This window comes from Crotalus tigris, unplaced genomic scaffold, assembly GCF_016545835.1.
Source record: "Crotalus tigris isolate CLP2741 ecotype Arizona unplaced genomic scaffold, ASM1654583v1 scf7180000017783.2778290, whole genome shotgun sequence".
NCBI lineage: Eukaryota > Metazoa > Chordata > Lepidosauria > Squamata > Viperidae > Crotalus > Crotalus tigris.
Window position 1 is genome coordinate 1,658,304 of NW_024096633.1, and position 250,946 is coordinate 1,909,249.

The window sequence follows — 250,946 nt, forward strand, 5'->3', positions numbered from 1 at the left end:
ACTCTGAAAACCGCTTAGAGAGAGCTGAAAGGAATGTATATAAGTCTAAGTGCTAAGTGCTATGAATCATGCCAAATTGGAATTCACCTAAATTGTAATGGACAAGAGCCTATTGAGTGTCTGATGAAAAGAAGATTCCTTCTCATTAATAATTATATTGCTATAAAAGTATAATCTTTACTTCCAAATATTTAGCTAAATTCACTCATTCGGGTCAACCTAATGTCATGCAAAAGTTGACTTACACAACACAACTTTCTATTTTTCTTTCCCTTCCAATTTGCAGCTTCCTTTAAAAAAACATTTACTGACTGGTGGATACTACTGACTTCAGACTAACAGTTGTATGGAGGGAGATTTTTTCTTTCACTTTCTAGTGATGGAAGACGTTTTGTCAATGGAAACAAACTATTGGATTCTGCCCTTGCTTTATCAGCCTTTAAGAAGTCATAAGAGTCCTAATTCCAGTTATGAGATCAGGATAATTCCTAAGGAATGAAAAATAGAATGAAATATCTCTGAACTAGATATTAAAGAGCCTAACGGAAAGGTGCAAAGTATTCAGTGCATTTATTATTCATTTGATGCATAGTGGAAGGGTGAAATTATTAAGAGAAATATGGCGATTTCATCAGAGCTCAGCTTTAAAATGTGCTTGGTTGGCAGATGAACATTTGAGAGTTGTGAGATGTACTGCTTCTTACATTAATAAATATATCTGTGCATAAAATGCTGAAGATATACCTTTGCTTTTTACTTATTAAGCTAGTAGTGTATTCTGAAGTAGAACTGCCAACATACAGAGGCACTGTAATTAGGTTACATATTCTAATCTGTAATATTTGTCTCAATTTATTCATATTCTGTTAGCAATCAACAAACAATATACATACATTTCTTTATTGACTTGGCATAAATGTCTATCCGAACTGTATTTAATTCTTTATTTCCTGTGATGGTTGAAATAAAAGAAAACTGAGGCATGACTATAGCATTTTATTCCAGATTTATTTTTGGTTTTTACACAGAGGATTATGTTTCCATTTTTTTTAAAAAAAATGAAATGTTTAATTTTCTGTGAATTTTAATATAAATCAGTGCAGAAGTACTAAAAATGGCTTAAGGAAATTAACTAAGAGATTACACACTTAGCTAAGTTTTTGTTTAAAAATTGAAAAATAATGTTTGTTGAAGAAGTATTTCAAAGAGGAATAATATTCCTAGCACAGAGCTAAAATGTTAATCAGATCTTGTGATCTTTAAGGGGTCTATTCTAAGCAGATGTACCTAGAATTGTTCTGATAAGTACAATTGAATAAAAATCCTATGGCACAGAAAATAGCATTCATTAAAATTAACTTTAAATATTTTCAAAACAAATTTTATTTGCAAGGCCTAACAAATTAACACTGAATAATCCTTTGATATTTTTTTCTTGCTATTATGATTAATGCAGAACAAAATCCTTTAGTTAATCCTTGCTCAGAAAGTACATGCATTAAAGAGTGTTAGAAAATTGACTACTTAAAAACCTTCAGAGGACCACATAAGGGTAATTTGCCTTTGTCTGCTAAATAACACTACAGCACCTGTTTAATTTGCATTTCAGCTAATAGTCTGAAGAAAATTAAAACATGGGATACATCTATGCAAACTCCCAGATGGTCTACCTACTTGCAGATAGTACTTTGGGGTGAAAGTTTCAAATACCTTCCTTCAAATCAACTACTACTACTACTACTACTACTACTACTACTACTACTTGTTCTTCTACTCCTTTTCCTTCTCCTCCCCTTCCTCCTTCTCTTCCTCTTCCTCCTCCTCCTCCTCCTTCTTTTGCAAAATTACAAAAATCAGAAGACTTTAAGCCAAAGCCATTATCTTTTTCAAGGTCAATATCAGGCAATCAGTGCTGTGTGCCACGAAATAGCTGGTACTTCACCTAGATATGCAAAGAAGTGGCTTTTCAAAATTCTTCCTCAGATCTGGGTAGACAATTTCTCTGAATTTCTTCAGGGAAAAGAGAATTATCCAATAGGCCAGGAGTCATTCTTAGTAGTGAGAGTAGCACCATATTCAAAAAGCCCAATGGCAGGAGTTCTGGTGGGAAACCAAGGAACTTACACATCACTGCAAATTTGACTGCTTAATGGAATAGAGAATGTTGCCCATCTCATAACTACTAAAGATAATAACACAACACCTTGTCCATATCATTTTCACAGAAATGTCTTTTCCTTTGAACAACTTTTCTAAAGTTTTTCAACAAATTGAAGAATCAGAAAAAAGAAATTGAATTGCCCTCTAACTGACCTCTCAAAAGAAATCCATCCATTATCATCCTTTAGGAAAAAGGGGTCAGCTGGGCAGTGGACCATAAAACAGAGGGAGAGTTGCTGTCTTACTATGCCCTACCCAATAGCATAATGGTGCAGTATATGAATACTACTTCATCATGGTATCAGATCAGTCTCCACAGCTGGTAAAAGAAGATGAGTTATTGGAACTCAAATCTAATTAAGATGAAATAATGTTCTGTTGGCCTTCCACAAGTTTAGCACAACTGTCTGCAGCAGAATTTTTTCATAGAGTTGGACACATGAAAACTTTCACATAAACCTGAATTATAGATAATGAGTGTTTCTGTTGATGTGAAAGTCTTCATATGTGCAGTCCTTCATCTGAAAGCTTCTCTGCTGCAGATACTCATGTTTCATTCATGGACAACTGACAACACAACTTTATCAAAGAACTAAGGAGCACAACACCTTAGTATGAATAAAGTTTCTCTGTCAAACAGATCTTCCTTTGTCTTGTATTTCCTTTCTCTTCTGTGCTCCAGATCTCTTATGTTATAATCCTCCAAAAACACTGAAGTTGATAGAGAACAATAAAATCCCATGGAAGACAAATAAGAAATTCAACTGCACAGGAATAGAATACTATTCTTTGCTGGTTCTCCTCACAGTGGAGAATTATCAACTCTTCATTATAAATATAATAGGTGGACAGCAGCCTTAATCTAAGTTAAACAAAAAAAAAATCTGAAAGAATCTGAGAGTACATTTTCAAACTGAAGATTTAAAAGATTAAATAAAGATGTAAAATTTTGGGAGCTACGGCACACTTCATCAGATGCATGGAGTGGATAAAGTGGTGCAGCATTTAAGATGGGAGGGGAATGGGGAGAATATGTTTAAAACCCATTGTGTTTGTTAAAACCTTCCGAAAAAGCCCGAAACATTTTGATACAGATGAGTTTAGAAGTCTCTTTCTCAATTGTGCTGGTGAAGTTTTATTCATTCTACAGCAGGGGTGTCAAACTGTCGGCCTGCAGGCCAGATGTGTCATGCCAAAACCATGCCCACTCCATTGCCGGCAATGGGAAAAAAGTCACAATACATCGCAACACGTCACGTGACATTGCAAGTTTGACACCCGTGTTCTAGAGCAACTATCTTGTCCATCTGCCTGTCAGATAAAGTATATAGTGTAAAGACAATAATTCAAATACGCAAAGGAATCCACAAGAGAAAGAATTAAAGAAAATGCACCCAATGTTTTGAAATAGTGAAAACTGATAACAAGGTAGTAAGACCTGAAATCAGAAGTACTTATAGACAACTTTCAAACCTTATTGAGTTAAATGAGTCCAACATGGAGGAAAGAACCTATTGAAGTAGCACAATGAACATGAAGGTCTGAGCTGTTTAATATTTTCTGATGTGGGTTCTTTTGATCATTACCCACTTGTTAGATGTCCCATAGTTACGGCTGTCAGCAAGTTAATATAACTTGTCAGGAACAGAAGAAGAAAGAATTCATCTTAACTCACATGACCTGAAAGAAGCACTCTTCTTCTTATAAATATTTATTTTCTGATCAATCTAATAGCTGCAAGAAATAGTGTTCCTATATTTAGGCAGGAAAGAAGGCATTAGTTTGTCTGAGAGGCAGAAAGACTCACTGCCCAGTTGGTTGCTCAAGTGTACACTTTCCTTTCTATTCATCAGGTTTCCAATTTTTCCCTTAAATAGGATTATCAAGGTCTAGAGACTCTGAAAACTTTTACTATAAATTGCCCAAAATGAACCTGAAGGTATTTCTATTCTATGTAATGTTTTACAAACTGAGATATGAGCCCATTTAGGAAAGACAATTATACTACCTATTTGGTCAATATATGAAATCTGTGTAGTAATACACTAAATGCTGTTGATGGTTGGAGATAGACATGCTATGTGTGGTACAAGTTTTGTCATTAAATGAGCCTCTTGTTCTTGTGTTATAACAAGCTGCAGGAGAATTCTACATAGGACTTCAAGACTTTTGGTATAGGGAATCACATTAACTCATATTTAAGATGTTGCTGAAATTCAGAATATTAAATACACCCCACTGTAGATTCAAAGAGCCTTAAAAAACCTGGAAGATCTATAGATAAGGGGAGAAGGAGAAGAGGATGGGGATAGAGAAAAGGAGATAGGGGATAGGGGATAAAGGAAGGGAAGGGATGTTGCTGTTGGTTTTTCACAATGATTACAGTGAATTTAACTAGAGTTGGAGGAATCATTGTTTTTAATTTATTAAAATTAAAAATTAATTTATTAATTAATGATTCATAGACATGCACTTGTGGTAACTATGGAGAATTGTTTTCAAAAGTTATTCCAATTAGAGTAATCATTTTATTGACACATCTGTTTGTGTGCCTTCAAAATATAATTCTTCATGAAGTCCAAATTCTGAGGTAGTGGGTATTTTTCATAGCTTGAATATGACATATTGCAGTCAACTGGGAAGGAAAATGCCTTTGAGCTTGCTGTAAAAAAAAATCTAACAATATTTCCATATGTCACTCCGAGATTGATTAAAAGGTAAAGAATTTAACCAAGCAAATGTCTTAGCCATGCTACAGGGGATAAAGAATTCTTTCATATCCCCTGAAATTTTGTTTTATCTGAATTATCTTGCAGAAACTCAAATTCCAGAATGAACAGTCTTATACTATCTACTTTTGTTTCTGTTTGGAAATCTTATTTGAGAAAGACTTTGGACTTCTTATTTGAAAAAGAAAAAATTAAGTTTTGATTTTAGGATTTTACAATTATATTTGATATGACTATAGAAACATTCTGTATCCTTATTCTTATTATTAGTTGTGTATATTGTATTTTAATGCCCATATTTAAACTTAGAGTAAAGGTATTTTGTTATAAAATATTGATTGTTTAATATGTCTATTTTATATGATGTTATATAATAGAGCAAGAGGTTACTTTGCTATATATCTGTACCTGTACTTAAGAAAATTGGAAATCAATTCCCCCATTTTTTGTCAATTTTAACTTTTTTCCCTTTTTGATCCCTCCCTCCCAATTTTTTTCCCTTTTTGTTATTTTGTATTTTATATCTTTTCAAAATTTAATAAAGTTGATTCTTTTTTATTAAAGGAAAGCTCATTTTATTGGCAGTTATAAAATGATGAAAGGGAGCGTGATGGCTCAGTGGTTAAGACATTGAGCATGTCAGTTGGAAAGCCAACAATCTGGGTTCAAGGATTCAAGCACCACGTGAAGGGATAAGCTCTTATCACTCACCCCCAAACTCTTGCCAACCTAGCAATTAGAAAGCATGCAGATGCACATAGATTAATAGGTATCACTCTAGTGGGTAGGTTACTATATTCCATATTTTCATGCTGGCCACACAATGACGGAAACATCTCTCAAACAATGCAGGCTCCTTCAGCTGAAAATTGGAGATGAGCACCACCCCTGAGAGTCAATCACGACTGGAGAGAGTAAACCTTTAATAGAATGATATAGAAAAGAAAGGGAGAATGACTAAGGGAATGATGAATTATTTTTTTTTTTTACAGCAATAAGTGTATAGTGGAAACATTTAATGGATTCTCCTAAGGACTGTCAGCAACAACCTTTTTTTTTTCAGAAATTAGGGCAGAAGTCCTAATATATTCATAAGGAAAAACCCAAACACAGATTATATGTCATCAGAGTTTTAGTTTTGTTGATTTGAGACCCAGAGATTGATATGAAGGAAAAGAAGGGAAACCATGTAGGGATATAAAACAATAGCACTGTTAAAAATAGTTATAAAAAATAAATTTACAAATGAGCTATACCACAATGCAGGATTAAATAGTGCACAATCTGCCTGTTCTCACTGGCACTGTTGCAAAAGTCTTAAAATCTGTTCATTTATAAACCCAAACTTAAAATCCTACTGAATGACAATTTTACTACTTTTTATTACTTTTCTTTTGTGCACAAAAAGCTGCCAAATGAATAGAATAAATGAATAAATAAGAGACCCAAAGTGCTCTGAGTGGAATAAATTAATTTCTTGTTTTGGCAATTAGATATGTTAACAACATGAAGATTTAACAGCAAATTAAATAAGACCTTGGAATTAAGTGCCCATTACATATGAACTGGACATCACTGAATATATATCATAAAGAATATCACACTGACAATGGGGCAAACTGGAAGGAAGGAAGGAAGGAAGGAAGGAAGGAAGGAAGGAAGGAAGGAAGGAAGGAAGGAAGGAAGGAAGGAAGGAAGAGGGAAACAGAGTTATTTAGATGAATTCAATTTTATTTTATTTTATTTTATTTCACACAGTTTATAATATTCTCCAACTAAGCCAATTATTCTAGTTCTACAGTTGCATTAACTTTCTACAGTCATCATATCCCAAAATGAATTTTCCTGTACAACTCTATCCACCAATTATGTACAGATATATAACAACATTTATTGTGTTTTTGAGCAGACAAGGCTGATTATTTCAAACAAATTAATAAAAATCTTCAATGTCAGTATCCCCAAGTGTATGTCTTCATGCAATGCCAAATGAGTACTTCAACGAAATGGAACCATGTCTTTTAGAAAGAAAACAAATAAACAAACACTACTATCTGCAGTGTGCCTACCATCTGCAGTGAAGTTTTATCCTAGAATGAAAAAAAAAATCCTTCTCTCCCTCTTTTTCATAACTGTCCCCTGTTCCCTTTACTGCCGGTAGTATGCTATGTTATTTTACTGCTGTCTTCTAAATTCTCACAGTTCTCTGCCCCTCATTTCTTTGAGACAATATCCAACCATTGATAGTACTTTTCCAATAAAATTCTATTTGTTAAAAAGGGGCGTTGTCTTACCTGAACGCCTTTTCTCAGCATGATGATGGAGAATCCACGGATGGGTTGTCTTAATCTATCTGCTCCAATTAGACTAAGTCTGAAATTTAGTACCACCCCCTCTGTGCCAACTGCACCCCAGTTTTAGGCCAAGGCGATACTCAGACTTTAGTCCGACGCGTCTGAACAATATGGGAACCAGGCCAACTGACCTAATGGGAGGGAGTGGATTCTCCATCATCATGCTGAGAAAAGGCGTTCAGGTAAGACAACGCCCCTTTCTCCAGCATGATTGGATGGAGAACCCACAGATGGGACATACCAAAGCCCTGTGTCCCTAGGGTGGGGAATTAGATTGGGCCTGGGTCCCATCCGATGTTAATGCGTGTTCTAGAACCTTGCGGCCAAATGAAGCCATAGAAGATGCATATATATCCCTCTTGTAGTGACAGACAAAGGAAGAGGGTGATGCCCATGTTGCTGCTCTACAGATTCCCTCTATGGAGGCCTGAGTAGACCAGGCAGCTGTAGTAGCTGTGCCCCGGTGGAATGGGCCGTGATATGCCTGGGATCTCGCAGTGACTGAGACTGGTATGCCAGAGAAATACAAACTCTAATCCACCTGCGTATTGTGGTTGACGAAACCTTCTGACCTAGTGATGAAGGGTGATAGGACACAAACAGAGCCTCTGTTCTGTGGAAAGATGAGGTTCTCTGTGTATAACAATATAAGCCCTGCGCACATCCAATTTGTTCCACTGAACCTCTATGTCATTAGATGGGTTAGGACAGAAGTCCGGCAAAACTATTTCCTGAGATCTAGGATACAAGGACTTGACCTTAGGCACGAAGGAGGGGCCTAGCCTAAGGGTTACCCTGTCCTTATGGAACGTACACAGGTCCTTCCTCACTGAAGAGTAGCCAGTTCAGATATCCTTCTCGCTGAAGTTACAGCAACAAGAAATTCCACCTTCATCGATAACTGTTTAAACAAACCAGTGTCAATAGTTCAAAGGGTGCGAAACAAGAGCCTATAAACCTGATGAAGATCCCACAAGGGGTATCTATGTACAGTTGATGGTCTGACGTTGTTAGCTCCTTTTAGGAAGGAGCGTATCATAGGGTAATGTGTTAAGGATTCATTGCCACAGGAAATAACTGTGGCAAGTGCTGCTACCTGCCTGCGGATGGTGCTTGTGGAAAGCCCTTTGTCTAGACCATCCCTCAGGAACTCCAAGATAACTGGCATTGAAACCGCCAAAAGGTCAATTTTTCGAACTGAACACCTATTACAGGAGTCTCTCCATGTGGCATCGTATATTCTATTCGTCGAGGGTCGCCTGGATTGCTGAATCATAGCTATGACCCTTGACGAATATGAGTCTCAGCCTAAGGCCTGCCTCTCAAGTGCCAGATGGTTAACTGGAGCCATTGAGGGTCTGGATGGCATAGTTCCCCCTGAATGTGGGAGATGCAATTTGCTGGGATCCTCCATGGAGATGATGCAGAGAGCTCCATCAGGTCGGCGACCAAGAGCATCTCAGCCAATGTGGCGCAACCAGGAGGACCTCTGTTCGTTTGCGAAGGATCTTCCTGATCGTGGCAGGAAGAAACGGCAGAGGAGGGAAGGCATAGAGCAGTTCCCTGGGCCAGGGACTGCGGAGCGCATTTGTTCCCTCCGCTGATGGAGGTGGGAACCCGGAAAGGAATCTGGGAAGTTGTGAGTTGGTGGGGGAGGCAAAAGGTCTAAGGTTGGGGAACCAAACCTGTCCACAATCTCTCTGAACACCTTCGGATCCAGCTGCCATTCGGAATGGTCCATGGTTGCTCAGCTCAGTGAGTCCGTCTGCTGGTTGGTCACTCTGGATATGTGCTCCGCCCTGATGGAGGCAAGATTCAGTTCCGCCCAGGACCCCAGCAATTTGGCCTCCTGCATGAGAGGCCTGGACCTTGTCCCCCCTTGTCTGTTGATGTGGGCCTTGGCTGTAATGTTGTCGGTTAAATTCAGGACATGTTGGCCCTGTACTATATTGGTGAATCCCCTTAGGGCCATATGTATGGCTCTGAGTTCCAGCCAGTTTATATTGTTCTTTAGGTCCTGTTTGGACCACCGACCTTGAGCCCAGTGCGTGTCGAGGTGTGCCCCCCACCCAAACAGGCTTGCATCTGTGGTAATGGTAATCCTGTCTGGTTCTAATACTGCTCCCTGTGACAGCGCCGGGGAGTCCCACCATTTAAGGGAGTTCAAGTCTCTGAAATGGAAGGAGAAGCCATGTAATTCTCTGGCATGGAGGCGTGCCCATGGCACAATTTGCACGCAGGACACTGTCTTCCCCAGTAGCTGTGATAGGGAGGCCAATGTGACTACTCTGGCCCTTTGGATCCGACGTACAAGAGTCTGAATAGAGTTCCTTCAGTCCTGAAATAGGTACACCATACAATTGTCCGTGTCTATAACAGCGCCCAAATGGAGGAGCCGGGTTGTTGTATGACTTTTCTGGAAATTAACAGAAAACCTGTGCTCCTGAAAGACCTTGATGGCTAGGGTGAGGTCTGACTGAGCGTTTCGGAATGATGATGACTGAATTAGTATGTCATCTAAATAGCATTGAATTCTGATTGGAATTTGTCTAAGGTGGGCTGCGAGCACTGCCAGTACCTTGTAAATACCCTCGGTGTCGATGAGAGGCCAAATGGTAGGGCTCTGTACTGGTAGTGGGCATAACTGAATCTGAGGAATTTGCGGTGGTTAGGAAACATGTCTCAGTTAGGTCTATTGAGGTAAGAAAGTCACCTTGCCTGATGCTGGCCAGGATTGATTGAAGTGGTTGCATCTTAAACTTCTTATACCTCAAGTAAGGTTTAGACCTTTCAAGTCTAAGATTGCCCTCCAGCCACCCAAGTCTTAGGGATGACGAAGAGATTTGAGTAAAACCTTTGTCCTTCTTGGTCTTGTGTACTGGTTCAATTGCTCATATTTGTAATAAATGAGCTATGGCCTCTGACATAAAGTCAGCCCTGGACCTGCTCGTTGGGATAGGGCAAGAGCGGAATTTGTCAGGTGATTGAGAACAAAATTTTAGTCTCAAACCTTGCATGACAGTGTCTAACACCCATGCATCTGTAGTGATGGCTGTACAAGTGCTGGAATAAGGGGCCAGCCGGCATCTGTAGTGGTGACTGCCCAAGTGCTGGAATAAGAGGCCAGCTGGCTTCCTATGGGAAGTGAGACTGTGAGATCACTTGCCTCGTTTAGAGGAACGGCCCCTCGGCCTTGAAGGGCCCGCTTGGCCTGGACCTGTGGTCTGCTTCTGCATGCTGAACGATCCTGCTGTCGTTCTTGTGTCTGAAAGGAATAGAGGGATGCCTGGGCCCAGTCCCAGGATGGAGCTGGTCGAAAGGCAGCCTCCTGTAACTGCTCTGTGACATGAGTTAACCAGAGTTTTACGTTTGTCCTTACCTTCAGTTAAGTATGGTTCTAGTGCCTTACCAAAGAGATGTCCACCTGTGTAAGGTTTAGAGGCCAGACGCCACTTGGTCTTGGTGTCTGCTCGCCAATTCCTGGGCCAAAGGAGCCTTCATGCTGAGATGTCTGCAGCGATGGTCTGGCAGTGTATCTAGCCATGTGCAGAGAAGCGTCGGCTAGGTACTGGGATGTAGCCACTAACTTACCCAGATTTTGGCAAGCTCTGAGCTGGTCCGGAGGGATCCTGTCCTGGAGCTCACGTAACCCAAGGGCTGAAGCCCTGGCGAAGAAGGCCATGGACGTTGCCGCCTTTGTTGCCCAGGCTGATGCCAGATGGGAACTACGCAATGAGGAGTCAATCTTTTTATCCTCCACCCTAAGTGCCTCATTTATCTCCCCAGGGATGTTAGCATTGGGAAACAATGAGTTCAAGGCTCCTCAATCTCAGGAATCTCCAATAGGGAGGCCAGAGAATGGGCAACATTGAATAATGTTCCCTCTACTGTACCAGTCTAATTGGAGCAGATAGATTAAGACAACCCATCCGTGGGTTCCCCATCCAATCATGCTGGAGAAACAATATTTCATTTCTTGGTATAAGCCAGGGGTAGGCAACCTTTTATGACTCTTTTATGACTCGTGGACTCAGGAATTCTGGGAGTTGAAGTCCACGAGTCATAAAAAAGCCAAGGTTGCCTACCCCTGGTGTAAGCTGTTGCCCTGCTTTTTTTTTAACATTTACATGCTGTCCTCACATATGTTTATGGAGAGAGAAAACCTTCTGCATTTTTCATTCAATTTGATGAAAGAAAATGTATTTGCAAAATTACTTTAAAAAAAAAGAAGAGAATTTCAGTGAAAATGCCGGGCCAAAGGAACATATAGATATTACCTTGTTTTTCATTTCTGAACAGCAACTTCCTTGGTTTTCAATATTTAAACCATTTTCCAAATGATGAAATCATGAGCAAACTCCTTTGATTGGCCTTCTATCCTTCCCATCCAAAAGAATGCATTTGCAGTATTACTGAAAAACACCCCAAAGCATGGAAAAATGGAAGGAAATTGAAAAAGAGGCTGATGGAAGACCAGATAGTTAGATATTATTATTAATGACGCAATGCATAAGCTTACAAGGAGTTTGGGGCACTCTTGACAAAGCAATACCCATCTGATTGTAAAGAGTCAGAAGTGACTAAGTGACTGAATAGCAACTTTTAGAAATGTACTAGTTTTGTGACAGCTGTTTAGGTCATCATCATTTTATCCTCTAGAGCAGAAGTGGACAACTATGGTCACTGTGCAACGTGTACATTTCGATTCTCAGAATTCTTGAACAAGGAAAATTGCCCACACGCATATTTGCCTATGTTATGAGTTATCACATAGAGCACATAACGTGTCGCAATATATCATGACTTTTTTCACATTGCTGGGTAGGTATGGCCTACACATAGTGCAACTGGCTCACAGGCCAACAGTTTGACATGCTTTATCTAGAGTACCTGTTTAAAGTAACCCTACAAGATAACTGAGATGAAGGGACTTCAACTCCCAGAATTGAAGAGAATTGCAGAGAATTCTGGAAGATAAAGTCCACACACTGTAAAGATGCAAAATATACAAAATATTGGGCTGGGACAAAAGGTTTAGGTAAGGTATCCTTGGAGTCTGAACCAAAGAAAGATGTTAGGGATAGATTGTTAGTGGTATTATAAGGAAAGAGTATGTGACAGCTTTTCATTCTGACTACTTTTGGAAGCAGAGTAAAATATATGGGAAAATTCCATTCCAAATGAAAATTAAACAAGGGTTAGGGTTAAGGTTAGGGTTCGGTCTCCCTGGGATCTGGGATGAAAATTAGTGTTAGGGACAGATTATCCATGGTATTATAAAGAAAGAGAATGTGACAGCTTTTTGTTCGGACTACTTTTGGAAGCAAAGTAAAATATATGGAAAAATCCCATTCGCAATGAAAATTAAACTAGGGTTAGAGTTGGGGTTAGGGTTAGGGTTAGAGTTCTGACTCCCTGGGATCTGGGATGAAAACTGATGTTAGGGATAGATTGTTAGTAGCATTATAAGGAAAGGGAATGTAACAGCTTTTCATTCCAACTACCTTTGGAAGAACAGTAAAATACATGGGAAAATCCCATTCGCACTGAAAATTAAACTAGGGTTAGGGTTGGGGTTAGGGTTAGGATTAGGGATGGGTCTCCCTGGGATCTGGAATGGCAACTGATGTTAGGGATAGATTGTTAGTAGTATTATAAGGAAAGAGAATGTGACAGCTTTTCGTTCTGACTACTTTTGGAAGCAGAGTAAAATATATGGGAAAATTCCATTTGCAATGAAAATTAAACTAGGGTTAGGGTTGGGGTTAGGGTTAGGGATGGATCTCCCTGGGATCTGGGATGGAAACTGATGTTAGGGATAGATTGTTAGTAATATTATAAGGAAAGAGAATGTGACAGATTTTCGTTCTGACTACTTTTGGAAGCAAAGTAAAATATATGGGAAAATCCCATTCGCAATGAAAATTAAACTAGGGTTAGGGTTAGGGTTGGGGTTAGGGTTAGCTCGCCCTGGCATCTGGAATGAAAAGACCTTGACAAACATGAATGATGGGCCTTGTCCAACAAAATGAGTTTTAATGAGGAGAAAAGCAAAATCTTACATTTAGGCAGGAAAAATCAAAAGTGCAAGTATAGGTTAGGTGAGATCTGTTTTAGAAACAGTGACTGGGAGAGGCACCTTGGAGTACTAGTGAAATATCACTTGGCTATGTGTCAGTAATGTGCAACAGTAGCTAAAAATGCTAATAGAATCCTGGATTGTATAAATAAGGGCATAGAATCAAGATCACACAAAGTATTAGTACCACTTTATAAAACCCTAATAAGACCACACTTGAAATACTGCAACCAATTTTTGTCAGCATACTACAAAAAAGATGTTGAAACTTTTGAAAAAGTTCAGCTAAAATGACCAAAGGCCTGGAGACTAAAATATATGAAGAAGAGCTGCAGAACTTGGGTTTGGCTAGTTTAAAGAAAAGAAGAAACAGGGGTGACGTGATAGCAGTATTCAAGTATTTGAGGGCTTGCCATAAAGAAGACAGGGTCAAATTATTCTCCAAAGGACCAGAGGGCAGGACAAGAAACAATGGTTGGAAACTGATCAAAGAGAGAAGCAACCTGGAATTAAGGAGAAAATTCCTAACTGCCAGATCCCATGGCTCCAGAAGAGGTAAATTAGCAAAGTATAAAAGTCACTTTAGTACCTACACTGATGTCATAACAGCTAAGATTACATAAATAAAAATACATTCTGACATGGAGCAATACAGTTATATCACAGTCATTTTTCTTGAACATGTGAGTAGGATTTCAAGATGAGTAAACGAAAGACTTGATTTACAGTTCTAAACTGAATGGGACTGTTTTTTAATTAAAGCAAATATGAAAAAACATTGTCTGATTTCAAATTAGTGCAGCATGTATTTTCCTGTGGAAAGTGCACAGTTGGCAAGAAACATACACACCTCTCCATATTTTGCTGCATAGAAAATGATTATCCAAGACTCTCAAAGTACGCCTGTAATTTATAGGAGGCAGTATGAGCAATTTACTGATAGATAGGAGCCATTTTGAATGCATACAGGAAGTAGGAAGGGAAGATTCTCAGGAACAAAAATGAAAGATATAAGGAATCATTTGAAAAGGTAAGTAAGCCAGATGGACCGGATGACATTGTTCATTTGTTGAACAAAATCTTTAAAAAAAATTGTCATGGAAAAACCCAGTGAAAGAAACAAGAGATAGCAACACAAAACAATAATTCTTACTTTTTCAAAGGTTTATTTTAGTAATAATTTGAAACATAAGCAAACATCTAACATCACTTACATTAGCAACCCATTGCAATGGGGTCCAATGGCATAGCAGTTCCAATAAGGACAGTTATAGGCCAATGGCAAATCAATCAAATCCAGTCCCAACTTTTTATACCCTTTCCCGTCCTAAGACCATAGACAGACAGTCAGCAACCCTGCATTTTCCACAGACATTCTGCTGACCATAACTTTCCTCCTATACCCGTGTACATTGGAATCTGCATCCATCAGCTACTTTCAGTTCCCCATTTCTCACAGATCCATTCCTTATGTTCTAAATATATTTGAAACAAACAAGCAAGCAAGCTTAGCAAAATCATATTAAGTAAAGTACAATTGCAGTTTAGATTACAAATAGTTCCTTCGGATTGTAAAACTGAGCATAGCACAGACTTTGGTTCAATATTTTTTCCATGAGGTCTGATTTAGTTCACATGGGCCTAAACCTTGCATAGGAGAACAATAGCCAATATTTTCATTTTCCACAGTATCAACAAACGAGGAATTTCCCTGGGAATATTGATAGGGTTGCCAGTTAAATCTCCCTGAAAATTCATTCTGTTGGTCTCAAAGTTAGAAATGGTCTTTCTTCAAAGTTGTTTATTTTGGTATTTTGGTAAGCTGTTCATCAAGGGGGGAAAATATCAAATCTTATTAGTTACAGTTACAGTGATTCTCTCTCTCTCTCTCTCTCTCTCTCTCTCTCTCTCTCTCTCTGTGTGTGTGTGTGTGTGTGTGTGTGTGTGTGTGTGAGAGAGAGAGAGAGAGAGAGAGAGAGAGAGAACATACATACACACATACATCTCTCACTATGGATAAATATAATAAGGTTACACTTAATCTAAAAAGTATGCTTCCTATTTGAATGTTGTTTATTAGCAATTCCCCCAACCTGTTTCATCTAATCATTTCTATCAGGCTTGTCTATTTTGTTCTGCTAGAGTTTACTCTTCTTGAATGCTAAATATCTTGGACATTATTTAAAGTTAAGGTCAGAGGAGAACATGAGGTTTATCTTACAGATTTTAGCTCATTTGTATCCAGGATGTACAGTTGTACATATTATATATACATTGAAAAAAGATTGAGAAGAAGAGGGGGAGAGAGAAACTTTTTCTCATCATAAAATACGACTGCATCAAGACTCTTCTTAAAGCAACAGAGAGAGAGAGAGACAGACACAAACATTTCAGTACAGTTGTAGGCATAGTATCCTTTTTTGCCATATTTATCAATGCACTACATAAAATCACATCAGGATTTTGGAAGAGAAAATTCATTTAAAATATACCTAAAATGCTGCTAGTATTTTGGGAAACAGAAAAAAAAAGACTGAGAAATTGAAAACTTCTTAAGGATCTTTCTAACCACACATATTTTTTACAGAAGTTTCACTCCAATAATAAGACTAGAATTTCTAGAGTATACATCAACGCTCCGATGCAAATTGCATCAAGCTATTTCTAGAAACTACAGAAATGAAAAAAGTGGAACTTCTGATTTCAATTAAAGTCCAGCATGTTCACTGAGGTTATAATTAGCAACTAATGCTGATGGCAATGATGAGATCAATTGCTGCAATGAACAGAAGGCCTTAAGCTAAAAAAATTCCACTCCTTATGTGATACTTAAAGAATTTCATCTTTAAATTAAAAAAAACCACCTTTTATTTAAATACTATAATGCAGGCTGTAATAAATTAATAAATCAGGATTCTAGTTTTGGTATTTTGCATTATTTATTTCTTTATAAAATTGTGGCAAAGCTATTTTTCTGCAAGGTTTAAAAAAACAATGAAAACTGTTGCTTTCTTTAATAATCCCCTCTCCTGAGTTATCTTCTGCCTACACAACATCAAAACAACAAAGGTATATGTGTATTTTATTCTGCATTTATCTTATCATCTCTATTTATTTAGAATGAGAATTTGAATATCAACCTTTACTGGCTTTGTTAGAAAGTTATCATTTATTTGTGCTCTGGGAACTGAGTCAGCACATGACAGAGAGAATTTTTTGTTTTGTGATTTGTCAGCAATTAAATATATTTGGACCTCATTGGGATGTAGATTAGATTTTGATGTTGAATCTCATTAATATTTAACTTTATGAAAAAAATCTACTATAAAAATAGATTGTAAGGTTCTGGTGGAAAGTATAGGCAAAGTTAAGAATTGCCTCAAAGGTGCTTTTTCAAGAGGCACCTGGATTTTCTTGTTTTTCTTTGAAGACATTTCGCTTCTCATCCTTGGATGAGAAGTAAAAAGTCTTCAAAGAAAAAGAAGAAAGTCCAGTTGTCTCTTGAAAAAACATTTTTGAGGCAACCATGACCTGAATGACTGAGAATCTCCATAGACAACATCAAGAATTGCTATTTTAAATCAATAATTTTGCAATTTTCATTTTTAAGAATGACTTTAGATAGAATTTTCTTTGCCTAATACAGAACAGTGGCAATGTAGTTATCTTGGGTATATATCTAGATTGCTAGATATAGACCAGGCATCTCCAAGAAACCTGAGATTTCATACTTACTTACTTTTTAAATTAATCTGACATCATATTTATATCAGAATTTTAAAAAAATATTTAAAAGTTGAAATTACTGATATTTATAATTTAATGTTTTGTTCTAGGATATTTTAACGTACATAAATAGATGCATTCATAATGTTTTGATAAAAAGATGTGAATGCTATTTTGAATTATAGTCCAAAATATGTATTCCACATCTGCCTAGGGTCTTGTCATATCCATTTTGTCAGACATCATAGGAACAACAGATTACAGGAGATGCATCTTTAATCTTCTGACATGTTCTTTGAGTTGCTCTTGTCTTTCCATTATATTTTTTGAGAATTTTTAAAGAAAAGAGAAAGTGCCAGAAGGGGAGCAAATGTCTGCACTTTCAAAAGGGACAGAGGAGACATTTACAATTGCTAAATATACAGCTTATACCTTGAAAAGATTTAGAAAGATCATGAAGCAATTTGTTAGCCTGCAGAAAAGAATAATGAGAGCATTAAAGCAGCATGGATTTTCAAGGAGTCACGCCCTGGTAATTTCTTTTTCTATTGCTAACTTAATAGATCAAAGGAATAATGTAAATATAGAATAATTTGATTTTAAACAATTCTTTCAGCCAGATACCTCACAATTTTCTTACTGCAAACAGACTATAGAATGAGACAGGTGAATTCATAGTTGGTTGATGAATTGTATCCAAAATGTTCTCTACCAATAGCATATCAACATTTTTATAGATTGAACATTATGGATTCTATGGGCTCTCTTCTAAGCAAGTGTCATTAAACATATTTATAAGTTGGATAAAGAAATAATCCCAACTAGGGGAGTCAGCTAATATTGCCAGAAACAAGTTTATCTGAGAAGAATTGGAAAAATGGCTAAAATGATGCTGCTTATTTGGTCTATTTATTAGATATATATGCTACTTTTCTTCCAGAATATCTTTCCAGTGACATAAATAATTTCTCTTCCAATTTCATCTTGATTAATATAAGATGTAGATATGAACCTAGGTCTCTTTGATTTTAAAACAGAGCCTTGAGTATCTGGTTTCTGTATCTGGTTGCTGCCATCTAATGGTCCTCTGGATTTGTGCAGGACAGATTCGGAAGCCTTACTGAAACTAATATGCTACATTAGGTCCCTTAGAAACAAACAAAAATAATATGCCATTTCAGCATAGATAAATGTAAATATTTGTTTAAAGAAGAATTAAACCAAACAAATAAGAATCTGAAGAATAAACAGACATGGCAGCAGTGCATGAGAAATAATTCTATTGATATTCTTCTGGTAAATTTTATAGATTTTAGTAAAACTCAACCTAAACACAAATCGGAGTCTTAATTTCCAGGGAATGAAGTACTGAACCAGATCCTTCTCACATCTTACAGTGACCAAGGCAGAGATCCCATTTGGAATTATGCTTAGTCTAACACTGCAGTTAATTAATTTATTTCCATTTTGTATAACCATAGCAGTTTTAGCTAGGGCTAAGCATGGAGGTTTCTTTGTACTCTAACAGTGATATGGAGAGCAAATTCCTTAGGATCTTATCATTAGTGTTGCAAAGAATTTTACTAAGATACTAGCTCATTCAAGGCAAGAGAAGTTATTCTGCATCTCCGTGAATTATAAACGAGGGGATCTTTAGAGGATTTTTTTTTTAACCCAAAATGCATTTGTATAACCTGTTTGTCTTTCTCTTCCTTTCTTGTCTTTCCCCTTTTAAATCTGACATCAATTTAGCTGGTCATGCATCTGATGAACTGAGTTGTAGTTCATGAAAGCTTCTGCCTTTTAATAAAATTTATTAGTCTGAAAGGATAGAACTAGACTCCTTTTGATTAACTAACTCTGCTCTCATCCTACTATCAATATATCAGCAGAATTAGAGGAGAGTGGATCTATTCTTTGTTCCATAGACTTCTTTAGTCGATTATACAACAAAGCTTGAAGTTGACTGAATTTTAAAATGCATTTTTTTTCTTGAAGTGCTTAAAATACATTATTTACTCACTTACTTGCTTACTAACTGGATCTTTTATGCTGCTCAGTTTAAAGGAACTCTGGTTGCTTATATTCACATTATTACATTAAATCATTGAAAACTTTTGATGTTAATCAGAGTCCATTGCTAACTTTAGTAATCCGAACACAAAGGCAGGTAATTCCATCTAGTATTTCAAGTCATTGTAAATTATAAATACTCAAATTCTAAATTGAAGTGTTTGGATTGAATCAGTCAGTGTAAACTTAATTTAACAGCTAGGCTATTACAGTACAGGAGTAATCACACACACAATGATAAAGCACAATATCAAAAGACATATAATATATATCTATTGCTTTCCTGTTATTAAGAATGTAATTTGATTTCTGTGTCAAAACTTTCCTCGCTTAAGCCAGCAATCAAATTTGCTTAGCCACAGGACATAGTCATTGAGTTTGACATTATGAAAAGAGTGTGAAAAGTATAATAATGTAATGTGATTTCAGATAAATATTAAAAGGTATTAAAATACATCAAATATTTTTTGATATAATTAGCAGTGGTAGAGGATACTGTTAAGCAAACTACATGTGTACAATTTATTCCTTGAATTTTCAGAAGAACTTTATGGAAATTGGCTGCTTTTATGTTTGTTATCATGGCAGGTGAGATTTTAAAAGAGCAAAATCAGAAACTAATATAAAATGCAACTAATATAAAAGAAATGCAGAGCAATAAGCATTGTTCCCTAGATCACAGAACAAATTAGAACATAATGTTGTCCTCAGTTGAAGGTCCACCAAATCTTCATATTCTTTCTTTTTCTTTCTCTCGTTTGAAAAACAGTTAGTCAAATTCTAAATAAGTGAGTAAATAGGTTTATTTTTTAATCATAAGTCATAGTGATATAATTTAAACTACTATATATAAACTAAACTTAAATAATAAAATTGTTACCAAAAAGTAACAAAAAAAGAATAAAAAGAGTGCTAAATATAAGGTCAGATCAAGATCTTGTTGTATCTAGTCTAAAATCTTCAGACCAAATCAAAAATCTTCAATCCTTACGAAGTTGCTTTTGACTACTTTCAATTGGCCAATGATATTCTCATCCTACATCCAAAGCTCAGCTCCTATAACACTTTACCATGGAATATTTTAAGTACAGAGTTGTCTGCCGCCCTCCTTTGGAATGGAAAATGCTAGTGCCCACTCTATGTTGGGTAGTTGCTAGAATTCATATAAGAGGTTTACAAAAGAATATACCTAGATATTTAAAAAAGAGGCATTACTCTTTTTGTTGGACATTAATTATCCATTTGTGTTTGGTATTACTTTTATCCAAAACCACTACCTTTGTTTTATCATAATTTATTCTCCATTTTTCTCTTTTGCAATAATCAGTTAATCTGGTCAACAATTTTTTAAGGCCCATCTTGGTGCAAAAAATGGGAGACATTTTAATCAGATTAACCCCTCATTGATAGGCCTATTTTATGTTCAGTGGTATCATAAGTTAGAATTTCCCACATTGGATCTCTCCAACCATTTAGCCAAATCTTCTGGGAATAAAAATTATCGATTCCTTGGCCAGGTCTCTTTTCATTATTGGTTAGCTTAAAATCAAGACCTATGATTCAAATTACAATACAACATCATATGAAGTGGATAATCACTAATGTCAATTATATCCCAATGTTCTTCTACCCTCTATTTTTTATGTGATGAGGTACTGATTTGTACTTATGTAGCCTAACTAGATGCTCATTCTCTGAGACATGAATATTTTGGATTTGATTCACAGCTATTGAATTCAACAGTGTAGAGAGAGACCAGTTATTCTGGGTGTGGCTTAGTTTGCAGTTTTAATTAGATGTTAAGGGCCTTCTGTTATTCTGGTTAGTTATCAGAAACAGCTTCACATCTAAAGAAGTACATACATTCAATCAGAAAAAAATAATAACTTTTTTACTCTTTTCAATGCAAAATCTTCTATTCTACACAATACTATGGTGTTAATAGGTACAAACAGAAAAAAAAGAGTGCACAGATATTTGAGCTTTTGGGAGTTCTTCCCAGGCCTGATAAGGCTATCAGTCCATATCATGCTTGATATTAATTAATTTGTATTCTGTGGCTCATATTAATCTGATTTTTGCCTGCTTAGTACAAACCATAAACAATAGAAAAATAGGCTGAATAGTTTCCACTTCCTGAAAGAAGCAATGTGATTTGATTGGTTCTTCTTACCCCGTTTATGGCTCTTTTTGCCTAAGAGAAGAGGATCTTGATTGTTTCCCATTGATTCCAGGACTGGCCTTCTTTTGAGTGCTGATATTTGTGATCAATCTCAAATTCAAATATGCTCTGATATGAGAATAGCACGTGAGCGCGCACACACACACACAGAGGAAAAAAAAGAGAGAGAGAAGTACATGATATAAAATCTTTGAGAAAGATGTGATGTTTTCTCTGAAGATGTTAGATCTTGATGAGTAATATATATATATAAATCTACTCAATAATGCATTTTCTCCATATAGTTTTGAATTTGAGTACTCATTCTCTTTATAATACTCATATTAGGAGAAAGGTAGTTTTCAATCAATCCTAATTAACTAAACAAACTTTAACAGTCAAGTACAGCACAGTACAAAGAAGTAAAATTTGAATTCATCTATGAAACATTGAATGATTTTGTGATGGGTCAACAAAAAATAACTCTCTAATATTTTCCAGATAAGAATTTCATAGAATTAACTATAACATAAATCATCACAGCTTCTTCCACATGTGTACTCTTCTAGTAATTTGTTAATATGTATGCATTATATGAGCAATTTAATATTTCAGCAATGTTTATGCCTTGTTTTGAGAGCCTAGGTGAAATTCAAGAGTTTATAAGCCTTGTGCATACCCTCTGGAAGGCAGTAAATTTCTCTGCATGTGAAAGAAGTTTGTTTTAAAATGCTCTTGTTACACATTCTGGCTTTAATTAGGAATGGAATTAATATCTGAGCAAGATAAACAATCTATCTGGTACAACTTACCATATGTTATATAAAAAAGAAGCAATAATTTATCAGAGTGATTTTGAATGCATGTTTCCATGAAGTAATTTAAGTAAATAAGTAATAAACACTATCAGCTTGCTCAGAATTAATACTTGTGTTTGTTAACTGGTTTTGATTAGTTGGTCAGTAGTCACTTGCAGACATATACTGACTCTGAACAATTAAATCTGCAGTGTCTACATTTAAAAAAGCTTCATGTGTATTGGTTGCAAATCTATTTTGGTTTGCAATTCTGGTTCTTATGTTATTTGGGAATGTAGGAAGTTGTATGCCAATGTATGGGGTGAAACTAGGTTGGGGAAGACAGCTGTATTCATTGAGCTGGAACTCCCTTTTTGAAATCAACAAGATTTGTTTCAGAGTAGAGTAGCATAAGAATGCACCTTTGTTAAAGACCTAAACACTCTGATTATAAAAGATTATTTTTTTCATAAGTATATCTATTCTGTGTACAATGTTCCACTAAACATAGGTATTTTTGGCTGTAAGTAGCAGGGTCTTTATGTTCACTTAGAGAAGGACAAAAAGGCAACTGTAATGTCAGAATTCCTTTGTTTTATATCTTTCTTCAAAGCCTTTTCAGAGCTGGACTTTACACTCATACTTTTGAACAAATTCAAAATCATTGCATCTTCTGGGTTGCAATGGTTTAGTGGTTAAAGATTCTGAGAACTGGCAGCCTGGGTTTGAGACCTGACCCTCTCTCAATGGCATGAGCTACCATTACTTACCCCAGCTCTTGTCCACCTAGTAGTTTGAAAGCACGCAAATGTAAGTAGAGTAATAGGTACCATTTTGGTGGGAAAGTAGCAGCATTTCGTGCACCATTGTCATAAAGCCATGCTGGCCACATGACCACTGAAATTATCTTCAGACAACTCTGGCTCCCTTGACCAAGAAAAAGAGATGAGCACTGTGCCCTAGAGTCGGACACGACATAGAAGGAAACCTTTATCTTTTCCTAGTCTTCTAATATTGGTGCCATCCTCAAATGTATGCCTTTTACTAATGCTAAAGCTAAATTATTCTAATATATTATACTTTAAAATATGTGGTTCTTATAACTTTGGAATTACATGAGGTAATACATTTTATCTTAGCATGTGAAAGCACACTTGGATGACCTTGTTTGTGCAGAGTGGGATAGATCTAATTAGTATTTCGTGGCTTGCAATAGCCAACAACTTCCATATTGATGCCAAGAAAACAGCATGTATATGCCCGGGATACAAGAGTATTGAAAAAGTAACACATCAGCCAATCCTCCTCACATTTATTACCGTTGTAGAATTTTTGCAGTCACATGATTATCTTTCAGGCACTTCACAACTGGCGAACATTGTCCCATAGTCATGTGATCACCACTTGCATGTTTCACAACTGGCTTCTGACAAGCGGAATCAATGGAGAAGCCAACAGTTATGTGATGTCTCACTTTATGACACTGGTTAACAACATTGGTGACTTACTTAATAATGCAGTGAAAGTGAAGTCATATCATATCACTTAACAATGGAATTACTGATCTCAATTACATTGGTAAGCAAGGACTACAATGCAACTGGCTTTTCTACAGACCACATAAACTAGTTATATAATGTATGATGCAGGACATCCTTCTAGTCTAGTGTCTTGGCAAAAATCTCTCTAGCACTCATTTCATTTGTGAGGAAAACTCAAACTCAAACCCTGGAAGACAACCTCTTCTCTCTGTATCCCATATCACCTGTAGAAAAGCACTCACCAGCTGAAACAAATGATGATACAATGTCATTTCTCTATTTTACAATTATATTGGTTTCATTGGGCACATAGGATATAAAATATACATGTGGCTAGATGCTGCAGTATTTTGGCCAACTGGCAGTATTTTCAATATGATTACTCAAAGACATTTTAACAGTACAGTCCCGCCCAGGAGATATTACTCTCAGGTGGGCCTGCATAAAATTGCAGCTTTAATCTCCACATTTTAATGAAATTGCCCTTCAAAGGCCACTTTGAGTTTTCAGATTTTGGAAAGGTGAAAACAGATCATCTTAGTATGCATATTTTATCTGAATATAATTCCAGATGCAGTCAATCTGGAATTACATTACGTTTCAGCAGCAATTCCTACACAGGAAACCTCCTTTACCCTGTTTGGTATGCACTTTTTATGGGGATAATAATACATATATTCTAGTTAAATGTTAAAATGTTATAACCTCAAGCATAATCTCATTCTTAAGCCTCTATCAGTCATTTTACTGATGTCTATTTGAAAAGGGAAAGAACTAATCTCATTGAAGTCGATGATGAATTAATGAATTAATCTATGAAACATGTAATGCATTTAATAGAGTGGGTCAGACTAAGAAAATAGATAAGTGGAAAAAGATAAGTCATGTTGGCCCATTCTCCATATAGTATGATTATATGCAAGAAATGCAATTTAAATCTAAGCTAGAAGGTCAGTCTTCCAAAATATTTACTGTATTAGAAACTTCCTATAGTGAGTTTAAATGGGAGTGGTGAGAAATGACCTTTTCCCACTTTTAATAGGAAAAGACCAAAGGAGTCTTCAAGAACTGAGATAGAAATCAAAGTGAGAATGCGGCCAGAAAGTTTGGCAGGATGTACAGTGAAACAAACAAACAAACAAACAAAAAAATACAAGTAGGATGTATTCTCAAACACCTCTGTAGCTAAACTTTATAGTCACATTAGACAACCTGTGGCCTCCATCCATTCCTTATTTACTTTCCTTCCTCCCTCCCTCCCTCCCCCCTCCCTCCCTCCCTCCCTCCTCAAAGATGGTATACTGGTGGTAGTATGAGTTGGGAAGGGTATGACCACTCAAGTCAAGTAGTGTGTACAGGGGAGCAGCCCAGTTCAAGTAGAATGCATAAAGGCTGCAGGAAGAATATGAGAGGATTAAAATGCGAATGGTACCACATTAGTCAAGGAAGTCATCTGGGGAACTGGCATAGGTCAGGGAGGGTATGTATGGGTGAACAAGAGGTATTATATGGGTTAGGGAAGGTACATGAGGGATGACACCGGTCAGGAAAAACATGCAAGAGAGGCAGCATAGATCAGGGGAATATGTAGGGGAGTAGCATGATCTGTGAAGTAAGTACAGTGGTTCCTCCCTCCCTTCCCCTTCTCCTTTTCCTCCCTTTCTAGCAGGAAGGAAGTGGCTGCTTTTGGTGGAGGAGGGAGGGAGAGATTGCAAGTGTTGTGTCCTGAGCCTGCAAAAGGAGGCTCGGGATGTTGCATTGGTCCCGGGCATTCCAAAAGCTGCCTGGGACCAGACAGAGCGGCGCCAGCCTTGTGTGCATGCGCAAGGTGCGAAAACGCTCTGTTCCTATTGGTTGACACTGTCCAGGTTTCTGGCCATATAAAAAGGCCTGCGTGCCTTTTGCTTTTTGCTTGGTTGTTGTAGAAAAAGAATAAAGTGTTTGTTCATCATCGCCATGTGTCTTCATCATTCGCAAACGAACCAACGACTTAACAGCAAGATTGACTGGGAAACTGTCATGGAAACTATCATGGAAGGTTCAAATTAAAAATCACATGACTGCAGCATAGCAGCTCTAGGACTGATACAGCCACTACTTCCCCAAATTTCATTCCCTCAGGAGTCATGGATCCTGGATATTTCTGTAAGTTCTGCAAGTCAGCCCATTGCTGCCCTATGATGCACTGTTTCACCCAGGTAAAGGTCATGACAGAAGTTTTAGTTGTATATAGATAATATAGACAAATTAGCTGAATAGTATCTCTAAATTTAAAAAAAAAAACCCTTCAAGAATTAGTTCTATTCAACACATAAAAGTTTCTAAAGTTTGTTGATTGGTCATCTCAAAATCAGTTTTGAGATTGGTCATCTCAAAATTCAGTAGATAAGTAGTTTATTGAAAAGTTGACAAGCAAATTCATGACTAAGTGTTTTCTGTCAGAGCAAAAGGCCATGGAATCAATTGAAAACTTGGGAAACAATTTATTCGGTTCCTCCATATACTAAATTATGTTGCTGCTAGTATCTCACTTTAGCAGCAATGAAGATAAAAGGAAGGTTGGAAGAGGTTGTTGCACAATTGATGTATCTAGAAAATGAGACAATCAGACATGAATACATCACTATGTATTATCAAACCAATAGAAAAGAAGCTTGTTGATGTATCTTTTTGGTCATAATAGGGGCATTTTTGCTAATTTTGACTGAACATATAATATTGGGATTTGAATTAGTGTAAAGATTATTATGGGTGTTTTATATCTTGCTCTGGTTTCATCCACAAATTCAGAACAAAGAACCCTAGGAGAAATACTTCAGGAGATGGTTTAAAACATATATTTGTATAGAGTATTTGGTTCCAATTGACCAGGTAATCGGAAGAAACAGTGCAATATCTATGGCAAGCTCCAAGGATATAAACAATTAGACAATGTCTAAACAGATCAAGTAGCTCAGGTAGATTTCATTTCAATTTTTTTCTTCATTCACTTTTGTTTTGTTACTTCACAATTTGTGTAGAAACATTATTTTGAACTTTTATCTAATTGCCCTTAAGGAAAATCTATATTGCCTTTCATTGAACACTCTCTCTGTGTATGTGTGTCTCTCTCTCTCTTTCCCTCTCCCTCTCTCCCCCTCAGCTTCCTAGTTTAGTCTACAACTCTGAAATTTCCTGTTGTTTCTCATCCATGTACCCATGTTAGGTCCAATCGTGCTTAGTTTTTTGAGTTCAAGTAAGTTTTGGAATCTGTGTTTCAGCTCACACAGTGATCCTCGGGATCATCTAGGGAGCCCACAAATAGAAGATTAAAGCTTCCTCCTCTCCCCATTCTCATGAATCTAGTAGGTAGAAGGCAGAATGCCACAATACCTGGATGCAACATTCAATCATCAAAGCTGCTGGCCATTTCTTTGAGTTTTTGGCTGTGCAAAATAGTTCCTGAATTGGTAATTGTCTAGAAAGATGAGATTTCCTGTTATACCTGAAGAAAATCTGATACTGCAGCCAAACTGTACCTATTCAACTTCTCTAATAAGTAATGCCTGAACAGAGATTTTCTTTTAAGCTACTTTCTAAAAAAATGAAGGACAGAAGTTGTTGTGTCCTGAGCCTGCAAAAGCAGGCTCGGGACGTTGCATTGGCCCCAGGCATTCCAAAAGCTGCCCGGGACCAGACAGAACGTTGCCAGCCTTGTGCACATGCACAAGGCGCGAAAACACTCTGTTCACATTGGCTGACATTGCCCGGGTTTCTGGCCATATGAAAAGGCCTGCGTGCCTTTTGTTTTTCCTCGGTTGTAGAGAAGAAGAAATAAAGTGATGTGTCTTCATCATTCGCATGCGAACGAAGTATACAACACTGGCGACAAGGATGGGATCCTTTGCAAACTGAAGAGAAAGCTTTAAGGACTTACCCAGGAAGTCCTGAAGAGGGAAGACGGCGTCTGAATCAGCATCCCAGCCTGCCAGTATAGCGTTGTTGGAGGGTGAGCTCGGCTAAAGGACCCGTTCCCCAACAGCATTGTAGAGGAGCAAGTGGTGAAGGTCATAATAGTATGATGGTGAAGATTGGCCGTTTTTCTGATTTTGATGTCTCACACCCAGAGGAATTCCTATGTAGCAAGGATTGAGAATTACTTCAGAGTAAATCAGGTCAGAGAAGATGGCTTGAAGGCTGCAACTCTTTCATGTGTCTGTGGACAGGAAGCTTTTGAAATCGAAGAGAATCTGGTGGCCAATGCATCTCTGGAGTCAGTAACATATACTGACTTGAAGAAACTGCTGAAGGAACATTTCCAGCTAAAGTTATCTGTTATTGCTTGGAGGCATGCGTTCGAGCAGAGAGACCAGAGGCCAGATGAACCTGCTATGGATTTTATTGCGGCCTTAAGGCGAGCAGCCAGACCTTTGAGTTTAAGGATCTGGAAGAGAGGCTGCAAGATCGCTTCATATGCAGTTTAAGGAACAGAGACTTACAGCAGAAGATTTTTGCTAAAGAAGATGTCTTTTTCCAAGATGCGTTATGAGAGGTGACAGCTGAGGAAGCAGCTGGCAGGGCTGTGAAGGCCTTACAGCCCACCAGGAGCCCTCCAGAGACAGCTATCATCCATCAAGAGGATGCTCGAGGAGGATCAGAAGTGGATCCTGAAGAAGAGGTGGATAGACTTCACCAGCCAGCTGAAAGGAGGCAGAAGGAATGTCCAGACAAGGCCCCAGCATCTCTTCAATGCTTCAGGTGCAGAGGACGCCACAAGCGAGCTGAATGCAGGTTCTGCTCCACCATTTGCAGAGCATGTTGCAGGCAACTCCACGTTGCATCCATCTGTTTGGGTCACCAGAAGGTCCAACCTCGTGAAGAATTGCGTCTGAAAGGTACCAGGGTCCCCAGCCAACATAGGGTTGCCATCGCGCAAGAGTATTTTGAGGACAGGGACACAGCCCCTTAAAAAGAAACTTTCCCTTAAAGTAAGGCTGCAAGGGGTTCCCTTATCAATGGAGTTGGACACTGGGTCCGCTCTCTCCATTATTTCTATTAACACATTCAAAAGGATATGCAGCAGCAGTGGCCTTCGAGTTAAACTCAGGCCATCGAATCTAATACTTACAGATTTTCAGAATTACATGGTATGTGTTAAGGGGGAGACCACCCTTAGACTACAGCATAAGGATTTTGAAGGTCCCCTAGATGTGGTGGTTGTTGGGGGTGAACATACGAGTCTTATTGGACTTGATTGGTTCAAGGATCTGGGAATCCAGGTAACTGGGCCGCACCATTTGCAAACATTGAGCCTTGCAGAAATCTGGAAGAAGTTTGCAGATGTGTTTAGTTCAGAGCTAGGATCCTACAAGGGGCTTCCCATTTTGCTATGGATAGACCCAACCATCACGCCCATCGGGGTTAAACCTAGGAGGGTACCTTTTGCCCTCAAAGGTAAGATTGATGCTGAGCTGGACAAATTGCTCCAGCAGGGCATTCTAGAACCTGTGGATTCAAGTCCATGGGAAACCCCCATAGTAACGCCTCTAAAGGCTAATGGGGACATACGTATATGTGCAGACTACAAGTGTACACTGAATAAGGCATTGCAACAGCATGCTTATCCAGTGCCTGTGGTAAGTCACATTCTGGCTTCCCTCGAGATCTATATCAGTGGTGGTGAACCTATGGCATGGGTGCCAGAGGCAGCTCTCAGAGCCCTCTCTGTGGGCATGTGCGCCATCGCCCCAGTCCTAGGCCTTCAGTTGGGTTTTATAAAATCTTTTCACTTTAGGCCTCCACTTCCATGTGCAAAAAAAAAATTCAATCAATCAGTCAATTTCAACTTCTCACAGGAAAAAAAAGATCTTGCAAAGTTGGAATTGATTGATTGAGCTTTTTAGTCCCATCCAGTCTGCCGTTACCATCGCAGCCATGCCCCCCCAATGGGCCACACTCACCCAGTTGGGCACACCCACCCAATGGGCTACACCCACCGGCACTCAACGATGCATAAGTGGGTTTTGGGTTGCAGTTTGGGCACTCAGTCTCTAAAAGGTTCGCCATCACTGGTCTATACTGACCATAAACCTCTGCTGGGTTTGTTTACCACTAACAAACAGACCCCACATATCATTTCTCCTCATATGCTGAGATGGTGCATTTTCCTGTCAGCATATGACTATACATTAGTCCACAAACCAGGAAAAGAAATGGGTCATGCAGATGGCCTGAGCAGATTACCTTTGAACAAATTAGAGCCAGATCCAGCTCCAGCCATTAATATTCTGTCCATTCAGGAGTTACCTGAGTCTCCCCTCAATGCTAGGGACATGGCTGCAGAAACTGCCACTGATCACACGCTTACACGCATGCTGACATGGGTGTTGTCAGGATGGCCTGACAAGTGCCCAGATACTGAGTTCCAAAGCTTCTGGCACAAGAAGCATGAGTTGTCCACTTTCAAGAGTTGCCTGTTATGGGGAAGCAGGGTAGTGATCCCAGGCTCATTGAGGTCTAGAATCTTGATCTCTCTGCATGAGGGACATCCTGGTATAGTCAGGATGAAAGCACTTGCACACAGCCATCTTTGGCAGCCTGGGCTCGATAAAGATATCGAGGCCCAGGTACAGGGGTGCCAAGTGTGCCAACATTCCCGGCCTGAGATGCCTCAGGTTCCAATACATAGGTGGGAGGAAATTCAAATCCCATGGTCTAGGGTGTATATAGATTATGCTGGGCCCTTTCAGGGGCAATTCTTCCTGGTTGTTGTTGATAGCCATTCCAAGTAGCTAAAGGTTGTTCCTGTTTCCTCCACTACTACTGCCAAGACCATCCAGGTGTTGAGAGGAATTTTTGCATCACACGGCCTTCCAGATGTTCTGGTTTCAGATAACAGCCCTCAATTTACCTCTTCTGAGTTCCAGGCTTTTCTTCAGGTCAACCTGATTCGCCAGGCAATTTTGGCTCCCTTCCATCCATCCTCCAACAGATTGGCAGAGAGAATGGTGCACACCACCAAAGATATCCTCAAGAAACTGACTTACAGCAACTGGTATCACAGGTTAGCAGATTTCCTTCTTGCACACCGCACCACACCATGCACAGCCAGAGGGAAGAGCCCTGCTGAACTCCGATGGGGTCACTACCTCATCACTAAACTGGACAGGCTGCATCCTGACCAGGTGACTTCACAGGTGTCACAACTGTGGGCACCTAGGAGACTCCAGGTAGGTGATCCGGTCTGGGTAAGAAACTATGGGCCTGGTCATCTCTGGGTCACAGCTGCAAGGTCTCTGAGCTGTTATCATACGAGGTTGCCTTGGGAGACAGCCGCATTCTTCGCAGACACATAGACCAACTGCGTTGGAGACTGGACTCTCACTCTTCCACTCCTGGCTCTGCTCTGGGTGGGGGAGGAGGACCATAACATGCATTCTGGGTCACAGTTTCCCAGGCCTAACAGGCCATCATTATCTGCTACTGAGGCTGTTTGGGATTCATCCCAATGTTCCGCAAGTTCTCCTAAAAGGAATTCATGGGATAGGGGGTCATCCCACACATCCATATTCACTCCAGACAGGGAGTCACACCGGGGGTATCCACAGTATTCACATTTGTCAGATAGTTCTCCAGACAGGGAGACTGACTACACAAATCATAAGCAGCAAGAGAAAAAGAATTCCATCAGGGCGCTTGCCCAATTCCACAACTGCTCCCAAAAGGAGGTCACCAGCAAAGGGGGGTGCCATGGAGGTGACTCCTGACTCTGGCACCTCAGGCACATGCTTGGGGGCAACTGAGTATTGGGGCACTTCCACTACCCAGCCCTCTCCATCTGCTGGCCTTGGGCTCGAGGGACAGTGTTCTGAAGAGGGGTCCATTGTGGACTCAGGGAATTTCACTCCTCCATGGTATGCTGGCTTGGACGTAGAGGGTCCAGCCAGCCAGCAACGGGGCAGGTCAACCAGGTATGTGGGCCAGCAAAGTCCTGGCCTGCCTAGCCTGGTAGGTGAGCAGGTAGGCCAGACACCCTCACCGAGATCACCAGGGAATTTAGGGCAGCAATGCCATGGCCTGCCTAACCTGGTAGGCGAGCAGGTGGGCCAGGGAAACTTTCCAGCCCTTAGGAAGTCGCAGCGGGCCAAGTGCCTACCCAAACATCTGAGAGACTTTGTGAAGTTACTGTCAAATCATGAGGGACCTGTTCATGAGGCTCCTGAATAATGGGAGTAACCCGTGGTAGATTATTTTGTATTAATTTTGATTTCGGATACCGTATATTCCGGCGTATAAGACGACTGGACGTATAAGACGACCCCCAACTTTTTCAGTTAAAATATAGAGTTTGGGCTATACTCGCCGTATAAGACTACCCCTCTTCCATGAGGGAGGGGGAAAGGGAGCACAGTTTCTGAGTTCTCATTGGCCACCTGTAAGTCCAAATGAGTAGCTCAGGGTGTGTGCGTGCACGTGTAGGCATGCGTGTGACTCCCCGGGTCCCTTCCATTGCCCCCCCCAGTAGCAAGCTTTGGCTTGGAGCAAGCAGGCTGCACACAGGGATCTCCTCCTCTCAGTCTTCCACCCTGCAAATCCTCCACAGCCTCTCCAAGCTGAGTGAGCAGAAAGCCTGCCTGTTTGTCAAAGGCTCTGCCTTGTCAATCGCACACACACCTTGATGAAAATTGCCCTGCCTGCAAAAGGACTTCTCAGCAGTTTTTTAAAGCAACACTACCAAGAATGAAATTGGAGACAGCCAGAATGTTTAGGGAAGAAGGAAAGGAAGCAGTTAATAAACCAAGTAAGAAAGGCATTCGCCCTTTGAAAACTTGCATTTCCACAAATGTGATAAGTTGCCCCCTTTTCAGGTAATGGGGGGGAGTAAATGCTTTCCTTTTAATTTGTTATTAAAACTCAGTGTACTACAGTACTTATAGATGGGAGCCAGATTGACCAGCCAGGATCTGTCATAAATAACACCACAAATGCACCATGCAAGTTTATTTAGGCGGGGGGGGGGACTGCTTGCATAAGCTCGGTGGAAGTCGACAGGCGAAAGGATTGTGTAGCTGTTTTCTGTCCCCACTCCATTCCTGCTTCGTAAATCCGAGAGGAATTTAGCTGACACCCCTCTCCTTCCAGACCCATAAGCTCCGCCTCCCCCAAGCTACTCTCACAAGCAGTGAGAGGTAAACGCTGAAAAGCCTGCATGAAGAAGCACTGAGAAGTGCCTCGAATGGACGCAGATGCTTAGGTTTGTTTTCATTATATTAAAAAAACCACCCTACAACTCTTTTCCCCCCTTCCCCATTACATGGGCCATCCCTTTCTACTTCCTTTGAATGAATTAATCAGGGGATGGCCACTACCAATCCGCAGTTCTGGAGGGGTGGGCAAAGAATTGGGATGCAAAAGGGAGGGAAGAAGAGAAGAGACGGTTTGCAATGTAGCATTATAGAATGGGGATTAAACCTCCAGGAAATCTTACTGTCACGACAGCCAGATAATGCCTATCGTACTCCCAGTATAGAGGCTGGAAAGAGATATCTTTAGTTGATCGGCTGGTTTTAATAATAACCCTAGGACTCTTTTTGAGTGAGAGAGGGGGGGGGGAAGAAAACTTGCTGAGTAATTATTTTTCCGGCGTATAAGACGACCCCTGACTTTTGCGAAGATTTTAAGTGTTTAGAAAGTCGTCTTATACGCCGGAATATACGGTACATTTATTGCATTAAGAAAGTTGAAGGGGTTTTGCCTGAGGGCAGACTCGAGTATTCCACACTCCTTGTATATGATTAATGAAACTATATGACACTCTTCCCACTGTATGATGTACATGTGTGAGCACAAGTATGTTCCATCTAGTGGGGAGGGGTGTTGCATTGACCCCGGGCATTCCAAAAGCTGCCCAGGACCAGATGGAGCGGTGCCAGCCTTATGCAAATGCGCAAGGCACGAAAACGCTCTGTTTGCATTGGCTGACATTGTCCGGGTTTCTGGCCGTATAAAAAGGCCTGCGTGCCTTTTGTTTTTGCTCGGTTGTAGAGAAGAAGAAATAAAGTGTTTGTTCAGCATCGCCATGTGTCTTCATCATTCGCAGGTGAACGAAGTATACAACAGAAGTGATATTGATAGGATGCTAAACAGTCATTGAATGAAAAATAATGCTTCCATGAGTAAGATCTGAGGAATGTTATTTATTCTTTGCTTGACATTTTATAGAACTGTAACATGTGCTAAATCAGCAAGAATCCCATGAATGATGCTGTATCCTTGGAGCAATCAGCAGTCATGAAATAATAAAAAATGCAGCACCTCTTTTAACTAATGCATTGAATGCCTTAGTCATCAAGGTGGGAATGAAAGCAACATTGCTTTTTGCAGGAGAAATCGGAAATAGTGCAAAAGTACCAGATTTATCAGCCTGCTGTATAATTGCAATGACTTTAATCTATTGGAAAATTGTTAGGACAAGGTAGATTGCTTTATCAGCATATCTATGGGCTTTTTGATGAATCAATCTCTTCAGTGTAATCTCTTTCTGGTCTTGCTGGGAGAATAAAATGCTCCAAAGTTTTGTCAGCAGATGCCATGGGAAGGCAACATTGAGACTGCTATTATAAATATCATAATATATCTTCTCCCTTTCCTATCTTTTAATTGCTTAGATTTTAGTTTGTCTTTTTAAAAAAAATAGGAATTTTTTTTATGTGTCTCAGAGGGAATACGCTCTTCAGAAGAAAAAAATGGATAGTTGAAGCATGTGCTAATCTGTCATCAAGAATAATTTCTGGATAATTGTGGATGCCAAATTCATTGTATGAACAGTAAAAGGGAGGATCACTTTCTCATGACCTGATGCAGAATATGAAGTGGACATGAAGAAATGTCTATAATGTATAGCTGATAACAGTGAATGAAGATATATGTGATTTAATCCATTCTCTGACTAACAGAATGAACTTCCTACTTGCATTCATTCTTATATGTTGCAGTCTAATCAGACTGAAAGTATTCTCCAAAAATACTTGAAACTTGGTACTGTTCTATAAAATGCATATATTTGGACAAATTATTTATTGTGTATGTGTGTGCGTGCACACATGTGTATGTGTGTGTGCGTGCACTTCATACAAAAAGTAACACTTATTCTTCCCAATCTCTCCCAATCTTATACTAAGATGTGGATTATGGAATGAAATAATTATTTGATACTGTACATGTCATCTACAAACTCATAAAATAAATAGGCTCACTTGGCAGTTGATGGCCATGTAAATTGAACAATCAAATAATATTTCCATCTTTTTCCTATTTTTTTTTCTCTAACAAGCAAAGCACTAAGCAATCTCTGTACTAACTACTAACCCAAATGTATTTGCTAACATTGGCCTTTAAAAAACAAACAGAGTTGGACTTATTTAATCTAGGGATAGGAAATCTCAAGGCTGAAAAAGGAGTAAAAGGCAATATTAAACTTTTTTAAATTTTGCTATCAGGGAAACAGCATGAACAGGTCCACCATGTCATCCGGGGCTAAGCTCAATATCAAGGAGAATGTTTCTTTTTTCAGAATGGAGAGACCAGAATTGTTAGAAATCCTATAAATGAACTGCAGGAGCAAACAGTATCAGAAAAACAGACAGCAAGATTTGTTTGCCCTTGAAAGAGACACTTATTGAAATGCATGAGGGAAACATTACACAATAAATTTTCATTTTACAGCAGTAGCCCTTGGGTTCACATCTCTCTCTCTATTTCACCCACTCACAGTCATTTTTATCTCTTTGAGATCAAACCACTAGAAGTAATATTGTGCTCTGGATAGTGTAGTATCATATACCGCTCATACTTACACATTCATTAACCCTCTAATAAATCTCAGTCTGAAGAAGAGAAAACATTTAAGGAAGGATGTTTGTTCTAAGGGTGACAGATGACATCATTTCCAGTGCAATCCAGTTTTATACATCTTTATCCCAACTCCATATTCTTCTGTTTCTTTATTAAACTGTATGTGTATTTGTTTCTTTAAATAACAGCCCATTAGATAACTTTTTGAAAAAAATCAAGGACCAGCATTCTCAATATTGAAACTGAATCACATCCATTTTCTCCCTCTCTATTCAGATTACCATTGGCTACCCCACCTGCAAAAATCATCAGAACAGGATATCTTGGGTGTTGGTTCAATAAGTAGATTAACTGAAAAAGTTAGGTTGGACAAAATAGTGTAAACTTTCATCAATCTACTTTGCAAAAGAATCCAATAATTGGTTTTAGAAAGAGGTTTTATAGTCCTCAAACACTTCATTAGGTAACAACTGTTACCATCATTAGGTAACAACTGAAAACAGTCAAACCACACTAAAAGAAAAATACCACTTACAGGATAGACTCTTCAATGATATAATCCTTTTAGAGATTTTTCAGAACTTTTTTACAAGACTGGGAAAAGCCAAACTTTGTTTACTTAAAAGGATAATGCCACATTAGCACAGATGGCACAGTTCAGATAAGTTCTCCTTAAAATATGAAACAAATTCAATCTTAAGCTTCTCAATTGTCAGGGTTTGCCTAACGGTACCTTATTTTTTGTGCTATCATTGCAAATAATTCAGATGTGACAGCCAAGATTCGGATATAAATGGACTTATGAAATTTTCTCCATGAATAGTAAAGGAAAGCTATGTGTCATGACTTATGGAGAAGGATATAAAAACCTACTCTGCTTCTACACTAGTTTATTGTTGGTTATATGTTGGTTTTCAGGGTATACCATTATACTGTGAATTCTTTAAGGTAATGCATTTGAATGATGTATGCCATTTTAAAACCATTTGGAAAAGTTGTCAATTAAGCAATAAGAACAAAGTAGTCAGATTATTCCAGAGATAGCAACATTCAAAAATTTATATTCAAGTTCAGAATCAGAACTCTGACTTTTAAATATGACACCTCATACTGGATACTTCCTTCTAATATCACTGCCAATCTTTGAAACTGATGGCTCCTAAGATAAGAAATTCTAACATGAGTCTTTTTGATGCCATTTGAAGGTTAATCATTAATCATGATTAATATTCTATTGTGGTCCACCACTAAATAACCTATTCATTGTTGATTCTGCCTAATATTATCAACATGCCAATGCTTAAAGAGCAGTGTTTACATATGTCTAGGCAGCTGTACTTGTCTGTTGTATTCTCACGAGTTTCCAAAATATTTTTTCTTAGTGTTTCCTCATGTTTTATTAATGCATTTCTCATAATTATTTATATTTCTGGATAACAATATTTCCTATTCTAGTTTTAGTTTATACTCTTTAAGGTAATTATTAAACATCCATCATTTAAAAAATTCCAATTTTCCTATTGTTCATATATGTTTCTAGGATGCTAGAAGAATGCTTTTCTAGGATACTTTTTGGAGAAAGGTCATTTAGAAACCAATTCTTCTGTTTATAACAAGAACAAAAATTATTTCTGCTGAAATCAAGTTTGTCCAAAATAGAAAATTATTAAGAGCAATGGACATATAGTAATTGCTTAGTGGAGAGATTTGAATAGGGCTCAGAAAGTACCCAATGGGGCTGATTACACACACTATATAGCACTGTTATTAATGCTAACAATGCAAAAGCCAAGGTATATTGCTCTACCAAATAGTGACTGCTAATTTATATACATGTACTATGTAACTTTATTTCTCTTACTTTAACACATTATTAAGGTTTCAAGAAGTAGAAGAAATTCCTGCTACATACATGTTTGTATATATTTTTGTGGGTGAGACCGAAAGCAATAGACGCTGAAAACTGCTAACACATACCCCTTTAAAACATTTTAGTGTAATTAATTTATTTTTCATTTCCAGACAATGATATCATACCATAGTGATATTAATTATCACAAATGATATCATTGCTGGTCACTCTTCTTGAAGAATACTTGCTTCCTGAGGATTGCCAACTAAATCATAAGCCAGCTCCATCAATAAAGTAGAGGCGTCTACCATATGTGAAAGCATCATACTAGGGTAGAGAAATAGCTAGGGCCAGGAGTAGTCTACCTTGGCTCTTTTATGACTCGTGGACTTCAACTCCCAGAATTCTGAGAGTTGAAGTATACAAGTCATAAAAGAGCCAAGGTTGACTACCCCTGAGCTAGGCAGTTCAAGGTGGACTACTTTACTTCTATGTTAACAATTAAAGGTAGAACTGACCCTGTTGAGATTCTACTCTTGGCCAAATGATGACCTCAAAAATTACAACATCCATCCTTTAATATTTTCCACTTGCCACTATGACAATTTTCAGATTGAACAGAATAAAAAATCCCCATGTTGCTTAAGCGCAATGGGAGAGTGTCCTAACATATGTATCAAAAATTAGGACACAGCTTATTCAGCAAAATATAACATATAGACTTATTGGATTACAAAAAAGGAAGGAATACTGTAAATCAGGGGTGTGAAACTGGCAGCCTGTGGGCTGGATGCGTCACATGCAGGCCACACCCACCCCACGATACATTGCGATTTATGACATGATGCGATCGAGTTTATACCTGTGCTTTAAATCATCATGTTGCCGGAGATGCAACAGGACTAATGCTTTATTGCAAAGCATGATTTTGTTACATCTTAAAACTGTTATATTATCAGAAATATATACTAATTCCATTTTGTACAGATGCAATGGATGCCAACTGATGGAGATGGATTCACCATGCCTTCTAATTGCTAGGAGACTTGTTCTTCAACAATAGAAAGATAAATTAATGGCCTAATTTCCTCACAGAATTGAAAACCTGATGTAAAATTGCAATTTATGACTAAGTTGCTTACAGATATACACTATAAATGGATGATTATCTGAAATATAGTCTTATTTCATGCATGGAAAATGACTATATATTTTCTTTCTTTCCTGCTGCTTTTCCCATTGGAAAATAAAAAAAAAATCTTCAACTTTAATTCAAACACAGTTTAATATATCTCAGTTTAGTGGACTTTAGCTTTAGTGGAGTAGAAAGTTTGTTCTTTTATTGAAGTTTAATTGGAATGTCACCATTTACATAAATTATATTTTTGCATAAATGTTGTATATTGAAACAAATGACATAAATGGCAAATGATGTAAATTCAGATTTAATGAACATCTGGATGTGGAAGATGCCCAGAATGATCTATTAAATTGAAGAAGAAGATCCAATTACATGAATGTTTTTAGGGAAAACATTATTAAAAATTAAGATTTCTTTTCTAAAAGCTTGAGTGGGGAGGGATTTAATTTCTTCCTTTATCAGAACCTCATTGTTTATTTTGTTCTGAAACATATATATGTGGAGGGGAGATGGGTGGGTGTGGGATTATAGATGTGTGTGTGTGTGTGTGTGTGTGTGTGTGTGTGTGTGTGTGTGTGTATAGATATATATATGGTGTGTGTATATAGCTAGATAGATAACTAGATAACTAGATATAGATATAGATAGATGTGGATGTGGATGTGGATATAGATATAGATATAGATATAGATATGTAGATGTAGATACAGATATAGATATAGATATAAATATAGATATAGATATAGATATGTAGATGTAGATGTAGATATAGATATAGATACACACCATATATATGATATGAGAAAATAATTTTGGGTTTGTCATTTGAGATAAAGTTCATGATGAGTCATTATACTCAAATTAAATTTACATAAATATATGTATTTTCATGCTTACATTATCATTGTTTAAGATATCCCCAGAAGAAGGAATTGTTATTTGAAATTTATTTATTTCAGATGCTTCTATGCTGCTTCAGTCATTACAATTCTAAGGGGCTTAAGTTGAGTGTGCAAATTAATGCTCTCCTGTTTTTTTTATTTCCAATATAAAGTTTTCATTAAAACAAGTTTTCATTATCACATAACATCATTTCAAGGCTTAGTCTTTGATGTCCTTCTGATAGCACACAGTTGGAGCCAAAATTCAAACTTGATCCAGTTTTTAACTTTTTAAAATAAGATAAATGGCTGAAAAGCTCTCAGTACAGCACAGAACAATACATTACAAAGTACCACCTCATAATGGCAGGTTAAATGATTTTATCTGATCCACTTTAATCCAAAAAAATAGACTAACATCAGATACCTTCAGTACAATTATGGGTTAGCCTGAAGAAAAAAATGGGCATTCAAAAATGGAATTAAAAAATTAATTTTATTTCATATAGACAATGTTGTATCACAACAATCCTGGTTTGTGATTGTTATCATAAAAATAAAAAAGCAAATACATAAAATGCATTTGTTTGTTTGTTTGTTTATATGCCACCTATCTCATCCAGGTAAATGAATGTATGAATAATATGTGTCTTAATATGGCCTTCTGCTCCTAAGTATTTTTGTAAACATATACAAATAATGATAAATATGTTGATAATGACAAAAATAAAGAAGTGGTTTGTAACATCAACAGGAAAAAATGACAACACTAGATATTAGGGGCAAAAACAGACTGCTACAATACTTTCTTGGATTCAAAGTGTATTAAGAGACATTCAAATTAAGAGGACTGCTAGGCCGATTCTTTGTGAAGCATTTTCCTTCTTAACAATCAGGCCTCTCAAGGTTTATCTTTATGTACTGTATATTTATTTTTCTTGTAAATATGGGAATAATTTTGACCACAAATAATGGAAAGGAAAAACACCTACAAACTAGTCTCCCACAAATTTTCTGCTTCAGGAAAAAAAAGTATTACAAATCTCTGGATCACTTTTTTATGATTAACAGACTTAAAGGGATTTTTTCCCCTTTGATGGAGATAGACAAGCAAATATTTCCTCTCTGTAGATGTTTAGATGGGCAGGAATAGAGACAATAGTGACATTAGTTGGTGTAGACATTTCCCATTTGCTGAACTTTAATTATTGTTTCCACTAAAATCCATCACAAGGAAAACAAATAATCTCTATACATTCTAAGGAATAACTGTTGATAAGACTCATTAAATATCTTGGGAAAAATTCCTCTCACGTCAGCACGTGGGAATTGTATACAGTCCAAAGAAATATTCTGCCATCTGAATCATCAAACAAATTTGATGTGGTTTCTCTGAAACTCCATCTTAGGACTGGATGAGATATTGGATGCAGCACAGCAATTACTTATGTCTGCTAAATTACTTCACACAGAATGTATCTATCCATTTAGTGCACATTAAACATTAGACATTGCAGTAACTTTCACAAAAGAATTATATAAAGACTTGAATTTGCTGGCGCTATTTACCAGAGAACCAAAGGCAAAGACAATTCAATCAGACTTAAACAACTAAACTGGACCATTCAAATCAGCATATTTTGATGCAAGAGAAAAGATATACGTAAGTAGTTCATATAGAAATGATTCAAGTTCACAAATACTTATGCATGAAGACAAGAACTAACAAAAAACATTTAAAAATATGTGTTGGATTAATATAAGAAATTAATTAAAATTAAATTGGCAGAAAGCTAAAGTAAAAGCTAAAAGGTAAAATAAGCTAAAATAACTTCAGGGAGCATTTACAGAAAATGCACGTACATACTTCAAGTTTTTAAAAAAAATACTGCTGCAACTAAATTTCATAGAATAAATATTTTATATAAAAACTACTGTAGGTGAGATATGTGAAAATTGGAAAATTTTCATAAAAATGAAAGATAATACATTGGGAAACATGATAGATTTTATTACTTTATTTATACTAATGTATACACTGATTGCAATGTAATTTCTGCTTTCCAAATTTTTAGGAATAATGGCTTGAAACTGGCATCTTAATACATGTGGCACATGCAGTAAAGGAACACTAAGAGGAAACAGGGACAGTCAGGTTATTGGTACACAAAGATGTCAACAGATCGGATTCTGATACGTTACAGACTTGAAGGTAGATTAGACTGCCCCTGCCTGGCAGAAATTAGGAGACAGAGAAAGAGCCAATAGCAAATAATTAACTACTGTGAGATTTAGAAAGAAGTTGCCAACAACAAAAAAAAAAAAAAAAATGCCAGCTCCTCTCAAACATAGACAGTGACATTACAGATAGTGTTCTACTTCCAAACAGTCCATTTGGTTGCACAGCTCTTACCTTACAATATGCAAGCAGATCTTGCATATTGTATTAGAGTAGAGAAGGCATAAAGAGCATGGTAGAAACTAACCATTCCTCTCTCCCTCCTGACTTCCTGGACCTTCTATAGTTTGGAGTTATGGTTAGCTTTGCTTGTATTGGTAGAAGTTTGCAACTTGAAAGTTCATAAGTAGAATAACATCTGTATTCAAATGTGAGTACTGAGTAAAAATAATTTGCTCTCCAACAATGATTGGCCAATTAGCATAGAAAAAATTGCTTACTTACATACAACTGGGCCTAAGCAAGATACCCAGTATTAAGTACACTTTATTGCATTTTGCATTTTTTGGTCCACCATATTGCTGTATGTTATATTTTGGATGCTATTAGATAATAGATGAAATCTAGCATTATCCATGTGCCAGCTGGATAGATAGTTGGTAGGGGGAAAAAGTCACCTTCTCTCTGCAGTTATCTGTCTTCTCACAAAACCTTCTTTGGAGATCTGAAAGATTCTCTAAAAATATTTTTTGGGGGGATTATACAAGAAGATATCTGTTTACACTATGGTAGATGTGAACCCTAATATTGTGAGGTTTTAATATGATTGTGCATAGTCAAGAACAATTTTTAGAATGGTTCAAACATGGATTAATATCTAGGGCAGTGATGGCAAACCTTTTAGAGACTGAGTGCCCAAACTGCAACCCAAAACCCACTTATTTATTGCCGGGTGCCAGGTGGGCATGGCCCACTGGGTAGGCGTGGCTGTGGTGGTCATGGCAGATTGGATGGGTGTGGTCAAGGTGGGTGTGATCACCTCAATGTTGCTTGTGGGGAGGGATGCCTGTGGGGGCTGGGCAGGGTTGGGGGAGATCCAGGGGGTCTCTGGTAGGTAGGATGGTGGGCAGTAGGCTCGTCCTGCGGGTTGAAGTGAGGCAAGACGAGGCAGGGTGGGGGTGTCATTGTCACAGGGAAAGGTGAGGCAGGGGCTGGGGCAGCTGCTGCCTGACACCATCGGCTCCCGCACACAGAGGCTAGTGAGTGCATGGGTGCTGGGATGCATCCGGCCATGTGGGACCTCAGCGAGTTAGCGGGCAGCTGGTTGAAGAGGACAGTTGCCATCTCCGGGGCATGGCGTGCGTGCCCATAGAGAGGGCTCTGAGTGCCGCCTCTGTCACGCCTGCCATAGGTTCGCCACCACTGATCTAGGGAATGAGGGGAGAAAAGAGCCTCTGTCTGCCATATCTCTGCTTAAATAGGATATTTAGTGTAACACTTACTAAGTTTCAGCTACAATTCTACAATTAACAAAACTATAATGAAAACCTAAGTTTTTTATTTAGCTTGGTATGCTTGGTACACGCCAAAGACTATTTTAAATTTCTATTTTAAATGAGCGTCAATAGTGGTTACAGATTACCTTCATTAAGCTGAAGTAATTTTAAAACAAAGTATCAGTTAAACCTATAATACAGGATTAGTGATCTCTTGAAATAAGTCTGTTGGCTACCATACTGCTATTCTTAATAAAAAATATAAGATCAAGAGCATTCAAAGAATTTGCATATTTTACATTGTTCCTTTGTTGTATTTCAAGGATTAGTTATAGCAAAATACTTTCATTATTGAAATAAATCAACAAATCCTGCTTTTCAGATTCTTTTATACAATTCTGATAGAAGCATTTTGAATAGAAATTAAAGTGGAGATTGCTTTTAAATGTAATCTTTAATGGAAACTAGCAACATATTTTTTTTCACAAGAAACCTATGTATTTGAGTCTTACAAATATAGAGAAAGGAAAACCTGTTTGAAAGAAAGGGATTGGAAATAAAGGTAGAAAAAAACAAAAAAAATAGTACACAAGAAAAAAGTCAACAACAGAAATCTATATCTATATCACTCTACTCAACATAGGGTTTCTTTGTCTTCTATCTAAAAATTAACACTAAAATCAATATAAATCACCTTTTATCAGAACTTGAATCAATTACAAAAGCCATAAAAACATGGAAAGAACGTTGCTAATGATGGATCAGTTAAATTAAAATATAAGTTAGGGTTAGAGTTACCGTATCTGTAAATGTATCTCTGGGTGTCTCTTAAGATACAAATGATGATTGCAGAATAAAAATAAATTATTTTGAAAATAAAAATGGAGAAGGATTTCTGGACTTCCTCCCAAGATGGCTGTTGCATGGTAAAAGCTTCTTCTTTCTCTTACTGATTATCTGCTGATTGTATTGCCTAAGCTGATTATTTGGCAGCGTTGTACTCTGAATTTGAATGGGAGCATGTAGGAATGACCCATCATGACTTTTGGATGATTGTGGACCCAGTTTGGGGGGAGGGCTTGAAGATTACAATCCCCTCTGGAAAAGATCAAAGTCAGTGAGCATATACATCTTCCTATAAGCAATTTCATTTTCTTAAAAATGCCAGGTATTAGTTTCCACTTTTTGAATTTATTGTTTCATTTTGTTTTCTGCTTTAAAAGTTGATTAGCAGTTGAATGCTGATTTATTTCAGCTCCTTGAAATGGACTCTAATTATTATTTTTTCTTTTTTCTTTTCGATATTTGTTGTTCTGGATAACCTTTGTCCTCTCCATATGGAAGCATGGCAGGCATTCGGGGAAGGGGGGAATTGAAGAGATTTTAGACTCTCATCCCAGGATTAGATTACATGGAGATTATTTATGTTTCATTTATTCATTCTATATGATGCCATCCAATTTTAAATGAAAGGGATCACATTTCTTTCAAGAATACTGGAAATACTTTAAAAAATGTATTTCCTTAAATTTGGAGAGCCAATTTGGTGTACTGGTTAAAGAATCAGGCTGGAAACCAGGAGACTCTGAATTCTAATCCTGCCTTGGGCACAAAGCCATCTGGGTGACCTTGGGCCAGTCACTTTTTTTCAGCAGGGATTTCCCCAGACTGTCTATGAGAATCGGACATGACTGAATGGAAAAACAACAACAAAACATTCTTCCTCAGTTCTTTCCAACTTTTTTAAAGTTCATCTTTATTGCACTTTTCTGGACCTTTTCCAGGGTATATGAATCCTTTTTTTCAGTGTATGTTAAATTTTGTTCTGTTATCTTCAGCTTCTTTTAATCTATCAAGACATTTTGTGGGTTATATTTGATAAATGATATAGGAGCTTTTGAATATTCTGATATCATTTCTTGTATTTCAGACAGGTGACAAGGCATCTTCACATTTCTTTTTTTTTTCTTTTTGTTTCTTAGGCATAGAACTGGGGGACCAAACCATGTCAGTAAGTATCCTTCCATCAATACTAAAAAAATAATTGTCTGTCTTGGAGTTTGCTGAATGATGTGGTCTAAAAGGCATGGTGTGAATGAATAGGTATTAATGACCTGTAGAGAGATTCCATAAAACTCTGACTCTCATTAAATCTCTAAGATCACAAACCAATTTGAAATAGCTGAACAGGAAAACTGTTCAGAGATTAAGGCACTGTATGAGATTGCCACAAACCTGGTAATGGATGATTTTAATTACTATTATTGATTGGAAAGTTGCCTAACAGTAGAAAGGAGTACTGTAAAGAGTGAGCAAAATGAACTTTCTGCAAATTTTATTAAACAATCAACATTGTCTAGGTACTATTATGTTCCTCTTAATCCTGGGAAAGAAAGCCAAATATGATGAATTATTGATAAGGTGCAGATGACATAAGGGGTAAAAAATAATTGGAGAAAAAACATGAAGAATTATGGGATTCCTTCCTCTGCCTTGCCTCGCCTTGCCTTGCCTTGCCTTGCCTGCCACTAAATTACCTTATCACATTGTAAACATCTTTCTTAAAGCTAGGGGTTGGGTAAATCAATAATAAGGGTAAATGATTAGAGAATAAGAAGAAGACTTCATTACTTTGATGGATTCGCTACTAAGTCATAGCATTCATGGCAAATGTTCACCCAACATTTGCCATGGCAATTGCCCATCCATATTTAAAAACAAAGTTAACCATTCTCTAATGAATAAGGGAATACCAACATATTATTCTAGTATCCTCGCATCTTGAATGCTCAGGTTTGACAAATTAAAGAGGGAAAAAAAGATCAGCAACATCTTGTCCACAAATCCAGGTATTGTCCACAAATCCAACTCCTAGGATTCTCTATACCATTTGTATAGTTTGGGTTTTTGTAGTTTAAATTTAACAACACTGCACTATCGTGTAGACATGGAGTCACCTGCTCCTTAACCTCCTTACTCTCAAGTATAGCTGTGTGTGGGGGGGGGGAGAAATGTCAACATGGTGAGCCAAACTCACCCTTCTTTGCATGCATTTGATGCAAAGGGCAACAAATTAAAATGGAGCCACAGTTTGATTATCTGGTTGCATCTGCCAGTTATTCCCCACCCCCATGGACACCCATGATTACTGTGATGAAATATATCACATTTTTATTTAAATCATAGTAATTATTTCTAAATTATTTTTAAATTTGCATCTTTACATATTGATTAGCATACATTTATGCAAATCTAGTTTGTTATTCTGGGAGATGCATTTCTAATATCCTTTTTTTATTTGCCCCTTTCCCTTTTTTTCACAACAGGTAGGTAAATGTGCCTTGCTCTTTGAACATTATCTGTCCCACAGTTGCACCTGTAGCTAAATTATTTTTAACTAACTAAAACAAAACACAAACACCACAAAGTCAACAAATTATATGCTAACAGAAGAAAACATATGATGCCCAACAGAATATGATGTTTAATTTTGCAATAATTTAATTCCTATGAAACAGATGTTTCTTATTAAATAAGTCTCTCAATTTTACTGCATTCTTTTTCTTTTTTTCTTGCTCTCTATCTCTCTCTTGCTGGGAATACACACACAACACAGACACAGATGCACACAAAATAAATGCATACATATACATACTAGAACACATACACACAATGAGTTTGCTGCCGAGTTTCACTATTTAGAGGTCTTGAAGAATTATTGTATTTGCCTTCCTTCTTTACTAAAAAATTAATTAAAAAGATTTAAAATGTGAAGTCTTATAGAAGTGACTTTTAAAAAGAAGAAAAAAAATTAGACTTCTAGGGTGAAAAAGAAGAAAAATAAGGCTCAAATTCATTCATTTTTTTTTTTTTTTGTGGCTCCGTATGTGAGTCTTAGCATTTAGAGCAAGCAGATTATAAATCTCACTTATTACAAAGTTTAACTCAGATTAAAAACAGGAGGTTTTTCCTCTAGCAATCATTTCCTGAGAAACAAAATATTGAAAATCCTTCCAAGAATTTGATGTTTTCTAAATTTATTTTGCATTTCCTAGATACTTATATGAGTCCATGCATCATTTTCTCTGGGCAGATGTAAATACATAAAATTTCTCCTGAAAATTTCTTTTAAAATGATTTGGGGCTTTTCATTCTCCTTAATCATTTCAATGGACTAGCCATTAGCATTAAAAGTCTACTAAAATTTATTCTTTCCAAAATACGTAGCTCAAAATCCACTCATAATTTCACCCCAAAACCCAAACAAACAAACAAAAACTATTTTGGTAAAGTTAGACACAGCTAACTTTTGGATGATATATGCATACAATAAGTTTGTACTGGGAAAATTAATGTTAGGGAACAAAGATGGGTTTGTTTGCTCATTTATTTATTTGAGTTATAAATCTGCCCATCTCTCACATAGACATTTTTTTTAAAAAAGTGCATTGTATAATTTATGTTAACATCTATGAAAATTAAAGGAAGAGGCGTACTCTATGTTTTCAGATCTTGCAGATGAAAATAATTAAATTTTCCATTTTTTAAAAAAATAGGGTAAAAAAGCTAGACTAGGATATTGCTATACTAACATAATTAATAAAATGATTCAGAGTTTTAGGAATCCACATATAGTAGCTCTACTGGAGATGAATATAGTTACTGTAGAAAAGCAATTAATGCAACATTTTAACAGAAGCCCTAATCGTGGGATTTCCATTTTTCATTAGCCTCTCAATGCTATGATTGATTGATAGAAATCAGAATAATGAGCATATGATTTCCTTCATAGTACTGGTTTGAAAGCATGTCTGGAGAAAAAAAGAACTTTGCCTTCTACCTTGTCACTCTCTGTCACTCTCTTGTCAATTCAGCTTGTATTACCTTTTCTTTCCTTTTATAACATTGGAATTCCAAGATCAGATTTCGCAGATTCTTTGAGAGCTGAGAGGTGATTGTAAAGTTAGATCTTTCCACTGACAGCTTATTCTTCATTGACAAATCATTTGGCTTCTGAGAAGTTTCTTTGGATCATTGGATTACTCCAACTAATCTTCAGTGGCACTTAAAACAAAAGAAAGAAAAAAATAGTTTTCAAAATTTGCTGAAGATTTTCACTGTTTGCCATTCTATTAAAAATGGATCTAATTGTTTGCTTTGTTTTCTTAAAGTGATAGAATGAGTGTTTATTTTTCTAATAAACAGTCACTCAGCTGTATCTAGTAAGAATAGTGGTGCCTATTCAATATTTGATTTTTCTTTGCTTATAATAATTTTTATCTGTTTCCCATTTGCAAAATAAATATTAGAATAACCTTAGTTCCCATTGTCTTATATTTTCATAATTTTCTAACTTACATATCTATGTTTGCTTTGTGAACTAAATTATGTTTACTGTTTCATATCTTTACTTTCAGATCTAAAGCTGGTTGTAATACTTGTCATTATTTTGGTCTTCTTTATATTTATTTATATTTAATCTAATCCATTTTTTTCACTGTGCTCCTTGACTTTAAACTCTAGATCCTTTTAAACCAGGGGTGGGCAATAAATTGTCCCAAGGAGCCACATGGGAAACTGAAATAGTGTGAGAACCAAACCAATAGGGCTGTGAAAGTGAGTGGGTATGCATAAACAAACACATATGCAATTTTTTTAAAAAAAACAAAATAGCAGTCAGTTCAAAATAAAAGCAATGCAGTTGTAATGTGTGTATGATGTATAACTTACTTGCATTTGATTTCTAATTTCTGATTGACTTTACATGGGCTGAACAAAGACAGCCAAATGGCTGAATGTGGCCCAGGGGGGCTAAAATGCCCAGTTTGTTTTAAGGGTACTATCAGGATAATATCATCAGAAAGGTACAGGTTACTGATGTTTCTTTGTCCAGTTTTAACATCTTTTCTTAAAATATATAGGTTTATATATTTTATAAAATATATAAATAAGGGGAGAGCATACAGTCTTGTTTCATTCCTTTTATCATATAAATGTCTCTCAAGGACAATGAAATGATGTGGGATTCCCATTTTTCAAACATATTCAAACAAGATCAACATAAAGGCCTTTCTATAATCAATGAAGCACATATGATTATTTTTTGGTATTATTTAACTTTCTTAGTTATCTAGCATGCATCAGGAATGATGTATCATGTTCGTCTGCCAGGAATCATCTCTATAGCCAGCTGTCATCTCAATCAATCAATCAGAATAGAGCTGGAATGGACCATGGAGGTCTTCCAGTCCAACCCCCTGCTTAAGCAGGAGACCTTATACCATTTCTGACAAGTGACTGTCCAGTCTCTTCTTAAAAACCTCCAGTGATGAAGCACCCCCAACTTCTGGAGGCAAGCTGTTCCACTGATTAATTGTCCACACTGTTAGGAAGATTCTCCTTAGTTCCAGGTTACTTCTCTCCATTGTTTATTGTCCTGCCCTCTGGTACTTTGGTGAATAATTTGACCCTCTCTTCTTTGTGGCAACCTCCCAAATATTGGAATACTGCTATCATGTCACCACATGTCACCTTCTTTTCTCTAGACTAGCCAAACCAAATAAATATCTTTTTCTATGTAGGGTGTTAGTTTGTGATGGATAACCTAAGCATTATTTGGCTATTATGTAAAATTTGAGGATATTGTAAGATAGTTTCCACACGCTGTTAAATCTTCTTTCTTGGTATTAGAATATATATTCACCTATCACAATCTATTGGCTGATTCTTGTTCTGTTGTATGCCATATTTCTGTGGGTATTCCATTAGTTCCTATAACCTTTCAATTTGGAAGTGATCATTTTCTAGTTCTAGAGGGTCTTATATGTTGGGAATATTCTCTAAGATATCGTTGATGTTAGCAAACCAATTCAAATTGCAACCTACTTGAATTCAGACATCATTTGAAAACTTTCCTTGTTTTTCCATCTCGGTTTCCCTCTTCATGTCACTCAGTCCAATGAAGAACAAATCTATAACACAACACAATGGCAAGGTAATGCATTTTTTTCATTAGCCACAATCAGAAGGTATTAATTTTGCACAGAATAGTATCCTTGAGACAGTGGTGGGATTCAGCCAGTTCACACCACTTCGGCAGAATCGGTAGCTAATTTTTTGTTGCCCAGGCCCAGAATGGACTTCCAGAAGTGTCATCCACACTGAGAACTGGTTGTTCACATATATGAATCCCACCACTGCCTTGAGATGGTCATTCTCAGGAGGAATCAAGCTTGCCAATGTCAGTCTTCTTGGAATTAGATGTTGTAACACTACATCTCATCTCCTCCAACAGTTCTCTGAACACTCAAGTTCCTTCTTGGCTTTGGCTTCTCTATTTTTCTTGGCAATTTACATAATATTTTTGACATCCAGTTTTCTTTCCTCTGTTTTAAAATATAATTCTTGTGATCATAAGATGACTCAACAGTAGAATGTTTTTCTATTCTCCCAATATTTAAAATTTCTGTGTATTGAACCAAATTTTAAAAATAGTTTAAAAAAATTAATTCAGGGATCAGCAAACACCACCACACAAGGACAAAATAACTGTCTTTTTCCAAGCCATACCCAAAAGAAGTCAATAGTTGCTGAAAGTAAGTGCTCATCTCACGTTTGTCAACCAATCATGTCAGTCTTCCTGAAATCAAACTAAATCTATGATCAGAAGCAACAAAACCATATTGAAAAGAGAAATTTAATAAATATCATGAAAACCTTATTGTTGTGAGATTCCTAAAGCAAATTGGCAGGGTTAATGTCCTATAATGAATCTATTATCCTTGCTGCTTTCATCCCAATATGAAACAAGGCACAAGTTTGTCATTTTGATATTCACATGAAAAAATAGTGCATCCCCAAATGTGGAATATAAGCTGATTTGCAAAGACTAAGACAAATTATGAATACTTATTTAACTATAATTCCCTCTCCCTAGAAAATTCTGGACATTTTACTTCACTAAAAGGAATGATCTCTTACAAACACTTTGTAGCAAACATATACTCTAAGCTACAAGTGCAACAACTGTTTGAGAGAGTCCTGAGCATGGACTTGTTATAAAAACAAAAAAGCTATAATGTAAATACACTCTAATATGAAAGTGGGAGTAATGTTGTGAGATAGTAAAGAAAAGCTCATTCAGATCATGCATAAAAATGATAGTGCAGTATTGCAAATGCTTTTTGCAAGTTTTATATAAAAATCTAGGCCCCCAGTGGGTTTTTTTAATTATGAATCACACTTTTCCATGGAAATTGCCATATGTACGTGGTTGATCAATGAAGGAACAGGATATGAATTTGTCAGGCAATTGTAGAAGGAATGTATTCAACCATCAGCCTTCAACCTTCATATTCAACCTTCCTATTCCGATTAAAATGGGTAAAAAAAGCTGTTCAATGTATTTTCAACCTTCTGTACTCTCTGATTAAGAACTGAGTCACTGCACCTCATCACAATGAAAGAAAAATGTACAGTGCTTGGAAAAAAACTAGCAACTCTGACTTTCTCTGTTGAACAATGAATAGCAAAAAATTACTTCATCCCCTATCTAGGCCTGCAATCAGAAAGCATTTGGAGTGTAGAATAAATATTTTGAGAGCATACTTGAAAATAAATGCAAATGATTTAACAAGGCATTATGTTCCCTGTTTTGGAAGTTTGCAGTGATTATATGAAGAAGATGAAAAAAGTAGGAATGCCAGACTAGGACCAAGTTATGAATATTTTATAATTTTGCTTTTAACCTTGAAATACCTCTTTAAAGGCAGTGTTTTTCCAAGTGAATTCCTTTTTCTAGTATTTTTGCTTGAACGGAGACAACTTGCATGTCTTTCTTCTGAGCTACATTGTTTGCCCTCTATGTTTCATAAAAATGAGGACGATTTTCTTTTTAAATAAAATGGATGGCATAAATATTTATTGTATACTAAAGAGAAGGCATTAGTAACTGAATAGTTTAGGCGGGATCTTGTTGCTTTAGAGATTTGATTAATATGATCTTGCCTTCTGAAATTGACAAGTATTTTATCATTTATGCATGTGGAGCTTTGATCTCAGTATTTATGGATTTGTGCAAATTAATGCATATCTATATGCTGTTCCTGATGCTCTGAAGCACAAATTCGGTAAGCTTGCAGATCCAAATTGATGTATTATATTGCCCTGCTTTTTATTTACTTATGCTATTTCTGTTTAACATGCAGTGAATTTACTCCAGGAACTAGAACAAAAAATAATTCAGTGTATCTAACAGCTGAACATCAGGTATTCCCCATTTTGGAACTTCTGCTCATTTCCCTAAGTCTTTATTGGAGATTAAAGTGCAATCAGAGTTGTGTTTTTAATATTACTCATGCAGCGCTCTCAAGATATAATCAGTAAGGGGTAGACACTTTTCATTAATGTTTAACTATGTCATGTCAACACTTCTGGGTATGATTTGGTGGAATTTGTACTAAAACATTTTTTCCTTTCACTTAAGTGCTTTTTCATAAATGTTTTAACTTAAAAAATACCCATTCTTATTTTCTGTTAAGATCACCAAAGATAAAATTATTGGTAGAAGATCTATAGCTGTGGACTTCATTTGCTACAAACACCTCTAGGTGGCAGAAACATCAATAATATTTCTGTACTTACAAAGGGCCAGGTTACTTAAGGAACCAACTCATCCCACTGGGATTGGCCTGCCCCACCCATGCCGGCAGAGGAGTCATGCTGTGGGCCCTATCAGCTAGGGAATTCCAGCTGGTGGGGTCCAGGAGAAAGCCCTTCTCTGCCATTGTGCCTGCCCTCTGGAACATCTTGCCTCCCAGTGTGAGGTCTGCTCCAATCCTTCTGACCTTCCACGAGCCTAAAGACCTGGCTCTACCAGTTAGCATGGGGCTGGAGGGGCAAATGACATGAGTTTTGTTAACTAACACAGTTACTTTGTATTTTAATTTATGTATTTTCTCTCTTTTAAAATAATGTTGGTTCATTACAGTTTGGAATGTAGGATAGTTATATGGATTGATTAGATAGTTTTTAACATGCCTAAATTGAAAAGATAAATCTTCAGATTGATTATTTTCTCTGTTCAGGTACAGTACAGACAGGAATTTAGGAATAGCTTTTAACATTCCTAAACTGAAAAGATAAACAGGCCAAAGATTATCTGAAGGTAAGAAAAAGTTTGTTAATACAAATTGGGGTCTGGTTTATCTCTTTAATGAACTCTAAACAACCCTTTTCCTTACAATTTATGCCTCTTCTGATGTCAGACCTCATTTTAATGAACATGTGTGATATTATGGGATGCAAATGTATAACGTGCTTGACCACATGTAACTGATTTCCTATGCAAAGGGGAAGTTACTTTTATCCTGTCCAATCAACTTTCCTCTTGGATTTTTCTTTGTTATGCTAACCATAGAAGTTGTTGTAAGCTAAAGATCGGGTTCATTTTAATGAGAGGAATCCCTTTTGTTTGAATATTCTGATAAATTGTAATAAAATGATCTTCCTGTCTCAGCTTGTCTCATTGGAAAATATGCAAGCCTAAAAGAGCCATATTTGGCCTTCAGGCTCCAAAGGAGGAGCTTCATGTTGGAGGTAATTGATAGATTAATATCAAATCCCAACTTCTCCATCCCATCCTACTACATCCCTCCCCCATCTTTTAGCTATTGGATTTTGTATTTTGTATTTCTGTAGCATTTACATAGTTTTATCTTTTAACATTGTAAGCCTCCAGAGTTACCCTGTGGTAAGATGGGCAGCCAATAAATTTGATAAATACAAATTAGATAAAGGAGACATCTGAGGTTGATATGTACCCCAACAATTTAAATATTTAAATATTTATTTCTGCAATGATCTGTTTTAATGGACAAATACATTCAATGTTAATGCTATCATTCATTTTTATACATATACTAAATATATGCAGAATTAAGCAGATTCAACATCTGTTATTGAATATTTGTGCCTTGAAGTCAGCATCGAATCCTGGGCAACTGCTTAGACAGGTTTCTGCAGTTTTCTTGGCAAGGCTTTTCAGAAAGGGTTTGCCATTGCCTATTTCTTAGGTTGGAGGGAGAGTGACTGACCCAAAATTATCCAGCTGGCTTTGTGCCCAAGACAGGACTAGAATTCACAGCCACCCAGTTTCTAGCTTGATACCTTAACCACTACACCAAATCAGCTCCCTAATATTTATTGTATGAATGAAGAAATGTATTCTGGCTCTATTTATATGTAACTTGAAGGTCGTTTTTCAACTTATGAAATCTTAAAACAGTGTAGGTTGAATTCACTCATTCAATTTTTCAGTTGTTGCAAGTAAAAAAAAAGTCTTGAACTCATTCTGTTCAACACTCAATCATTCAGTTATATTCTACCATTGTTCAAAATTTTTCTGCTTTTTGTGATAGGAGTACTGGTATTTTTAAAAAATTTCCTTGGCTTTTAAAAATTATTCATGAACAAGGTTAGGCTTTTTTTTCTGAATATATTACAAATCCTAGATAAACTCTTGTGCAGCACAACTCCTTTTCAGTATTCCAGTAGGATTAAAAGTAGGTTTTTGCCTTTGAAATTGCCTTAAAATATCTCAGTCTTCTATGCAGTGTAAATAAAGGCTCATCGTGCACGCTTATCATAAGACTACATGTCTGTCATGACTATGGTTTCTGTGACACAAACAATGTTTTCTAATATTATTTTCCCTATCATTAAACTGGTAGCTTTACCTAAAAGCAACAATGCAATATATGTTTATTTGATATGTATATATAAAACAGCTATTTTTCTCCCAGATGGATACAGGTTTCCAAAGAACAATGTAGTTATAATGGATCTGAATGGTCTGCTAAATATTTGATAAGATTCCCCTGGAGCAGAATAAATGCTGAATCCCTGATGATTAGGTACCTCACCCCATTCTCACCAGTCTTATTTTGTAATCATTTGGTTTAGGAGAGAAAGAAATATCTCAGGCAGAAAAGATACGGTGCAGCAGAAAGGCTGATATATAAGTACCAATCTCCTGAGATCCCTACAGCCTAACTTCACAAACAGAATCTCATAACTAGCTATCTACAGAGCAGTGCCCATGAAAGTCATCAAGGCATCTGGGATGGCAATAGTTATGCTCCATACCAGTCCTAGCTTCATGAGCAATGCCACATGTGAAACCTGGTAAGGGACATTCAGTGCCCAGTTAGGTCTTGAAAGTAAGATCAGCCTGTCATCCTTGGTAAGATTTACTTGGAAAATGTAGGGAACTTGAATCTTCCAAATTATGACATGAATGATACGAATGGTTGATTTCATTATGAAATCAAGCCACATTGAACCATTGCTTCCATGCAACACAATTCAGCATTTCAGAGTAAAGATTTCAATAGAAGGGATGGTATTGACCATTTTATCTGATTTGTCATTTAGCACCAGAAGAAAGTCACTTCTGACCATCTCAACTCTCATATAGTAATAAATGCACCAATATGAAACTAGCCCATTTTACTATTCATATTATAAGGGCAGAATTCTAGTCAGTGGTGGGATTCAACCAGTTTGCACCACTTCGCCCAAACCGGTAGCTAATTTTTTGTTGCCCAGGCCCAGAATGGACTTCCGGAAGTGGCATCCACACAGAGAACTGGTTGTTCACACCTTTGAATCCCACCACTGATTCTAGTCCATTTTTAAGGAAGCATGATTGTTTATATTTAGAGAATCTTGTAATGGAGAATTTATTGCTTCTTCTAATTTACATAGTATTTAGTGAGAGGTGTGGGTTTTTTTAAAAAAAAATAGGCATTTTTGGATGTAAATTCTCCTGTTTAAGGTCGTCTAAAATATAATTAATATAGTCTAGTAAGGAATATCATTTTAAAAGCACATTTGTGAGCATGTTATGAGGAATCTTAGTAGACTTTGATACAAGCATTTATGCCATTTCAAAGTCTGTCATGAAATTCTTTAACACCTCTCTTCTACTCAAAATCACTAAGACACACAAATTCCTTTGTATTAAATAAGTGATTATATATGGGTCAATACAAAGGAACTAAACTCGAAAATCTATTCATTTAACTATACTTTTAGATCAAAATATGGTTGGTACCAGTTATAGACATATTTTAAATTTTAAAATGACCTACATAATATGGCATCTTTCAAAATCTATTTATTATCCTCAAGTCTGCAGATGATAAAAAGTGCATTATTCAAAGTCTGGCACAGAAACCCATATACAGAGAATAAGTTTTCCTGTCTGAATTTTGGCTTTCATTTCACTCCTCTATTATGAATTCATGGTGGAATCTTACAGAATCCATTAGCGTAACCCTCTTGTTCCTGATTGGCCACTGATAGGACAGATGCCAGAAGGGGACCATTGTCAGTCAATTGCTTTCCCACATTCATGCTTTAATATTTTATTTTTAAATTAGGATTTTCCCACATCCACACACACATTTGTTTATGATGGATTGTTTATTTATTAACTAGATTTAAAGACCATCTGGCTCAACCAATGTGATTCTGGATGGCATGCAACAACAACAACAATAAAAATGCAAAATGTACCATGCAATGATACAAATACAAACAAGGATCTCCATTCAACAGATGCCAGAGGGAGGAAACACAGGTTTTAATGGCTTTCTTAAACATTAGTCAAGTTGGAGCCTGTTGTATATCAAGGCCACAATTGTTGTGTGCTCCAAAGCACAGGGACAACCACTGGAAAGACATGCTACCTAGATTTCCTAACATTACAAGATTTAAAAGAGAAAACATATAGTTTACCCTTCCTATGGGAGCCTGTGAGATGGTAGATGTTCATGGGAGAAGGCAGTCCCACAAATATATTGTAATCAGCAATTATTGAAACACATTCATCAATAAAATTGTCATCCATCTTTGTCAACCAAATTTGTCAACCAAATTAAACCTGTTCAACTCTTCTCTACAAAAACCAATCTGTTTGTCACATGGCTGCTAAGATGAAGTGAAACTTTAGAGAAAAAAGTTGGCAGGCACAAATGTGAAATAATTTGACTGCCAACTCTGAGGAGAGTACGTTTGTGCGGGTTTTTTTGCCTTCACAAGAACACCATGTGAAGTCCAACTTAATTGCTTCTTTTTCAATTAAAAATCTGCCAAGAACCAAGACACTGCACTTTTTACATGTAAATAATATTTTAATTTACACCTCACATGCTTTAATCTATTCAATGTGAATGTATATGATCACCTGGGGATCAGAGAAAGCATTGAGATTGAAGGAATTTCTTAAGGAAAAAAAATGCTGTGCTCTTTACATATAAACAAAGAATGAAAACCCTTTGGTCACCTTCTAAATGCCATCAAGTAGTCCAATCCCCTAAATTTTCTTAAATTTTATATAAAAAAATTTTTCCCTTCACATCATCTACAAATATTACCCTAGGACAGATACATAAAAGCCCATTTTTATGAGCCTTCTCATCATTAGGGGCAAAAATAATTTAACATTACTAACATGATTGAAAATGCAGTAATACATAGCAAACTTTCATCTCTCTGAATCAAACTTTCTATTTTGCATTCTCCCAATTTCCTTTTTTTCCTTTAAGTGAGAATTAGCTGTTCTGAGAATGAAAAGAAATATATAAGGTTTTGTATATGTTTTGATTTTTAAAACATGAATCAAATACAATGTTCAACTTGACAGGACATGGCTGGTCCAAATGGGAGGGCTGCTCTTGTACAATGTCACTTGCTCTCTTTTCAACCACCAAACCATAGCTACAATTTATTGCTCCCATAATATTGCTCCTGGTTCCATAGTTAGACATAACTTAATACAAATTGTGAAGTGTTTTATAAATAAGTGGAAACATTATTTGATGATGATGATGAGGAGAAGGAGGTGATGGTGGTGATGGGAAAGAAGAGGAGACAGAGGCGGCGGAGGAGACAAAAAATTCTCGTAAAGATAAAATGGGGAAACCTTAGCTAGGCCAAAGACAGTGGCATAATATGAATATATGAATATTATTTGGTTTTGTTGTTCTTGTTTTGTACAATAAATCATCTACAACTTCACATATTGTATTACAAGCCTGAACAGAGTCTTCCAATAGAACCTGTGAAAATATATGCAAAATCCTGGTATTGAGGAAATCAATGAACTGCAGCCATGACAAGGTTTAGACTGAATGTTCCATTGTGAAGGAGAAAAAAAATGAAAAAAGAGGATTTTTTTTTTAATGCAATACAAATGAAACTGAAAATAGAGGTAAAGGGGGAAAGGGAAAAAAGGGAAAAAGAGAAGTGATAAAGAGAAAAATAAAAAGAGAAAAAAACAGTAACCTCCAACTCTTTTTGGTGCAATAGAATTACAACTTTTAACTTTACATACTCAATATATACTGGTCATTTCTACAACAACAACAACAGTAAAAAAAAAAACCTCATCCAATCAGTAAATCCCAAAATCAAAGTTTCATTTGTTTTTCTATCTCCAGCACAAAATCTAGAAACTGTTTCCAGATAGGAAGAAATTTAGATGCATTCTTCTCTTTAATTAAAGCAGTTAATTTGGCCACGTCCGCTAGTTCCATCCATTTCTCCAACTATTCTTGTGTGAATTAATATATCTTTCCATTTTTAGGCCTAAATCATTCTCACTAATAAATAAATAAGTCTCTCATGCAAAGCTTCACTACCAGAAAAGTGTTAGTGTTTGACATGGCTAATGACTGGCTCACCGATGGCTCCTAGTATTCTACAGTATTTACCTGACATGAAGTCAATTCCTGTACAGGCTTCATCAATGGGGATTCTTGGTGAGTTGTCCCAGCGACAAATGCAGCTGGTGACCTTTATACAGACATCTCCCCTGCTTTTAGCTATATGCTAACTGGGCACATAGAAACTGTCTTTTCTGCCTTTAATGACAATGGCTCCTTTTCAATTAATTTACCTCATATTTCCTGACACAGTGTTACAGTTAAGTTCATAAAGACGACAGTGGCAGTTTGCCTCCCTCTCTCTCTCTCTCTCTCTCTCTCTCTCTGTCTTTGTCAAAATGCCACCATTTCTGGCAACAGTTGTGTGAGGGAATGCAATAATGCTAACACATCTGGAGCATCCCACTGTCTCATATTTCAGGAAGAATATTGAAGAGGAAAGGCAGCTGCTTTCATTCTCAGCTGCTTTAGAGAGATACACTCTAACCTTCATTTGTTTTTTGTTTGCTTGTTGCTGTTGTTTTTTTGTCTCCTTCTGCCATATGTTTAAAAACTGGAATTCTAGAATACATGCTTTCAAGGAACTGTGGAGCATAGCAACAAAAATAGCCTCTCATGTACAACTCCCTCAAAATACTTACATTCATAGGCCACACAACAGCACAATTTAAATTTTTCACTTGCCCTTGAAAATAATACATAGTTGACTCACACAAAAACTAATTACAAATGTTGGCAAGAGATCATGTAGCTGCCCAGCCTGGTTCCATGTGGCAATTAAAATTCTTCTGTATTTTAATGATGCACCAAACAAAATGAAACCAATCAAATAATTTCACAATGACACCATAAGGGAAGGCAAATAAGTATTTAAAGGATTTTTTTTTTCCTTACCATTAACTCGTGGAATATTTCCGTAGAAATATTGGGTTTTTCTCTCTCTATCCACACCATTTCTTTGCCTATATTATATCCTAAATATTAAATATTTTTTTTAATTTTTAATTTGAACTAATAACAAACTCATATTCCATGAATCTTAAAAATGTGCATGTTAAATGTGCATGTTCTGATATAGTCTTTTCAAGAAATGGTGGCTATAAAAATATATATACAGTAGAAGAATGAAATGTTTCTAGTTATGCTTTATAAGGCACTTTACAAAAATATATTACAAAATATTGTTTGAAAAAAATTCTTTAAAATATTTTTAATTTCCTATTTACAGTAGGAACATTTATACAAAATTTGATAAAATATTTCATTTCCACCCCCCAATTTTTAGATCAGTGCGGTTATGGGAAAAAATCATGTCTGCAATTAGATGGAAGAAAAGCTAAGGGAAAATGAAATTAACTAATTTCCCACATCACTGAAATCTAATTATAGCATATTATAACAAAGGGAACAATCTATATTTATGTATTTCCTTTTGCCTTCAGCTTTGACTTTTGGTGACTACCTGGAAAAGTCCCTGCAGTTTTCTTGTTAAAGTTCTTCAGAAGTGATTTGCCATTGCTTGCCTCTTTGGGCTGAGGGAGAATGACTGGCCAGGTCTCCCCTCTTATCATTATGCCTAAGGCAGCACTATATATTCTTATAAAATACATATTTACTTTCATATATTTATTATATATGAGATCAAATCAAATCTTTTCACATAAACAGGGAAAACTAGGACAATTTTATTTTCAGTTATCATTTTAATTACTTCCACCAAACATCCTCATGAAGTATTAAGAGTAAGAGAAAATCCATAATTTTCAAAATATTACATGATGAACACTTAATGATGGGAGCAGCACGAACAGTTAATGATAAGGGAATGAATTTTTCATGCTTTTCCATTTTTGTACAGAATGCACGAAGCAGCATGAAAGTAAGGAAAAATTTAGGTTGTATTTAGTTTAATAAATATATGTTTATGTTTTCCTGAAAAAAAAATCTTCTGTACATAGAAATACCCTCCAATTTTCATTCAGTTTGATGGAAATACATTTTGACAATTTTTTGAAGGAGAAACATGCGTTCTAAAGGTTTTTTTCCACTTTAATTATAAATAGCTGAGGAGCATGGTTGAATAGCATATAATTTTTTATTTATTTAATGGAGCCTCTTTGGCTTTGGCTTTCCACACTTCCTAAGAAAAAAAAAATAAAGCTTAAAGGAACTTTCTCACTGAACTTTTTCAGATTGGGAAATGTGATAGCCATGGAAATTCAGAGGCACAGAGAAAGGTGTAAAGAAGAGTTTTAAAAAGCTGTTGTAAGAAACTAAATAATGTTTAAAACATTTCATAAATAAAACATGTTTGTGCTATTTTGTGCTGGAACATTTTTTGACATCATATTAATTGAAACCCAGTGTTTCAGGTTGGTAAGCACAAATGGTAAAAATTAGTTAATGGCTTTTCATTAAAGTGTTCCAGCTAAATAAGGATTAGAATTATCAAACTAAGATTATAGTTAAACAAGATATTTTGTGTCCAGAATGGCTGTCAAATACTTCTTGAGAATCCACAAGATTCCCATTCAAGATGGGGATTTTTCTCCAGTTGTTACTTCTTACAAACATCATGACAAGCTCATGTTGCTTATACAAGTATTATTTGATTTACAGCTGTAATGGAGCCTGGAATTTCTGTTGTACAGTATGTCATGCTAGTTGTAAGTTAAGGCACCCATGTGATCAACTCAATTTTATAACACTTTTTGTGGCTGCTGTTAAGCAAATGCAGCAGTTGTTAAGTCAACGTGGTGGTCATTAAGCGAGCACCATATCACTAAGCAAATGCCATACGTCTGCAAAGGGCTTTTTTTTTTTTGCTGAAAACTGAAAGTAAACTCCAGTTTCTAGCAAAAAATATTGTAAATCACAGTCACAGAACTGTGGGGCATTGCAAATGGCTGTAAACATGGGCTGACTGTTAAGCACCCAAAATGTGATCATGTGACTGTAACTTTTACTAAGTGATTGGTTATAAGTCAAGAAGTAACTAATTATTTTTGATCACGAGAAGTGTTAATACCACTCTGCAATGCCTTGGTAAGGCCACACTTGGAATACTGCATCCAGTTTTGGTCGCCATGCTGTAAAAAAGATGTTGAGACTTTAGAAAGAGTGCAGAGAAGAGCAACAAAAATGATTAGGGGACTGGAGGCTAAACATATAAGGAGCAGTTGCTGGAATAGGATATGTCTAGTTTAATGAAAAGAAGGACGAGATATTGGATGATAGCAGATTCCAATATCTCAGGGATTGCCACAAAGAAGAGGGAATCAAGCTATTCTCCAAAGCACCTGAGGGCAGGACAAGAGGCAATAGATGGAAGCTAATCAGGGAGAGAGGCAACCTAGAACTAAGGACAGTTAGAACAATTAATCAGTGGCACAACTTGCCTCCAGAAGTTGTGAATGCTCCAACACTGGAAGTTTAAAAGAAGAGATTAGACAACCATTTGTCTGAAATGGTATAGGGTTTCCTGTCTGAGTAGGGGGTTGTACTGGAAAACCTCCAAGGTTCCTTCCAACTCTGTTATTATGTTGGTTTTTTTGTTGTTTTTTTTTTTGCATTTTTAAAATTGTTTTAGAATTTTTCACCCCCCAGAATCATTAGGCTGAGATGGGTGGCTATAGAAATTAAATAAAGAAGTCACCTAACTATAACTGTGTCTATCAACATACATCCAACATATTTATCAATTAATTACTTATATAATGAAATACAGCCCACTTTTAGTCAATTGTAAATCACCAATCTACATAAACTGCCTCAGATATTTGTTTTTCATGCATGCTAATAACTTTCAATAACTTTTCTTTGGTTTACACATACCCATTTTTAAGCAATGTGCATTTGGTCATGTAAGTTACTTCCCAAATACTATATGCAAAACTGAAGTATTTGTTCTTTTCTTCTTAATTATATCTCAGGTGTTTCAGATAAATTTAATTAGCATCTGAGGAAAATGCTAGTGCATTGTAAATGACTTTTTCCCCCCCACACACACACTCTCTCATTCCTTCAAATGTATATATTTTTTAATTGTTGATAGTCATTTCACTAAGAGGCTTTCAAGTTCAGTGCAACTAGTATTTGGAATACAGTTTGCATGCAAATTATTCCAATGAATCGTGATAAGGATTTGTTTAAGTTTTTGCTTTATGTTGGTATCAGGTGAATCAACTCCTCTCTGCTAGCTCATGCATAAAAGGCCTAAATCAACCTTTGGGCAATCAGAGTCTTAAGGGAAAAAAAGGGTTAGTATCCCAGACTTCCTATTTTAGAATTACCCCCTTCTCTCCATCTTCTTTATTCTGATGTATGGCTCCAGTTTGTTTATACTTTTTAAGAACCGTTCTAAAATAATGCGTTGCAAATGAATCATGGTACAAGCTGGTAATGCTCATGCATGTTTCATTTCTGATCCTGGGTGCTCAGCAGGAATCTTAAACTAAATCAGCAGGCTGAAGCTGATGATAGGATTCATGATAGGATTCATGATTAGTGAAGCCTTTTTTAAAAAAGCAAGAAAAACTTTTGCATCGGTAAAGTCTTCCCGTCCAAATCCTCTTTTGCTTTTTACCATATCTGTTTTATTAATAACTTGTTTCTGTGTGATCTTTCACTGTTTGTGGATTGTATTAGATAAATTGTAAGGTGCATGATAACATTTGATAATGTTTTCCCAAGTCTGAAGTTGTCTTATGATATTCACAACATTTTCTGAAAAACCTGCATGGAAAATAATACAACTGTGGTTCTTGCATGGTAGCAAAACCTATAATTGCAGCTTTCAAAAAGTCTTGAGCACTTTTTCTTATTCTGAAAAAACTGATATGGGCATATTCATTGATAACCCAAAGGTTATATTATCTCCAGGGATTCTAGTTGTCAAAATATGTTGTCTTGCATCTATTGATCTCTTTGAATCAGATCATAGATAATCCATATTTACCAACTGCATTATGCAAGAAGATCCCATGTCTCCTATAAGTATAACATTTTCATTCTTATTTTTAAAAATAGCCAGTACATCAAATGCTTGAGACACTTCATTGTTTACTGCTATTTAAAACTGTAGAATGAGGGAGCTGCTAAATAGCCAGCAGAGCACCATACGTAGCTGCTTCACATGACTTACACCAGAGGTCTTCAAGTTTGACCCTTTTATGACTTGTGGACTTCAACTCCCAGAATTCCTCAGCCAGTTTGTCTGGCTGAGGAATTCTGGGAGTTGAAGTCCACAAGTCATAAAAGGGCCAAATTTGAAGACCCCTGATTTACACTAAAGATTTTTGCTTGTTTTGTAAGAGGGAAATCACAGCATTAAGATATCAGTCAAAATCAGATTCTTATTTTCTTCTCCTTTTTTCTAGCCATTGATACTTGCTTTCCCATTTAATACCATGGCAAGCTTTATAAAACCTTAAAATAATTCCACCTCCCCAAATTAGATGAAATGTCATCCCCAGATCCTTCATGGAATTAGGGACTATTTCAATCTTTCCTTATCAAAGACATCTTTCCAGTTCTCTTTGTGGAACATGAAAGTGAATTATTTTGTGCTTCTCAAAGACAGCAAAAGAAAGTCAATTTTTATGGAAAAGTTTAAAACAAAGTTTCTATGATTGCATAGAAAAAAGTACATCAGTTGATCTGAGAAGTTGGCAGGAAGCGCATAGCACTTTAAACAGATGTAAATTGAAAAATATAAAATTCTGTTATGGCACTGATTTTAACTGACAATGAGCCAGGATATGTGAGAAACTTTTCAGGGAAGTCCAAAGAGATTAATTTGATAAAGACTGACATTATGTATTTAAATATAGGTTCTTATTTTAAAAAAAATCCCTCCCAATTAAAATCTCATTTTTTAAAAAATAATAATTTACTTAGTAAGATTTTTCATACAAATTGTGTTTTAACAAGAAATACAAATATATAATAGAACACAGTTCTCAAAATAAATAATACAAAATCTGGAATTATGAACAAAAATGGCTTTAATGAGTATTTCAACAATTACATGTAGAAAGAAGTAAATAAAGAATAATGACCACTAAAGTTAACATTACTTTAGTTTTGAACAGCAGATTTATAGATGGGTTCAGATTTTGAGTGATCCAATGTAAACAATGTAATAGATGTTGTCACTCAGTAAGCTTTGTACTAATTGGAATAATATATGAAGTCCTTATCAAACATTTAACAGTTGGACAATTTATAAGTTTATTTTTGCTTCCTTTTTTAAAAAAATTGATTTGTACTCAGCCTTCCACCCAAGTGAGGACTCAAGGCAGCTAACATTTAAAAACAACAACAGCAAAGAATATATAAAGTTAGAAACGTAGATTAAAATAGCACTGAAATGTGATGCAAAATTTATTTAAACATCAATTTAAAGAGAGAGAGATCTTTTAAGATTTTCTAAATGTAAGAGCCAACAGAGTATTTTTTTTTTTTTCTCCTAGCTTGGGAACGATGTAGCATAAGGATGGGAAACTCTTGAAAGGACAGGATCAAAATAAGAGAGGCAGTCCCTTAGAAGCTTGGCTTCATTTGCTTAAGATTTTAAAAAGGCAATCATATATGGTGTCCAGTGAGCCCAGCACAACTCCTGGCTACTTAATAAATATATCCATGTAGTTTTCTTGATAATTACATAGAAGTAGTTTGCCACTACCTTCTTCCAGAATGGCTGCTGGAATTGGGTATGTCTAGTTTAATGAAGAGAAGGACGAGGGGGGACATGATAGCAGTATTCCAATATCTCAGGGACTGCCACAAAGAAGAGGGTGTCAAGCTATTTTCCAAGGCGCCTGAAGACAGAACAAGAAGCAACAGGTGGAAACTAATCAAGGAGAGAAGCAGCCTAGAACTAAGGAGAAACTTCCTGACAGTTAGAACAATTAACCAGTGGAACAATCTGCCTCCAGAAGCAGTGAATGCTCCAACACTGGAGGTTTTTAAGAAGAGATTGGACAGCCATTTGTCCGAAATGGTATAGGGTTTCCTACCTGAGCAGGGGGTTGGACTAGATGACCTCCAAGATCCCTTCCAACTTTACCATTATTGTTGTTGTTGTTATTTTGACTTCCTTATCTAGCACATTCTATCCTAGGATTTCCTGATAGTCTTCAGTTTAGATACTAACTAGATCTGATTCTGCTTAGCATCTTCAGATCCCAGCTTAAAATTCAATATAAATATTCCAAATTGCACACAGAATGTTCAACTTGTCTTGGTGGTCTGATTAGAGATGTGTATATGTTTTCCTTAACTTTTAGGTATAACATTTCAGCTTTTAAATTCCTAGCCTTGTTTTTTTCTGCAGGCACACAGCATGCATATACCACCTTTAGCACAGACATTTGTTATAAAAATTAACCACAATACAAGGAACAGGAGGCACTAAAATGGTTGTCTGAGTGGTCTTAGGGATCATCAAGCTGATAAATCTACCAAAGGAGATTATTTGTATCCTAGCTTGTATCTCTTAAAATGCAAAAAGTAGCTTCAAATAAATCCCATATATATATACTTTAAAATAATTTCCTTTTGTATTTAATCTGACTGCCACGATAGCAGTCAAATAGTGAGTTAATTAGACAATTGCCTAGCTTTGCTTGTGATGATGGTATCAATGAGTAAGTCAAGACACATGGCAAATTAATTTTCAGTAAACAAGCAATGGGATAATGGTGTACATTAGATACATTGTCATTTTGTAGAAAAAGAAACAAATATCACTAAAGGACTTCCAGTAAGGATTGTTATCAGTGTTATAAATATGCAGTTTTCTTACCTGACATTTACAAATGGATGAGCTGCATAAGGTTAGCATTTAGAGAGTCAGTTCCTCCTTACTGTTTTACTGATACTGCATCTAAGATTCTGAATTTAACACTGAGATCTCTGAACCATTTCTGAAATTTAACTCTAGCTGTTACAGTTTTCCAGTTCATCTCTTAAACACTTTATTTAAATACTTTTATTTTAATTTCAACTCTGAGAACTAGAATAAATTATATGCATTTCCTTTGAGCTTATCAGATTTCTTGATTATTTGGAGGGTTCAGCTCAAGTGAATGCAAGTATCTGACCTCTTTTTTGAATGTGGGAAGGTTGAACTTTGAAAGGATGGTATCATTGGAGGTCAAGTTGTATGCATGCATTTTTATCTCCTTAATTTTAGCCCTGTGTAATTTGCCCTTAGGAGAAGAAGAATCAGAGGAGTTTCTGAATCATCTGAACTATGAAATTGCTTTCAGTATCTTTCCAATGAAAGTGGTTCTTAAAATGCCTTCTCTTTTTCAAGGACATCAGCAACAATCTTTGCCTACTAAAAAGAAGTGGAATAAGGTGATAGCTATAGGAATGCCTGCATTTATAAGGCGATTCTACAACAATAAATTCCTACAAATCCCCTAATAAATCAAGCACTATTCCATTATGCCAAGGTATCAAACTCATTACTCTCCAGATGATGTTGACTCTTGTAATCCTTCAGGATTAGCTATGCTGGTTGAGAAAGCTGCAAAAAGTAATTCAGCAGCATCTGGAAGACTTCACATTCTTCTTCTCTGCATAAGCCATGGTCTGTAGAAAGCAAAGCCAAGAAAGACAAAGATATCATGAACAAACTTAACCATTTCAGAGAGCATTTAGAAAAGACAAGAAACTATATGACAACATTTGTAAAAATATGGAAAATGGAAACAGACAGATCCAAACACAAGGAGGGGGGAATAAAAATTTTCCAAAAATCTCTCAACTCAGAAAGACGTTTTAGCCTCAAATTGGTATATTAAAGGATGCCAATGCACAGATTATAACTGATTCAATGAAGATCAAACAAAGATGAAAGAGTGACAAGGCTGTATAGTTTCCTTTATTATGCAAGCTATAGTCCGAATATATAGTAAGGGTACACGGATTGGAAGAAAATGAATATGGTTTTAAAATTAGAGAAAGAAATAACAACAATTGCACTATGCTGATGATGTTCATTTGCAGGCTATAGTAATGAAAATCAAAGAACACAATGAAATAAAGTGAAAAATGGGATTAAGATTAAATATAAAACTAATGAAAGCAGGCACAGCAACAAGCCTTAATGAAAATGAAGATATTAAGTAGTGGACAACTTTTGCCCTTTAGGATTGGCAATCAGCAGAAAAGGAGCCATATGTACTTCTTTCATATGAATTTACCTGGATTTTAAGATTATTTAAAGATGCCCTCCTCCAGGCTGCTTCACCAAAAGAAGTGAGATGGGCTACTATAAGAGAAAGAGTTTTTTTCTTTGATAACACACGATGTATGGAATTCTTTCCCTAATGAGGCTTGACTTGCAAACACGTGAGCATCATTTTGATGCCAGGTTAAGATCTTTCTATTTTCACAGACTTTTAAGTTGGCTGTTAAGTGTATTTTAATTCATACTGTTTTAGTTGTTTCAATAACTGCTCTGCTGCTGCCTAGTTTATATAGTGGTTTTATTTTATATTTTACTTGATGTTGTGTAATTATTCTCTTCTCTGATGCTTTTATGGTATTTTATTTTATACCACTTAGATAGCTTTGGCTACTGTCTGGCTTTAAACTTTTTGTAAATAAATACATTTAAAAAAAAACAGGAATTTGTCATTAGGAAATATGCTGCAGATTAGAACTTGATTAGGATGCAGTGAAAACCTTGGGAAAGATATTCAGACACCAAGATGTGTCTATACCAACAAAGTTCAAATTCCTGCATTCAATAGTTTTCTCTTTAATGCTCTCTAGAAGTGAAAGCAGGATAAGGAGAATATTGGTGCTTTAAAATGTTGTTGTTGGAGACTTCGGAAAATAGATAGTCAAAAAGCAAATGGATCATAAATTCTCATTCAAGGCCAAATTACCTGTACAGTACGAATCTAGTGATCAAACTATATTTAGGGGGAAACCACCACTTTAATTTGAATTTGAAATTCTTTTATAGTGACAACTCCCAGTTAGCATGTAGAACAAGATATTTTGTACTAACTGGAATTTGGGTGTGTTCAAAGGCAATCCCTGCAGAGAGCATAATGTGTAGTATTAAGGGTATGAGTACTGTCATATTACCAACTATTATTTTTATGAGACTATGCAGGAGGACAAATGATGACCTACATATAACATCATCCTTCAAATGATGCGACCTGTGTTGGAATTGATGTACAAATTCATAAGGCAGACATTTGTGGGATGATGTAATTATATGCATATTCTTATTCTGGCATCATCACAGTTTGCACTATGCTACTGCCAATCATCCTACAGTGAATTGAAGGTGCAGTTATGAAAATCTGAAAAAAGATCCACAATGCTAAGTATATAGATGTCCCTGCTATGCATATAGAGAAAAAAAATCTTTTCTAAAAAAAAGAAAATACACTATCTGCTTCAGCCACCACTGCAGAGAATGTAGAATTTCTCCCTCCATTGAGAAATATGATGAAATAGCTTTTGCACATTTCTCTAAGAATAGTTTGAAAAGGCTGTATAGGCAATAGAAATTATGAAGGAAATGACCTTAAAATTGACTAAATTTATAAAAGTAGGGCCATTTTGTTTATCTCTTAGAGAACAAAAACATTGAAGTTTTTTTCCTCTTGTTGTAACTGTTAGAAATGTGTTTTTGAAAACATATTTCATATGAAATAAGCACCTCATTTATTAAGGCAAATACAAAGAAATACAAATTAAAATATGAATCTTAAACTTTACTTTTTACAACCATGTAAAATGTGCTTTAGAATTAATCACATTGTTGAATATATATATAGTGTATACTTTGTAAAATTATTCTGAAAAGCTTTAAGCAATTGCATAAACATAGTTATGTGAGGTTGTCTGTCTGCCTGAAGAAAGCCTTCTACTAATAAATATTATTTAATTGAATGAAAGTAAGTTTAAAGAAAAATGGCTAATTACAGGACAAGAAGCAACGGATGGAAACTAATCAAGGAGAGAAGCAACCTAGAACTATGGAGAAACTTCCTGACAATTAGAACAATTAACCAATGGAACAACCTGCCTCCGGAAGCAGTGAATGTTTTTAAGAAGAGACTGGACAGCCATTTGTCTGAAATAGTATAGGGTTTCCTGCCTGAGCAGGGGGTTGGACTAGATGACCTCCAATGTCCCTTCCAACTTTATTATCATCATCATCATCAATAATAATAATAATAATAATAATAATAATAATAATATCTCCTAGCATAATTAGACAAAATCTATGCTACCTTTCCACAGAAATTAAAGTCAGATATAGACTTTCTTTTTATACAAAGAATATCAAACAAACATTTTAAAATATTACATGAATGTTAAAAATATTCTTCAATAATTCTTCAGTCACTAGGTCACATGGTAACTATATTCAGCTGGGATATTTTAAGTCAGTCTCTAGAAGCTTGGCATTCTATAGAGCTGATAAACCTGTTCTACAAAACATTCAGAAAGCAAGAGCCCAAAAGGAAAGGGCATATCCTTCCTTATCACACATCCTGCAATCAACAAGTAGATAACTGAGAACAACACAAAAATCAGGAACAGTCTAAGTCATAACAATAAGCCACAAGCAAGCCAGGTATATAAATTCCACAACCCTGCGGAAAACAGGCACTTTAAAAAATCAGCACAAATCCCTTGTGTCAAAACTAGATTGGCAATGAAAGATATGCAAGAATAAAGGGAAAAAGGAATGAGCCCATCTCTAGTGCACACAAAATTAAAAGGATGGATGATGGAAGCATATTCACACCTGTGAGATTCCATTCCATTCCGTTCCATTAAAAGTAATATTAGCCTATGTCAATTTTGTTTCAGTCTGGTCTGTCTTGAAGACACCAAGCTCAGCAAACACCAAGATCACTATATTTCAACCACAAATTATATATATTCTCCACTATACCTTAGAGTAAAGTATGCAATAACAATATGTAAACCAGCAGCTAAAAATACAATGAAATATTCTGATGATATAACAGTACACATAAAAGCTTAAGTAATTCTGAGCTCTATCAAAAGTGTTATGCAAATGAAACAAATTAAGTTTAAAATATACACTTACATTAGTGGCCAGGCTAAGTAAGATGTCAGTTAGCGCCAAACTTACTTTTGACAAAGCTGTCAAAAGCTTTCATTGGTGGCAGCTTATCAATAATACACCATTTCTGTCAACTGAAAATCTGTCACTTTGAGATGAGTGAGTTAAAAATGACAGCAAGGATCAATGGCCTTTTCAATGGTGAAGTACAGATGGGAAAACTGGACCCTGAAAAAAAGTGAAAGAAAGAAGGTATATATTTTGCATTACAAATCTGGAAATGTTACAAGAATGAGAATGAAAAAGCTAAAGCTTGTTACTGGAGATAGTTCAAGAGTGCAATCATTTGCCCATGGTGTATGTTTCTCCTCTATATTCTATCTGCTTTGAATATAAAGGTAGACAAATAAAGTGTCTTCAGTTTGTGCTTTACCAAGTAGCTGCTATAATTGTGTTTTTTCCTATCTCCCCTCAATCAAGGAAGGATATGGGTGTGAAAAGTGTGCTTTCTTAAGCACTGTTCCAAAGAAGGCTCTGACATACCTTTGAGCATCCAATGACACTGAGATCCAACTAGAAAGAAGGCTGGGATTAAAAAGGTTGGTCTTGCTTGTGGTCAGTGGTGGGATTCAAATATGTGAACACTGGTTCTCTGTGTGGATACTGCTTCTGGAAGTCCATTCTGGGCCTGGGCAACAAAAAATTAGTTACCGGTTCTGCTGAAGTGGTGCGAACCAGCTGAATCCCACCACTGCCTGTGGTCCTGTCTGAAATCACACTGAGTAGTATTTGTATTTCATGATCTAACTCACCTAAGTGTTTCTGAATGAAACCCGAATGGGACAACATGTAGCTTGATACTTGGGGATTCATGGAGCCTTCCCAATCAGAAGGAAACATCTGTTATAGTCCATGTGTGCCTCTGGCATTATTCATATTTCATTCTTTTTGACCTTAGAAGTCCTTTAACCATTTCTCTCTTGTGCCTGCTTTCCCTGGATGCAAGTAGACGATGAATCCCTGATTGCTGGATTGTTATTCAGATGATTGCTATTGGCTGGTGATTAATCTCTTGATAAACCATTGCTGGCTATAACTAAGCCAGGGGTGTCTGGCTGAGGAATTCTGGGAGTTGAAGTCCACAAGTCATAAAAGGGCCATGTTTGAAGACTCCTAACCTAAGCAATGTCTTGGTTCACTAAGCACAGCAGAGTTATAATTTGCTGATAACCCTAATCTTGACAAGCAAAAGTTGCCATACTTTATTGCTGTTATTTTTTATTTTTACTTTTTTGGGCTTAGTAATTATTATGTTAGATATGATAAACCACCACTTCCTGTCCAAATAATTTCTAGCTTGAGAAGAGGGAAATGGGAAATGAAGTCAGCATTATTTTTAACAGGCTTTTTTAAAATCTTGTTTGAACAGTGTTGTTCCAATCAACATACAAGTTTGGAAAAATTATGTCTAATTCAATTGCTGATATATACTCAAAAGAAAGAAAATAGTAGAACACGTCAGGCTGCTCTGCAGAGATTTTTACCTGTCAAATTCAATAATTGTAAAGGAGGACTCGAAACTACTGCAGCCACCATTCATTTAAATCAAAAAGGACTCTTTGGTGTTTTCAGTTTTTTAAAAAAATTGTGTGATTTAAGTGAAATTTTCAAATATATTTGAAGTTAATCATCTATTTTACTATGTGGGTATACCAGTGCATGTTATCACCATGGACCATAGGCCAATCTGAATGTAAATACCCAAGAAAAGCCACACATCAGTTAATCCAGTTCATCTGATAACTTTTTGACCCAAACAAGTTTGGATGAGATTTATCAGCTATGTATATGCTAAAAAGAGGTGCTAAGCAAGAATTTGGGTCATATATCTAGAGACTGGGAGGCTGAGAAAAATAACAATGGCATTCCTCCTGCAAGTCAGGTTAGAGTGCTAATGATTTCATAGACCCGGTCATATAATACTTTTGGAAACAACTGAAGTGGTTTGCCATTGTCTTCCTCTGAAATGTGAATCTACCTATCTACCTACCTGTTCAGTCTAGCTTCTACAAAACTAGTATTTCTTGGTTGTTTCAGTTGTATATACTGGCCACTTAACTCAATCACCAAATATTGGCTAAGTGTTGACTACAAAATCTGTTATGAAATAGATTTAGTTTGTGATTTTGGGGTCCTGTATGTTGGGCTAACTTCTATGATCTTACTATATTTAATTAGATCCATTCTTCCTTTAACCTGGTCAATAGTTCCTGTGATATTGACTGCCATACAATCCCAAAACCTAATACAGCCACCATTGTACTTATCAGTTGACACTTTTCCAAATGTATTTTGTTTGGCTGTGGCCAATCGACTCAATTCACATTTCATCAGTTGAAAGCAAATTGTTCAAACACATTTCAGGATTATCAAAGTGTTCTTTTCTATATTTTGGATAAAGTCTTTTGGGAAGATGATGGGGAGAGGAATGCTTTTGACAAGTCTCCTATTCAGATCTCTGTTATATAAGCAATTCTTTAGTATAGTTGTTTAACAACTACTCTAACATCATTTAAACTTCTAGTAGTAATCACAATTGGTTCTTCTTCACAGATATCACTAGTTTTGGGAAAATTCTACTAAAGATTTTTTCAGATCTTTCCTCATTTTCAATAGATTATTTCTTAATAGTGTTTTTTTTGCAATTGAAACTACTAACTTTTCAATAGCCTTAATGAGAACAATTTGTTTTTATTTTTACATGTTTGAAGAACTGCCTAGAAGCACTAATAGTTACATAAAATAGACAGAAAAGTCACAAATTGAAAGGTTAGAAGGCTCTGGGTAGTTGCTCATTTGTGGAATTGTCTTTACCTGACTAAACATTTTGTATATGTGCATGTGTGGGGAGCTTAATAATGTTAGAGCAAGCATAAAATCAACTGGAAATTTCAGAACCTATCATATTCATCTTTTTTTTTAATTACAGACTTTATTCTACTAATGAATTTTCAAGTTGCAAACTTTTGTTAATACAAAGAAACATGTTCGCATCCAGAAAATGAGACACAGAAAAGAGCCAGCCTTTGGTGCCCCACATTCATATGCAGGATACTGAAACCAACTCTCTCTCATCCTTTCCAGACCCCTGGGACTCTCTTGGCTGGAGTGGTGGCCAGGTGCAGGAAAGTTCTCAGTCACACAAGTGTCAGCATCACAGCAAAACTTGATGGGCCCAGTGAAACCTATGTGGGAAAAGGTGGGAAAGGAAGTTGTGAAGGCAAGAAAGAGCCAGCTTCCAGCGCACAACAGTATGTATATGGCATGCCAGAAACCAACTGCCTCCAACACTCTCCCACTCTCCCCCCCCCCCATGCTCCCTTTTGCCAACACCCAAAGCCCAATTGACTGCCACCCACGTAGGGAAAGAAATGCATTTTGCATATTTCTTATGCTTGGGGATTTGTGAAACAAACAGATTTAAAGATAGCCTGTTGGAATGTAAGAAGTTAATAGTAGGTGAGTGTCTGTACAGGTAGTCCTTGACTTAAGACCACAATGGAGCCCAAAATTTCTGTTGCTAAGTGAGACATTTCTTAAGTAAATTTTGTCCCATTTTACAACTTTTCTTGCCACAGTTGTTAAGTGAATCATTGCAGTTGCTAAGTTAGTAATCTGTTAAATGAATCTGGTTTTCCCATTGACTTTGCTTATGAGAAAGTCGCAAAAGGTGATCACATGACCCTGGAATATTGCAGTCATCATAAATATGAATCAGTTGCCAAGCATCTGAATTATGATCATGTGACCATGGAGAAGTGCGAAAAATGGTCACTGTTTTCAGTGCCATTGTAACAATCACTAAATGAACTGTTGTAAGTCGAGGACTACTTGTATTACCATTACTATGAATATTAGAGTCACGTCCCATGTGCTGTGACAGAAAAGGTAGTATTGTCTTTAAAAGGTTGAAAGCATAGTGACAATTAGTGGATTAGATAATAATATTCTGATCCCATCTCAGGTCTGCAGTAGCTTCAAAAAGAGGTAATAGTTGAATACAACTTTGTTATCAGAAATTGCTCTCATGTAAATTAATAAAGCAATAGAAACTTTAATTAAATGCAAGTGTCTTCTTGACTTGTAAATCAGCAGCTTAAAACTGATCAGATTTCCATAGCACCTGTTATAGACTTCTGCTGTGATATGTATGATGTAATTTATCAATCCATGTTATTGAAATTAGGGTTACAATAGTTTAGCTTTAAAAAAGAGGACACTCTGGGGAAGGGGTTATAAATGTAATGCATTCCATTCGTTTATTTTTGCTGCTCTACACAGCGAAACTGTGAATGGCTCATTAAATCAGTTATCATGCCTTTGGTCTTTCCCAAGGGAGCTAACGAAGCCTAAAGCAGTATTTTGAAATCAAAAATCTCTGCCACTTATAACCACTTTGATATGCAATGCACACTGCACTAAGTGCTCATGATGTTACACTGATACAATGAATGAGTCATTAATTGATTGTAAACCAAGAGTACCTTTCTAAAAATTAGACTGAAGATAGCTAGATGCTAAATATCTAGATAGGTACCGTAGATAGCTACACAGACAGACAGACAACCTGCCATCCCTACTCTACACCAGGTAGCAGCAGTGCTGCTATTCCACTCATAGAGGGGCATTCATAGAAAGCATATAGAGCAGAGGTCCCCTACCTTTTGGGCACCAGGGGCCGGTTCCATGGAGAAAGGTTTTTCCATGGACTGGAGAGTGCGTAGTTTTGTGTGCTGCCTGCATCCTGAAAATGGGGCTTTGCTTGTTTATGTGGACCGGTTGCTGGCATGCCGCGGCCTGGTACTGGTCCATGGACCGGGATTCGGATGAATGTGAGATGCTGTCATTGAAGACAAAATAATTAGACAGCAGTTAGGGTATTAGAACTAGATACCCAAGAAAGGGGGACTGTTGTCCCTCAAAAATAAAAGGGAATAAATTTGACTTAAAAATTCAAGAATTGGGAAAAGTACAAAAGGCTGTGGAACTGTGGGCAAGGGAGAAAGAAAAGGAGAAAAAAAAAAGATAAATAGCAGAAAAAGCTGATAGGCTTTTTTTCTTTCTGAAAGAGGAGAAATAGACTACTTATGATGAATCCTCAGTTTTTTTTTCATCCTGCAGGATCCTGCCAAGCAGAGAATCCACTCTTTTCAGCTAACAGAGAGCACTTTGGATATGTGAAAGGATAAAGTTAGCTGGTTCAGCTTATGAAAAAGAGACCGGCTGCTAGCAAATTTCACCAGCAAAAGAAATTATTCAGTAAAACATTTGAGAAAAGATCAAAAGCCAAAAGAGCACCAAGAGGGGAGAGAAAGAAACTGGATCAGATGGACAAAAAAAGAGATCCAGTCCAGAAACAGGTGGGATCTGCAAAATAGTCAGGGAGAAAGAAAGGAGACTGAACTCTTAGAAACTTCCTCTAGCTGGACAGTTTAAGGGCAAATTTAAAAAACAAACAAACCCAGAAAGAGTCCTACTGAACAGTCTCAGGGAAACCAGCTTTCAAACCTACCACAACTTCTGTTTTAAAATAATAGTTGCAAAGATTGCTTAGGAGCCCAGCGAACAATGCTATATAAACACATCCATATAACTGTGTGACCTTTGCTTCATGATGGTGAGATGGAAAAAACAGGCCTGTGATGAAAGGTGGTGCTAGGCCTTCTGAACAACTTGTATAATTCAGACTGCCAGCTCCGGTTGGTCTAAATGTGGCTCATAAGCAGTCCCCAACTAATTACTGAAGTCTTCAGCTGTAGAGTGCATGCCAAAATTCCTTAGCATTAAATCTGTGCCTCAAGAAAGGATAGCAGTGAATTTGGAACCTCATGAGCTGGTTACTTATACCAACCAATACACAATGTTGTTATTTACTGGACAGTGAGATGGGCAGCAAATAAATTTAATAAGGAAATGTTCCAGAGGATAAGATGATATCTGCATTGCTGAGTTGCTCAGTCGTGAGTACAGGCTAGCAATAGATTCTGAATAGCAGGAATGAACATTGTCATCTTCTATGTACCTGATGCCCACTGTGAATGCAAATTCCACCCATAATTTTTTTTTCTTCCTCTCAGCTGGAAATAGTATTTGTGGGCTTGTACTGACAGTCTGATTGCCTTCTGTGCATTGCTTTGTTCTGGATCTGATGGCCAAGAGCCAATCTGTGGTTCATTTACCTAATGCAGGGGCCAATCAATAATGCAGGGTTGAGGAAAGTTGAAATCTGTTGGTTTATTTCTGATCAGGAACAAAGGGGCTCAAGGGAGCTGGGAGGATCACTGAGCAAGACTAACATTCTATTTTTATACCTCAGGATACAGAAAATTCAAAACAGTAATTCAATGATTGGTTACAAATTTCATATCAATACAGCATGGATATGTATAAGTAATGCTATTCAGCATGGAATAGCACATATGCAAGTCATTCTAGTCAGGTGTTCTTAGCATGACCTATAACACCTAGACCCCTACTTGTCCTACAGCCCAAGTTGCAATAAGTTCTAGGTACTGTTCTAACCCCGTCCTGTGCATCTAGCTGTAGTTTCTCTGTGGGCTCTGCTTTAAGCATTCTTTATCAAGCGTTCAGTTCTTATTTTCATCTAGCTAAGCTGGATGGCAGCTTTCTGTTCTGAGTTTGTATTCTGTATTCCGCTGGGACCGGTTCTATGGCTTGAATGTCCAACAGGTGTTGTTGTTATTATTGTTGTTATTATTATTATTATTATTATTATTATTATTATTATTATTATTATTATTATTATTATTATTATTATATATGGATCATCGCATAGTCAGCCAGATGTTCAGACTGGATTTGGCATTTTGTCTACCTATCGAGTCCTTACCCAGGACCTGGGATAGGCAGATGTGGATGTTTGATGGTATTACAGGTATTGTCGCAGGATGGAAGCAGTTCCTAGTAAGGTCGCCTTTTGCAATTGACTAATAGCGAATTTGTCAGTGCCAATGGTGTTCAAGTGGTGCTCCAGTTGTTTTGGGATTGCACCCAAGGAGCCTATGACTATTGGTACTACCCTTGCTTGCTTTTGCCACAATCTTTCTATTTCTATTTGTAGATCTTTGTATTTTGTTATCTTCTCCAGTTCTTTCTCTTCTATTCTGCTATCTCCAGGCACTGCCACATCCACTATCCAGACTTTTTTGTCTTTCTTATCGACAATTGTTAAGTCTGGGGTGTTATGTTGCAGTGCTTGTCTGTTTGAATTCTGAAGTCCCAGAGCAGTTTAATTTTATCATTTTCTATGACTTTCCCTATTTTATGATCCCACCAGTTTTTGCTTACAGGCAAATGATATTTTTTGCAGATCTTCCAATGCACCATTGTTGCTACTTTGTCATGCCGCTGCTTGTAGTCAATCTGTGCAATCTTCTTGCAACAGCTTACCAGGTGGTCCACTGTTTCTTCAGCTTCTTTGCATAGGCGGCACTTACTGTCTGTTGCTGTCTTCTCAATTTTGACTTTATATGCATTTGTCCTTAATTTTTTCAGAACACAAGATTATTCTTTTGGTGAATTTGTATAATGAGTAAAAAGCTACTATAAATCAAATTTGGAAAAATAGAATGGTTCAGAATAAAGAGTGGAGCAAGACTGGAGAGTATATTGTCCCTATATCTATTTAATTTGCACAAAAAATGTAACAGTGGTCAGATTAGAAGAGATAATCAGATGAAATCAAAATTACAAAATGAAACATTAATATAGACAACAGCATTTTAACAGAAGAAAATAAATTACAAAAGTGAAAAAAAATATAGTTTCATGTTAAATAAAAGAAAACAAAAGTAATGTCAACTTGCATGTGTAGTGAACTTACAACTGGCAAAAAGTAAAGTACTTAAGGGTAGATAAAAATCAACAGTGAGCTTGGTTAGTATAATATAAATTAATCATATATTAATTAATTTTAGGGAAGAAGGCAATGACAAACTAACCCCAACCCTGAAGGATAGAGACATTGCAGTGAAAAAAAATCAGAATAATTGCAGCAGTAGTGCTTCTAATAGTAATGAAAGCTGTATGCTAAGAAAGAGCAAGACAATAAAAAAATAGATTTCACTTTTCATTACACATTTGGAAGCTCTTCTCAAAATAGCAAACGCTGCATATGAAATTTCCTTGGAACTGGTCTATTCATGATGGAAGCCTTTTCTAATCCTTTTCTATATATAAACATACATACCCATCACACTATTTGGCCTAAGCAGTATTATGCAAAATGCAGAAAAGGAGTAATAGTAAGTCAATAAAATAAAATTCATTAGTTAAAAAAAACATAAAAGGAAATATATCTAAATCTATTCTTCTCTAATCTTTTTATATTTATGAACAATTCTTGAAAAGTATGGGGCTTCCATTGTATTCATACTCTTTCATTCACTGCTTTCATTTCTGTAATTGTATTTTTCTCTAAATACATATTATACGTTTTTTTTTCTTTGCACAACAACTATTCTATTATACTGTATGTATTTTTCCTCTTGCCATTTTCATTCAATCTTAGGTCTACAAATGGCACAAATACTTGTTCATATTTTTTTAAAAAAAGTCCCATTCATCCATTAGCATCTTCTAAAATAATTCCCTTCCAACCTCAAATCACATTTCTTCAGGATATTACACAATTTTTCATACCTGGTTCTTTTTTTTTTTACTTCTATCAACATTGTGCACTGCAGCATAATTTTTAGCTATCACGACTAATGGATGCTTACTTTCATACACATCCACAACAACCTAAGTGACACCAGTTCATACTTTCCAACATACATTTTAGCCTTTTTCCATCCATATATATAAAACCTACAGCTTTATTTCCCATGCACTCATCAATTCCACAAGATTAGACCACTTTCATTCAGACTTTCATCATCCGTTTATTCTCTAATATATTACCTTGGAGATGCAAAGATTAATGTTCCATTGCTTAAAAAGGCATTGCAGGGAAGGCTAATCCTTGGAAATCAAAACTTGCTTGTTTTTAGTCATTTGTATGTGCACTGTATTGAAATTCTTTTGCAGTTAACAGAAGTCAGCTATTTTTTTTTTTTTTTAGAAAAAAGACCAGTTAAATAAGTTAAATATCAGAATGTGTGAAGCAGGACAGAATGGAGTTGAGAAGTATCTGATATTTTAAAACAGATTAGGAATGTCCTTATTCCTCCATAACTGAGCACAGATATTATATATAAAGGTATATATTCAAAAGAACCAAAATAATACAAGAAATCTCCTTAGGTTGAAAGCCACCATGTTAAATATTGTAAGCCCCAGAAAGGACCAGCCCCCAATAAGTCTTGGTGGATTTGATGATGTTATATTGGACTAGATTAGTACCTGAATGGGATATTTTTAGAAAATTCAAGGAAAATAAGCTAGTCTGAAAGCTGAAAAAAGAATTACAGATTAAGTCATACTGTATTGTTTCAAAGGAAACTACATGAATGTGTCGAGGTAATCTCCAGGAATCAAACTTGTCGTGAAGGAATTTATTTATACAGTTTAGGTAAGCAAAAAAAAAAAAAAAAGACCCCAACCTTCTACTATTTTATGCTATTAGCATTTGGGCTTTGTGACTTTATGAATGGGAGAGTCATCCTGAATTTCATATGTTGGTCATAAAGAAAAAGGGTGTTGCATTTCCTTTTATATTCGATTCAGAATTTCAAATTCAACTCAAGAACAGAAGATACTATCAGTTTTTACTAAATCCAGGATATAATTCATCATGAAAGATTATAAATGGTTGTTGGTTAAACAGTGGAGGAATTTTTTTTAAAAAAAAGTAAAATAATGTATCCAAATAGATTTATTAACGAATTTCTGTTCATTCATTAATTTATCATGGACTATATTATTGTTTTAATATGGAAAAATGGTAGAGCAATCATATGCATTTTACTTGGTAGTTTCATATTTACATTTGTTTTCATTGTCTTTTCTTTTGGATCAGACTCCTTAAAAGGTGCAGAAAATTGGGGTATAAACATCTATAAGCAAGCTCTGAAGTCCTTTATATTTTTTAAGTACAAAGCCATCCATAATAATTCATATACAGCTCAAGAACATACAATTTCATATTGAAACTGAGAACATCTGGCTAGTTTAATTCACTTGAAAGATTAGAGAAAATATTCTAGATACTTCCACTCACTTTCACATTCATAAAATATTCATCCTATTGTTCTCAGAGTTGCGTTCTTGACTGAAATGGATATTGCTGCTCAAGGCAATGTAGAAATATAACATCAATTTGCTTGTTAGTCAAGATCATTTTTTCCTGCATTTATGGTATAATCAACCTATTATGTAAATTTTAAAAGGGGGAATGTATACCATAAGAGTAGAGGAAAAAGCAGTAACATTCATTGCAACATCAGGACTTCACTGAATAGGGACAGCTGTTTTCAAATCACATGAACTGTATTTTGAATATAGTAAAGTACTATGAGTTTATGAGAAATTGGGGCACTTGTATATTTATTGAAACGTGTAGTACTTCAATTCAAGTTGCACACCGAATGTTCTGCCCTATATTACTCAGCAAATGTTGTAAAAAAGAATATATGCACCTGATATGAATTAAGTCATTTAGTAAAAGGCCCATGAAATCAATAGAATTACTATTCTGAAATTGTTATTCATTTTTTAAAGATTGCTTTTCCAGTTCAGGTTATTTCTTGTTGGCACTTGAGATTGGCACTTGTGATACATAAACACACAGAAACACAAACACACATACATGTGTGTATGTCTTTGTGTGTGTGTGTGTGTGTGTGTGTGTTTACTTATCTTCTGTCATGTTCTCATCATGCACTGAATAATAACAACTTGAGATATATGACGTAGGGTAATGGAACTCAGTGAAATGACCTTTTTCAAGCAAAGACGGAACCCTCAAAAAGTAGGTGGAGCCATGATAAAAACTGAATTTTAAAACATTATCTTTAAATTGGTATAATATGATATTAAATTAATAAAATACAGTTTCTCTGATCTACATATTTTGGATTTTTCCCCTTATCTATGTAATAAAGAGAATTTTCTAATATTTAAGAATAACCATATGGACCAAAAATATGTTGGTGAGCATCAGAGTTCCTTAATCTTGTGACATACCTCAAGCAAAAAGATGTTTTCATGTCCCAAAGGTGCTTTCTTTCAAAAGGCAACTAGACTTTCTTGGTTTGCTAGAAAACATTTCACTTCTCAACCAAGAATCTTCTTCAGTTCAGACTCAATGGTCACCACTTAGTTTGAACTGAAGAAACTTCTTGGATAAAAAGGGAAACATCTTCTAGCAAAATAAGAAAGTCCAGTTGCCTTTTGAAAGAAAGAACCTCTGAGACAACCATGACTTGGATGACTGAGAATCTCTGTAGACATTTAACTATGCACTTTGGGATGAACATACTTCATATGGTACAGGAATATGAAAGGATTTCCAGAAAAAAAAATTGCAAGACTACAGCATTGAGGTGACCCTGAGAGCACAGATAAACCTCCAAGTGGCCTCAATGGCTCTCAGAAAGAGGGTAATGACCACATGACTGCAAGGAATATAAATCCTTCCATTCTCTACCATTCACTCTGAACTGAAGAAGCTTCTTGGATGAAAAACGAAACATCTTCTAGCACAGTGGTTCTCAACCTTTTTATAGCGGCGACCCCGGTCATAAGCACGCGGCATGCATGCGGGCGCGGCGCACATGCATGGCGGCACCCCCTGTGCGGCATGCATGTGCAGCGGTGCCCCCTGCGTGGTGCGCATGCGCGGCGCAGCTGGCCCAGCCCAAGGCAGGTAAGGCACCTGCCGGGCCCCACGCGCGCCAGCAACCCTCCCTGCACCCACCGTCCTCCCACCTCCCACCCCCAGCCTTCTTTTACTTACTTTTTAGTTGCTCAACAGGGAGGGAAGCTCTGCAGACTGTTCCCCTTGCAGCACCATTTGCAGACTGGGGCTTTTGGCGGGCTCAGCAGGACAGAGACAGCCCCGGACAATTCCTATTGGCTTTTGAAAGCCAATAGAATTAGACTCTGTTCAAGAGAGTCTATTCTATTGGCTTTCGAAAGCCAATAGAATAAGAGGGAGTAGCACAGCTAGGGAAAAGGGGAAAAAATGGCGGATCGCGTTGTTTGGCGACCCCCATGAAATGGTCGTTCGACCCCAAATGGGGTCGCGACCCACAGGTTGAGAACCACTGTTCTAGCAAAACAAGAAAGTCCAGTTGCCTCTTGAAAGAAAGCATCTTTGGGACAACCATGACCTGGATTACTGAGAATCTCCATAGACAGGATGTTGACATGTTCTTCATTTCAAAAATAAACTGCAATAAACTATTCTTGGTGCTTGCTTCAAATAAGAGTTCAGCATTAAAAAAACCCTAAAGTTTCTGGCTGACGGATGGACTAACAATGCATACCTGAAACTATGAGATATTGCCACTATTATGCATACCCATTTCTACTCAGGAAATGATGATAGAAAGAAAAGCAAGATTCCCACCTTCTCCCTTTTCTCAGAATTTTAGGCTCTTTTCCACAGGGAATAACAGAAGCTGGATTGGTCAGTCAAGATACTGCCATAAGAAAAAGATGAATCATCTTCTTCTAATAGGAGATTCCCAGTCAGAATTTTCCTTCCTTTTTGAAGCTTTGTTTGTGGGTGATGAAATCCTAATTTTTTGACTCAGTTGTCTGTAAGAGATTGGATGAGATGAAACAGGTTGATGATGGAGGTATTGTTTTTCTTCAGGGTTTGTTGTCATATGTAGCATTGTCTCTTGAAGCAATGGCATTGCTCCAGAGAAGCAAATATACAACTGGTAGTCTTTGGGATTCATGACTACTGCTGGATGAACAAAGGGAAGCTGTTCCCAGATTTGGCTGGTGGAAATTGGAGCTCTACATACCCTCATTAATATTTGTCTGGACTGTTGTAATGTGATCTATCTGAACCCTTTGAATACCACTAGGATGTTTCACTTGGTCAAAAAGAACCCAAGCAATATAATTGCTGATATGTAATTGACACCTTTGTTCCAGGTCCTTGGTACCTGTAGAATATGAATGCACTGTGTTAGTTATGACCGTTAAGATCCCACATGGCTTGGCATTGGAGTACCTTGTCATCCAACAAGTTTTGACCTATGTAACTTGGAGGTTCTAGGAGACTCTACCTGTAGCTCCTGAGGCAAGAAGGATGGAGACTTTGGTTTTCTCTTTTGCTCTTGTGTGCCTGCACTTTGGAATAGTCTACCTCTAAAAATATGGCCATTAGTAGCATGTCTGTACGTTATGAAAAATCAGATTATTTGGAGATTCTGATAATCAGTTGATGTCACTGGTTACAGATGTATTGTTTTGTGGGCAATTGTATTTATCGTATTTTGATACTTTTTTGTCTTTATACCATAGATATTGTATTATATTTTGAAAGATATATGTAATTGTTGATAGCCTTTCTTGATTGAAGCAGTCATTAAGTCAAATAATTAAATTATTCATGGGTCTCTCATGAAACTTCAGTGTGGAAGCATCAAGAAAGAAAGAAATGAGGAGCAAAATTAATCTGTTTCTGAAGGGAAAAATATTAGGGTCAGATACAAAACACGTTCCTGGGCTAAGGATATTTGTAGCTTTACTTCTCCCATAGTACTTATATATTTAACTTTACTGTAAGTAATGGGGCTTGCAATGATGATACAAATTAGCTATGAAACACACAATCTCCAATGCTGTTCAATTCATCCTGCTTAAGGGAAGTCCTGTCATACTTTGGAGAATGTCCAAGAACCTCTGAACAAGTCCATATTTTTCCAGGGAAGGATCACTGGGGGATCAGTATCTTCAACAAGTTTTGTTTCATCTGCTTTCTGTTTCCATTAACCACTGCTCCTACTTCTGTCTGGATCCCTTGCCTCTATAACATAAAGGGATTTAAGAATAGAGAGCACATGACTGAAACCATAGCTGCCAAGAAATATAAAATATTCACATGAGGAAAAAAATATCCGTAACCACTCAAGCTGAAAATATTTGATAGTTCATTGTGATTTTGATCCATATTTTGACAGGAAGTTCCACTGTGGGCTATACTTATTATATCATGCAAAGTAATTGCTATAAAAATAGTCATCAGCAGCCTCATATCATTGTCTTATTTGAGTAGGGAAAAGCTAATATACCAAGCAGAAGGGTGCAGGAGGTGGAAGAAATAATTATACACTAACATTGCTTTGCTCCAACTGCTATTTGTAGACGTGACTACAAGACTACTAGAACAAATTAGCTCTTATTTTGATAGTGTGTACAGATGAAAGGCTAATTAGCCCAGGTTGTTGCTGAAGTGTGACTTTAGATGGAACACATTTGAAATTTTAGTTACTTGTCTTTGCAGGTATGGACTTTTGACAAATCCAGCTGTTTAACTTTTAGATTAAAAACTGAGAACTTAAGCAAAATTTAAGAAGTTAACTACCTCCATTGTGCCAGGAAAGAAAATGCCTGCTTTTAACCTTATAAAATTTAAAATGCTACAGTATCTTGTATATAAAAATGATATTATAAATACTGACAGAAAGTTATTATAGCTCTACATACATTGATGGATCCAAGGGTGAAGTGATACGATTCTTTCCTCATTTGACAGAAACTATAAAATTCAACTGTGTTAGTCTGAAAGCATATTGTGAGCTGTGGAACTGGTGCCTGCTTAGGAAACCCTTGGGATCCATTACAGAAACCACCTTTTGAGTTTCTCAAGGAAGACCTCAGTAACTTGATAATTTGCCTTGGTACAGCCACACTTGAAAAATTGCATCCAGTTTTGGTCACCACAATGTAAAAAAGATGCTGAGACTCTATAAAGAGTGCAGAGAAGAGCAACAAAGATGATTAGGAGACTGGAGGCTAAAACATATAAAGAACTGTTGCTGGAATTGGGCATGTCTAGTTTAATGAAGGAAAGGACTAGGAGTGACATGATAGCAGTGTTCCAATATCTCAGGGATTGCCACAAAGAAGAGGGAGTGAAGCTATTCTCCAGAGCACCTGAGGGCAGGACAAGAAGCAATGGATGGAAATTAATCAATGAGAGAAGTAACCTAGAGCTAAGGAGAAATTTTCTTACAGTTAGAACAATTAAATAGTGGAACAACCTGTATCCAGAAGCTGTGAATGCTCCAACGCTGGAAGTTTTAAAGAAGAGATTGGACAACCATTGTCTGAAATTGTATAGGGTTTAATGCCTGAAGGGTTTGGACTAGAAGACCTCCAAGGTACCTTCCAACACTGTTATTCTATTCTATTCTACTCTAACTTTGAAAATAAGTCAAATTCAAAAATGAGATTTTAAAGGGGGAAGAATTAACTTGAACAAGTTCAAGGTCTGATCTGATAAAAAAATAGCCATTAAATAAACATCAAAATACCAAAAGCAAGATATGATGGACATAGCTGGAATGGTTGCCAGTTTAAAGAATATTCATTCTTTAAACTGACAAAATTTTGACTAAATAATTTTATCGGTTTCTCACTGTACATTTTAAAAAATGTTTCTCCTCACCCTAACTGAACTTGGATATATTTGAAGGAAAAAGAAAACTTAAGCACTATTGAAGCTAGTGAATACTTTGATGGGAAAACTCTAAGCAATCCTTGAGCTATAGACTAAGCTAAAGGAAAAAGCACTGACCAATTAATTCCATATTTTTGCCAACAAACATTTCCAGAGATTAATAGGAGTTGAGATTGAATTGAAAAAAGATTTCACCTTGAGAATAATAGAGCTAGCACAATAGGCCCAAAACTGTCTCACATAGAGCTTGGAACAGTGGTGGTGAACCTATGGCACGTGTGCCAGAGGTGGCACTCAGAGCCCTCTCTGTGGTCACCCGCACCATGCCCTGAGATGGCAACCATCCCTCTTCAACCAGCTGCCCACTAACTTGCTGAGGTCCCACATGGCCAGATGTATCCCAGCACCCATGCGCTCACTGGCCTCTGTGTGCAGGGGCTGATGGTGTCAGGTAGCAGCCGCCCCAGCCCCTGCCTCACCTTGCCTTAAGACAATGGCACCCCCGCCCTGCCTCACCTTGCCTTGCCTCACCCCAAAGGATGAGCCTCCTGCCCACCACCCCACCTCCCAGAGACCCCCTGGATTTCCCCCAACTCTGCCTGGCCCCCATAGGCGTCCCTCCCCATGAACAACATTGAGTTGATCATGCCCACCATCTGCCATGACCACCACAGCCACATTCACCCAGTGGGCCACGCCCACCTGGCACCCAGCAATAAATAAGTGGGTTTTGCATTGCAGTTTGGGCACTCGGTCTCTAAAAGGTTCACCATCACTGGCTTAGAATATCCTGCTGAAACAATATAAAATCTGTCCTACTTTGCAAAATAAAATTAAGCAAAAGATATTTTAAAAGGAAGTTCATGTTACAGATTGAGGATGCTCTGAATTGTTCTGACCATTGGCTTTTCTAGATTAGTTCAGCTGTTAGGATGTGTATTAAGTTTTTATCTGTAAAAAAAGAAAATTGCAACAGTGTTAGAGAATCTGCAAAAGCAGAAGATCCTAAAACTGGATCTTGGGGAGTGATTCAGAGGTATTGATTCTATTCAGTGCTTCAAATGGTTTTCACAAATTCAGTTGAATGTCCTTCAGACTGAATCATGCCTACAAACTTCACACAGTTCTAATATAATGAAGAGACATGTTCTTCTGCACCCTTAGCCACAGAAGCTCAGTGAGTGATGTTAGGCTAGTCTTAGCTAGCTTACCTCACAAGAAGAATGGTTGTGAGGATTAACAGGAGGACAGACCACTATCTTGAGTTCTGTCTGCAGAACCTGTGCTGAAAGTGATGGCTCAAAGAAAACATCAATACTACTAAGATAGTTTGGAGTTTCCAGTTTGGAGTTCTCATTTCTCCTGACACAGCAGGAGAAATACAATCTCACTAAACGAACAGTTCTCCGGGGAAATGGAACTATGCTTTCTAGGACTGATAATGAGGCTTTCTGACTTCAGTTGAAGAAGCCATCCATTGAAGTTTATGTTTTGCAACTCAGATATATATTTTTATCTCCTCTATGGATATGGATCTGCCATATAGACAGAGACTGAGATCAGCAGAAATATAAATATTTTTCAGACTTAAACTGCAAAAAGTGCTTAGGATGACACAGCACTTGCTCTCTCGGGCAGCTGAGTCAAAATTATATTGCTATTAATGTGGTATACTGGCTAGGGTGTTGAACTTAAAAGCAAGGAGAATAAATTCAAATCCATTCTTAACAATAGAAACTTAATGAATAACTTCGGACCAGTCAGTATCTTTCAGATCAAATTACCTGGCAGAGGGTTATTGTGGGGAAACAATGTAAACCACCTTTGAGCTCTTGGAGGGAAGGGTGGGATATAAATGTAATAAATAAATAATTTGGAGCCTCTTTTCAAAGTATTATGGAGAGGGGGATGGGAGAAGTTCTGTTGCCTGCTTCCTCTCATGCCAAGCATTAGAGCCCTTTACAGTGCAAAAACTATTTTTGCTTGGTTGTTTCATTGTATAGTCATGATTTGGTTTGAATTTATTCTGAAACTGCACTGGAGTTGAATTTGGTTATTATTTTTTGGTGCAATCTGTTAGTTTGTGAAAAAAAATGCAGCATTTCATAAATGCTGGTCTAAGTGAAATTATTGTTCTTTTACTGTAGTATGTAAGTAAAAGATATTACTGGATCAAAATCTAGATGTAGCAGATCGAATCTTTTTTTTCTCGTGCTTGAATTTTATCTATTCAATTATATACTGTACAATTGATAGATGAATTCAGGCCTGCAACAGACAATGAATGAGAGTAAACCTACCCTTATGGATCATATGTGAGAGAAGTAACTTGTCTCCATCCTCAGATTTTATTTTAGCCTCTTTCTGGTTCATCAGTAAGCAGTAAGGTCTATGAGCCATAGGCATACACACAGAAATGCATGCAGGAAGATTGTCAAACCAAATCATGGTATATTTCTCTGTCCACTCTGTACATAGCAGCAGAATGGCAGCTCATCTTGAAGCCAATATTTCAGATGCTATAATTTTTCTTGACCTCTCATATGTGCAGTACACAAATTAGTGGGAACAAAACAATCACCCCTGCAGAGGATGGAGCAGCTGCACACATTCAGTTTACGATGGAACAGTTACACACAACCAGCTATCAATGAATATAATTTAAATGAATGTATCTAAGCAATACCAAACAATGTGACTATGAAAGATTTCACACCGAGTTGTTCTGCATCAGGCAAACTGTCTCTGACTCCACTGATTGTTTTACGATCCTCAAGTGCTCTTTTGGAGCGTGTGCAAGCACTTGGAGGGCGGCTGTCAACCCTGATGGATGAGACAGGCATGATCTCCAAGGAAGAAGATGACAGCATTTCACATAATTGGGACAATGGCTCTATAGATGGGATGACCACGACTCACATGGACCGAGATGATGGACCAAATGGGCTTAAGCCAGGCGATCTGGAAGGAGGGGGAGGGAGGGGGAAGACAGAGAGCAGGAATGCCAGAACAGCTCCTTGTTGCAGGACTGGGGTGGAGGAATTACGACAACGGCCTTGGGGGTGGGGGAGGATAATGGCCCTGGGAGGGAGGGGGACTGGGCACAGTGACAGATTGACAGCTGCCCTCTGAGTGCTTGCACATGCTCAAAAAGAGCACATGAGGATCAAAAAACAACCAGTGGAGTCAAAGACAGTTTGCCTGATGCGGAACAACTTGGTGCAATAAGGATTAACACAATCAACGGGCTGATGACGCACTCAAGGAGCCAGGCACAGAGGCAGGAGGCTATATGAGCTGCCTTCCCAATCTCCTGCTATTCTAACTCTGATGATGCCAGCAGTTTTTTGGCCGGACGAAAGCTTAGTAACTCTTTTTAACCACAGGCTTGTTTATATTAAACAGGCTGGTTTATTATATCCTGGTGTTCATTTTTTCTTTTATTTGTTTATATGTATGTATGTATGTAGGTAGGTAGGTAGGTAGGTCTTTAATTATTCAGGTTTTCTCCCACGTAAAATTGGAAGTATCTTGGCGACGTTTCGATGAAGTCCCATTCGTCATCTTCAGGCTGGTGTTTTCAGCTTCGTGCTTCGACTTCGTTGAAACGTCACCAAGACACTTCCAATTATACGCGGGAGAAAACCCAAATAACCAAAGACCTACATATATATATATATATATATATATATATATATATATATATATAATATATATATATGTTTTGAGGTTTTCGCGGGTATTTGTATGTAGGTCTTTGGTTGTTCGGGTTTTCTCCGTGTAAAATTGGAAGTGTCTTGGCGACGTTTCGACGAAGTCCCATTCGTCATCTTCAGGCTGGTGTTTTCAGCTTCGTGCTTTGAGCAGCAATGTGTGTCTTAGCTGTTTCTTCCTTTTAACTGCCAGTGGGGGTATGAACTGATTGGGTGGGAGCTTGGCTGTGTTCTGATTGGGTGGAGGTGTGTTCTGAATGGTTAGGGGCTTGGCTGTGCTCTGATTGGCTGGGGGAGTGTTCTGTTTGGTTGTGCTCAGGTTAGTCTGAGTTGCAGAGGGGTTTAAGATTTTGGGCTGCCTTGCTATTTTTTGGCTTCGCGTTCGTGGTTGTGCCTCATCTTCATGGAGGGTGTCAGTTTGCTTCATGTATGGATTGGAGGGGTTTAAAGTGGCTAGTGATGCAGCTGTGGTCTGGCTTCTGGTTTGTGGTCGTGCCTCGTCATCGGTGTGGCTTTGGGTTTGTTTTTTGCGTGTGTGTGGTGGTGACATCCTGTGTGGTTTTTGTGAGTGTGGGTCTGGTATCATTTTTTGTGTTAGGGAGTCGTTTGTCAATAAGGGCGGGGTTCCAAATGGCTGGTAGGCGGGAGGTATCATCTCGCTTGTTCATGCTGTGTGGGCGTTTTTCTATCTCGATGGCTTCTCTGATTATTCTGTTATTAAAATGTTCACTTTTGGCAATGGTTCTGGTATTTTTAAAGTCAATTTCATGTCCTGTGGCTTTAAGGTGTTGGACCAGGGAAGATGTTGGTTCCTCTTTTTTGACTGAGTTCTTATGTTCTTCAATGCGTGCACTTATTCTTCTGTTGGTTTGTCCGATGTATGTGGTGGGACAAGTGGTGCATGGGATTTCGTATACTCCTTGATTTTCTAATTCAATTTTATCTTTGGGGTTTCTAAGGATGGTGGATATTTTTCTGTTTGTGCAGAATGCTGTTTTGAGGTTGTGTTTATGGAGGATCTTACTGATTCTGTCTGTGGTGCCTTTTATGTATGGGAGGAGGGCTTTGCCGTTTTCTTGTTCTTTGTCTTGGATTTTAGTGGGGGTTTCTTTTTGGATTAGGTTTGTAATCTTATTTCTATGGAATCCATTGGATGTTAGTACATTGGGGAGAGTGTGTAGTTCGGGCTTTAGGTGTTGTTCGTCAGCTAAGCGTTTTGTTCTGGAGATGAGTGTCTTGGCTACAGAGTTGATCTGTGCTGGGTGGTGGTGTGAGAGAGCGTGTAGATCTCGGTTTGTGTGTGTTTTCTTCTGGTAGATGGTGTGTCCTAGGGAAAGCCATTGGATTTTTGCTACACTATGACATCAGGAAGGAAGTTGGTTGTAGTTTTGTTTCCTGGTGAACTGTATTTGGGGTGTAGGTTCCTCACACACTTCAAAGCCTACACCTGCCTTGGATGGCTTAGTTGAAGCTGATACAAGGAAAATATTTCTCTCTCCCATATTTGGGCAACAGGGTGTAAATACAGCATACAAACCAAAGACCTTATATACAAAATACCCGCCCCCCCCCCCCCCCCGTGAAAACCTCAGGAAAACATATATATATATATATATAAGATATATATATATATATATATATATATGTAGGTCTTTGGTTGTTCGGGTTTTCTCCCGCGCAAAATTGGAAGTGTCTTGGCGACGTTTCGACGAAGTCCCATTCGTCATCTTCAGGCTGGTGCTTTCAGCTTCGTGCTTTGCTGCTCGAAGCACGAGGCTGAGAACACCAGCCTGAAGATGACGAATGGGACTTCGTCGAAACGTCGCCAAGACACTTCCAATTTTGCGCGGGAGAAAACCCGAACAACCAAAGACCTACATACAAACACCCGCGAAAACCTCAGAAAACACACACACACACATATATAATATATATATATATATATATATATATATATATATATATATATATATATCTTTAGTCAGCGTCAATGAGTGCGATGTGGAAACAACAACAGCAATTACTACAGGGGGAAGAAGCTGAATCGACGGTAACATGGTCCTTAGCCAAACGGCTTGGCATACTACAAAAGACTATAAGGAACGTGATTCTCAACTGGCTAGAAATCTGACGATGTCAGCAGACGCTGATGAAAGCTAAGTTTTTTAAATAATTTTTTAGTTTCCATTGATCTGTGTTTTAGTTTTGTAATATATATATATAGAGGGTATATCTATATATATATTTGTTTTCTGAGGTTTTCGCGGGTGTTTGTATGTAGGTCTTTGGTTGTTCAGGTTTTCTCCCGCGTAAAATTGGAAGTGTCTTGGCGACGGTTCGACGAAGTCCCATTCGTCATCTTCAGGCTGGTGTTTTCAGCTTCGTGCTTTGAGCAGCAATGTGTGGTCTTAGCTGTTTCTTCCTTTTAACGGCCAGTGGGGGTATGAACTGATTGGGTGGGAGCTTGGCTGTGTTCTGATTGGGTGGAGGTGTGTTCTGAATGGTTAGGGGCTTGGCTGTGCTCTGATTGGCTGGGGGAGTGTTCTGTTTGGTTGTGCTCAGGTTAGTTTGAGTTGCAGAGGGGTTTAAGATTTTGGGCTGCCTTGCTATTTTTTGGCTTCACGTTCGTGGTGGTGCCTCCTCTTCATGGAGGGTGTCAATTTGCTTCATGTATGGATTGGAGGGGTTTAAAGTGGCTAGTGATGCAGCTGTGGTCTGGCTTCTGGTTTGTGGTCGTGCCTCATCATCGGTGTGGCTTTGGGTTTGTTTTTTGCGTGGATGTGTGGTGGTGACATCCTGGTGTGGGTTTTTGTGAGTGTGGGTCTGGTATCATATTTTTGTGTTAGGGAGTCGTTTGTCATTCAGGTGGGTTTCCAAATGGCTGTTTAGGCGACGTATCATCTCGCATTGTTCATGCTGGTGGCGTTTTTCTATGCTCATGGCTTCTTCTATTATTCGTTATTAAAATGTTCACTTTTGCATGGTTCTGGTATTTTTAAAGTCAATTTCCCATGTCCTGTGGCTTAAAGGTGTTTGGAGCCAGGGAAGCTGTTGGGGTTCGTCTTTTTTGACTGAGTTTTATGTCTTCAGTGCTTGCACTTATTCTTCTGTTGGTTTGTCCGGTGTATGTGGTGGGACAAGTTGGTGCATGGGATTTCGTATACTCTTGATTTTCTAATTCAATTTTTATCTTTGGGGTTCTAAGGATGGTGGATATTTTTCTGTTTGTGCAGAATGCGTTTTGATGTTGTGTTTTATGTAGGATCTTACTGATTCTGTCTGTGGTGTCTTTTATGTATGGGAGGAGGGCTTTGCTGTTTTCTTGTTCTTTGTCTTGGATTTTAGTGGGGTTTCTTTTTGGATTAGGTTTGTAATCTTATTTCTATGGAATCCATTGGATGTTAGTACATTGGTGAGAGTGTGTAGTTCGTGTTTTAGGTGTTGTTCGTCAGCTAAGCGTTTTGTTCTGGAGATGAGTGTCTTGGCTACAGAGTTGATCTGTGCTGGGTGGTGGTGTGAGAGAGCGTGCAGATAGCGGTTTGTGTGTGTTTTCTTCTGGTAGATGGTGTGTCCTAGGTAGCCATTGGATTTCTTGTAGACTAAGACATCCAGGAAGGGAAGTTGGTTGTTAGCTTCTGTTTCCATGGTGAACTGTATTTTGGGGTGTAGGCTGTTGAGGTGTGTGAGGAAGTTGTCCAGTTTTTCTTTCCATGTGGCCAGATTATGAAGGGTGATCGGGTCTTCAATCTGAGCCAGAGTTTGGGTTTGTGTCCGATTTTTTCTAGAGCTTGGGGTTTCAAGTGTTCCATGTAGAGGTTGGCAATTCCATAGAAATAAGAAGGGCAAATCCCTGGGTGTTCCTTCTGTGTTTGTTTGTATTTTTGTCCATTTAGATGAAGTATGGGTTTGGATAGTGCAGTGGTTGGATCATATCTAAGATGTGTTTGGGGAGGTTATATTTGTTTTGAAGAGCTGGCGAAGTCTTATTTTATAGGCACTTGGGTGAAGAGGGATATGACATCAAAGCTCACAAGTAGGTCGCTGGGCTGTAAGTTTTGTTTCTTTATGATCTCTATAAAGTGGAAGGAGTTTTTTACGTGTGAGGTGATGGATTCTGCATAGGGCTGTAGTTGTTTGGCGAGAAATTTGGCTAGGTTTTGTAGAGGTGAGCCTATGGATCTGACTATAGGTCTGAGTATATATATATATATGTTTTCTGAGGTTTTCGCGGGTGTTTGTATGTAGATCTTTGGTTATTCGGGTAAAATTGGAAGTGTCTTGGCGACGTTTTGATGAAGTCCCATTCGTCATCTTCAGGCTGGTGTTTTCAGCTTCGTGCTTCGAGCAGCAATGTGTGGTCTTAGCTGTTTCTTCCTATTAACTGCCAGTGGGGCTATGAACTGATTGGGTGGGAGCTTGGCTGTGTTCTGATTGGGTGGAGGTGTGTTCTGATTGGTTAGGGGCTTGGCTATGCTCTGATTGGCTGGGGGGTTGGCTGTGCTCTGATTGGCTGGGGGGTTGGCTGTGCTCTGATTGGCTGGGGGAGTGTTCTGTTTGGTTGTGGAACTAACTTCTTCCCTGGTCCAACACCTAAAAAACACAGGACATGAAGTTGACTTTAAAAAGACCAGAAGTATCGCCAAAACTGAACATTTTAATAACAGAATAATCAGAGAAGCCATCGAGATAGAAAAACGCCCACACAGCATGAACAAACGAGATGATACCTCCCGCCTACCAGCCATTTGAAAACCCGCCCTGATTGACAAACGACTCCCTAACACAAAAAATGATACCAGACCCACACTCACAAAAACCATACAGGATGTCACCACCACACATCCACGGAAAAGCAAACCCAAAGCCACACCGATGATGAGGCACGACCACAAACCAGAAGCCAGACCACAGCTGCATCATTAGCCAATTTAAACCCCTCCAATCCATATAAGAAGCAAACTGACACCCTCCATGAAGATGAGGCACGACCACGAACACGAAGCCAAAAAATAGCAAGGCAGCCCAAAATCTTAAACCCCCCTGCAACTCAGACTAACCTGAGCACAACCAAAGCACAACGTTCTATCTTACGTTGGAGGCGTATGGCAGTCAATGGCGGAGAGAACTAACCAACAGACTGCCATATGCCTCCAACGTAAGATAGACACTTTACAGGGACTAAAGGGTAATGGGTACATGGATAATTTAGTGCATAATTTGTCCTCAAAGGTCCTCACCCGCCCCCAACTCACTCTGCTGCAGCGTGATGTAGGACATAATCTGATGGATGCAAATCTGTTAGATTTTATTGCCGCGTTGGAACCCGCCATGCATGACGGGGGTATGGGGGAGAATTCTGTGAGCTTAATCAGACAGCAAGTCACGGGGTTGCTTATGCATCATAAGCACCACCAAGTGTTAACTAGGGACGAATCGGAGGCCCTGGAACAATTTAAGAAGGACAACACCATTGTGATACTTCCCGCTGATAAGGGGAGGGCCACATTGGTGATGGACAGGGCACTCTATGTGGCCAAAGTGCTGCAGTTATTAAATGACAGGACAGCTTACAGAATCATTAAGAAAGACCCCATGGTGGCCTTGAAAAATAAAATCAACAAGTTACTTGACAATTTTAAACGTTCAAAGAAACTTGACGAAGACACCTTAAGGAGAATACGGCCCAATGATTCGGCGCTCCCAAGGTTTTATGGGCTGCCAAAGGTCCATAAGGAGGATATTCCACTTCGCCCTATTGTGTCGTTTAGAGGCACCCCCATTTCAGGGCTGGCGAAGTGGCTTAGTGATCGCATATCCTACCTAGTCGATGGCAGCCCTACTACAGTCAGATCCGCGGAGGAATTCTTGGAAAGGATTAGGACCCTTAGGGTGGAGGAGGATGAGGTGATGGTCTCTTTTGACGTCACCTCTCTCTTTATCTCCATCCCCCAGGATCTGGCCCTAAGAATCCTAAGAGATCAATTAGAAAAACTAGGAAAAACTGGACGCCGGGATTCCCTGCAACCTGGGGGTCTGGTGCAACTCATTGAGCTATGTCTTACAACTTATTTCTCCTTTCAAGCGAGTATATATGAACAAGTCAAAGGCACACCGATGGGCTCCCCAATATCCAGCGTGGTGGCAGAAGCGGTTCTCCAACAATTAGAACACGAGGCCATGACCCGTCAACAGCCCAGGTTTTGGGCACGGTATGTTGACGACACCTTTGCTGTCATCAAATGGTGTCATCTAGCTGACTTTATGGGAGTGTTAAATTCAATATATCCGGACATTAAATTTACGGTGGAGGAGGAGATCTGGGGCTCGATAGCCTTTTTGGACGTATTGGTCCAACGTTCCTTAGATGGAACTTTGAACATCAAGGTCTATCGGAAGCCCACTCATACGGATCGAATCCTCCACTTCCATAGCAACCATCCGGCCTCCCATAAAGCCAGCTGCATTAAGACCTTGTTTAAATGGGTGCAATCGCACTGCAGCACCATGGAGTCTAAGGCAGAAGAAAGAAAACATCTATTCCGCATATGCCGGATGAATGAGTACCCCCTAAAGTTTATTAAGCAACACAGTATGGTATCAGACCCCCGAACCCCGGATATGAACCGTACGGGTGTCTCTACCGTACATTAGTAATGTGTCAGAAGCCACAGCCAGGCTTCTGGCACCCCACAATATACAGGTAGCCCACAAACCTACTAAGACCCTACGAGCTAAAGTGATGCACCCCAAGGACCAGCTCCCTACCGCCGAGAGATCAGCTATAGTTTATAAGATCAACTGCACGGGGTGCCAGAGTAATTATGTAGACGAGACCTCAAAAAGACTTAAGACTCGTCTACATGAGCATAGGTTGGCTATTAGATGAGGCGAACAACATTCGCAGATTTGGGCCCATGTAGCAGAATACGATCATTGCTTTGATTTTGAGAATGCCCAAATCTTGGCCAACAACACGACAAAAGGAGGTCGTCTACTGAAAGAGGCATGGTTTTCAGGAACGGAGTCCATCAATCGGCGCGTAGACTTGTATGTGGCACATCAAGCTCTGAAAATGTGGAGTGCCAGCAACCGTACTAACGTGTGGAGGGGACCCAATCAAAAAACTTGTAATCAAAAAAATACCGCCCGGCCCCCCTCCCTGCATAATTACACCGATGGAGCCTCTATTGACAGCTCCTCCCTCCCGGACCGACAACAGACTAACTTCAGCGGACAACTGCGGCTAGGTTTGTCACAACCTGCCGGGAGCAGACTCTTTTTGGGACGGAATGGAGATGGAGTGGGGCTTGAGGAACCGGAGGGAAAACAGAATATAATAAAGTCTAACGAGGACGATGAGAACGAGGATGAATCCCCCCCTGAGGATACTACCAGGCACATTATGATAACCCGGTCACAGTCAAGCAGAGGAAGGCACCCCCCTCTGACATTCTCAACACAAAGCTGCGCAGTGAAACAGCGACTGCAATTAAAGGGGAAGAGCCCCGTACGGAGTGAGAATGGAGAATTGGGGATGAGTGGGAATGGTGCTTACTGACAATGGACGGAACAACAAGGCACTGACAATGGGACAATGGCAGAAAACATCTTGAGTGTGCACAAGGGAGAGAGCGTGGAAACGAACAGTAGATCATTCAGTAGAACTCACGGGAAGGAGAAGGGGAGGAGGAATAGCATGGGCTGTGACTATGAGCCTGCGTTACAACCCCGAGGGATAGATAAACAAGATCAAAGTGGTCTTGGGGCTTGCAGGGATACTGGAAGCAATTTAAATAATTGCCCACCCCCGCTCCCTAAGGGAAGCCGTGTGTGGGATGGTGGGGGAGTTATGAGCAGGGGAGGAGAAAAGATCCTGATCCCCAACCTGACCAACCCTGAAACAGCTAACGGAGTAACGTATGACAGAATGCAAATTAACAATGGAAAGAGGATAGGTGCTGATGTGGGGCGTGTGTTTGGGACTCAAATCGAACAGCTGGGGCTGATGACACGTTCCAGGAGCCGGAAACAGGCATTAAACAACTGTATATAAGACTTCCCCCGGCGTTTGCCTTTTAACCCTGACGATGTCAAATGTATTTGACGAAAGCTTGGTGGATTAAATTCTATTTTTGATAGATATTCTCTTGATCATTATTTTGACTATATATATATATATATATATATATATATATATATATATATATATATATATATATATATATATATTGAGAAATAAAATGAACACCAGGGTAATAAAACTATAAAAGTTTAATTAAAAAGCGCCAAGCTTTTGCCGTCCCTGCCGGCATCATCAGGGCTAGAGCGCCAGAAAGTGGGAGAGTTTTTTATAGGCAAGTCAGAGTCTGCGCCCGGCTCCTCGATCTCGTCACCGGGCCTAATTGATTCAACTGCGCTTGATTGGTTTGTTTCTTCCTATTCCTCTTAGTTACGTGTGTGTTGTCGTCTCTCCTCCTTTCTTTCGATTCTGGGATGGGTGGGATAACTCCCCTACCGTTCAAATTATCTCTGTTCTTCAACCCATCCTCCCCATCAGGTTTGAGTGGTAATGTACACTTCCCCTTCCTTTCCCAATCATCATCCGCTCGGCTGTTCTTTTTGCGATAGCCTTCTCTTTTAACTTTAGTACTTTCTCCTCCCATCCAACTGTCATCTGGGCAATCCTGTAAGTCGTTCTGAGTTGGCTGCGATATGCTGGTAATCTGGGACAGGTTGATAGATTGTTTGTCTACTGGGGGGGGCGGTCCCCTGGCTGTGATTACATTCAGTCGTGTTACTCCTCCTCCCCCTTTCCTGAGCTCCTGTGTTCCTTTCACACGCGTTATAATTCGGAGGCTCGGTCTGGGGGAGGTAGTGGAATTACGATCTTCTCGAGTGCCGCCGTGCTTCTCTTTCGCTCTCCTCTCCCTTCTAACATTGTTCGTGCCCATGTGCGCATTGTGGAGGTCTTCGGAGTCCATGGGTGGAAGGCGCAACAGTTCGGTTTTGTAAATTCCACCCTCTCGCGCATTCTCCCATCCCAATTCACCCATCCCCCTACTCTCTAAAGCGTCCGTGAGTCCGTCACTGGCTTCGCTCCGCATTTCACACATCCTCAATCCAGCCGTCTCAGCTGAGTGGGGGGGGGGTCGTCTCCTCCTCTCCAGATCGGTTGCCTCGCTTCTTTCCAGGCGCAGGCAAGCTGCCAGGTTCATTCTGCTGCTCCTTTGGGTCCGTGCTAGCATTGTAAGAGTGGTAGGAATGCTCCGCAATTGCTCTTCCTCATCTAGCCTACACCGAGCCAGTTGGGGGGTTGACATATTTTCCTTGATATTATTAGGGCTGTTATTAGGTCGTCGGTAATGGGGTAGCTGGTTGGTCGCACTCCACGATCTTAACGCCACATATGCTGGGCACAGGTCAACGTGCCGATTAATGGAGCTGTTATTAGAGAGCCACGCCTCCCTAAGTAAGTGGCCTCCCTTGGTATCGTCACTTGCCAGCACGCTAACTTCACTGAAATTGAATCTATGGCCCAATTCTGCCATGTGAGCCCATATCTGGGAATATTGGTCCCCCCTTCTTACTGCTAATTTATGCTCGTGGACCCTGGTCTTCACTCGTTTGGCAGTCTCCCCAACATAGTTACATGGGCAGTCCATACAATCAATCTTGTATATGACTGCCGATCTTTCCATGCTGGGGAGCGGGTCCTTAGGGCGCATAACAGCTGCTCGTAGCGTTTGATTTGGTTTGTGCGCTACTTGTATGTTGTATGGTGCCAAGATTCTCGCTGTAGCCTCTGAGATATTATGGATATAAGGGAGGGTAACTCGTATGGTTGTCTGGGGTGTGGGTTCTTGGGGTGCGGGGTTATTCCGGGGTTCAGATGATTTACTGAACCGGTTAACAAATTTTGCCGGATACCCGTTGCGCTTACATATTTGGAAAAGATGGTTTCTCTCCTCCCTCTTTGCTTTGGCAGTGCTGCAATGTGATTCCACACGCTTAAATAGGGTTCTAACACAGCTGGCTTTATGGGCTGTCGGATGGTTGCTCTCAAAATGGAGAATCCTATCCGTACATGTTGATTTTCGGTATACCCTGGTGGTCAAACATCCATCCAGTTGGCGCTGCACCAGTACATCCAAGAATGCTAATGTGCCCTGATTTTCTTCCTCCATGGTGAACTGGATGTCTGGGTATACCGAATTCAAAATGCCCATAAAGTCAGTCTTGTGTTGCTTCTTGACAACTACAAATGTGTCGTCCAAATAGCGGGCCCAAAACTTAGGTTGGTATTGGGCCATCGCTATGTGTTCTAAACGTTGGAGCACCACCTCTGCTATTACGCTGGAGATCGGCAACCCCATTGGAGTTCCCTTGATCTGTTCAAATATAGTGCCCTGAAAGGTGAAGTAGGTGTTTAAGCAGACTCCCATCAGTTTTATAAGGTCTTCTGTCTGGAGGGAGTCCTGATGTTGTTCCTGGTCTCCTTGATTCAACCAGTCTCTTATGGCTGTAATCGCAAGTTCTTGTGGGATAGAAGTAAATAAAGAGACCACATCAAAGGAGACCATGAGTTCATCTTCCTCCACCCTCAGGGCCCCAATTTTATTGAGGAACTCGTCTGCCGATCTCACAGTGGTATTACTATTACTGGTCAAGTGGCAGATACGTACGCTCAGCCACTTGGCCAGTTCAGAGGTGGGCGTACCCCTAAATGCGACAATGGGATGGAGGGGGACGTTGGATTTGTGTATCAACCTGTCCCAGATTACCAGCATATCACAGCCAACTCAGAACGACTTACAGGATTGCCCAGATGACAGTTGGATGGGAGGAGAAAGTACTAAAGTTAAAAGAGAAGGCTATCGCAAAAAGAACAGCCGAGCGGATGATGATTGGGAAAGGAAGGGGAAGTGTACATTACCACTCAAACCTGATGGGGAGGATGGGTTGAAGAACAGAGATAATTTGAATGGTAGGGGAGTTATCCCACCCATCCCAGAATCGAAAGAAAGGAGGAGAGACGACAACACACAAGTAACTAAGAGGAATAGGAAGAAACAAACCAATCAAGCGCAGTTGAATCAATTAGGCCCAGTGACGAGATCGAGGAGCTGGGCGCAGACTCTGACTTGCCTATAAAAAACTCTCACACTTTCTGGCGCTCTAGCCCTGATGATGCCGGCAGGGACGGCGAAAGCTTGGCGCTTTTTAATTAAACTTTTATAGTTTTATTACCCTGGTGTTCATTTATTTCTCGATATGAATACTCCCAGGGTTCATATTTTTAGCATTATTAACTATATATATATATATATATATATATATATATATATATATATATCCAGTAGCAACACATTCCAAGGGCTAATTATGTATTCTGTGAGTAAATGCTTTTTATCACCAAATCTGTTTTATTGGCTGCTCCTTGGTTCTAATGTTTTGAGAAAGGGAGAAAAATATATCTTTGACCAATATTGTAAGACTGTCCCAAAGATGCTTTTTCAAAAGGCAACTGAACTTTGTTTTTTTCTTGAACACATTTTGCTTCTGATCCAGGAAGCTTCTACAGTTGGATTTTCATTTCTCATTCATGCTTCTTCTTGGATGACAAGTGAAATGTCTTCAAAGAAAAACAAAGTCAGTTGCCTTTTGAAAAAGCACCTTTGGGACATCATGACCTGGATGACTGAGAATCTCCATAGATATTGGATCACTACTATCATGTCACCCCTAGTCTTTCTTTTCACTAGACTACACATAATCAATTCCTGCAACCATTCTTCATACGTTTTAGCCTCCAACCTCCTAACCATCCTTTTGTTCTTCTCTGCACTCATCTGGTCTCCTCACAGTTATTTTCAGGTTTTAACATCCTAAATAATTTAGTATCAACCACAAACACAACCCGTTGACTGATTATCCAAGATGCAATCTCTCTGAATAATAGTCTACTGTCATCCTTACTGTTAGGATGCTTTTTCTAACATTTAATCTAAATTAACTTTAGTATTATTAAAATCCATTATTATGCATACTGCACTATGAAACAAAGGAAAACAGTTCTTAACCTTCCTCTATTAACATCAAATATTTGAACAGTGCTATCACAGTTCCCTTCATCCTACTTTTCTCAAGCCTAACTATATCCATAATCATATCAATTAATCATGTCTTTATATCAACCCTTAAGATTCAATAGTTTAACCTACTTCCTTGATTAAATGTTTTTGAGGGGACCTTTTATGCAGAAGTGTAATTAAATAGTGAAACCAATTATTGAGAGATATGCTGTGTACCCTGATGATTTTAGATTGAAGCTAGACAGCCATCTATCCAGCATGTCTTGAGTTTAGAGTCCTGCACTGGGTACTGAATTTAATGTCTGCAATGGTTTCTTCCCAGTCTGGCACTTTTTTCCCCCACAGGAGTAAAACAAACAAGCTAAAACAGAAGTAGGGCTAAAGTGAAAGTAGATGTCCATGCAGCACAGGTGCACAGGAGACACTTTTTTGGCCAGTGGATATGGACAGGTAGAGAGAGACTTGTCTGTCACCATCATTCACAGTCACACATGATACCCAGAGAAAATGTTTGAGGCTGACTGCCTCAACAAGCACTGTGGGATTGCCCAGCCTGAGTTGTATGCTCAGGCAAAGGTCTTCCAGGCTAAGTGACTTTGGCACATGCTAGGAGCTATCTTGAAATTGTCCACCTTGAAGTACTTGGGTGAATGTTACCAGAAAAGGCTGAGAAATGTTTTCTACTGCATCACTGAACCAAAGTAGTTTGAGGTTGTCTAAATGACTTTGCCATGGCAAATTGGGTAGCTTCTTTATTTTAGCAAAGCAAATCAGATAACCTTCACTGAATAAATCACCTTGCTGGAGGAAATTTTAGCTATTTTGCATAAATTCATTCTGATCCAGAGTTGCCTCTCTTGGCTTTGTATGTGCAGAAAGACATCCTCCCAACAGAGAGAAAATTACTCCACTTTTTTTTTTTTTTTTTTTGATATGCCACTTACAGTACTTCTTCCAAACAACAGAGTGGGAAAAAAAAACATCATTCCCAGATTAGTAGCTGATTAACTGCATGGATTATTTGGTTATTAACTTTCCTTAGTCATAGCATTTGTGTGTCATGTGTCTGATTAATGAAACACTTCAAAGAACTTTCAGGCATTGTTTAACCTAAAAAGCCTTTATTAGTGTAAGGGAGTGTCAGCATGGCGTGGAGGAATGCCAAGATCTGAATTTCCCTTCCTTTGCACATAACATTCCAGGCATTTCCCCTCTCCTATTTTGGGGCCATGATTCACATCTTCCAATTAAACTGGAGGGCAAAGATTCACTTCCATTCCCTTCTACAGGCTTTTCTTCCCTCTCCCATTCTCATCTGAATTAATTCTAAAAGTACCAGAAGTTCTGTATATTTTGTCAAAGCAAGAATATTCAATACTAGCAGTGAACTCATGTGAACTCATGTGAACACATGAGTTACACTGATTAATATAATGCACTACTCATATGTAAATGTTTGGGAGCCAATCCTATCTCTCATATAGATCAAAAAGATGGAGATGACACATTCTAACAACATGGAATAAAATGGAGTAGTTGTGGGTGCTGTTACCCATATTTAAAGTGAGCTGAGGCTTTGCACTAGAGTTAAACTAGATCTGATTTAGTTGCAAATCTTACTAAACCAATTACGGTTATTACTTTTTCCACAGGGTTTTCTTCTTGTGTTATCATTTCTAATGGAACAGACAAAAACATGAATAATGGCTATAGCATTTTAAAGCATGAATCAGGAAATGTTCACCATGTTAGGAAACATCAATACTAAAAACCACATTTTCTAAACTTACAATAAATCCAATGCCATTATGATTTCTAGAATATGGATAAAAGGCACCCAACTGCATCCAACGAGCACACAATTCATATGTTGTATTGTCATTGAAGCCACAGATATCTGCTCCTGTCTGCACATATTAAAAATATTTAATTATCAGTCTCACTTTTAAAAAAACATAAAGAAACAATTGAAATTATTTTGAATCAAACTTACATAGGATATTCCAAAAAGGCTAAATTCCAACATACCTGAAAAAAGTAATACACTGTTTTAGCAAATGATTTATTTTTTAATAGTCACTATATTAACCACTTGTAGGACATTAGAAATTTTGTTTTTATTTTAATTGAGAGGTACATGTATCAGTCTAAATCCAGCTTACATCAAAATTACAAGTATTGATATGTTCCACTCAATCTTCTGCAAGATATTTTTTAAAACCACACATTTGTTTCCCGATGCAGCTTTCTGTAACAAACTTTGGCTTTAGTGTAATTATCTCAATGTACACATTGTGTAGCTTTCCATACACATTTTAATATTCAATTTTATAATATATTCAAGACGTTCAATGAACTTTTAATTCTAAGAGCAACATGATATGGTCAGGAGGATATATTGGTAGGCTATAATGAATTCTGTAACAGATTTTGCATCCATTTTGTTAAGTTTCATGTTTTACATTAAAAACAGCTATACATATTATACAGAACTGGAAACTTACAGAGAATCCTAAATCCATTCTGCTTTTTTACAGAAGATAGTTAGACTAAAAGGATTGCCCCCAAATTGGTGATATGTTTCAAGCTAGAATTGTTATGCATGTTTTAAATTTAATTAAATATTAATTTATGGAGTTTTTTTTCTTATAAGAGAAATGATAAGCATTAAGAGCCACTTTATACTATTAATATTAAGAGTCTGTTACTTAAAGTTTTATAAACAGTAGGAATTATATTTGTTTACATAAAAACTGCTAACTACATTCACTTACCAATTATGGATTTGTAAAGTTGGTCCCATTTTGAAACATTATCACCTAACCAATGCCCTGCCCATTTGCCACTCGATGGATATGTTGAACGAGAAATGACAATGCCACGTTCCCCAGTGATACTATGCAGAGCACTAATAACAGGAATAAAACAACATTTAGGGTGAGTATTAAAAACCATGATACCGTATATGCCAGCATACAAGGCGACCCGGCATATAAGACAACCCCCATCTTTGTCGCCGGGCCGCATTCCTAGAACGTCGTCTTATACGCCGGAAACTACCAGTATTTCCGGCGTATAAGATGACTCGGCATATAAGACGACCCCCGTCTTTGGCGCCGATTTTAGCGCTTGCGGAAGTCGCCTTATATGCCGGCAAATACAGTATATATTTAGAAGCAAAAATACAGTGAAAATAGTTAAGACCATTATATCAAGGGTGCATCAAGAGTTTTAAATATAGACATACAACAGTTGTTAATTGGAATATGAAGATATTCCAAATTTTAACTTATAAATTTCCAATTTTTTTAATTCTAAATGCTTGCAAATCAGGTATCTGAATACAGGTAGTCCTTGAGTTATGACCACAACTGAGCCGAAAATTTATATGTTGAAAGTGAAACATTTGTCAAGCGAGTTTACCCCATTTTATGACTTTTCTTGCCACAGTTGTTAAGTAAATCATTGCATTCGTTAAGCTAATAACACAGTTGTTAAGTGAATCTTGCTTCCCCATTGACTTTGCCTATCAGAAAGTCACAAAAGCTGATCACATGATCCTGGGACACTGCAACCATCATAAATCTGAGTCAGTTGTCAAGCATTCCAATTTTGATCATGTGACCATGGGGATGCTGCAACAGTTGCAAGTATGAAAATATTCGTAAGCCACTTTTTTTCAATGGTGTTGTAAGTTTGAACCATCACTAAATGAACTGGTGTAAGTCAAGGACTACCTGTAAAGAAAAAGATGTCCTTTCATTCTGTATGCTATTTCCCTAACTTTGAGCTGAGAAATTAGTCAGAGTAAATTCTCTGTCGGACAATGGGATAAGGCAAGGCAAAACTAAATGGTGAGAAACTTGCCTTATTTTATGTAGAAGGCAAACAGTGGGAAGACAAGACAATAATCAGACAAATATGGCTTAAACCCATTCTAAGAAATTAACTTGAAAAATCTGCTCACACAGATTCACATAATTCACATAATGATAAAATTAATGGAAGAGTTGCAAGGTTCTGTTACTATAGCTGTTCTATTTAAAGTAGTTGTAGACCTATATGGTATTGATTCTTAGTCTAATCTACCCTATAGGGCTGACACATCCATAAATGCTGAGGCAACTGGACCTTGCAATGTCTCTGCAGGTTTCCTCCCCTACAAAAGATTATACATTTCTATCTTTCTCTCAGAATGAGTAAGATAAATTCTTTCTCTCAGAATCTTCTCTTGCAATGTTTTTCAACTGATTTTATTGTTGGAGATAATTCAGAGTGCTATTCTTGTTGTTGTTTTCCCTAACACATTTTTCTATCATGCTGAATCCTCTTCAGCTGCCTACGCTTCCCCATTTGAAAAAGCTCAATTGGAGGAATGTTTTCATTATATCATCCCTTGGGATTTAATTAAAGCAGATTGCTAAGAGATGATTATATAGCAAAAGATATTCACACACAGTCCTCAGCCACCTTGTAACTAAATTAGTGGAATAACATAGCATTCTACTCATAATAATTCTTCTAAAATTCTATTCTGCTGGGAAAGAATTTTTTTAAAAAAACTTTCTGTTTCATCAGTACTGAGTAAGAAAGAATATGAAAATAAAAAATAAAGTCCATACAAACATACATCTATCATAACATTAGTCAAAATATATCCTGATTTCCACTCAAGGTAACATTTGAGGAATCCTTGGTGGTCTCTGAGCTTGGTTGTTTTATTTCAGACATTTCATTATTCAAGCTAGGTAACATTATCAATGCTAGTCAGAAGTGGGGTTTCCTTTCATTTTATATTCCAGTGCAGGGGTCCCCAACCCCGGACCACGGACCAGTACCGGATTGTGGTATGCCAGCAACTGGTCCACACAAACAAGCAAAGCCCCATCCATGAGATGCAGGCAGAACACAAAACCATGTACTCTCCAGTCTGTGGAAAAACCTCTCTCCATGGAACCGGACCCTGATGCCCAAAAGGTTGAGTGTTCTAGTGGCTTGCCCGGTCAAGTGATCTTGGTAGTTCTTTGGTTGGACTTTTTACTGTTAGCATGTTCAGCTGTTTCTTCATTGGAGTATTATGTGCTGCTTAATTGTTGGTCTAATGTTAATCTTGGTGTTAATCACTGCTCATCTGAGTGCTGATTGCTGGTGAGAAGGTGTTTTGGTTCCCTTTTGGCTCGTTGATTGTCTCCTTTGAATGGTATATAGATGTCTATTTATTTGTTTGTTTTGTTTGCTGGCTTCATGCTTTGAAGTGATTACAACATTAAAAGTAATGTAAGTTGCCTTTTGAAAAAGCATATTTGAGACAACCATGACCTGGTTAACCCAAAATCTCCATAGACATTCTGTCTAATTAATATTTTTATTGACCATATTACATATTTCAATATTATATATTGACCATATAACTGTGAGAGGGATCTCGGAATCCTAGTCGACAATCATTTAAATATGAGACAGCAGTGTGCTGCAGCTGCCAAAAAGACCAACACTATGACTGCATTAACATAGGGATAGAATCAAGATCACGTGAAGTACAGTATTAATACCCTTTTACAATGCCTTGGTAAGGCCACACTTGGAATACTGCATTCAGTTTTGGTCACCATGATGTAAAAAAGATGTTGAGACTCTAGAAAGAGTACAGAGAAGAGCAACAAAGATGATTAGGGGACTGGAGGCTAAAACATATAAGGAACGATTGCTGGAATTGGGTATGTCTAGTTTAACGAAGAGAAGGACGAGGAGGGACATGGTAGCAGTGTTCCAATATCTCAGGGGCTGCCACAAAAAAGAGGGAGTCAAACTATTTTCCAAAGCGCCTGAAGTCAGGACAAGAATCAATGGGTGGAAACTAACCAAAGAGAGAAGCAACCTAGAACTAAGGAGAAACTTCCTGACAGTTAGAACAATTAACCAGTGGAACAACCTGCCTCCAGAAGCGGTGAATGCTCCAACACTGGAAGTTTTTAAGAAGAGACTGGACAGCCATTTGTCTGAAATGGTATAGGGTTTCCTGCCTGAGCAGGGGGTGAGACTGGACAGCCATTTGTCTGAAATGGTATAGGGTTTCCTGCCTGAGCAGGGGGTGGACTAGATGACCTCCAAGGTTCCTTCCAACTTTGTCATTATTATTATTATTCCCATGATTTAAATTACATTAGGAGCTTCTGGCCTCATCTTCAGTTTCTCTCTCTCTCTCTCTCTCTCTCTCTCTCTCTCTCTCTCTCTGTGTGTGTGTGTGTGTGTGTGTGTGTGTAGACAAAGAGGATCATTGTCATATTTTTGGTGAAAGCCCACCTCTGTCCCATTTGAAAATTTATTTATTACTTCATTTGAAAGCCTTTGTATAAGCCTCACTAGCAAGAGAAGTTAAGTGGTGACAGCCCAGGAACCAGCCTTCCTGTGTTCTCTACTTAACCTTTATCTAAAGAGATCAGACTCATTTCCTCTCTTCTTTCTGATAGGTTGTTGTGTTTTGTGTTGTGCACTACTTGGCCTTTCGGTGATTTTTAGCTCTGCACTCTCTCACACTCTTGCTCTGTTTTAAAGTTTGATTATTTAACCTTTGTATATTATTTTTTGCTGTTTCGAAGTAGGATTTATCCTGGAGTGAAGGACAAGATAAATCAGGAAAGATTTCATAAATAAATAAGAGCAAGATGAACCTGTCATTTATTCTCTTTATTACCATTATTTTGAAGGAAGTGCAAATGCACACACAAACACACACACACACACACACACACAAACCCAAAATTTAATCCTTCATCTTCAGCTTCATCTAAGGTATCATTACATCTGAATTATTGTTTGCTGATGACATTTAAGTAATATTTGATCCAGTTGGCAATAGGCAAATCTGAAATTCATCCCTTTCTCATCAGCAGTTTTGTAAAAGTTCTGATTGTCAGTGAAATGTTAGAATGCTCTCAGATGCAAAGTTCACTCAGATACATACTGTGATGTTTTCCCCACTTTTTTTTGTGTGGTAATATGAAACTTGGATCATTATACATAACTAATTTGGGGGAAGGCTATTTTTATCCTGAATTGCAGGGTAAAAAAACTAGATATATTATCCTTAGATCTGGCATTGTTTCAAACACAAAGTATCTCAGTCAGGAATTAATGTGTCATAAAGAGGTCTGGGAACAGACAAAATACATTGTTAAAGCAGTAGTATTTTTCTGTTTCTTTCTATTATATCTACCCTCTTGCCCCTCTTTAACATTTGACTTTTAAAAAAAGTGAATTGCTAAGATTATTAATTTACGAACAAGTATACAGAGCACTTAATTTAAAACAATCATTCTGCATATCCTACATGGAATCCTAGCCAAACAATACCAGCTTTTTAATTAAAGCAGTCCATCACACACGAAGCTTGGAACAAGAAGTTATTTTCTTCTCCAATTCCTTGTGCTACACTCTTAATGGCATATTGAGAAGTTGAAAATTGTTTCATGTCGTCAATAAATGGCAGAGCCCTTTTTATTGCAGTTCATGGTTGGTTCATCACACAGGAGTGTCTCAAGTTGGCCTTTGCAGATTATGTTTCAAAATGAATCTATCTCATAAACTCAATAAACTGTATCTAAAAGCACCAGGACAAGATAAAAATTTGGTGACATGGGCATAAACATCCATGTTGAGCTGTATTCATAATATTAGCCTGGCCATTTTATTTTAGAAACAGGTCAGCAACTTCATAAAATTTTACAGAGGAAATATGTACAAATAATTACTTACAACTAGCTGAATAGCTGGGTCTCTTAATATTCTGTCCCAATATACTTGCAGATTTAGTAAGGAGACAGCAAAGCATAAAAGGCCAGTCAAACTGGAGAGGTAAATGTCCCAATGGCATCCAGCTTCTATTGAAGGTTGCAGTTGTATAGTACTCATGGTACTTAGGAAATTAACTTTTTTCTCTGGAATGGCTAAATTAGACAGAAGGGACATTCTCTTTCTTAATAATGTTATTACAGGGAAACAGAGCAAATTTCATAGATGAGCACAGATTTCAATATCACCAAATGTCCCTTGTGCACATCCAGAACTTATCTACTAAACCATATACTGTAAGATATATTATTATTATTTTGAAAAAAGTGACTACAATATGCTGTGTTTGTAGAGTTGGAATTATGGCTTGTTCCTCCTAACTACTCTGCTACTTTCAAATAAAAGAGAGAATTCTATCATCAGTATTGAAGAAATATTCAACCCATGAAAGGCAGTAGCCCCTTATCTCAGACAGCAAAGTATCTTAGGCCAATCTGGTATGTAAGTTATAGCTTAGCCTAACTTTTATCTTTGGTAATTAAAGATAATTTCCTTCTTATAAATACAAGGGATCCAAGTGGTAAATTTAGAAAGTAGTCCTCTGAGATTTTCAGATACCAGACTATATTGTAAAATGCTATAGAGCCAATGAATATTAAGACATGACAAATATGCCTAAGATCACTTGTTTGATATCTGGTCTATGGAAAGGATATTTCTGCTAGGCTTTGTTAAATTGCCAAGAAATTCCTTGAAGTAAGAGCAGGATAGAAACATAAAAATTAAAAATGTATCATCTCTTGCACTCAGTATTACATTATTGAATATGCCAGTTATAGTCAGTAATTTTTATTATAGCGATGGGTCTAAGAACAGATGAATTAAATCTCAAAAACTCAGTTCATTTTCAACAAATCTTCAACTGCAGGTGTCTATCATGCAATTTACCCTATAAGTCTAGCCAGTGCTTTTTTGTAAAAAAAACAAACTCACACATGTCATACAACCCGCCTTGCCTACCCTACAAGGTTTATCTTTGTAGTTGAAAAAAAAAATTTTTTTTAATGTATCTAAAAGATTAGAATTTTGTTCAAGGTAAGTTAATACTATTAATGTTACTATGCACTGTGCAGCTTTAAATTACAAGAAGGCATTTTATTAATATTTTGGGACATTAACCGCTGGCATGCCCATTTAGTTTAATGAGTGGAAATGTCAGCTTTCTATGTGGAATGAAATTGGCCCAATAAAACAAAATTTGGTTGCTTGTAAAAGATTGAAATATTTTTAAGAAGTTGTCAAGCAAGGTGGAAAAAAATATATTTGGAGTTTAATATGTATATTGACTTGAAACAAATTCAAGTTGAAACTTTGTCAGTGAATAGATTACTTTTAATTTACCTTTAAGTTAAACCCAATTTAATAAATAGATCTTATTAAACCTCATACTGTAGGTCTATCTTTACATCTGACCAATACATAATTAATATATATTATTAATAATAATAATTACAAATCACAAGACATTGGCTTTATTCTTATTCTTTCCCTCTGCAGTTTGAATATAAGTATAAAAGACTAAAAAGAGATTTTTGTAGCCTTTGAACTACCCAAAGAACCAAAACAGCAAAGTTTCGCTGTCGGGCAAGCTTCCATGCCAGCCATCTTTCTTTCCTCTCACTTTGCCTCTTTTTAACCTCACACCCCACCTTCTGTAAGGCAGGGCAAAGTCTCACTCACCTTCTCATGAAATATGGCCTCCATGTTTATGTGTCTCCCACCGCCACCATTGGCTTCCAGATCACATGGTCTGACCCAGCCAATCAAGCCATGCTCTGGCTGTGGTGCTCCAGTGCCTTATGTCTCCTCCTAGGGAGACAGTGCCGGAAGGAACCCCATTTGTACCGTACTGCCAGCAGGGCATTTTGAAAAAAAAAATGGGGATAGGAAGGAAACAATAGGAAAAGAATGCAACTCTGGAAAATCCATCGAAAAAAGGTGCCGGAACTCCATTCTGGTATGTTCTATGACAAAAAAAGCCCTGACTCTAGCTATAATGTTAAAATATTTGAACCATTGCAGAGCAATTTAAAGAAATACACATTTAGATGTTATTATTTGAAACAACAACATCAAAGAATTAAACTAAGATACTGTACATGTATAACCTTTTAATCTCTCATGCAAATTAACTGTAGTAAACTAGGATTCTACTTATTAAATGGAACAACTTTTATAACTACTACTAAACAACTATTAAAGTGATGCTACTACTCAGAGGAAGATAACTTACTCATAGGTAGGCTTAGATTGTGACCATCCATATAAATTGTGGACATCATAATGTCGAACTGGGCTTCCATCAGGCAGAATTTGTTCACTTTCCATACACATGGTTTTCTCATTCAGTCCCACATGTTTTCCCAGAATGTCTGATAAAAATAATAAAAAATAAATAAATTCAAGGAAGTTAACAGAACTAGATATATCTTTGTCTGAAACTTAAAAATGTAAATTTCTACTTTTTTAGGTAAAATATTTTACATGCCTTGGCCTATAGTGATTTCACATCAGTGAAATGTAACATACACAATGTGCATAATAAATTTGTGAGAGAACTCAGCCAAAGGTACATGAAGAGATAGAATAGCGCTATTTCTAAAATATTTTTTACCAGAATCATGAGTCTGACTGAATCTAAAAAAAATCATTTTAGAAAGTTAGGCTTAATCTAAATTCTGGCATGTTGATATTTTGGCCTCAAATTTACCAACATTCCAAAAAATTAGAATACAGTGTTATAATGATAATTACCTGGCATATATATAGGATTATTTAGTTCAGGGCTCCTGCAACCAGTAACTGCACCATTGACAAAACTTGCAGGTTCATTCATATCCTTAAATAGTAAAACAAATAAGACACAGAGACTGTTATTAAAAATTTCACTAACATTTTATGAAGTGTATACCTAACATTATAGCTAAATGTTTCATTTGAAAATTGCATGCAAATTTTGTACAAAATGATATTGCTTCTTTCTAATTTATACTATTTGTAAAATTATACAAATGATGTGCTATGATGAAGTAAGCTGTATTTATTTATTTATTCATTCAGTCGTTCAGTTATTAGTTATTTATCAATTTTCTATATTTTAGGTCTATTTCCCTAACTTAAAGTCTTCTAAACGAGTTGGCTTAGCAATAATTGGGAATAGAAAATTAATGGGAATTACCAAGCTCCCTAGAAATATAATTTATAGTCTTAAAATAATATTTTGTTACTGTTAAAATCAATAAAACACTGATTAATGTAGAAAGCATTAACTAGAAATAATGTTACTAACTTTATCAGATAAAACATTACACAAGATAGAAACTTACAATCCATAGTCCATCAAACTTGATGCTTTGTGATTGATTGATGGGGTTATTGTAGACTTCTTCAATTTCTTTTTTCCACCACTGAGCTGTAGATTTGCGAAAAAAATCTGGGAAAGCAGTCCAAGCACTGTAAAACTGAAGAAGAACAGAAAATGTGAAGAAGAAAACAAAACATCCCATGTATTAGAAAGTAAACTTCTGTTGATATAGTCTATAGCATTTACCTTTTGTGTAGTCTCATCACACTGTTCATTCATATCCAGTTTATAATTAATTACTATTCTGTAATTCTTTTCACAATTAATATGGCCAGGTATACCCAATTCTATTTCTTTGTGTGTGACTTCTATTTTCTAAATAAAGAACTTCACATTTATTTCTGCCAAAATATCTTGATCTGATTAATTACCTAAAGTAATTAAAGTTTCAGGAGTATTTTGAATGTTAGTTATGCTTTTTTTAAAGGTTATATTATATCTCAATAGAAGAGAATATTGGTAGCTCAGAGTTGACCTCTGTGATTTTGGTGCTCCATGAGCTTGGTTGTATGCTTGCAGATATTTCATTATACAATTAGGTAACATCATCTGTGTGATACAATATATTCCATCCAATATCTTCTGCACATCTAATAAGCAGAAGTTAATAAGATTTCAGAGATGTAATCATTTCATTTTACATATTTTAAGAACACTCTATGCTTGCTTCACATAAAATATCCATAATTTTATGCATAGCCTTTAACCGTGCTTTTTTTGTAAGAAGAAAAGTGCCGGAACTCACATCTTATTAATCTTTTATTTAAAATATATATATATTCAGTTTTTAGCAGGATTGGTGGTTGAGAAGTAATTAGTTTTTTTTTTCATTTTTAAATTTGGGGTCACACTTTTACACTAAAAAATTAAAAAAGATTTTCAATTCACTAACCATTTTTTAAAATAAAGACATTATTTACCTTTCACACATGGTCAATTACTGTACACACACTCACACATGTCAGTTGTGTAACAAAACATAATGGTCGCCATCTGAAGTAAGCACTCAGTGCATGATTACAAGACCAATCACAAGCTGAGCAGTGCCACAAGCTGAGCAGCGCCATCATAACCAGTGTGGACGAAGTATGCATGCATCGGACTCGATACACAGCAGCCCGCATGCACCATTTTAATGATTTTGCTGCCAACCTGCTACACTCAACAGGGCGATTCAAGTCTACGTGGACCAAACATCAAATTTTCAAAAGTTATTTTTAAAACTTGGAAAATCCATCAAAAAAAGGTGCTGGAACTCTGTTCTGGTATGTTCTATGACAAAAAAAAGCACTGGTTTTTAAAAAAATTCTTAGGGCTCTCTGGAATCTTTATAATTCTATTCCTGGAATAACAGAGTAGGAAGAGACCTTGGAAATCTTCACTATACCATTTCAGACAAGTAGTTGTCCAATTTCTTCTCAGAAATCTCCAGTGATGGAACACCCGCAACTTCTGAAGGCAAGCCCTCACTGATTAATTGTCAGGACATTTATCTTTATTTCTAGGTTGGTTTTCTCATTGATTAGTTTCCATCCATTGCTTCTTGGTCTACCTTCAGGTACTTTGGAGAATAGGTTGATACTCTCTTCTTTGTGGCAGCCCTTTAGATATTAGAACACTGTTATCGTATCACCGCTAGTCCTTTTTTTTTTTTTTCATTAAACTACACTTACTCAATTCCAATAAGTCACTGAGAAAGTAGCAGAGCTTACTTATGAGTAAATGTGTGTCAGGAAGCATGTTTGGACTGATAAAAAAAACCAATGGGGTTTTGAATGTTTCCACACTAGAATAGTTTTCTAACAAAAACCCAGACTTTTAATAAAACTCTTCCCATGCAGTAAGTGTGAAAGAAAAGCCTGCTGAATCAGGTCAACAGGTCAAGAATTCTGTGTCAACAATTATTTTCTACTGTTATATCCTAGCAGCTGGTACTTAATAGCAGACACTGGTATTAAATACTATACAAGGTAACCAATATACTTTGCCTCATTATAGGGGGTATTGTGAAAGGATGTATATAAATTCCAATGGGATTATAAATGAGTTTCAGAGTTCTTTGAATTTTAACCTTTGTATCTATTGCTGTGAGATTCAGGGAGCAGCAGCTTTGCTGTGCTTTTCTCATAATGTTTCCCCATGAGGTACAAGCTTTGTGATTTTTAATCTAAATTTAATCTATCTCAAAATAAACCAGAGAATTGGCCATTCAGGCATTCAGAGATCATACTTGTTCCAACAACCTACAGATCAGAGTACATTCATCCAGCTTCTTCCAATTACAGATTTTCAACAATGTGACTGAAGTTATATTGGTTTTTGCTATAATTGCTGCTACTATTACTACTAAAATTACTGTTAAGGTTTATTAGTATAAAAATTTGCTTGGGATATTTTTACCGAAGCAGCACATGAATAAATTACACTTACTTTCACTTTGTCATCCCAGCTGAGTGATGAATTTATAACAACGTCAGGAAGATATGGCCACACCTAAAATAAAAAGAACATTTGAAAATAATTAGCTTTAAGAATTAATTAAAGGAAAGGAAGACTTTTTCTTACAAATAATCCATTGTCAAAATAAGGTTTGCCTTTCATTGTTACCAAAATGGGGAAAATTACATAAAAACAAGGCAAAGGGAATAAGGCAGTTGTGACTCTAAGCTAGAGGTCCTACAGCTTGGTTGTTGAGGAGATTTGTAGTGCAACTGGAAACATGGGGATCCTTTTTACTCAGCAATAATAGTGATGATGACTTGACATCTGCCCTGGATTGAGTTCTTAGCTGAGCAATGGAGGAAATGGGGATGCAAGGATCCTTTGTATGCCAGAGAATGTAGGCATATGGATGATGGGGCTGTTCAATAATGGGAGTGGGAACATATGGGAGGTCCAGCAAAAAAAAGAAAAACAACAACAACTGTATCCTCCAGCTGTCATGCAGTTGGCATACATAATACAGCAGCTATCTTGGTTATTGTTTTTGTCTTGCATAGAAAAGGATCTAGAATCTGCCTTAAATGTTTCAGCTTTTGACAGTTTCTGGTTTTTTTTCTTTCTTTCTTTCTTTCTTTCTTTCTTTCTTTCTTTCTTTCTTTCTTTCTTTCTTTTTTTCTCTCTCTCTCTTTTTCTTTCTTTTCTTTTTTTTTTCTTTTTTCACATCTCTGTTGCTGCTGTCTGCTCTGAGATCAGGGAAGGGTACAGCTATACTGGTTATCTTTCAGTGGGAAAGATTTTTTTTTCTACAGCAATGCAGGTAAGACTGGAGAGGGTGGGAGATTGATGTGAAGAACATAAGTGGTAGTGGGAAGCAGGTTGGCTAAACAGGTTTCAGACTGTTGTGCACTATGATAAAATACCCTGGATGTCTGGGCTAGTTACTTATTTGGAGAAGTATGTTATCTGGTTGCACGATAGGGTGCTTTGAAATGCAGAATATTGGCAAGAGTCAAGGGAAGTTGATGTTTTGTAGGAGAAATGGCAGAAAATCACAATATGGCTATAACAAATGTAACAAAGACAGGAAGGGCTGCTTTTGGAGAAAGCAGCCTTAGTATTTGATATTCATGCCATGTTTCAGTTCTATCTATTCTTCCCAGGATCTGTTCTTCAGTGTTACTCTTTGACTCAGTCCTAGCAAGACTATAGAGGTATGGATTAAGATGGCCCCTGGATCTGAAGATTTTCCATCTCTGGTATTGGATGGGGTAAGCACTCCTTCAGTGTTGGTGCACAATTATGGGTCCTCTTGGAGGACTTTGTACAAATCTATCTTGTCTGCTAATTGTGTTTCTGGATGCACATTTGTTTCTGGATCTTGCATACTTGTTAACTTGACTTGTGTACACCCATTTCACATAGAATATGTGACTCTAGATGGCAAGTAATAAAATAGATAAAACCTATAAAATACATAATATAATAATAGACAGCTGAGCAAATCATAAAATGACAATAGGCTATATTACATACCAAGGGCCCCAAACCCAGGCACAAAAAACCACTAGCAAAGGGCTAACCTAATCACAGAGAGAATAGTGTTCCAAAGACTGGGCACAATGACATAAAAGACTCTCCTTTTGACCCCTGCCAACTGACTTTCATAAACTAACAATATATGTGCAGTCCTATAAGAAAGCCATTTCCAAGCCATGAATGAACTTACAGGTGGTAACCAGCACTTTGAGTTGTACCCAGAAGCACTCTGAGAGCCACTTTAACTCATAGTGCTGAATAACCAATGCAATATACTGCCTGCAACACTTGCTGTTGCATCAGCTGATGTTTCTGAAAGTTCTTCAAGGGCAGACCATGAACAGCATGTTTCAGTATCCAGTCTGGAAATCACAAGGGCTGAGTGACTGTGAACAGACCTCAATACAGTATAGGAATGAGTGCAAGTGAATATAATCATGCAAAGTTCCTCCTAGTCATGTCTGCCACCTGCTCTCCAAGCAACAGCCACAAGTCCAGAAGGACACCCAGATTGTACACTGGATCTGCCTGTGATAGTGCCATCATATCCACAATCAAAGATTAAAGATCTATGGAATCAGCAGGTCAAACATCTTAGAATCACTCAGTCTTGCTTGGACTGGGCTGAAATCTGAAGATGAAATTATTCTTGGGGACATGTTTATTTCCCTAAGAACTGGAATATGAGGAATAGTGGCTGTTTTTAAAGATCAGACCTTGCTCTTTTTGTTACTTGTTTGGTTCTATTTTATCAGACCATGCCATCTTACTGGAAATATTTTTTATTGGTTGTTTGTATCATTAGCTGTCCAGAATCAACTAAATTGGGCAGCTTCTAAGAAGGAAGGAAGGAAGGAAGGAAGGAAGGAAGGAAGGAAGGAAGGAAGGAAGGAAAGAAGGAAGGAAGGAAGGAAGGAAGGAAGGAAGGAAGGAAGGAAGGAAGGAAGGAAGGAAGGAAGGAAGGAAGGAAGGAAGGAAGGATAATTGTTAGCTACATTGAATGCTATTCTCTGGAACAAAGGCAAGGCACAAAATTACAATTATAAAATATTACCTTCCCCCACACAATATCATTGCTATTAGGCCACTTAATGAAAACATCATCCCGAAGTCCTCTTGTGAAAGCAGGATAATCAGTTTCATTTCCTGAGATGGCTGGATCCTGAAATGAAACAATATGCTCTTTAGATTTATATCTAAATCTAGAAGTCCAACATACAGCACAGGCAATCCTATAGTGGAAATGTAACAGCTGTGGAAATGACAAATATAACTGCCTTCTTTCTTTCTTTCTTTCTTTCTTTCTTTCTTTCTTTCTTTCTTTCTTTCTTTCCTTCTTTTGGATTATTGTTGATTCCTGGTGATTGCCTGGACAAGTTCCTGCAGTTTCTTCATAAGGTTTTTGAGAAGTGGTTTGTCATTTCTATGTATAAGAGAGAGTGGCCCAACATCAGTCAGCTAGCTTTGTACCTAAGGCAGGACTAGAATTCATAATCTCCCTATTTCTAGCCTGATGTTTTAACAATTACACCAAACTGGAGTTCTAGACTGTTATGCTGAGGTCAAATAAATGGAAGGGATTATTGAAAGATTTTCCTGACAATTAGGGAGTCATCCTGATATAGAAAGACTATGTTACAAGAAGCAACACACCTTTCTCATGGAAGAACTTCACATTGTCCAAAATTATTTCCACTTTTGGTCTATAGGAACAAGCTCTATAGACTTTCTTCACAACCTACTCTATAGTGAAAAGCTAGAAAGTGTACATGGGACTGTGAAGTAGAAGAGAACAAAAAGACATAGTTGATTCTCTTTTTCTTAGAAGCAGTATTTCTTTCAAATCTTAACTGAAGTAAAGATCAAATTTAAGAGATTTTACTGGGGTCATAATGGAAACAGGACACAGGAGAAACCTCAGTGCTTAAATATAGCATTCCAACATCAATCCCAATCAAAGAATAGCACAATTTAGATAAAGAAGCTGTATTTGCACTTCTATCATACTCAGTTATTCATATAATTTGTATAATTCATACTCATATAATTCACAAGAATAATTGTGGTATAAAATATTAAAATAAAAGTAAAAGAAGCTTATATTGTATTAATGGCAGTCATATTCACAATCAAAATAGTGGCAAAAGATTGTTGGTGTGGTTGTCAGGAAGTAGACAACCATTATACAACTCATTCAACAACACCCAAGAACACAATAATAATATCCGATGCATAATGAGAGAAAGCAAAAAATTCCTCTGCCTTTAAAAACAAGAGTGTGTTTAGCACACTGACCTGCCATTTAAAACATTTTTGTTCAGGAAAAATTAGAATTAGAATGGAATATGGAGCATCTAAAGGTTACAAAATTGAGAAGGAGTTATGCCAAGATTAAATAAGGTCATCTTACTGTAATGATAATTTTGCATTAAAAAATATCTGTATGCATAGAGAATCAGAGAAATGACTTTAGGGGAAATAGTCAACAATAGTCAACTTTGCACAACCAAAGAGGGCTGAAATATTCCTTAAGTCTTAGGAAACCTTAGGAAATTATCATTGCGCTCAGATATCTAAAAAAGCAAAGCAAGCCATCCAGAGATACATATTGTCATAACTGGGATGGGTTGATAGATGGATAATTGTGTCTGTGTTGTTGGATTAAGCAACTTGTCTGAACAATTAATGGATAGCACTTACCAAAATAATGACAAATCTCATTCCATCCTTTTTTATTCTGTTAATCAGAGCTGGAAGATTTGCAAAATTGGAACTTAAAGTGAAATCCAACTGCCGCTCCATGTAGTCAATATCCGCATATTGTACATCCTAAGGAAAACAGATAATTTTGTGAAGTGATGTGTGTTTTTTTATAACAAACCCATTATAAACTATTCATTTTCAAATAAATAAATAAACAAAAAAGACAAATAAACAAATAAATAAATGAATGAAACATCAAGGAACAAAAGACTACTGCACCACTTACATTAGTTTTTGAGAACTTCTGTTAAACCCAGTGCATGTTTGTTTTTAGACTAGTAGTGCTATTATCCATAAGAAATAACTGATATTATAACTTTGTCATATTGACAATTAATCTCTTTCTATTTTAACATTTCTTTTGAATTGCTGACTTTTTAAATATTTATCCAGAGCTTTTAGGTGTTTTAGCAGCTCTAGAAAGTTTTCTGTTTCATACTACCACAATTTAGCATAACGATAATGCATAGCTTCTTATTCATATGAAACTAACTCAAGTAATTTTATGACATACTCTTTTTTTGGATAGAAAGCTGTGAAAAAAATGCTCATTTTTAAATAACTTACATATGATATGTTAGCTGCTTTCATTTTGTCATACAACTCAGATATTTCTGCATCATCTTTGTAGCCATATCGACACAACTGGAATCCCAAGCCCCAATACGGAGGTAAAATTGGACGTCCAATGAGCTAATAAAAAAACAAAAGGAAATAGGGATTATATGCTCTCTGTTGTGTTGGTATAATAAGGAATGTTATAATCATATTTTAGAGTTGAACTTTTGTAATAAGAGTTCTTACTGCAGTATATCTTTGAACGACTTGTTCTGGAGTTGGACCCAAAACCATGTAAAAGTCCAAAATTCCTCCAATGGTACGGTAGGTTAAAGCAGGAGTTGGCTGGAATTTTACCTCTGAAAATTCACAAAGGGGAAATAAATATTACATAGACCTGAAATTACTATTATATAAAATAAAAAATCAAACAATAAAAATGAAAATACTCCTCTGTCATTTCATCTCCGAGATGAACAACCTGATGTACAATCTTCTCCCTTGAAATCACAGGAAATATGCTATATTTCATCTGCTAACCACAGAGACATTTCCCAGCAAGAGGAATCAAGTAACTGTATCAAATTATTTGCTTTGGCTAAGCTATTTCACAAATAATAGTAATCTGTTGTTTAACTTGGAATAACATATGCTAAAAACAGACATATAGTGTCACATCTGCGATGGCGGATTTATTTTTTTTATATAGAAATGGTAAGTTGTTTTAGCTATTTGCTTGTAGATGGATAAATATTTCAGATTGAACAAGAAAATAAGAACTTCATATTTTCATACTGGTAGAATTAACAGTGCAGGGATTGGCAAAAATCACGTTGAATCTGATCTGGCCTATGAATTAATGTTCACCAATATGATATGCATTATATTAGTTTAGAATAGACACCAGGAAATGAACTTACCCATTCCATTACTGTTCAACAATAGGACTCCATGAGCATTGCCATCCTCTTCCAAGGCCATATAAAAAGGGTGAACTCCATAAGTGTTAAATCTGTACTATAGGCATAAAGATTTTTTTTAAAATGTCATAACTAAGTGCATTGTTTAGCATATATATTTTATTACCAACCTGTGAATATCGATGGAATGCAATAAATTACATTCTCAATACAACATATTTTATGTGGACCTGAGTGAAGTGTGAATATTTTAGATTTCTTGGCTGTCTTTGATGCCATCACCACTGAAATCCTTCTGAATTGCCTTCCAGCTGGGGATCTAAAACAATATTCTGCAATGATGCCACTCTTATCTTAGAGAGTGATTCTAGGCATTAGTTTTGTGAGAAAAGTGGTTAACACAATGGTTGGATAGTTTTAAGGATGCCTCATTGGTTAATCCTCTCCTATTATTTTTCAATATCCACATGAAGACAATGGAAGAAGTCATCTATTGGTTTAAGGTGAAGGTAGATAAATGATACTTAAGATTGCATAGCCTACCCAGTTTTGTCCTGATGTTTGGAAACAGTTAGGATTGGGATTGGATGAGACAGACATATGTTGATCCCTGAAGCATAAACCCAAGGAGTTGCTACTTGGTTATTGTGCTTTCCACTCACTTAAAAAGCAAGCACTACCTTGAGAAGTAGATTTATAAGGTGGAGATCATTCTGGACTCAGAGTAATTGCTGGATGGGCTGGTGGAAATATGGCCAAGATGGCTTTGTACCGAGGTGTACAGGGATTTCGTAAAATTACATGTTACTTCCTTATTACTTGGCTAAACTGCTGCAAAGTGTTCTACTGGACTGCTTTTGAAGGCCACTTGGCTGTGGTAATTAGTATGGAATATAGTGGCTTGCTTACTAATTAGCACTGTATTGAGAACTATTACACCAATGCTATAGTATTGCTAGTAGATTTCCAAGCTCATTCCAAGTTCACCAAATTCAAAGAAATGCTTTGACCTATAAAGCACTACTATATTTACCTGGGCATAAAGAACTCCTTTTCCCACTTCATCCATGCTACTATATATTCTATGAAAAACTTTTACTGATTCTCAAAGTGAGAGGGACTGAAGCTAGGCAGTCAATTCTCTGTTGTGGTTTGGTACTGTGGGTTAGTCTCCCCTCAAGTGAACTTGCCCCATTATTAACCACTTTCTAGAAATTGATAAAGGTGGAACCTTTTCCAGAGAGTTGTAGTTTGATTGTATGTTTTTGTCATATAAAGCTTTGTACTTACTTTCTTACTTGATTTGTTTTATTTAGAATTGATTATATTCTAAGCAGTCTAGCTACGAAAAATTAAAAAAAAAATAAAACAATAAAAATTGTAACACACGAATGGTTTCATTTATTATTACTTACTAGAATGGCCATTTTAATTTAATTTAATTGATTATTAATATTGACTACTGTAGACTTTTAATATATCTTTTGTTATGTTGCTAACTGCCTGGAGCCATTGTGAAATACAGTGATGTACAAAAATGTGAAATAAATGTATACATTTCATTTTAAAAGAACTGTGAGGCATTAATTTAGCCTCTTTACTTAGTTAAAATCTACAATAAATAAGTAAAGGTGAATTCTATCAAGAAAGAAAGACTCACTCCAGGAGACTGATCCCTTGCAAACATTGGCCAAGTTTTCCAATTCATTTCGTGCTGGAATTGTTTATGCTCTGTTTCCCCAAACCCATATACAAACTGTGAAGGTAGGCGAGTTGAAATCTGAATGAACATATCACTGAAAGTGAAGCCAGGTAACTGGGAATCCCAGCTATAAGAAAAAAAAGTTTGCAATTGGAACAATGATTAAATTTCAAACTATAACTGAACAATAAACAATATTAAAACACAGAAATAGCAATGCAATATGAAGTTGTTGGGTTTTTAATCATTTGCCAAATGAAAAAATATACCAGCTATTAGCAAAAAAAAAAAAAAAAAAAAAGCATGTGGCTATACTAAAATAGGGATTTTTCTACCTTGCAGTAAAATGTCATTGCTCTTGCAGACAGAGCAAATACTTGTTGACATTTTCTAATATCATCAAAACACAAAGTTCTTTCCTTGGGATATTAAAACAAAAAGAGTATTCTATAGTGACTGTTCTTGAGAAATGGGGGGAAAATTGCAGCTTTTCCATTTTATATATTCTTGAGCTATCAACTTCATTCCTGTACATCTCTGATTCATCAGTGAATTTTAAAATTGAATTGCATTCAAACCTTGAAACAATTCTCTTTTAGTTTCTGGGTTTAGATAGCACTCCTAGAGAACTGACATGTTCTTGAAAGGTAATTGATGACAAGAGACCCAGAAATGAAAGAAGCCAGAATATTGATAGCTGTAGATTAAAACTACTGGACAGTTTTGTGAGACAGAAATATCAGCAGGTTATAGAACTGTAATAGCACTCATCTCCTATATACCATGATAAAGATCAACAACACTAAGCATTTGCAGTTGTATTTTAACATTTTGAAAAATCATAGAATTGGACTTAGGCCAAGTTTAGGTCCTGCTCAGTGCAGGAATTGAAAATAAATTTCAGCCTCCAACTGAACAGCTCCAATGAAAAACAATCCCCAATTCTCTGTGGAACTGATTTAACTATCAAACTCTTCCGACTCTCAAGAAGTTGTTTTATAACATACAGTTGCAATCTGCTTTCCTATAATTTAAAATTATTATTTTATTCTTTCTATAATTTTGATACATTTATCTGGAGAAGCCCATTTTTTTTTCTTAGCATTTTTATCTGCTCTGTAGATCATTCTGAACTTTAGTTTTCCAAATGCTGCATTTATAATTCCCAAGTATCTATATGTACTCTTCCTTGTTCTTTCTTTTATTTCCTCTATGTACCAAAAGTGCTTTTTCAAAAGGCAACTGGACTTTCTTTGTTTTTGCTTGAAGACATTTTGCTTCTCAGTTCAGAAATAAAGAAGCTTCTTGGATGAGAAGCAAAACATATTCAAGCAAAAGCAAAGAAAGTCCAGTTGCCTTTTGAAAAACACCTTTGGGAAAACCACAACATGGATTACTGAGAATCTCCATTGTCATTTCCTCTATGTATTCTTTAAAAAAAAAAAAAAAAAGACTTCCGACAAACTTTTTTCTACAGCTCCCCATTTTTTCCTCACTGAAAGTTAGCATCTAACTGATTTCCCTCCTGTCTCAAGCTTCCTTTTCTATTAGTGTCTTCATTTTCCTGAGCTCACAAAGAGAGAGAAAGAGGGGGAGGGAGGGGAAGGGGGAGGGGGAGGGAGAGGGAGGGAGGGAGGGAGGGAAGGGGGAGGGAGGGAGGGAGGGAGGGAGGGAGGGAGGGAGAGAGAGAGATGGTGTTTTGAGCTTTCATGATGTTTTTCTCTTTTAAAAAAAAAACATGAACTGATCTGATAATAGGGAAAAATAAACCATGAATCTTCTGGAATCTATGACCAGTATGTACAAAGCACTAAAAAGGTTTTGATGTTCTTGTGCTATTTTCTTGCTTATTTTTCCATGATGTTTGATCACTGCAGAAGAGAGGTAAAGGAGGTGATGCTAAGCTAAACATAGTTCATTACCTGATGAGCATAAAAAAACCCTGCAATTACTTTGATTCACATGGTGCTTAATGAAAACCTCACCGTAAAGCAAAATCTAGGGAATTTTAAGAATAGTACAATGGTGTTTCAACAACTTATGGAATAAAATTTGGAAAATTTAGAAAAAAAAATGGAATTTTTATTGGAATGGAATGAAATTCAATTTTTCCAGAAAAATTGCTAAGAAGCTATTCTAGTCCATCCATCAATCCATCAAGCAACTAATTAATTAATCTCAAAATGATTGGATTCCCCATCAAGGTGATAGCAGTGATGAAGGGAGATATTATTTTAAGAAAAAGTATGGAAAATTTCTCTGATATCACAGCACTGATATCTAAAGTTTCATTTTTAAATATGTGCAATCTTATACGTGGCCCAAATGCTTAATGCTGTAATCCATCCACAGCATTCTTCACAACAGTCTTTAATTCACCAATAAATATTTCCTCTGTAATATCACATTTCTACTTACAGGACTGTCCCAGTGCTTTTGCGCCGAACTTGAATTCCAAATGGGTGGTTCTGAATTGACACTTCATAGAGACGGTTTTCCAGAGTACTTACAGGTGTTTGGGGAAGATTCAGAGGCACTGGAACTTCAAATCTCTTTTTACTATAATCATAAATCTAAGAATAAAAATGAGTATTAGGTTTAAAACCTGGTCATAAAATATATATCAGGGAACTGCGTGTTCATTTTATAATATTCTCCCACTTAATGATGGTAAAAGTTTCTTAACAGATAAAAACATGGTACTTATGATCTTCCAACAAAGAAAAAAGAGTCTGATAAATACTGTATACATAGGCAAGTGGATTCCTTAAAGAAAATGTGGTCAATAAACTCCAGTTAAAAGGATAAGGAATCAAGGATTAAGAGATTTATAGTTCGATTTATTTTCAACTTCTCTGTGAATTAGAGTCATAAAGCAACTGTGGTGTGGTGAGAGTGGAGCTATGCAAAGTATGTGTGAGTATATGTATTTGTGTATATATGTGCTTGTGTGTGTGTGGGTATGTGTGTCTCTGTGTGTGTGTGTGCACCAAAAGAATATTATAAAGAAAATTGTATATAGCTGCAGTTGGAGAAATTGCATATCAATGCATTTCTGATGTAACTTGAAAAAAAAAATGTCTACATTGGAAAACTGAAAAGAAAATGGATATTGATATCTTTTCACAGGTAAATAAAAATAAAATCACTACTGCAAAAATAGGCTGGAATGAACTTGTGCTGAAAAGTTAACATGTTATAAAACAGAGAATAGAATGATTAGATGAAAATGCTAATAAGAATTAAAAATGTATGCACCAAGACACAGTATATCAATAGTGCTATTTTTCTATATTTTGTGTTCCATATTTTGAAACCAGATAGTTTGGCAACTTCTAACCAGATAGCCAGAATCAAACTGTTTACTAATAATTACAAAACCATCAATCTGTTTCCAAAATGACCAACTGTAACATTTTACAAAGGGGTTTACCTTAAATTGAAGCACGTTATTGTCATGATATTTTACTTCCAAACGAAGATTGTCAATGAGAGGGACTTGCTGTCCTGAAAGTCTAACAGAGTCAGTGGTTCTACCAAGAATGGCTGTTAAACCAGATGATGTATATTCAATTTGGTCAACCAGGTAACCATTGTCAGAAGGATAGTAGCAGTATGGAACATCAGCAACAGCAGAAGGCTAGTTTATTAAAAATAAAAAAGGATATATTAATGAGTGAATAGAATTGGAAAGAGATTAAATCCATAATTTCTGAATTGAATAGAATCAATATTTCAATTAGTTTGCAAGACTTTTCAAAATCAGGTTTCCCATAGCTACTACCTTCATAGAATTGTATAAAAATGATGGGTTTGTTCCATATAACTAGACATACTGTCATTTTACATAGTTCCATTTTTATATATTCATTTATTTTATTTCGACGGTATTTTTTCCTTATAAAGGATTTTAGAATAGCTTATTGGAGAAGAGGGTACAGGAGCATCATGTTGTAAAAATGAATATAAAAATATGAAATAAATGTTATTGAAAAAGAAAAACAAGAATTAAAAAAAATCAAAATCATTTATTTAAAGTCCCAAACCATAAAAGAAAAGCAAAATAAATAACAGTCTAGAATCTAGCCTGATCCTGAAATGTGATTACAAATTCAAACTCAACTGTAGGACTGTCAGCAATGAAATTGGATAGCTGGATAAAATTTCTAGGCCACTGTTAAGATTTCTATATTTGGAAGCATCCTTTGTCACTGGAATGGCAAAATTTTCATTGCCTACCCCATTAATGAACTGAATCAAGAAGCATTAAATATACTTCCCATGCCACATGAAAAAAAATTCAAGATTTCATTATGTCACTGTGTAAGAAATGTTATGAACTGGAATAGCCAAATCAACAAACTAGCCAATGAGATCTGTTTTTGATTAAGACACAGTATTGGCTGTGTGAGGCATGTGATCCAGCTTAGGTCTGGGTGAGTCTTAGTCTTCCGCATGTTGTTTTTTCTGATCTCCAAGTTAAGAGTTGTTGATTTTTCCCAGAGCTGAATGAAACTGTATGTATCATGTTTATATATATATATATATATATTATAGATAAAGTTTTTCTAAACTATGCCTCCTGATCATTTTGAATGTGTGTTTATTTTGGGGACATATTTTTGCATTGGAAAGCTGTAAAACTTTAACACATTAGAATCACAGTTTAATGTTAAAAGGACCAACAAGTCGTGTTCAATCAGATTAAAATGATTCTGCAGCTGAAATACAGACAGCTGAAAGAATATTTGGAATTGCTATTGGAAACAAACATTGCAAGTAATTTAGAAATAGCAGAATCCAACATAATTATGGACTTTTAAGAACTATTGATTCAAGTAACTGAGAGTTAAATGGGAATTGAATCTGATTGGCATCTCTCTGAAGGAGGAAAGCCTTTGAGGGCATCCAAAATAATTCAAAATGATTTTATACAATGTGTTTTTCTCCCTGCAAGTCACAGTATCTTGCTTCTTTTGGAACAGCTTGAGAAATGCAGGGAGTTTCATGAATAATAAACAAATATTGTCCTATTCCATGCATTTTTTGTGGAATCAAAGAGAAATCTGCTGAGAAAGGATACCAGGAAGATATATTTCTGTCTACTTAGCGCTGCAGGAATGCTCAGCTTTAGTTGGTCTGTACCCAAAATGCTTAGCTATAGTAGTCATGATGCTAATGAGTTGAACACTGAGGTTACTTTCCTATATATTAAATAGAAAGCACTGGTTTAATTTACTTGTATATAGAAAAATGAATGCTTTATGTTTCTTTCTGTCCATTTCACCCTTGCAAGGATTTTAGGAAAAGACATATTCATCCTACATGTACTATTTTAATTGACCTATAATACCTATAAGAACTTAAGCAGCACAACTTTTGCTATTGGTAAGAGTACATAATAGCCAAGGGAAGCAACATCATGCTATTAGATAAAGAAACTTGAGTTGAATTAAAAAAGAAAACATAGATCATAGCTGGAGAGAAAGATGGGAAGAGTATAAGAGTTGTAATCTATCCAGAAACAATTCTGTTCATAAAAGGGACTATTTGTAGCTTAGGGTTGACCTTGGTGCTTTCTGAGCTTGGGGGGTTTCTACCAAACTAATTAGTTCTACCAAACTAATTAACAGCTTCAGCGCACTGAAGATGTTATCTAGTTTGGTAATGAAACTTCTGCAAGAATGTCTATCAAGCTCAGAGAGCAGCAAGGACTCCACAATTCTGTTCACTTCACATGGAAACATTCCTAGATTTATTTCAAATTAATAAGAAACATACAAATATCTGCATTTTTCCACATTATTTCTATTTCCAGGTGGCTAGGTGCAAATAATTCACCATATGATTGTTACATTTTATTTTTACAAATGCAGTTCTAATTAAGGTTATAGAATTGAATTACAGCATTTCAAAAATGCCTCCTCGTGGGTACACCTTCATTTTATCTAATTATGCTGGTTCAAAAGTAATCAGTTAGGAAGCCTCACAGTCAACTGTGAACTCAACAAAGAGGAAAGGTACTCAACAAAATTCCACAGGACATTTAGGAAAAATTGATGGACAGATGCTCAGTTGATAAGCTATTTTGACTCCAATTTGTGTTTGTAGATAAAGGGGAAAAGAAATGCAAATCCATGAAGTCTCTACAAACAGAACTTCAAAGAGCAAAAACACATAAGAAGGACAAAATGGATTTTTTTTCCTTACTTCCCATATGCAGCGAAGAGCTTCACATTTTTCTTTTGATGCATGTTCTTCAGGATGACAGTCAAATTTATCAATATCTCTTAAAGTCTGTTTCCAGGATATTGTATGTTCTTCCCCCAATTTAAGATGAAGACCACTTATATGAGCAACCTATGAAATTCACAATAAAAGCCAAAGTATGGATCATATAAATATCACATGTAAATCACATGTGTAACCATTTTTGTTTTAAAAAAGGGTATCACTACATTAATAAATAACCGCTTTATGTCTTTTATTGGTAGTACAAAGGCCATAAGGAAATATGAACAAAAGCATATTCTAGAAGCAGCAGATTAAATAGAAACATTTTTGTAATCTAGTATGACTGTTAGGGAAACCTGTACCTTTTTATTTCTTAAATAATGTACAACTGGCAATATTAATCAGCTGGAGAAACTGATTTGCCGACAAAATATTGAAGGAGCAGACTGTAATTCAGAGGGCTTTGCAAGGCAAAAAATGATACACAAATATTCTGGGGGCCTCTTCAAGGTGTGTGTGACAAGTGAGAAGGCAGTTATTTTAGGAAAATGATGAGACCAGCAGTACTAATTTGATTATGCTGCATAATCAAATTAGAAGTGGCTGTATGAGTATTAATTTCAAATCCCTACTAGCCACCTGGTTATGAATATTAAAGTTGACTACATTAGTCTCAAAATGTTCTTCTCAGTTCAATAGGTGAAGTAAAGAGAAATATTGAATGTATATTGAACTCCATGTCTCTTTTTGCATCAATCTTTAAAGGATATATCAAAGTAACAACAAAACAACAAAAATAAAATTCTTAAAATAAGGTGGGTTGTTTTTGTTTTTTTTGGTGCCAGTCAGTTTGATCTATATGGTTTGGCTCATGGTCTAGCTACAGTGTTTCTCAACCTTGACAATTTTAAGGCATGTGGACTTCAACTCCCAGAATTCCACAGCCAGCATGCCTTAAAATTGTCAAGGTTGAGAAACATTAGCAGTTAAGATGTTGGGTTGTCAACCAGAAGTTTGAGACACAAGCACTGCATGAGGGGTGAGCTCCTGTTCTTTCCCCAGCTCCTGCCCACCTAACAGCTTGAAGGCATGCAAACGCTAAAGGAATGTATTCTCGAAACATTATTATTGACTACATTATAAATCTAGTATATACACTCAGAGCTTATTTTTGAGTAGCAAGTGATATTATCTGTAGGGGGGAAAAACTTCATTAACATTTATGAAAACACTCAGCAATGTATACCTTGTCTGCAGCATTGTACTTGACACTCAAGTTATATGATTGAGCCACATTATTTGAGGTCACTTTCACATCTGAAGGCTCAAGGGGTAACCCAAGAATCTTGATGTTCTCAAATATCAGATTATTTGGATCTATATAGCCTTTATGTTTCACTGCCATAGTTAAGACTTTCTGGAAGACAGCAAAAATATTACACAACGCTTTTGTTAACTGATCTTAGTTATATTTTCTATGATTTCTCTTAAAACTGAAATCATGTAATTAAGAAGTAAACAATAGCTTGTTGTAAATACGTTACAATCAACATCTCTTGGAAAAGAAAATGTGTTACCATCATGCAATCTAATTGCTATAATGAAATGAGTTTTCTTTAGCATTTAAGTTCAGTAAGATTTCCCCCAATACTAAACCCGTTGATCATATTTATTACAAATTAGGGAACTGTTTAAATAAGATTTAGAGATGCAGAAGAACAGTAAGGATTTATGAGGAAAATAAATTAGAGCTAGAGATAAAATAAAATAAAATATTAATTTACCCAACACTGTTCACTATAGTAACCCTATAGCTTTCCATCCGTGCAAACTATCTGTATACCAATCATGCACTCACTTTTACATATATTGTATTAAATTAACCACTCATTCTCTACTCTTGCTCTGATACACAAATCTTAAATATCCTTTATTCTGCTATTCTATATAACAAAATAGGCAGGAATATACTTACATAAAAAAAAATACTTCTTTCAACAAATATTCATTCTTCATAACAGGCCACATAGTGTCCACTACCTTTCTTTAAGAATTTACATATTTTAAACATATTTATTCAGTTAAAATTGAATGAAATTTCTGGGAATCTCCATCACTAATGAAAATATACTTACATTTGTGACAGTAAAGTTATATAAGAGATACTTTTCATTTGCCACTGTATCTAAAATATAAGTAAAAATATGTTTTAAGTAATATTAAAGCAAGTTAATCAAAATATTTTAAATATTTATGTATTACATGTAATAAATATATATTATTAATATTCTGAATGCTATTTGGCAAATTTGGTCATAACTTGTCTTGATGTCTGTCTAAATATCTACCTATAGATAATCAAACAGATGGAACAATAAAACATAATATCAATAGAACAATCGAAAGAACTGTCGAATAAATAGATAAAATATACCCCAAGCTAAGATAAATTGATATAAAATGTTCTACAGATCAGAGGTCCCCAACCTTTTGGGCACCAGGGACCGGTTCCGTGGAGAGAGGTTTTTCCGCAGACCAGTGGGGGCATGGTTTTGTGTGCTGCCTGCATCCTGCGGATGGGGCTTTGCTTCCTTGTGCAGACCAGGGGTTGGGGACCCCTGCTATAGATGGTATATAACTGTCAATAATGGACAAATCATACAGCAATAAATGTTAGAAATGCCATAACAAGAAAGAATATTTTATATCCCACCAATTTTGATAACATGCTGCTGAAATTCAGTGGTTTGATTCTAGGGTGTGAGAAAGGGACCAGAGGCTACAAAACTTTATCAGTCATAAAACACATCTTATATGCTTTACCCTTGCATAATTCCTAATTGAAGATATTGGTGTTTGGGAAAATGTGAGTGTGAATCTATCTAAACTATAAATCCTGAGGTCATCAGATCGAATTAGCTGAATGCCTCCATTTCCCAAAAAAAAATTCTATTATGGACAGTGAATTCCTATCACATCCAAGATATTTTTTATCTAATTTAATTGAAATATATAACAGAAAAAAGTGTCCCTTCCTCAAAAATGATCTAATTAACAATAAAGTCTGTTCATGGTGAAAGAAGAGATTTTAAAAATAATTAACTAGTAAGAAATGTCTTGCCCAGGTCAGTATTTGACAAATGGATTACTGAAAAAATAAACTGCTAAAGGTGTCTTTTTTTCTATTCTGAAGATGTTACCCACTGAATATTTTTGAAATGGAAGACATTTTTCTCATAATAACCTTTTATAAAACTATGTGACCCAAACTGCTTTATTATACAGAGCAGACAATATATGCCTATTAAAATTCTAGACATACACTTAATTGCTAAATATGATTTGCTCTTAACAGAAAAAAAGTAGAAAGTTTGCTAGCAAATTCTAAAATGCAGTTACTTTTGATCATAAAATCATTGCTCATACATTTTCTTAAAGAAAGAGATAACATTTTATATTGCTTTATTTTTAAATTAATGCAATGAAGATCTGCTTATGTTAGATCTTGAAAAAAGAGTTCAATAACTTTGTAGTACAATATTATCTGCATATCTTAAAGGCATTCAGTATTCATTGCAGTAATTATCACCCAGTTTGTTCTGTTTTTTTTTTTTTTAAATCCTCTTGTTATTTTGCTGGCTTTTTAAAATAACCATTGGTGACCAACAAGATTATATATGATACAACACAGAGGTCTTTGATATCAGGGAGAAAGGTAATTTAAGAAACACAGAGATAACTGTTATTTTGCAGCACTTTAGAAACCATTGCTAGCAAGCAAATAAACTATTGAATTACTGCTAAGCGCTAAGACATCTGAGAATTTCTAAGAATTGTTATCCTTTCCATATCTCCATAAATGCTCCTACAAATCAGGAGTTTCAAATACCAATAATGGAGAGTAGTTGTATCTCAGTGATGAAATGAGGGGTCCTTGGCACTTCCTGAGCTTGGTTGTTTTCTTGTAGAGGTTTCATTACCCAAAATAGGTAACCTCTTGGAATCATTAGATATGAGATGGGCAGCAAATGAATTTTACGAATAAATAAATAAACACCATCAATGCTAATAAGGAATGGGGTTTGCTCTCAGTTTATATTCTGATGGCTTACCCTGTCAACATTGATGATGCTACCTAGTTTAAGTAAAAAAACAATCAAGCTCAGAGAGCACCAAGGATCCCTTGTTTCCAAGTAGTTTTGATAAGATAAGGTTATTGGGAAAGTTACACTGTTAATGATGAAATACTTGAACATGTAAATGCCCATAATGTTAATTTTGAATTTAACATACTGAAGATATATCTCCATGATTGTTTGCATAATTTGTTTTGAAATAGAAAAAAAATTGCTTGCCTACCTCTATTATCTCTCTCTCTCTCTCTCTTATTCTACCGTTCTATTTTTCTAACATTCTATCGTTCTATCTACTACCTATCTATTTCTGTTAGTAAGTTTACCTCTTGTTATTCCATCATCCCAGAATAAGTCTCCAGTTGCTTCTCCATTCTCATCTAAAGCAATTATAAGTCCCATAGGTTTTGTACGGCTGTTAAAAAACATATTGCGTTTATTGACCCAGATATTGATAGCTTCTATAATAAGACTACATTCTCATCCATTCTATTCTTCTAATGATATCATGAAATAATTGAGCATATAGGGATTTGTAATGGTTAAGAAGAATAATAATGGGGTGAAAGACTAATGTTTATTTGGAAATAAGTATCATTGTGTTAAATTAAGCTTTCTCACAGAAAATAAGTTAAATTGTTTCAACTGAGGTCTATTTACTATGAACCAAGGGAGACATCCCATCATAATCACAAAGCAATTATAGGTGTATGTTGTTATTTCCAATTATATCCCATTTTATTGCCCATACAGTAGTCAATGTGATTAGCAGCAATCAATTATACCACATGCATTTAAAATTTCACAATCTGTGCACTCATTTTGGCAGACAAATGCAAAGTCAGCCAATCCCTTTCCAGTCAATGACTAGCATACAAATACAAATAAATGCATTTCAATGCTTCTGGAGAAAAATATAGTGGCAGAAAGACCCTATACAATTCATCTCCATTTTTATTGGTCTGGAATCCCTGGATAGGACATCTCCAAAAGTTCTAGAACCAATTCTAACTGTAGTGGTTGTTCGTCCATCAATTTCGATGAAGACCTTGACATCTTGTGGGTTATGGGTCATCAACAATGTGTCCATAGGTGGCTAATAAGACCGATGTTAGCACGGAATGTTCTGCCACATACTGAACAAAGAAATGTAGACACTGTTACTTCCGCATTTACAGTTCTGGCTTTGTGGAATGCTCGCTTCTCTTGTGCCAAGATTGTCCTTCTGTGTTCATATGTCTGGCAACCCTGGTACACCAAGGTGCGCCATGTTGGTCGATCATGTGCCAGAAGTTCCCAAGAGATGGTGTTAATATCCAGGCACTTAAGAGAGGCTTTCAATGTGTCTTTGTATCACTTCTTTTGTCCTCCATGAGATCGCTTTCCTTGAGACAGCTCACCATAGAAGAGCTGTTTAGGGATGTGATGATCTGGCATCCTTACAACATGGCCTGCCCAGCACATCTGGGCTTTCATCAACAGAGTGTAAACTGATGATAGGCCTGCTCTGGAGAGGACATCTGTGTCTGGTATCTTATCCTGCCACTGGATCCTCAGAATTCTACGAAAGCAAGTCATGTGGAAGTAGTTCAGTTGCCTAACGTGCCTCCTGTACACTGTCCAGGTCTCACTAGTATACAACAGGGTAGTTAGCACTGCTGCCTGGTAGACTTTAAGCTTGGTAGCAAGACTTATTCCATGACGTTCCCACATGTTAGTCCGCAATCTGCCAAATGCAGAACTTTCCTTGGCAATTCTACAGTTGACCTCGATGTCAATTGTCACTGCACGGGAGAGGGTACTACCAAGATACGTAAATTGGTCCACTGCTTACAGCTTTTGTCCCTTTACTGTGATGGTAGGCTCTTGATATTGGGCTTGGAACTGGCTGGTACATCACTTCAGTTTTCTTCATGTTGATGAAGAGGCCAAAGTTGTCACAAGTGGCTGCAAATTTGTCCATGCTGGCTTGCATTTCCTGCTCCGATCCTGCATTAAAGGCACAGTCATCAGCAAAGAGGAGATCTCGTAGCACAGTCTCCTTTACCTTGGTGACAGCCTGAAGTCTTCGCAGGTTGAACAGTTTCCCATCGGTTCTGTACCTTGTTCAGCATGATGTTCTCAGCCATGCTGTCAGATGCCTTTCAGAACATCTCAGTGGGAGTTAACTGTAGTATCATTCCTATCAATGGCAACTGCAGAAATGTGTCTCTAATCTGGAGACCACATAAGCTGCAAAATGCTGCTAAAGCACCTGAAGGCAGGACAAGAAGCAATGGATGGAAACTAATCAAGGAAAGAACCAACCTAGAACTAAGAAGAAATTCCCTGGCAGGAGAACAATTAACCAATGGAATGACTTGTCTCCAGAAGTTGTGGGTGCTGCAACACTGGAGGCTTTTAAGGAGAGATTGGACATTAATTTGTCTGAAATGGTATAGGTTTCCTGTTCGAGCAGCAGGCTGAACTAGAAGACCTCCAAGGTCTCTTCCAACTCTGTTATACTGTTATTCTGTTAAAATGTAGCACTGTCCTTTGTACCATTGCTTTTTCTGCTTTAATCTAGATAGATATGAATATAGATATACAGAATATGGCAGAAATTATTTTGTGATATTATTCTTTAGGAAGTAATTGAAGTGTGAAAAATAATATAGGCACAAAGCTACTATGGGGTGGTTGTATAATGCAAGCAAGATATTTATATGCTCTCCTTGACTCCCTTTTCACAAATAAATGCAAGAACACTACTCTCCCAAGTTCTTATCTTCTTTCAAAGGAACAAATTCTGTTTTCATCAGCTTGAAATGAGAACTAATAAAAAAATATGCAGAAAATTTCTCTCTATACCATTAGTTGTGTGACCTCTGGACAAAAGTTTAAAGTTCTATATTTGGAAAAGAAATGTTAAATCCATCTGTAGGATTGGTTTATGCATTGTGAATATTTTGTCTTCTTCCCAACAATATTAATTGCTGTTACATGCCTGTTATATCAGGTATTTGGACACAATAAGCTGAATCTATGCCAGAAAAATGAGATTTCCATAACATGTTGGAATTAGGTATTTAAGATTTTATCCAAGAACTGGAAAGTCTGTTCAAATTCCTAGATGATAGAAGAAAACTTTCAACCCTCTAGAATCCCTATGGACTGCCTATTAGGGTCTCCACTCTTCAAACTTAAGTAACCAATATTTTCTCTTGCTATGTGATATTAACCAACTTTTGTGTTATTGTCACTAATATCCAAAAGAAGTACAATGGCTAAATTGTGCTGCATTGCATTTGTTTACGGTGAGGTTAAAGATCAACTTTCTTTTCTTTCTTATATAGTCTATTTATTCAGTGCATTAGACATATTAAATAGATGTCACAGCTGCATGTTTAAAAATCCACTAATGTCAGAAAATACCTGTAAACAGTTGTGTTGGCTGGTTGTTGAATAGGAAAAATGTATCCTCCTCTAAGATGAAGTCCAAGTTTGTTTTCTGGAAGGAACATTTGACACTCTTGTTTTCTGCAAGGTGCTTTTATACCCTGTTTTATAAGGAAATTAGAAAAAAGGTTTACTATACTCATAAAATTGTTAGTACAAACTAGGATTGATAATCCTACAAACAAAGAATAATGTATACATTCCTTTTATAACTGAAATAATTTTGTCAGAGGAAGAATCTCATGATTCTATTTATGTATTTTATATTATAGGAAATGAAAAAAATGGTTAAAGTAATTCAGCTCTTCTATTCATATTGAGTAAATTCTACTGTCAAATTAATGGGGGAGAGGAAACTGGGGGCATTCAACTTGACTCAATTTGAAATTTGAAATTTTTCTATGAACTTTACGCTCATATTTTGTACGCCGCCCTGTGTCCTTTGGGATTGGGCGGCATATAAATCAATTAAATAAATAAATAAATACAATTAAATAAATATAGCCTTAATGTGTTTCTAAAAAAAAAAGATTGTATTGCAACTTATGTATTGTTTTTGTTTTTTGGCAGGATAATATTAAAACATAAAATGCTCAATGCCCCACCCACTCCCTACAAAACTTTCTTGGAAAGGATAGACAATTTGTTTGAAGTACTTCTTTTTTAATCATCAAAAGTAATCTGATTAAAACAATGCTTCAGTGAAAGTTAAATATTCTCTTTGATCTGAAGTATCTAAGTATGTTGATTTGACCTTTTGTGTATACTGTACCCCTACAAAATTCTATGCAGCTCCAGATCTTTGGCCCATATGCATTTTATAGTGTATAAAAATGATGCAGATTGCTATGCAGCAGACTTAATTTGAAATATTAATACTATACTTTTAGGGGAGACATTTTATAATAATCATGCACTTACTGTCTCATACTCATACCACACAGCATCAGGAATGTATGCTGTTACCGTATCAACACCCTGAAATATTAAAAAGAAAATATTTCATTTATTAGCAACATCAAAGGGAAAATGCCTTGATATTATTAGATTTTTTTTCTAGGCTGGAGGTAGATGAGCATGAATTTGTTTCTCTTTGATTCTTTCCTGACTCTCTTACTGGAAAAATTATTTGTCAAGCATTTTCTTCCATATTATAATGTCAATTACTATTTCCACCATAAAATGCCCTAAAATGATTGTAGACTTGGAAGATTTGGAGAATGAAAATTTTCATTGTGGAAGGAATAGTGTAGTTTTTGAAGCAATAATGAAACAGGAAGGAAGGAAGGAAGGAAGGAAGGAAGGAAGGAAGGAAGGAAGGGAGGGAGGGAGGGAGGGAGGGAGGGAGGGAGGGAGGAAAAGGAAGAAAGAGAAAGAAAGAGAAAGAAAGAAAAAGAAAGAAGAAAGAAAGAAAGAAAGAAAGATGATTTATTTTATTGCATCAAATAGAAACATACTAACACAATAACTTAATATTTGGCTTCCTCTAAAACCATTTGCTAGATTTCCTTTAGCTAAACAAAAGATGAATATACTACTTGAAGTTTGAAGAGCTAACATTACTTGAAAAGCAACTGTACTTTTGTTCACACAAAATGTCAGGTCTGCCATCTTTGGCTTGATGCCTCGCTGGCATCCTGCCATCAAAGGCTAGGGAATAGGGGACATGATGTGGATGAACAAATGGTCAATATGTGATGGGAAAGTCAGTAGTGATGGGAAATAGGGAGTGACAGCTTGACAAAGAACAGAAAAGCTGAGAACCAGTAAGTGCCAGCATTCAAGGCCATGCTACTGGAGAAGAAATGTGGATTACCCCAAACATCTCAGCTTTCTCAAAGCACATAGACAAACTGGTCATGGGAGGAGAACTGGTTTGAAGGGAAAACTTCTCTATCTTTTTAGTGCAAGAAATTTAGTTCTAGCCTGACTTTACTGTAGCCAGCATCTTTTAATAAATGAACCTATCACTTCAACCAAATAGAGTCAAGGGACTTTCTTTCCTAAGGAATCAGACTGGGGCAGGGCTGACTGACACAAAAGGAGATAGGAAGGAACTATGATGAAAAAGGACATGCTCATCTCTTTCATTCAATTATTTAAATTATTTTATTACTTCTACTCTTTTATTTATCACTTAACAGAGATTGTGATACAGGCCTAGCATGTACTTACTGCAAAACAAAGAGTTATGTATATTGTAACTTAATAAAAATTAAATATACCGGATCTAAGACTGGAGTAATAAGTAGTCCAGGTCCCCACAAGAATTGTCTGTCTATGGTCCAGGTAGCTTCATCAGAGTAGAATCTAAAGAAATATTATAGTATTAAAGTTATGTTTTTATGATTGGTGAATCTTAAATAACTATTTATGTATTGGAGACACTATTGACAATTTCAAGTATAACAATTTCAAGTAAAGAGAGGGTTTCATATTTTAAGACAACTCACAAGTTAATATTGCCACATGAAATATGTAGGATTAGAAACTTAGTTATGCTTTAATGAAATCAACCATTTGGATTCTATATACAATATATTCTTAAACATTGTCTATTAAGGCTTTTTAATATTCCATGCATTAATGAAGCTGAAACACTTTTAGCTTTGTCACTCAGACCGTATTTTGGATTAATACATAAATATTGATATAAGCAGATTTATATACTGTACCTCTTTCTTCTGCCTCATTGATGGCTGTAAGGTCATAAGCTACTTTATATATGAAATTGTGTCTCTGTGTATGCATATAAATATGTATTCTATTTGCATATTCTGTAAATGCCCTGGTTTTCATTGTGCCATCATCTAACCAATGTTTTACATCCTATCTGTCTTTTCTTGCTTTGATTAAATCAAGATACCAGGCATTGCAAAGGAACTCGTTTTCTTGTATAGGAAACAACGGCAAGCAAGGAGACATAAGAATGAAGAAAAACTATGTGCCCCAAAGCAACAAAGTACTATCTACTACTTTAAAAATAAAATCAGACTAAATACATCATCAAAATAAATGAAAAAAAAATCCTTCAGCATTCTGAGAATAAGGTAGAAAAGTAAGAGCTCTTTTGCAATGGAAGAAAATTTCTGAGTGATCACAAAGGCTGATTTTAACACAGCTTTAGTGTCTACAAAAATATTCCTAGAATGTCAGGAAATGCTTATGATGTTCTGAACAAATTCCAGATATCTTCAAGCATCAGTGAGCTCTAGGCATAGAGATGTTTTTTATTATTATTTTTCAGCAGTTTAGCTTGCTGGAAACTAAAAGTACTTCTCCTGGAGTTTATTAACTGTACATCTATAATGATTAATTATGATAACTGTCTCTTTATTCCTGTAAGAATAAGCCTTATACATTGCTATAATCCTCCCAGTGAAATGGAAATGAATCTAGCGCTCCAGCTATGCTCTTCAGAACACCAAAGCTTGCTTGCTTATTTGTTTGTTTGTTTATATTTTGAGGCTACCCAATTGAAGAACATGTTGTATCCAATCTCAAGCATTGCAATGTGGCTCCTTAAATCCTCAGGTCACATCTGATAATATTTAATATTTGATTGTTCTAATTCCAGCAGAAGAGAGGCATACTACTTTCTTGTTTTAAAACTTTTATAAAATTTAAAATCTGTATAACTTTCATCTGTGACAAGACTTTTAAAGAATTTAATTTTCTAAGAATCTGAAATAATATTGAGATCAACTTCTTGAGTCTATAAAGGCTAATAAGTACATTCTAAAATGTGAGTCTATTTGTGTAAGACATAAATATAAATATATAGATACATAAATATGGGAAGTGTAAAGTTCTTTCCCATCACCCGAAATCTTAAAAGCATGAACTTACTCATGTAGAACAGGTCTTGCAACTGTCTCTCCCCGGGCATGTGCTTTATAAAACAGGGTATAGAGATATGGCAACAAAGTGTAACGTATTGTCAAGTAGTGTTTCGTTGAATTCACCAAAAGCGAATTGTGTCCAAAATATGCTGGATCTTTAGGCTAGAAATAAATATTTAGAAAATTACTGGGGGGGGGGGAAGCCTTCAAACAATTAGAAGCTTGATCAATTTTAAAATTGGTCTTACAGCATATGCTGCAGCATTGTGATTCCTAGAAAATGGGTAAAATGCTCCAAGTTGCAACCATCGTCTACAAAGTTCTTCTGAGACATCGTCAAGGAAGCCACAAATATCTGTCCCAATCTAAAATAGAAGCATATTAAAAATCATTGACATACTGTATGATATATCTGCATAAGATGTGATGCTACTGTATCTACAACTTCTACATTAATCAGTTCTCAGATGACCAGTATAAATTGATTCACACTGGTCTTTTAAAAAAATCTAAATCATGTTTAGCTGATTGAACAAAGAGAAATAGGATAGAATAGCAATGAGATGAGCTATTACTATATATGTAAATATTTGTATCTGACTTTTCTAAATATATGTATATGTATACATACATATTCATATATACACATATACATATATATATACACACATACATGCACATACATGTATGTATATGCATGAACGTATATACACATACATTCTATGATTAAGAATGTATCATAGCCCATGAAAAATCAGTCAAAGTTACAAGAGACAGACAGCTTTTTAATATATATTTTTATAAAAGCACAAATACCAGAAGAAAATAAGCTTCAGGCTGTAAGGAATTGCTTAGTATAATAGCAGATACAATAAATGTCTCTTCCAACAAACAAACAATCAGCCTCCTTTCAGAGTGAGGAAACAAGAAGGAAAAATCTACTTTAGCTTTCTTATGAGACAAGGAAATTCATATCACATTGGTGCTCTTTCAGTAATTTTGATTCTAAGCTACTTTTAAAATAGAAAGAAAATAATAACAAAGGTCTTATAAAAAGTCTTTTGCCTCGTCTATTCTGAGGTACCTTTAAATCCATATTTTTGCTTTTAAAAAATAATTTTGCTTTCTGAATACATCTTTCAGTCTCATCTTTATTCTTTGGATTGTCAAACTGCAAAGCTGTACTGTTTTGGAATGGTAGATGATACAGCAGGAGAGACTATATGTAACTCAGGGTCGAATTATGGATCCTTGGTGCTGTCTAAACTTGCTTGCAAATGTTTCATTGCACAATTAAGTGACATTGTCAGCATGATGCTACATAGTCAAGTAATGAGACATTTGCAAGTAAACAAAGAGGTCCCAGAAGTCTTCAGATCATACAGCCTACCAAAGGATTATTCCAATAGAAAAGAGATAGTCAGACCTTCCAAAACATATAGTTGAAGTTTACTAAATCATACATTGTGCAAACTAAGTCTAAAGAATGTGGTATGCATAGATCTGACCTAGAGAGATACATTAATCCAACACTTTATCTTATGATGGCAATTTGGAAATAAACCTCCATTTGGTTATCAATGACAGACACTCACAGCTAAAAAACTTTTATTATACACATTAGAAAACTACAGCATTACATTACTTTTCAACATAATCACCATTCAAATTGAGGCACTTGTCATAATGTCTTACAAGGTTTGAAATTCCTTAGTAGTCGCTCGATGTCAAATCTGGGCTATAAGGGTGGTGATAAAAACTTCCCAACAAAACTGCTTCAAAAGTTCTTGGGTGCATATAATGGTGTGTGGGTGATCATTATCATGAACTAACACCACACGTGTTTTAGAAAATCCTGCCAAATGTGAAGATGCCAAAGGAGTACTGCTAGTGAAGTTCATGGAGTGTGGTTTGTCCATCAATTCAGAATCTACTGTGAAACGTTACAAAAACTCAGGTGAGCCATCCATAACAAGCGTCGGGGCATGATAATTTACAGTGTGGTGTTGGTTCACAATCATGCTCACCCACACACCGCTAGATGCACCCAAGAAGTTTTGAAGCCATTCCATTGGGATGTTTTTGATCACCAATCCCATAGCCCTGATTTGGTGCCGAACAACTACTAATAAGGAATTTCAAATCTTGTAAGATGTTATGACGTGCCTCAATTTGAATGGCGATTATGTTGAAAAGTAATGCAATGTTGTAGTTTTTTAATGTGTATAATAAAATTTCTGTATCTGCAAGTGTCTGTAATTGATAACCAAATGGAGGTTTATTTCTAAATTGCCCTAGTATTTTATTATGCCAGAATTTAACAGTTGGACTAAAACTACTATTACAGTTAAAATAGCTTACAAAAGGATATCCAAATAGACCAAATTCTAATATTCCTGGTATAGACCACTTAATATCATTCCAAGTTGCAAAATTATCTCCCAGCCAATGTCCTGTGAATTTTCCAGAACCAGAAAATGTTGATCGGGAAAGGAGGAAGCTTCTATTTTCATGGAAAATAGTCTTGAGTGCTCTGAAAACAACATAAATTTATGACATTAAGAAATTGATATATTTTACTGAGATGAAAAATTGGAGAAAATGAAAGGCAGGCTTCAACATACCTACAACATATCCAATAAATCCTTGCAAAATTAACTTATGAATAGACTATTAAAGTCTAAAATATGAGCCAGTGCTTCAGATTACATCTTATAAGTTGTGTGTACTAAATAGATAGCTTTTCAATTCATGAGAAGGATTGTGTGAATAAGCGTGTTTTGGCCAAATCACAAAAAATAAAATAAAATTAGGTTTCACTCCTGGATGGTTTTAGACTTCACAAGGGAGTAAGATTTACCAGTAGAATTTTGATAGTGTGTTCAATATTTATTATAACATGTTAAGAGTTTATATTTTTGAATATTCCAGTCAGGTGCTAGTAGAGAAATCATGGAATTGTTGTGTAGTAATCTTAATCATTTTTTTTTTCTAATACACATTCTAAGATTGGTGATGGGGAGGGTATTCCAGTATTTGAGGGGCTGCCACAAAGAAGAGGGGGTCAACTTATTTTCCAAAGCACTAGAAGGCAAGACAAGAAACACTGGATGGAAACTAATCAAAGAGAGAAGCAACCTGGAATTAAGGAGACACTTCCTAACAGTAAAGACAATTAACCAGTGGGAACAGCTTGCCTTTAGAAGTTGTAAGTGCTTCATCTGGTTTTTAAGAAAAGACAGCCACCTATCTGAAATAGTATAGGGTGTCCTGTTTCAGTAGGGGATTGGACTAGAACACCTCCCACATCCCTTCCAGGTCTATTCTGATTGATTGATTTTTATTCTTGTGATTACCTATCCAAACTGAAACAAAGAAAATCTGGCACAAATTAAATTTAAAGGGAAAAAAGAATGTAAAATTATTTACTTATCAGTAGCTATAGACATGAAATATCCATAGAGGCTGTGAACATCATAATGTTTCCCTGCCTTTTGGACTGCATCCATACAAAGTGTCTTTGAATACATAACTCCATCCAGAATCTCTGCAGAAAAAAGACATTTTAAAAAAATCTATTAAATTAAAAAAAAATCTCTATTGAACATTTCAATGTATAGCTTTCTGGAAGAATAGACAAGCAAATGTCATTTTTTATGGAATTCCAGTTTTTGAAAGTTACTTTTTTTCCCTTTAAATCCACTACCCTAGACTAGTTTTTAATAAGGTTAATATTCAATATTGAGTTTGCTAATTCAAAATTACTTTAGGAATACAATCAGAGCTCATATCAACTCAGATACTTCCTAATTAATTCAGATACTTCTCTGTACTAGAATAAATGCTATTTACAAATAATCGCAACACAATTGTATCTGAATCAAAAGGAAAAAAAATCCTAGTTAGATTGAATTAATGATAAAGAGCAGGGGTGCCAAGCCCGATCGCATTGCGGGCCGTATCGTGACATATCGGGATGTTTTTTGCCTTAGTGGGGCTGGAGCGGGCTTGGCCTGCTTGGGCCATATCCAGCCCATGGCCCACGTGTTTGACATGCCTGGTATAGAGTCTCCTGTGTGGGAAGACGGTTAGACTAGAAGGCCTCCAAGGTTGCCTTTACCCCCTTTATTATGTATTCTATATCAAATTAGATTTGATTTAATTAATATAGTTATAAATTAGGTCAGCACTTTTTACCTTGCTGTACTGAAGTTATTTGTTTAGATTTTAAAATCCCCAAATAAAATTATTTTTAGTTAGAGTTAGGGTGATAACTTGTAAATCATCTGACAATTTAGCAATTAGTTCATTCTGTTCCTCCAGAAGAATCACTATGTTGTAGCAGACAGTATTTCTTTAACAATTGGTAAAGGAATTGTTTCTCAAAATATCTAAGATTCTATCTAAGGACCTTGCATATTTATTTAACTACTGTGGGTTATTGATTATATAGATATATGAAAAATCTACCATAGAAATTAAATAATTTTGATTTCATTTGAGAACTTACTGGGAGTAAAAGGTGGGTAGTTTAAATTGTTTGCTGCACAACCAGTTTTTGATCCTTTGACAAAATTGGATACTTCATTCATGTCCTATGAGAAAACATACATAGAAATTCATAAATATGTAGTTGTAATCTTCAGACACATCTTAATACCCATTAGGATCAAGGTTCCATTCAACTTTAAAAAAAATAATTTTAAAAAGCAATCACTCCGAGCAACATATTTAACTGCCATAATAATTTTGGGCCTTATGGAGATACCCATGGGTTAATAGAGAAGATATATGATTGAGGGGACCTTAGTGCTATCTGAGCTTGGTTGGGCTTTTTGCAGACTTTTTATTATCCAAACTAGGTAATCATCATCAGTGCACTAAGGTTACCTAGTCTGGGCAATGAAATGTCGGCAAAATAACCAACTCAGAGAACACTAAGGACCTCTCATTTCAACCTGAGCTACAAATATTTTCCTCCAAAAAATATGACCCACTTTCTAGTAAATAAATATTTTGTGACTAACAAAGCCCACTGTGGCAACAATTTTCATGAATAGGCAAGTCTACGTTTGAATCTGTAAGCCAGTTACTGAGAATTCTCAGTGCCTGTTTACCAAATTCTTTAGTGGGTAGCAGAACTGAATGGTGTTATGCATCTAGTTTTTCAATTGTTGTTGTCCATCTCAGCTCTTTAACAAGAGAGACAGCCTTCTTCTTTCAAGAGGAGACTTCTGTTGCTATGAACAATAAGCCATGACAGCAGACCTTGTCTCATTTTATATGGAACCAAAAATCAAATTTTATTAATGTTTGGGTTGGAAAACCACAAGAAAATTCTAAACCTTCAGGCTAGACTGGGAAGCTGAGATAGCAACCTGGAACAAGGCTATACTGCTATATTGCTGCTAGGAAAACAAAATGGATGTTTTCATGTAATCCCTTGGAGCTGAGCTAGACTTAGCAACTAGACCGTAACAGCAATATTTTACTGTTGTTCAGGCTCATGAATGTCATACTTTCCTCCTTTTCTATTCTTTGCTCAGATATTATAATATCCCAGGGGTTCCAATCTGTTTGAATTTCAGCAACAATTGAACATGTCTGAATGTGCTAGGCATGGATAACATGCATTTAAAAATCAAAATATTTTCTTCCAATGTTTGTATTCCTATGAGAAAATGTATCGTTGCCTATGAAAAGAATAAAAATTTGGAGATGCATATTTTTTGCTTATTGCTAAGTATTTTTTGCTATCAACTATTTGTTTCTTCACTGTGCTAAATAGTACTTACAATCCACAATCCATCAAAATGAATTGTTTTATGAAAATTGTTGCACTCATACACCCACCACTGAACAGCTTCAGGACTGGAAAAATCAGGGAAGACTGTTGTTCCTGGCCACACCTGCAGGTAAATATATATATATATATATATATAATTGGTCTACAAAAGGATATAAAATTTCTTTTAAAATAGTTTTGCAAGATACTAAGCAAAATGAAACAAGTGGAATATCTGAGTGATATTTCAAAATGAAACAAGTGGAATATCTGAGTGATATTCCACTTGTACTAAATTTGTTATTTATGTGTATGGGAAGACAATAAAATAGAAAAAGGCAATTATATGTTAGATACTGAAATTCAGTTTTTATTAAATTGTTTCTTTTTCACGTAATAGTACTACTTCAAGAAGTTGTCACCTAGACAACTTAGTGGATATCATAAATGCCATTACGTTTTGCTATGTTTTTATATATACAGTATATATAACATACTGCAAAGTTCTGACCCAGTTATTTTCTGTTAGGAACACCCACAAAACACTGACACCCAGATATGTCTCCAAAATAGGATATATCTTGCACATGCATATAACTGTTTTATATATAATTTTTGTGTGCATATATGCAGGGGTGGGATTTAGCCTTTGGCAGAACCGGCAGCTAATTTTTTGTTGCCCAGGCCCAGAATGGACTTCCGGAAGCAGCATCCACACAGAGAACCAGTTGTTTACATATTTGAATCCCACCACTACATATATGTATAGATATACATACACGTATGCATATGCACACATTTGTGTATGTGTACATATATAGATTTGTATATATGTAGAGACGGGCAGGGGGAAGTGAGAGAGACCTAGAAGTCATGGGTTATAAGGAAATGTAAATCAGTTTTAGTTCTTAGCAAATGGCTATCATCAAAGAAATCAACTTTTTTAAATCTCATCCTCCAGGATGTGTAGGTAAATAGATAGATAGGTAGCAAATTCTGCTTGCATTAATTTGTATTTCCCCCCTTTTCTGAAGACAATGTTCAAAATATCAAACTTATAATCTAGTTAATATTTTCAGTATAATTTAAAGAAAGAAATGCATTGAGGGAGAGAAGAAATTTGAATCTGTTACCAATAAATGCAAGATAACATTGATATACTAATTTAAATATTATACTTCTGCCTGCAGCCATTCCTCATAACTTATTGAGCATGAATAGAATGAATAGAATGTTTATACCTTCATAATAATAGACATGAATATTACATAAGAAGTTACTAATAATCTAATAACATAACTTGCAGGTTACTAAACAGAGCAGGAAGATTCTTAATAAGCTCTATTCAATCAAAATAGAGTTGGAAGGGACCTTGGTGGTCTTCTAGTCCAACCTCCTGTTCAAGCAGAAGACCCTACACCATTTCAAACAAATGGCTATCCTGTCTTTTCTTAAAAACCTCCAGTGATGAAGCACCTACAACTTCTGAAGGCAAGCTGTTCTACTGGTTAATTGTTCTCACTGTTAGGAAGTTTCATCTTAATTCCAGGTTACTTCTCTCTTTGATTAGTTTCCATCCATTGTTTCTTGTCTGGTGCTTTGGAAAATAAATTGACCCCCTCTTCTTTGTGGAAGCTTCTCAAATACTGGAATACTGCTATCATGTAACCCCTAATCCTTCTTTTCTCTAGAGTGGCCATACCCAATTCCTGCAACCATTCTTCATATGTTTTTGTGTCCAGGCCCTTAATCATCTTAGTTGCTCTTCTTTGCACTTTTTCCAAAGTCTCAACATCTTTTTTGTAATGTGGTGACCAAAATTGGTGTGGTCCTACTTAGGATTTATAAAGCAGTACTAATTCTCCACGTGATTTTGATTCTATACCTTTGTTTATACAACCAAGGAGTGTATTATCTTTTTTAGATGCTGCCGCACACTGTTGACCCATGTTTAAGTGATCATCCACTAGGACTCCAAGGTCCCTCTCACAATTATTGTTTTTGAGCAGGTTTCACTTAATTTATACTTGTACCTTTGATTTTTCCTGCTTAGGTGTAAAATCTTGCTTTCTCCACATTAAATTTCATGTTGTTGGGTAGGGCCCATTGTTCAAGTCTGTCAATATTTTTTGGGGATTCTGGGATGTTGGCTATTCCTGCCAGCCTAGTGTCATCTGCAAATTTGATGAGTTACCCTTCAATTCCCCCATCTAAGTCATTTATGAAGAGAAGAGCCGAGGTGGCGCAGCAGTTAGAGTGCAGTATGCAGGCCACTTTAGCTGACTGTGTTCAGCAGGTCAGTGGTTCAAATCTCACCGGCTCAAGGTTGACTCAGCCTTCCATCCTTCCGGGGTAGGTAAAATGAGGACCCAGATTGTTGTGGGAAATGTAAATGTATATATACATTGCTTAATGGTGTACACCGCTTAGAGAATGCTTGCACTTAAAGCGGTATATAAGTCTCATAAATAAATAAATAATAAATATTGAAGAGTACTGGGTCTAAGATGGAAGCTTGTAGTGCCCCACTGCTTACGTCTCTCTATGTAGATGCAGAACCATTAAGGACAACTCGTTGAGTATGGTTTGTCAGTCAGTTATAAAACCATCATATGGTGATGATGTCTATCCCACATTTTTCTAGTTTACCAAGAAGTAGGTTGTGGTCTACTTTGTCAAATGCCTTGCTGCAGTCTAAGTATACTATGTCCAAAATATTTTGTTGGTCTACTAATTTAGTTACTTTGTCAAAGAATGAAATAAGATTGGTTTGTCATGATTTGTTTTTAACAAACATGTGTTGACTATTAGTTATAACTTTATTTGTTTCTATATTTTTACAGATCTGTTTTTTATTATTATTTTTCAGTATCTTCCCAGGTATTGATGTTAGCCTGATAGGTCTGTAGTTTCCTGGGTCTGTGTTTTTTTGTTTGTTTGTTTGTTTGTTTTTGGAAAGAAGGGAATCACAATATTCTGGTAGTTCCAATATTCTGGTAGTTCCCCGGTGCTCCATGATTTTTGAAATATATAGTACAATGGTTCTGAGATAACATCTGCCAGCTCTTTCAGAACTCTGGGATGTAATCCATTAGATTCATATTCATCAAAATCAGACAGGTGTTCTCTTACCATTTTCTTAGCTTTAAAAATATTTTATTTTTGGAAATATATCTGAGAAAATAAGTATTGGCAACAGTGTGATTTATTTTTAGTTTGATGATTGTGCCAATATTTACTTTCCAGAACTAGATAAAGAAATGTAAATTGCTTTGACAGAAATTATAAATTCATTTTGGATCACAACAATCAACATGAATGACATTTATCAAACAGTTACGCCTATGTCTTTGAAGGTCCTCATGCCAAAGAGAAAAAAATACAGTGGGTTTCTTCAGAATTAATAATATATGTGGAGTGGAGAAAAGATCCCAGTTTTGCAAATGATTCCAGAAACTATTAGTACAATATTCTCCTCCTTTCTCTTTCCTCAGTTTAGACACTTATTTGCTATACTGTACATTTATGTTTTCTTTCTTACTTTCTGGGAGGAGGCTTCATGGTACTGGAAGCAGAACATCCAGATTCAGTCACAGTTATGTTTCATACAGTATTGATCTTGTGAACTCTAAAGCTTCCTCCTTTCATTATGTATTCAAGATGGACAGTGATTAATATTTATATGTTACTTATATGTAAGGGTATATACATATGTTGTATATAGTATGTTTAAATGTGTGTTGTGTATATGTACATTTTGAGGGCAAACAACTAAATTTCATTTTTAATGTGTGTCATTATGTTCACAATAAAAAATAACAATAAAAGTTATCTTTCTGTCTGTCTGTCTATCTAATGCTCCGGTGGTCCACAACTTATTTCTAAAACCAGCAACTTACTTCCCCAATAAGAGGGCTTATTCCATCTGATTCATTTATCCACACTTTCATCCGTTCTCCCCTTACATAGGCTTCGTAAGAGGTATTGTTCATGAGATTATTGACAGAAATGGCAGGATCCTTTAAGAAAAGAAATTAAAAATGTTAAACTTTCTAAACCTTTGCACAATTATGCAATTGCTTGTACTCCTGCAGAAGATAGCAGGGGTGCTTTGCTATGCTACAAAGCAGAACAAAGTCGACAAACTCTACTTTACATATTCTCATCACTGTAGGACAGGACTTGTAAATTGACATCATTGAACATGCTCAGATTCTGTAAAAGACATCTTGTATCTTGCTTGCAGCCTTGCTTTCTGCCACTAAATTGCCAGATACCATTGGAGAGCAGCTGCTAAGGCACAATTAATATTCTGTTTATTTTTGCTATCTGTTGGATTTTTTTTAAAAAAAATATGGAAATAGAATTACGATATCCATTGACTATTGATTACAGTACAGTACAAACAAAGTGGGCAACCTTTCAGTATATTTAATAGTATGGGAAAGTCAAGGACCATCATTAAGGATGAAGATGTAAAACAGTTGAGGCCATGTTGGCAAAGAATTGTTCATTTTTAACTTTTTAATATTATTGTAATGCTTCCATCACACATTTCTTGTGCTCTTTGTTTTAAAATTCATCTATGATCCATTGATCAACAAAAACCTATAAGTCAAGGAAGGTTTATAGGTTTGCAGGGACTAGATAAATAATTAGTAGACTCTTCTGTTCCTGAATAAAATAATACTGTTTCATCAGGTTTCCATTACTTTTATTGAATCAGATGAGATGAAGAGAAATCATAGTACAAATAAGGAAGAAAAATTGGGAAGTTTAGAAGTAATAATAGCAAAAACGTAATGTTTCAGGAAAGAGAAGAAATTGTAATGATATGGATAGGCAAGACATTTGGCATTATAACATAATATATATATGAGCCGTAACATAATATATATGAGACATGGTGACGCAGTGATTAGAATGTCATAATTCAGTTCACTGTCAGGAGTTCGATCCCTGACTGGCTTAAGGTTGACTCAGCCTTCCATCCTTCTGAGGTCAGTAAAATGAGGACCCAGATTGTTGGGGACAGTATGCTGACTCTGTAAACCACTTAGAGAAGGCTGTAAAGCACTATGAAGTGGTATATAACTCTAACTGCTATTGCTATATGCAAACAATTGCTGATAAACTGTTTCAATAATTGCTTCACTGTTTAAATTAATAAGAATTACCAGTATGATGACATATTTCTGTCCATGGTCATGAAGGTCTTGGACAAATTCAGGGAGGCCTGCAAAGTTTATCTTATCATAAGTGAAATCTTTCTTATCTTCCATGTAGTCAATATCAGTATATTGAACATCCTGGAAAGAAAAATGCAGACATTGGAAATGTTGAATTTTTATACTATTTCAACCGAGGCAGAACTGTGAGGAATCATCATTATCACCAACACCAAGATCATCATAGTCTAGATGAAGAATACTAAGAAAAAGGAAAGAGAATTGGTGCTGATGAGTTTTTTAACTCAAGATAAAATAATTGGATACATTAATTCTGTATCTTATCTAAGTCTCCATTGGACAATCATACTTTGATGGAGCATAAAAGGTTCATTTGGTTTCTTGTATTCTGTTAACAATGTTATATTCAGAAAACTAGATTTTCTTTGAATCTGCAACACTGGCTCATTATAAAAGCCAATATACCCCCATACCCAATTTTCATTACCATAAAAACTTGCTATATAGCCACCCTAATTTTTTTCTCTAATGTATATAAAAAAGTAAAATAGATTGATTTATCCTTTAATATTGCAAAGGACATTGGTTTCTCCCAACATATACTTTTAATGGTAGAAAGAAAATGCATATGTTGTTATCTGATGAAGCTGATATTTTGGCTAAGGGAACTGTTCCTTGCATTAGCTAAGTTAAATATTCACAGGTGTGACAAAATTCAGCATCTGTTTTCATTTTAATTCTTCAGCCTCCAGGGAGACTTAACTAGATTTCCAGCAAGTATAAATTCTTGTAAAATGACATTCTTGATTTTATTCTCTCTATATTGCCTAAACATTGACAATTTCATTGAAACCCTATCTAACTTTGATCCTTTACTAAACCACCAGGCTTCTAGAAGATATCCAAAGACATATTTCATTTATTTTGATTGAATCTAGATTCAGAATGATTGATGTGGGGGAAAAGCACTGTAACTTCTTTAGCCAGTGTGCCCAAAGGTGCTTTTTCATGAAGCAACTGGACTTTCTTGCTTTTCTTTAAAGACATCTCACTTCTTATCCAAGAAGCTTCTTCAACTCTGACTGGATGGTGGGGAATGGAAGGATTTATACTCCTTGCAGACAGCTGGTCATTTGCATTCTTTTAGAGCAGGGGTCTTCAAACCTGGCCCTTTTATGACTTGTGGACTTCAACTCCCAGAATTCCTCAGCCAGGCACGCTGGCTGAAGAATTCTGGGAGTTGAAGTCCACAAGTCATAAAAGGGCCAAGTTTGAAGACCCATGTTTTAGAGACTCATTGAGGCAACCTGGAGGCTTATCTGTGTCATCACGGTCACCTGAGTAGTGCAAATGTGTGGAGCCTTCTTGGAACTGCTGAAAGGACTGTGTTGTAGATAGATGATGCCATATCCTTCCCCCCCCTGTTGAAAGAGGCTGTTCAATTTTGACATAGATGGCCTCTGACCCCTCTTTCAAACCAGTAGTCCTTTCTGTCCAAAATGTGCATGTTGTTGTCTTTAAAAGAGTGACTTTGGTCTTTTAAATGCAGATGGACTGCTGAATCTTGTCCTGATGGGTTTGTTCTCCTATGTTGTTCATGCATTTATGAAGTGGTTGTTTTGTTTACCAAATGTACAGATCTGCATATGGCTCACTGCATTGTACTGCATATACCACCTTGCTCAGTTTGTGTCTGGGTATTTTATCCTTCCACTTAGTGTATTTGTGTGTTTGAAGTGTGCACGTATGTTGTGTTGGCTGAAGATCCTCCTGAGCTTTTCTGATATTCCTGCAAATATGGAATGACAATGTTGCTTCATTTATTGTTTTCTTCTTTGTCTGTTGTGGAGGATCTCCTTCTGGGTCTGTTTTGGTCATTTGCATTCTTTTAGAGAGTCATTGAGGCCACCTATCATTGAGGACACAGATAAATCTCCAGATGGTATCAATAACTCTCTAAAAGAATGTAAATGACCATCTGTCTGCAAGGAGTATAAATACTTCCATTCCCCACCATCCAGTCAGAGCTGAAGAAGCTTCTTGTATGAGAAGCAAAATGTCTTCAAAGAAAAAACAAGAAAGTCTAGTTACCTCATGAAAAACACCTTTGGTATAATTATGACCTGGATGACTAAAAATCTCCATAAACACTTAGCCAGTGTAAATTCCACCAGTTGTATCAAGAGTAGGCAATCTACTACTAAAATTATATGTGGTCCCAATGTCTTTTCTAGTAAACAGCATAACCCATTTTAAAGGACAAAGGAAACATTTCTCACTGTGTTAAAGTAGGAAGCACATAAAGATTGTACTATCCTAAAATATCCTAAATGTAGGAAATAACCAGGCTAAGAGATCAAAAGCTTATCAGTTTTGAGTCCATTCATGCCCACAAGAGATCTAAGTGCAATTCATCTTGAATTCCATTGACTCTTATCTACCACTAATTTGCTTTGAATATTAGTATTTCAGATTCTTGCAGAGTGCTTTAGCATGCAATATACCTATATCAACTGCCTAAAATCCTGATTTCCTGCACTTGACACTAAAAAATATTAAAATCAAATACAAAATATTTTTTAAAAGTCCTAAAATAGATTTGCATTTAGTTATTTTTTTTAAAAAAAAAATCCAGTTAGCCCAAACCAGGAGATAAAGATTATTAAATCCTAACCCTGTCCACTTTGTGAATCAACCCATTCATTGTGACCTCCTATTTTCTACCTCCCCCCAAAAAAAGTGAAGTGTATCCTCTAATCCCAAATTTATCCATTCCTGGATTACAACCTCCCTTCCTTACTTGGTCTTCGTACTGGCTTGCTTTCCCAAGCATGATGTTGTCACTGAATTATGACAAAATTAAAACAATGACATTAAAACTTCCCACATAATTTATGGTTTCTTTTTCCATGAGATTAACAACTAAAAGACTATCAGTGGATTATGCATATCGTAACAAATTGAGAGCTCATAATAAAAATAGCAAAAGTCCTGTAAGAATGGGACCTTAATTTGGTTAAAACTGAATTTATTAAATGAGCATGGATTTGCTTACTGTGCTCATGCTTCAAATGAAACTAGCCATCAAATTCTACCTTCAACATTATGAATCCTTCTAGAATTGTATCTTTCTGCTGAACACAGTAGCACAGTCAAATGGTATTTGAGTATTCAAAAAAACTGATTTTCCCTTCCAATCAATAATGTACTGATTTATTAATTAAACATATGTATAAAGCCACCCAATTTTCACACAGTGACTGCATTCCTTCTCCACCCATACATATTTACTTACATAAGGTATTCCAGCTGCACGATTCCTTTCCACTACAACTTTCACATCATTTAGATCGGTGTAATTCCATCGACAGATATGGAAACCGAGATTCCAATAGGAAGGCATCCATGGAAGCCCTATTAACTTTAGAATTAAAATACAAAACAAAATTTAAGAGGGGAGCATTCCCTTTTGCATTGTATTGTTTATAGAGTAGGATAATATTTTCTTGAAATGTAGGCAAAGAAGAAGACTACTGAAATCTCTGTACCATCATGTTACTACACAAGTTATATTCATATTGATATAGTTATCTATCAAAAATGTAACACAGTTTTAAGATGCCACGAGAATGCAGAAGAAATTTAGATTCCGGTTTTACTTTATTCCCATTGCCTGACCCTAGGAATACATGAGTCAGTATCAATGCTTGGTAGTACTTTGGAGTTGCATGAAATTGAACAGCAGCAGCAAAAATAGCAACAGAAATCTTCCTCCAGATAATTCAAAACTACTAATTAATGATTTTGATGAACTGTTAAGAGAGGATGGAATATTTGGAAGAGAGTTACATATTTATGACATGTAGGATTTGAAGGCCAGAATTATATTTATCTAATCCTGAAAGATATTCATAGGGCAGTGACAACGGGGGGGAGGGGGGGGGCTTTGTCATTTCTGCTTGTGTATCTGGTATGTCTTTCTTAAAATAATGTCTATGAATATTTTATGTTGTTAGTTCAATAAAAGATAACTATAACATGTTCTGCAAAGTCCTTTAAACTTAACTGGATTGTTATGATTAAATTCCAAGCTGCTATGGTTATATCTAGAAAGAGTACATCAAATCATCCAATACTAGTCCTAACAACTAACTCTCGTACTGTTATTAACTTTGATTCTGGGTTTAGTTGAAGTGACTTGGACATTGTGACTGTAGAGAAGGATATTTTATAAAATAATCTGACAATTTCACTCCTCTTCTGGAATTTGTCTCTTACTACTAGATAGAAACAGAGCAGAAAGGACTTATACAGATGGCATTTTTACTTAACAGCGCTCCCTTCTAGAATAGCTTCTCAAGAAAAGCAAATCAACTCTTACAACGATGAACAACATATAGAGTTTTGAGGGGGAACTCATCAAATTTGCGGATGACACCAAGCTGGCAGGAATAGCCAACACTCCAGAAGACAGGCTTAAGATACAGGAGGACCTGGACAGACTTGAACACTGGGCACTATCTAACAAAATGAAATTCAATGGTGAAAAAAGTAAGGTTCTACATTTAGGCAAGAAAAACCAAATGTACAGGTATAGTATAGGGGGTACCTTGCTCAATAGTAGTAACTGTGAAAGGGATCTCGGAGTCCTAGTAGACAATCACTTAAATATGAGCCAGCAGTGTGCTGCAGCTGCCAAAAAAGCCAACACAGTGCTGGGCTGCATTAACAGAGGGATAGAATCAAGATCACGTGAAGCATTAATACAGCTTTACAATGCCTTGGTAAGGCCACACTTGGAATATTGCATCCAGTTTTGGTCACCACAATGTAAAAAAGATGTTGAGACTCTAGAAAGAGTACAGAGAAGAGCAACAAAGATGATTAGGGGACTAGAAGCTAAAACATATAAGGAACGGTTGCTGGAATTGGGTATGTCTAGTTTAATGAAGAGAAGGACAAGGGGTGACATGATAGCAGTGTTCCAATATCTCAGGGGTTGCCACAAAGAAGAGGGAGTCAAGCTATTCTCCAAGGCACCTGAAGGCAGCACGAGAAGCAATGGATGGAAACTGATCAAGGAGAGAAGCAACTTAGAACTAAGGAGAAACTTCCTGACATTTAGAACAATTAACCAATGGAACAACCTGCCTCCAGACGCAGTGAATGCTCCAACACTGGAAGTTTTTAAGAAGAGACTGGACAGCCATTTGTCTGAAATAGTGTAGGGTTCCTGCCTGAGCAGGGGGTTGGGCTTGATGACCTCCAAGTTTCCTTCCAACTTTATTATTACTATTATTATTATTATTATTATTATTATTATTATTATTATTATTATTTCAGCAGGATTTTGGCTTGTTTAAAGGTTGTGCTTAAGAAAAAAAATATTTTAATGTAAAGTCTTTTGAATATTTACCACACAAGTGGTAGGCTATAGATTAATTGTTATACAGGTAGTCCTTGACTTACAACCATTTATTTAGTGATGTTCAAAGTTACAGTGGCTCAGAAAAAAGTAATTTATGATTGTTCACCATTAACACGCCTGGTGACATGATCAGTTGTTTGGCAACTGGCATTTATTTATGATGGTTGCAGGGCCCCAGGATCATGGGATCACCCCTTGTGACCTTCTGACAAGCAAAGTCAATGGAAAAAACAGATTTACATAAGAACCGTAACAGTTGCAGTGATTCACTTAATCACTGCAAGAAAGCTTGTAAAATGAGACAAAATTTACTTAACAACTATCTTGCTTAGCAATGGAAATTTGGGGCTCAGTTGTGGTCATAAGTCAAGGAGTGCCTATATAGCAAAGGGAGGTATAGATCACCTTAATTTAATAGAGTGCTATATAACATATTATTTACTGCATCTTCTATCCACCTTTCCAAGTTCAAGAGAAGGCCTGATGGCATTTAATGTACACAGAATAAAATTATTTGCAAAAATCATTTTGGCAAGAAATAATAGTGCAATAAATAATATTGCCTCAGATTGCCCAAGGATCTGCTGTTCTACAGAAGAATTATTGAGTCTGTCATTTGTAGGTCAATATCTGTCTGGTTTGGCACAGCAACCAAACAGGACAGATACAGACTTCAACAGAAAGTTAGGACTGCAGAAAAAACAATCACAATCAGCCTGCCTTCCATTGAGGATCTATGTACTGCAAGAACCAGAAATAGGGATGAGAAAATATCTATATACCTCTTACATCCTGGACATAATCTATTTCAACTTGTCCCCTAAGGACACTGCTATAGAGCATTGCATACCAAAACAACCAGACATGCTGTAAGGACCCACCCCACTTTGCATCTTAAGAAGACAGAACTCTTGGAATATTTCTTCCAACAGGCATCTTTATTGAAAGAAAATGGTTGCAGGCATTCTAGACAGGACTTGGGGGCCAAGCCTTATGGTTCAAGGTTTTAAGGGGTTCCCAGCAACCCCACCCCACCATCCTTCCAGTGACAATCTCATGTGTTACATTTCCACCTCCCTTGTCCACACTGCCGGTGGAAGGGAGACTTCAGAGAGGAGCAGATGAAAGTTAATGGCCACATTGTTATGGTTAGTCCTTTTGGTGGTATCCACATTCAGTCTCTTTTGAAGGAAGTGAGGGCCATAAAACCCCTTTGTTCATCTTCCTTTCCCTTCATCATATGACAGAATCCATAGAGGGCAGAAATGGGGTTTTCCATAGTTGATAACTAGAGATGAAATATAATTGGATTCTGACACATGCTATCACTCTGCTGAGCACTTAATTCCCACAACTCTTTCTCATTTTTCATCTTCTCTTCTTTCCTACTATCTTCTCCTGTTTGATTCTTGTGATTTAAAAGTTGTTTATAACTTATGATAAAAGACTGTAATTGTGATTTATGACCTATGACCTTCTTGTTTACATGTACACAGTGAGCCAGATATGCACCATAGATAAATTCTTTGTGTGTCTGATCACACTTGGCCAATAAAGAATTCTATTCTATTCTATTCTATTCTATTCTATTCTATTCTATTCTATTCTATTCTATTCTATTCTATTCTATTCTATTCTATTCTTTGCTGTGCTGTGCTGTGCTTTGCTGTGCTGTCCTATCCTATCCTATCCTATCCTATCCTCTAAGATCCATGATACTTATTGTTACTGAAAGTTGCAAAAGTAGTAGCAATTTACCATTAATAATAGTCTTATACAAGTCTGTTAAAATAATGAGATGACAGATCATCAAGGACCAAGTAGAAACATTATAGAAAAACATACCAATAGATATTCTTGGACTACTTGCTCTGGAGTATTTCCTAAGAAAACGTAGAAATCTAAAATTCCACCAATTGTTCTGTATGTTACAGCTGGAGCAGGTTGAAGAGCAAAATCTGTCAGGAGAAATTCTTAAAATTAACTGAAACTTAAATACAAGAATATTATCTTTATTTCTACTCCTAAACTATTGTGGAAATTTAATATATGAATGAATAGGAATCTTCCCTGGATCAGCATGTGCCTTTCAAAGTTTTTGCATACAGTATTTCAGTTTTCCATTGGAATTCTCAGTTGTAAGAAGAATCCCAATATACTTCTAATGGTCTAACAAATTTTGCACTAAGCCAAGATTTCCAGATCTCTTGAAGATAGTATAAATCTACAGATGTTAATATCTTGCTTGTAAAAACTACATTAAAAACTGAAAAGTTTTGCTAGAAATGTCCGTGTAGATGATGATATCTTATAAAAGTTATTACTCTGCTGTGGATTTTGAAATTTTTCATATAGATCTTTAGCTTGCTTTCTTTTAATTGGAAAATAGTGATTCTTGTCAAACCTGTTGCCAGGTTAGCTAATCCTCCTACTACATTTTTCTTATCTTCCTCTAAATTTTTAACTGTCTTAAAATAATCAGATAGGATTTTCCCTTCTTCTGTAGCAACTTCTAGTCTGACTGCAGACCTGAATCCTCAATATAATAATTGCATACATTACACTTCCATTATGCCACATAATGCTAATAGAAATATTGATCCTGATAATAGTTGTTTTAATATAGAGAATGGTAGTGCAATAAATGAGCTGAAATTTTCATAAAAAATTTTTGAGTTAGTAGGAACAGTTATCCATTATAGTTATATTTATCCTCAATAGAATTTTATAATTTATACGTAGCATATAAAAGTTCAGCTTCTTCACAAATTAGAATGGATTTACATTTCTCACTCCAAGAAGTTTTTTCTCGCCTATTAGGCCAAAGCATGAAACCACACTGACCTTGGCTAATCAACTATTATTTATATTTATTTATTTAAATCTATTATATCTACCCATTCCAGTTGACTTTGAGTGGCTATAATAATCATTGATCTATAATCTCTGAAACCTATTAAACAGTAGTCCAAAACTATTCTTAACTGTTCCTTGAGAATCTCATAAAGATTGAATGTTTAGAGAGATTGAGTGATTTAAAGGTGGAAATTACTGTATGTTGAGGATTCCAATTTAACCATATAGACATAGGTCAATTAACTTTTAACATCTATAAAAAAATACTTTAGAGAACATTATTTAACTGTAAAACTTCACTGAAAACACATTTTAGTAGAGCTGCATAGAAACACATCTAGAAGAAAAACAACATAGAAGCAATATGGAATTCATCATAAATATTTATGCTGCCTTGGTAGAATGCTTACAAATGGACCTAGTGTGATTTGAGAAGGAAAAGCAGTAATCTTATATTTGCTAACCGACCATGACATTGCCTCACCAAGATTAAGGATTTAATTTTGAATAGATAGGATCACACTGTTACACAATTAGATTCTCACTATTGTTAGTTAGAACAATGTAATTGGAATACAACTTTCTCAGAATAAATGTATTGGATGAAAAATGTATAGTATAAGACATACCTGCTGATTACCTCTTGTGCATTTATCATATAAATACATGTGTAGAAAATTATATAAAGAAAGCCATATGATTTTTATCAAAATCATAAATCATTTCCTTACCCATGGCATTACTGTTCATAAGGAATACTCCAAATGAATGTCCACTCTTATCTTCCAGACATAAGAAGAAAGTCTGGGCACCATACAGGTTACTCATATCCTTTGAAGGAAATAACAACAATATATGAATACTGAAGTCCTAAGTCAGTGATGGCGAACCTTTTAGAGACTGAGTGCCCAAACTGCAACCCAAAACCCACTTATTTATTGCCGGGTGCCAGGTAGTCGTGGCTCATTGGGTGGGCATGGCTGTGGTGGTCATGGCAGATTGGGTGGGTGTGGCCAAGGTGGGCGTGATCACCTCAATGGGGAGGGATGCCTGTGGGGGCCGGGCAAGGTTGGGGGAGATCCAGGGGTTTCTGGCAGATGGGGTGTGGACAGGAGGCTTGTCCTGCAGGGTGAGGCAAGGCAAGGCGAGGCAGGGTGGGGTGCCATTGTCACAGGGCAAAGTGAGGCAGGGGCTGGGACGGCTGCTGCCTGACACCATTGGCCCCTGCACACAGAGGCCAGTGAGCACATGGATGCTGGAATATATCTGGCAATATGGGACCTCAGTGAGTTAGTGGGCAGCTGGTTGACAGTTGCCATCTCCAGGGCATGGTGCGCGTGCCCAGAGAGAGGGCTCTGAGTGCCGCCTCTGGCACGCGTGCAATAGGTTCACCACCACTGTCCTAAGTATTGAAATGACCTTTAATTTGAGTAAAGAACCACACAGCATATGTCCTTGAATTTAGACCACAGATAATGACATTCAGTGTTTTCAAGTATGTATTGTTAATCTGCTTCTTGCACTACTATCTAAAATCAGTGGATCTACTGGTTCTATAACAATATAATTTATGCAGGCACTTGACATAAGATTATTTCTGAAGATATGTCTGTGTATGTGTGTGTGTGTGTGTGTGTGTGTGTTTCTATATTATTTTTACTTATTCTGGGAGACGGAGAGGTGTTATTTGATTTAATGTGCTACAAGCTCTATTGGGAAAACTCTTTTTGAAGACCAGATTGCAAAGTAAGAAAGTAAAAGAAAATTAAAATACACAATATTTGTCTTTATTCAAATTTGAAAAAATCTGGGACAGAACCTAGAACTATATCCTTATAATTCCTCCTCCTCCTCCTCCTCTTCCTCCTCCTCCTCCTCCATCATTGAAAGTTACAATGCCACTAAAAAAATACAACCATTTTTTTACACTGTTGCAGCATCTCCATAGTCATGTGAACAAAATTGGACGTTTGACAATTGACGTGTATTTATGACAATTGCTGTGTCCCAGGTCACCTTTTGTGATCTTCTGACAAGCAAAATCAATGGAAAAGACAGATTCATTTAACAATCATGTTACTAACATACCAACTGCACTTATCAACCATGGCAAGAAAAGTCATGAAAGGGGGCAAAATTCACAATTATCTTGCTTAGCAAAAGAAATGTTGGGCTCAATTGTGGTCATAATTTGAGGATTACCTGTATTTCTAGCAAGTGAGCTGTGCTTTCTTCCTTTGTGGTTCTCCTTTATGCCTTGCCTGAATTTTAAATATCATGTAATGCTGTCCTATCATGTTATTCATAGCAATGTCAGAATCACACTTCTTGTGAAAAATGGAATTACAATTCAAAAATATGTATTATCCTTTCATTGATACAGAATCTATTGCATTTTCATTTATTTTAATGCTTTAGAGTCCAACACCAAAGATGCAGAATCAGAAGAAGATACTTACCCCATTAGGAAAAGCATCCCGGGTAAAGATAGGCCATGTTTTCCAGTTAAAATCATGCCGATATTGTCTATGCACATGTTCTCCTACGCCATAAACATTCCAGCTAGGCACTCTAATGGAAAGCTGCAAGAACTGGTCCGCATATATGAGAGGTCCTATACTGGTGTTGAAGCTGTTTGAATTATCAAATGTATTATGCTTTTCATAAACTGGACTTTTTTTTATAAAAAATGCATTTAATTCACATTGTATTCATACTAAGCATTCCTTGTGAAGAAAAAAAAAGGCTAAGCAAAAGATCAGCATTTGTCTTTAGTGACATAAAAGCTCAAAATTGGGTCACAGAAAGAGCTATAGTCACCGAGACAGGACACTACAGGACACCGGAAACATTTGGAAGAATAGATAATAGGTCTTTATTCCTTAACAGGCATTGCTCACTTTCTTGACTGCTGCTGATGTATTGTTTTAATTATCCCATTTCAATATTGTGATAAGGACATTACATAAATAAATGATGGCAGTCAAACTTCCCAGAAGGATGGTTATTTCTGATTCTTGCCTAAGTGTGTAGGAACAATGAATACTGAATGCACTTACATTTCATGTTGAACAACAGAGCTACAGATAACAAAATCTGGTATGAAAAGTGCAAAAACATTTTCTGATTTAGAGTCTTTTCTTATGACCCTGTTGAACATGCAAGCATCTTATGGTCTATGAGATGTTTTCTATTACACATGTGTGCAGTTCAAATAACTGCATTTACTGCGTTTTTTTTTAAAGTGTTTTAAAATTAATTGTCAATATATTAGCAACAGTTCTCAAAGTGTAGTTTGGGTACCTCTGAGAGCTCCTGAGACCCTTTCAGAGAGTCTGTAAAGATAAAAAACATCTCTCAATATAAATTTATAATACAATAAATATTGACAGATGTAGCCCACATAAATCAAAGCTGTGTGAGATTCTCAGTCATTTTTAAGAACGTAAAAGGAGTCTGAGATTTGAGAATTGCTAAATAATTAATCTTAGGGTGGGGAAGTGGTTGAACAATTATGAACTGTGGGTTTCCTATAAAAAAAAACCCAGGAAATATAACTTACAGGACTTTATTATTGCTATTCCTGATCACACTGATTCCAAAAGGATTTTCTGTGACTTCTATACGATACATTAAATTGGTTGCTTTAGATCCCTGAAAAGGTTGAATGTTTTCATGTGGGACTTCATATCTATCTTTGTTGGCAGGATCTGTAATCTGTTAAAACCATAAAGTTTAAAATAAAATAAATGTTGACATAGTGAATGCACAACTTTCCCTCATATTAAAGATTCTTAATTGGTGAAACCTGGGTCAGATTTAATAAATGCAATTATATTAGTCTTGTAATAAAAAATAAGGATCCAACATCAAACCCCAACCCACTTATATTTTTTTGGTCCAAATAAGATGCCAGAAAGCAACTATGCTTTAAGCATCCTCAGATAGTTATCAGTAGATAATATAGCAAGCACTAATATGATAGGTAAAAGCTTTAGACAAATTCTAGGGACCTTCTTTCAAATGTAAGGGATGAATATAAAGGATGTATTGTTTCATCTTCTACATCTCCTATTATTTATTTTAAGTATTAATCAATCCAACTACTCAATAAAGATATAGAATTCCCATAATTGATTAGATTGAGGTGTTGTCTATGGACAATAAAATGTACACTATTGTAACCAAACAAATAAAATATGATTTGTGTAAGACCATAAAGAGGACTTGTAACTCCACCCCTTTAAGCTTTGGGTTCTGATATCAAAAGTTGTGTTTCAATGTATTTGTGCTCTGATCTTTACAGTCTCTTGTGTTGTAAAAGATGGTATTTGTTAGAGAAATCTCCATAGCTGCAAATTTCTAGACTGACTAAGCATTCTGTGTTCCCAAAAATCAAAATCATCTTTTTAGTTGTTTCATCATCTTGTTATCAGAAATTCAAAGCAATGACTTTCAATAACCTTTAAAGTATGTTAAAAACAGTTTTCAGACTTGCGGAATGCTTCATTTTTTATGTATGAAATGCTTCATTTTTTATGTATCAAATCCTACACTGAGCCCCAATGGTGCAGGGGTTAGGATGCAGTATTGCAGGCAAACTATGCCCACAGCCAGGAGTTCTATCTTAGTAATAGTAATAGTAGTAAAGTTGGAAGGGACCTTGGAGGTCATCTAGTCCAACCCCCTGCTCGGGCAGGAAACCCTACGCTATTTCGGACAAATGGCTGTCCAGTCTCTTCTTAAAAACTTCCAGTGTTGGAGCATTTACTGCTTCTGGAGGCAGGCTGTTCCACTGATTCATTGTTCTCACTGTCAGGAAGTTTCTCCTTAGTTCTAGGTTGCTTCTCTCCTTGATTAGTTTCCACCCGTTGCTTCTTGTCCTGCCTTCAGGTGCTTTGGAAAATAGCTTAAATCCCTCTTCTTTATGGCAGCCCCTGAGATATTGGAATACTGCTATCATGTCCCCCCTTGTCCTTCTCTTCGTTAAACTAGACATACCCAATTCTAGCAACCGTTCCTTATATGTTTAGCCTCCAGTCCCCTAATCATCTTTGTTGCTCTTCTCTGTACTCTTTCTAGAGTCTCAACATCTTTTTTACATCGTGGTGACCAAAACTGGATGCATCTTGACAGAGGTCAAGGTTGACTCAGCCTTTCATCCTTCCAAGGTTGGTAAAATGAGGACCCAGATTGTTTAGGGAAAAATGCTGACATTGTAAACTGCCCAGAGATGCTATAAAGCACTATGGGGCGTTATATAAGTCTAAGTGCTATTGCTATTGCTACATCATCACAGGCATTCAATTCAAAAGTTTACAGTATAAAGGCTTCATACCTGCTTTTTACTAATAGAATTAAATCTGGCAAACCAAACAGAGGGATTTCTCAGTGAATATCTGAAATGTCCTGAAAAATTTCATATTGGCTATGAACTAACATGAAATGATGAACTTAAGGCAGTTTTTCCTGGAATATATTTTCGTAGAAAGTACCTTTCAATATATATTTTAAGTAGCTTGTTCCTAAATAAATATGAAATAGGACACAGTATGCTTATACTAATTAGCCTTAAGATGCAGAACATTTTACTTTAAGATTATAAATCTTAAGATTGGTTTTGTTTTAAATACAATATTCTATAATTGGACAACACACCCTTTCAAATGAATATTTTATTTTTATCTTTGAAGATACAGAATAGATCTGAGCTGCAAAATTCCAGATGTTTACCATATGCTAGCAAAGATTTAGTGCTTTCTATATCTCTTTGCTGTTATCTAATGGACAGCTGGAGTTTTACAATCCAGATCTAGAATATCTAGAAAAAATGATGACATTGTACAGACTGAAAATAGGACATTTGCCTGCAATTTCTGCACAGTGATATTTAGCCCAATGATACATTATGGTATCAGCTTGTCATTCATTCATCTCTTCATTAGGGAGTCCTAATGTCACATGTTCCGACTAATGAAGCACTTCAAAGAACTTTCAGGCATGTTTCCTAAAGTCTTTATTTGCAGAGCTACAATTTTTGCCGGTCACCATGTTGGACTGGTTAATGCCAGAATCTGAACTTCCTGTCGCTGGCATCAAGCTTTCCTTGCTCAACCCCTCCCTTCTCATGCAGTCACAGGTCACATTATCCAATTAGTGAGAAGGTCAAATGTTTACTTCCTCTTTCTTTCCCGGGCTTTTTCCCCGCTCAGTCTAAGCTAAGTATTAACCCAATAAATGCCAGACAGTTTTGCATATTGTCAAAGCAAGAATATACAGTATTTGCAGCATTGACACCTAATAGGTTTAGTTGCTACCACTCACATTCCATGATTTTCTGGTTGAACATATTTCATTTAAAAAAAACATTCTAACCTTAAAATGAAATCGGTGTGCTGTTTGGTATTCCGTGATGAGGTGAACCTTTTCAATATCACTTCCAAACAGGGACGGAGAAGGTAGTCTTACTAGAGTAGCTTCAAATCCTAGAAGGGAGGGAAGGAAGAAAGGCTGTTACTTCCAGTATTGACAATAACAGTAGTAATCTGTGGTCTACTAAGTACTCCTCTTCCAGGACAAAGGAAAGTAAAAGAGTAGGGCATGCAGTTTACTGATAAACTGTTCTGTCCACTTTGGCCCTTAGATTAAATCTGCATTCAACATATCTGAAGCATTTTTCAAACCAGCTTCTTTTTTTTTTTACGTAACAATCAAATAAAGGAAGTTGAATCAGACAATGAATTATAGAGCAAAACAGGCTTTGAACCTATACTGCCTTTCTCCATTGCATGGAAGCTGCTGCTCCTGAAAAAAGCTATAGGAATTTTATGCATTGCATTTAGTCATTGATAAATTTACAAGGATTAAACGAACTGCATTGACTTCTGTTTGCTAATGGACCAGGTTTCAAAAAAAAAATTGCTTAATTTGTAAGGTTCTAAAAAACACTGGATCTGTACATGAAGCAAAAGGAAGATCATCTTAAGTCCTGGAAACATTCTCAGATACTTTCCTAGTTCTGTTACAACTTGTGGGTTCTCAGATCCATGTGAATCATTAATATCCCATTTTTATGGTGCTCAATTAACAATTAGTTTTATTTATTTATTTATGGTAGTCATAGTAAACAAACAATGCATAACAAAATACTGGAAAAATAATTTATTTTTTATATCTATTCATTTTATATTTAGAAATGACAAAAATATAGAAAACAAATCCTCAATTTTAACTCTACCTCCTAGCTAAAATAACTACAAACCCCAACTTCTTATTAACTAGCAAAAGGTTTTTAACAAACATGCTAACTTAGCCTCCTAACTCAGAAAGTTTAAAAATTTAGGAGAGGCTGTTTCTCTTTCCCATATTAATTGGTGCAGACATGAAAAAGATACTTGATCTATCCAATTTTAAGATTAATAGTAAGAAAGAGATTAAGCATTAAGTTTACCCATATGCTGAAAATATTTTTATATTACATTTTATATTCATTGCCTTATTTTCATGATCTGGGCATGTTTTATGCCTATAAATATTTAATCAGTCTGGAAATTAGGTTTCTTTTGCTTACCTGAATTTGTATCTGATATGCTTCCTTGAACTTGGTACCCATGGTTTTTTGAAAAGTAGCACCAAGGTACATGTGTTTCATTCTGAGGATCCCAGCAACAGCCACGGAGTACACACAGATCCTGTATCATCAGCAATAAAAGGAAATCAGAAGTGACCATCAAAATAAACTCCATATTAATTTTTGGACAATAGCATGTGTGTAATCATTAATGACAAGCAAGCTGCACAGTTTGAAATCAACTATCACTGACTTTTTAAGTGGATTTATAGTTTTCATATATTTGATTTATTTTGCAAATACATTTGTACTTATAGGTGGTCCAAATTACCAGTAAGAGTTGGTTTTCAGACTTACAAACATTCAACTGTTACATTAGCAATAGTAGCTAACCTATCTGTTATCAGTAAAAAGAACTTCCTTTCCTACTTAGGGTGTGGAAAAATGACTAGTAAAGTCTCTTTCTTAATATACTTTGGGATTAATTCTAAATTTAAAATTAATTCACTTGCTGGAAAATGTGTGCTGCTACTCTTCCAAACTTAATACACCTTTTAAAGGGAACTCTGAGAACTGGGGAAAAAAATACATTCAGTTCAGTCAGCTGCCAAAAGCCTGACAAACCTTTAGTAAAAGGAAATATGGAAATTCACTTTCTTCCAATAACTGGACCAAAACAGGAATAGATCCTATTCCTTTCATACAATGGGGATATCATTTTGGGGTGTGAGAAATGTACAACTACACAAACTATTTCAATGATGCAGCTTAAGTAATATCTTCACCACACGTCACAGCAATGGATATTAATCCCAATAGCTAGTCCAAACAGAGTCATGACTTGGAAATTCACCACCAAGATGTTTTCCAATTACAATTCAGAAGGTGAAAGGCTGACAGGCCAGCTGAAAAGCAGCAAAGCCGTTGGCTGAAAATTGTAGTCCTGCAGAAATTATAAAGAATAATGCTGACTAGTGGATTCCAATTCTGGCTGCCTTCTTCACATTTACTAACTCCTCTGGATAGTTTTCAGAAGACTGATATGATTGTAATTGTTCCTGTTCACAAGAAAGGGCTCACATTTGATCTAATTAACTATTATTCCATTAGTTTCCTAAGCCTATTGGGAAAGCTATGTAGAAAGCACCTTTATGATAAATTCAAGGACTGGATGGATAATGAGGAAATCATTGCAGATGAACAGACAGAGAAGACCTGATTTTATACCATCTGACTGAAAGATGTACTACGTGAACAAAGAATCCCTCTGCAGAGTTTAAATTGGCTTTTGATATTAAATGGCAAAAAACTGAGTCTTCTTGAATGGTTCTTTACTCTTATCAGAAATCTTTATCATAGGAACTAGATGAGAATTACAGAGTACTCTCTCCCCTCACCACCAAGTATAGGCAGTCTCCCCTTTGATGCAATTCCATAAATAGATTGTTGCATTTCAATGAACTTCAAGTCCCAGCTGGCTGAGTGTGGGCAGCTAACTTGGATTTTATCTGAGAGTTATTTTTGCTTTCTGTAATTATTTTTGTTCGTTCTGTATTTAGTTAATTCATTGTTTTTTCCCTCTGTCTTTTCTTTTGTATTATTTTTTTATACTATGGAATTAGAACTTTATTTTTATTTATTTATTAAATTTGTTTGATGCCCATCTCACCTGAGGCTTATATTTACTATAAACATATACTTTAGTTCTCATGTAGAACTGTGCAATGTTATTGATGACTTGTGTGCATTTACTGATCACAGTGAGCCATGCATCTTCTAATGTTTGCTGGAAGAGGTTGTATAAATAGATAACAGTCCTTATATGATGGCAAGTACAACTTTACATGTCTCAAAAGCTTTATTTCACTGCCTCCTAGTCCAATGTCAGAATGTTGCAAAACCTATCTTTCAGGAATGCCAAGCCAATGCACTATGCCAAATAAATCTTTGATTTATAGAGGGAAATTTGAGTAAGCAGATAGATAGTATCTGACTTTTTCAAGAATTATTCGTTCAGATTTTTCTGGAAATAAGTATTAAATACCCATTTCCTACTTTAACTCTCTCAAATCCCAAAGGACTGACAAATTAAGAAGAAAGGCCACAGTTGCATATATTCCCTCCTCAGTAACACCTCTTTTTTCCAGCATTTTTTGAATCTATACTCAAATGTTAAATTTGCTGGGGAAATAAAGAAGAAATATTAATTTAAACCTGTACTTGAAATGATTAATTTCATAAGCAGCATAGAGACTTTTTATGGGAAATAAAAAGGATCTTCCAACTAATTAGTAACATATTAGTTATTAAGTATTTTAGAAGAGAAAGAAGCTCAGAATGCTATATCATTTTTCCATTATATCAGAACAACATCTTTCATACTTAGCATTCTTCATACATTTAAGGAATTACTTTGGGTCTGGATTAATTCTGAAGCAAATTCGGCTGGTTCCATTCATCACTAAGCAGAAATAGAAAGACATTGATGGTATTTTAAAAAATATTATCTCGGTTTTCTAAGTTACAGGAGCCAGTTATCCCACAAGCATTTACATTTGTATATATTTATGTATTCAGCCTTCCCACACAAGAATGATACACACACACACACACACACACACACACACACACACACACATACACAAATTATTGACTGCAAAAGTTTTTGCTAAAATGCATTTGGCAATACATTCAAAGATGAAGTCTTCACTCATTCCTTTGATTCACTAATCTCTTTTTTCATAACTGGTCTTTAAAGAGAGTTTTGTATTAATCAAGAATCAAGTACCAGCCATCATTTGGATGTTATCCCAGAATCTACGTGATTCCTCTTATATGACATTACAAACAATTAATTTAAATAAAAGTTCTTAATCACTAATGTAAATGTTTCTTAACTGAAAAGTTGATCTCTTATCACAAAAGAATTACAGATTAGAAGGAAAACATATTTTGGAGCTAAATTCTTGTGTAGCTTTATTAAATACATGACATTAACTTTTCCATGACTAACTTCAAAAGTACTCTCTGAATTGTAAATATGCTTATTAATTCTAATATGTTCCTCAGTTAACATGCACATATTTATTAAATTATGCTATTTCTAATTTTAGGAAAAGTTTTGTTTTATTTTTTATTTAATGGGATTTAAGGGGAAAAAAACTGTAAAAAAATAACCTGTATATTGCTGGTGCTCCCATAATTTCCTCTTAAAAGAAAGAAAAAAAGAACCTACATTTTAAAATTGAATTCAACTGTTCCCACTACATTGTCCATTCAATTTTTTGGGGTTACAGGGCTTTATCTTTTACTTTTTGCAGGATATTTTTTTATTTTCCAGACTGCCCTTCTGTATATTGGTCCTGTTGGTCTCCCATCCAGGTCCTAATAGGGCCTAACCCTATTTAGCTTTTTGATGCTTGTTAAAATTGTCTGGCTGAGGAATTCTAGGCATTGAAGGCTGCAAGTCTTTAAGTTGCCAAATTTGGAGGCCCCTGCTCTATATAGACTTTGTGATTGCTTATTTTTGTTTTGTTTTTAAAGAAATAATGTTTTACCTTGAACAATCCCAATCCCCATCACTTGATTCCTTTAGCTAACAAAATAACACTGCAGGATCACAATTCTGAATTAGTAATGTGAACCTCTGATTAACAAGGAAAGTTTTCCCATGTCTTCTCTTGAAAAGCATAAAAAAAAGTTATAAGGATTTACTAGTTTAGTATTCTCTACTTCAAGTTTCATTATCAAATATAGTCTAAGAGGAATCACATGCAGTTAGGCGTAACTAAACGTGGACTATTATACACAATCAAATTAGCAACAGAATACACTTCCCCATTCCCTTTTGACACATTTGACTGAATCAGAGTATCAAGCTAGTTGCCTAAGCAGCAAATGGTCTCCCTCCCCCCATACATATACATACGCTACCCAATTTTTCAAAAAAAAAGTGTGTAGGAAGTGGTTATGAAAAGTATTTCATTTTCAGAAGGGAAGGCCACTTCATGGGGGAAAAACAGGTGCTAACATTTTGATGAACAAATCTTTTGGTGTTCCAAATTACCACATTAAATAATAACTGTCATCACTCTTATAAAAAAGTTATCTTTTCAATCTATGGGTGGAATGTGTCTTTCCCAATCTCAGGCCTGGGAGTTTGAGATTTCCGCACAGTATCTTAACTGTTCCTAGCATTGCACTCTTCTGGACAGAGAGCTCTGATATTGTCCCTCAGATCTGTTGGAACCATTGTCCCAGCTTAGGAGTCACAGCCGCAAATGCTCCTACCATCACTGGAACCATAGGCTGAGGCCAGAAACAGCTATAAATATTTCCTCTACAGAAATTAAATCCTGGCAACAATAAAATTTCCACTGGTCAATATTGCAAGTTGCTTGATATCAGATATTAGATAGATGATAGACAGATAGATGATAGATAGATAGATAGATAGATAGATAGATAGATAGATAGATAGGTGATAAAAGAGAGAGAGAATTAATAGATGGATGGACAAACAGACAAATGTACTCTTTGTGTTCTGAGAACCCCAGAATCCTCTTAACCTACTCTCCTATCCTCTTGAATCAACAGTCATTGGGCTGTTTCTCTGTGTTAAGATTGGCAGGTGCTTTTAAATACAATATTTCCATGTGGACTATGCACTGTTGGTTTCTGCCTACTAGATTCATCTTTTACATATGGAAAAAAGCTTTTCCTCTTCTAATAATTACAGGATTAAAAAAGACAACTTTGAATATATAGGGAACCTTCTAAAAACCAACAGCATGTATTATCATCTATTCCTTACAGGCACCTTCTGCGAGAATATCATTACTGAACAAGACTACTCTAGCTTAGTGAACTCAATGGCTTTCTAGTTGGCTTAAACTATACAAGCTGGTTATTTCCTGGTATGTGAAAACTATTCTATTCAGGTATTTATGTATAAGTATTAAATTATATAGTGCTGAAGCTGACATGAGAGTTAAACTTATGTCCTTGACTTCTTTTAATGAAACAACTTGTTTTTAATGAAAATAAAGTAATGACTTTCAAAATAAGATTTTTGTCATGCAGTCTATTGATCCAAAGTTCTGTATCACTGGCTGCATTTCAATATCATGATAAACTAATTTCCTCCACCACAGGTTCTTCCAGTGTATTAAAGGCCATGAAGGATTCTGAAACTTTTGCTTAAATAAACTTGCATGATCAAGAGCTGACAAGCTGCTGTTAACCTTAGTGATGGTTTACTGAAAAAGTAAATAATTTCTTTTACAGCTACGTAGAGGAAGATTCCTTTCTGTCTATTTAATAAGTAGCATATAATAATAGGTAAAAAAATTGTGTTCAAAGTCTGAGCAGTCAAACAAGGAGACACAAACTAATTGGTAGTCTCAGACTGCAATGAACAAAGTCGTACATTCAATTTTGCAGATTGTTGGCAGTGTAGATACAGAGATAGCTAAGGAAATGATTGAAGCCTGAGAAACAAGCCTTTTGTTGGTCAACAGGAGTGCTGATTTACCACCAGCTTATCAAGTACTTAAGTGCCAAGGATTTGGAAGCACAGGAAACAATAGCATAAGGAAACAACAGCCAATCTTCTGCCATCAACACATCAGTCAACCACATAAGGAAGGCACCACATAAATACAAAGCATAGAATAGCCCAAAACACATATTCTGGTAGAGAGAAGTTTTCTGAGGATGGGGTCCAGCATGAGTCCAAAAGCTCAAAAGACTAAATCTCTGGTCCTGGTAACTGACCTAGATTGGATCTTGCAACATTATCCTGGGACACATATATTTGTCTTCATTTGTGTTTAGTCTTTATTAAACTAAATCAGGGTATTCATGAAGAAAATTGTGTATAATTGGCTTCCCCATCTCTGATAATTGTTGGAGTTTACCCAAACACCATTCCTCTCCATGCAATCCTAAAGCATTTTTGTGGTGACCCATAAAATAGCAATTCCAACTTTTTCCACCTACAAAATGTTGACTATACTGGCAATGACAATGATTTCTTCTTCAACTTTTCTTTCCTGCTACCTCTTTCCCTCTGTTGCCACACATTTTTTTCTGTTTTCTTCTATTTTTTCTTAAAATTCTCCTACAGCATTTCAGACTCCTCTGCATAAGCTTATTAACTTGGGAAGAATGGGGAGGCATATTGGTGAAGGCACAAAAAGCTACATGAATGCTCTACTTGAGTGCCAACAAATAACTCAGTCTGTTAGCTTACTAAATCATGACACATGCTATGGTTTAAACAACATGACATTTGTAAACCTTCCTGAGCCTTTAGAAGTGATTGCATGCATGCATAAAGAAATAAGTAGGGCTGCCAAGCTTTTTTCAATAAGCATGATCAATTCTATTGACCGTTCCAACCCTTTGCAAATATTCCCTTTAAACAGGTAATCTTCACCAGTGTGGAAAATAAATATTTTTCATTAACCAAAATGATACCAATGAACAATATACACATAAAACTTTTACTCTGACTTGAACAATAGCACAAATTTATCTCTAGATTAGTCATGGATTTTTTCCCCCTTTCTTAACCACTTTGTACCCTTGCAAACTACAGTATTTTCTTAGGATTGCTTTACATAGGAGGAAGGGGAGGAAAGGGAGCAAATTTTCTTTTATAAAAAATATCACCCCAAACTTCTAAATTTATATTTTCAGCAACTCTTGTCTAAAAACTCTTGTCTACATGAGCTGAGGTGGCGCAGCAGTTAGAGTGCAGTACTGCAGGCCACTTTAGCTGACTGTGTTCAGCAGGTCAGCAGTTCAAATCTCACCGGCTCAAGGTTGACTCAGCCTTCCATCCTTCCGGGGTAGGTAAAATGAGGACCCAGATTGTTGGGGGCAATGTAAATATATATATACATTGCTTACTGGTGTACACCGCTTAGAGAGTGCTTGCACTTAAAGAGGTATATAAGTCTCATAAATAAATAAATAAATAAATAAATAAATAAATAAATAAATAAATAAATAAAAAGAAGCTCTGATTAGCCAGAAGTTTGGCATTTTTATACAGCTATTGAATTCTTCCCAAGGACCTGGCTTAAGCAGATATTGTTCTTGGATGGTATTAAAGTATCAATACAGATTCAAATAAAATTGCCTTTTGTAATTGATGGATTTTTTTTTTTTTGGTCAATCATGATGGTGTTCAAATGGTGCTTCAGATGTTTTGGGATTGCACCCAAGGCACCTACTACTATTGGTACTACCTGTGGTTTCTTTTAGCATAGTCATTTGACTTCTGTTTGCAGGCCTTTCTATTTTCTGATTTTCTCCATCTCTTTCTCTTCTATTTTGCTGTTCTATTATTATTTGAAGGTAATCTACAGTTATACAGGTAGTCCTCGACTTACGACCATAATTGATCCCAATTTTGTTTTGCTAAGTGAGACAGTTGTTGGGTTTTGCGACCTTTCTTGCCATAGTTGTTTAGTGCATCACTGCAGTTGTTCAGTTAATCATATCGTTGTTAAGTGAATCTGGCTTTCCCATTGACTTTGCTTGTCAGAAGGTTGTAAAAGGTGATCACAATGACCCTGGGATGCTGCAACTATCATAAATGTAAGTTGCCAAGCATCTGAATTTTGATCACATGACCATGGGGATGCTGCAACAGTCATAAGGGTGAAAAAATGGTCATAAATGACTTTTTTCAGTTCTATTGTAACTTTGAATGGTCACTAAATGAACTGTTGTAAATTGAGGAGTACCCGTACTCAGTTTAAAATTGGTGGAAATTTAATAATTTAATAATTCTTAACCATTAAGTTATTGTTATTATTTCATTTGTATGCACTTCTTACCTTTGTTGCCACTTGATCTGAGATGCAATCTATTCTTTCAGGAAGATGTATAACTGGACAAGTAGGTGAAAAGGCTAGAAATAAACCAATTTATTATATCAGCCAGAGAATAATAATAACATCAACATAATAGAAATAAATAGGCAATGCAAATGCAACAATCAAGAATTTCCTTAGTTAACAATCCTCACTATGCTGTGGTAAAAATATTGTTCATTTCAATTATTCATTTCAACAGAATTCAGGCAATGTCAAAAACAAACCCTACTTTGACTGTGATATTCAGATCCTTACTAGAATTGTGGTAATACATTCAGAGAGCATCCATATATCAATATATACAGATATCAGACAAAAAATACATTTAATTTCTAGAAGAGAATCAAATAGGTTGATGTTACTTTCTTTTCTATCTATGAATCCCCATGCCTTATTCTGCAGAATATCTGAATTACTAACAACTAAGTCTGAATTAAGCCAATATAGTGAGTGACTGATACTTAAATTATTTCCAGATTGCAGACTAAATGTTGCTAGAGCTTATTTGCTTATTTATTTCCATTAAGATAGCAATCCAACTCTCAAATTTCAACTCTGAGCAGCTTATGTACCTTTAAAACAAAATCAGCTCTCCAAAAGACCCAGCCCAGAATCGTTCAGTATTAAAGCCATTCCAATCACCACCCTGACCTGATGCTCCAGAGAAAAGCCAGATCTTCATAGTCTACAAAAGGCCAACAGGGTTGGGGCAACTTCATCTGGGTGCAAGTGGCTCCAACATACCAAAGGGAAAGCAGCCACGGGCCATTTTTTCTTCTGATGAAAAATGAACCTGATCATATATAAAACACCATGTCCATCCTGACAAGAACCATATTTAATTCCACTAGTGAGAACAACCTATTACAATAGTCTTTAACAGTTGACCATCTGCAGTGTAATACTACATGCAGCTGGACACACATAGTCCAAAAAGGCATTCTTCCCATTCCAGTCAATGTTCAACTCTCAGTTCAATTTCTGCCACTTGCAACTCCAACATTCTCTCTGGCCTCAATAACTCCTGAGCCCATACCAACATACAAATACAAGCTACTTTTTCATTTGGCCTTCCAGTCAGTATTAACTCCCAGTGACTAGCTGGTTTGGTGCTCAAAGTTCTCTTGGCAAGATTTCAGAAGTGGCTGGCCATTGCTTTCTTTCTAGGGCTGAGAGTTACAGGCCCAAAGTCACCCAGTTTTGTATCTAAGGCAGGAGTAGAATTCACAGATTTCTGGTTTCTATTTGGTGCCTTTAATTACTACATGAAACAAGTTTTCAACTACTCCTACAGCCTGTCATTAAGTCAGCCTTTGACCCCAGTACCATTACAATAAATAAATAAATAACCTCACTCTATTGAAAACTGTATCATACCTATATTTAAAACATTCTACTTCTTACACTTATAGGCTATTTTCAATTACATAATATACATTGCACAGAAAATGTGAGTTAATATATTGTTTTATTGATTGCATTTTTTGGAAATAAATAGTTTAAATAAATGATATAAATAAATGATATAATATAAATTAATGTTAGTAGTGTTTAATATAGCTTTCTTTTTTTCTGCTCAATAAAATGCAATAATGTTATTCTGAAGATTACATATTCTGTTAGTATAAGCACATGTCCGCATAATTTGATTACCCATTTTAAAGCAATTATACAAATAAATAACTTGGTTCTGTCCCAGAGTATTTTGTATGTACTTTTATCTAGGGAGCATTTTATCATAATCTGTTTATTCTACCATGATACATTACTTTTGCAGAGACTAGCAACTGTTTCACTGCATAGTTGAAACAAATGACTTGCATTTAAGCAATTTGTCTAAAACATGCAGTGAACCAGTTTACCAGTTTTTGCAAAATAATTAATCATAAGCATTTATAAAATTTGTGAGTTTGTCATCATATATATGAATGTGTGTTTGTGAGGATGTGTGTGTGTGTGTGTGTGTGTATGTATATATATATATATATATATATATATATATATATATATATATATATACACCGTATACACACACACACACACATTCAATGTTATATATAGTTCATTATATGTATATACATATGTATGTGGCTAGGAAAGAATGATGTAATAACTAAATGAGATGCAAGCCTTTTAAATGTTATCACAGTAAAATTACAAATATAGAGCTAATATTTAACTCATACAAAAATTGCCACAATGACTGTCTATTACTTGGTGTTATTCTTTTATTTTAAATGATTCCCTATGCCCAATGGATGCACACTGTTGATTTATCCTTTTTATCTCTATGTGACACTCTTTATATGTACCAATGAAGAAGCAATAACTGAATTATTTATTTCAACTTTCTGAGAGCTTCGGATATATTGTTTAACTCTCAATGGTTCCTTTGGTTACTTACACAAATATAACTTTATATATTCTATACTATTAAGAAAATTATAAGAATAAACATGTAAATAGTAACTAAGCATTACATTCCTTTTGGCAAATGCCCTGCCCTCCTTTTTTTTAAAAAAAAAAAAAGTTTTATACAAGCGCATTAACAACTAAACTGCATCTAAGGGCTTATCTCCAGTTAATGTGGTTTCTATTCTGGCTAGCTGTCAAAGATGTCCTCATTTCTTATGCAGGGAAGACTGCCCCTCCTACCCTTCCATTTTCACTGTCATCAGTTGTTGGGAAACAGATCCATCAATACAGCACTGCTATAATGTCAATGGTTTGATGGATGACTGGACTGACAGGTTTAACCAGTTTTTAAAACTCCTTCCACCTATTACCTACCTCCGCACCCAGTCTAGAAACCAAGTTTGGAAAAGCAACAGATGAAGAAGAAAGACTTTACCTATCAGATATGTGCACCTAAGTAGGATCAGACCAAATAACTATCAGAGCAAATATACCTGATGATATACTGTATGCAGTTGCAGGGGACAACTTTTGGTTTATCAGCCTCTGTTTGGAGTGATTCTGAACATGGATTCATTGCTGTTCCAGAGGAGTGCTAATCCCATAGTCTTTGGAATAACAGGTTCATGGTCTTCTGCAAGACCATTCAAAAGGACATTCAAATTGCATTCAAATGCATCTTGTACAACAGCTGGCAACTAAGTTGTGGGACAATTGCATGAGCTGGCTCTATCTCCGTTGCTTTACTATTCAGTCCTTCTGTCATCAACTATGGTTTGGGCTGTTTTTTCTAAAAAGCTAATAAACCTATGTTGTTGTTTAAAAAAACATGACCTCTGAATAATAGCTGATGAATACCATATGTAGGTGGAGATGTAAAGAAAATCATTCCCTTGTTTTCCTGCATAATCCCCTTCTTTAGTTGAGGATCAACTAATGGCTTGGCTGATATTTACTGTTAGATAATCTACTTTGAAGTACCTAGATTCTTCTATTGCTCTGAATATAATGACCAGAGGCAGTACCCAAGAACTTGAAGGTTATAGGATACCTAAAGTCAGCTTAAATTGGTTAATAGCTGCCAAGCTGATCCAACCCTCTAGGTAACGCCATTGCAAAATGGTCAGAAAGTGTGTCAGATTATATTGATGGTAAAATTGCCATTGCTTTTTGGTTACTTAACAAAGAAAACACTATTTTAGGCTGTCTCAGATACAGATTGAAGACCAGGTAAGACAACCATATGGGAACATAGCAGGGGAAAAAAGAATAGCTGGGGGATATATGTATCTTGGATAGGTGCAAATAGGGAAATATTCTTTTTTATGACTTAGAATGGACAAGACCACTTTTGATGGACTCCATTTAACTCTTGGGACGACTTCATGAAATGGATGGAATTGCATCATACCTAGATGAGACTGGGACTTGGGGACAATTTTGATGGGTTCTGTTTTGAATTTTTAACCCCAATATACTTACCCTACACTAATTGCAATAGGTTTCATATTTCAAAATGGTAAATGATCAAAGGCAGAAGAAACACAAAGGCTCACCCTAAGGCATGATTAGATGTCTACACCTATCTGAAAATCATGTGGGAAATATTTAAGTATTATTTAAAAAGATCTTGTGTATCCATTGAAGCCTTCTTCTGGCTATAAGGCAAGGAATTGTGAATTATTACCTTTAAGACCAGAATAACCTGTTGCTAGAAGTGCAATCAAAGTGATGGTTACAATGAGTAGCAAAAGGAAGAAAGTTATCAGGGAGATTTCTAATCCAGTAAATTTCTTCTTTCCCATCTAGAGAGAAAAAGAGAGAAATAGATATTAATATATATAATCTATATTATAAATTCAACTCATGCACTTGCTTTCAAAACATGTATCCTTTCATCCAAATAATTAAAACATAGCCAACAATACTAAACCTGTGTTCTTCTTTATCACAAAACTTACAAAAAATATTTAAGTATTTATTTTAAATTATAATAACCTTTTTCAAAGTAGCATTCTAAAAGGTTTATTTTTGATCACTAAAGCTTCTCTCAAGGGTTGAGATGTAGACCTCTTATTTCAGTAAAAGTAAAATCACATTTATATGTGTAGGTTTTTTTCCCCTGTGTTGTTAATCCCTTTCTTCCAGTTGACAATCATTGAAGAAAAACTTACTGAATGTACATGCACACATTACACATACATAGAAACTGGCAAGAGAAACTAACCAGAATCTAGAATAAAACTTACCAATAAAAAAAAACCCTTTAGCAATAGCGATAGCACTTAGACTTATGTACTGCTTCACAATGCTTTACAATTCTCTCTCTAAACGGTTTACATAGTCATCATATGTCCCCCAACAATCTGTGTCTTCATTTTACCAACCTCGGATGGAAGGCTGAGCCAACCTTGAGCTGGTGAGGATCAAATTGCTAAACTGCTGGCAATTGGCAGGTCAGCAGAATTAGTCTGCAATACTGCATTCTAACCACTGTGCCATCACAGTCCTTTGGCTTGAGGTTTATAAGAAATAAATGTTAGCATCTTGGCTGAAATATAGTACTTAAGGATAGGGATTGCTTAGTAATCTTAGGAATTATGTCCATATAGGACAGACAGTCTTTCCAAGAGGTAAGTTCCACAGCCATCTGCTCAAACTTATACAAAAAAAATAACATGGCACAATCAATGTTTAACTGTAACTAGCATTACAACCCACTCATATTTATATCAAGCATTTAGATCAATAAGGAATCAATTAGATCATCCTTTGCTTTGCTTGATTTTGCTTAACAAGGCAAGACGAGCTACATTTTTTCTTTGCTTGCTATTGAGAATTTATCCAACTTTATTTAAAGTAGTCTTTAAAGCATTCCAAATGTTCACCTGTTTCAGCAATGAAATAAATATATTGGCTATATATATTACTTTAAGGAATGTGACTAGAGCTTTAAGAACAGAAGAATGTGAGCAAAATTGTAGCATAAATCATATTTTATTTCAACACAGCATTTCAACACAGCAAGGAAATCCAATTTTTATACATTATAGTCACTCTTCCATTTGTGCAAAGTAGGATATTTCACCCTTTTATCCCTTCACTTATTTTCCCAATACTTTCATTCATCTTGGCTCAAGGCTACATGCCTATAATTTTCATTTCTCTTTCCTGAAATTTATTTTGTCCTTAATTTCGTAACCATTTTTTTTTCTCTTTAACAACTCATCTCAGTACCTAGTTAGGATATTATTAAGGGCTGCAAAATTTTGATTGTCTACCAGCTGGAAGCAAAGTGGTAGAATTTTCTGTCTGTCTCTACTGCTGTACACATTTTTGCAACTCAGAGTCAGTAGTCTTAGGATAACAGAGAGCAAAGTTACACAATGCTTTTGCACATGGAGGGGTTTTCTGCTCTCATTATTACAACATACATTTCTTCGCTAAAGAATTACAAAACAGAGTTTTGATTCATTTAGTACACTCCTCCCTTGAATTTCATTTTCTGAGCATAAATATAAGATTTTTTTAAAAATCCTATAGTTGATAAACATGAAGATTTTATATAGGCTAGGTTACTGCTGAGGAGATACTGAAAGTATGAAGTATTAAAAAAGTTTTTGAAGAAAAGATAGTGTGGCATCAAGTTACATCTACATTATTTCCATAGAGAATGGTTATTGGTGACCAAAGTTTCTAATGAAAGAGGATCACATTAATATTCTCTTTTTATGTGAATTACACCAACAGGGGTATACACTGGCTATTTCGAACACTAGTGAAACTGAACAAACATGATTTTTTAAAAAATACATACCACTAAAGGCTCTTGTTTTCCTCCACGTAAGACTGCTAGATGGTTCTGTGAAAGGAATCATTTACTCTGTAGCCTCTTGTTATATACTGACTTGCTATCAATGTACTATATTATATTTTAACTAGGCTATCATTTGAAGTTAGGCATATACAGGCAGATTGCTTGGTTCCTTCTCACTGTTGCAGATAGGGAATGGCTAGTTAATTAATAATTTTTTATCCTAGGTGTCTGCCATGCAGCATTTAACACGTACAAGTACAGAGTACCTGTAGATCATTTTTGCTACTTGCATGCTACAAGTTGCATTATCAATCCACTTTCTTATTCTTCCTGGACTTTTGCTTTTGTTATCAGCATTTCTGCAATGAACTTCAGTATAAAATCATTAAAATTTTATAAAGGTTCAGAAAGCAAAGTTAAAGTAGCCTGCAACAGTATTAATGTTTTTTTTTAATCACTGCCTTTCTTTCAATGCTATTGTCATCTGTTGATTAGTGGGAGTATAAACAGTAATAGGTACCTGTTAGAGTGAGAAAATGTAAATAAGAATTGTTGGCTAAGGTTTTTTTTAATCCTTCAAATTATTTATTTTATGTATATCCTACCTTTGTTATTTTTCGAAATACCTAATGGTCCTTCCTCCTCCTATTTTCTCCACAGCAACAACCTTGTGAGGTGGCTTGAGTCAAGAGAGTGTGTCTAGCGCAAAGTCAGCCAGTTGGTTTTCATGCCTAAGGCATGACTAGAACCCCCAGTCTCCTTTTTTCTCACCTGGTACCTTTGCCAAACTGAGTCTCAAGATGCACTCAAGCTAGTATACCAGGAAGGCTTACTGAGTACTGGTGAAACCAAATTGGCTTATAACAAAGAACAAAGGAAGAACAGAAAAGAGATACATGGCCAGTACAATAAAAAATAAAATAATAGGCAAAGCAGACAAGAGACCTGGCAGTGGCTAAGATTAGGCGAGTTGAAGATAGAGGGGTACTTCTGGCTGCATGAGACCAAGCCTAAAGCACAAATGCACAGAAATCCAGAATTGAGAAGACAGTAACAGACAGCAAGTGCCATCTCTGCCAAGAAGCTGAAGAAACAGTGGACTACTTGATAAGCTGCTGTAAGAAGATTATACAGAGTGACTTGAAACAGTGGCATGATAAAGTAAGCGAAAATGTTCCAGGACTTTAGAATTCAAGCAGACAAGCACCTGCCACATAACTCACAGATTTAATAACTGTCAATATAAAAGACAAAAAAGTCTGGATAATGGCCATTGCGGTCCACTAGTTGCAAATAGAAATAGAACAACTATGGGAAAAGAAAGCAAAGAAAGATAGTATCTACAGTAGTAGGTCTATGAGACTTAGGTGAAATCTCAAAACAATTGAGCATCACTTGAACACCATAGGCATTGACAAATTCACCATTAGTCAATTGCAAAAAGCAGCTTTACTTGGAACAGTTACATTTTGCAATGATACCTTTAAAGGTCATCAAACATCAACATCTGCCTGTCCGAAGTCCTTGGGAAAGTGGACAAAAATGCCAAACCCAGTCTGAACATCTGGCCATGTGATGAATTAACAATAATAAAGATGGCTTGTTTTCCTCTGTCTGTCAGCTCATCTTTTCAGATGGAGTTCTTGGAGGACAGAGAAAATTTGTAAAATCATTGGGTTGGAAGTGACCTTCTAGTTCAACCTCCTGCCCAGGCAGGAATCTTCACATCATTCTGGGCAAAAGGGTCTCCAGTCTTTTCTTTAAAAAACTTCAGTGATGGAGCACCCACAACTTCAGGGGATGGGGACAAGGTGTTCCATTCCCTAATAGCCCTTATAGTCAGGAATTCCTCTTGAAGAATATCCCATCATACAGGGCAGCAATGTCTATTGGGAGTGGGGAATATGCAAGCATGATATGTACAAAACAGATGAGGCTTGTGATTATATCTATCATTTGGCTGATTTTTATCACCTTCCCTTCTGCCAATGGGAATGTTTCAGCAAACCTCTGAAAATGGCTCTAGAGGCAGGGTAATCCATCTAAATCCAATGTTACTTTACAAACTGTGTTGTTGTTTTCCAGGACAGATTTATTTATTTCCTCTCTTACTGCATGTCAGGCATTCAGCCTATTCTCTTATGTGTCTAATTGTGTTTTAAAGAACAAACATTACCTTTTCATTATTGTGTGCTGCTTTATTTTGGCTTCCAAATTTTCATTCCCCTTTCTTTATCTACACATTTTCTTTGTCCTTTTGTACCTTTAAATGTTATCTTTACCTTTTTTAGAACAAAATGGAAGCAGGAAAGGCAGGGAGGATTCCAATATTAAGCAAATGTTTTTTACTGAAAAAAGTATATATATATATATATATATATATATATATATATATATATATATATATATATATATACTTAAATATATATATTTAAAAAATCCATTGTAGATAATATCTGCAACAAATTACAGCATTGTCAGCATGCTACATATAGAAAAGCCACTTCAGTCAAAATATTAAGGACACTTGGATATTTTCCAGCAACTTTAAGATTGGATTTTTAGCTTTTCAGGACTTTGGAGAAATGTACACAGCTTTCCTATTAGCTGCTCTCAGTATGCATTCAACCTAGAATTCAGATCTTTAGGTATATGCAGTTACAAATCTATTACACCTATCTGATGTCAGCAAGACAAACTGCCAAAAGCCTTAATCCCTTACATTCCACTAGCTCTGAATGTTGTCCTCTTTACTATAATTTGAGTTATACTTAATTGAAAGACATAAGTTCAGGTACAAGACTTTGGATTAATTAGAAAGGTTTCCTTTTGTTATTCCTAATGAAACTGATTGAATATTATTAGACAGCTTGACTGAAAACTGTTATGAAGAGTTGTTGGTGCTTTCTGAGCTTGGTTGTTTTCCTACAGACATTTCATTATCCAAACTAGATAACATTGTCATTGCTGGCAGGGAATGGGTTTGCTCTCATTTTTATATTCTGGAGGCTTGCCCTATCAGTGCTGGTAGGGGGTGGTCTTGGGGGTTCTTCGATTGATCTTTTTTCTGTTAGCTTGTTTGGCATCTCCTTGATTGGGATATTGTTTAATCTTGGTATTAATCTCTGCTCATCTAGGTGTTGATTGCTGGGGGGGATTAAGGAGTTTTCATCATGTCTTCTGTCTGCTAATTATCATAGCACATAAACAAACTAAAGTCCTCCAAAGCGTCCTAAATAAACCAAAAAACTCAGAAGAAAAGAACAGGAGTCATTGTGCAAACAGAAGAAGACTAGTAAAGTGATCCACAAACATCAACTAGCAGTTAGAAGACATGATGAAAACTTCCTAATTTCACAACAGACTTAATCATAGTTTCAACTGGAAAACTGTGACCATCCTAGACCAAGCCAAATCCATAAACAATAGAGAATTCATGGAAGCCTGTGCATTCTGGCAAATTGGGCATCAATAGGCACAAAAACATATTATAAACAGCATCTACATACCATTGAAAAGAGACAATCAACAAGCCAAAAAAGGAACAAAAAGACCCAAACAACCCCCCCCCCACATCAGCAAATAAATCCAGATGAGCACCAATATTAACATCTGACTAATAATGAAGAAGTAATCAATACCCCAATCAAGGAACTCTGAAACAAGCTTACAGGAAGTAGGCCAATCAAAAAACAGCCAAAACCACTTCCACCAACACTGATAGGGCAAGCCACTAGAACAGCGGTTCTCAACCTGTGGGTCATGACCCCTTTTGGGGTCGAACAAACATTTCACAGGGGTTGCCAAAGTCCTGTAGTTTTTCCTCATAGAATCCTTATGAAACGCAGTCCGGCATTTTTGTTTTGTTTTGTTTTTTCCCCTTTTTCATGAGCTGTGCTACTCCCTCTTATTCTATTGGCTTTTGAAAGCCAATAGAATAGACTCTATTCAAGAGAGTCTATTTTATTGGTGTTCGAAAGCCAATAAATTCTAGGCTGTCTCTGCCCTGCTGAACCCATCAAAAGCTCCAGTCAGCAAATGTTGCTGCAAGTTGTCTGCAGCTAAGGTGAGCTTTCTGGAAGTTTCCACCCCTCCCTGCTGAGCAACTACTAAATGTAAATAAAAGAGGGTCAGGGATTGGAGGGCCGCCCAGGAGCGCCTGGGCCTGCCTGCCGCTGCACCGAACAGGCGGTGGCCATGGTGAGGCTAGCGGGGCAGCGGTGGGCACTGGGAGGGTAACTGGCACATGTGGGGCCTGGCAGGTGGCTTACATCCCTTGGGCTGGGCCCACTGGTAGCCCAGCCGGTGGTCGGCCTGCGCCATCGCTGCTGCTTGCCGTGGCCACCCAGGAGTGCCTGGGCTTGCCTACCACCACACCGAACGGGCATCTTGCTCCACAATTGCTGGCTCCACGCAAGAAGCAGAGTTTTCTTTTCTTTCTTCTATTCTCTTTCTCCCCCCTCCTGTCCCCTCTCCCATTCTTTTCTCTCCTCTCCTTCCCTCCCTTCCCCTCCCCTCCCCTCTCCCCTCCTTTCTTTTCTTTTTTCTTTCCTTTTTTCTTTTTCTCCTCTCCTCCCCCTCTCCTTTCCTTTTCTCTTGTTCCTTGTCCTGTCCTGTCCTGTCCTGTCCTCTTGTCCCCTTTCCTTTTCTTTTTCTTTTCTTTTCTTTTGTTTATTTTTTTTTCTTTCTTTACATGGTGCAACTTCTTAATTGATTGCCTACTCAAATAATGGAGTAATTACTTTGTTGAAGTGCTTAATTACATGTTATGACTTCCAGGAAGAGGGTTTGGAAATGGGGAATAAAAGTTGATTTCTTCTGCTCTTTTCCTTTTTAATATTTCATTCCCAGAATGAAATCTGAGTGCAACGTATTTCAGCACATAATGGGCAGATTCTGCCTACACTCCCTGAGCTTGGGTGGTGCATCTTGGGCTCCCAAATCATGATGAATACTCAGTTATGTGGCCACCTAAATATGGACGTGTGGTTTTTCTTGGTCTCAGATCTCTGGCTAAAAATCTGAATTGCATGAGCCTGGTTTCTTTCCCAGGATAGTAGAGTTGATTTTCCACCAAAGGAGTAAGACTCCTCCCATGGAGTTGGCGATAGCTGGCTGTGAAGTTCTGAGAGTTGAAGTCCACATGCCATAAAATTGTCAAGGTTGAGAAACACTGGGTTTGTAAATAGAACAACACAGACAATGGTAAATCATAGGAAACTTTAATGAACTTTTTGACTGAACTATGCCATGTATCATGTTCTGTATTATTGAAGCTATTGTTACATATTTTCACTAGCAAACCATTCAATGACAATGGATCCTAAGAACATCAGGAAAAGGAAATATAGTGAGGATTTCTTACAATATGGTTTTACCTCAATATTTACAGCGGGAATTGAAAAATCTCAATGTGTAATTTGTTGCAAAGTTCTATCAGCCGAATCGATGAAGCCAAAGAAACTGAAATGCCATTTTGAGAGCAAAAATCTGAGCTATGCTGGCAAGGATACCAACTATTTTAGAACCAAAGCTGATGGACTCAAGAAAGCCAGACTTGACACTGGTGACAAGTACCACAAACAAAACGTAGCAGCCATTGAAGCTTCATATGTGGTGGCACTCAGAATCGCCAGAGCTATGAAACCTCACACCATTGCTGAGGAGTTATTGTTGCCAGCGGCCAAAGACATTGTTCAACTTATGATCAGAGATGAATTTGTGACAAAATTGAGTGCAGTTTCCTTGTCCAATGACACTGTCCACAGAAGAATAGATAACATGTCTGCTGATATTCTTGATCAGGTAATCCAAGAAATTAAATCTGCTCCACTTCCAATATTTAGTATCCAACTTGATGAATCTACAGACGTTGCAAACTGTTCCCAGTTACTGGTTTATGTGAGGTATATTAACGATGGCGGCTTTAAAGATGAGTTTCTGTTTTGCAAACCTCTTGAAACAACAACTACTGCACATGATGTATTTGACACAGTTGGTTCATTTCCAAAAGAGCATAAGATATCTTGGGAAAAGGTTTGTGGTGCTCCAGCTATGCTAGGATGTAGATCTGGATTTCAACGTTTGGTACTGAATGAGTCACCAAAAGTCATCGGAACTCACTGTATGATTCATTGGCAAATATTAGAAACAAAGACACTGCCACAAGAGTTACGAGAAGTAATGAAAAGTGTCATAAATTCTGTCAACTTTGTAAAGGCAAGCAGTTTAAACACACAACTGTTTTCACAACTGTGCAACGAGTTGGATGCGCCAAACAATGCTCTGCTACTTCACACTGAAGTGAGATGGTTGTTGAAAGGAAAAGTTTTAAAACGTGTTTTTGAGCTTCGTGATGAACTCAAAACATTTTTAGTCAGAAAGCAAGACTGCAGTTTGAAGCTCTTTTCAGCAATAACAGTGAATTGCATAAAATAGCTTACTTAGTTGACATCTTTGTCATCTTGAATGAGTTAAATTTATCACTGCAAGGACCAAATGCAACGTGCCTCAATTTGTTTGAAAAGATCCGATCATTCCAAATGAAACTGCAGCTTTGGCAAAAAGAAATTGGATGAAAATAAAATGTACATGTTGCCTACCTTATCTGCTTTCTTTGAGGAACATGACATTGAACCAGACAACAGGATTACGATGATAAGTTCTGTTAAAGAACACCTGCACATGCTTGCAAATGAAATCTCATCATACTTTCCAAATCTACCTGACACCCCATTTGCACTTGCCAGAAGCCCATTCACAGTCAACGTTGAAAATATTCCTGAGACAGCACAAGAGGAGTTCATTGAACTTATTAACAGTGATGCAGCAAGAACTGATTTCTCCACAATGCCAGTTACAAAATTCTGGATCAAATGTTTGCAGTCATATCCTGTTCTGTCTGAGACTGTGTTGCGCCTTCTTCTTCCATTTCCAACAACATATCTTTGTGAAACAGGGTTTTCCAGCTTGTTGGTTATCAAGTCTAAATACAGAAGTAGACTTGTTGTGGAAGATGATCTTCGTTGTGCTCTTGCAAAGACTGCCCTGAGAATTTCTGATCTGGTGAAAAAGAAGCAATCTCAACGCTTGCACTGATGTTGGCTTTTTACGCATACTGTTGAAAAATATAGCAATGTAGTTTACTGTTGTTATATTAAGACTGTTACCCATGCTAGACCATGCTTCAAGACAAAATTTCATTTTTTTGTAATTAAAAATAAATATTTAACAATATATAATTACATATTGTTTTTTGTGATTAATCACTTTGCTTTAATTATGTTCAATGCAAATACATCCTGCATATCAGATATTTACATTGCGATTCATAACAGTAGCAAAATTAGAGTTATGAAATAGCAACGAAAATAATTTTATGGTTGGGAGTCACCACAACGTGAGGAACTGTATTAAGGGGTCGTGGCATTAGAAAGGTTGAGAACCACTGCACTAGAATAAAAGATGAGATGCAAACCCACTCCTTACAAGCACTGATAATGTTACCTAGTTTGGGTGATGAAATGTCTGCAAGAAAACAACCAAGCTAAGAGAACACCAAGACCCTGCATTTCAACCCTGAGCTACAAATATATAAGTGAAAACTGTTAATCAGAAAGTGGAAGTTGAAAAACTTAGAGCCTTTCAGAAGATCAATCCTTTCTAATACAAGAGCAAAAAGCAATACAAAAATGAACAATTGATTCAGACTGCAGTGTAAAATAATGTGATCACCATCAGCACAGTTAAAAATACAGTTATGAGCCCTCTGTGTAAATTCTCACCTTTCCACTTTTACTTTTTGTAGCAATATTCAACCTTCTACCTTAGAATTTACATAGGTAATTCCACCCACCTCCTAATTGTATCCTTTCTCCTTATAAATAGATGATCAGTTGTGTTAGGTTTGTCCAAATGCAAAACAAATACTTTTGCAAGGCTATTAATGAGACCTTGCTCCTAAGGCCACTTTAACAAAATACATTAAACAAAATTTAAGAGTAATAATACATGTTAAAGCCTAATAGAAAAGGTCAGTTATAATAAGTTCACTTTTTAGTCTGAGAAAATCCTCCAATTAAAAATGGACAAAGATTTACTAAGGTTACATACTGCAGAAAGTGAAAAGCAGAAGTTTCTATAATGCCCTAGATCAGCAAAATATCCTCATCCAATTAACAAATATTTGTTTAGATATCCTTTAAATATGCCTAAAATCATCTAATTATCTTACCTGAATTATGGGCTTGGGTTTCAAAGGACCTGTTTTGAATTGATGCTGATTTTTACACAATATATAAATTGTATGGTTGTACAGCAAGAATCAAACCCTCATTGTGTTACATTCTGTGGTTTTTTTTACAAGAGAAATGTAGGAAGGATATTTCTCAACTATTAGCATATTCACTGAATTTCACAGCTTGAAATATTTGTAATTTATATTGAGAAAGAGTTGATCATGACAATAGTTCTAATATAAGTAAAAGCTCATGGAACTTATGCCAAGAAAATCAGCCATTGCCCAAATACTAATTTTTGCTATTTTTTTTTAAAAAAATCAATAATTTCTCCTTCATTCAGGAAAACTTTTTTCCAAAGAGAAAGCCACATTCCCTGCAACTAGATTGCAACAAAAGTCATCTCCTAATACAATCAGTTTCATTTGGGTCAATATAAAAAGGGGGGAAATGACATTGCCATAGGTGTATACTATAGGCCACCCAACCAAACAAAGGAAATAGATGAGCTTTTTGCTAGTCAGCTAACTAAGGTATGTAGGAAGCACATTACAATAGTAATGGGGGATTTTAACTACCCTGACATCAACTGGGAGACAAACTGCACTAAGTGGAAAATCAAACAGATTCCTGACAAACCTAGCAGACAACTTTGTCTCCCAAAAAGTAGAGAAGGGAACTAGGGGATTAGCCATTTTGGATCTAATGCTCACTAATAGAGATGAAATGATAGAAGGTGTTGAAGCCATAGGAACCTTGGGAGGAAGTGATCATGCGATATTGGAATTCAACATTATGGAAGCACAAGCAATAGAACACAGTCAAACCAGAGTCTTGGACTTCAAGAGAGCTAATTTCAATAAAATCAGAGAGGGCTTGGGAAGGATTCCATGGATGAGAATCCTCTAGGGGAAAATAACTCAAGAAGCTTGGGAATTTTTGAAAAGTGAGATAATAAAAGCCTAGCATAATACCAACAAAGAGGAAAAATAATAGCTCTCAAAAGAAACCAGCATGGCTACATAAAGAACTTTCTGATAAATTGAATGATAAAAAGGACAAGTATAGAAACTGGAAAGAGGGACACATAACTAAGTCAAAATATCAGCCCAAGCCTGCAAAGATGAAGTGAAGAAAGCTAAGGCTCAAAATGAACTAAGGCTTGTGACCAAAGTCAAAAATAACAAAAAATGCTTCTTTCAACTTGTAAAAAACAAGAAAAAAGTGAAGAAAATGATTGGTTCATTAGTGGGTGAAAGAGGCAAGAAGATGACAAGCAGCAGGGAGAAAGCAGAACTATTTAACTCATTTTTCGCATCTGTCTTTACACAAAGGGAAAAAACAGACCAACCTATCAAAAATAGTGCCATAAAAAACAGAATAGAAACAAAGTTAAGATAGGCAAGAAAATTGTAAGTGAGCACCTGTCCAGTCTACACGAGTTCAAATCACGAGTACCAGATGGATTATACTCCAAGGTTCTTAAGGAACTGGCAGATGTGATCTCAGAACCACTGAACTATATTTTTCGAAGATCCTGGAGCACTGGGGAACTACCAGAGGACTAAAAAAGAGCTGATGTAGTTCCCATCTTCAAAAAAGGGAAAAAAATGGATCCAGGAAATTACAGACCTTTCAGCCTGACCTCAATACCTGGGAAGATTCTGGAAAATATAATCAGATAATAAATCAGCTAACATCTACAGGTAAACAAAGTCATTACTAAAAGCCAACATGGATTTGTCAAAAACAGATCATGCTAGACAAATCTTATTGCATACTTTGACCAAGTGACAAAATTAGTGGACCAGAAGAATGCTGTGGATATAATTTACTTGGACTTCAGTAAGGCATTTTATAAAGTAGATCACAACCTACTACTTGATAAGATAGAAAAATGTGGGTTAGACAGCATCACCGCCAGATGGATTCATAGCTGGCTGACCGGTCGTACTCAGCGTGTGGTCCTCAATGGAACTGCATCTACATGGAGGGAAGTGTGTAGTGGAGTGCCCCCGGGCTTTATTCTGGGCCCAGTGCTCTTCAACATCCTCATGAATGATATGGACGAGGGGATAGATGGGGAAGTCATCAAATTTGCAGATGACACCAAGCTGGCAGGAATAGCCAACACTCCAGAAGACAGACTTAGGATACAGGAGGATCTGGAAAGACTTGAACACTGGGTGCTATCTAACAAAATGAAATTCAATGGTGAAAAAAGTAAGGTTCTACATTTAGGAAAGAAAAACCAAATGTACAGGTATAGTATAGAGTGTACCTTGCTCAATAGTAGTAACTGTGAAAGGGATCTCGGAGTCCTAGTGGACAATCACTTAAATATGAGCCAGCAGTGTGCTGCAGTTGCCAAAAAGGCCAACACAGTGTTAGGCTGCATTAACAGAGAGATAGAATCAAGATCATGTGAAGTATTAATACCACTTTACAATGCCTTGGTAAGGCCACACTTGGAATACTGCATCCAGTTTTGGTCACCACGGTGTAAAAAAGATGTTGAGACTCTAGAAAGACTACAGAGAAGAGCAACAAAGATGATTAGGAGACTGGAGGTTAAAACATATAAGGAATAGTTGCTGGAATTGGGTATGTCTAGTTTAATGAATAGAAGGATGAGGAGGGACATGATAGTAGTGTTCCAATATCTCAGGGGCTGCCACAAAGAAAAGGGAGTCAAGCTATTTTCCAAAGCGCCTGAGGTCAGGACAAGAAGCAACGGATGGAAACTAATCAAGGAAAGAAGCAACCTAGAATTAAGGAGTAACTTCCTGACAGTTAGAACAATTAACCAGGGGAACAACCTGCCTCCAGAAGTGGTGAATGCTCCAACACTGGATGTTTTTAAGAAGAGACTGGACAGCCATTTGTCAGAAATGGTATAGGGTTACCTGCCTGAACAGGGGGTTAGACTTGGGACCTCCAAGTTCCCTTCCAACTTTATTATTATTATTATTACTATGGATCATCACACAGCCAGATGTTCAGACTGGATTTGGCATTTTGTCTACTTATCAAGTCCTTACCAAGGACCTGAGATAGGCAGATGTGGATGTTTGATGTTATTACAGATATCATTGCAGGATGGAAGCAGTTCCTAGTAAGGCCGCCTTTTGCAATTGACTAATGGTGAATTTGTCAGTGCCAATGGTGTTCAAGTGGTGCTTCAGTTGTTTTGGGATTGCACCCAAGGTGCCTATTACTATTGGTACTACCCTTGTTTGCTTTTGCCACAGTCTTTCTATTTCTATTTGTAGGTCTTTATATTTTGTTATCTTCTCCAGTTCTTTCTCGTCTAGTCTGCTGTCTCCAGGCACTGCCACATCCACTATCCAGACTTTTTTGTTTTTATTGAAAATTGTTAAGTCCAGGATGTTATGTTGCAGGTACTTGTCTGTTTGAATTCTGAAGTTCCAGAGCAGTTTAACTTTATCATTTTCTATGATTTTCTCTATGTTATGATCCCATCAGTTCTTGCTTACAGGCAAATGATATTTCTTGCAGATCTTCCAATGCACCATTGTTGCTACTTTGTCATTCCGCTACTTGCAATTGTTGTTGTTGTTGTTGTTGTTGTTGTTGTTGTTGTTATTATTATTATTATTATTATTATTATTATTATTATTATTATTATTTCTGTCTCATGCCCAGGACTGAAAATTTACTTTTAAGGAATCAAATAATTTGTCTCTTCTTAGACATTCTTAGTTTGTCTTCCCATACTGCTGTAATATTCTTTCCTAAAAAGTGAATGTTGGAGATAAACAACAGGATATAAGGAGGAGACTTTAAAAATAAATGCATTACATCTTTTTTTTTCAAAACAGTAGAAAATATCCCCTTTCACAGTGAGCTGTTGACTACTTCCAAGTCCATAAATTCTTCTAAGTCCATAAACTCCACAAAAGACAAAAGGGGCATGAATTCATTTCAGAAGAGGCAGGAGAGCACCCTATTCACTTCATCAGAATCCACAAACCAGAAAGAATCCAAAATAACATGGCAAGGCATTGCCCAAGTTTCCACTATGTACCCTGCCAGTAAGAATTAGAACTTGGCAAATATCAGTCACTTAGTCAGCAATGGTATACGAAACAATCATGGCTACCAGTAATTTCTTTCCATATAAGGAGATTAGAATCCTAAACATGAAAAGTGGTCAAGAGCTTGTTGATGCAATAAGGGAAGGCATGTAAGAGTATTCTGCCTATCTTACTATCATAGTGTTCAGTAGATTTGAACTTGAACTTATACATATGCTTGATTAGGTTCTCTTATTCTTCCTTATCCAGTGTCCTAAACTTCTCAATAAACCTAGAAACTAAGCAATATTGGTTAACAGAAATAGGTTGTTGATATAACTTAACAATCATGTTAACAGTGTGGTCATTTTCTGCTTCAAATGACAAAATGGATAATGTTTAGATCCGCCTACTAGATCAGAGGTCCCCAACTTTTTGGGCACCAGCGACTGGTTCCGTGGAGAGAGGTTTTTCCACGGAACAGAGGGTGCATGATTTTGTGTGCTGCCTGCATCCCGCAGATCAAACTTGTTTGTACAGATCGGTTGCTGGCATGCTGCAGCCCAGTATTGGTCCACAGATGGGGGGTTGAGGACCCGTGTACTAGATGATTGAAAAATTTCCAGAACAAATATCAAAATCCTACTGGGTCTACGTGGTGCCTAGGTTGATCCATTCTTATCACCCTGTTTGTCCTGCAGCAGTTATAAGTACTAGTTTCAGTCACTGAATAATTGTGCAGAGGATGAGTAACACAAGAATCTCCATATATACATCCCTGCAGATCAAGAGATCTTTTCACACAACCAGGACTCCTCATTTTGGCTATTCAGAAACAGTAGCCTGGATCTTAAGTTTATGGAAAAGAAGTTCGAAATGGAGGTAGTGACAGATTTTATTTTTCTGGGCTCCAAGATCACCTCAGATGGGGACTGCAGCCAAGAAATTAAAAGACGCTTGCTCCTGGGGAGGAAAGCTATGGCAAATCTAGACAGCATACTAAAAAGCAGAGACATCACCCTGCCAACAAAAGTGCATATAGTCCAGGCCATGGTTTTCCCAGTTGCAATGTATGGCTGTGAAAGTTGGACTATAAGAAAGGCTGAGCGCCAAAGAATTGAGGCCTTTGAACTATGGTGCTGGAGAAGACTCCTGCGAGTCCCTTGGACTGCAAGGCGTTCAAACCGGTCAGTCCTAGAAGAGATCAACCACGACTGCTCTTTAGAAGGCCAGATCCTGAAGTTGAAACTCAAATACTTTGGCCACCTAATGAGAAAGAAGGACTCACTGGAGAAGGGCCTAATGCTGGGAAAGATTGAGGGCAATAGAAGAAGGGGATGACAGAGAATGAGATGGCTGGATGGAGTCACTGAAGCAGTAGGTGTGAACTTAAATGGACTCCAGAAGATGGTAGAGGACAGGAAGACCTGGAGGAACATTGTCCATGGGGTCGCGATGGGTCAGACACGACTTCGCAATTAACAACAACAACAACAACAATACAAGCTAGGAAGCTGGATAGTACAGCAACCTGCAAATCCTCAAAACAAATCTAGAGATGGGAATTGTTATTCTAAATATCCTGTTATGGGCAGGACAGAGAAGAGACATCAAAAATTATTTACATTAATTTAATATCCTTAGTATCCCATCCCATGCCATCCCACCATACTGTTAACTATCAATTGTGTATGCTTCAATTTACCCTCCACATATTCATATGCTATTTAAACAGTTGACATTACTGTCAATAGTTTCAGGCATAAAACAATGAATGAAGATGGAGTTAGTTAATTCTTGGATGGACTACAAGCCTTTATAACTTACTTTGTATAGGGAAACACCATTATATTTTTGATCAAATTTTCTGAGCAGAACAATTCGTGCAGTTCTTTTGTATTTCTCTTGAAAGTTCCCAGTTGAATATTAAATATTTCTGAGTTAATATGGTGGCAATGATAAGCCTTATGAATTTTTCATTACAAAATTTCAGTGTAATATGTACATTAAAATATTTCCTGATCTCCTGGGCCCATTCTCAAGAAAGGAACAGTGGTAGAGTTTTTGAAGCATTCAAATGTAGCTGTACTCTAAAAGAAAATGAAATTGGAACAAATGTCAAATTATGTTTCCCTAGAATTAAGTGATCCAAATATAATTTTGCTTTTCCTCCAGTGAACGTATTTTTTCTGACTTTTTTTTCCCAAGACATGTAAGCCAATTTAGGAGAACCTACATCCCTACTTCATTTTATCACCATCACAAACTTATAATGAAGGTTAGGCTGAGCAACGTTGGCTTTCTTAAAATCATGAAAAGAAATGGATGGGGATATTTATCTTTTATTTATTAAATTTGTTTGCCTCCCATATCACCACAAGGTGTCTGTATAAGCTATTGAATCTGGTTTCTTCAATTCTAATAGTAGAATATAATGCAGTCTACAGTTGTTCACTAGTACATTTTAGTTTTTAATTCATGAAAAGATACTGGGTAAGAGACTTCATACCATCATTTCAATCATCTACTTTGAGCAAGCAAGCATGAGAACTTTTTTTCTTTAGAAGGTAGGACTGAAGGAAAACAATTATGTGCTATTTATCCATCCATAGAAGTACAGATATCAGACTTACAGAAATTTTATGAAAAAAAGACTGACCCTGTCAGTGGTCATTAGGATTGAACCATACCATCTATAGGAGAAAGTCTTTAGTTAAGTTTGGGTGACATCTAAATGATCACAGTGTATTCTTTGGTATTACTCTTGGGCATAACAACAGAGCTATGTCATGATGAACTGCTACTGCTGGAACAGGGGCTTCTCCATACATCTTTGCATTCTTGTCTATTTCTCAGGGACTTTTTCATATCTCCTGAAAATACTTTCCTAAGCTATGAGGCACCATCAGATCTCATCATTACTCCTATTGGTTAATGAAGGACCAGGGAAAAACTTGGTGCATTCTATTTTAAAATCAAATTATTTTAACCTATTATATTACATTTAATATATTTATTATTAGTTTATTATAATAAATATATAATAATCATGTTCCCCCGTAAAAATAAATTATCTATGTTTTGTTTTTGTCCACCTATTTTCATTTTATGAATGGCTAGCTTAACAATTCTCAAGTAGACTGTGAGTTCCTCAAATCCAAAAGGGTATCTAAGACAGGTATCAGACCTTTTTATGTATCTTCATTTCATTAACAGAAAAGAAGAGTCCTTTGAGCTTTGATATTATCTTTAACCCTTAATCAGTGTGAATATTTGTTTTGTTATTACAATGAAACAATGAAAATTTATTACAATGAAACAATGAAAATTTATCAAGGGTTGCTGATATGATATGGGCATTAGGCAAATGTCTGATATCCTCACTGATAAAACGTTGTATCATGATTAAAGATTTTTGGGGCCATGAGGCATGCCACTAATGTTGCAAGAATTGTTATGGAGAACTGGGAGTTTATTTACTTATTTGACTTGTATGCCACTTATCTCATCTATAATTTCCTACTTGCAAAATAGTTTCCACAAGAAATTTAACCTACTGAATAGAAAACAAACTGATATGGTTGCTATCTGCCATCTCTAACCTATACCCAAGAGAGGCTATAACATAACAGCTTACTATTAAGCTACATAAATCAGCATTCTCTTGATCAAAGCATCTTCTGTCCTTATTTTCCAAAACAAACAAACAAACACTTTTGTTTGTTTCATTTAAGGTAAAATGAAAATTATCATAAAATAACTTCGATGTTTGGATAGTTTTCATTGGGTATGTTCATAACTATAGAAAACAAGGATATTTCCCTTCTAATGAAGATTGAGTGGCATATTACAGATGTTGATCTCATTTACTCATCAAGGTTTCAGGTACAACTAACCTTTCAAATATTCTTACAGATAAACAGTGTCATAAACTGAGGTACAAAGTTCAGCAAGTTCTAATTTGCTGATCATTATCTTCTGTCCTAGCTGGGATTATACCAATGTGATCCAATTAGTTAATTATGAAAGAAATAAAATCAAAACAAAATATGCAGCTTAACTTCATTTGCCATGTTTGTATGAGTTTCAGAATTTGCTTTTCCTGCTTTAAAATCTTCACTTTTTTAGAATATATTTGTACATACAATCCTAGCTAGATGCTGTAAAGTCTCTACCCCTTCATTTGTGTTTATGCTAAAGTTGGGGTTATTTTAACTACTAAAAGAGTTTGGCAAGTTTGCTAGCTATTCTTGCTAAGTTTTATATTACAGGACTACGAGTTACAAAACAACAGTCTTTTTTATGGCTATAGGTAAAAGGCATCAGGCTAGAAACCAGAAGCTCATGGGTTGTAGTCCCACCTTAGGCACAAAAATAGGCTGGTGACTTTGGACCAATCACCAGAAGCTTGTGAGCTGTAGTTTCACCTTAGGCATGAAAATTGACTGGGTGATCTTAAGCCAATCACTCTTTCTCAGCCCAACTCACCTCAAAGTGTTTTCTTGTGGGGAAAATGGGAGTAGGAAGGAGTATTAGATATCTTCACCATCTTGAGATGTTTAAAAAAAATCATAAAGGCTAGATATAAATGAATAAACAAACAAATAAATAAATAGAGTCAAGTTATTATTCTAGAAATACTGTTGTTGTTTTTGGCATTTGAAACTTCATGAGGCTGCCACCTGTTTTTAAGGGATATACTATATTCCATGTTTTATTATTTCTTGTATGCCATTGTATTAAATAGTATTTTTAATTTTGTACATTGTTTGGATATGCTTAGCATGATAGACAGAATATAAATATTTTAAAAGAACAAATACAGCCATAAATAAAATTCCATGAACTTTTTTTTTCTAGTAGGACTTTAGGCCAGGGAAGGTGCTAGAATAGAGATAGTTGGAACATACTGCTTGGAACTAATAAAAAAAAACTACTTTTAACTGCATAGAGGGGGAATGAGATCATGACTGTTAAAAAGAAAAAAGAAAGATCACAACATTGTCCTTTTTGAAAGAATTCTACAGTAATTAATGACTCAGCTGACCTGCAGTGAAATGCAGCTCATTAATTTTATTAATACAGTAATTGCACAGTTTCTGATACCACCTGCTATAACTATGGTCTTGTCCAGCTCTATCAGCTTGATTTTAAGACAGTAAGATAATTACTGCATAGGCAACAGTTTTCAAAACAAAATATTTTCCTGCTGCCTTTATTTCTGGAGGAAGCCACTGAACCCAACTGGTGGGAGAGATCCTGTGTTTAATACAGTGGAAATATTAAGCATTTGGTAAAAAAAAATATGGGTAACAAGATAATAGAGATGTAGTAGTTAAGACACCAGACTAGAAATTGGAAGACTGGAAATTCTAGTCTTGCTGTAGGAACAAAGCCAACTGGTTGACCTTGATGTGACTGTCTCTCTCAGTCATAGAAAGAAGGCAATGACAAAACTATTTTCAAAAACCTTGCCAAGAAAACTGTAGGGACTAGTCCAGGCAGTTCCCAGGAATCAAAAGTGACTCAAATATGTATACACACACATAAAAATTTGCTGCTCGAAGCACGAAGCTGAAAACACCAGCCTGAAGATGACGAATGGGACTTCGTCGAAACGTCGCCAAGACACTTCCAATTTTACGCGGGAGAAAACCCGAGCAACCAAAGACCTACATACAAATACCCGCGAAAACCTCAGAAAACACACATAAAAATATATATATATGGAATGAATAAAATTTTATATCCCTGTAGAGCTGGTTTCTGATGCAGTTAGTTACATAATTTTACTTTTACTGCTTTTTTAGAATACACAGATCATCTATTGTAAACAATATAGTGTAATGAATCGTGGCAGGCCCTAGGATATGGAATCCTACCACAAAGAATGTCACAAGATAGAAGATTTACATGTACTGTGATCCTGATGAATACCACACCATAGATGTGCTTCTTTTCTCACAGTGTGTCCTTCTCTTTCTATATGATTCTATTGCTTCAGTGTTCAGCCATCTTGCTTTACAAAAATCAGTGAGTCCATGCCATGCAAGGCAAAAGTTTCAGAAGACTACTGTGCTTTCTCATTCATTCAATGAAAGATTTCTATTCTCTCCTAACTGAGAGAGAGGGGGGGGGTGGTCAGCAAAGCAAAGTTTCCAACTGCTACTCCTTGGTTCCCAAAACAACTCCTACAGAATATTGGTTTGCAGTTGCAGCTGACTTTTGTCAAAACAAAAACACAAAATCAAGTAGATACACTTTGGGGGGTTTGCCTTATCTACCAGTTCATGGACTTGGAGAAATTCAATCAATTTCTACTCCTTTGTGTTAGAAGGTAAGGAGAATAATGAGTCTCTATAGAGAGTAAAATATGGGATAATAACATGAAAGAAAAAGAAGAAAGCAAACCATTTTATCATCCGCATAAGCAGAACTGTGATTCAGAAGCTGCAAAAAGTGGCTATATTTTGTTTTTACAGAAGCTTGGTGGTATATTGATTACTATTTATGCTGGATATACATAATGACTTAATGGTATGTGGCAGTGAGCAGTGGGCAAGTGTTGTACCATAATTTGGGCTCAATTTAATTCTGCTGGATATTAATGGCTATCATCTCAAGCTGTATTTATTTTGCCTCTTCCTTTTCAAATATGGAATATGAGAGCCTTTCCCTTCCTTAAGGGAGATGGGTGGTCTAGAAACATGATAGCTATCTAGCTATCTAGCTATCTAGATAGATAGATAGATAGATAGATAGATAGATAGATAGATAGATAGATAGATAGATAGATAGATAGATAGATAGATGAGAGAGAGACAGACAGGCAGGCAGGCAAGCAGACAGATAGACAGACAGATATGACATAGCCTAATCTGGGCATAAATTCAGCTGTATCTATATTTTTGGGGAAGGTCTAATTTGAAATAACGTATTCAGTAGTTAAGCCAAGTTTACTTCATTATAATATAAGATATGATTCAGTGGTGGGATTCAGTTGGTTCACACCACTTTGACAGACCCAGAAGCATCCACACAGAGAACCAGTTGTTCACATATTTTAATCCCACCACTGATGTGATTCCGTACTGTCATGATAACTAATGAAGGATGAAATACTGAATATACAAATATGAAATACTAAATTTAGATTAATGTTTTAAATAGCAACAAAGCCAGAAAAACTAGACACTGTACTTTTTGAAGAGAATTTTTAAAAGAGCATAATTCTCAAATTCAGTTCACAAGTTGAACATCCATTTCTATAACCAGGAAATTGTATATTGTTCTCTTATTTCATTTATTGAAGTGTTCTTCTTTAGTTTAAATTGGTTTTTAAACTACTGGCAAAGTATTATTAGTTGTGGAGTTAAGATATGTAGAATAACAAAATCACCAGACTGTTTTATCATAAAGATGCACATCTAAATACTAATGACCTAGGAGGAGCAAAAAATGTACTTATTTATTAGGTTTTTGTACTTCTTTTCTTCAGCTATAAATTCACTTTAGGAACTTTTACTTGTAGGGCACAAAAAAAACTATTTTATGCTATCATTTTCTCAACAACTCAGTTTCTTATACAATCTAATGGGAATTATTAATAGCTTCTTTCTGTTAAGTGAAACTCAGTCCAATTCTTCTTAGTTTCCTTTCCTCTGGTCCTTCCAATTGCTTTTTAGTAGACTTATTGGCACAAGTAAGATAAACTGGATTTTCCCTAGTGAATGTTTATTCAGCCGTATCTAGTAATGCTTCCTTTATTACAAGTGATTCACCAAATCAAAGGGAACAAACTAATAAACCACTACTCCTTTTTTTTTACAACACACAAAAAGTAAGAGGCACATTATGAACTGAACAAGAGAGGAGTGAAAAATCATATCTTTTATATCTCTTTGAATGAAAATTCTGCAACAGCAATTTGATATATATTTTTTGTCAGTCTGCTTGTAGTCTTAAATGCATCACTCAGGTCAGACAACTTATTTACTTGTCTTTGTCTAAGCACTTTACCATTGTCAAAGCAGGTGCTTCCCTTTAATATTATCTCTGCAACACTAAGTTAACAGAGAAACATGAGAAGCCCTCCCAAATCTTGTGAACAAAGGGTGCTAGAAATAAAGAAAATATAGCTAGATGTAAATGAGTTGGAAAAAAGCACTATTTCTTCTACTGAGCAAGTACAGTGGCTATAGCAATCAGAGAAATGCATTATGCACAGAGGGGTGAATAGAGTTGTCTGAACCTCAGAATCTCAGGGAGAACCCCAAACTAGGTGGCATCTCAAATGGTGTGAAAGTTTAGACTTGAGTCCCTGCAAACTGAGGGCAATTGGAAAAGTTACATGGCTCAATGCCAGTAACTGTGAAAGGAAAATTGAAGTCCAAGTGGACAGTCACTTAAATATGAGCCAGGAGCAGCAGCCAAAAAAGCCAATACAATCCTAGGCTGAATTAATAGAGGGATAGAATAAAGATCACATGAAGTAAGAGTACCACTTTGCAAAGCCTTGGTGATACTACATCCAGTTGTTGTTGTTTTTTAGAACAAGTTTTATTAGTTTTTTTTTTTTTTTTTTTTTTTTTTTTACTTTTACAACAAAGTGCTCGAGACACAGTATGGTGCTGGGGGAATCAAACATCCAACAAGAAAACAACATAAAATAACCCAAGTAAATACATTAAATATTGCCTCTCTATTTCCCTCAAACAATATAACATATTTAAAATAATCCATTTCTACATTAAATTTCTACAAATCCTAATCCTGTTTTTAAACTTCATTAATTTACAATTACCATAATCTACTTAAGCCTTAAGTAAACATATTATCACTTAGGGTATCCCTTCCAAATGTATTCTAGTTCTTAATCTCCTAAATTTAATTTTATCACACATCTCTCTTGTTTCTTCATCCACTGCTCAATATTTATCCTAATTAAAATAAAATATAACTCTAGCTTATACATATACAATCCATCAATTGGTCTATCCCTGACAAAACAAAATAATATCAAACTTTAAATCATTTCAGTCCGTTAGGCAAAATTCAAATCTCATTCCAATAATTGTTATGTCTAAAAACACCCATATTATTACACAAAGCATCATCTTACTAATTTAGCATACTCAGTTAATTATTGAATCAATCCAAGTCACTATAAAACCTCTTCCATTTTCATTCATTCCATTACAAAATGGTTTTCATACAAATAGACCTATTATTCCCAAAAATTACATTCTTAAGCAATTTGTGATTCTAGTAATCACAAATTTACTCTCACTTCTAACTCTAAATCTTAAACCTTAAATCAATCCATATTTCTACAGTGCCTTTTAATCCATTACATATAATTTTAGGTTTCTCTTTTCAGTCTTATTCTGGCTTTCTTTTTGTGCCAGTCCAGTTTCCATAACAAGACTTCCATCTCAGCAAGTAGATCTCCCTTTGTCACTTGTAATATCATTTGAGTCAATAGAAAACACTCCATCCTCTGTATTGGACATCTGGCTCTTTTGTCATTAAACCCTCATTGCTTCAAAAATTCCATTCTCAATCTTTAGTTCTTCTGATCCTCAAGAATATAGATGAAATGCTTGTAAGGTGAAATAGATTCCTCTTTAATATCAATTAGTTCTTCTTCTAGTATGTTTTGATTTATAGCATAGTCATATGGGGTCTGGAGATCAGCTTGAAGGTTTGGAGAATTTGGAATAAGGCTTCTGGCTCTAATTTCTGTACTAACGTTTTTTGATTTTAGCACATGCTTCTTCAGTGGCTTCATGATTTTTTTCCAATATAAGTTTACAGTTTAGTTGTAGGTAAGGTTTCTCCATTTTAATAGTAATTGAAGAGAGTCCCTTTTATCTTTTAGTGGAGGCTACATAAACAATATCCACCCCCACAATTTCCCACAGCTGGATCAGATTATCTTTTCTCTTCAAAAAGTTTGAAGGTCAGGCCCACCTCATCTCCAAGGAAAAACAGACAATTGCAATATTAACTTTTTGCCACAAAATGTCTTCAGTGGGTTACAAAATCTTTCCCAGACACCATTTTTTTCCTTTTCTCTCTCTTTTAAAGGAAAAGGTGGAAAAAGAGATATTATTCCAGTATAAAGTGATAGTGAAGCTCTATTTTTTTCTTTTTTTCTGTACCCCAAAGTAAATAAAAATAAAATATAGTCATTAAAGCTACTTGATCTGTCCTTTTGTTCAAACACCTTTCTTCTCAGGCATACAAACACCGCTCTTTGAAAGCAGGGAATTAATTCCAACAAAGCTTTTACAGGCAAAAAATAAAATAGGGTAAAGAGAGGAGAAGAAGAGGTCTCACCCAGATCATTCGCGGTGGGTCTTTCATGCTTAGATATAGCTGTGACTTTCGGCTGGTGCAGCTAAGTAATCGGCCATCTTATAAGACGATCTTTGCTCCGTCGGCCCAAAGGAGTTAGCTGGAGCTGCAGAAAAAGCTGCTGCCCTCCTGCAGTCACCAGCAAGCCTCCTCCTCAGTAGTCGCCCCTCCAGGACAACTTTTGACCCACCAGGAGGTCTACCGGCAAAGAAAACACAGCAGGTGGAGAGACGAGTCTCTTCACACAACCGGAGTTGCCGCGAACCAGAACCGGAAGTCACTACATCCAGTTTTGATTATCACAATATAAAATGATGTTGAGATTCTGGAAAGAGTACAGCGCAGAGCAACAAAGATGATTAGGGGCTGAAAGCTAAAACATGTAAAGAACGGTTGCAGGAATTGGGTGTGTCTAGTCTAGTGAACTAGGGACTAGCAGACTAGGGGACACATGATAGAAGTATTCCAATATTTGACTGGCTGCCACAAAGATTAGGAGGGCAAACTATTTCCCAATGCATGAGAAGATAAGATAAGAAGTTATGGATGGAAACTAAGCAAGGAGAGAAGTATTATAACCTAGAACTAAGGAGAAATTTCCTAACGGTGAGAACAATCAACCAGTGGAATAGCTTGCCTTCAGAGGTTATGGGTGTCCATCACTGGAGGTTTTTAAAAGGAGACTATACAGCCATTTGTCTGAAATAAGTACATAAAAGAGAGCCATTGACTGTACTAGTTAAGAGATTAGGTCAGAAATTAGGAAACCATGAACTCCAGTTCTGCCTTAGGCATGAAAACCAGTTGGGTGAGTAGAGTAGTTTATATGTGATTATGTCATCCTCTGATAATGAAAGCCTGTTTCTAGTCTTCTACTTCTTATGCAAGACAATAGTTTCTATTTTCTTCTTCTTTTCCCTGTATACAAATTTCACATTCTCGTATTTGTTTCTTATGATTAGGAGCATGCTATTCACACAACAAAACATATTGCTCTAAATAAAACTTGCACTATCAAAGCAACTGTGAACATAATAACAAAGCTGAGGAATTTGTTTCTCTCAATATTTTGCAACTTACAGCATATAATTTATGACTTTGGCTATAATTGCAAAGTCCTCTGTTTTATAACACAGCAATTATACTCTTGTTTATTTTCAGATGAAGTGCCTCTGGTCAGATATTGCTCAGATTCCTGTCTGAGAAGTTAGGCATCTTTCTTGGAGGCCGCTTTCTACTTTAGTTCTGAATTCAGGACAAAACAGTCCTGATGAGGCTTTTTGAGCCCTGATATCTTTGATTATATTACAGTTTGGGGATTTTGTTTGTGGCCCTTTTATAGAACATTATATTTTTTCTTTTCTCTGCAACCCCAAATTTCAAGGATAGATGGACAGTCATATAATTGACTATGTGTTTTATTCACATAATGAGATTTTTTTTGGCTTAATATATGGTGTGACCACAACCAATTGTGTCATTTATTCAATAAACCATGATTAAACAAACCACAATATAGAATTAGTGTATTTCCCTTCTCTACTCTTATCCATCAGTATAATAACCTTGTCTATTTATATTTAGTAAATTCAATTAAACTGATTGTTTTCTAGAACTTATTTTTATTTCATTTGTTCTATTATGTACAGATAGAAAGATGCTAGTATTGTTAATATCAGTGTGGTAAAATGGCAAAATAATAAAGATATTGGAGCACTTTGGTGGGGGGTTGTGCAAATAATGAAAGCTGCAATTTATATACTACTAAAACCCTCAAAGCTTTCTCTCTAATAAGGACCCAATGGGTCACAAAGTTTTCTAGTAATCCATATAAGTGATACAGTAGATGCCAAGAAGGTAAAGTATGGCAGATAGAAAAGAGGAGGGTTACTGTGGTCTTATTGAGAACTGAAATTACCTAAATAATATACTGCTCAAAAAAATAAAGGGAACACAAACGTATAGGATCTTATACATTTGTGTTCCCTTTATTTTTGTGAGCAGTATACAATGTGGCACAATTGTGTTATCCTCCACAATGACCAATGGCATCACTGCTTGTGCACAATGTGAGCAATTAAAATCTCTAATCTACAGCATCTCCAAAGATAGTCTAAAAGACCTCTGTCTTTAATCCTGCTTGGGTTTTACTTTGAGTGGTAAAGTATGAAGTAGAGAGGTAGAGATCCTCAAGAAGTCCATTCAAGTCAAACTTGGAAAGAAATGTTACTCAAAACCAGCTTCCAAACTGAGTTTAAAAAAACAAAACAATTGTACCTAAAACATATATCCAGTTCAGTAATTCAAAGCTAAAATAGCAACCCAAAATAGAAAAGGAAACAAAGGCATATCCCACTCAGGTCCTCAATGGTTGAATTCACTTCTTCATTATTGTTTTTGCCTTTATCTTTCAACATACTTCTCTCATTGTATAGAGTAAGCTAACATCATTTTCTTAGATTATACAAAGTAAGAATCCTGAAGCAGAATGTGTGTAAGGATACGGGTTTTTTTTAAAAAAAAAATAGGAGTTTTAAAAAATACTATTTAATTATTTAACAATAAAAATATTCTTAGCATATGAAAAAAAAATTAAATGTATCTGACTGGCTTCTATATCTGGATCATAGAAGATTTTCCAAGATGGTTTGCAATTTCACTTTAGTTTCTTAGCTGAGGGTGGTGAAAAAGAAATACTCTAAATTATTGGTAATTTCATACTCTCTCTTTTCTCTAAATCATGACCATGCTGATAGTATTAATGGCAATACACAGCTGAATAAACACCATTGCATTGCATCTTTGATTTTGTAATCAATAAGGTGAAGCCCTTATTTAACCTGAAATCTTTCATCTATTATTATTCTCAATGCTTGTAGAATTGATTACATTTTTTTTTGTCTCAGTCTCTTTCCTTCCATTTGCCATGGCCTAGGAGACAGCAAAGAAAGCTGTTTTTCTTCTAGGAGACAGATGAAATGAGTTGGTTCTGCATATGGAAATGGAATATAATTTTCATGTGTGAGGAGACATTTTCATTTGGCCTTTAATTCTTTGGGTTTCAACTCTCTCATTTATTTTCCTACAGGCTTCAGGCAAATATTGCCTGTTCATTTGCAAATAGGAATTGGTTATCTTTGAAAGGATCCAGGAATTATATGGGAAGGAAGAGGAGGAACAAATGTCTTTTAACTAAGTATCTCATCAATGCAAAACTGTTTATTTGGCAGTTTCAAGAACTGTGTAGAGAAGTTCAGTGTCTGCCTTCTACTGCATTTCTACACAATATAATTTTGATTACATTGTCATCATATAGAAAGAGAAAAATCCGCTTTGCAGATCTTGAAACTGGAACTATACTTCAACACAATCTGTTTAATAGTTTAAGACATTTTCTAGATTTGCACATTTTGGCAGCTGTTAACTAGTAGATGGTTCACACAACATGCTCAGCCACAAAAAAAACTAGCCAGCTTTAACACTAACCAAGCTTAGCATGTTGGACATATTTATCTAATAGGTATTTCAATTGGACTCCATATAGTAGTTAGGCCCCTTTATGGATTACTGCCTTGTCGTGGCGAAGGGGCTTGCGTAACTCAATGAAGCTAAAAGCTATGCTGTGCAGGGCCACCCAAGATGGACAGGTTATAGCAGAGAGTTCTGACAAAATGTGATCCACTGGAGAAGGAAATGGCAAACCACTCCAGTATCTTTGCCATGAAAACCCCATGGACAGTACTAAAAGGCAAAAAGATATGACGCTGGAAGATGAGCCCCTCAGGTCGGAAGGTGTCCAATATGCTACTGGGGAAGAGCAGAAGGCTAGTACTAGTAGCACCAGAAAGAATGAAGCGACTGGGCCAAAGCCGAAAGGACGCTCAGCTGTGGATATATCTGGTGGTGAAAGGAAAGTCCGATGCTGTAAAGATTTTTTCTCCATAGGAACCTGGAATGTAAGATCCATGAATCAAGGCAAGCTAGACGTAGTCAAAAAAGAGATGACAAGACTGAACATCGACATCTTAGGAATCAGCGAACTAAAATGGACAGGAATGGGTGAATTTAACTCAGATGACCATCAGGTATACTACTGTGGGCAAGAATCCCTCAGAAGAAATGGAGTAGCCTTCATAGTCAATAAAAGAATAGGAAAAGCAATACTGGGATACAATCCCCAAAATGACAGAATGATCTCAATTCGAATCCAAGGCAAACCATTCAATATCACAGTAGTCCAAATCTATGCCCCAACCACTGGTGCTGAAGAGGATGAAATTGACCGGTTCTATGAAGCCCTACAGCACCTTATAGAATTAACACCAAAAAATGATGTCCTTATCATCATGGGGGATTGGAATGCTAAGGTAGGAAGCCAAAAGATAACCGGAATAACAGGCAAGTTTGGCCTTGGAGTACAAAATGAAGCAGGGCACAGGCTAATAGAATTTTGTCAAGAGAATACGATGGTCATAACAAACACTCTTTTCCAACAACCCAAGAGACGGCTCTACACATGGACATCACCTGATGGTCAACATAGAAATCAGATTGACTATGTGCTCTGCAGCCAAAGATGGAGAAGCTCTATACAGTCAGTAAAAACAAGACCAGGAGCTGACTGTGGCTCAGATCATGAGCTTCTGGTTGCAAAATTTAGGTTTAAATTAAAATAAGTAGGGAAAAGCACTAGGCCACTCAGGTATGAACTAAATCATATTCCTGATGAATATACAGTAGAGGTGACAAATAGATTTAAGGAATTAGATCTGATAGACAGAGTACCTGAAGAACTATGGATGGAAGTTTGCAATATTGTACAAGAGGTAGCAACTAAAACCATCCCAAAGAAAAAGAAATGCAAGAAAGCAAAATGGCTGTCTGAGGAAGCTTTGCAAATAGCTGAGGAAAGAAGGGAAGCGAAAGGCAAAGGAGAAAGAGAAAGATACACCCAATTGAATGCAGAATTCCAGAGAGTAGCTAGAAGAGATAAGAATGCCTTCTTAAATGAACAGTGCAAAGAAATAGAACAAAACAACAGAATAGGGAGGACCAGAGATCTCTTCAAGAAAATTGGAGATATGAAGGGAACGTTTCATGCAAAGATGGGCATGATAAAGGACCAAAATGGCAGGAACCTAACAGAGGCAGAAGAGATTAAGAAGAGATGGCAAAACTACACAGAAGAACTATACAAGAATGAGCTTAACATCCCAGATAACCACCATGAGATGGTCACTGACCTCAAACCAGACATCCTAGAATGTGAAGTGAAATGGGCTTTAGAAAATCTGAGCAACAACAAAGCTAGTGGAGGTGACAGTATTCCAGTTGAGCTATTCAAAATCTTAAAAGACGATGCAGTAATAGTGCTACACTCAATTTGCCAGCAAATTTGGAAAAGTCAACAGTGGCCACAGGATTGGAAAAGGTCAGTTTACATTCCAATTCCAAAGAAAGGCAATGCCAAAGAATGTTCAAACTATCGCACCATTGCACTCATTTCACATGTAGTAAAATTATGCTTAAAATCCTACAAGCTAGACTCCAGCAGTATGTGGATCAAGAACTACCAGAAGTGCAGGCAGGATTTCGAAGAGGCAGAGGAACTAGAGATCAAATTGCCAACATACGCTGGATCATGGAGAAAGCTAGGGAGTTCCAGAAAAATATCTACTTCTGCTTCATTGACTATGCTAAAGCCTTTGATTGTGTGGATCACAACAAATTGTGGCAAGTTCTTAAAGAGATGGGAGTACCAGACCATCTTATTTGTCTCTTGAGAAACCTATATGCGGGTCAAGAAGCAACAGTGAGAACTGGACACGGAACCACTGATTGGTTAAAAATTGGAAAAGGAGTCCGGCAAGGCTGTATACTGTCGCCCTGCCTATTTAACTTATATGCAGAGCACATCATGAAAAAGGCAGGGCTAGATGAATCAAAAGTTGGAATTAAGATTGCCGGGAGAAACATCAACAACCTAAGATATGCAGATGATACCACTCTAATGGCAGAAAGTGAAGAGGAACTAAAGAGCTTCTTGATGCGGGTGAAGAAGGAGAGTGCAAAAGTTGGTTTGAAACTCAACATTAAGAAAACCAAAATCATGGTATCCGGCCCTCTCAATTCCTGGCAAATAGATGGGGAAGAAATGGAGGTAGTGACAGATTTTATTTTTCTGGGCTCCAAGATCACCTCAGATGGGGACTGCAGCCAAGAAATTAAAAGACGCTTGCTCCTGGGGAGGAAAGCTATGGCAAATCTAGACAGCATACTAAAAAGCAGAGACATCACCCTGCCAACAAAAGTACGTATAGTCCAGGCCATGGTTTTCCCAGTTGCAATGTATGGCTGTGAAAGTTGGACCATAAGAAAGGCTGAGCGCAAAAGAATTGAGGCCTTTGAACTATGGTGCTGGAGAAGACTCCTGCGAGTCCCTTGGACTGCAAGGCGTTCAAACCGGTCAGTCCTTGAAGAGATCAACCCCGACTGCTCTTTAGAAGGCCAGATCCTGAAGTTGAAACTCAAATACTTTGGCCACCTAATGAGAAGGAAGGACTCACTGGAGAAGGGCCTAATGCTGGGAAAGATTGAGGGCAATAGAAGAAGGGGACGACAGAGAATGAGATGGCTGGATGGAGTCACTGAAGCAGTAGGTGTGAACTTAAATGGACTCCAGAAGATGGTGGAGGACAGGAAGACCTGGAGGAACTTTGTCCATGGGGTCGCGATGGGTCGGACACGACTTCGCAATTAACAACAACAACATAGTAGTTAGGCATGTAAAATGACCCTATCTTATTGTGTTATATGAGAATTATTCTTTCAATTCAAAAGTGGTTTAAAGAGAATTGATCAATGGAAAACACTATCATGTATAACTTTGATAGTATTTTATTTAAAAAGGGGAACAATGTGAATGGTTGGTACTTCACTTTCTATTTATGCAACTTATACCATTATATTACCCAAGGTATCACCTATGTAAATGCATTTAAATTTCATCAATCACAGAATTAAAAGAGCCATTGAAACTACTGGGTTTAATTCCCTCCTTAGGGAGATGTTTCTGATAGATTAATTTCCTGTTCTACCAAATTTAAACACAAAGAATGCAAGAAACAAAGAGAAACATAGGAACTGAAATTAATTCTGTCCATTATGTTCATTGGGACATTTGCCAACTGACTGGGTATCAGTATAAAACTGGAAATTAGAAGTTATAATTTCCATTGAATTAATACTCCCTTTTTTAGATATTGTTGTCCGAAACTAATGATTCTTTAATTGGCCTGAGCACTACTTACCAGTATTATTTTTTCAATTCCTAAATTCAGAACTGATGCTAGCAAGTACAAATGCTAAACTAGGTTCCCATGAAGATTCTGCCTTCTTGCATCTGTATATTGCAAACTTTAAATCTGCTATACTAACTTGTTTTAGTACTTGTCATTTTAAAAAGAAACAAATTCATAATAGGAGATGGTTTCCAAACTATTGATTACACACAGCAATCACAACCACTGATCAATGACAATTCTACTTAAGCATGTTGCTGTATTATAATACTTGCATGCAACTCAAATTCTTGTTCTGCCCCAATTCCCACCATAAAATAATACTAGAAAGGTTGTATCTTTGTCTCTTATTTAATGTTTACATTCATTCCACAGTTCAGGCATTCTCAAAACGTATGTTCTGCCATACATTCATGGACATACATAGACAGCAATCCCATATCCATCTTAATTTATGCAGATGACACTATCATTTTCTCCCAAACTCAGGTCTGCCTTGACAGAGCCTCCAGACTCTAGCATGAAAAATGAGAAGTTAATTATTTGAAAATGAAGTTAGTTTAATTTACTAAGCAGTGTGCCAACTGAGACCACAATTGAAAAAGTAATGTCATTCAAATTGAACAGATTAGGGTTTTTAAATATCCTGAAATTTATTTTTAATCTACTACCTCTGGAAGCAACACGGAAAAACTATGGCTTATGCCCAGAAGGCTTCCAAAAGTATAATTAGATTTGCAGGATGTAACAGTTACAACTTCATTCCTGCAACAGTGAAATTATTTAAGCTAAGTTGCTGAGTTCCCTACCGTATGGACAACAACTTTGCATTAGGAAGATATAAAGTCCTTAAAGCAACTCAGGCAAAACTTATTAAAATCCTGCTTTCTGCTCCTCAATCCACCCTACACATTTCTTCAACTGGAACTAAGCTGTTCTTCTGTGGAAGACCGCACAAGAATGTATTGCTTGAAATGTTAGCTAAAACTAACTTTGATTCAGTATGTAAGTGTACTTCTCGGGAAAAAAAACCTGTACTTCCAGATTCTTCACACTATGATCTCTCAAATCAATTTCTTATAATACTTGAACCGAGGTAAAACATAAATCAAACAGAATTTTTGATTTGGGTCTTCTGAATAACAGATAAAAATTCTATGGGACTCTAAAATAGATCTTTGACTATACCAAATTATCTTATCATAATTCTATCCATTCTGCATAAGAGGGTGCTTATATTACCAAGAATCTTGACATGCTAGAGGGGTGATTTAATACATCCCATATATGGAGCTCCTCTGTCCATGTTCAGATGAGGCTATTGAGAAAGAATCATGTCCTAAATCAAGATGTTATGTTATATAAAATTATACCTTTGTGAAAACTCAATTCAGCTTGCAAATGGAGTAAAAACAATGTGTTATTTCTGTCTAGACTCTAGACTAATCATTGAAATTTTATTAGCAAATGAGCATGAGGAACATAGTGTGGTGCCATTTTAATTCAGGTTTTAAAATGACTTGCTAAATTAATCAATCTAACAAGTGTCAATGTAGGCATTTTCAGAAGCAATTGAGTTTTACCTCCGTCTTTACTAAGTTGAAATACTATGGGGGAATAACAAACATTTTTAAGGATCATGTCTATTATTTTCAGTAAATCCCAGTTGATGGTTACTTTTGTCAATCATTTCTTTTAAATAATAACTTTCATGGAAAATTCTTTTAGGACCTTATTTAGCTTAATCAGTTCTTACCTAATTCCTATTCCAGTTGGTCAAGGCCTCCTGAGATTTGGCATGTGGCTGAGCCCAAGTAGTGTTTAATACTTCTTTTCAAGATGACGGGATACCACCTACTTTGAAGGACATGGCAGAATGCCTACTTCTCAAGACATCATCCCTAGACCCACAGTGTTGGATATCTATCATCCACTCTCCAAACTTCCATTTCTAATTGTTGTTTCGTGGATGACCTTTAGATCAGTAGGATGGAGGTGAATGTAACATTTCTAGATATCTCAATGGCTTTCAATTCTATCAAGTAGTATTGACTCTACCAGCTTTGGACTTATGGAAGCACTAGTCTGTAGTGGTTCTCCTCTTTTCTTTTTTCCAATTCCACTCAATGCTGATTGGTAGGAAAGGTCTAACCCTAAGCTGCTAAAGTATGGGGTGCCTCAGATTTTAGATGTTTCACCCATCTGTTTTAACATCCACATGAAACCACAGGGCAAAATCATTCAATGACACAGGGTGTGGTATACTACATACACTGATGATATCAGTGATATATGTCCATCTAGCAATAGGTGATGTTGTTGATGTACATATAGTGCCTGGAGGTTATGATGGTCTGGAGGTTATGATGGTCTAGACCCTCACTCAACTCTAGCAAGACAGGGGTTTTCAGACTCCAATGTCAGCTCTGAGATAAACCAGACTATGAAACCACAATTATGAATGCTAATACTACTTTTTGAATAAGGTTATACCAACAGAATTTTGCAAGTTTGGATTTGTCTCCCCCTCTCCATGCCTTTATATTTACAAAAAGCAGGAAGGTCAACTCTGAGATGTTTTGTCCAATTATATGTCAGGTTTGGATTCAAATTTCTTTGTCTGCCTGTTACCTTGGTTGGGGCTCCTTCTGTTCCTTAAGGTTATTCTTACATCCCATGACAGCTAAGAAAGGGTGTCATGTCATCATTGAGGCTTAATAGAGTTGAACTTCCCTGGATAAAATTGATGCTTTCATTGACCCAACTTTCACTGAATAGATGTCCATCAAAATTGGCCCTGTTATATGCATATTTCATAACAATTTGTAATTCTGCACCAACAGAGGTCATGACCATTGCCTTTCATTCCTTTCTTCTATCCACCTGCTTGTGTATAAGTACATTAAGATTTATATATGAAGAAGTTTGATATAAAATTCAGTAATTTTAGTAATTACTTCATTATTTCAATTAATGTAATTAATTCAGTATTTTCAGTAACCTGATGATTATAATGTAATATACAGATAATTATAATGTAATATACAGGAGCTATTAGTTACTTTTGATGGATTAGGAGTGCAGTAATTTCACCTGGAAACATGCTGTTACCCAATGAAATATACATTATAATCCTCTTCTGATGGAATTGTTTACTCTTATTTCTCTCGTTACTGCTATTGTCTAGAAAATCTCAAGTTTTGATCTGTAGTATACACAACTTCCCCCATTCTTTATATTTTTCCCAAAATCAGATCAATAATTTCCAGATATCTAGAAATATATCCTAGTTTTTCCCCATAGACTAAATGTCTGTGTATTTTTAAAATCATATGCAAAAAATACTTCACTGATACTCATTGGGTCAAAAGTTTTATTTGCCTCTGCAGCAGATTCTTTGCTATGCACCAGTTTTTAATCATTATGCTATATTGTAACAATAAACAAAATTAAAAAGCCTTGGGTGCAGCAAATGATCAGTGGAGTTGACTTTGCAGATTGCTGAATGCCTCAAGGAAAGTTTTTTTGTTTGTTTTCCCCTGAAATGCCTTGATAAATGTGGCATTTCTAAAAGATATTCATTACTATGTTTTCCTGCTTATTTCAATATGTTAGTTTCAAACTTTCTTTCATTCACTCAATTTATATTCCACTTTTCTGCTAACAAAAGAAGTTCAAAGTGATTAACAATAAGCATAAAAGCAATGCAATTGAAAATATAGTTCATAACATCTTTAAATATATATTCAAATTAGAAACAAACAAATAAAATGTCAAAATTGCATCTCCCAAGCTGTAGCCAAAAATAGTACAGTTATATTGTCATCATGGTTTAGGAACAAAGGTCAAGCATATATGCTAAATCTCACTTTTATAAGGGTTCTATACAATTTTCTACCTATACTCCAGTTATAAAACAAAACAAATCAAAAACCTAAAAGGGCAAAGTGATTGGACAAAGATTTGATTTGGAGATTTCAGCCAAAGATGAGTTGATCCAATCTACAAATTGAACATTTAAAAAAAAAAAATAGATGCATTGAACTTAATTTGGAATTCAAAAATGTAAATTCCTTAACCCAAGGTTTAACTACTTTATTTTATTTTGTTTTTATCAAACCAGACCAGCAGAAGATAAAATTATAATGCCTGGCCTTATAGCAGTGGCAATATTCAGGTCAGCATGGATATGAGTGTTTTTATCTGAAAAGGATCAAACATTTTTTTTATACTGCAGAAAGAATTTTAATAATCAGTAATAATCATAGGAGACTCTTTCTCCCATTGGCTCAAATCAATCAAGACCAGAAACTATGTTGCAATCAGGTACATTTTAACAAAGATCTGGGAAAGATCACTGAAAGCAGATCTCTGCTAAGCAATCAACTGATAAATAAGAAAGCCAATTGCCTGGGCAAGGGTAATTAACCAGACAAAGAACCAGTTCACTGCACTTCCCCAAACTTCCATATAGGCCACTATCTACACAATAAAGGCAAGCCTACAGACGCAAGGAAGGACAATTAAGATTAAGAGTCACACAGAAGATATACACACCAATACACATCAAGCCCACAACAAGGACCCAGTACCCCTATAAAACAACCTCTCTGTATCTCATTTTTTTTCTTTAGTTACCAACACAAGAAAACCTCTTTGTTTTGAGAATAAATAAATCTCCTTTCCATGCAGCATGTCTGGGTTTTATTCTGATTTGTTCTTGTGCAACCCAGCTCAAACTGTGACCCCAAATTATTCTTTTGATAACACTACACTGACAAATTTTATTGAAAAATCTTTACCCAAATCAGCAGAGAACAAAAATTTATTTTCTGCCCTGGCTGTTTATTCTTGTATACTTATCATTCCACTTAGTTACCTTTGTGAGCTCGCTTGAATAGAAGGTGCTTGTTTGGCTCTATCTGTTGAAAGAAGATGCTCAGAACCAATTGAGTCAATTTTCTGTAACATTTCCCCATTCTAGAAATCAAATGGGACTTTGATTAAATATCCTGCTGAGGAACATCTTAGACTTATGAACTAACAACTTATCTATTTCCTGGGGTATACATCTCAAACAAAATGCTATCTCGACAAAGGCTTTGAATCCCCTAGCAAGCTTTAAGTGCAATACATATATTAGCCCTAGCTAGAATCCATGTGGGACCTTAGAATCCTGCTAAATTTTCTAGAGCCAAAAATTCACATTAACAATCAAACAACATGTATGTAGTTCTGTACATGTATTAGGAATATTTTTTTCTGTGTATTTTTTTTTTTTAAAAATTCCTAATATACCTCATTTCTCTGAGGATTCATTCTTGAATATTCCTAAATTAAGGCTTTCTCATTTCAAGACTTGGTCGCATGAGTCTGCCTAGGTTATGACATGAAAACCAGAAACAAAGATGCAATCAACGACAATCTGTTGGTGAATGACATAAATCAGTAATAGGGAACTTCTGATATAAATGGTCAGGCATGAAAAGGAAAGTTGAAATGTCACATGGAATCAAAACCAAATTATTAACATAGTATCAGAAAGTATATTGTGCCAATCCAAGAACAACAAGCATTTGCTTAGCAGGTGAAACAAGCAAATGTCTGTCTACAAAAGCTAAGGCTGAGGCAACTTCTTACAAAGAAAATGGATGGAAAACTCCCAGTTTAAAATATCAAGAAAATATTGAGACTTAGAACTAATTAGGCAAAATGTTGGATATGGCTTTGATACTGTCTCCATAACCACAAGTTCAGTGAGAAAACCTGGAGATTTGCAAGCAACCTGTAAACCTGAGCAAAATATTTTGGCATGCAACTGAACCAGAAGGGGAAATGTTAACTCCCTGCTCTTTGATTCTTGGTGATCTTTTAATATAGATAAGACTAAACAGAATAAAGAAAAGGCCACTCAGTACTTATCAGTCACTCATCTCTGGTACCCGGGCATATCTGAAGACTCAGTCCTGAAGGAATATCAAACATCACACTGGCCTAAGGGTATTCATTAATTTTCTTAGTCTGCACTTCTTTGAAGGAATTGGAGTGATGTTTATCACAACTGGACCCCTACACAAAGACATCAAAGTAACTAGGAAACATACTATAAAGCAATGCAAATTTCTTCATTTTCCTTGCCTTATCTTCAGGGAGAAATAAGATTCAGTCCTGATCACCGGGTCAGAGTTCAGCCTTTTCATGATGTTAATAAAAACTTTAAATGATAGTTCCCACATTGCACTAAAAGCAAAATACGGTTTACTTCTTCCTAGTTCATATGTTTTGTGAACATAGACAGCTGAGGCTTATTGAATAAGTCAGGGTCACACAATATGGCTGGGCAAAGCTTCAGAGGTTTTCTTGTATTTGCAGGAGCCTATTCTGGCTATATGAAACAAACATAGGGAGGCAAATTATGGCCATCTCTTGTAAAGTTCTTAAGCAAATCATAATTTAATGCAATATATGAAGTCAGTCACTGATTCCCATATAACAAATCTATTTTAATATAACATTTATGATTTATGTTGATGTATTTTTAAATATTTTAAATTGAGTTATCTAATAAGTGATAGATTTTCAGAAATATCAAAATAATTTACAGTATGGTCAACCGCTTTTAGTACTAATTTGAGACTGAGAGCAAGATTCAGATATGCTCTCAGCCTCAGAAGATCTTGAATGACTGTGGGCCAGAAGTGTTCATTCCAATGTATTGTTACTGGGAGGTAAAATAAAGAGGGAAGTGATTTTATACCATTTTGAGATCTTATCAGAAATGTGGTATGTGAAACTATTGAACAAATTTCTCTTTCAAACCACATAAAATATGAATTTGCAAAGTATTCCAAGCCTGAAATCAATTAATTGAATATTGTCTGCATTTCCTGCATCAGATGAGAAGAATACATCTTTCTCCTTCTGTCCTGGCCACTTTTTACAGAGGCATGATTCAGAGCATTTTAACGAACTGCATCACTGTCTGGTTTGGTGGCAGCAGTGCCTCACATAGAAAGTCCATACAGAGATTGGTAAGGACAGCCGAGAAGATCATAGGAAGCTCACTTCCTGGTATTCAGGATGCTGCTTATAAGCCCTATGTGCTTAGAGCTCAAAGCACACAGAGACCCACACAACCATTTTACGGTCTGTTTTGTTGCTCCCCTCTGGGAGGAAGTTTCGAAGTATTTCTAGCAGGGCTATCAGATTCTGTAACAGCTTTGTTCCCTATGCCATCCATCTGGTAAACTCACAAGATTCATTTTTCATGCTATGGACATGTGCACATAATCCAAACAAGACTGTGCTGTTTCTCTGTGTCATATAATATATGTGGGTATATGCATAATTCTGTATTTATTTATTTATTTATTTATTTATTGTTAAGTAGTGTATATTGGAGGTGGTGATTCTTTGAGAGCTGTATGCAATGAAATCTCTTTTTTTGGTAATATATTTTATTGATTTTCTAAAAAACATAAATCACAATAATTGGTAAACAGTGTGTTGTTTGGGTTACATTTGTAAAACAATCATTAACAATTGATTTCTATGATCCATAATCCACATAATGGTTTTAGTTGATTTTCTCTTTTCCCAAAATATCCTCTTTTGCAAACATTGAGTTAATACTGTTAATCTTGTTTTGATAGATAACAATTAAATATATATTTTCCCAATATTCCTGAAAATAATAGTTACATCAATATAATATTTCTTTTCTATCCAATCATTCTGGTTGCCTTATCATAGATCCTGTTACAGTCCTTATTTTAATTTGTTTCTCCCACCAAATTCTAGGTATTCTCACTGGTTAAGATTTTTTCAAAAATTAATTAGATTTAAAAAATTAACTCTATTTTTCCATATGAAACATCTCACACTTTTACATTTCTTAAGGAATAGATAGAACAATGAAAAAAAGGAGAGCAAGAGTAAAGAAACATAAAAAATAACATACTACTTAAAATATATATCCATCCTAAGCTAATGTATATTCATTTCCTAAATTTCTTATTCTTTTTAAACCAAAATTAAAATATGTTTAATCTTTAAACATTCGATTTAATACATCTAGTCATCTAGTCCTTAACTCTTATTCAAAACATTTTTATCCATTATAATTTTCTTAAATTCAATCACATTTAAGTATCTAAAATATTTCCTTTATTTAATTCATTTCAACTTTTTTATATTACTCATATCAAGAAAGAGAGACAAAAAGGGGAAAAAAAGCATACTAAATTTTTTAGGGAATTCATCCCTCTTAGAATGACATATATATTCCAAAACTTTTGTATTTTTTTAACCATATTCAAACAAATGTTCCTTTTTAAAGTATTCTCTCTGGCAAGTCCCATCATCTATTTTCTTGGTTTCAACTTTAGTCTTTTTCCTTTGCCCAATGTATTTTGCTGAATCAAAAAGTTTTTCTGTATGTCCGTAAATGTTGCTGTAGATATAAAAAGTAAATCAGGCGAAGTGTCTTTGTACAGGGCTTTGGCCTTTCCACTTTTGTTGAAAATCTTTTTCTTTCTCTCCACTTCTCTTATCATTTCCTTTCTTTCCAATGTTCCTGACATCTCTATATTCCATTTTATTTAATCTGTTTTCTTGTCCTCAGATTTATTTTGTAGTCTTAAGGGATAAGTTGTTTTTTTCAATTCTTGTGAATTTTTTTCCACTAGGATTAAATCATGTTTCTTTTTGTTAAGTTGTATCTTTAAGTCTCTATTCTCAATTCTATATCCATTTACCTGTTTTATCTGCTCCTTCTCTGTTGTTGTTTTCTGGGAATTTTTTTGTTGAGGAGTTAATTTAGAAATAGATTGATTTATATTTTCAAAGTTATTTTGGATTTCTTTGTGGTTTAAAGTCACTGTTGTTTGAATTAGTTACAGTATACTATATATCTCCTCCTATGAAATATTTATGTTTTCTTCATATGTTCTTTCTATATGTCTCTGATCCATGATGGCAAGAATTTGAATTTTTCTCTTCTTTTCTTTTCTCTGCAAATAGCTTTAGAGTCCCAATTAAATAGATATTTGTAATCCAAATAGATTAAAAGATGTCTTTTTCTGAAATTTATAAATCTCTTTTTGTCTACAGCCCAAATTATTTTCTTTTTTTGTCACAGCTTTTTTTTGTTGTTAAAAGGTTTGAAGGTCACAAACACAGATTAGCTTTTCCCAGGTTTTGCCAAGACTTATATTAAAGTCATAGCTGTCATAGTCTTCATCCACCACTAGGTGTCAGCAACTATTTTTTTTTTATTTCCATATATTTTGATCCTCCATAAAAAGAATAATTCACCACTTCCATTGGTATAAGGGTGGAGTGGAAATCCCCCTCCTTCTCTTTCAGAGGTATTTTGCTTCTTAGGGATCTTTTCTAGGAAATTAAATGTAGAATAGAAAAGAGATCGAATTCCTCACCCAGTTCCAAGCATGCTGTTCACAGTTGTGCTGGTTAGTGCTTTTGGACTTTGGTTGCTAGTAGCTTGGGCTGGTCAATACAATACGGCCAGCCTTTCTCCTGTTGGGTTAAAAGGCTTTTCCCAAGTTGAATGGAACGGTCACTGCCATTCCAGAATCTCTGGAGCACCCTTCTTTCTTCGTTGCCTCTCCGGGGTGACTTAGACCCATTTAGAGTCCCCAGGCAAAGCGAAATTAGCCACGGGGGTGTGGAGAATCTGCAAGCCCGTGATCGGTCACTACAACACAAAACTGGAAGTCCGAAATCTCATTTAAATGTATACTGATTAGTGTAAATTTAAAGTGACAATAGTTATTCTATTCTATTCTATTCTATTCTATTCTATTCTATTCTATTCTATTCTATTCTATTCTAAATTAGAGCAAAAGTCAGCATAGAGAAAGTCCTAACTACTTTTACAAACCTATAAGCAAAAGAATAAAAAACCTATTTTTCTGTTCCCATTGTTTCTAGTGAGAGAACATATAAAATATTCCAACTTTTGTTGTGTCAATTCTTGGTAGCAAGAACTTATTAACCCTAGGAAATTTCTTATGACTAAAACTAACTATTTTTTAAAAAATTCATGTAACGTGATCATATTTTTATGATTATTGCAATGCTTTAACTTCCCTCACTTTCAGACTTTTTCTTTTTGAGAAAGAAACATGATTTACTAGGATTTGCCTTGAAAAAAAATTTCAGACTTGTAGTTAATTTAACTTTAAATGTCAGGTTCAGTTTCATTTGTTGAAGTGTCATTTGATACTGTATGAAAAAATGTCAAAACTGTACTGCTACTTTTGGAACACATGATCCCTAATTAAAGCAAATAATGACCCATCTGCAATTATTTTATATTAATATCGACCCAAGACTTCTTTTCTATTGAAGTTTATTCCCCATATATGAAACATACTGGTGTCTTAAGCCTCCTTTCATATGCAGCTGTACTGGTCCTTTTCTTCTTAAATCAAAATAACTCAATAAAAAACAAAATCAATAACAAACAAAATCAATAAAAAACAAAACATTAGAATAGAACAGAACAGAATAATAGAGTTGGAAGAAACCTTGGAGGTCTTCTAGTCCAACCTCCTGCTCAAATGGTTGTCCAATCTCTTCTTTAAAAACTTCCAGTGTTGGAGCATTCACAACTTCTGGAGGCAAGTTTTTCCACTGATTAATTGTTCTAATTGTCAAGAAATTTCTTCTTAGTTCTTATTTATTTATTTATTTATTTATGAGACTTATATACCGCTTTAAGTGCGAGCACTCTCTAAGCAGTGTACACCAGTAAGCAATGTATATATATATTTACATTGCCCCCAACAATCTGGGTCCTCATTTTACCTACCCCGGAAGGATGGAAGGCTGAGTCAACCCTGAGCCGGTGAGATTTGAACCGCTGACCTGCTGAACACAGTCAGTTAAAGTGGCCTGCAGTACTGCACCCTAACTGCTGCGCCACCTTCTTGATTAGTTTCCATCTGTTGCTTCTTGTCCTGCCCTCAGGTACTTTAGAGAAAGCTTGACTCCCTCTTCTTTGAGATATTGCAACACTGCTATTATGTCACCCCCTAGTCCTTCTTTTAGTTAAACTAGACAAACCCAATTCCAGCAACCCTTCTTTATATGTTTTAGCCTCCTGATCATTTTTGTTGTTCTTCTCTGCATTCTTTCTAGAGCAGTGGTTCTCAACCTTTTTAATGCTGCGATCCCCAACTGGTCGTAAGTCGAGGACTACTCAACTGGTTCAGCACCATTTGCAGAATGGAACTTTTGGCGGACTCAGCAGGGCAGAGACAGCCTGGACAATTCCTATTGGCTTTTGAAAGCCAATAGAATTAGACTCTATTCAAGAGAGTCTATTCTATTGGCTTTCAAAAGCCAATAGAATAAAAGGGAGTAGCACAGCTAAGGAAAAGGGGAAAAAATGGCGGACTGCGTTGTTTGGCGACCCCCATGAAATGGTCGTTCGACCCCAAATGGGGTCCTGACCCACAGGTTGAGAACCACTGTTCTAGAGTCTCAACATATTTTTTTTATATCGTGGTGACCAAAACTGGATGCAGTATTCCAAGTGTGGCCTTACCAAGACATTGTAAAGTGGTATTAACACTTCATGTGATCTTGATTCTATCCCTCTGTTAATGCAGCCTAGCACTGTGTTGGCTTTTTTGGCAGCTGCAGCACACTCTTGCCTCATATTTAAGTGATTGTCCACTAGGATTCCAAGTTCCCTCTTACAGTTACTATTATTGAGCAAGGTGCCACTTAGACTGTACCTGTGCAGTTATAGAGCCTTACTTTTTTCACCATTGAATTTTATTTTATTAGATAGTGCACAAAGTTCAAGTCTGTCAAGATCCTTCTGCATCTTAAGCCTATCTTCTGGAGTGTTGGCTATTCCTGCCAGCTTGGTGTCATCTGCAAATTTGATGAGTTCCCCATTTACATCCTCATCCAAATCATTGATGAAGATGTTGAAAAGTACTGGGCCTAAAACAGATCATTGGGGTACTCCACTGCATTACTTTTTCCATAATTCAAGGAATATGTCATAACCTAAAAACCTTCAAGACTGCATGTAGTATATGGATGAAAGGAAGCAAATAATAGAAGGGAAATAATAAGATGTCATTCCTATCTTAGGAAGGATGATGTTCTGTTCTAAAAGTTGATCCATGTGAGGGAGACTCACAGTTGGACAAAAAAAGAATGAAAGCAATCTCTTTTTTTTCTTTCAGTGGAATCTTTCCTTCTAAGTCAGACTGGTTCTTGAATTAAACAAGACCTTCCATTCTTAGAAAATATTTAAAACTAGTATCACTAATTCCAAAATTAAACATTATATTTGGAATAATGTCAGTTCACTGGTATCAAGACTATTAATAATAACCAAGAAAACTAGTTTCCTTTAAAGTCACAGTTAGGTATTTTATAAAACAGGAATTGTTTGGTTATAGAGTCTTGGGAACCAAGTTGATGTGCCCTTTATACACAGAAGCATATGAAAAAAAAGAGAGTTTGTATTTTTGATGCTTTTGATCATTTTTAACTCTCCCTTGATTTAAGGAGAACATAACTTCCCATTTATGACATATAAAGGAATTGTCTATCTCTTTTTGTTCTTCATCTTACTCATAGATTTCCAGTACAATTGCTAGCCATCATTCCAGTAATACTTCATGATTACAAAACATCCTATTCCACTGCATTTTAATATGGCCATCTTATTCACTTTAGTCTACTGTATGAAACAATTTCTTCACTCCATTTTAGTCCTGATCTTTGTTTTTTTTTGTTTGTTTTTTGTTTTTTTAATTAACTATTAGCTGCACATCTTATTTTGGAGTCTTGACTAGACAGCCAAGGAAACAAAACTAATGAATCACTGAACAAATCAATCTAGAACTCTCACTTGAGGTGTGAATGTACACATTTTCCTACTTGGGATACATTATGTGAAAAAACTACCTCTGTGGAGAAGAACCTAATACTAAGACATGTAGAAGAAAAGAGAGGAGGATGACTGGAAGCAAAATGGATAGGCAGTTAAGAGTGATGATGAGTGTAGCGTTGGGAGATATGAAACACTGAGACAGATCATCATAGAGAAAATCTACCTACGTGATCCCTAAAGATCCACAGTTATTTGATGGAGCATAATCAATCAATTATATTTCTTTTCTAGAATTAGATTTGTTGGAAATCAGCACCCACCCACCCTCCTAGAGAAGGAAATATTTTGGGGGATATTAAAAAGGGCAAAAAGGAATAATGGACAAAAATCATAAAAGCAGCTCCTGCCTCCAGCAGAAATCAAGCAGAAACCAACTTTTAGAAATGCAGGTTTGGGGCCACCTATCTATAAGCAAAATGTCTTCAGCCACAGCTCCAGGAAAGCTGGAGCTGAGGGGTTTAGAAAAACAAAGACTCCAAGGACAGGGACATGACCTTTAAGACATAATAGGATTAACCCACCACTATTAGAATACCAAAAGGGCAAGTACATTGCACAGGAACAGAAAGAACCTCAAATACAAAGCCCAAAGAAGGTATAAAAACCTACCCACTCCCAACTCCATTTTGGTCAGCTACCCCAGAAATATGCTGTGTCACTGAAGTTTCTGGCACCTAAACAAGAACCTTCTTTTACAAGTAGCCTCCATTTTATTTCCAGCATCTTAGCCTCCATTTTGTTTACTCCTGGCTTGGACAGGACCTGAAGATTTTTCTTTCAACAGATTCATCTTGCATGGCTCAACTGAGCTCTATAGTCAGTGATTTTAAAGCTGTATACTTTGGGGTTTTAAAAATAACCTCTACTACAACCAGTTTGTTGATTGACTAATTTAGACACAAATAAAAGACATATACACTCCTAGTATAATCCCTTACAGAAGTTGCTTAACGAGTGAAAACAGCTGTTTATATGATTTTGGGATGTGTATGTGACTGATTTTTTTTTTCAAATATTAATCAAGATACTTGACCAATATTGTTCTAGTTGGCACTATTCTTTTAAACCTATGATTTCTTTAAAAATCATATTCAGTTATAATGTTTCTAACAATTTCAGGAAAATCAGAAGTACATTCAAAAATGGCATGGATGGGAAAGAATTGATCAATTGCACTATTCTCTTAATAGATTAATCCTCTTATCTATCCTATTACATATTTAATAGAAGTTTTTCTTGTTAGTCTTTTGTGATATTTCATCATTAAGTACAATGAGAATGATGCTATCCTACCTCCTTAATTTTACTTTGAAAGTTCTACAAGAAGATTGTATAAGCAATTAGCAGTTAAAGCTGCTGCTTCGTACTCATCTTGTTAAATGGGCTTGTAAAGCCATCTTTTTTTGCTGCACCTAAGCTATTCTGAATTGGTTTTGTATTCATTAGATAATCACTAAAACAACAGGATTGCACATTTCCACATAGTATTCACCCACTATCTTTTAAGAATCCAAATCTGATGGCCGTTAAGGTGGGTTGTCATTGATATTATATCTTTCACTTGTCTTTAAATTTACAAAGCTTGTGAAAGCTTTATCTTCCATTTAATGATCAGGGATTAACTGTTTTTTTCCCTCTTTTGCAAATTTAACAAAATATTGATATATAGCAGAAGGGGGTAGCCACATTCCCTCTCTTACTTTTTCCTCAATTTCAATGCATTTCTACATGTTTCGGTTTTCTTTAGCTAGACTATGAAATGGGTGGTCCTGTCATATAATAACAACAATAACAACAACAACAACAATAATAACAATAATAATAATAATAATAATAATAATAATAATAATAATAATAATGATGATGTTGGAAGGGACCTTGGAGGTTATCTAGTCCAACTCCCTGCTCAGGCAGGAAACCCTATACCATTTCGGACAAATGGCTGTCCAGTCTCTTCTTAAAAACTTCCAGTGTTGGAGCATTCTTCTGGAGGCAGGTTGTTCCACTGGTTATTTGTTCTAACTGTCAGGAAGTTTCTCCTTAGGTCTAGATTGCTTCTCTCCTTGATTAGTTTTCACCTGTTGCTTCTTGTCCTGCCTTCAGGCACTTTAGAAAATAGCTTGATTCCCTCTTCTTTGTGGCAGCCCCTAAGATATTGGAACACTGCTATCATGTCCCCCCTCGTCTATGCCTTGATGCAATGCAACAGAAAATCAAACGTACTTAATAAACAAATCCAGCACTTGTAGATTAGCATCTCTAAGATCTTGTGTAAAATCAATCAATACCAGCAAACAAAAAATTGAATAAGTCATCAGGAACACCTTCCTAGAGAATTGTCACTCTTTAATGCAATAATTTGTATCTTTGATTCTTTCCAATGGCCTTGTATGCTACATTCTATTTCATATTAATTCATTAAAACAAAATTAAACCAAATCTCAAAAGCTACTTCTGTACTTGAAGATCAGTTTGTTCTTCAGTTGGAATTAGCAGACATTATTGGTTTGTAATAGCAGTGATTATTCTAGCTAATTGATGCTATTAGGATTCCAGTTAACAATTTCATTGTAGTTCTAAAAGTGTATGTTTCAATGTATTTGGCAAAACAGTACATAAGAAATAAAAGTAAAAATCAATGTGGTGGGAATTCAGAGGCTTAAAAAACTTGGTTAACTGTAGGATATGGTCATTATGCAATGACCATTATGTTGAATAACTGTTTATAAACCAAAGGTTACTACTGAAGGGAAATTAGAACAAAACATATTAATAAAATATTCAGTTTTGTGATAATAGTTGTTAATATTGATAATCTTGGTGGTCATGTTAAGACCATATTGTGAGGCCACCAACCAGAGTTCTTAAACCAGGGGGGGTACAAATAATCACCCAGATGATAAACTTTAAACTTCATTTAGAAAAATGCAATTGAGCTGCATCCATATATTCTCCAATACCACATAGGAAAATCAAATCATGGCTTGATGATAATTGCCTGGTTGACACATCATATAAAGTCAGTGGCTTGGTTCTAGCACCCTATTTTATCCTAGTCTAACCCAGTACATAAAGCATGCCAGCCAGCAAGGAAAGAAGCAACTAGACTTACAACATATACATAGCGACAACCACAATTTTCCTATTCATTAAACCAGCTTGAGATTTTTTTCAGGCTTCTGCACAAATCTTTGTAGTTGTTTTAAGACTCTCATTAAATAATTCAAAGTAGCAGCCTCTTCTTTCAGACTTGTACAGAAGATTGGTTACTTTAATGTATAACAAGAAAATAAGTGAATAACTGAGCAGGATTTGGTTTGGGCAAAACCTAGTATAGAATGAGTTCAAAAATGCTATTCTGAAATTGAGCTAGAGAAACAATTGATCTTCTAAATCTGTAATGGAAAATGCATAATCAAAGTCAGGAATGTAAAAGCTGAAAAATCAATCACGGTGGACAGTTGCTTTTTTATATAAGAAAATATAGAAGGGTCATGGTGTGCCTTATAAAATAAACTAATTTCACAATTGGAGGCAGAGCGTTCAAGGACAAGTTGTGAAATTATATGTGGAGAATTACATAGTGATATATATTTACCATAGTTTTATGTCTGTCACATAATAAAGAACTACATTATCTAAAAGGAATAGGTCAAATTAGAAATGTAGTGCAATATCATCCTAGTTATTTCAAATCTATTGCAGGCCATAACATTATGGAATTTTCTTTAGATTTAATATTAGCTTATTTTGTTCTGGATAAATAAAAGTACAAAAAGTAGAAAATGCAAAATAAACACTAAAGGGTTGTGAAAGAATAAGTGATGTATGTGATGAAGAATACTGAATGAAAACTGAATTAGTACTAGGAGAAATTTTTCTAAGCTTTAATTTGGTGCATTTATGCTTTCACATTAGTAAAAGAGTAACAGAGAAAGGCATGCCAAATTAACAGCCCATTTTTATTTCTTAATTTAATTTAAATTAAATTCTTAATTTCTTAGTAGATAGTGGGACTACTGTAAAACATTTTTTTCTCAAGCTTCGCCACTTTAAGATGTGTGGACTGGCTGGCTGAGGAATTCTGGTAGTTGGCCCACACATTTTCCAGTGGCCAAGGTTGATAAACACTGCTGTAAAATTAATCTTGACTTCAGTAAGGGATTTGACATATTAGCCTGCAACATGTTAACTTAGCAAGCTAGCTAAATGTCATCTGAATTGCATGGATAGAAAAAAAAAACAGAAAAACAGATATAAAGTGGGATGTCCTAAATTTCTATTCTATTCTATTCAGCATTTTTATTAATAACTTAAATGAGCAGCAAAGGGAATGTTTATTAGATTTGTAGATAACAAAAAACTGTGTGGGATAGTATAGCCAATGCATTGGAGAATGAGTTATTTAATTTTATGCATAAAATGTGTTATATTTATTAATATTTAATAAGTTAGTTAAATAGTCTGTACAGGAATAGCATATGGGTACCTAGCTTGAAGTGATATTTGTAAAAAAAAAAAAAAAAAGATCTAGGAATAGTAGTTGATTACACACTGGGTTTTTTCCCTTTCATTTTCTATAATTTTAAGAGCAAATTTTGTTGGTGTGAATGATAGATACGATCGTAAAAAAAACAAATGTAAATGCAATGGAATTTTGAAAGGTTTTGAAATTTTAAAATATTTCAAAATAACATTTTCTGCCTTTCTACTTTAGTCAGATTCCTACCTTGAGTATTGTGTTTAGTTCAGACCATGTTTTAAGAAAGATGTAGAGCCTCCAAAATAGGTTCAAAGACAAGGCAATGAAAATAATCTGGAGACTACAAACTATGCGCAAAGACAGATTGAAGGAATTTAAAGTATTTTGTTTAAGAATAATAGAACTCTTCAGAGACCAGTTTGGTGTAGTAGTTAAGGTACCAGGCTAGAGATTGTGAGATTGTGAGTACTAGTCTTGCCTTAGGCCTAAACCCAACTGGGTGACTTTTGATCACACACTCATGACCCTAAGAAGGAGGCAATGGCAAATTCCTGAAAAACCTTGTAATAAAACTGTCCAAGCAGTTACCAGGAATCAAAAACCAGCTCAAAGGGGTGCAATGCACTTATGTACACATTTGCGTGCACACACACACACACACACACACTCTGACAGACAGACATAACTCTTCAAAAAACTGAAAGGATTCACATGGAAGATCAAGTTTTGTTTTCTTCAACCTGGAGTTCAAGGAACCAGACTGTTGCAAGGATTATTTTGACACCCTATTTTGGGGGGTGGAGGCAGAAAGAACTGCATGATTATAAAAAAGTGTTAACAGTAGAACCAATTCCCTGAATGTGGAAGTGCAGGCTACTCAGCCAAGTATCAAGAAGCTTTTTATTTATATCCCTGTACTGAAGTAGATGGCTAAAATGATCCTTTTTGTAGTACATGATGAGTGTGTGCATGTGTGTGTGTGTGTGTGTGTGTGTGAGAGAGAGAGAGAGAGAGAGAGAGAGAGAGGTTTACAAATTATTAAAAAAAACATTTAAAAACAAGGGATGATACAAAAATCACACACAATTTTGGCTGCATATTTTGTCAAAACTATTCTTTAAAATATATCTACAAAATTGTTTGAAAAAATAAGTACAGATCCCCATTCCTTTCGAATCTGAGAAACCAAAAATGCTGAAAGAAAATATATTCAGCACTGAAGAGAAACATGTGGTGAAGCTGGAGGAAATACCAGTAGAATCATTCTTCAAGTGTAATTCACTTTTAGAGAAAAGCCTTGGCTCTCCTTGTCTAAAATCATTATTCTTTGTTTCTTTCACTATAGCTAGTTTCTGGGGGATGTCTGTGTTTCCAGTTTCCAGTTTCCAGGATTACAAATAAGGATGAACTATTAACCCATAAATTATAAAAGTACAATTTCATAACAATATATACTATTGAAAATACAGTACACTAAAATATATTAATATTAAAAAATCAAATCCATAAAGCATGGGCAACATGTGTTTACAAGAAATAAAGGAAGCATGATTTTCTTTTCTTTAGTCCTGATATTTCTTGAGCTTTGTTGCTCAAGTTCTCTGAGGAATTAGAAAAGGAACAGCAGCACTTGTCCAATGCTGATACTTTAACCATTACTAGCTATTTAAAAACTGGTGCAACCGTTCTTAAATTGCCTTGGGCCATCTTCTCCAATCAGTTTTCCTAAGGTTATTATAGTACTACAAATATCTTCAATACTACAATACCTATATAATTGTGATTGGGTTCTTCTCCTTCTCCTTCTCCTTCTCCTTCTCCTTCTCCTCTTGATGTGCTCTGAATGTGGTTTTTAAATGACTTCTAGCTATTTTGCCAATAGGGATTTTGTAATTCTGAGGTTTAGGATATTGCTGGAATTTTGTTCCACCCACAATCACATTTTTGCAACTAGGATGGCTGGATAAAACTTTTAAATAAGTAAAGCTACTGGTTAGAGAAGATTATGGAGGAGGACTGTGATGGAAAAAGAAAGTTTTTGATTTAAATGTAAGTTCAAAATGCATTTACCTAAGAGTGAAAGAAAACTTTTCACTCTCCGCTTCCTCCCCAAACATAAAGAAAAGATTACACAGTGGAAAAAGCATCTGCCTCCAAAGCCATATTCTTTGTAAATGTAATATTTTTATTTTTAAAAAAAATATCTGGGGACTGGATAGGGGGATCTCTAGCCTTCTTCTTTTCAGTAAAGACAGAATGACAGAAATTTCTTTTTCTTTTTTTCTGTACGTTTTAAAAATAAAATTGGTCCCATCACTAGAAATCAATCTAAAACATGGGCATTTGTAATCAAATAATCTGTGTTGAACTCATTGGGTATATGCTTTTATTTTCATGTCATGGATGCTGTTGATATGCAATATCAATCCCAAAACGTATCATCATCATCATCAAGTTGGAAGGAACTTTGGAGATCATCTAGTCCAACCCCCTACTCAGGCAGGAAACCCTATACCATTTCAGACAAATAGCTATCCAGTCTCTTCTTAAAAACTTCCAGTGTTGGAGCATTCACCACTTCTGGAGGCAGGTTGTTCCACTGGTTAATTGTTCTAACTGTCAGGAAATTTCTCCTTAGTTCTCGGTTGCTTTTCTCTTTGATTAGTTTCCATCCGTTGCTTCTTGTCCTGCCTTCAGGCGCCTTGGAGAATAACTTCACTCCCTCTTCTATGTGGCAGCCCCTGAGATATTGGAACTTACAATAAACTATTTTAAAATATTCCAGTATCTATGTTTTTTTTTTTTAAAATTCAGGTAGGCATTCTGCTTTTTCTTTATAGGATTAATTGGTTAATTACAAAAGAACATATGCACATCTTTACAACTGAGATACATTAAAGAGGATGTTTAGCTTATTGATTACATGTATTTTTGGTGCCTTCTGCTCGCTTTGATGTTAAGCAGAAAACTTTGTATTAGAGTATCCTTTATCTCTGATGGAACAAAAGACCCAAAGGAGAAAAACTGGTGGAACAACCAAAAATAAAATCACTAACTACTATTGGCATTTCACTCCCATTGTCTGGATTAAATAAATATTCATTCTTTAATACACAATTAAAGCCGCCTTGAGTCATCATGTGCGAACAGGTGGCAATATAAATTTTCTAAATAAATAAATAAAATAAATGAAATGGTATTCCTCCCACCAAAATTAAAAAAAAAGATACAGACATATGCCATTATCATTAAACCACTGACTACCTCAGGGAAACATTGAACTGGCTAACATACAGGCATGGCAGCAAAATTTCATAGTTGTGAAACTTTATTACCATCCTAAGAGAATGAAAAATTATCAGTTATCATTGGAATCACAAGCAGTGTTTTAACTTTTAGTCTTGGTTTTTTTGTAGTCTGTTTTTGTTGCTGTTGTTGTTGTTAAAATTTCTTTGTTTTTTATGATTGGAATAAAATATCCTTATCTATCTTGAGAATAGCCTAGAATTAAAATTTTCTATGAAAACTTGATTATCTATTTATTTCTATCATCTTTCTTTCTTTCTTTCTTTCTTTCTTTCTTTCTTTCTTTCTTTCTTTCTTTCTTTCTTTCTAATCATCTGTCTATCTATCTATCTAGCATCTATCTATTACCAAATCCACACACCTTAGTTTCTGGATACTTTTTATTGCCCTGCTGCCTATTTATAGTCTTACTTAAATTCACACTGTGTTTTAACTTGGATTTCTCCATTTTTTTCCTGAAAATGCTAAGATTATCTCTTTGGAAAATCACTGCAAGTATTTTCCAGTTTAGTCTGCACCCAGCATTATTCCATTCAATCAGAGGAAGCTCATAAATCACTTGATGCAGCTAGGGAAAAAGAAACCTGTACAATAGCCAAGAGATAAAAGTCAGGGGATTTAAAACATACATTATATATATTTATCAATATCAAAAGGAACAAATTTTCCCAGGGCACCTGGAAACAATAATTTGGGTAAGTAGTATGGATTTTCCTAACCCTTTTTACTGAACCATGTCAGAAACAATTGGGATGATATATCTGACAACCTTAGATTTATTATGGTACAGAGATGAAGACACTGTATATCTTGAAGTCATGGGCTGAATTTTTTGGAGAAATGCTATATCTGGGTTCAAACCTATCCCTCCAACAACCAGTTCATCACAGCAAAGGTGTTTTTTTTTCCCCTGCATCTTTTTGCTGCCTTCTAGTGGTGAACCACTTCAGATGTTACAACCATAAAACTTGCATGAAGTGTGGCCAGTGATTTTATGGGATCAGAAAAACAACTATGACTAAAACTTTCAGTTCATGGTTTTGTATGTAGACATTGGTATGCAAGCAAAAATATTACTAGCAATTAAACTCTTTGAAAAACAATGGTTAAAGCTGAACTATAGGGTTAAAATAATTTCTTTGTACCTCTATTTTTATTTTGTAATTGATTATTTGGGAACTCTAAGGGTTTCAAGTAATCAGTACAGATCTTTTAGCTGTAGAAATGCATATTCCAAAGCTATTTTTATTGTTTCACAGCTACACGATTATTTGCAGTCACTCTATACAAGTGAGTATAATCCTGCTGCTTATTTATTGGTGTGAATGCTAAAGATTTCTTTCAGTGCTGTCTTTTGCTAGTTGCAGTTAAATGTTCATGCTACCATGTTGTCATTCACACAAAACTGAGCAGTTGGCTGTGGAGCCCTAACACTTCAACAGACAGTGTTTGTCAAAGATGGGCTTCGTTCCTAACTTTACTAAGCATTCTGCTTCCCTGAGGATTTCAGCCAAGATGAGCAGCTGGTATATTTATTTCTCACAAATCCCAAACTAAGAAATCAGAACTTACATTGTATTTTAATCAAGAAATCCTACTGCTTTCTTGATACAAATAAATATCACCAACCAGGCCTGTGTTATTTTAGGAATCTAATGAGGATACAGAATCTCATAATGGGAAAAAGTCAACATTGGCAATGTTTTGTTTCAATGGTAAAAAAATGTTTCCATCTGGATAGTATATATCTTGTATCACCACTGAGGATTTTTTTTTAATCTCCTCAAACAAGAATTCATATTCTCTACTTAGTTCTATCAATATTCTTATCACAATTTGCTATGGAAAAAAACATTAAAATATATTTTAGTAGCTCGTAAAGTGTTGAGCCTGCATTTCAATTTGCCTTTTTAAAGAAATGTCTGTTAGATATTTAGATTACAGCTTTCTAGCACACTTAATTTTCTTAACATTGTAGTTGCCCTGTAGATAAGTGAAAATATTAAATGGAAATATCCTTGATTATGTTATTCATTCTTCTAGTGATTGTACCCTATATTTTGTTTGAACTTATACCAACCTTTCCAGTAGTTCATAAATCCATTACTTTCATTGAGCTAAGGCCAGAATTTTTTTTTTCAGCAAACCATCATTTTATAGTCATAGATCCAAGTACAAATAGTTTCCACTTAAACAATTGGAATTGGAAACTCTGTTGCTAAACAACATGGTTGTAAGTTGAAAAAACACATGAGCATGCCACTTGGCAATGGCAACATATTAACAACAAGAAAAAAGTCAGGGAAGCTGTAGGTCCACTAAAGAAAGAAGATGGCAAGGAAATAATAGGCAACAGAGAGAAAGCAGAACTGCTTAACTATTCTTTGCATCAGTCTTCATACAAAAAGAAACTACAGCCCAACATACCCCCCCCTCCAAAAAAAAACCACTGCAAAAGACAAACTAGAAACAAAAATTAAAATAAGCAAGAGAACACCTATCCAACCTTGATGAGTATAAATCACTGGGACCCGACAGATTACATCCCAGAGTTCTGAAGGAGGCAGCAGATGTTATCTCAGAACCATTGTACCACAACTTTCATAAACCTGGAGCACCAGGGAAGTACCTGAGGATTGGAAAAGGGCTGATGTGGTTTCCATCTTCAAGAAAGGGAAAAAAAAACAGACCCAGGAAACTACAGATCAATCAGTTTAACATCAATACCTGGGAAGATCCTAGAAAAGATAATCAAAAAACAGATCTGCAAACAACTAGAAGAAATAAAGTTTTAAATATTAGCCAGCATGAGTTTGTTAAAAACAGATCATGCCAAACCAATCTTATTTCATTCTTTGATAAAGTGACTAAACTAGTAGATGAGCGAAATATTGTAGAAGTAGTATACTTAGATTTCAGTAAGATATTTGATAAAGACCACAAACTACTCCTTGGTAAGCTAGAAAAGGTGGAATACATAACATCACCACCAGATGGAACTGTAGCTGGCTGGCAAATCATACTCAGTGAGTAGTCCTCAATGGCACTACATCCATATGGAGAGAAGTAAGCAGAGGGGTACCCCAAGGTTCTGACTTAGGCCCAGTACAATATCTTCATCAATGATTTGGAAAGGGGAATTGAAGGGGAGCTCATCAAATTTGCAAATGACACCAAACTGGCAGGAGAAGCCAACAAACCAGAAGACAAACTCAGGATTCAAAAAGATCTTGATAAACTTGAACAATGGGCCCTGTCCAACAAAATGAGTTTCAATGTGGAAAAAAGCAAAGTTTTACATTTAGGCAGGAAAAATCAAGTACAGGTTGCATGGGACCTGGCTTAAAAACAGTAACTGTGAGAGGGACCTTGGAGTTCTAGTGGATGATCAATTCACTATGAGCCAGCAGTGTCCAGCAACAGCCAAAAAAGCTAATACAATCCTGGGTTGTATAAACAGAGACATAGAATCAAGATCACACAAAGTATTAGTACCACTTTATAAAACCCTAGTAAGACCACACCTGGAATTTTTGCAGCCAATTTTTGCTGCCATTATCACAAAAAAGATGTTGAGAGTTTGGAAAAAAATTAGAGAAGAGCAACTAAGATGATTAAAGGCCTGGAGACTAAAACATATGAAGAATGACTGTAGGAATTGGCTTTGGCTAGTCTAAAGAAAAGAAGAAATAGGGGAGACATGATAGCAATATTCCAGTATTTGAGGGGCTGCTACGTTATTCTCCAAAGCACCAGAGGGCAGGACATGAAACAATGGTTGGAAACTGATCAAAGAGAGAAGCAACCTGGAATTAAGGAGAAACTTCCTGACAGTGGAATGGAACAGCTTGCCTCCAGAAATCGTGGGTGCTCCTCACTGGAAATTTTTAAGAAGAGGCTAGACACTCGTCTGAAATGGTATAGATCCTCCTGCTTGAACAGGGGGCTGGACTAGAAGACCTCCAAGGTCCCTTCCAGCTTCTATTTTATTCTGTTCGGTTCTGTTCTGTTTATGCAGATAATTAAGCAAGGACCCCATGTAACCTCAACTTCCAACTTCCGTCCCTCTTCTCCATTGACTTTGTTTGTGGGAAGCCAGTTCTGAAGGTTGAAAATCATGATCATGTGACCATGGGCATGCTACAATGGTGGTAAGTATGAGATCTAGTTGTATCTATTATTCATTCAGTGTATCTTAAGTTACAACGGTCACTAAACAAGTAATCATTAAATGAGGATCAGCTGCACAGGCAAGACAGAAACATTTTTTGTGTTCATTTCTTGAGAAGTATTTTGGAAGAGAGAAGAAAGAAGAAAGAAGAAGGAAGAAGAAGAAGGAGAAGGAGAAGTTTCTATAATAAGATCTTGAACATATCTCCACCGTTTTCAAAGAGAACATCAGGAATTGCTTTGAAGTCCTGAAAATCATTGATAGAAGAATCAAAGGAATTATGAAATGAACTTAAAGTTATTAAAAATGTATGTGAAAATATATTGTCAAAAATGAAGAAAGAAAAGAAAGCAAATTGAATATCAGAACAAGCTGTGGAAATTGCCAAGAAGCGAAGTTAAAGCCAAAAATCTCAAAAAGGAATTAATAGTTTCAGATTTGTTAGAAGAGACCAAGGATGAAATGGACATATAATAACCAGTTCAAAGGAGATCAAAGGAAGATGGAAGAAATATACTGAAACACTATCCAGTAGACATATCAATATCCAAGATAGTTTAGAAGATACTGTATTCCCAACTTAAAAGAACTCTAGTATTAGAAGATGAAATTAGATTAGCACTCTGATCATTATGTAATAGGAAGGCTACAGGAACTGATGGAATACCCACGGAAATATGGCAAGCAACTCAAGAAAAAAAATCAGTCAAGAGTTTAACCAAGCTATGTCAACAAATCTGGAGAATTGTATAATGGCCGTATTGGGAGAGGTCAATGTAGATTCCAATATAAAAAAGGAGATTTAACTAAGCACACAAACCTTAATTACACATGTGAGCAAAATAGTGCTTAAAATCATCCAGCACAATTAGAGTTCTGTGTGGAAAAAGAGATGCTAGAAAAAGCCCAAAACATGAGTCATGATATCCAATATGTGCTGGATAATTGAAAAAGTCAAAAAATGTGATAAAGAAGTCAGTGTGTGCTTCATTAATTATAGAAAAGCCTTTGATAGTGCTGATCAGGTCAAGCTGTGGAACTATGCTCATAAAATAGGAATCCCACAATATCTCCTTGTACCCATAATAAATTCATATACAGGTCAGAAAGCCAAAGTCAGACAGAACAAGGTAAAATAGACTTTATCCAGGTTGGCCAAGGAGTGTGACAAGGCTGTATGCTCTCTCCTTATTTATTCAATATATAGGCAGAATATATATTAAGGGAAACTGGGTTGGAAGAAAAAAAGAATGTGGTTTTAAAATTGGAGGAAGAGACATCAATAACCTGCAGTATAAATCTGATGCTACCCCAGTCAAAATACAAAGGATTTGCAAGGCCTAGTACTAAAATTCAAAGAAAGCAATAACAAAGGAGATAAAACTAAATATAAAATAGACCAAATTAATGACAACTAGCCTTAGAATTCATAAGGAAGATATTAAGGTGGTAGATAGCTTCTGTCTTTTATTATTAATCATCAACAATAAAAGATTATACTGTCAAAATAATAGAACAACAAAGTGGGAGATGACCTTTTAAGTCTTTTAGTCCAATCCCCTACTCAAGCAGGAGACCAAAAAGCATTTCAGACAAATGGTTGTTCAATCTTTCCAAAACCTCCAGTCTTGGAGCAGCTACAATTTCTGGAGGCAAGTCATTCCACTGATTAAATGTTCTGTCAGGAAATTATTTCTAGGTTGGTTGTCTCCTTAATTAATTTCCATCCATTTCTTCATGTCTTCAGGTGTTTTGGAAAATAGGTTGACTTCCTTTTCATTGTTAAAGCCCCTTAGATATTGGAACACTGCTATCATATCACCCCAGTGGTGGGATTCAAATATGTGAACAACTAATTCTCTGTGTGGATGCCGCTTCCGGAAGTCCATTCTGGGCTTGGGCAACAAAAAATTAGCTACCAGTTCTGCCGAAGTGGTGCAAACTGACTGAATCCCACCACTGTAGTACTCCTAGTTCTTCTTTTCATGAAACTAGACATAACTTCTGGCAACTCTTCTTTGTATGTTTTAGCTTCCAGTCCCCTAATCAAATTTGTTGCTCTTCTCTACACTCTTTCTAGATTCTCAGCATTGTTTTGATATTGTGGTGATGAAAACTGGATGCAATATTCCAAGTGTGATCTTACCAAGGCATTATAAACTGGCACTAACACTTCAAAAATACAATGGACGCTAGCACTCAATAGAGCAACTATGAAGGTCTTGGGAAAGATATTGAAATGCCATGTTTATACCTTCATACAAGTCATAGTAATCCATGTGATACTCCACAGAAGGAAACATTGGACTTTAAAAAAGCAGGATAGGAAGATCATTGACACTTTCAAACTTTGGTGGTAGAGAAGACTCTTGAGAATATCATGAACAGCCCAAGAAAATAAATTAATGGACCATTGAACAAATCTTCTTTCTCAAGGTGCAAATCATCAGGCTCAAATTATTCTACTTTGGACACATTATGCAAAGACACAGCTTTCTGGAAAGGTCTCTATTGCTGGGAAAACTAAAAGGAGAGAGAAGAAGAGGACAGCCAGTTGAAAGGTGGATGGACTCAATTACAAAAATTTGAAAGCACTTTGGGGAGCTAGGAAATACAAGGAATAAATTGTCTTGGAGAAAAACAATGTGGTCATTAGCAGTTGAACACAATTTGATGTCACATAGTCAATCTAGCAAAAATATAAGCATGGACTTATTTTTTTTTAAAAAAAAATTCAGATTCTAGCCCTTACCTATTGTAAGTTTGTAACTGAGTCAGTGAATTTTAAATGCAATAAATAGATGTTCAAATAACTCTGGGTAGCAACAGTCCAGACTGTCCACTTCACACACTTATACTTTGCAATTAGCATTGGAAAGAGGAAGCGAAAATCTCTTCAACTGAAGGAAATTTAGTTTATGGAGTACCTGAAGCATTCTGAACTGAAACTTGCAATATGCATATTTATCATTGCTTTACCCAAGCATTATTAAATTAATAATAATATGTAAGCTGAAGTATAGTTTGATGAAGAAAATTAACACAGGTGGTAAAACAACATGTTCAGGGGAAGGAAAGAGAATGTAAATATATGTAGAAAATGAAAAGATGAGTAAAGTGATTTGAAAAGTCTGTACAACATTTTAAATATTGGAGACTTTGCAATTAATTATATATGTAGGTATATTCTGAATCATTCTGAATCTTAGTAGCTTTTAGCAAAATGAAATATTATAAAACATTGGTCAGAAAAATAAACAAACAATCCAAATACGGTATATTATTCACCCTTCCCAAATACTTCTCCACCTTTGGAGAAATTAAGGAGTTCATGGCAACCATGAGATCCTTGGATCTGTTCCTGCATGCTATTGGTTCAACTCATGTGACAGGACCTATTCTAGATCCATTTTTTTTCTTACTGAGCAGGACAATAAAATCATAAAAGTAGACCTCCTGAATCAGGTTAAGGACTATCTTAATTCAATACATTCTCAGATGTCCCTGGCATGCTTTCAGATAGAAAATGAACCCACACACACACATACAAACACTGTTCCTTCACAACTGGTATTTCTAAGGATGTTTCTTCCAGGCTGAAAATAACACTGAAGCTAATTATTTATAACTTGCTTAATATCCATTGGAACTGAGACAGTATTTCTTTTCCAGATAGTTATAAGCAGCTGAGATCCAATCATAGTATTGTGACATAAAATATTTCTGACTCATATACACTTAGTCCTCAATTTACAACCATTGATTTAGTGACTGTTTAGTTACAATGGCACTGAAAAAAGTGACTTATGACTTTATTTCACACTTACAACTGTTGTAGCATCCGTATGGTCAAGTGATTAAAATTTGGGCTCTTGGCAATCGGGACGTATTTATGATGGCTGCAGTGTCTGGGGATCATAAATTCATCTTTTGCAATCTTCTGACAAGCAAAGTCAATAGGGAAGCTGGATTCAAGTCAGTATTATTTGGCAGTCTATATTTAGCTTGGCCAACTGAACCTTTTACTTGTACTAGTAACAACTGCTGTTTCTTCCATTCCAGAAACTTATCTAAATATTTACCACAATCTTGAGATCTTGTAGAAGAGTTTGACTGTTTGACTCTGTAATTATCAAAGCATCCACTATCATTCCATCCTGGAAGAATATCCTTAATATGAAAGGATGTAGATTTATCACTCAAAAAAGAATTGTCCTTCATATGAGAACATTTTCCATCTCAAAATGCCCTATTTCTCCAAGACCCATTTTCTGTCTGACAAGGGAGATAGTACCATAGAATTAGTAGGCAAAATTATAACATCCTAGAAGATAAATATTTTTTTAATCATTAAGCATCTCTAGATATTAGCTGCCCAGAGTCACCTTGTAAGGAAGATGGATGGAATAAAAAATAAAAAATAAATAGATCAGCTACTTGGATTTCAAGGGATTTGTTCTTTGAAGCCAAGAGATGATTGCACCAAGCACAAATCTACAATTAATACCCAATTACACATTTGATGTTCTGTGCACAAAAAACAAAAACAAAAACTGGAAAGCAGCCTGTCTCCTGATGTTTTTCTACATTCATAACAGTTGTTATTATTAGTGAGGTCAGATGTCTGCAAGAACTGTTAAACTTTATAAGATAGCTGCATTTTATATTTATATATAGTTAAGAACACTGACTTCCTCACTTAAGGTATATCAGTAGTATACCCTTAAGCTGTTTCTATTCTGTGTTCAGGTCATAGAACATTGAACAACCACATCACAAAAATTATGTGTGAACTAAGACACTTCAGCAGTAGTTTGTAAGGTATTTTGTTCAGACAGAAGGCTACCACACCCTCCTACTTGACAATTCCTCTGTGCCTTCCAACTTCCCATTCCAGAAAAGCAATTGCCACTGGCTTTCCTTTTTGAGGGTGTTACTAGAAAATTATATATATGTAAACACATATATGTATATAAAATAGAATAAATTAATGTAACATTAGAACATGAAAATGCACAAAAATATGAAGGCACAACAACCAGCTTTATTTTAAAATGTTACATTTTCTTATTTCAGGTTTGTGCACTGTGGGAGAAAGGAGAGAAGAGAGAGAATGATTACATGCACAGGTGGCTCAGAGAAAATAAAACATCACATACTTTACTACGTTATATGCACAGAAATGTAAAAAACATCTTGCTGGGTTTTGAGCAATATTTTCCATGTTAAGCTGCAAATGATCCTATTTAAGAAATGCTGGGAAAATGTGTATATGTGTGTGTGTGTTCTGGTCTCCTTGAAGTAGCCAATCGAAGTGCAAAGGTTAATCTTGAAGAAAGTAAAGAACAGCAGTGCTTGAGTCAACAAAAGGAGTCAAAGTAGGAAAACAATACTTTGAAAGCAGGGCAAGAAAATACAGCCACAGATCATATGTGAAGTCCAAATGAAGGGTGATATTGCTTGTTCTTGCCTTATAGTTACTAAACAAAACCTTTTTAAATTTAAATTCCAGGCTTCTCACATGTCCTGAAAAAGGAGTAATCCAGCAGTGTAGATAACCCCACAGTTAGAAAACTCACCTGGAATTTTAGTCACTGGAAATAGGTCGTTTTGATCTTCTCCTGAGAAGTTAACTTTCCTTGTTCTCTTTCATACACATTTGCTCTGCTTATAATCTTCCAACTACCTCTTCTTCCAAAACATTTGACTGGATTAAATAGTTGATGGAGGAATTTTATTCCACCTTCTACTTAATCAGCCTAGCACTGATTTAACTCTAGCTGGAAGTCTTTCCTTTTTTACAGCATGTTCTTGGCATGTAGGGACATGTATCTCATTCTATAGGGCAGGAGAAAACCAATAACACCATAGCCTCACCCAACTAGTCAAACTTCCTTAAGCCAAACAACCTTGCAAAATTGCCTTCATGTTCTGAAGGAGAGTGATCTCATATCCATTCATTGTTATGATCAGACTATTTCCTCCTTTGAAATTTAGATTAATAATATTTCTCTTTGCAGGGATGGAGGAACTAATAGGATGGTTTTCTCCTGAAAGTTAATGGGTCAAATGATTTCCAGAGGATTTGGAGAATTTTCCAACTAGTACGTTGGATCTTCTGTTGAAGTTTTGGTCATAAATAGAACCTTGGTCAATGGAACAAGCATGCCTAGGTATCCTCCTACATCCTGCAGAGCACATTTAGTTCCTTAGCACATTTTCCAACAGAAAAATTGGAAGAAAAATTGGAAGATAATGAAATGCAAGTGGAGGAAAATTCGTATCTCAGAACCTGCCCTTTTAACAGACAGTTTTCATATGACAAAGCCCTGAGCTTTCAATGAACTTAATGAAGCTTTAGTAAAAACCATTCTTTCTTTGCAATGATCTGCAAAACCCCCACAAACTCTCCATTATGCGGATTATAACATCTATATGCAATGTGATACTACTATTCCCAGTGTTTTCTTTTAAACCCATGGTTGGAGGAAGGATCACTGGCTGAATGAGAAGTAACCTCTTAATTTTAGTTTATTAAAAGAAGGGATCTGGGTGAGACCCCATTTTCCACTTGAAAATGCTAACGTAATTTTATAAAAATGCAAAAACAGTAAGAAAAACATTCATGTAAATACTTTTGTTAATACTTCCTCCCACTCCCTTTGCACACAACATGCCAAAATGTTTGGTTTGTATAACTTGAAGATCAAAGATATATTACTACAGAGTCTGTTGATCTTTTGGCTTAAATCGGAACTTCCTTAACTATGTCATAATTTCATTTTCATTTAATAAAGAGGGGAACCTATCCCAATTCCTGGCATAATTAATGCTATGTAGCTTAACAATGAGGTGCAGAGCTTAAGGCTAGGACTGGGGAGTTCAAGGTGTAAAGCTATCCTCATCCATAAAATTGTTATGATATTTTTGTTTGTTTGTTTTAGTGGAGGAGGAGAGTTACATGTTCTCAGCCCAAATAACTGAGTTATTGTTGTAGGTATAAACAGGGCTTTTTTTTGTCATAGAACGCCCAGAATGGAGTTCTGGCACCTTTCTGGGATGGAACCTTGTAGGGTAGGCAAGGCAGGTTGTATGATGTGTGTGAGTTCCGGCATCTTTTTTTTTTTTTTTTTTTTTACAAAAAAAGCACTGAGTATAAAGCAGGGATAGGCAACCTTGGCTCTTTTATGACTCGTGGACTTCAACTCCCAGAATTCCTGAGCCAGCATAGCTAAGTGTTATTGCTAAGTGCTATTGCTATTGAGCTCCTAGGAAAAGTAGAATATGAATCTAACAAAGTAAGAAGTAAATACTTTTTTAACTGTATCCAAGGAAAAGTTAACACAGCATCATGGACTGGTTAAGTGCAGAGTATGGGGAAATTAGGAAGGAAAACATATATCTCTCATATTCCTTCTTTTAAAAATCCAGATCACTGTTAAAGTAACTGCATCTGTGGAGTTTTGGAAATATATCACAATTTTATCTGGATTTATTCTTCTAGTTCTGTCTTGCTGTGATGTCTTTATTAGCTTATAAATACATAGACGGAATATTGTTAAAACAATAGTAATGTATTATAGGGAAATATGGAAAGAATGCCAGTATAATGAAATGTAGAATGACTTAAGCAGCATTTTTCCTTTTTCAGTGTATAGATGTATGAATAATATTAATGATTATATTGCAGTATAAATTAGATTGTTGCTTGGATGGTAGTGAAGCAAAATAGCAATCAGTTAAGTCCAACTTATAAACCCAACATAAAAGTCCAATTTACATGTGCCTTTGGCCATTCATTGCTGTTTATAACCTAGAAGGATAAACTAATTATTCAAACAACTGCTATTCTGCTAGCTGGTGGAAAAGTCAGAAAAAGGTAACAAAGAAAGCAGAAAGGAAGGAAAGGAGAAAAAAGAGGGTGGGGCTTTATGAAGTATACTTCCTGAATAAGAAAGAACAAAAGTAAGGTAGGCTTGTGATACTGATATATCTTTGTTTGTAGTTATGTCAGTCAGCACCAGTAACATACATCCTAAACCCTTGACTAAAATAAAAGATATCATTGTTTTTTTAATAAAAAATAAAAAATAAAAAAATGCACTGAGATACTGTATGATATCAGAAGCCTCATTAGTAGCAAAAGGAAAAAGTCAAGAAAATTCACCACACTATTGTATTTTTTTTCTCCACCAGCCATTAATCCAAGGTCACCAGAAAACTAAATAGCCTTTTTGGGGAAAACATAGGAAAAATAATTTTGGAAAACTGAGCAAGTGACAATAATTGCTGGCCTTAGTTTTGAAAGTTAAGCACTATCATGTTGGCAAGACAAGAAACAACAGATGGAAACTAATCAAGAAAAGAAGCAACCTGGAATTAAGAGAAACTTCTTAACAGTGAGGACAATTAACCAGTGGAACAGCTTGCCTTCAGATGTTCTAGGTCAGTGGTTCTCAACCTGTAGGTCGGAACCCCATTTGGGGTCAAACGACCATTTCACAGGGGTCGCCAAACAAGGCTGTCTGCCATTTTTTTCCCCTTTTCTTTGGCCACACCCCTGGCACCCAGTGATGTATAAGTGGTTGGGGGTCACCAAAACATGGGGAACTGTATTATGGGGTCGCGGCATTAGAAAGGTTGAGAACCACTGTTCTAGGTGCTTCATCACTCAAGGTTTTTAAGAAGAGACTGGACAACCACTTGTCTGAAATGATATAGGAACTCCTGATTGAGCAGGGACTGGACTAGAAGACCTCCAAGGTCCCTTCCAGCTCTATTCTGATTGAATGATTAATTGGTTAGCATTTGGAATGAGGCTTTAGTGTAGTCTGGATATTGAAAACTATTCTCAGAAACCACATTTCGGCAGGTTCTAAGAAAACTACATAGATATGGAGGTAAAGTCACATGGGATTTGATGTCAACAAAGAATAATTCAAATCTGAAGGATGCATGACAACTTTATTTGAATTTTAGTGCTACATATTCAGTTAGTATTTTCCAATTTACTTTGTCATCCAAATCAAAACTGTACTTTACTCTCAGCATTCTTCAGCACCGCATCACATACTTGACTTCAGCACCCAATCACAGACTTAAAGAAATTAAGATTGGAACAATGAAAATTTGAAAAAAAAATAGCAATTTATTCCTATTAATGACAAAGACAGATTTTTTAAAACAAACAAACAAGGAATTAAAAATGAGATTCAGTAGCATTGCAAAATTATAGACTGAGCATGAGTTCTTCAAAACATCAATTATTCCACTGTTCATCATTACATGGTAAGTCAGCTGAGCAGGGCAAAAGTAAAGGAAGGCATATAAAACATGACTGAATCTGGGAGAAAAAGCAAATAATGAGCAAGTGATAAAAGCAGCAATTTATTGATTTCATATGATCTATCTTGAATTGGATAGAAAAGCTGATGATAATAAAGCTTTGGAGCAAAATCCAATTTTACCTGAGACAAATTAAAACTCATCTGGTAATTTTAAGTAAAAAATGGTCAGAATGCACACAATGATTTCTTTTAATTTCTGATAATTGTTTTTAATGCCTATATTTGAAGAATATTCAGCAAATTAAGACATTTGCATGGATTTATTAACTACAGCTGTAGATTATAGGCTAATAAAAAAACTTCAACACTATGGCAGTCTAACCCAATTAATTAAATTCATTAAGGATGTAGCATGTATACCATTGATTCTAAAATGCATCATGATGAGACACAATGTGTGTTAATTTGGAGGTCCCTGTGAACCTTGTTTTAATGGTCTCAGTTTTGCAGACAACAGAATGTAAAACTAAAAGTTACATGAAAATGTTAGACCCTTTCAGAGATTGGCAGAATCTAATTTAGAATATAAGGCTCAGGTCAATTACAATCTGTTAGGTATAAGCTTTAGAATAAAGCCATTGCAAGATCCCAATGCATTTTCTAGGGGAACAAAAGACAGTTGTAAAAAAAAACAATAGACACAATAAACTAAGTCTGCTGTTCCCTACTTCAACCTACTTCTCATTTTTAGGTACAAGAAAAAGGAATTGAACTCTAAATAATACAGAAAAAAAGCACAATCCCACACTCATTAGTGGTCATAATGGTAATATTCTGCTATTCTAATTTTATTTTTATGACAAAATATAATGGTTCATGTTCCTTAATCTGACATTTTCCAAATGTGTTGGAGTGTTAAATGTGCCACCCAATGTAAACTTGCTATCACAGCACATGGGAAAGATTGATGTCAGCTCTGCATAATGTTGCTGTCTATTAGAATGATATATAGAAACCACTTTCTCTTAAGCTTATAGATGTCATGGTAAATCCATTTTTACTCAGTGTACTTTTTAAGTTACATTGAATTTTATTTAGTTAAGTTGTATATAATCATGTAGAGTGCAAAGATCAATGAACTCAATTCCCATTGGATGGTTTGAACCCCATAGAATAAATCTGGATACCCACATCTGATGGGATGTGGATAGGATAAAATATGTTGTGAGGTGCCTCCTGATGATCAATGCATCTGATGTTAGCCATGTCCAAAAAGCATTTCCTTGAAATGGAATGGCTTCTATGATCACTCACTACAACTGATTTTTTTTTTTTGTCCTCATTCTCAATAAAGTGTTCTTGTCACACATGGTGTTATGGATTTCCATTAAGAAAAAAAGAAAAGTATCTGCATGGCACAAGGATTTTTTTTAAGTAGCTTTTTACTAATTGTGGTACTGGCATTTTGACAGCCCCTATACTATACAAATATATAACTGCCTCCGGTTCTGAGTGACAAATATTGCAAATTAGATTCTGAGGGAAATGGAATGACCTAACTACAAATCTTGTAACCAATTGGAATCTCAGCATTAGCTGACTCATTGCAGTGTGTTTATTTATACAATAAAACAGTAATCTGAAAAATGAAGAACTAGATAGCCAAATTAAAGAATGTCCTGCCTTAGACAATTTTTACATTAGAAGGAAGGTGATAGCGATTCAGGGGTTCCTTTTCAGGACAGACTTAAAATGATGAACAAAAGAATGATTAATCAAAAATCCATTCTAGCACTGGTGCCAGGTTTTTTTTTTTGTTTGTTTGTTTTATGACTGATCATTACTGGGAAGGAAAACACACACACAATAAACCATAGCACCAGAGATTTCAAAGTGCTGATGTTCAAACACTGGAGGCAAGAGTGACTTCCTGTTTTGTATAGCTAACAAAACAAGAAAAAAAATATACTGTCTAATCAGGAATATATACAAACAATAGTCCTGGTTTCAATTGTACCATAGCTTGATTAACAGACGAATTCATTACCGGTGATTATAGAAGAGATGTTTTCTAGAAAGGCACTCTTTTCAATTTTCTCAAAAGACACACTCATTTTATTTTCATACAATATTATGAGGGCTATATTATACAAGGGAAGTTTTTAGCATTTTAAAAATGTTTCACTAGACTAAAATAATTGCAAATTACGCTGTATATTGTAACTCTGCCACTTTTGTCTTTAATAATTGGATTAGCAGATTTGTAAATTGTTGCAAAAAAAAAAGGCCTGATCAAACAATGTTCAGTCACTGCATATGCACTAATTAAATTTAACTGTAGACAACATCAGTGGAATAAGTCTCTAATGTGGGGCTTCTCAGTTCCATATAGCTATACTTACATATATCTACAGGCCCTCTGGTTCAATATATCTCTTGCACCTATTTTAAGTTTAAAGTTTAACTTTAATAAAATCAAACGGAAACCTGGCATATTTCAGAGTAAAATATCAAGTTCTCGCATCTTTATTTCCAAGCTTCAGAGCTTTATTGGAATTCTTGGAAAATTAAAATTATGGCAGCTTTATTGCAGTGTTTTGCTTAGGAATATACATATTTCACCAGGAAAAGAAAAAAAAAAGAAGAGAAAGATAAGTTATTAAGGAGGAAATTATGTCAATGGGAAAGAAGAGGTTTTGCATTTTGTAAGGAATGACTATTTGTGATTAGACATATCAGCCATGACGATCATTTTATAGAATACTCTCACGTTTCAAAAATTTCAAAAGTATTCATTATTTAGCCAAAGGATTTATACTACAATATCCTTTATCACTGTTAAATAATTATATTGCGGTTAAAATTATATATTTTAACAAACTTTTGGTATCTGGTTTTTTTCAACAGCATTGTGAATTAGTAAAGACTTGGAATTTAACCAATCATTTAAAACTTCATAAGTTTTATTAATTATTTAATAAGAGAGCATTTCAATATGACAATATGATCCATTCTGCATAGTCTCTAGACTATGTATAGGTTTGTGATCAAATCACTGATTCCATGTTAATTTTAATAATTTTAATAATCTTTTCTCTTATATTTAAAACTGTTTTGGCTTTGTTCAAATCTTTATGGAGACTTATATTGTTTTTTTGACCACAACAATTTGTTAAATAAGAATCTATGGAGAATTTATGGTGTAAAGTTGAATATGTCGAACACTGCTGATTAAAAATAATGCAAAATTCATTTTCTGCTTGTCATCAATATTGACCTTCCATTTTCATGTGTGACCCCTTGTATTCTGCTGGGAATGCTGATAATTATATCACCTTATGCAAATGTATTGCTTTTAAACAAGAAAAACACTTTGGCTAAAAGCATGTAAACATTTCCCTAACTAAGCAGATGAAGTTGAGGCAGTTGTTTTCTTGACTGGGGACATGAATAATGTTGATGTGGAAAGGTGATCTAGATTTTCTTTATGTTGCTCTCATCATGAAGTCTCATATTTAGCTCTTTTTGCAGAGGAGGCAATAAGATATGGTCAGAAGAATTAAAGCATTACAGTATGGCCAAAGTTCTGCCTGTTTTTTTTTTTTTTATGCAACATACATTAAAAAGGGGGAAAGACATTTTTTAAAAAATGAGGAAATCAATCTAAAAAATGGGGCAAGAGTTAAAAATTGATTTGACATCACTTTCCTGGACTGTCAGCACCTGATCAGGAAACATACTCCACGAGACGACCAGAGCTATACTTTGAGGAAGGCTATAATATCATAAATCTGATGGAACTTCTTTTCCTTCTTTTTAATAACCTAGTGAGTCAGGGAGTGGACATTCTGAGTCATTTCTTAAATCTATTTTCCTTCCTAGAATGTAAGAAATGCTTCTGTTTACATAAAACTCTGAATATTTGCTTCAAAGCTGTCTCCCTGCATGGATAGACAGTCCATCTAGGAATATGTTGTTTTTAATACCTTCAATCTGTAACCTAATTTGTGAATACTTCTACTGTCTCGTCTGGCACTTCCCTTGGATCTTTGGATGAATTAACAATGTTTTATGTATGTATTAAGCAGCATTCAGATCCCTCAGTCTAATCCTAGAACAAAAATGTCCTAGCATTATCTTCTGGAGTTGTCTAACCTTGTGTGAATAGAATCAGTACAGGATCCAATCTGGGTCGGTCACTGGGACGACAGGTTTAGTCTTCTAAGCTTTCAGACTCATCCTGGAGCCCATCCTCAGGGAACTTCTGTCCACCAGAATGTGCAGAAGAACCTTGGAAGATTCAACCTCTGGTCCTGGTAACCGATCCAAATTAGATCCTTTAACATTATCCTTATATTTGCCTTCATTTGTGAGAATTAGTATAGTACTATGCCAATGATGTCTGACTAAATAATTCTCCAGAATATCCTAGTTGACAATACTGAAAGCATAAAAAGGATTACATTTCCCTGTGCTGTTCCTGTTAAAGTTCTCCCACAAGTTGATCAAAGTATTTTCAGTGCCAAAACAAGAGATCTAAACAATCCATACCTTTTAATGATGAATAGATCTCATTAGCCATCCTGTTCTTGAGCATATTGCCCTAAAACATCCTGACCAACCTGTAAATTTGGTCCAACCACCATGAGATTAATTACAGGGTTATGCTTGATTTGAGAAATTCACAGTAACTTTTGAATGACAAGTAAGCAAAGATACTTGATTGGAATATCTTTTCCATGGCAATGAAAGAAATCCCTACCATATGTAACAATGCTAAGAAGAAGGAAAATGCACACAAACATACACACCT

At 36.2% G+C, this 250,946-nt stretch overlaps 1 protein-coding gene and 1 pseudogene across 2 annotated transcripts; one reads left to right on the top strand and one right to left on the bottom strand.

Annotated features, from left to right (window-relative positions):
* Positions 1-103,376: 103,376 nt before the first annotated feature.
* LOC120307462 (maltase-glucoamylase, intestinal-like) lies at positions 103,377-242,594 on the bottom strand. Of its 2 annotated transcripts, none has more exons than XM_039342280.1 (40): positions 242,426-242,594; positions 179,880-179,997; positions 175,739-175,812; positions 167,889-168,009; positions 166,694-166,803; positions 163,881-164,035; positions 162,778-162,949; positions 161,050-161,149; positions 159,308-159,420; positions 155,330-155,455; positions 152,023-152,154; positions 150,745-150,864; positions 146,856-146,969; positions 145,571-145,655; positions 144,490-144,607; positions 143,422-143,593; positions 141,309-141,425; positions 141,068-141,222; positions 139,444-139,528; positions 138,140-138,196; positions 137,195-137,319; positions 134,107-134,195; positions 131,783-131,832; positions 130,894-131,064; positions 129,624-129,773; positions 126,847-127,053; positions 125,832-125,986; positions 123,372-123,540; positions 121,712-121,808; positions 121,038-121,150; positions 120,801-120,926; positions 120,171-120,299; positions 118,525-118,632; positions 115,923-115,985; positions 113,455-113,589; positions 112,883-112,967; positions 112,362-112,500; positions 105,052-105,185; positions 104,271-104,305; positions 103,377-104,184 (listed from the first exon to the last, which is right to left on the bottom strand). In XM_039342280.1, exons 2-40 carry the CDS (start codon positions 179,995-179,997, stop codon positions 104,026-104,028), a joined length of 4,683 nt encoding a protein of 1,560 aa, XP_039198214.1. In that variant the 5' UTR covers positions 242,426-242,594; the 3' UTR covers positions 103,377-104,025. The 2 variants fall into 2 exon arrangements, with proteins under 2 accessions (XP_039198214.1, XP_039198213.1); XM_039342279.1 differs by lacking the exon at positions 242,426-242,594 and adding an exon at positions 182,010-182,150.
* LOC120307457 lies at positions 187,326-189,265 on the top strand (annotated as a pseudogene).
* Positions 242,595-250,946: the final 8,352 nt, after the last annotated feature.

Bases quoted from the DNA above. Each gene is read 5' to 3' on its own strand.
- LOC120307462 (XM_039342280.1), bottom strand. From the start codon at position 179,997: ATGGGAAAGAAGAAATTTACTGGATTAGAAATCTCCCTGATAACTTTC. The intron at 168,010-175,738 runs GTAAGAAGTGCA...CTGATGATACAG, and splicing joins CAGATCAAGTGGCAACAAAG to GATCTGTGTGTACTCCGTGG. The intron at 121,151-121,711 runs GTAAGTTCATTT...GTGAATTTTCAG, and splicing joins GTTGAACAGTAATGGAATGG to AGGTAAAATTCCAGCCAACT.